At 44.8% G+C, this 226,812-nt stretch overlaps 7 protein-coding genes and 1 pseudogene across 9 annotated transcripts in view; 5 read left to right on the top strand and 3 right to left on the bottom strand.

The window, feature by feature from the left end:
* Positions 1 to 8,410: 8,410 nt before the first annotated feature.
* MMP28 (matrix metallopeptidase 28) lies at positions 8,411 to 33,348 on the top strand. The gene is made up of 8 exons (XM_080826820.1): positions 8,411 to 8,790; positions 21,682 to 21,761; positions 21,980 to 22,167; positions 27,103 to 27,327; positions 29,340 to 29,585; positions 30,916 to 31,065; positions 31,369 to 31,536; positions 32,334 to 33,348. Exons 1-8 carry the CDS (start codon positions 8,680 to 8,682, stop codon positions 32,726 to 32,728), a joined length of 1,563 nt encoding a protein of 520 aa, XP_080682946.1. The 5' UTR covers positions 8,411 to 8,679; the 3' UTR covers positions 32,729 to 33,348.
* Positions 33,349 to 34,301: 953 nt separating this feature from the next.
* On the bottom strand, positions 34,302 to 36,989 carry LOC308357156 (uncharacterized protein C17orf50; the record flags this gene model as incomplete). The annotated part of the gene is made up of 4 exons (XM_080826631.1): positions 34,302 to 34,491; positions 34,608 to 34,808; positions 34,958 to 35,300; positions 36,977 to 36,989. 4 exons carry the CDS (start codon positions 36,987 to 36,989, stop codon positions 34,302 to 34,304), a joined length of 747 nt encoding a protein of 248 aa, XP_080682757.1.
* Positions 36,990 to 43,809: 6,820 nt separating this feature from the next.
* Positions 43,810 to 51,130, top strand: GAS2L2 (growth arrest specific 2 like 2; the record flags this gene model as incomplete). Its single annotated transcript, XM_080826575.1, has 6 exons — positions 43,810 to 44,194; positions 45,592 to 45,833; positions 46,700 to 46,807; positions 48,128 to 48,224; positions 48,788 to 49,040; positions 49,588 to 51,130. The coding sequence occupies 6 exons, from the start codon at positions 43,810 to 43,812 to the stop codon at positions 51,128 to 51,130; spliced, it is 2,628 nt and encodes an 875-aa protein (XP_080682701.1).
* A 3,196-nt stretch (positions 51,131 to 54,326) lies between these two features.
* RASL10B (RAS like family 10 member B) lies at positions 54,327 to 59,769 on the bottom strand (the record flags this gene model as incomplete). Its single annotated transcript, XM_080826487.1, has 3 exons — positions 54,327 to 54,597; positions 55,089 to 55,213; positions 59,554 to 59,769. 3 exons carry the CDS (start codon positions 59,767 to 59,769, stop codon positions 54,327 to 54,329), a joined length of 612 nt encoding a protein of 203 aa, XP_080682613.1.
* A 10,459-nt stretch (positions 59,770 to 70,228) lies between these two features.
* On the bottom strand, positions 70,229 to 201,106 carry AP2B1 (adaptor related protein complex 2 subunit beta 1). 2 transcript variants are annotated; one of them, XM_080825917.1, is made up of 22 exons: positions 200,978 to 201,106; positions 194,035 to 194,094; positions 187,484 to 187,589; positions 181,226 to 181,361; positions 177,484 to 177,729; positions 160,493 to 160,683; positions 157,630 to 157,851; positions 157,003 to 157,123; positions 156,778 to 156,873; positions 150,706 to 150,821; positions 148,507 to 148,672; positions 147,096 to 147,194; positions 139,065 to 139,324; positions 131,519 to 131,711; positions 118,924 to 118,965; positions 117,938 to 118,084; positions 114,890 to 115,035; positions 110,862 to 110,991; positions 86,109 to 86,193; positions 85,075 to 85,161; positions 78,274 to 78,428; positions 70,229 to 71,241 (listed from the first exon to the last, which is right to left on the bottom strand). In XM_080825917.1, exons 2-22 carry the CDS (start codon positions 194,069 to 194,071, stop codon positions 71,167 to 71,169), a joined length of 2,856 nt encoding a protein of 951 aa, XP_080682043.1. In that variant the 5' UTR covers positions 194,072 to 194,094; positions 200,978 to 201,106; the 3' UTR covers positions 70,229 to 71,166. The 2 variants fall into 2 exon arrangements, with proteins under 2 accessions (XP_080682043.1, XP_080682044.1); XM_080825918.1 differs by lacking the exon at positions 118,924 to 118,965.
* LOC308356533 (large ribosomal subunit protein uL24-like) lies at positions 72,706 to 75,164 on the top strand (annotated as a pseudogene). The gene is made up of 2 exons: positions 72,706 to 72,807; positions 74,692 to 75,164. The product of its transcript is annotated as a large ribosomal subunit protein uL24-like (transcript).
* A 6,979-nt stretch (positions 201,107 to 208,085) lies between the features above and the next one.
* PEX12 (peroxisomal biogenesis factor 12) lies at positions 208,086 to 212,075 on the top strand. Its single transcript, XM_080827396.1, has 3 exons — positions 208,086 to 208,779; positions 209,088 to 209,641; positions 210,462 to 212,075. Exons 1-3 carry the CDS (start codon positions 208,654 to 208,656, stop codon positions 210,859 to 210,861), a joined length of 1,080 nt encoding a protein of 359 aa, XP_080683522.1. The 5' UTR covers positions 208,086 to 208,653; the 3' UTR covers positions 210,862 to 212,075.
* A 10,117-nt stretch (positions 212,076 to 222,192) lies between these two features.
* Positions 222,193 to 226,812, top strand: part of LOC308357482 (protein SLFN14-like) — a gene marked incomplete at its 3' end in the record, with an annotated part of 10,486 nt that continues 5,866 nt past the window's right edge. Inside the window, 4 exon segments of the mRNA XM_080827058.1 lie at positions 222,193 to 222,346; positions 223,291 to 223,516; positions 224,360 to 225,495; positions 225,499 to 225,550. Coding sequence (XP_080683184.1) covers positions 224,416 to 225,495; positions 225,499 to 225,550 — 1,132 coding nt within the window. The 5' untranslated portion in view covers positions 222,193 to 222,346; positions 223,291 to 223,516; positions 224,360 to 224,415.

Genomic DNA, 226,812 nt, shown 5'->3' with positions numbered 1-226,812 from the left:
CGTCAGGCCCTGGAAGGTCTGAAGGTAGAGAAATTGGAAGCACCATAGCCCCTGCCCTCCAGGAGCTGCAGTCTCATAAAAGGGACAGTACAAACCTTTAATTCCATTAACTATGGAATGTGCTAGAATCAGAGGATGCAGAGGGTGTTCTGAAAATAGAGTAAGAGCATCTAATCCTCAGGAAGGGTGGACAGGGTCTTAAGGAAGGCTTTGTGAAGGAGATACCGTCTAAACTACATTTTGAAGAAAGAACAGGAATTAGGCCCCGGATGTATATCAGGAACAGCATGCTCCAGGCAGAAAGGGCTGTATTTGCAAAGACTACAAGAGAACCAAGTGCCGGGAATTGGAAGTGGTTCTGGCTGGCGACTCTGTGCATGTGCAGGGGTGGACAGTGGTGATAAATGATGAGTGAAAGAAGTACACAGAGGCCACATCTTAAAGAGCCTTGTGTGCCTGGCAGGGGGGTTGGATACTAAATAAAAAACAATAGGGAAGGGGCGCCTGGCTGGCTCAATCCAAAGAGCATGGGGCTCTTGGCCTTGGGTGGTGAGCTCAACCCCCATGTTGGGGGTAGAGATTACTTAAAAAATAAAATCCTAAAAAAAAACAAAAAACAAACAAAAAACCAATATGGAACTTCTGAGGAATCTAATCAAAGGAGTGACGTTTAGTTTTTATATTCATTATTTCTTTTAATATTCTGGACAGCCCTGTGAAATAGGTGTTGCTGTTGTCCACATTTTGTAGAGAGAACACCAGAGCTCAGGAAAATTAATCTCTTTACCAAGTTCACACAGCTAATTAGGGACAGAAGTGGAGCTCACATCCAGGCTTTTGGACCAAGCCCAGGGTTCTTTTTAGTGTCCCTGGTCTCTCAAACATGAAACACAGTTCTCCTTGCAAGTCTGTATTGCCCTGGGGCTTCTTCCCAAGGGCCTTTCTCTACCAGGAACTGACTCACAGATTGAGTCCTGTACCCTCCTGTCTTCTAGGCTTTGCCTGGCGATAATTATCAGGAACCAACTTTAATATTCACCCAGTCGTTTTTCAGGCTACAAGATCCTGCTCCCTCTACATTCCCTCACTCTGCACAGTTAGGGAAGACAGCACGTACATTTTACATGTTAGCTTTAGCAGAATGTACTTGGGAAAGTCTTAGCACTGGGCCTGTTTGCCCTTGATCCATTCTCCCGGTCCTCACTTGGAGAGCTAACCCCAGCCGGCTACCTTCCAGTTTCAGAGATTCCCTCGGGTGGTGGCTTCCGGCGAGAATCAGCCAATGAGCAACCTGGTGGAAAATCAGAGGGCTGAAGAAAGGGAGGAGCCAGGGTGCTGTCTCCGGCTCCTTCTCCGGCTCCTTCTCCGCCACCAGTAGTGTCTCAGGCAGCAGCAGTCCTCTCCAGAGATCTTTCTATCCGTGACCCTGGCTCCTGGGATCCTGTAACCCTTCCTTCCTTCAACCTTCCCTTCATCCCTCCAGCCTATGGCTGGGAGAATCTTGCTGTTGAAAATTTCTTGAGTGCTCCCTCGCCCGTTTGGTTTCCCAACTCTTCCAACACGGTTGTAGGGCCTTGTAGGGCCCTGTAAGGACGGTGAGCTTTGTTAGAGTGAGAGAGGAAGCTGGGAGAGGGAGCCACTTAGCAGAGCCACGATAGGATCTGGCCTGTATTACTGGGGTTGCTCTAGCTGCAGTCTTGAGAATGGACCCTAGTGGGCAAGGAGGTTATGGCTCCCACCAGAGTCAAAACAAGAGCACAGTGATCTTTTGTCTCTTTTGAAATCCTGTGGGACTCACAGTTGTACCACATCATTCCAGGCTTGCTACCTGATTAGAGGCTAATTTATCCTCTAGTTGGGTTGCCAATCCCCCTCTGAACTCCGCAGTGCCTCAGGTAGTGCTGGAAACAGTAGGCACTAAAAGTGGGTGGGGGGAGGAGGAGGAGGAGGAGCTTGTGTTGAATGAATGAATGAATGAATGAATGAGGGGAGAAATGGGATGACTTCTGTAAACTCCTCAAGCTCAAAGACCTTCTCTAGGACCTTCTTACATCTCCCACAAGGCACGGAGTAAGTATTCGGGGAGCACTGTTCAAAGACTGACAGCCTGCTCTGTGCCAAGTGTCACAGGCTGGTAAGCAGTCCTAGCCATAATCAACACCCTCCCACCCCCACCCCAGAAGTGTCCCTGGAGCCCTGCTCCTCCATCCTTCCTAGAGAGCAAGCCTCCTGCGAAGATTTCCCTGAGGCTCTGCGAGGTAGGAATCGGTTCCTTGTAAATGACCGAATACCCCATCCTCTGGACAGTGGCAGGCACTTCCTGTTTGGGGTGGAAAGGAACCAGACACTTTCCTGTTAGCAGGTCTTTTAAGCAAAGCAGCAGATGCTGAGCAGGTCCTGGCCAGCCTTTTAAGCCAGATGCCTGGCGGTTAGACAGCCTTTATGTGGAAGGGAAGTGGGGCACAGTGCCAGATTGGCTAAGCTTTTATTGTGCTCCTTGCAAGTCCCCTGGGTCCTGCTGTGAGTAAAAAACAAACCAGAAGAGGCTGTCACCCTGCAAATCATGATGAGGATTAGGAGAGATGGGCTGCTCTGAGCCAGAGAGCGTTCATTGCCTGGCAAGAAGATGCTCCTGTGGCTGTCCCGAGGCAGGCTTCTGTATGTTGTCTGGAGGTGAGCATCTCCCAGTGTGAAACAGTGCAAAGAATACAAGCATGTAAGCTTGTGTCTGTGCATCCAATATCTAGCACTTGATAGGATTTTAACTGTGAATAATTGTCTGGTTGGCTCCCTCTAGCAAATCGGGGTAACAGAAAAGGCAGGAATTATTGTTGTCCCATTTTCAAGATGACGTTAGTGGACTTGCAAGGGATAACAGAGTAAGAAAAAGTCCAGGTTCAAACCCAGGACTGTCTCCCTCCAAATTTCTTGCTTTTTCCAGTCCCCTATGAACACATGCATGTGTGTGTATGCACAGACAGGCAGACAGACAGGTGAACCAGTCTAATGAGACTGGAAGGTGAACCAGTCTAATGAGAGCACATCCCCATGTGCTAGAGAGAGGAAATTTCTCTTCCAGAGGCAGAAGTGGTTCCTAAAGACTCAGGGCTTCTAAAAATGAATCACAGCTAAAAATGCACAGAGGTTGTAGTCAATAACGGATCCAAATTATCACAGCTAACCTCCTCACAACTCTGCGGAACACCTCCTCTTTAGGGCTCCCAGGCTAATCCCATGTCCTCATTCTTCTTATTATTATTCCTATTATTGTCACTTGGGGAGGCTGGTCATTCTGTGAGCGCCTTTCTTCAGAGCCCCTAATTCCTTCTGATAAAATCTGCTTTGTGCTCTGCACGCTTCCTGGGAAGGAGGAAAGGGCAGAGACAAAGCTAATTGTTCTTCATATTATGAAGAGAGAAACTGAGGCCCAGAAAGGGCCTTGTCCAGGTCCATACATCCTGCCTGACTCAAAGGGTCCTGGTCAGGAAGAGGACTCACTGGCCAGCTGTTGCCTTCTGTAGAGAAGAAGGAATGGCCCAGGCAGCTGCCAGCCACTCCCCTGGGCATGCAATGTGCCCAAGCCCTGTCCACTCTGGGAGAGCTGGGAGGTACTGTGGATTTGAACTGAGCCCCAATGCAGAGAAAAAAGAGGGAGGGGAAGCAGCTCTTTTTGAAGAGGAGGAACGGAGAGGACTGCCAGCCGAGCTGGGTCAGGAACTTGCTCAGCCAAGATAGGGAGGGAGGGAAGAAGAGAGCCAGACCCTTGGAAAACCTAGCCCTCCTATCTTCCCCTTGAACAATGGTGTCTAGTATTTAGTGATTTGGTAGGTCTCAAGTAGAGCTCAGGAATCTGAATCTTTACTAAGTGCCTCCAGGTGATTCAGTGCAGGTCCTCCAGTGATCTTGTAACTTGAAGTGAGATAGCATAGAGTTTAAGAGCTCAAGATCTGGAGTTATACTATCTGGGTTTGAGCCCTGGCTCCATTACTAGATTTATGACCTCCGACAAATGATATAATCTCTCTGTGCCTCAGTTTCCTCATCTTTAAAATAAGGATTTTGGGGAACCTGGGTTGCTCACTGGGTTAAGCCTCTGCTTTCGGCTCAGGTCATGATCTCAGGGTCCTGGGATCGAGCCCCGTATAAGGCTCTCTGCTCGGCAGGGAGCCTGCTTCCCGCGCTCTCTCTCTGCCTGCCTCTCTGCCTACTTGTGATCTTTCTCCCTGTCAAATAAATAAATAAGTGGGGTGCCTGGGTGGCTCAGTGGGTTAAGCCTCTGCCTCTGCTCAGATCATGATCTCAGGATCCTGGGATTGAGCCCTGCATCGGGCTCTCTGCTCAGCGGGGAGCTTACTTCCCCCTCTCTCTGTCTGCTGCTCTGCCTACTTGTGATATCTCTCTCTGTCAAGTAAATAAAATCTTTAAAATGAATAAATAAATAAAATAAGGATGCTTATAATAGTAGCTTTTTCATAAGGAAGCTGCGAAGAGTTGATGACAAGATTTATGTAAAGCACATAGCACATACATGGCATGTGTTAATTTCTCAGCAAGCACTAACCACTATTATTTGTTCCAACTCCTCGTTCCCACCCCTACCCCCACTCCCACCAGAGGAGGAAATAATGGTATTGGATTAACACAGGGACTTGTCATCACAGGATTGTTTGGCACGTGGCTGATCCAAAGCCATTCTCCCCACAACCTCATCACTCTTCTGATGCCCTTGCTGTGGACTGAGCTTCTTCCAATAAACTATCCTGCCTTTCTCATCTTCCTTCCTTCCTCAGTGCCCCTCTCAGATGGTAGGCCACCCTCCTCCACCCTATCCAAAGTGACTTGGCTCAAGATGTGTCCTGGAAAGTGAAAGCATACAGCAAGTCAGTTGTGGAGTCGCATAGGCCCCTGGATTCCTGAAGAAGATCACAGAATTGGGTGCTCTGGGACATATGAGTAAGCTTTGGAGGCAGAAGGGAACTGAAACGGTTCTAACCATGGAAACATGCCGTCTTTCTGGGAAATGGAGACATCCTGTGCCAAAGTATGGTTGAAGCCCAGGATGAGTGTGTGGGCAAAGGAAGCTCTTTTCTGCATAAATTCTTGCAGGCACTTCCAAGTGCAAATTCTCGGCATCTCCAAGGGACCACAAACAGAGGTAATGTGGGACAGGTGAGGATCAGATGAAATAATCTAACCAAGAACACAAAAGGAAAACAGAGGAAGTCAATGTTCATACACAACAGTGGTGCTAGTTTTCCAGGCCCAGGGACCACGGCTAACCTGGGATGCAGAGAAAGGCAGAGTCAGCTCTCCGAGTAGCTCAGTCCTCCCAGTCTCAGCCCTCCAGGGAAGCACTGCTTCCTGCTTTCCCTCTCTTCCCAGTGCAGCTGATATGGACACCCTCTGGCATGTGCTGGAGAGAGGGATGGAGAAATCCTGCCTGGAAAGAGAACTGGCGTATCTGGGACTGACTCCAACTTGGCCAATGGTGTCCTTGCCAACTGGTGCTCCTCAGAGCTCCCTGCCCTAGATCGATACAGAGTTGTATCTAGCCCTTTTAAATCCACCTATTGTTGTGGAGAAAGGGGAATCCTCTTGCACTGTTGGTGGGAATGCAAACTGTTGCAGCCACTTGGGAAACCACTATGGAGGTACCTCAGAAAGTTAAAAATAGAACTATCCTGTGATCCAGCAATTGCACTACTAGGTATTTACCCAAAGAATGTAAAAATATTCAAATGGATTACAGGCACCCCAATATTTACAGCAACATTATCCACAATAGCCAAATTATGAAAACAGCCGAAGTGTCCACTGATGGATGAATAAAGAAGATGATAAATATATTATATATATAGTAATATATGAGTAATGTATTATTATATAATCTAGATTATATAATGTTGTATAATCTACATTATATATAATTATATAATTATATTATAAAATCTGTATTATTATAAATATAGATTATATAATAATATATTACTCAGCCATAAAAACAATGGAATCTTGCCATCTTAATGACGTGGATGGAGCTAGAGAGTATTATGCTAAGCAAAATAAGTCAGAGAGGGGTGCCTGGGTGGCTCAGTGGGTTAAAGCCTCTGCCTTCGGCTCCGGTCATGATCTCAGGGTCCTGGGATCGAGCCCCTCATCGGGCTCTCCGCTCAGCGGGAAGCCTGCTTCCTCCTCCTCTCGCTGCCTGCCTCTCTGCCTGCCTCTCTGCCTACTTGTGATCTCTGTCTGTCAAATAAATAAATAAATCTTTAAAAAAAATAAAAAGAATAAGTCAGAGGAAAGACAAATACCATATGCTTTCACTCATGTGGAATTTAAGAAACAAAATGAATGAGCAAAGGGGAAAAAACAAAAGAGGCAAACCAAGAAACAGACTGTTAACTATAGAGAACAAAATGATGGTCACCAGAGGGAAGGTGAGTTGGGGGATGGATGAAATAGGTGATGGGGATTAAGGAGTGCCCTTGTGATGAGCACTGGGTGTTGAACCGAAGTGTTGAATCACTATATTGTACACCTGAAGCTAATATTACACTATATGTTAACTAACTGAAATTTAAATAAAAACCTTAAAAAAACAAAAAACACTTGTTTGGTCAAGGACAGCATATACCCCATTATACCGGCAACCTTCAGGCAACACACACACACACTCTCTAGGGTCGCTGGAGAGTTAAACAAGGGGGTTAAGTTAAACAAGTTAAACTTGAATTTCAGATTGACGGTGAATAATTTTTTAGTATATGTCCCAAATGTTGCATTGGCACATACTTATACTAAAAACTTATTTGTCATTAACCCGGTACTCAAATTTAACAGGACATCCTGTATTTTTATTTGCTAAATCCAGCAGTCCCACACGCCGTCAGCATCTCCCTCCTCTAAGCTCACCGCAGGACTCCGCTTGAACGCGTGGCGGTGTCACAGTGCAGTCCTTAGCTGAGAACCTTCGTCCACTCTGCCCCGCTAGACTGAAAGCTTTCTGAGGGGAAGGCCCAGGCCTTGGCCACCAACGCCGGGCTTCCGCCCCAGGCAAGGACGCTCCTTACGGATGTGCACCAGAGCACGGGCGGAGAAGGAGCAGGGCTGGGCTCATAAATACATTACAACTCTATGCCCACAGCGGGACCCTGGCGCAGGAATGGCGAAGGCCGCTGTTTTTATTCACTGGCCTGCGCAGGGGCGCGCCTGTTTCTAATTGGTTCGCCCAGGAGGAGTGCCCCCTTTTCATTGGTTATCTAGGAAGTGGGCGGGGCCTATCGCCAATTAGTTCGCCTACCGCAGCCTCTCAGTCCACGAGAAAGAGGTGCCTTTGAAAAATTCCTCCACCCGAGTGGCACCTTTTTTGAAATAACATAGAAACCTTCTGTGGGCTCCTGAGGCTCTAAGCCTTAGGATAAGAACACTGCAGTACATTTGTTTAGCACTTTAGACCTTCCAAATTATACGGATCAACTCATGGAATCCCCAAACAGTCCCCCAGTGGTCGGTGTCATTGTGCCATTTGCATTTCACATTCGCAAACTGAGACCCGAAGAGAGACAGCACCCTGCTCGTAGTGACGAAGGCAGATAATGAAAACTGTCGACTTCTGCTCAGGGCGAGTTTAGCAAAGGCTCTCAGGTAAATCATCTCATTCCAACTTCGCTGAAGACTGTGCAGAATGCATAAAGACAAGCACTTTACCCTCAGTTTCTCGTTTAATCTCCATGCAACTCTGGGAACTAAGTATCATTTGCTCTCATTTTACTGTTGAGGAATCGGACGCTCCAAGTAGTTAAATCCTTTGCCACAAGTCACAAAGCGGCAGCCTACCACTTATGCATACCGCACGATGTCGGGTACAGTGCTCATTTACATTATTCTCTCATTAAATGCTCCCTACAACCATATGATATTGATATTCTTATTATCGACATTTACTGATGAGAAAAACACTTTCAGAGAGGGTGAGTGACTTGCCTAAGACCACACAGCCAGCAAGTAATGGAGGTAGGATTCACGCGGCTAGCAAAGAAGCAGATCTGGAACTCAAACCCCATTCTTCTGGACCCAACCCAGGGCTCCTTCTCTCATAGCCTCGCCCCCTGCCAGCCTGGCTAAAATAATGTGACCCTCGGGCAGGCCAGGACCCTCCAAGATCAATATCTTAGGTAGCTACAGTCTCCGGGAGACCCTTCTTCCCAGCCCTCCCCGGAGAGATCCGGATCAGCTGGAGGTGGCTGGCGAGAGCACCGGTGGGCAGGGCGGCGGCCGGCATTGGGCCAGGCTGTGCAGCCTGCGGAAGAGGCTCCGGGACCGCGGTGCGTTCCAGCGGCGGGGCGGAGTGAGTGGGGCCGGCATGCCCCCGCCCCCTCCTCCCGCCCTTCCTCCCTTGCCCTCCGGGTCCCGGGGCCGGCGATCCGCAGGCAGGCACTGCCGAGGCTGCACTGCTTCGGGCTGGCTCCCGGCGAAGCTCCCAGAGGGGCGGCCCCTGCGCTTGGAGCCCGAGCACCCGCGAGCCTCCCCCACCCTCCCTGGGCCTTCCCGCTCCGCCGGGAGGGGCGGCGCAGAGCCAGAGCACCCTGGGGGTCCCGGGCGCCGCTGACCGCCTCGAGCAGCCTCGCGCGCAGGGGGGCTCCCCACGCGCCCGCCCCCGGCGGCAGGAGCCGCGGCGAGATGGCGGCGCGTGCCGGCCTCCTGCTGCGCGCCCTGCCGCTACTGCTGTGGGGCGGCCTGGACGCCCAGCTCTCCGAGCGCGGAGGCCAGGAGCTGCGCAGGGAGGCGGAGGTAAAGGATGCGTACCGGGCGGAGAGGGGGCCGCGTGCTAGAGACCCTCCAGAACTTTGCAGCGGGGCCACCAAGCTGTCTCCTCTGAGACGGCAATCTGCGTTACCTTCTCCCGGTCCGCACACAAAGAGCCTAGGGAGCGTTCTCCCCCGTGCCAGAACTGGGACCACACAGGCGCCGGGATCTGCATTGATTTTCCCCGATGGGGCGGGGGGTGGGGGAGAGAGCGACAAGATGGGACAGGCGGGCAACGGCTGAGAGAGAGACAGCCCCTGCACCCCTTTTTGGCGCAGTCTACTGTCCCTCACCGCCTAGGCTGCGGAGACTTGGCAGTTCATTCATCGGATGCCCCGAGCCTTCCCCGAGGCTGCGGAGCCCCCTAGATGGGTGAGGTGGAGAGGATACCGCTGACTGGCCGGGACACAGGAGACGGCACTGGGCTGGGGCTGCCACTGCCCAGCTTGAGCTAGGCGGTATCGAAGCTCGGCACTAGTTTCTTAACCTGTAAAATGGGTAAGAGTATTAGAGTCCCAAGAACTCCTTCTAAGAAGCTTTGGAACAGTGCTTCAGGACTGAACTTGAGAAAGGGGGCAGGGAGGTGGTGGTAAAACTTAAACACTTCTCATTTCATTGTCCTGCTCGGGACTCATCTGCTTGTTGTGGGTTTCGCAGGGGGAGCTCTTTGGAGGCAGGGACGGGGATCCACTTGGGGTATCTATTTTCCAGATAAAGGTGATTGTAATACATGAGTATCACTTCTTTCTTCCCCCAAAGAAGCATCTCTGTGTTGTTATCTATTCTCAAGATCAGGCCTGGGGTCTCCACTATTTTTTTTTTTAAGATTTTATTTATTTATTTGACAGAGAGACAGAGATCACAAGTAGCAGAGAGGCAGGCCGGGGGGGGGGGGAAGCAGGCTCCCTGCTGAGCAGAGAGCCCCTTACGGGGCTCAATCCCAGGACCCTGGGATCATGACCTGAGCTGAAGGCAGAGGCTTTAACCCACTGAGCCACCCAGGTGCCCTAGGGTCTCCACTATTTTAAGGAATTCTAAATTCCTGAGCCCAGAGCTCTGCTCTAAGACTCTTGCTCCCTAAGTGTCTCATTCTTGCTCTAAAACTGCCCGTCCAGGGGCGCCTGGGTGGCTCAATTGTTAAGCATCTGCCTTTGGGTCAGGTCGTGATCCCAGGGTCCTGGGATGGAGCCCCGCATCTGGCTCCCTGCTCAGCGGGAGACCTGCTTCTCTCTCTCCCACTCCCCCTGCTTGTATTCCCCCTCTTGATGTCTCTCTCTCTCTGTCAAATAAATAAATAAAATCTTAAAAAAATAAATAAAACTGCCAGTCCAGAACTTCTCAGTACCCTCCATTCCCATTCCCTAGAAGTTGGCGTGTTGAATCTAAGAAACCTCCAGAATGAAGAAGCCCTTACGGAATGGCTCTTCCTTCCAGCAGCCAGCTCCTATCACTGTTCTGGAATATTTGGAAATGACCCTGTTTCAACAATGGGGGCCACCTCCCCCGCTTCCAAGCATGGTCTCTTGTTTTGCACTCTCTGCTTTCACACACTTGGGAGTCACTCTGTTTGACTGAATTTAGAATCTTACAACATCAAGTGCACAGTCCTCATGGCCCCAGGAGAAGTCTTCCTTCTACCAAGCCAAGTCCTATTAAGAGTACCGCCCCACCTCCCCCCCAAGTCCGGGTCCCAGGCAATCCTTGGCAAGAGAACAGAGACAATCTCTCTGCCGCCCATGCCTGTGGTGGCCCCAGATGGAGAGAATTTTATATTGGGGTGTGCTTGGGAAGCATAATACTAAGCAGATTGAGTCTCTTGCAATCTTTTTAACATAATTGGGGGATGGGGATTTTTAGCTCTGAGAACAAGAAATATAAACTTGAAATGTGTATGTGTCTCTATATGCCTATGCATGTACATATATATGTATATATATGCAATTCGGGGGTGTTAGTGTGTCTATACGTGCTTCTGTAAATGGTCAGTTGCATGAGTTTTGGTGTCAGACAGATGTGTGTGCAAACCATCAGTGAATCATTTAATCTCTCTGAACCTTGGGTTTCTTCTCTGTACGATGGAGGTTAACAATGCCTATTTCATAAGACTGCTGTGTGGTTTCATTGAGATAACGTACGTAAAATGCTTAGCACAGTGCCTAGTACATAGCAAACAGTCAAAAGGAAGCACCCAATATTCTTGTTATTGTTATTATCTTTATCATTATTTTAGAAAACAGAGCTTCAGACTAAAGTCCTGGCTTGGTTGGGGCACCTGGGTGGCTCAGTCGGTTAAGCATCTGACTTCAGCTCAGGTCATGATCTCAGGATCTTGGGATCAAGCCCCCCTCAGTGGGGAGTCTGCTTGTCCCTCTGCCCCTTTCCCCACTCATGCTCACTCGCTATCTGTCTCAAATAAATATATAAAAATCTGTAAAAAAAAAAAAATAAATAAAATGAAGTACTGGTTCAGTGACTAGCACTCCAAGAACAATAACACAGGACAAAATATGTAAGGCAACTATTTTCAGCATTGGACAACAGGCAGCACAGAGCTATCATTCCTAAGAGATGGTGTTGCAGTTACTATGACAACATTATAAATTACCCCAAAACTTAGTGAAGTAAAACAAACATGTATTATGTTCATAGATACTGTGGATCAGAATTTCAAACAGGACGCTTGAGGGCAGCTTGTCTCTGCTCTACAAAGTTGGGGGATGGAGTCATCGCAAGGCTCTTTACTCACCTCTCTGGCTGTCAGCTGGGGGCCACCGTTCTTTCCTGGGGGCCTACCCACCTAGGTTCTCCAGGTGGGCTAGTTTGGGCCCAGACATGGTGGTTGGGTCTCCAGGATGAGTGGTCCAAAACAGAGAGAGAGAGTGAGAGCGAGGACAAGCATGACTTCATGACTGAGTTGACGAAGTTCATAGCATCCCTTCTGCTGTTCCCCACGACTGGAGCAAGTCACACACTCAAGGTCAAGGGGAGGGAACATAGACCCCACAGCTGGTGGCAGGGACGCTGAAGTCACTGTAAGAAGAACATGGGAATGGGAGGTATTATTGTGGTCATTTGGGGAAGTACAACCATCCACAGAAGGAAACCACACAAAGTAAGCCCCGTGATCACCCCGGCTCTTTGCTCGGGTCTAATTCCCTGACTGGGCTGCAGAGAGCTAGACCCCAAACAAAGCATAGCACTCCTGCTGAGCTGGTGGGCCAAGTGCAGAGTTCAGGACAAAGAAGGAAAGGCATCATAAAAACCAGCTGTGTGATCTTAAGCTAGTGCCCTCCTGCAGGCGACAGTTTTCTCCTCCGTAAAGTAAGAGAGTCAAGCTTCTTCAGTGACTCTCTTTGCGCTAACATTCTTTGGCTTTGGTATGTTTGTATGCCAGCACCTGTGTGTGCGTGTGTATGTTTCATCTGCCTGCGTGTCTGTGTCTTCTGTCTGTATGTGTCTGTGTTCCCAGGTCTCTGTGTGCCCTGTGTGCCTGTTTCCTGTGCCCTGTGTGCCTGCCAGTGTGTGTCCCTTGTATGCATACAAAACAATAAAGTTGAGGGTTTTCCAAAGTGGGCTTTGCCTGGGAGGAGACAGATCACTTACAAAGCTGCATTATGAACGAGTTCATTGTTGCCCACTTGGGAAAACTAGGGCTGCTCACGACACTTGTGGGGAGGAAGGGCCTCCACTGCTGAGTTGCAAGATTGAGAGTTAACGATGACCTCATCACCTTGGCCCCCCTCCCATTCGCAATCAGGCCCTATTCTGTACTTGGGTGACACAGACTGTCCCTGGGGAGCTACCTACTGTGTTTCCCCTGGACCCTCTTTAAACACCAGGGGGTATGTCAGGACCTACCTTCCATTCAGTGGTCTACGCAGATCTGCACAGCTCCTCCCAGTACGCCGGCACAGCAAGGAGCTGGCTAGTTCGTCTCTCCAGGGAAACACTGCAGCTTCTGTGGAGTAACCACCCCCAGATGCAGTGTCTGTTTCTCACACCCAGAGCCATTCATTTGACTTTTTGTGAGTCAGAAACCCAGAAGCCCGGGTGTGGAAGCTGTTCCCAAGAGCTGAGTGGAGGAGTGACTCATGGGTGCAGGGCGCATAGAAGTGCAGAAGAGGCTCTGGAGGGTCCCAGAGGACCGCGAGCTGGTGGAAAAGTAGTTGTCAGACCAGTTGGAAAGCCAAGGGATCTGGCAAAAGCTGGGTGGGGAAGCATGACCACAGTGGGGTGATGGGTGGAAAACTCTCCCTAAATCCAGCCTTTAGGGCATGATTTTGTGCCCTAAATGTAGCCCTTCAAGTGTAGTGAGGACCATGGGTCCGCAAAGTACGATTACTGGCATGAGAAAAAAGTACAAGAGCAGTCTGGATGGAGACTGGCCAGCTAATCTTTTCCAACTTCCTTAAGGACAAAAAATGAAAGGAGCGGGGATAAGAGGTTATCCAGGCTACACCCACACAGAACTTTGTGAATATGAGACTGGGAACAAGAGAAAGGAGGAGAAGATAAAGGGAGTCAGACAGAGAGAAAGGGAGGCATTTGCTCTCAATTAAAAGGGAAGGGTCCCAGCTGGTCCCACTGCCCCTAGATCTTCAATAGAACCCAGGAGCCAGAGAGAAAAAGGAACCGGCTTGAGCCCCATTGCATACCTGTGGCTTGTCAGATGCCCTGTTTGGGGTGTGATGGGAGATGTGATCCCAGCCTCTACTGAAAGCCAGAGCCCACCACCGAAGCAGCTTCTTTCTCTGCTCTGGCCCTGCACCTGCTTACAGAGAAGACAGAAGGAATTCTGCTAGAAACATCCCCAGTTTAACCTTTTTCTCATTTGAGCATTGTCTCTCCAGTAGAGAGAGCCGTCTGGCCCCTGTGCCTCCAGTTGTAAATCCTCTGAGTAACTTGTTTGAATGTGCAATAAGACGTCCTGGGATAAGCATCAGAGGATATGAACTCAAGGACTGGTTCTGTTGCTCCCCTGAGAGCCTTTAGCAAGACGCTGCTTTCTCCCCTGAGACTTACTTTCCTCATCTTTAACGTGGGATTAGCAACGCCTGTCCTGCCTGTGTTCATGCAAGGTGATTGTGAAGGTCAAAGGTGTAGAACTCTTTTTTTTTTTTAAGATTTTATTTATTTATTTGACAGACAGAGATCACAGGTAGGCAGAGAGGCAGGCAGGTGGGTGGGAAGCAGGCTCCCTGCTGAGCAGAGAGCCCCATGCGGGGCTTAATCCCAGGACCCTGGAATCAGGACCCTGGAATCACGACCTGAGCTGAAGACAGAGGCTTTAACCCACTGAGCCACCCAGGCACCCCAAAGGTGTACAACTCTTAAAAGCTCTATACTAGTCAAGGACTCGCCATGTTCCTGATTACCAGAAAAATATTTTTGTATATAGAACACGCCAAGGCAGAACACCAGCTATCGTCCCTTGCATCTTGACTTGGCTAATAGCGTTCAAGACGTATTGAATGACAAAGACAGTCACGTAGAGTCACTATGAAAAGACTAAAATCATAATGAAATGTAATATGAGATGGAATAAGCCATAGATAGAGCAACATGATTTCCGCACGATCTTGCCACTTTGCAATTTAAAAATTCTTGGTCTCAGGGCGCCTGGGTGTCTCAGGAGGATATGCATCCAACTCTTGATTTCAGTTCAGGTCATGATCTCAGGGTGGTGAGATCGAGCCCCATGTCGGCCCCCATGCTCGGCTCATCGGGGAGTCTGCTGGAGGTTTCCTCTCTCGGTTTTGCTCCTGCAGTTCTTTGATATGAAGGGTGTCACAGCCAATCTGCAGACATAAGACTGAGACCTGCCCTTCCTAGACTTACCTAACAAGCTTCCTTTCCAGCAGCAAAGCTCTGTGACTATAGCGGGAAAACAACGTTTTTAATGGGACAGATGTCATAAAGCTTTCCCAGAGCATCTTGTCTTCTTACTGGATTTTCACGACACTCCTGTGAGAAAGCTAAAGCATTCTTATCTGTATGTCACACTTCGGGGCACAGAGAGCTTAAGCAACTTTGCCATAGCTCACACAGCTAATCAGTTGCAGAAGCAAGGCTATGATAATAGATGAAGCTGGAGTATATTTTAGCTCTAATCCAACCTTCTCATTTTATGGAAGAAGAAATGGAGGCTCAGGTGCGCCTGAGTGGCTCAGCTGGTTAAGCATCTGCTTTCAGCTCAGATCATGATCTCAAGGCCTGGGATGGAGCCCCGTGTCATCGGGCTCCCTGCTCAATGGGGAGTCTGCTTCTCCTTCTCTCTTTGACCCTCCCCTCACTTATGCTCACTCACTCTCTCAAATAAATAAAATATTAAAAAAAAAAAAAGAAGAAAGAAAGTAAAGAAATAAACAGAAGCCCAGAGAGGCACAGAACTTGCCTAAGGACAGACACTTCTTAGTAGCACAGGAATAAAACTCAAGACACAGCCCAGGGCTCTTGCCCTGCAGGCCAGTGACTCAGAGTTCTTGGGCCTCAATTTATTTTGCTACACCTCATTGCTACAATGGCCAGAAATTTCCCCATCCCTTAGGCACTGAGTGGGCTGGGCTCTGCGTACCCTCCCATGGCAAGTCAGGACAGAGAGGGGACCAGAACCTCAAGGGTTCTGATTCCACTCAGCTTCCTGGGTCTCAGGAAGAACCGTTTTCATTTTACTCAGACACCACAGCCACTCCCAGGACTTTTCAGAGGCGACTCCCCAGGGAAGTAGCCCCAGCCCTGACCAAGTGGCTGAGGCAGGTTGTCACAAGCTTTTAGGCCCGAGTAGGGTGAATCACAGAAGGGCCCGGTCCTGCAGCTTCCTCTCCACTCAGCTTAAGCCTTAGGCTCCCCGGGAGAGAGGATGGGTGGAGAATGGGGCAAAGAGAAAAGCCTGTGCTTGGAACTGCGAGGCAGAGGGGAGCAGCCAGGATACAGCCTCCGTGCAGAGGGACGGGGGTGACCCCAGGGAGAGCTCAGGGGTCCCTAAGAGAATATAAGCCAAGCCCTAGGGAAGCTCCAGCCTGGAAGGGAAATGACCCTCCAAGGCAATAGTGGTCGAGCTGGAATGAGAACGGGAGCTCCCCCTCCTCGTCCTGTGTCTCTTTCTGGGACCCCTTCACCATGCTGTCACCTGCCCCCACACCCCTGCTCTTTCTCGCATGCAGACAGGCCATTTCTGTCACATTTGCAGGGGAAAACGGAGGCTTGGCAGATGGGCTTACAGAGAGGGTTAGGGACAGCTGCAGGAGCAGAGCGTGTCTCGACCGTGCCTCCCCCTCAGCCCGCGATGGGGCTCGGCCTTCACCCAACAGAACTTTAGAGCACGCAGCCCTGAGGATATGAAGGGCCCCCTTTCTACACGTAATTTTAAAATGTTTATATTAAAAATATGAATGTTCCTATTAAAAAATAATATAAGTGAAAGAGAATCCTTAAGTTCTGATAATTGCTATTGTAATACTCGACTGAGGGGCACCAGGCTGGTCCAGTCGGTTAAGGGTCTGCCTTCAGCTCAGGTCATGATCGCGTGGTCCTGGGATGGAATCCTGCATCAGACTCCCTGCTCATCGGGGACTCACTTGTCCCTCTCCCTCTGCCCCTAACTCCCCTCCACCTTGTGCTCTCTCTCACTCTCAAGTGAGTAAATAAAATCTTTTTTTTTTTTCTTTAAGATTTATGGGACATGGGACGCCTGGGTGGCTCAGTTGGTTAAGCGGCTGCCTTCGGCTCAGGTCATGATCCCAGGGTCCTGGGATCGAGTCCCGCATCGGGCTCCTTGCTCAGCGGGGAGCCTGCTTCTCCCTCTGCCTCTGCCTGCCTCTCTGTCTGCCTGTGCTCACTCTCTCTGACAAATAAATAAATAAAATTAAAAAAAAAAAAAGATTTATGGGACACCTGCGTGGCTCAGTAGTTAAGCATCTGCCTTCAGCGCAGGTCGTGATCCCAGGGTCCTGGGATTGAGGAGTCCCGCCATTGGGCTCCTTGCTCAGCAGGGAATCTGCTTCTCCCTCTGCCTGCTGTTCCCTTTACTTGTGTGCTCTCTCTCTCTCTCTCTCTCTGACAAATAAATAAATAAAATATTTTTTAAAAAGATTTTATTTATTTGACAGAGAGAGACACAGCGAGAGAGGGAACACAAGCAGGAGTGGGAGAGGGAGAAGCAAGCTCCCCGCTGAGCAGGGAGCCCAACACGGGGCTCAATCCCAGGACCCCAGGATCATGACCTGAGCCGAAGTCAGATGCTTAATGACTGAGCCACCCAGGCGCCCCTCAAATGCATAAATAAAATCTTAAAAAAATATATTTAAGTGCTTTTATGGAAATAGAAATGTCAAATTCTTAAAATTCATTTTTCTCATTCTTGGCCTGGTCTCGTGCTCACACTCTCACACTGCCTCCTGGGAATTCAGCTCTGCCTTGCAACCCACAGGGTGCCAGAGACCAGTCAGGAAGAGGCGCCCAGGACTTCCCCTCTGATAGACCCCTCAAAAAAGCCTCCACCCTCATCCTGCCCTCCAGTCCACCTTGCCTGCCAAAGTACCAGGCACGGCAGCCCAGCCAGGAAACAGGAGACGCCGCTAGTCAATATCCCCTCCCTTCTGCTCTGTCCAAGGCTTCATAGTTCCAGAATCAGAGCCAACTTTCTGATAAGGGATGGGTGGGTTTGGGGGGAGGAGCACAGGGAGTGCCAGCCTGTTAGCCTGTGACCCGGTCTCTCCCAAGTCACTCAGCAAATCAGCTTCAAAGGGGACACTGATTTCCTGACTTCCTTTAGAAAGCCACTCTACCCATCCTCACCAAGGGAAGGGGAGGAGGCAAGAAGAGAATCAGGCACTTGGCTGGGGTGGGGCAAGTCTAAGGTAGAGCTGAGTTGAGAACAGAACTGTGGTTCTGAGAACAGAACCGCCTGGTTCTGAGCAGTTCCCATCTTACAGACGGATTGTATTCCGAAAGTCTTAATTTTTCTACTAAGGTAAATTAACTAGGTCAACAGTTTATGGAATATTTACTAAGTATGTTAGATAGGCATTGCTTTAATTAATCCTCCTGAGAATTGGGACGTCTGGGTGGCTCTGCCTTTGGCTCAGTTCATGATCCCAGGGTCTTGGGATTGAGTCCTGCATCAGGTTCCATGCTTAGCAGGGATCCTGCTTCTCCCTCTGCCTGCTGCTCCCTCTGCTTGTTCTCTGACAAACAAATAAGTAAAATCTTTAAAAATAAAATAAATTAAAATCCTTCGGAGAATCCGGTGGGTTTATTCTTGTTTTCACATTGTGGGTGAAGAAACAGAAGTCTCGGAGATGCTAAGTAATTTGTCCCTGGCCACCCAGAGTGAGGGTTGGGAACAGATTCTTGATTCTAAGCCCGGTGGCTATTCCATGATGCCACACTATTTTGGGCAATAAATGGTTTTCCAGATTAAGCCACTAGAACTCCTTTAATGCATTATGCCTCCCCAAATAGTGCAAATTTGGAAAGGGAGAAAAAGAAAATAGTACTGACATACAAATAAATTAGTGTAGAAAAATAACGAAATGGACTTGGGAAGTGTTCCATTGTCTGGAACGAGGGTTCCTTGTGGAAAGTGGCTTTATTGAGAAGAGGGTGTGGAGGTCGCTGAGGGCGGATGTAATGAAATTCACAAAGCCCAAGCTGGATATTTGCAAAGGCTTAGGAGCTTGCCCATCCTGGTTCTTCGTATCTGGTTTTGTTCTCAATTTGCGCCTTCTCCTTAAGGCAGCAGCCGTGATTGGAGCCAATTCAAGAAACGCAGCAAAGAAAAGTGAGTAAGAGAACAAGGAAGACAGAAAATTATTTCCCCATAGGTAACACAGCCAGGAGGGCTAACCATGGAGAGACGATTTGTGTCTGTATAAGAATTCAACAGCCGAGGTGACATTTCTTTTCATCCATCGATGAGGCTTTCTCAGGGACAGGGGCAAGCAGGGAGCCAAGCGCATTGTTTCCCCGAAGGGCAGGGCTGGTGGGAGGTAAGGATGATGAGTCCCACACTTCTCACCAATGGCCTCCACACACGCGGTTGCGGAGAGAGCAGCTTCTAGGTGTGTAAGGGCAGGCGGGGCGAAAAGGCATTTGGGCCATGAGATGTTCTCTAGGCACACTAACTTCCTCGGGGGGGGGGGGGGTCGCTTCTGGGTCCACTGCCATCACATCATCCACATGATGGAAGGTTCTGGCTTCTCCCTTGAGCTCCGGGATCATACAACTAATGCCACTTGACATCAGAGTGTATATCTTATTTTTATCCACCCCCTTCTGCCCCTCCTCTGGTTTCCTTACATGGTCTTTAGCTTCACCCTCCAAGGCAAACATAAGCCATCCCGGATTCCTCTCTTTCTGTCAGTCCTCACAGTTAAGCCACCTGATCAGGACTAAACGAAGGCTCCCATTCCCTACCATGGGTGGCAGTTCTGCCTCTCTCCCTGCAGCTTCATCACATGTTCCGCTTCTTCACATTCACTGTGCTCTAGCCTTCCTCCGTTCCCTGGTTCCTAGCTCAGGGCTCTGCGTCTGATGCTTCTCCGCCTGCAACAGCCTTTCCCACCTCGCTGCAAGCCAGCCGCTTCTCATTCTTCACGACTCACATCAAATATCAGCTTTTCACAGGTCCTTCCCTGACCTCCCTGATGGAAAGGTTCTCTTTAAATTATTCTCAATCACATCACCCAATTTATTTTCTTTATAGCACCCGAACTGCCTCCTTTGCTTGTGGTCCGTATTTCTACCGTCTGTCTCTATCCACAAGGCTTGTTAGTCATCGTACCTGAAGGTGTACATCGTACATTGTATAAATTCACAAATGAGTGACTGAAAAGAGGAAGTTGCAAGTTTCTAGTTAAAAAATTACTTTTCTTTTTTTTTAAAGATTTGTTTATTTTTAAGTAATCTCTACCCCCCAATGTGCAGCTCGAACTCACAACCCTGAGATCAAGAGCCACATGCTCCTCCAACTGAGCCAGCTGTCCCCCAAAACTGCCTTAACACTATTTTTTTCAAGATTTTATTTTATTTACTTATTTATTTATTATATATTATATTTATATTAAATAAATATTTATTTGTCAGTGTGAGAGCCCAAGCAGAGGGAAAGGCAGGCAAAGGGAGAAGCAGCTCTGCACTAAGCAAGGATCCTGGTGCAGGACCCTATCCCAGGACCCTGGGATCATGACCTGAGTCAAATGCAGATGCTTAACCACCTGAGCCACCCAGGTGTCCCAACACCTTTTTTTTTTTTAAGATTTTATTTATTTATTTGACAGAGAGAGAGAGAGATCACAAGTAGGCGGGGGGGGGGGGGGAAGCACGCTCCCTGCTGAGCAGGGAGCCCGACATGGGGCTCAATCCCAGGACCCTGAGATCATGACCTGAGCCAAAGGCAGAGGCTCAAGCCACTGAGCCATTCAGGTGCCCCTCAACAGTTTTTTTTTTTTTTTTTTTTTTTTTTAATCTGAGACAGACAGAGAGAGAGAGCAAGCACAAGCGGGGCAGAGGGTCAGAAGGACAGGAATAAGCAGACTCCCAGCTTAGAGGGAACCTGACACAGGGCTCAATCCCAGGACTCTGAGATCATGGCCTGAGATGAATGCAGACACCTAACCAACTGAGTCACCCAAGTGCCCCCCCCCCATAAACAACTTTTCTAAGGAGAAGAGTTTTTTTTGTTTTGTTTTGTTTTTTAAGATTTTATTTATTTATTTGACAGACAAAGATCACAGGTAGGCAGAGAGGCAGGCAGAGAGAGAGAGAGAGAGAGAGAAGAGGAAGCAGGCTCCCTGCTGAGCAGAGAGCCCAGTGTGGGGCTCGATTCCAGGACCCAGGGATCACGACCCGAGCCGAAGGCAGAGGTTATAACCCACTGAGCCACCCAGGAGCCCCAGGAGACAAGTTTTTATACAAACCATAGAGTTGAGGGCAAGTGCATCTGTTGTTCATAGGGCCTTACATGTGTCTGCATTTGGGGGGGAGGTGAATTGCTTAGGAAGAAGCCAGAATAGAGAGAAAATTAATTAATTCCCAAGCCAGGCATGGCAGAGCCTGCAGGTGACCGGCCCACCTTCTAATCAATACAGGGCACCCCCCTGGACGGTTGAGATGTTTCAGGAGCAGAGCTGAGTGCACATTTATACTTATAAAACTGCTCCGTCTGGGGTGCCTGGGTGGCTCAGTGGGTTAAAGCCTCTGCCTTAGGCTCAGGTCATGATCCCAGGGTCCTGGGATCGAGCCCCTCATCGGGCTCTCTGCTCCGCAGGGAGCCTGCTTCCTCCTCTGTCTCTGCCTGCCTCTCTGCCTACTTGTTATCTCTGTCCAATAAATAAATTTAAAAAAAAAAAACTGCTCCGTCTGGAGCCCCTCCCGAGTGACAGGCGCTGGGTTAAGTGCCTTGCACTCACTATTGTGATCAAGCCTCATCAAAAAAACCTGTATGTTATATACTGTTTCTAAGCCCTTTTTACAGTTAAGAAACCTGCGGGTTAGAGAAATAGCTTTGCTAACTGGGATTTAAACCCAGGCCAACGTGATTCCAGAGCCCCCAACTCTGCTTGTCCAGCCTGCCTCTCCAGATCCCTGATCATGCCTTGAAATACTCTGGGGAGGGACAGCTCAGTCAGTTTGAGAATTAAGGAAGCTAAAGTTTGGACACATTGAGTGACTTGCCCAAGATCATCAAGCTAGTCAGTGGTGGCCTGGAACGGAGTCTGTGTCCTTCTGGCTTTGGTCCCAGGACTCCTCCTATAGCTCATAGACCTCATTGGGACTGGGCCTGATCCATGTGCCACCAACACTGGGAGACCAAGGGAGGGGAGAGGATGCCACACACAAGGGAGGGGAGAAAGCTGACACTCCTCTCACCCCCAGGCATTCCTGGAGAAGTACGGATATCTCAATGAGCAGGTCCCCAAAGACCTCACCGCGGCAAGATTCAGCAATGCCATCAGGTACATGGGGATTTAGGGGTGCCAGAGGGCAAAGCTTGGGTCACCGCTTCCCTCCTCCTGGAAGGCTGGCCTCCCACCTGTGTCCAAGGGTCACACTCCATTGCTCCCTCCCCTCCCCCCTGCCGCCAGCCTCCTGCTGTCTCCTGGGAAGCTCCTTGCTCTCACCCCCCACCCCCCACCCTCCCGCTGTGTTCCTTTATCTCAATTCCTCCCGACAGGAAGTTCCAGTGGGTATCTCAGCTGCCCATCAGCGGCACGCTAGACCCTGCCACCCTGCGCCAGATGATGCGGCCCCGCTGTGGGGTGGCAGACACAGACAGTCAGGCGGCCTGGACCGAGAGGGTTAGTGCCCTGTTCGCTGGACGCCGGGCCAAAATGAGGCGTAAGAAACGCTTTGCAAAGCAAGGTGAGCCCTGTTGAAATCTAGCTAAGCTGGGATTCCTGACACCCAGAAGTCCCACGGCCAGAGGAAAAACCAGCCCAGCCTGGGACTGGGCTTTGTCCGTATCCTCTTCCCTAGGACAGGAGAGGGGAGAGCAGTGGGTGAACAGGACCGGTCAAGCGGAGGGCCATGTTTGGGAACACAGACATTTAAATCAGAATTTTACAGACATGGATGAATTTTCATTATGCTGATGTTTTCCAGGGCAAGCCCCATCGAGCCCCCTTCATTCCTCCATCAGTTGGTTATGCTGCTGAACTGTTGCCAGCATTTTGCCTTGTGTTTTCCCAAAGTTGTTCTCATCGGGATTTATTCTTTTTTCATAAGAGTGATTCAACAAAGATGTGATTTACCAGTCAGTTTTATTTTGTCTACAGCATTGGAATAGAATTCACATGCCATAAAATATACCCATCGGAAGTGTACAACTCAGTGGTTTTTAGTATATTTGCAGAATTGTGCAACCATTACCGTAATCTAATTCTAGAACACGTTCATCACCTCCAAAAGAAACCCCATGTTCTCTAGCGGTCACTCCCGTCCCTCTCCCCCTCTCCCTCCCCCATCCCCCTCCTCTTCCCCCCTCCCCCAGCCCCTGACAACCACCCATCTGCTTTCTATTTCTGCGGATTTGCCTATCCCAGACATTTCATCGCTGCTCATTTTATACATCGTGGTTTCTGCCGTTGTGATTCTCCTTTTGTAGTTTTGGTTTTATCTTTCCTTCACCTCCTCTTCCTCCCCTTTGTCCAGATCCAGTCTTCTAGGATCAAATGTAATGGACCTAAGATTTATGAAGTTCTGATTCTTCTCTCAATTCTTCATCACCAACAAGTTTTCCTGTGTGTAATTTTAACATCTTCTTTGGACTAAGTCTAATTTTCTCTGACCTGATTTCTGCAGTTTTTAGGATTTCTAACAAGATGGGGCTGCCGAGTCAGGTTTTCATCTATAATCAAGGTTACTACGAGCACTTTGGGCCATTGCCTCTTAAATTGCCTTAGCTGCTTGCACCAACAATATCCCTTGTGAACAGAACACAAGGTTCATAGGTCGTTTTTATTTCTTCGCTGATCCAGAAGGAAGCTGTGGGCCGTTCCCCTCAGCTCTTGGAGGATGGCAGCGATGGGGTCTGGACGCTGGGGTCGAGAAGTCCTTGGTGTCCACATGTTCTGCATCCCACCGTGTTTCTGGACCGACCACAGAGGTAGAAGAGAGTCCTAGCATGAGCTGGGACAGCATTCCGGGAGCTGGGGCTCTGGGCTCAGCAGTGTGTCATGCTCCATTTCCTCATCTAAGACATAGGCCCTTTCTGGTTGCAACGTAGAAATGGCCCCTGATCAGCAAGGGGAAGAGGCTGGCAGTGGAAGGTGGGGCGGCCCCAGACACAGTCTTGGCAGTGGCATTTCCCAGCTACAGGTGGTCTCCCAGAGAGTTGGGATGCTGCCTCCCGGGGGCATCGAGCACAGCCTGAGCATCCTAGATCCTTCCTTCTGGCAGCATCTTCTCCTGCCTTCTCCAGGGAGTCACTGATGGAACCCATTTGGCCCTGTTCAATTTGGAGCATCCATTTGGAACAGAGATTCCAGCAAAGGCATCTTTGGTAGCCTGGCCCAACCAGCCTGGCCCCTAGTCCAGACAGCAGTGGCTCAGGTTAGATGGAGACTTTCCCCTCTTGTTCATAACCTGAACCACAGCAGCTTGACTTCTCTTACCCCGAGTGAGAAGACCTTCCCTAGAAAGGAGCTGTATGCTTGGCAGGCACTGAACACTTCCTACGCCTTCCTTTGGAGAATGTATTAGTAACAGTTGACCCTTCCTGAGCGTCTATGATATGCCAAGTGCGGCTCTAAATGGGTTAAGTCACGTAATCCCATAACAACTCTAGGAGTTAAGGACCATCATTATCCTCATTTTACAGAGAGGCAAACTAAAAAACTAAAAAAGAGCTGAGGAAATTTCCCCAGGGCCACAGAGCCAGAGTGTGGCCAAGCCTTCTCGTCCCTGGGAGGCCTGAGTGAGATGCCACATGTGAGAAAACCCAGAACACGGGTGGGTGCCGTAAAAATGATGTGGATTTCTAGGCCAGTGACTGTCTACTCTGTGGGCGAATGCTCTCCTGACAACGTCGGGTTCCAGAGTAGGGTTGCTGGATAAAATACAAGACATCCAGGTAAATCTGGTGTCAGATGAACAGCAAATCATTGCTTTGTGCTCACTTTTATACAAAAACATTATTTATCTGATACTCAAATTTAACCAGGTGTTCCATGTTTTTATTTGCTCAGTCTGGCAGTCTCATTCCAGGTGTGCCTGCAGGGGAGATTTTCAATCCCCCTCAGTCCCCCGTGGAGCTGGGGTGCGTGGGGGGTCCCGGGGTGGAAAAGGAGACAGGAGGAGGCATTTACCCAGCACCCACCATGTGCCTGGCAGCTGTATGCCGCTAGTTCATTTGCCTTCTCGTTTTCACCACAAGTAAGTCTTACCAACCACACTTGGCAAATAAGGAAACCAAGGTTTGGAGAGATTCCATAATTTGCTATGTAAGCTCGCGAGTAGAAGTGCTGGGATTCCAACAAGCCTTCTTTCCACAGTATCCATTGCCTTTTGGGAGTCAGGACTCCAGAGTCCTCCCCAAAGCAAGGTGTCTAGGTCTCCACTCCTCCCCATGTCCTTTTCCTTCCCTCTTCCCTTTTGGATTTTGGGGCAAGGGCGTGGGGGGGTGCACTGCCAGGTGCTTTTGTGGCCTAGGGTCATTGCAGAATCCAGCCTCACCTGGGCCAGAGTCCAGGATGGGGCCCCAGGTGGCCAGCCTGCTCTGTAAGGACCTACCTCAGGAAGAGGACAGAGAGAGGCCTCAGGCTGCTGGTGGGGGTAGGTGGTGGGTGAAGGGGGGGGTCTTCCTTTTTGGCAGGCATACCAACAACCCCTCCCAAGGAAAATTATCCATTTTCTCTCAGTCACGTACCTATATGCCCTCCCTGTCCTCCTCCAGAGACACGCATGCATGCACACACACATGTTCACAGAGGACTTTTATCCTGCAAGCTGTCAACTTACCTAGCTAGAGTGAGAGAACTGCCCACCCTCTCCCTTTTTTGCCCCGGCGAGTGAAGCCCCCCTCTGAGGCAAAGAGGCAGAAGGAGCTTTCTCACACTTCTGGGGGCTTGAAGGTGGGCGGGGAGGGTCTTGGAGTCAGTCAGCCCCAGCAGGTTGTGGAAGTGCCCAGCTGCAGCCAGTCCAGAGCCCTCTGAGTCACCTCTGGATCCCAGGCCTTCCCTCCGCCTTCCTTGTCTCCCTCCCTTCCTAAGAATCCTTCCCTCTTCCCTCCCTGAGGGTTGGTCACTGGCTGGGAGGGGTTGGATGACTGCCAGGCCAAACAGGCCTGGGAAGGCAGCATTGCCTTGAATGGAGCTTGGCTCAGGGTGGGAGAAAAGACATTCCCCTCCCCCACCTCCACGGGGGATAGGGGAGGGAGAGGGGACTCAGGTCCTCGGCTCTTTACACCCTCCCTCCCATCTGGAGAATTTCAGCTCAAGCAGAGCCCCTGCTTTGACCCACAGGAGCCATGTTCAGGCAAATTTATAAGTCTTGAGTCTTAACAAATGTGTCTGCTTACCTGTGTGGTGTAGTAGAAAGCTCACTAGGTCAGATGTCGGGGCCTGAGCTCAGGGCCTAGCTCGGCTACTCACTCACTCTGTGACCCTGGGCAGGTCCCTTCCCCTGGTCTCAACTTCCCCACAACAGAGCAGAAAGGTTGGAGAAGGAGGGGGCCAGCCTTCCATGACTTCAGCCCTCCTCCCTGGTTTAGGCAAGGACTTCCCGGAGGCAGAAGGGCAGGTGGTCTGAACCTTCGATTTTTCCTCCAAGGAGAGAGAGGGCTGTGCCCACTGGCCTGGCCTGCCTACTTGTCACCCATACCTCAGGAATTGTGATCCAGTTGGGAAACTGAGACCCCCAAAATTACATGATAGCTTTGCACCCCCCGGGCCCATGAGGCCTGGCTCTGAGCTGTGAGTCTTTCAGCTGGGGTCACAGTCTCAGCCCCTGAGCTTTGCAAGGCTCAGAAATAGCCCGTGAAAAACTCGGGATCTGGACTTTCTAAGCACCCTGGTCCTGGGTGTGCTGTGGGCTGCAGGGGGACTCAGTAGACATGAGGCTTGGGCAAGAGGCCAGCGTCTTAGGTCCAAGGGAGGAACTGCAGTTCTGGGCAAAGGCATAGAAGCTCATAACTAAGTGGAGATGGAAAAATTTCTCTCCAGTCTCCGTGAGTGACAAAACACACCCTGTGTTCTGATTTGTTTACACCTTGGAGCTCTCCAGAATCCCTGAGGAAGTGAGGGGGAGGGCTAGGGGTCAGGGAAAGACCTCTAATAAACAGGTCTTGGTAGCTGGTTGGCAGCAGGCCTGCGGCACTGGAACAGGAGGGGCAGGCGGGTGTGAGGGGTAGAGAGGAGGAAGGGGTGAAGGGGGTCACAGCTGTGGCCCTGTTGGCCCCATCTCTTCTCCACTCCCTGACACAACAGCCAGGGGTAGGGATTTGCTGCCACCTAGACATGCAGAATGGTTTTCAGGTTCAGCCGAGGCTGTGAGGAAGACAACCCGGACCAGAGAGTCCTTAGGTTGGGGGCTTTTCCTGGGCAGAGGTCACATCTCCCCTAGGGACCTCCCCAGGCCAAGCCACTAGACTGGGGACTCTCTGGGACCAGGGTAGTCCTGTCAGCTCAAGAGCAGTGTCTCCCCAGCCAGATGGGCTCTTCCCAGGACAAGGGCTGTGTCTTTCCCCTTCAAATCCAGGACTCCCTGGAGGAGAGCCAATCGCCGTCTCATATGGGTCCCTGGGGACCCGCCCCGGGCTCAGAAGGTAGGTATGACTGACATGGCCTCTCCGGCTGGCAGGCAGCAAGTGGTACAAGCAGCTCCTCTCCTACCGCCTGGTGAACTGGCCACAGCACCTCCCAGAACCGGCAGTTCGCGGAGCGGTGCGTGCCGCCTTTCAACTGTGGAGCAACGTCTCAGCCCTGCAGTTCTGGGAGGCTCCAGCCACAGTCCCCGCTGACATCCGCCTCACCTTCTTCCAAGGGGACCACAACGACGGGCTGGGCAATGCCTTTGATGGCCCAGGTGCTGACACAGAGCCTCTCTCTCCCATGGCAGGAGGGGAACCCAACTGGGAGAGGCAGTCTGGGGAGGGCAATGGGACCTTTGCTCTCCGTTCAGCCTTGGTCAAGCTGGATCCCCCTTCAAAGAACCCTCAGTCTCCTCCCCTATAGAATGGGAGCAATGATTTCTGCCCAATTATGTGGCACGTGACTACAGGGATGGCAAGATGAGGTTCTGCATGGAGAGTGCATTGCAAATTCCAGAGTATTTTCTGGGAGAAGCTTGAGGTCCCATCATCCATCCTCTGCTTCTAGATAGGCCTGTGCCTCCCCTGTTCTCCAAAAGTGGATGTTCTCATGACCACCAACCCTACAAACATCTAGAGGCCACCACTACCCAACTTTTGCCCTCCCCAAACCCACTACCACAGTCACTGCCACAGGGTAAGAGGCGTTCTATCCCTTACCCACCACAGAAGTACTTTGCGTTCCCACAACCCAGCCAGTTCTCCTGTTTGTCCCCAACCTAAAGGCTTATGGCAGCAACTTAACCTGCTCTCCTCCCATTCTGCCCAACACAGGCCTTCAGAACCTGACTGCAGGCTACTTGTGCATCGCCCCTCCCACCCCACTGGCCCCTCCACACCCTAACGAGAAAAGGAGCCCTGATTGGGCTCCTTTACCCTGGTGGGAACTCCAGCCCTTGTATGGCCAGGGAATGTGGGCCCTCACCTCCCTCATGCTCCTCTGCTTTGCATCAGGCCCACTCCCAGCAAAGTCCACGTCCAGGTCCTGTTGCTGGGACTGGGGTAGGACTGGCAGAAATCTAAGCTTTTCATGAATCCACACGTAACACATATGTGCTCCTGCATGTAACTCACTTCAGCCCTGATATCTACATGAAGTGTTCATGCCTGTGCCCCGCTGGAGTCTGGCGGCTAAGACTGCACCGGACTGGGAGAAAGCTCTCCGATCTGGGGCAGGTGCTTTGTCTTTCTGAGCTTAGGTGTTCTCTCTCTGAAACCCGCCATCTGTCTCCCAGGATTATTGTGAGGAGTGAACCGAAAGCACTAACATTGCTGGGGCAGCTCGAGGCATGTTCAAAACAGGAGGCATGTATTCCTCCTACACTCACATGGCCGGGTGACTCCTCACCTCAGGCGACTCTCCTTTAACAGCGGTCAATCCCCTTTGGCCTGGGCTCCAAGAAGGAAGGCAATGCTGGAAGTGCCCTTGGCAGACTTCTAGGCCATTATCACCCTGCCCTTTGCTGACCTCGGCCCCTGCAAAAAGTGAATTGTGACATGTGAGAGCCTTGGAATTGCGTAGCTGATAAGCCCCCCCCCCCGGGGGCATGCCACAAGCTCCAACATCACTGATCCTGTTCCTTCCCTCTGCTCACTCCTACTAGAGTGAGGAGGTAGAGACCCACAGAGGGGCCCCGCAGAGGAAGGCAAGAACACAAAATAGATGTGCTTTTTATTAAAGACTATATATACCCATAAACATACCCAGCACCCAGATCAAGAATCGACATTACCAACATTCAGAAGGTCCCATCGTGCCCACCTCTGGGATAACCTCTATACCTATTCTAGATCTTTGTGAAAATACTTTCCGTGTAGCATTCCTCATGGACTAGGCACTAAATATTATATGTTACCTACTCGTATAGAGACGCACCCCTCTGTAATCCCCAGAGCGACCCCGTGAGGAAGAAGCAGCTCATTATCATCATTCCCATTTCAGATCAGAGGGGGAGCGACTGGCCCAAGGTCACACAGCTAGTGAACAGGGAAACAGGGATGGAAACCCATGGGGTCTGTATACCACGCTGTCTCCCAGGCGTCCACACCCCACAGCCTAGTCCTCGGTTCAGGGCTGCCCACTTGAACCTCTGCCAGAGGTCATGAGTAGGGAAATTGTGCAGCTGAAAACCACCACACCCACCCCTGGGGCTCGGCACGGGAAGGTGGGGACGTGGGGGGCGTGGCGGGCGGTGGCACCCCCACTGACCCTCCGCGCCGCCTGCAGGGGGCGCCCTGGCGCACGCCTTCCTGCCCCGCCGGGGCGAAGCGCACTTCGACCGCGACGAGCGCTGGTCTCTGAGCCGCCGCCGCGGGCGCAACCTGTTCGTGGTGCTGGCGCACGAGATCGGCCACACGCTCGGCCTGCCGCACTCGCCTGCACCGCGCGCGCTCATGGCGCCCTACTACAAGAGGCTGGGCCGCGACGCGCTGCTCAGCTGGGACGATGTGCTTGCAGTGCAGGGCCTGTATGGTGAGCCCCCGCCCTGTCCACCGCCGGTTCCCCGTTCCAGCCCCGGGGCCCGCACGCCCGCGCGGCGAGCAGGACCCCCCCTCCCCCCGCCCCAAGCGCGGGAATCCGGCCTCCCCGTCACCGGTCCCTCGCGATCCCGAAGCCGCGGGCTCCCCTCACATCCGAGAAAGCCCCCCGTGCCTGGCCTCTCCATCCCAATCAGGTCCCGCGCACCGCCCTGCCTGGCGCTCCGTTCCCCAGTCCTGCCCAACCCCAGCCTCGGCCCCGGGAGTTCCTCTCCCATCCCTGCCCCATCACCCAGACCCAGTGTCCGGTCCCACCTCTTCCCCCATCCCAGCCCACGTTCCTGCTCCTGTTGCCCTCCCCCAGCCTTCCCCCTCGCTGACGCTGGTGCCCGCTTCCCTCCAAGCCTGGGCCTCTGTCTGGAGGTAGACCCAGCCGAGGTTACCCCCCCCCTACCCCGTACCCTTCCAAAATGAACTGGCCAGGGCTGCCACCCAGCCAGCCACAGCTCAGAGTGCCTAGTGCGTCGGCAGGGCCAGAGCCCAGAGTGCCCAGTGCATCGACAGGCCCAGAGCCCTGGGTTCAAGTCACCATGGGATTCCTGATAAGCAATTGCTCTTAGGCAAAGCATTTCCCCTCTGAGAGCTCTCAGTTTTACCTTCTGAGAAAGGGGATAATCATTGAGGCCCTGCTTACCTCACTGGGCTGTTGCGCTAGTAGGGGTACCAACTTCTCTGTGGCCTAAGAAACCTTCCGGAACAGCTGCTATTTCGTGAGTGTATACTATCTGCGGGGCACTTAACACGCTCATGAAGTATCTTTTTGTCCACAGATGGGGAAAACCGGGCTCAGAGAGGCTAGGTAACTTGTCTAAGGTCACACAGCTAGAAGGTTGTTGACCATGATGCAGGACCTGGGGCCAAATTCCAAGCTTGTTGGACCCTGCCTCACTCTCATAAGTGAAGTATAATGATGCAATTATGATTGCTCTAACTGTTGCAGCCCAGGCCCTGAACTCTGCCCTCATGCCATCTGTGTTGCCCAGGACTCAGGGAAGAGAACCTTCTGCTCTTCTTAGTGCCTGACTCTTGGGTGGTCTGCCACTCCAGTTTTAGCTCAGTAGAGGCCTCTTTCCCACACTGTTCGGTAGGAGAGAGGACTTTTGAGTTTAGTGCTGTGGTTAATAATAACCAAGGAAACTTTTAGGCCCCCCACCCCCCTGCCTCTCAAACTAGATAATAGAAGGAATCAGAAGAGAGGTCTTGAGCCCTCCACACACGCCCCAACCAGTGTGTGTTCTCTCCCTCTTCTCTCCTTCCCCATGAAGGGAAGCCCCAGGGGGGCTCCGTGGCCATCCAGCTCCCAGGAAAACTGTTCACTGACTTTGAGGCCTGGGACCCCCACAGACCACAGGGAAGGCGCCCCGAAATCCAGGGTCCTAAATATTGCCACTCTTCCTTTGATGCCATCACTGTAGGTAAGATGGTCCCACCTGTGCCTCACTGCCTTTTTCCTTCCTCCTCCACATCTCCAGGGGTCTCCAGAGCTGGAATACGAGGTGGGGTTAAGAATAATAAAATCAAGAAATCCCAAGCCACAAGCATTCTGCAGGGGTAGCAAGCCAATGCCAAGCAAAACACTTGCTTCCTCCTGCATGCCTTCCCCAGCTGTGCTCGCTATATCCTCTCTCCTGAGTCTGGGAAGCTGGTTCTAGGAAAGCACCTTCCCTGGAAAGAAGGCGAGAGGCTGATGGTCACTCAACTCTCTTGTCTCCGGACAGACGGGCAACAGCGACTGTACATTTTTCAAGGAAGCCACTTCTGGGAGGTGTCCGCGGATGGCAATGTCTCAGAGCCACGCCCACTACAGGAAAGGTGGGCGGGGCTGCCCCCCCACATTGAGGCTGCTGCCGTATCATTGGACAGTGGAGACTTCTACTTCTTCAAAGGTACCAGCCTTGGGGCAGATGAGAAAATTGAGGCCTAGAGAAGGGAGGTGTTCTCTTCCAGGTCAAAAGAGGGGTGGAGTCCCGATTCCACTCTGAACCTGTGGCCCCAGGGAACTCTACCAGGAGGTTCCTTCAGTGATGGATTGCAGGGCATGGGTGTTGAGGTTGTCCCAGAGAGAGAGGGTGGGAGAGCTGCAGAGAAGGAAAGCAGAGGACCACTCCCGAGCTCTGCAATCCAGCAGAAAAATCCTCCTTCCTTGGAATCCTGGCTGTGTGAGGTTGGGCCTGTCACTTGGACTTGAATTATCTCAAATGGGAAAAATAATCCCTCAAGTGTGTTAGGGAAGGAGGACTAAAACATGTCACAAGGAGCGTGCAGTATATTTGGGTAAATAGTTTCACTCATCCAACAAATATTGAGTGCCTTGTACGCATCAGACACAGTTGGGGGTGTTGGGACACAGTGGTGAACAAAACAGAAATCCCTGCCCTCATAGAACTATCGGCAGAAACACTGGTGACTGGCCTTCCCTGTGGTCCACTGCCCATTCAGGGAGATGCCCCCGCAGCGCTCTCTGCCCTCTGCTGACACCTGCTGGAAGTTGGCCACCACCCTCCCTCCTTAACTGGGTATAACGAAATTACTAGTACCGTGGGATCCATTTTGATGATCACAAGTACTGACCACGTTGGGTTCCAACATGAGGGGGAACACAGGTCTGTGGGGGACAGAGGTGAAGTGGAGGACCAAAGGGTGACAGCCACCAGCTCACCCTGGCTCTCCCGATGCCCTACAGGGAGCCGATGCTGGAGGTTCCGGGGCTCTAAGCCAGTGTGGGGTTCACCACAGCTGTGCAGGGCAGGGGGCCTGCCCCGCCACCCCGACGCCGCCCTCTTCTTCCCTCCTCTGGGCCGACTCGTCCTCTTCAAGGGTACCCGCTACTACGTGCTGGCCCGAGACGGACTGCAGGTGGAACCCTACTACCCCCGAGGCCTGCGGGACTGGGGTGGTGTCCCCGAGGAGGTCAGCGGTGCCCTGCCACAGCCGGACGGCTCAATCATCTTCTTCAGAGATGACCGCTACTGGTGCCTTGACCAGGCCAAACTACGGGTGACCACCTCGGGCCGCTGGGCCGCAGAGCTGCCCTGGATGGGCTGCTGGCATGCCAATTCGGGGGGCGCCCTCTTCTGAAGATGCTCCCACCCCTTAGTGAATTGCTGGTGCCCTTGTGGCCAACGTGTATCCTCTGTCCCAGGAGAAGGACCTGTCTTGGAAGCCTCCGAGCCTCCCTGCACAAGACCAGGCAGGAAAGTTAGCATTTGTGCCCTGGAGAATGGCTTTGTGCTCTTGAGACATCGATCTTTGTGGGATCAATCCAAGGAGAAGCCAGAAAGGGTCTCCAACCCCACAGCCCTTCCCCTGAAGGACTCTCCTCCCCAAGCTTTAGGGATTTTGTTTCTTCTGCTAAAGGCACACTTCCGTCCGGGAGGCAACAGCACTGGGCGGCCAGGGAGGGTGCAGAACTCGATGGAGAGGTTGGAACCACTTTGCAAAACTGTCTCCTTCCTCTCAGGACCTCCTGGCTCAGTTTTTGGAGAATTGTGTCTTTTTAAATGAGAAGCCTCACCTCCAGAAACCTTGGGTGGGTTGGGTACAAGGATTTCCAACCTCAGAAAGCCTTGGGGATGGTAGTGGGAGGTCAGGACCCAGAGCAAGAGGGAGACTGATGCAGGCCTGCTGGGTGCCACTTTGGGGGGAGAGTGGTGGCTGAAATAAAGCGGAGCCCCCAGCTCGTGGGCCCCAAAGCAGGCATCAGCCTTCCTTGGAATGGTTTCCAGTGAGAGCAGGTGGGGCACGGATGCTGGAGAGGCTGGAACCACGTTCTTTTCCATCCAAGCCAAGACTACAAACTGAGTCCTCGTGACGGGGAGAGGTGGCCTGAAAAAGCAAAATGTCCCCATCCTGCCCACCCCCAGGCTAGATGGGGAGCCAGGGGTGGCAGGGAGAGGATGGGGCCTCTCTGGAGGGCAGTGCTGCTGTAGGCGCTGGGGTCCCTGCAGGCTAGGGGAGGCCTGGTGCTTACAATGGCCCCATTCTTCAGGCCACACACGCAGCGTTCCAGGAGCTGGCTGGCTGGCCAAGAATAGCTGGGATTCCTGGAGAAGGAACCAGCTCTCCAGCCTCTCTTGTCTTCGGCCTCAGCCAGTCTCAGCGTTTCAGCATCTGGTTCTCTTGTCCTCCCTGCCCCCCACCCCCCACCCCACACACCTGCCAGTGCCTCATTTGCACAAACACTGACCTCAGCAAGACCAGGCTTCCAGGGGAAGGGGAGAATGATCTGGCAAGATTCAGCCCTCAGCTCCCCAGGGGCATTCCTGGCCCTCTGCCTTCCTTTTCTTCTCTGTGCGGTAGGGGGTGGGGATGGGGGGCTGGCCTTTGACTGCCCTTGGTTGCAAGTGCTTTGTTCCACCCTGTCCTAGGGGAGATGGAGGGAGGAGACGCTCTGCCTGCCCTTCTCCCTCTGACCTGAACCCTGGGGAAGGCGAAGGAGGGTCTTTATCACCCTCAAGGGAGCCACCTGGCCCCACTTCAAGGCTCTGGCATTTTGTTAGAGGCTTTATTGGGTGATTGGAAAGGCAGGGGCAGGTTTCTCAGCCGCGAGGGAACCCAGGGGTTAGTTTCTCTAGGCGACACCTCTGCCCACTGGGCCAGAGGACCTGAACTACCCAGGAGATGAATATGAGCCTGCGCCAGGGGATGCGAGTCAGGCGGGCGGGAGGTACTGGGTGCCGCTCGGAGGGGAGCTCTCGGGAGGCGCTAATGAAGGCATGGCCCTCCAGGTGACATTGGGCTCAGCGCATGGGTGGCGCATGGTGACAGGTGGGAACGCCCGCAGCGACCGTGGGCCGGCCTGCGGGCTTGGAGAAGGCAAGGCGTTCTGGGAAGGGGCAGTTCTGTGGAGTGTGCGGGAGAGCGCTCCGCATCGGAGAAGAGGTGGTGGTGGCGGGGAGGCCGGGGTCAGGCGCAGACGGAGGGCACAAGGGTTGGCGGCGGGGGCGCTCAGGGGCACCCGGCGGCCCCCGCGCCCCCCGAAGCCCGCGCCTTACGCGGACTGGAGTGCTCCAGAATGCAGTGCGCCACGTAGGCCGGGTGGCTGTGCAGATTCCTGCACTTCTTGCAGAAAAGGATCTCGCAGCGCGCACAGCCCCCCGCGCGAGGCGGCCGGCGCCGCGTCTCCAGCACGCAAGGCGGCTCCGGGAGGCTCCGCTTCCTGCGCGGGGCCCGGCTTGCTCAGTGCCCCGCGCCGTCCTCTCTCGCCGGGACGCTCGGTGCCTCCCCCCGCGGTCCCCTCCCGCTGGGACGCTCAGTGCCCCCCGCGGTCCGCTCCCGCCGCCCGCCTCGGCCGGGGCGCGCCCTCACCTGTCCGCAGGAGCCGCCAGGCCGCCCAGCAGCGCGAGCGGCCCGAGCCAGCCCCAGAAGCCGCTGTCCGCGCGTCGCAGCAGCGCCACCTGCTGGGTGCTGGACTCCTGGCGCAGCGGGCAGTAGGACACCGAGCCTCGCTCGCGGCCCTCGCCGCCCTCCGCCTCCCGGCGCGGCGCCTCGCCCTCCGCCCCACTCTGCTCCCGCGGCCTCGCTGCCGCCACTTCCTCCTCCTCGTCGTCCTCCTCTTCTTCCCCTTCCTCCGACCCCTCCTCTGCGACCGCCTCCGCCTCGGTGGGCGGCGGCTCCGACAGTTCCTTCTTCCACAAGGGGGTCTTCACTCCTGCGGGGCGGGCGGGCGGGGGGAGGTCAGCGCAGGCCCGCTGTCCCCCCGGAAGAGCCGGGTACCCCGACTGCTGGCCACAGCTCAACCCCTACCCCCCCAAAAAGTCAGGCGCCTGAAGGACAGTGTGCACGGGCTGCCCTAGGCTAGCAGGATCCCAAAGGGAGGATTACAGAGTGTGCAGGGTGATTTCCAGGGTGAGACAGGGCCTGCCGGGCTGCCCCCCATTTCCCAGCTTTCTAGGCTTCCTCGCTGAGGATTCGGGGCAAGTCACGTCGCTTCTGTCCAGCTCCGTGTTCCCATCTGTAAGAGTAGTGCTCATCTCCAGGGTGATTGTGAGGCAGGTAGCAGGTCTCTGTCAAGTGCCCAGCCCAGGGCTGGCCTTAAGGAAGCCCAGCTGCGGCAGCACCTCGGAGGAGCAAACCCACGGCAGGCGCGCGGGGGCACACCCCCACCCCCACCCCCCCACACCCCCCCCACCACCAGCACCACCACCGGCAGACCAGTTAGGAAAAGGCTCCCCTAGGAGCGAGCCAGTTAGGAAAAGGTGTTTGTTCTTCCTTCCAGGCTTGATCCCAGTTACCAGCTGGATTTCAGCCACCAGTGTCCCTCCAGCCTTCTGTAGAGCACAAACTTTGGAACTCAGAACAGTAATCATGGCAGGCGGGACGCTGCGGGACTGCAGTGGGAAGTAACCTGGCCTCTCCCGGCAGGATTCCACCACTCAGCAACCTCCTACCCTCCCCGTGGCACCACTCTGTGTTTGTGCTGCTCTTGGATGGATTGGGGAGCTAGACTTCCACGGAAAAGCAGGGGGATGAGGGCTGGGGAGACGCCACTGTGGTTTGCCCTGGAAAGGTCAAGAGAATTCCCATTGGTCCCTGCCCATCCTGTTTAAAAGAGGCTGGGGACAAAGGAGCATGATACAATTAGTGTTCTAGCTCACATGTACTGAGCACCAGCTGTATGCAGTCACTCTGAGAAATTCTTCACACATTATGTCCCTTCATTTTCACAACCACCTCAGGTAGGGGGGAGGGAGGTAACCAAGGGGACTCTGAATTTCATCCAAGATTTCCCAAACCTTTCCCCAAAAACTGCTTCAAAGAATCTGCCAGTTCTCGATGTTGCTGAAGCTGGAAAACCAGGGTCTGTGGCACTTTTTGTTAGAAAACACACTAAGGAGCCTTTTGGTTGTGAAAGGCAGGCTTAGTGCACAGCCAGAAATGGGTGCTGGAAATTTTTTGAGAGAAATGGGAACAGGAAATGAGGTTAGAAAGGAAGGTTGGGACTTTGGGTGCTAGGCTATCGAGTTTGGAGTCTGCCCTTCAGGAGTGGGGAGCTGCTGAACATTGTGCTGGAGGGCCGTGCTCAGAGCTGTGTTTTAGGATGGTCTCTCTACAGGACAAAGACACCCACTTAGGCATTGTCACAGCAGTCCCTGCCAGAGAAGACAAAGGTCCAAACAGCAGCAGATGAAGATGAGGGAGAAGATATCAGGAATATTCAGGAAAGAGAGAGGAGAAGGCTTGTACAAGTAACTGAGAAAAAGCTGGACTTCTTCTCTGGGGTCGTCGTGGTGATGGATGAGCTGGTCCACACTGGGTTTGCAGCCACACTTGACAGGAGTCAATGGTCCTGTCCTCAGTCTCCAGCCCATCTCCAGCCCCACTCACCATGTTTATCCATTCTTCCTAAGGCTGTGCTGCCCTCTTCTCCAGATCAGGGACTGGGATGAGACAGAGTTCCCAGAACACAGGGAACTTTATCTGATCTCTAGGGCCTCTGTTGGATCACAAGAGGTGGGGCTGGAACTTCACCTGCCCTTAGGGTTCCACCCAGGAATAGCTACCTTTTCTAGAACCTCCAAGAGCGCTTGAAACCCAAGTGTCCCCCCACCCCGACTTTCCCTCTTGGCAAGGGATTAAAGGGGAGAAAGGGGTGACTTTGGCTTCCAGTAGACTGGGTTCCAATCCCAGCTTTGCCATATAAATGTAAGAGCTGTGTGACCTTCAGCATGTTGTCTGACCCTCAGTCTCTTCATCTGTAAATCAGAGACAGTCACACAGTACCAGACTTTACCTGGCCCACAGAAAGCCCTCCAAGCATTATGTTTAGTTGTATCATTATGTTCTTCTCCCCTTTCTGTCTTCTCTCTCTCCTTCCTCTCCCTGGCTCCCCACTCCCCTTACTTCCAGCTCATTGTCTTAGCTCCGAGAAGCCGAGGAAATGCCTCTAAGTCCAGTAGGAAGCAGGGCCCAGGCAAGAGTTGGGTGTAGCTCCCGAATGTCGTATATGTGTCTGTGAGAATTGGAGCAGGGGAGGGAATAAAATCATGGGGCCTTGGCAACACAACTTATCTTCCAGGCCTTCTCAGAGGTGTGTGTTGTCAGAGACAGGAGTAGGCAGAGGGCTCAGAGGATGCAAACCCAGCTCTGGAGAGCCTCCGTCTGACAGGGAAAAATGACTTGGTTTCCATCCAAGTCTGAGGGTGGAGGGGAGTGGGGTCTCCCAGTTTGGGGGAAGCTGGTGAGTGGGATATAGAACAAGGAGCATAGAACAGCTCTTGGGAATCTGCTAGTCACAGGGGGGACACCCTGTCAAGAACTGGGAGGGGTCTGAACTTGACTTCTCTTGCACGCTAGCAAGTTTGCTTGCCGGGGCGTCCAGGGTGTGCCAAAAACATGAGGCTCCTGGGTCAGAGACAAAAGCCTGGATTGCTCATGGTACAGCAGCAGCCTGTTCCTGTCGGTACTGCCTGCCCCTTGTCCCCTGGGTGCCATGGGGATGGGCCCGTGAATGCCTGCATGTGCAGGGGTCTGCATCACCAGAGAAGCTCTGAGCTTAGGAACCCAAATCTTCTGTAACGGGCAGCACACAAGTCTGAACTTTGCTCCAGAAAGAGAGGCCATCACTATCCTCCAAGATTGTTCACTCTGTTAAACACCTTGAAAAGTCAGCACCTCTATTTGTGAGACGAAGCAGAACTGCAAAAGGCCCATGGAGAATTGTCTCCCAGTAAACCCCTTCTCCTTACGTTTACTAAAAGAACCACTGTGGCTCTGGATGGCAAAATTCTAAAGCTCACTCTGGCTAATTTAAAGAGAAAGAATAGTGGAAGCTCGCAGAGGGGCCAGAAGCCTTGGCAATTGGACAGGAACTCTAGAGGGATTGTGAACACAGCCAAGATCCCACCACAGGAATGCCCCAATTGAGAAGCCACTGTGGGGGCCACCCCTGGCCACTGGCACCAGGAATGACTTTCTTAAGTCACTACCTAAGATTTAATGTCCCTGGTGCCCCAGGCACCTCCAAACCACTGAGGCTAGGTAGTGGCTTTTAGGGAACATCCGGCCAAGAACCACAAAAGGGGGTTCCTCTGGTCTGGTCATTCATTTCATCCTGTCTCTCCCATTTGGTTCTGCCCAGAAGCCCTTTATCATCCTTAGGGTGTCCATTCACTGTTGTTGGGTTGTTGTTGTTGTTGTTGTGTGTGTGTGTGTGTGTGTGTGTGTGTGTGTTTTCCCATTCACTCTTCTCAGGGATATTTTGGGTTTTGTGGGACCTTCCTAAAAAGTTGGGTTGTCATAACAAACAAATACCATCATAAAGCCACATGGGAAATTTATCACAGAGTCGTAATATGGTCTGCAGTGAAAGCAGGACAACAGGTAGTCCCACTACACCAGGAACAGAAGCATGCCTCCTGCTCTCGGATGCCACCTTGGAAGACCCCTTGAAAGGGGAGAAGTTGTACTGCTAATGAGTATGAATTCAAACTTGACTGGAGCTGTGTCCAAAGGAAACTGCTTAAGTCCAGAAAAGAGTGAGCTACATTTTATCGGCTAGCACAAGCATTATTTCCTGCCATTCACAGAAATCTAGAGGACAAAATGAGATCATTTGTCAAAAGTAATCTAGAGGACAAAATGAGATCATTTGTCAAAAGTAAAGCTCTAATTTCTTTTAAAGTGGGCTCCACGACCAGCGTGGCCTTGAACTCACGATGCTGAGATCAAGACTTGAGCTGAGATCAAGAGTCAGATGCTTAACCTACTGAGCCACCCAGATGCCCCAAAGCTGTAATTTTTGTACTTTTTTAGATTTTAATGTATAAACTAGTAGTATACATAACTCATTAACTTGTAATGACCAGGTATAACACAGAGATGCTGTATTCATTCTAGTTGAGCAATAGATAAGTTACAAAAGGAAATATCCAATAAGGTGGGATATTAGGGCCACCCAAGTGGGGATATATATATATATACAAGTCTCTTGCCCTTTGAACATTATGTTAGGATGTATTTAGTTGGTGGAATATCAGAGTGCCTGACTAATAATGGCTTAAGCCTCATAAAATGTATTAGTTCACTTAAGAAGTCCAGAAGTGGGGGGGTGCCTGGGTGGCTCAGTGGGTTAAGCCTCTGCCTTTGGCTCAGGTCATGATCAAGCCCTGCATCAGGCTCTCTGCTCAGCGGGGAGCCTGCTTCCCCCTCTCTCTGTCTGCCTCTCTGCCTACTTGTGATCTCTGTCTGTCAAATAAATAAATAAAATATTTTTTTTAAAAGAAAAGAAGTCAGAAGTGGGGGGCTCCAGGGTTGGCTCAGTGGCGGGATGAGGTTATGAGGGACCCAGGCATCTTCTCATCTTTCCCCTCTGCCTTCTTTGCCTCTCTTCTTGGTTGCAAAACAGCTGCTGGAGCTCCAAGCATCCTGGCCTGGAGCAATCACGACCAAAACAGAAAGAAAGGTTCCTCAGGGCCAGGACTTCTCAGAACCCCTCCAGCAGGCTTCTCTTTGAGCCTCAACTGGCCAGAACTGAGGCACGCACCCCTCCTAAACCATTTGAGAAAAGAAACGGGAGGGCCAAGATTGACCTGGCCTGGTTGTAATTGATACCTTTGGTCAAGTAGGCCTCAGGGAGTATAGTTATAAAATAATCTTTTTTTGCCTCCTGTAGTCCCTTTAAACCTGCTCAAGAGGAAGAAAGCTTCCTTCCCTTGTCCCTGGAGGACAATTCAGACAGGTCTTATGAATTGTTCAGAGAACTGTTAGGCCACGGAAAAGTGGGCACTGTGGTCACCGAAAGTTGATACAATGTTACCTCTCCCCCCAGCTGGGGCCTGCCATGACCGGTGGCCACAGTGTGATGGGGTGACAGGCAGAAGACGTGGTCCTCCCTCCCTCTTGCTCTGCCTCTCCTTCCTTCTCAGCTGACCCACCACTGCTGTTTGCCTTTCCTGCCCTCATCCATGCAGTCCCTTAGATCTAGGAGGATACACTGGGTTCTGGGGGTCACTCATCCCCCCTGCACCCCCAGGAATCCGCTGGTCCACTGCCAGCTTCCCCTCTCCTGAGGTCTTCCCCTCTACTGACCCTTTCCCCAGCGGAGCGGCACACAGGAGGCACTCACCCTTCCTCTGTTCCAGCTCTGCGGAGACTGCTTGCTGATTCCAGCGCAGCCCTCTCCTTGGTCCCCAGCATGGAGCAGCTAGCAGGCCCAGAGTTTGCATTTGCTGTCTCCCACACAGGAGTCAGACAGACTTCAGTTCATTGAGTCTCCCTGGTGACGGGGGATAAACGTCTAGTTCTCTAACTGGTCCCACTGAAGCCCCTCTCTCTGCTTCTCCCCTTGTTGCGGCTCAGTCGGTTAAGCGTCTCCCTTTAGCTCAGGTCGTGATCTCAGGGTCCTGGGATGGAGCCTCCTGCCTGACTCCCTTCTCAGCGGGGAGCCTGCTGCTCCCTCTCCCTCTACTGCTCCTGCTGCTTGTGCTCACTCTCTCTCTGTGTCAAATAAATAAAATGTTAAATTTTTTTAAAAACCCACAGGGCACCTGGGTGGCTCAGTGGGTTAAAGCCTCTGCCTTCGGCTCAGGTCATGATCCCAGGGTCCTGGGCTCGAGCCCTGCATCGGGCTCTGCTCGTCAGGGAGACTGCTTCCTCCTTCTCTCTCTGCCTGCCTCTCCACCTGCTTGTGATCTCTGTCTGCCAAATAAATAAAATCTTAAAAAAAAAAAAAACAGTTATTCTTTAGCAGTTCTGAAGGTCAGAAGTCTGAAATGAGTCTTACAGGACTAAAATCGAGGAGCTGGCAGGGCTGGTTCTTTCTGGAGATTCCATGGGAGAATCTGCTCCTTGCTTCTTCCAACTTCCAGAGGCCGCAGAGAGCCTGGCTTGAGACCCCCTCGATCTCTGCTTGACGGGCACATCTCTCCTACTTCTGCAGTCAGGCCACCCTCCGCCCCACACTTGTGATTACATTTCAAGTCGGCCTTGACAATCTGGATTATCTGCACAGTCCCTTTGGTCCCCTAAGGGGACATCCACAGTTTCTGGGCATGAGGACGCAGCTCTCTCTGGGGGCCATTCTGTGGCCTGCCACGAGACCCACAGCACAGCTGCAATTCTCTGCAAACCATCTCCCGCTCTGCAACAGCCTAACTCTTGACAGAGTCTAGTGGGAGAGAAATCTGAGCGTCAAGTGGCTGCTTTTGGATAATGCCTCAATAAAGAGTACATACGGTCTTACTCCTTTTTGGGTTTGCTGCCTCTACTGCGTCTTGGAGCCTCAGCAGAAACTTCAATTTTAGCTCTGCCATGACTGACTTGAACCTGTCAGGGTTCCTCTTCTGGGGCTGGGCCCACCTTCCTGCATTTCAAGGAAGCTCCAGCTACTACCTGAACATAATAGGATTTTATTAGCACACATGAAAAAACAACTAGCCCTTCTGTACAGGGATAACCAGCCTCTAGGAAGGTTCCCCATGGCCCCTGACTCCTGGAATTCGTGTTCCAATACAGTGCCCTCCCATGTAAGGCCGACCTGGGTGACTGATGGGATATCATGGAAATGACAGCATGACTTTCCAGGCGAGGCAGTGAAGACACTGGCTTCTGTCTTGCTCTCTCCCCCTGGGGAAGACCAGCTGCCACTTTGCCAGGACACCCAATGGACCCTATGGAGAGGTCTGTACCGGGAGATAGAGAGGCTTTCTGCCCACTTCAGTTTTCTTGTTCCCTCAACCACGAAATGGACACAATAATCACGGTCCTGATGCCTTTTGAAAATAATTGAAAGAAAATTATCTCCAAAAGTTAAAGAAAAGTGCTGCCTGATCAGGGCGTCCATGTCCCCTCTGCCTCATACCCTAGCTCCTGTCTGGAGGTTTCGCACTGGCTGTTCCCTATGGCCGCACACCCTTCCACCCCATACCTGCAGGGCCTACTTCCTCATTACCCTCATGCCTCTGTTCAAATATCACGACGTCAGTGAGGCTTTCCCTTGACAAGCTCACATAAAATGCCACACACTGTCCCATCTCCCTTAGTGCTTCCTTTTCTCCCTGGTATTTATCGCCATCTGACTTATTGTGGATTTACGTGCTTGTCACCTGTCACCCGTCCCCCCCCTCAACATGTACGGAGCCTCAATATTGCTCTCTCTTCAGACCTGTAATAGTGCCTGGCACATAGGAGGAACTTCCGAATATTTACTGACGGAGAGCTTTGCTGTGGCCAGGGTGAGGTGCTGTGGTTTTGACAGCCCACAGCGGGCTCTAGAGGAATCCTGTGGTTAGAGCGGGGGATGGAGCAGGTTCTCAGAGAAAGCAGGGATCACGGGGCATCAGCAGGGCTGCTGGGAGAATCAGTGAGAGCTGGGAACCACCCCGCCCCGAGTGGGCGCGTGTCCTGAAACTTTCCACCTACATCATTCCTTTACTCCTCAGAGCACCCCAGAGGTCAACACCATTCCCCTTGTACAGCTGAGGAAACTGAGGCGCAGAGGGGCGAGGTGGCATATGAAGGTCACAGAGGGTTACAGGGAAGGGGCCAGGCTTGAAGTCATATCTTCAGACTACTGCGCCGAGTCTCCTTCAGCCCCACCTTAGAGTGCTCGCTAAACACCAAGGGGCTCAGCAACCCCAGCCCTGCTTTCCTCCCCCACTCCCCAGCCCTCCGAAGCCCCATCCTTCAACCCAGGGAGAGAAACCAGCCCCAGCCTCTCCTCCCTGCTCTGAGGGTCAGGGCGGGCTGCGCGGGGCAGTCCTTGGCTGGCTGCCTCGAGAGTTAAGGAGGAGTGTTTGTAGCAGCGCTGTCTCCAAGGAGAGGAGGGGAAAGCAGAGTGGAGAGGCTGACAGTGGGGCTCTGGGCTCCACTGCTGCTGGCCGCTGGGGGGTGGGAGGCGCCTGCTGGACCAGTCTAGTCCTGGGGGGGAGAGAGCAGTGTCCTCACCTCCATCTGTCCTGGGAGGTGACGAACTCTGGGCGAACTGGGCAGCCGGAGAGGGAGGTCACTGCAGGGCCACCAAGTAGGGAAAGTTCCGGCAGGCATTGAGGAATGTGGGGAGGGGGGGGCTGGGCCGAGGCTGGCGGCAAGTAGCAGAGCCAGAAGTCCTGGGCTCACGGAGGGTAGAAGGGGCACCCCTGAGTCAGGGAGAACCAGCCAAGGCCCAGCAGGTAGCAGGAGTGAAGACAGGTACCCATCTCCTCCCTGCTGAGGGTCCAACCATGCCCCGGCCTGGGGGACGCGGGAGGAGGCCTGGGACCCTGGGGCCACCAGTGCGTAGCATCCGGCCCTTTAAGTCCAGCGAGCAGTACCTGGAAGCCATGATGGAGGACTTGGCCGAGTGGCTTCGGGATCTCTACGGGCTGGACATCGATGCCTCCAACTTCCTGCAGGTCCTGGAGACAGGCTTGGTGCTGTGCCGGCATGCCAACGCCATCACTGAGGCCGCCCTGGCCTTCCTGGCTGAGGCACCTGCCCAAGCCCAAAGGATTTCCCTGCCTCGGGCTGGGGTTTCCTGCAATGAGGCCGCCCAGCCGGGTACCTTCCAGGCCCGGGACAACGTCTCCAACTTCATCCAGTGGTGTAGAAAGGAGATGAGCATCCAAGGTAAACCATCCTGCCTCTGCCTCCCCACGCCTCTATCCTGCCAGAACCCACCTCCTCTCTAAGTCTCCAGCACCAGAAGTCAGGAGCCAGGTCCTCTTTCCTCACTGGCTTTGAGCCAATAAATAAATGTGTTGATTGAATGATGCCCTCATTCAACAAACATAGGCTTAGTCCCTATCTCCTTTGTGCTGGGCACAAAGGACCAAGAGGACTGAGACCCAGTGTCCAAAGAGTTCATGCTAGGAAGAGAGACAGATGAACAGATTCACAAATTACAGCCCAGTGTGCTAAAAGCCCCAAACAGAAGTCTATGTGTTGAGGAGCCAGGGGAGGAAACAGGTGGGTAGTGGGGGCCAAGAAAGGCCACTCAGAGGAGGAAGATTTAAGCTGAGTTTTGGGGAACAAAATAGAAGTTTGTGGGAAAGGGAATTCTAGGCAGGGGACAGCAGGGGCAAAGGCACAAAGAAGGTGCTGTGTTTGGATGACTGGGAGAAGCCAGGGTGGGTGAGGGCACAGGGCCAGGGTGGGCTGGGGGGAGGACAGGGAGGCAGGCAAGTGGACATTAGGGTGGGGCCAGCTGTGCTGAAGCTTGTGAGGCACAGGCGAGGGACAGGACAGGGTCCCTCATATCCTAGGCCTAGTGGGATGAAGCCGGATGTTGTGCCATCCTCCAGGCCAAAAAGCGTGTGAGGTGAGGCAGAGGGAAGAGTCAGGCCCAGCTCCTGGCTGATGGCAAGGCAGGCTGAGAAAAGCCAGTGTCTGACCGAGCACCTCCATGTAGCCAGATCCTGGCTGCAGACACCTAACAATTGTCTTCACAGCAACCCCCTGAAATAGTCTACATCCCACTTTACAGAGGAGGAGACTGAGGTTCAGGGACTAGCCCAAGGACACACAGCTGCTGGGTGGGAGAATCAGGACTCCAATTCGGGCAGTCAGGCTCAACCTTGCCTGGTTATATGTGGGCTGAGGGCTGCGTTCCAGATGTCTGCTGGATATTAGAGATGAGCCTTGCGGGTGGGAAGCAGAACCAACTGCTTCTTACTCCTAGAACCCTATTGCCAAACGAAGTAGAGAGAAGGGCAAGGTGGGGCTAGTCCACAGTGGGGCTCCCGGCTTCTCTGCTTGGCTGTCACCTCTTCTCACCCCAGCCTGTCCTGTTAGGCGGGCCACCTACTCTGCCCTGAGTGACTGAACAATTCTGCTCAGACCCCTCCTAAGGGCCGGCCTGACTCCAAGACCCGGCGATCCGAGCCCCCACCCCCACCTACCCCTCCGTGGTGCCTCCAGCCCGCGCCTGGGACCGCCCCAGGGCTCTACCAGCTACTCTGCTGGGCGGAGGTCAGCAGGGGGCTCAGGCTGCCTGCTCCCCCTCCCCCCTCCGCCCCGCTCGCCAGAGGTGGTGATGTTCGAGACCGAGGACCTGGTGCTACGCAAGAACGCGAAGAACGTGGTGCTGTGCTTGCTGGAGCTGGGCCGCCGAGCCTGGCGCTTCGGCGTGGCGGCGCCCACCCTGGTGCGGCTGGAGGAGGAGATCGACGAGGAGCTGCGGCAGGAGCTGGCCCTGCCCCCGCCGGACCCGCCGCCGCCCGAGCCCCCAGCGCGGCAGCCCTGCCACTTCCGCCACCTGGACCAGCTGGTGAGGGGCTCTGGACACGCCCTCCAGGCTCCGCCCCGCCCCCTCCGCGCGGCGGGCGCGGGTCGGAGCCGCCTACTTCTCGAGCCCCAGCGCCCCACCCCCACCCGCGAACGACTGCTCGGTGCGGCTTTGCTTCAGCCGTGTTCCACTCGGGGCCTCTATCCTCATCACATATCGTCCCAGCTAAGCTGCTTGTTACGTTTTCATCAAAATCCCGCGCTCTAGATCTCTCTCACCGAGCCCCCGCCAGGCGGCTATTGAGAACACAGCCTCTGGCACCGTCTCCGACGCCTCGGTTCGAGTCTTAGTTCCATTGTTCCGCGGCTCTGTGACTTGGGGCAATTTATTTAACCTGTCTGTGCCTCAGTTCCCTTATCCGTAGCGTGGAGGTGTAATTAACCCCCTCTTTCTATGGCCGCTGAACATTAAATGAGCCAGCGTATAGGAAGTACTCGGAACAGTGTCTGGCACCGAGGGGGCGCTGCATAGGAGGTTACTGGGATTAACCCGTCTCTACTACCCAGGAGTCGAGCTCAGGGAGGTTCCTTAACTTGCCCAAGGCCTGTGGTGCGGTGGAGGCAGGACTCCTGACGAAGCCTGTCAGATTTTAAGGCCCACCTTCTTCATCATTTCTCCACTGTCCCACAAGGGCACCTGGACTATAGGCACTCAAGGGCTCCTTCTCAGTGGGCATTAAAAGTCTTCTGCACTCGTTTCTCAGCCCCCAGCCCTGACCTCGGCAGAAACTTGGAAGCTGGCTCTGGGGACAGGCAGGCTCCCCCTCATTGGGCTTGACCCAGGGTAGGGGGTAGGGAGCTTGGGCACCTGTGCAGAGGGGAGACTGAGCCCTTTATCACTGCCCACAGGTTCGGAGCCTCGTGAGCCGCTGCACGTGCCCAGTTCAGTTCTCCATGGTCAAAGTGTCTGAGGGGAAGTACCGCGTGGGGGACTCTAACACCCTCATCTTCATCCGGGTAAGTCTGGGGACCGGAGTTGGGGTGTCCCCTGGATCAGCAGAATAGGGATGCCTTTCATGGGACTTTGCCCAGGACTGAGGACAAGGACAGGAAGTCACCATTCACCCAAACCTATCAGGCCTTGGGGCTTTCTTTCTCTCCCTTGCGGAATTCCCGGAAGATCGTTGGCAAAGTTGGTGATCCTACCCCTTCCTCCCACTAGGGCAGCCAGAACCCTGTCCCCCTTCTTCTCCACCTTAGCCCAGTGCAGACGGGTGTCCAGGCAGCAATGGAGTACGACAGATATTCCTGAATGTCCTTTGCCTCCACTCCCTCCACATGCTTGGTCAGAGCAAGGAGCATGAGAACCCCAAGTTTGTGTTCAGTGCACAGCCCAGCCACACGGGCCCCATCGTCCATAGCTCGCATGCTTGGCTTGGTATATCCTGCAGAGTGAGCAGCAGTCCAGATGTGAGATGTGCCCCTCACTGCTCATTCCCTCATAACCGGTCACACCTCACCAGAAATAGATTGATTATACCTAGGGGCTTGGCCAAGCCCTCTCCTTGATCGCAGGCCATTACTGGAGACAGAGCCAGCTTCCTGGGTCCTCACCCAGACCCTGAACCAAGAGCTCTATGAAGTAGGTCGGGACAAGGAATTTCAGCTGAGGAAATGGAAACCTGGAGAGACTGTGACCTGTCCCAGGGTCCCAGAGTGGGGTGGATGGCACTCCCAGGATTCCTTGACACACTCATTACAGAGCAAAGCGGGACCACTTTTTTAGAGACGGGTGGGTGGGTGGGTGAGTGGGCAGGGCATAGAGGGAGAGAGTGTCCTAGGCAGACTCCGCACTCAGCACAGAGCCCGATGTGGGGCTCGATCTTACAACCCTGAGATAGACTTGATAGATAGACTTGAGCCAAAATCAAGAGTCAGACATTTAACCAACTGAGCCACCCAGGTGCCCCTGGGCCACGTTTCTGATACAGGCATGTGCAGGTGAAAATCTCTTTCTAGTGAAGGGAGAGAAGAGAGTGCTCTGGGGCCAGGGTGCACAGTGCTTGTGAGATCCCTCGTCTAGCTGTGGGGCAACTGTTTGTCAGCCTGTTTGTCAGGCTGGCAGCCACCCTTGACAACATGTGTTATCCAATGCTAGCTGTGGAGGAGAGGCGGGCTGCAAAATACACAACCCCCCCACCAACAATACACCTGTGCAAGGAGAACTTTCGTGATCCTGTGTTCATGGATAGGAGTGCCTCCTGGAAAACAGTAGGCTGCTCCCAGAAGAGGAGACGCCCTCCATCCTGCCCCCAACCTCATCCTTGTCCCCTACAGATCCTCCGGAACCACGTGATGGTGCGTGTGGGGGGCGGATGGGACACCCTCAGCCATTATCTGGATAAACATGACCCCTGCCGGTGCACATCCCTCTGTGAGTCCCCTGAGAGTCCGTCCCTTCCCTGTGGCTCTGGGTCGGGAGGCCAGAAGCAGAGGTAGGAGGTAGGTCTGATCTCCAGGGGCAAGAAGTATGTGGTGATGGAGAAAGGAAGATACTATAGAAGGTACTGGTGGGTTTTTTTGTTGTTTTGTTTTGTTTTGTTTTGTTTTTAAAGGTACTGGTATGACGAGGGAGGCAGCCCTAGTGCAATACCAGTCATAGCCACAAGATGACGCCAAACACACAGAATCAGCATTTGGTCAGGGGCCTCTTGGCCGGGCTGAGGTCTGGCTTTGTTGTGCACGGTGGTGGCACTAAGTATGACTTGGAGGGTTCTTTAGCCCTCCCATAACCTCCATTAGCACCCCGAACTCAGCCCCCTGACCAGATTTCGTCCCCTGAACTCTTATAAGGAAGTTCTGGCACTGCCACTGTAGGTCCTACTGTCTCTAATGTGGGTTCGGGGCATGGGAGAGCTAGGGCAGAACAGTGGGCCTTATCAGCAGGAACTTAACCCATTCCTTCTCTCCTCTCTCTTGGGGGGACTGTGTTGGTAGCACACAAGACGGGCAGTTTCCAGAAGCCCCCCGTCCCACCGGTGCAGCATGAGGTGAGGGTGCAGGATGGGCCCTCGCAGCCCCAACCTATGATGACGATCAGCCGTTCCCAGAGCCCGCTGCCCCCCGTGGACTGGAAGACATATACCTCTTCAGGCCGGAAGCTGAGGCCCCCAGCCGCCTCCTCCCCTAGAGCCCACAGTAAACGGGGAGGAGAGGCGGGAGTTTCCCGAGAGACACCACCATTCCTGAGGTATAAGGGAGAGGGGCAGAGCAGGGTCTCTTTCTTCTTTAGAGTTCACATTCTCAGAGCCCCCACCCCCCCAAGAGAAAGGAAGCAGGTCTCCTGGCGGTGCCCCTACCCCAGGTATTCAGAACCAAAAAGGCACCCAGTCAGTACCATTGGGATCACCTAGCTTTTTTGTACACCCTCCCATTACATAGATGAAGCAGCTGAGGCCCATCCCATAGAGATTTCCCAAGGATTTTCTGCCATTTCACAGTAGAACACACACTCAGACACCCCCTCCCCCAAGGCTGGGGAGTTGTAGTTGTGGGACCTGAAATAACCCAGGGTCCAAACCAAGCTTCTATCTGCTACACAGGGGAATGAGGGAGAATAAACTTGAACAGTTTCTGTCATAAGGAAGACTCGGGCAGGCACAGAGGGACAGAGAGCATCTGTTTCATTCAACATGAAATCTAACCCCCTTGGTGTTCTGTCTGGGGAAACTCATCCCTTCCTGGAGCCAGGGGACTGGATGAGATGGTCCTGCTGGCCTTATGATTCTCCCTTTCAGGCTCCAGAATCAGTCACCCACCCTGTCTTGGAGGCAGCTGCCAGTTGGGGACAGCCCACCCAGCCCCCACTCCTCATCCCCCCGTAGGGGCCGAGACCCACAGTGGAGCTCCTCAGGGAAGAGAGAGGAGAGATACTCCTCTGAACATCCCAGAGGAATGACTCCCACATCTTGCTTTCGTGAGGAGACAGACAGCCAGGGAACTCTCTCCAGGGCCTCCGTCTCCCAGAGATTCCAAGCCCCTGAAGCCACCACCAAAAGGACACCAGCAAGAGGACTGTCTCCACTTCCTCATTCCTCCAGCCCAGCCAAGCCCATGGGCCTCAGGCCACCACCCAGGGGTGAGGCTGAGGGTGCTTCCTCCCAGCTCAGGGAGCCACCAGCTGTCCGTTCTCTGTCCCCTGTTAAAGGGCCCACCAAGCTCCCTATCCGGCTGCCCCCTGCCCGCCCCCCCACCCCAGGAAGCAGCTTTCCAGGTATTGCAGGTGGAGGTCCCATGACAGAATTGGGGAGTGACCTCATCCCAAGAGCTGTCCCTGGGGACCTGGCTGGATACAGACATGGGGATTTCTCTGTGGATGCGAGACAAGGGGAACAGAAGCCGGACAGCCAGGTGACAGCAAAAGCTGGGGAGCCCTGGGGCCTGGGCCCACAGGAGTGGGAGGAGCGATACCCTCCCCTTCCCGTGGGGGCAACCAAGGATCAAGCTATCTACCATAGTCTCGAGGAGGAGCTTTTGGCCAACATGACGTTGCTAGAGGTGGGGGGTGCCTGCCCCCAGGGCACAGGGTCTGGAGTCATCCCTCGAAGTGGAGTCTATGTCCCCAGCCTAGGTGGTCGGTGGCCTGAGCCTGGGGGTCCTTATGACAAAGTCATCCAAGAACTGGCTCAGGGCCCCCCACCCCTCGTTAAAGTGGACCTGGGAGCCTGGAAGGCAGCCTCTACAGGCTCCCCTAAGCTAGCTGTTACCAAAGGCCCAGGAGGCCCCAAAGGGAAACTGGGAGCCAGAGAGAGTGGGCCAAAGGTAAAGGCAAGCCTGAGTGCCAAGGGCATCGGGATGAAGAAGGGACCAGCTCTGGGAAGGCAGGACTGCTCAGGCCCCACCGTGTCGGCCAACCTGGAAGCCCCGACACCTTCACCCTCAGACCCCAATTCTGACAAAACCCAGGCATGTCCAGCCAAGATTAAGAGAACACTCCGAAAGCCCCAGAGAGTCCCATCCATCTACAAGCTAAAGCTGAGGCCCAGAATCCGGCCGCGGAGAGACCACAGGCCTGGGAAGCAGCCTTCACGCATCCCCAGGCCACTGGCTTACCTCCAAGTGGGTTCAGCCAGGGCAATCCCCAGGGGCAGACTGGGGAGAGCAGCATTGGGCACCAAGGGAGCGGGGGTGGATGGAGCCTCAGCAGGGGAGGAGGAGGAAGGAAAGAAGAAGGGAGAACCAGCTGCCCCACGGAAGAGCAGCCCCCAGCCTTCGGAGGGTGGGGGTCTCCAGCAGCTTGATCAAGCCCCACTCCCACCTGAGGAGGAGTCCTGGGTCTGAGGAGGAGCCTTCCCAGCCCTGAGCCTGTGAGTCTGGGGGAGAATGAAGTGAAAAGGATGCCAGCTATCCACTGGACTCCCAGCTGCAGGAACAGAGAGAAAGGTCCCTCACCTCCATCCAGGGCCTTGGCAAGGGATAGGGTATGGATGGGGTCAGAAGACAAATACTGGTTCAGTCTCCCACTCCAACTCCAGGATACCGCGGCCAACCTAGGTCTTCTTGCCTTCTCCCAGAACAGCTCCCCAAACTCCTGGCCTCTGGCCATGGCCGCCATTTCCATAACTCTTGTAAGTTATTAAACACTTATGGGACTGTTCCTGAGTCCCAAGCTTCTTGAGTTCGTCACTCGAGGATTGTGGTGGTGCAGAAGGCACAGTTTCAAGCATTTCCCCTGGTGCAGGAAGGTATAGCTTCAAGGGTTACCCACTGGAGTGGAAGGGGATGAGGGACAGGGAGTGGGCGGGGGCAGGGGATGTGACAGAGGTCTCCTCTCCTGAGGCTCAGCCAACCTTGCCAGACAGCTCTTCTCTCTGAGAAGCCACTCATGTATCAGCACCAAGGACAGGGACACACAAGCCTGCAGGACTTCAAAGCTTTGCTCTGGGTTTTGGAAACTGAGATCACTCCAAGTCAAGAGGGACGGTGGAGAGTTCTTATCACATCTACAGCCACGAAGTGGCTGCAGAGGCTCAGCCCTAACTGGGAACAAAGACACAGCAGGAGGAGCTGGGATTGAACCCAGTTATGAAAGTTTTCCCGAGAATGTTGGGGGGAGAACTCTCATTTCCCCTCAGGATGGTTTTGATCAGCGTGGGAGTGCTCAGAGGCTAGGTGGAGAGGTGAGTCCCAAACTTCTTAGTTCTCTGGTTGACCCAGGCTCTGGGACTCAGAGCAGCCTCCTCACCCTGACAGTCCTCCCACAGCAGAGCTCAGCAGGCAGGCCCCGAAGGGGAGCCCTCTCCCTCCCAGGGCAGGAACTGAGCCAACACCTTGTACAGAAACAAGGGAAAACACTCCCTGATTTTTAATCTGACTTCCGATCACAGCGCAATGGGCATCATACACACTTCCAGACCCTGTGGTGGGAAACCCTGATGGGGGGCGGGGGACAGACTCAGAATGGGGGTGGAGGGAATCAAAATCAAATACCTGGAGTGCAGTGGAGGGGGTGAGGGGGGCCAGACAGGCAATACATTCCAATGGCTCCCATAAGGGGCAGCCAGAGGCCTGGGTCCCCCATGCCCACCTCAGGTGCCTCAGCTGGGGGTGACAATGATGGGACAGGTGAGATGCTGCCATCCCTCACCCCATCCCCTGGGTGCACCAGGGGGCAGGGATGCAGGGGATCAAAGGGGGCAGGCCCTCTTCCTTACCCTCCCAGCCACTCCAAGGTGTGGGGAAGGGGAGCCACCTCCTCTGTTTCAGAGGGAGGCTCAGAGAGGGCGGGTCACTTGCCCAAAGTCATGCAACACAGCAGGGACTAGAACCCAGAAATACTGGACTGTCCAAGGTCAGGGCAGTCACTGCAGCACTGTGCTACACCCCACGGATGGAGGGAGGATCAGCTGGGGAAGTGGAAGGGAGAATCAGATTCCCTCTCACACTGGATCTGGATAAATTCCCTACCCATGACCCCTCCCCCAAATCTGCTCCATCACCACTCTGGGCTACCTGATTTTCTGGTCTATACACTGCAGCTTGGCTACATTGAGGCTGGGTTGATTTATCTGCCCCTCTTCTAACGAGGGAACTTCCTATCATCCTACCACACCAGGGCTCAGGACTTAGCCTCAAGGAGAACTCAGCTAGGGGCAGGGGACACGCACCATTGTTCCCATCCTCCAAGTACCTCAATAATCCCTCAGGCCGGTCCTAATATCTTCATGGATTTTGTTATTTCTAAATCGGTACAAAACTGACAGTGATCAGCTCCGGTGACGAGAGGTAGAAACCGGCCAGGCAGCCGGAGAAAATGGGGTGGAGTGAATCAGGGCATAGGGCCAACTGGTGTTGGGATAAGGGCGTATCAGATCCTGAGGGCCTCTATCGAGGGGTGTGGGTGTGGGCATATCTCCCCTAAGCACAGGGGTCCCCATAATTCTTTTCCTGGTTCTGCCCCTCCCCAGATTTATCAGAGAAAATCCGAGATTCAAGGCAGGCAGGGTCTGGGGCAGTCAGACTAGAGTGGGATGGGGGAAATAAGAGTCTTCACTAGTACAACCTAACCACCCCCTCCCAACCCCGGGAGGCACCACCTTGCCCACCACCAGCCCCCCAAACCCAACATCCCCCAATCTTGCAGACCACCCAACGCAGGAGGGAATAGAGGGCTGGAACCTGGCATCGTGGAAATAAATTTATCCTTTGGGGGATTCCCTTTCCACACTCCATCAAGAAAAAAGTTGTAACCCAGGGGGTGATCTGGCTTTGGGGTCAGGAAGGGGATGAGGGGCACCCGGCAGGGATGGACCATCGAGTTAAGGCTGGAAGGTAGGTTGTTGTGTCTCTGGGGGTTGCTGGGCGGGGAGATCTCCCTGGAAGGGGGAGAGCTCAGCCTTCTCCTCCTGACTGACCTAGGACCTCAACCCTCGGACCCCGATTAGGGTCCTTGGGCCACCTGCATCTCTCTGCCCTGTGCCGGTGGTGCTGACGGTCCAAAGGCTGGCCTCATAGAGAAGCTGCCAGGATCTGCGACAAGGGGATGAACGAAATGAGAGCCCTGTGAACGGAGCTGGGAAAGGTGGAGCGGGTGGATAAGATAGCTAAGGACCAACAGATGCTTGGGCAGACAGACACGGGGAAAGAAGATGCAGGGCAATGACAGACACTCTCTCTGGAGAGGACGGGTGGGGGCCCCCACGGCCAAGGCAGCACCTCCCCACCCCCAAGCCCCACGCTCACCCTCCCGATCCCAAAAGGCCAAGGCGCCCCTTGGGGCCCGGCCGGGCACACGGCGCTAGCTACAGCACTAAGGGCGGCGGGCCCAGGAAGACGGATGGAGAGGGGCTGGACCGGGCCGTTGTAGGAGGCTCCCCTCGCCCTCCACCTCTCCCCGCAGGGCCCGCGGCTGCGGGGGCTTGCCAGGGCGGGCCAGCCCGAGTCCTTCCCCGGCGCTCCCCGCCCGAGCCACCCAGCAGTCCCCGGGGGGCCGGCCCCTGCCTGGCCGGTCGGGGTGCGGCCGCGGACTGGCGCGGCGTCACATGATGGCGCAGCGGTTGCGGCGCAGCGCGCCCTGGAAGCGCAGGGCGGCGTGCACGTGCTTGCAGCGGGCGCAGCCGACGCTCTTGAGCAGCTCGCTGAAGAGCAGCAGGATGTGCCAGTTGTACTTGGCCGAGCACTCCACGTAGCCGCACTTCCAGGTCTTGCGCACCAGGTGTGACACGTTCCAGCGCGGGATCACGCGCCCGCGCTGCAGGTCCCGCTTGTTGCCCACGATGATGATGGGCGTCTCCGAGGTGCCGATCACCCTGCGGGGTGGGAGCAGGTGGAGCTCTCAGAACGCCACAGCCGGGTCTCCCAACCCCCGGACTTCAAGAAGGGCAGGCTGTGCCTGGTCAATACTGCTACTACTACCCTACCTCTGTTCCGGGCACAGTGCTCAGCCCTCGGGGTGCCTTATATTCTCTAAGGGGAACAACTGATCTAAAAGGTAGGTCTGTTATCCCCATTTGACAGATGAGAAACCCGAGGCTTATCTGTTAACTGGGTTAAAGTTAACAGATACGTGGCCCTGGCAGTTTTGTTCCCAGAGCCCCTGCTCTTAACCACTGCATTAGACTAGTCAGCCACCCCATGGTAAGAATCCCAAAGTGAGTTATTAGGAATAGGGACAATAAAATGTGTATGTCTGGATGTCTGTGCAGGAACCAGAGGGTCCGTCACCAATGCCCTCCCCCCGCCCCCCCTGCACCCTTTCCAGGGCTGTATCATTGGGGTCCCCACTGAGGTGGCCCCTCACCTCGTCTCTAGGATCTGCTGGCGGATGGTCTTGACGTACTCAAAGCTGTCAAAGCAGCAGATGTCGTAGACCAGGATGTAGGCGTGGACGCTGCGGAGTCCCCTGCAACAGGCGTCTGCCCACTCCTGCAACACCCGCAGCCAGTACCAAGGTCAGAGCAACCCTGAGGGCTCCCTTTGCTCCCCGCCACCTCCAGACATAGACAGAGGGCATTCCCTCCTGCCACTGCGCCTCAAGCCTCCCACACCCACGCATCCCTAGGAGGCCTGGCCCAGAGCAGAATGGAGGAGTTCGGTGCAGCAGCGGCTTCCCCATCTCCATGCCAGGATAGGGCAGGTCCCACTGCCTGACCTCTAGAGGCCCGGCACTCACTGTCATGTGCACTTCTGGAGCAGAGATCTGCCTTGTCCCGTTTCATCGCCCAAACCATTCATGCATTCCTCCATCCACTTGGTCCTCTGTTCAAGTACATGTGTCATGTGCCTGCCTCTAAGAGCCAAGCCCTCTGAGCTAGCTGTTCCATCTGTTGAAATCCTCTGTCTTCCAGTTTAAAATGCTTCTTCCTCCTCCAGGGAGCCTTCCTGCAAGCAGGGGACTACTCCCTTCATTTCTTGTGTGCAAAGAACACTCTGATTCTACCTTGGCTATTAGAGCTGTTTCCATCCCCAGTTCCCTAGTTCTGCTGTGAAGTCCCAAGAGAGTGAGAGCCAGCCAGGCCTTCCTTGTTTTTGTGTTGGTTCTCAGCAGGCTCTTTCATTGCACTACTTAGGCTGGTGAGCTCTCTGGGGCCTTGAACGCCCCCTGCTCCATGCTGCGATCCGTGCAACTCCGGCTTACAGCACTGCCCCGAGATTGTTACCCAGAAGCGTTCCTTCTGTTTGCTCCACGATGCCCTCAGGATTGAGAAGGAGAAGACTTGAGGAGAAAAAGACTGAGACTAGCTGCATAGTCTAGCTGACTTAGACCAGGGCCCAAGGGCAGCTCTGGGGAGAGAGAGGTTCCTGAATGCTTATGGCAAATTCTCGGGGAGGGGCTGCTGCTCCAGAGGAAGAGGGCCCTGGAAAGGCTGAGTGTACTAAAGAGAAGATTCCGTAAGAGATTCATTAGCCTGGGCACCTGGGTGGCTCAGAGGGTTAAGCCTCTGCCTTCGGCTCAGGTCATGATCCCAGGGTCCTGGACCGGGCTCTCTGCTCAGTGGGGAGCCTGCTTCCCCCTCTCTCTCTCCCTGCCTCTCTGCCTACTTGTGATCTCTGTCAAATAAATTAATAAAATATTTTTTAAAAGAGAGAGATTAATTAGCCGGTTAACCTTCCAGCAGATGGCAAATGTAAGAGCAGTTGAAGCCAACGGGTGTGTGGAAAGAAGGGGGTCTCTGACGTTGGAGGGGGAGGCCTCCAAGGGTCTTCTCCCTTGAGAGCCTGGGCAAAAGACACGGAGGAGGTGCAGACCGGTGCCCTGCCGGCTTCTGAGTTGCCTTGGGGCAGGGGCCAGGCTCAGAGGACTAGGGCTGGGCTCTCTACCTCAGAGCAGGACTGAAAGAAGAAAGACTCTGGTGGCCGGCCTGGTGGAGAGTTCAGTCCGGCTCCAGAAAAGCACATCCCGACTGAAAGGCTTAGGAGGCTGCTGCAGTGCATTTCCCCTGGGAGATGATGTGGCATCTTTTCTTTGTGCTGAGTTTTAACTTCGGTGCAGGAGGAAGATGCTGGGGACAAATCTAAAGCCGGGAACCAGGGGCTGGCTTCTCGGGCCAGGGATGCAGGGAAGAGGGCAGTGCCTTCTGGGAGCCTGGGACCCCCTGGTGCATGGGGTTCCTCCTCCCACCCCCAGGAGGAGTGGGAGCGAGGGGGAAATGGGCACAGAGGCTCCCACCTTCTTCCAGCTCTCTGCTGGGGAGAGGGAACAGATGCCAGCCTCTGAGGGTGACAGCCTCACCTCTGCCCCCACATGCTGCCTCCTCCAGGGGGCCTCCAGGCTACCTTCCCTCCCACTGCTCTCTGGGGGCTCCAAAGAGGGAGAGGAGGAAGGCTCCTGATTATTTGGGTTGTGCCTTCACCCCTGATTGAAGGGAGGGAGCAGGAAAGCTCAGCTTTTCTTCCAAGCTAGCTCTGTGCGGGGTTCCAGACTGGGAGCGACCATCTGGGGCTGCATCAAGACGGAGGAGCAGGGGAAACTGAGTCCAGTTCTAAGGACCTGGGAGCTGAGGGAGGCTCGGCCACCTGGGTGCTGACCCTGCATTTGTTGCTCGTTTCTCTAGGGCCAGCTTCCTCCTCTGACGGGAGAGGGGCTACAGAGGGAACCGCTGAGGCTCAGACCACTTTCCTGGGCTGCCTCTCTCCTGGCATTGGGGAAGAATGTATTTCTCTTCTCAGACAGGGGCCAGTGAGATTCTTAGCTTTTATATTTGATCTTTGGGGATGCAGGGTCCCTTCTCAGTATGTCTCTGCTCAAAGTCGCTTTTTTTGTGCTCCAGGGCATCCAGGAGAGTCTAAAACTCAGGGTCAACCAGGAAGAAAAAGGACAAGAACCCAACAGAAAAGATGAACAGAGGACTTAAGAATTGTGAGAAAAACAAACGCAAAAGCTCTTACGCCTATGAAAAGATGCTCAGCTTCAATCATCATCAGAGACACAAACCAAAACCACACCGAGACTATCACATCTCATCTATCAGACTGTCAGAACCCCCCAAATTGGACAATAGGGTCTGATGGCCAGGCTTTAGGGAAACCAGCGCTCACATACGGTGCTCTCACAACAACAGAAATATGCAACTTTCCTTCCAAACTCAGCTGCATTTATCCTTTGACCTAGCAACGCTGTTTCTGGGGCTCGATTCCACAGATACGCCTCCTCGTGTGCAGAGAGACTACGGACCAGGCTAATGGTGTGGCAGACTGGAAGTTGGACACTTGTCCAACAAGAGGGGATGCCATGGTCCCTCTCTCCAGGGGGGTGTGGCGCAACCGTGCTACCAACATTCAGATGATACCAACCCTCGGGGAAAATCTCTATGTTATAATGTAAAGCAAAAAGACCAGGTGGAGAACTTTTTTTTTTTTTTTTCTGTAAGAAAGGGAGTGGGATAAGAACACATTTTCTTATTTGTTTAAAGAAACTGGAAGTGTGAATAAAAATCCAGCTAGGATGGTCATCGAGAGTGGGGCAAGAATCAGGGTGAAGAGGGCGGGGTGGGACTGGGATTTCTCTGGGTGTACCTTCTTGCAGTTGGGACTTTTTTCTTTTTTCCTTTTTCCTTTTTGTTATTTTATACAAATTTAGGCCTTGAAACTGTGTCTTACCTATTCCAAAACTGGAATTAAATTAAAATTTAATCTACAACACAATGTGAACAAGTCAGTCAAGCTCAGTGAGCAAGACTGGAAGGGGGTCTGTGGACTCACTAAGGCCTCTGTAGAAGTTTCCTTGGAGGAGAGGCATGAGGCCCTGACCCCAGACACATGGCCCCAACCTCGTGGTTTCCAAGGGGCAGATCAGGCTTTTGTCTTTGGTGTGGGTCCCTCACACCTGGGATGGGATAGCCTTGTGTCCCTGGACTTGGGCCACAGTCCTCCTGCCCGGAGTTGCCAAGACGGTGCTGAGCTTGAGCCGCTGCCCTGGAGATGGCTGGCTTTGTGGTCACAAGTGGCCAAGCTATGACCCCTGCCTGTCCTTCCAGAGAAACCTCCAAACGTTCCCGTCAGGGGCTTCCTTAGGTGAACAAATGCCTCTTAGAGTTGAGCCACCAGAGGCGGAGAGGGAGGGAGGGAAGGAGGACCTGGTCCCTGCAGGCTGGGGAAAGGAGCACTGTCAGCCAGGGCACTGGGAGCACTGGAATCCAACCCCTGCAGGAAGGCTGCCCCGTGGGCTAGTTCGGAGATCAAGGGGCACAGCATCACTTAAAGAAAGGCTTTTGGATAAAAGACTGGTCAGGGCCTCCTGTCTCCAAGAACCTACCTTTCCCAGGCCCTGGCTTTTCCTTCTGCTGCCCCTTCTACAGACGCCATGGGTCTGAGAGCCTGCAACACTAGCAAGCATCTAGTGTTGCTGTCCTGCTTTCCACTGCCCCATCCCCGCCCAGTCCCACTCAAGCAGACGAAAGGCCACCAAGCACACACTTACTGCGTGTGTGATCACTGCCTGCTTGTCTTCACCCGACTGTGAGTTGAGAAGTTCCTGGAGCACACTGCACATCTGTTTTGCACGCCATCCTATCCACCCTGGTGCCCAGCCCACCATACGTTACACGCTCACGACACATGCGTGGAATAAAGCGGCACCCAAATGTCGGCTCTAAGCAGGGTGGCCTGCGGTGTGGCACGGAGCCCTTGGAGCCAGAGGATGGGGACGGGGCCAGAGCCCAGAAAAGGTGGGACACCAGCTTCTCCCACCTAGCTCGTGCCCGCCAGCCGCTGCCACCCCCCTGACTCCCCAGTCAGCCGCCCCAGCGGGTCCTGGGCTCTCGTACCTGCAGCGTGTTGACTGGGAAGGTGCTGATGGGTGGGAAGTCGAGGATCTGGAGGTCGTGCACGTGGCCGTTCATGACGACGGCAGGCAGGTAGAGGCGGCGGGCGGTGGTGGGCACGCAGGCCTCGCTGAACTCGTTGTACAGGAACTGGCGCACGATGGCACTTTTGCCCACGCCTCGCGCCCCCAGCACGGCCACCCGGTAGGTGGAGACCATGCCTCCCGCCCCGCTCCGCCACCGCGTCCTCGCCGCTGCCTGGGGCTCCCCCGGGCTGCATATTCCAGGGGCTGGGGGCTCAGCCACCGTCAGGACCCACCATTGCTGCCCTTGCTTGCCCTGGGCCCTCTGCGGCCTCCACCTGGACTGTGGGGACAAGAGGTGGGCTTGGTGGGCTCGCTTTCCCCTGGATCTGTCCTGTACTTCCCCACCTCGGGGACTCAGCTGCAGCTGCCACTGCCCCTTAGCATGCCTTCCCTTTTCCAGAACACCTAGCTGTATCTATCCGGAGTCTCTCCAACCTCCCTTCTCTGTCCACTCCCCCTGTCACCCACTGGTGGGAATCCCTCTTTCCTGTATTATGACCTGACTCTTGGCCAAGTCTGGCCCAGCCCCGTACCGCCACCAAGGCAGGCTGCAGCGCAGAGCAATGCACACTAGACTTGCTCCAATCTGAGCTTTCCCACAGAGCCCGGGGGGAGCCGAGTCCAGGGGGGCTCAATGGAGGCGCTCCCAGCATTTTGTGGAGAGAGGTCTTTATTTGGTAGGACGTCTTACAGCCCTGCTGCCAAGAGGTACCTGCCAGCAGCCGACTCAAGTTACCATGACAACCCAAAACAACCCCTGTTTCCAAATGTCCCCCAGTGAGAAGCCTGGACTGATGACCGCTTTGGCCCTGGAGACCGCCACTCAGGGAGCACTTGGTATTAGCTCACCCACACAGTGGCCATTGACAGGACGGGATCCCTCAGGGGAAGCAGGTATTCCCACTTTAGAGAAGATTCAAGAGGGGGCGAGAAGGGGGCCCAAGGGCAGCTACTCCCCTCCACAGCGTTGTTGCAGTCCCTCCAACTTCCAAGTTCAAGTTCTGGCTGGTGCATGCCTACAGTCCACGGGGTACATCTCATTCCCTGGCATCCCCCCGAGCTCAGAGGGCCTGGCACACAGCAGGTGCCCAGGAAAGGGTTGCTACAGGCTTGGGCCTTGTTCTGGGTTCAGTCGCTCCTTGCTTGCTCAGTTTTGGTGACTTTAGAGCTTAGGTCTAAACCCCAGCTGTGACGTTTCCTATATGTGGTCCAAGGGTGCATCACCTACCCAATGAGGGCTACGCTCTGCCCATATATAAAGTGGGGTTAAGAGTCCCTACTCCTGAGATAATCCAAGTCAACTGTCTTCTCCTGTTAGGGATGGTGACCAGGAAGGTTGGTACCAAGCCTGAGACTTCCTGTCCAGGGACTGTTCGCAGGAGGGTGACACCAGCGCCTGCTACCTGGGCCCAAGGCAGATGGGTGGGCTGGATTCCCACAGGACCACGTGTGCATATCTTCTCTGTGGATGCATGTTCTTTCCATATATGCCCAGTTCACGGCTGAATGGCCCTCAGTCTGGCCTGACTCAAAAAATCCAGTCCACTGGGTACGTGTACATATGGCCTAGTAAAACACAGGGCCGGATTTGGGGTGAGAGCCACCAAGGTCTGACTCCCAGCTCTGCCACCTAAAAAGTGGTCTTAGGCCAGAGACTTCCCCTGGTGTTGTGATGCCGTGAAAGTGATGCTGAAAGGAGAGCCCAGGGCCCACAACAGCAGGTGTTCAATTAACAGTGGCCACTGTTGGGTACAGGGATTCCTCATCCATCTGAGGTTTTCTAAAACCTCAACGGGACTCCTAGCAATCCCAGGAAGGGTCACTATCCACTGTTGCTCATGTACTTGTGGTGTGGGGTGTGCGTGTGTATGAGAGACAGAGAGAGAGAGAGAGACTCTTCTCTCCGTTTTATTGAAGGTAAAACCAAAAACCAAAACCCAAAACCAGAGGCTCAGGCAAGTGGAGACCACACACCCAGCTGAGCTCTCAATGAAAGACTAGGACCCTGATTCCTTTTGCCCCATGTGGTGTCCTTTCTCCAACAGGTGTTTATCTACTTCCCTGGGCTTCCCACTGGGGTAAGGACCTGTCCCTCCTCCCCATAAATCCCTCCAGGCCCTGGGCCCCTCAGGCCTCCCTGGACGCTGTCAGCTTGGTAGACAGCCTCCGCTTGGTTAATTACATAACCAGCACAAGCAGCTGGGGAGGGGGGCACCTGGGGGAGGAAGAGAGGGCAAGGAATGCAAGAAGAGTCCCCCCACCTCCCTCTGGGTGTGGCCACTGAGAGGGATCTAGGATGTGTCCTACCTGCAGATTCTCCTGGACGCCACACTCCCTGCGCAGAAATCAACCCTTTCTGGAGAGTAGCTGGGAAATAAACGGGGATAGTGCTGTAGCCAGGGAGGGGGTGCAAGAGAGGCCACTGGGCTGGGGCCAGCCTCCTGGAACTCACCAGGCTCGAGTGTGGCCCTGTCCCTGACTCAGAGGTGATCGGTGCCCCCTCCCTCTTCTCAGGCAGGAGTCCTGGGTCTAAGTGCCTATTAACCTAACATCCCTAGCTGGGTGGGGACTGAAGGGGGCTGTCCCGAGAATCGGGGCCCAGCCCCCTGAGCGCGACCTCCCGGAGGCCTGCGCTCCGCAGTGAGTCTGCAGACAGCGCCCCAGCAAGAGAGGCAAGAGACGGGGGACACGCACTGGGGCCCAAGCCTGCTTCTTGTCCCCTCCCCTCGATCTGGACACACGAGTCCTGCCCCAGACTGATGGCCATGGCTTTGTGGGCCCATGGGCCGAGTCACACGTCTGCCCGCTGTTTGTCCCCACACGTTCATGTGGGAGTGAGCGGGTGGGGGCGTCGGAGGCTGCTGGGCTCCCCATGACCTGATTGGTGGGAGTCTGGCGGGGGGGATGCCGGAGCCCTGCCTGCTCTCCGCCTCCAGCACCTTGCGCCCCCCCCACCCCCACCGCCGCCAGCTCCCGCTCTCACGTGGCCGCCCCGCGCCGCTTCCCCGCCAGCCCGCCGACCCCCTCCGCCCTCCTCGCCACTGCCCCCAGGACCCACCACCTCGCTTCCACCCGCCCCCGGCCCTGCCCCGCCCGCCTTCCCTCCTCCCGCCGCTTACCCGGGGCCGTCCTAGCTGCCCCCGGCCCTGGCCGGCCGGCCGGCGGGGCCGCGCTCCCCCCGGGCTCCGGCGCTGCCCCTCGGCTCCCCGGCCCGGGGGGAGAGGGGTGGGGGCGCCCCCGGCTGCCCAGTCGGCGCGGGTTCAGCGGCGGGCGCGGAGGGCAGGTGCGGGCGCCGAGGGGGCAGGAAACCTCCAGCCCAGCGCTCCCTCCGGAGCGCGCCGCCCGCTCGCGCCGGCAGGAGGGAGGCGGAGGGGAGCGCAAGGCCGGGCGGCGGCGGCGGCGGCGGGGCTGGGGGGGGGGGGGGGTTCGGGCTGGCGTTCCGCTGGGTCCCTGAGCCTGACAGATTCTCTCGCGCGGGCCTGGAAGAATTCTTCTTGAACCCCGAGCCTCCTTTGCACCCCCTCCCGACCCACCCCGCCAGATTTTTAGCTCCCCACTCCCCGGAGGGGGTGGGAGGAAGGCACCGGAGAGGCCCTAAAGCCTTCTGCTGCACTCCAATTCCTTCCCTCTCCACCACGCCGCCCACCACGTCCATACTAGCTTCCCTCTCTAGATCTCCCTCCGACCTTTCCCAGGCCAGAGCGCTGGGCGCACCTGTGTGCCCCTCACTCCGTGCTGGCGACAGCGTTCCGCCTCTCCGCCGCCGCACAGCGAACGCAGGGTGGTCACTCTCGCCCTTCGCGGCAGCGGAGCAAGAAGGGCAGACCGGGCTAGCCGCAGACCACAACTTATCTCCTGCCAGCGAATGACCTCCACTCCCCTAAACCGACTGCTCCCCTCTCTTCTCCAGACCGGGAGATAGCAGCATTTGCCAGGGGTGCAGGCATGATCACTTATATATTTATTCTAAAACCAGCGGCGACAGCGGCATTCGCCATCGATAGCTCGCATTCCGCCAGTGTGTACTATGTGCCAGACACCGCGCTCCGAGCTTTGCCTGCGTCCTCAGATTCAATCCTTCCAGTTTATGAGGTTGCTTTTACAGAGACAGCAGAGGCCGAGAGGGGCTGAGTAACTTGTCTTACTGAAGGGCAAAATTTGGAATACAAAGTTGGGGAATCCCTACTTGGGTGGCCCTCCCAGCCCAAGAGGGAGAAGCAGACCCAGCCTCACTAATTCTGTGCTGGGTGAAAAGCCTAGGTTCTGGAGGAGGGCAGAAGGAGGGACAAACTAGTTAGAGGAGTCAGGAGGCTCAGAGGAGGCAACTTTGAAGGAAGGAGCCTTGAAAGAAGTGGATTTGGGACAGCGGGTGGGAGGGAGGCTGTGGGAGAGGAGGGCTACAGGTGAGGGAAGGCAGGAGCAGGTACAGAGCTTTGTTAAAGAGAGTCCTAGGAGCAGAGAGCCCAGGGCCTACAGCTTGGTGAGAGGAGGCTGAGAAGGGGGTTGAGGTAAGGTCTCAAAGGCCTGTGCTTGTTGGGTAAGGACTTTGGATTAGCCCTGTGCCAGATAGGAAGGCGGTGAAGGGTCTCTAAGCAGGGCAGCCTCCTGGCCCAGAGTTGCAAAAATGAATTTTTAGTTGTCTGCAGGTCAGAGAGAAGGAAGGGCAAGCTCAGAGCCCTCTCCCGTGCTTTACCCCTGGAACCCAGCGTTACCCACTACGACTTTCTAGACTTTCTATTACTCATGGGCTCCAGATTCCTCACAGAGCCAGTTTCCTCCTCCCTTTGGGCTCTGCATTTTGGGCATGTTCCCAACTGCTCCTCCTCCCTCTCCCATCCAGACAGAAAGCGTAGTGGTTATGAGCCTGGGCCTCAGAATTGGACAGATCTGGGTTTAAATCCTGGCCCACCTTCTTATGTGACTAAAGGCTTGTAACTTGAACTGTCCTAACTCTATTGCCTTACTTGTGAAGTGGAGATGTGATCAGTTGTCCTCAGGGCCTAAAGGAGCTACAGGTGCAGAGAGTTTTTTTGTCGTTGTTTTGTTTTTAGGTGTAGAGAGTTTTTAATCACAGTGCGGGACCTGTAGGAAGTCTCAACGTGTGACCTTTATTTTTTCTTGCCTTTTAAAAAGACATACAGCTATTCATATGGAAGTTGGACACCACCCTGGGAAAGCGTTTCCATTTATTCTAGCTGGGGTCTTAGGGCATTTGGGTAGGGTATGAGAAGGACCAGGGAAGCAACTAGAAGCAAATACAGGGCTGAGAAGGATATGGCTTCCTCCCAGAAATATTCCACCTGGGAGAATTTGCAGAGAGAAATCAGGTTTTATGGACCCTTGTGGGGTCACACCAGGGGCACTGAGAGCATTTCCTAACTTGACTTAAATTGTCCATGGCACCATCCGTCCTCTGTTGTATCTCAAAATCGTTAATGCTTACTTTGCCCAAGGATCTCAGACTTTACGTCTACTCCTCTGGCCATCACCCCCACCCCCCCATTTTCTGGTTCTATTTCAGCCCAAGGTGGAGTAGAAATATAAATTGCGATGCTCACACTCATACCTTGTCGCCAGGCTTCTCTGAAACTTCTCTTGCTAGGAGAACACAAAGCCATAGGTTAATTAGGGGATCTCATCCTTGCCTTCAGTGATAGGACATTTAAAACAGTATTTTTATATAAAAAACAAGCAGCCACAGTACTAACATCAAATGTAAAATATGCCTGCATTTAATATTTAGCTAGGTCATTTGTTTTTTTGAGAGTCACTTTGGGCTAAGAACTTACACTGGCAGGGCCTGCTCACTCTCTAATTACCTTGGTGAAAAGGCTTGAGAGGCCCTGTTCTGGAGTCTGTCTGACCTTGAGCCTCACGTGGCTCTGGTTCAGCTGGGGATGCCTGAGATGCAAGCTCACACTCTGGGGGAGATGTGCGGATTGGGTAGTACAAGTAAATCCCAAGGCCCAGACACCCAAGTGGGACAGAAGAAACAAAGACCGCATGCTGATTGCTTTTTTTTGCACCCCATCAGCTGAAAACCCCACTGAGCTTTCAGAGGTTGTTTGGCCAGATTCTGGAGCCTAAGACCGGAAGTGGAAAGTGAATGAAACCAGGGAGGGAGAGCTAGAGGCTGCTTGTGAACATCCTCCTCTAATACCCATACGGTGTGAAGGAGCCGCTGAGCCGTCCTCTCTGTCCCAGAGTGCTGGGACAGTCCTGTTTCAAAGCAGTACTTCGGGAGATTAAGTCCTTCTGGGTCCAATCAACCTCCAAATCAGCCTTCCAAACCTTGTTGGCAGCATCACGAATGGCAGGGCAAAAGCTAAATGAGAAACTGAGATGGCAAGTTTGCAGCCAACTCGGAAACTTTTCAAGAAACATCCTTGTTGCTAATAACATGTCTGGGGGCTGGTTGGGATTCTAGGATTAGTGCTCAGGAGATAGAAATGGGTAACAACGGGGGAGGTGTGATCGTTCCCAAGTGCCACACCAGGTATTAAAATAAACAGGCTTTTGCCTCCTGGAGCTGGGGGTGGCAGGGAAGAGAAATCTGGGTCCAAGCAAAATCAGAAAAAGCATCAATGCATGAGGTGGGAGTAGGAAGGCTCAAACCCGGGAGTCCTCAACTGTTTTCAGGCTTCAGAAACAACGTACCTGAGATCTCAGTATTTCCTAGTTGCCATTCTGGCGGCTGAGAAAGTGCAACGGAAGGTCAAAGCCTGGGGCCAGCGTGACCTGCTCTTAGTTCTATGTACTGGTAACATGGGGGCTTAGCAGGGCCACTAGCTAAGGTGGCTTAGCACCAGGCCACTAGCCTGGTGGCTGAGTGCAGAGGGACAGGGAGGGCCTATTACAGAACTCTCAGGAGTACTCAAAGGGAAATCCGTAGTGTCTTGGGGTAAGGACACACACAGGGCGTCTGTCACACCTCACCTGAAAAGTGGGGATAATGCCAGATTCACGGGGTAGGGTAGGCAGGTATCATGTGCATGAAAAGTGCTTTTCCATTTTTCCTTTTTTTTTTTCCTAGAATGGTTCTGGACAACTGCCATTTTATTTGGCAACTTCATTTTTTTTTTAATATTTAAAAAAAAAAAACTGAGGTATAGGCAAAATACAATGTGTTCATTTCAGGTGCACAACGCGGTGATTCCACAATTACATACACTATGAAACCTTCGCCCCAGTATGTGTACTTTACTACCTGTCACCATGAGGAATTTTCACGTTACTGACTGTATTCCCTTTGCTGTTCACCCCTGTGACTTATTTTATAATGGGAAGTTTGCATCTTTTCATCCCCTTCTCCTATCTCACGGATACCCCACCGTCCCAGAGCTTCAGCATTTCTTCCCCTTACAGGAACACCAGCATTCGTTTAAAAGTAGGCATACTGGAGTGTCTTTCTCAGGTAGTTGATTTTCAACGCCAGCTGCACGGTACAAACACCGGGAGTTCTTCTAAAATGCAGATATCCCCCACACCCCACCCGAGCCTTGTTGAGCAGAAATCATCAGTTTTCGAAACTTTACATGTGGTATTCACGTGCACCCAAGAGTTGAGCGCCTCTGAGGGGCGACTGGCTGGCTCAATCAGTGAAGCCTGCCACTCTTTTTTTTTTTTTTATAAAGATTTTATTTATTTCACAGACAGAGATCACAAGTCAGACAGAGATCACAAGTAGGCAGAGAGGCAGGCGGGGGTGGGGGTGGGGGTGTGGAAGCAGGCTCCCTGCTGAGCAGAGAGCCCGATTTGGGCTCGATCCCAGGACCCCGGGATCATGACCTGAGCCGAAGGGAGAGGCTTTAACCCACTGAGTCACCCAGGCGCCCCGGAGCGTGCCACTCTTGATCTCAGGGTTGTCGGTTCGAGCCCTACGTTGGGTGGAAATTACTTAAAATCTTAACAAAAATGTTGAGAGCCTCTGCCCTGAGAGTTTGCCCGACCTGGAATCATTCTTAGTTGGTGAATCCAGACGGATTTCAGAAAGGCCCATCCCTCTTCATTTCTTTGACTTTGAACCTCAACAAAGACCAACCCTGGCCCCACTACTTCCCAAGTGTCATTCCTGTCACAGCTTGAGTGAACTGCAACCCAGCAACATGATGACAAGCAAACAGTTGCTGGCTGCCAAAGACAGTTCTTTCACGGAGTCTGGACACCCAAGTAATGAAAGTGGCTACTGCTGAGCACTGTGCAAAGCAGCTAATGCACAATCACTCTAGCGGTGACAGGTTCGGGTCCTAGTCTGAGGGCATCTGGGGTTGGATCCCTCAGCCTCCTTCCCCTGCTCCAGGTTGTGAGACTTCAGAGGCTGTGGCTCATCAGAATCTAGGGTGGGGCCTCTAGCTTGACGCCACCTGGGTCCGCGCTCCTGTCCGCGCTCCTGCGACGCAGGTGACTAGACTTGAACTCTTAGGGAAGCCTGCTTTCAAGCATTAATTCTATTCACTTGGGAACACTCGAGGCCCAAGTTCAGGTCCCAGCAGCTTTTATACATTTCGAGACGAATCATCCTGGGTAACAGGAAACTGGTGAGTAGTTCTGCTGTGCTGCCTCTGCTTCCGGGGCCCTAGCAGGGGCCCTGCCAGGGAATGCAGCTGGCTCCCGCGAGCAGGTGCCGCCTGTGGTGGCAGCGGTGGCGGTACGGGGCTTGGTTAACAGGAGCCTCTGCAAAAGGTACAGGATTCCTCCTCAGGTCAATCTTATTTCATCTGGCTGAATCCTGGGAGGGTTGGGGCAGCCGAAAGAAAAGTTCTAGTAGTATGGTTCTTAATGTCCCCACCCCGCTCCTGGGCAGCAGTGTTATGTCCCAGAGTGTCAGTTCTGGAAGTAAAGTATACACCACAAACTTCATTTTGTGTAAATGAGTTTATTGACGAAGACACAAGGTCAAGCTTCCCCCTAACCCCCACCCTCCCCAAGAACAGATCCCAACAACTGAAGAATGATAAGCATTCTTGGGGCACCATTTACCCCTCCCACTCCCAATTTCTCTCCAGAGTCCCAAGCTTCACAACACAGACACACGAAACAGGCTCGGGCGAGGATAGACACTCAGGGAATCTCTGACCAGCAAGAGTTCTGTGTGTGTGTGCTTCCCTGCCCTTCGTATGACACCAGCCGACGTTACAAAGACAAACCGAGGCAGAGGAGAGAGTGGAGGGCAGGCTCCACTCCGCCCCCCGACTTGGGCCGAACTCAACATGGGCCAAAAGGGAAACTGCAGGGGAGGCAGTAGGTGCTGCCTCTTCAGGAGAGAGGTCCTCTTCCACGGAACAGAATCCCTTCCTAACCTACTCAGGGAAACCTCCCCAAGGCACAAAGAATTCCTGGACTGGGTCAGGCAGGTGAGCGGAGAACAGCAGCGGTTACACACTGCTGGTGGGGAGGTTGACAGAAGCCCCGTGTCAGGGGCAGAGGGACATATTCTGGTATACAACTGTTCTGTCTGCTTAGATGACACATACACTTCCTTGTGGAACTGCAGTTTGCTCTGAGAGGAGAACACGGTATTTGTAGTGTGAACCTTCTTCACTGCCTGTGTCCCTCCAGCTCCACGAATGATTTGCCAACAAGGAAGCTGCTTTTCCACCGGACACATATATGCCCTTTGCTACTTCCTATTCTCCACATGCCTCAGGGGTGCTGAGTGCAGGATGCGAGTTCCTCCCCTCTTCCCCATACCCCTGCCCCAGTCATTCTTCTCGTGGAATCTCAAGGTTTAGGAAACTGCTTTGGGGGACCCACTCCCCCCAAGCTCTGTAGCTAGTATGAATCAGGGTCATTTCAGACATGACTGGACTGTGGGGTGGCTTCTGCTCTTGTTTTCTAGGATTCCTCTTCTTGGACTCACTCTGAGGTCTGAGTTCAACGTGAGTCCTTTGGGCCCCAAAGTGCCTGTTACTTGTGTGGGGCAGCTGAGAAGAGCGGTCATGTTCATGGATCTTGAATACTGGGTACCAGGCAGTGTGACAAGTGCCCAGAGATGTAACAGTGTGGACGCTGCTACAGTTGGTGCTTTGGGCACAAGGCATCCTTTGGCAAAACACACCCAAAGTGTTAAGGAAGGGGATTTCACACCTCCCACCTTCTGAGAGAGGACAAGACTGCCTGACCCTCTGAGATGGTCCCAACTGCCGTGGAGCCCAAGTAACAGGGCAGATCAGAAAGCTAATGGGATCGAGTGAGTCTGTGGCCTCTCTGAGCGCACCCCGTCTCACTTCATCTGCACCCGCCCTGCTGGCCTCAGGAACCGGGGCTCCAGGAGCACGTGGGGAAAGTGTACGCTCTCATTCTGGCATCTGGGTGTACCTTCCAGTGAAGAGAGATACCCTGCTGCCACCTGATGCCACGGAATGGAGCGCCGAAATCAGTGTGGAGTATGAGAAGAGCCAAAAAGGAGCAGGCACGGAGAGGGCAAGAGAAAGGCATTGAAGAAAGGAAAATCAGTGAGACACTCCTGTAGTGAAAACAACACTGATGGGGATTTAGGAGACCAAGTCCCCAACCCCCAAACAGCTAAAAGGCCTCAAGCAGCCAATATCTGTTTGCCTTTTGTCTTTTGCCTTTTGTCTTTTTCCATTTTAGGAAAAACAGGGCTGGTGTTATTAGTTAAAGTCTGTTTCAACACTAAAACCATGATTTTCGATCTGAACTGGACCTGAGAATTAAATTAAATCCAGAGAAGGGAGTGAGGGAAGCCCATTTTGGTTCCTGTTCCCCATCTCTACGAAAACTCCTTGGTCAGCGTGATCTGTGTGTTAGATCGAGGGAAAGGAATGTAGTAAGTTCTAATCTCTCTAAGCTGTAGGACCGAGAGGCCCTATATCCTGCCCCCTGAAGCACCTGACAAGGAAGACCCCCATTCCCAACTGCAGAGCTATCAAATGAGGTAACACGGGATAGGTGGAACCACAAGGAAAGGGGCGCTTGGAGAGAGAAAAAAAAGTGAAAACCCAAATGACGAGGGACAAAGTGGCCACGGATAAGGAACCCCTCCCAGGGTGGGCAAAGAACCACGTCTCTTCCTCCAGGACTGTGTGGTTCCTGGCGGTCAGTTGTTTTAACACTTTCTACCAGGGACGCTATTCCCTCTACTTCTCGTATGTACAAAAATATGAAACAATAAAGTGCAGTTTATGTTTCAGTGACACTTTTCCTTGCTTTAATATTTTTTGTCTTTTTCTGCTTTTGAAATGAGCTCTCAATTACAAAATATCAAACTACACTCAAAAATGCCAGCCACTGGCACACTACGGAGAAGCTCACAAGTAAAGACAGATCGCAGCGGCAGGTGGCAAGAGGTGGGATGTGATCGAAGCAGTGGTTACAAATGTTCACAGGAAGCTAAAACTATCCAACAGGTTGTGCCCTAATGTTAGCACAGGTTAGACTAGTCACTACCTTGGTGAGCGGCCTCAGTGTGTTTGGGTTCAGATTCTACACGGCAATACGACTTCTTCCAGTTAAGAGTTCTTGGCTTTGCACCTATCACTGCATGGCCGGAGGGCCCCCGACCAGTCTATTAGTTTTTCAAAATGCTGTCGTAGACCTGATAGATGTACTGGGAGACTTCAGGAGCTCTGCACTTCAGCGACAGCTGTTAGGAGGAAAAGGAGAAGATTAGTACGGAGGCTGGCATGAGCTCAAAAGGTATCCAAGACTCAATTCAAGAAAATCTCTTTCTGATTCAAAGAGAGAGGAGCTCCTGTCACTGAGAAGCCAAACCAGGAGATTCTGTTAAGAACATCTGTGGGTTTGAAATATTCAATTTAATCAGTGTCAAGTTGTGCTGTTTCCACCTACATTCTCTGTGGGTCCATGAGGTTAGGAATACTAATGCTAAATACCAATACTAATACTAAACGCCTCAAAACCCCTGACTGTAGGGGAAGAGCTGCTCCACGGCTTTGCTAAGAGTCACAGGGGTTACTACCAGACAAGAAGGGAAGGGCTAAACCCTAACTCGCTGGTGGTCACTTCGGCTGCCTGCCCCAGTCTCCCACTCAGGGATGGTTACGTCAGGCCCGGTTCAACAGGATGTAGGTCAAGTGAAATAAAAGTGCGGTACGTCCAAGGTACTAGTTCTTTCTGTCTCACACCGAGGACGCCAAACACGCTGTTCGGGAAGGAAGACAAGAACACGAGAGACCTCGCGTACGCAGACAGCGATTCATGGCAACAGCTTCCTCACACACTTGCTGCCTCCTCCAACAGGCAAATCAGACGCTCCTGAGGCTGCTCCTCTGCCCTCTCGCTTCCTCCCGTCTCACAGTTACCAAACCAACGTAAAGACACTGAAAACGATTTCACCGCTGAACACTGACGTTTTCACTTGGTGGGTCAGTGAGCACAAAACTTAAACCCAGATTTGAAATCTTTGTATCAGATTAGGAAAAATATTATTGACACTACATAAGAGTAGAAACCTGCAAACAGCATTTAGAACCAGAGAATTTAACGTTTGCTTTCTGTATTACTGACACCATTGTCCTCCTCTGTTGGGGCGGCCAGGCAGAAGTTGTCCTTCATGATGGCGCACTAAGAGATTTTAGATTCTTTTACCTCTTCATTCTCAGACACCAGATGATTTCATACAGTACACAAAAGGGGAGAACGTTTTGGGCAAAAATATCAAGATATTGGTCAGCCCTGAATTTCTTGAAAAACCTCACATCCTCAAAACTTAAAGTCAGATTTAAAAAATGCAAAGGACAGGGGCGCCTGGCTAACTCAGCTGGTAGAGCACGTGATTCTTCATCTCAGAGTTGTGAGTTCCTGCCCCACCTTGGGCATAGAGATTACTTAAAAAAAAAAAAAAACCAAAACAAAACAAAACCAGCCAAAGGAACATCAAAAGAGGCTCTATTTATTTACGGCTTTAACATTCAGTCTGTAAGGCACTTCCAAAGTTGCTGCTTGACATTAATCAGGAAGACAATTCTGACAAATGTAAACACACACACACACACACACTCCCAAACAAAAAAACCCCAACTACTTCAAGAATATAAATATAAATATGCATAGAAAACAGCTCCCTACTTCGTTCAAAGCTGCAGCCATGGGCATGTCCCTGACTTTCAAGCTCCCTATAAAGGCAATTCTGTACCTCCTCCTCCACAGCCCCTCCATTGTCACTGTTGTGGAAAATTCTTGTGGGAAAGTAAGTGGGTTCAGAAGAAGAGGAGGAGAGGAAGCTAAAAAAGAGTAAGAACAGCCTAGGGAGTTAACTCTTAGACTAAAGAGGGGTGGTTCCTCCCCCCCAAAATATTTTTTCCACATCTTTGTAACAATACTTGAAGATCTACCAGTTGGGAGACTGACCCCCCCTTTTTTTTTTTTTTTTGGTTCATGACTGATAAGGAAATGTTGCCTTCCTCTACAAAAGCCCGATCTGCCAAGGCCAACAATGGGAGGAAGGGGGAGCAGTCATGGACTGATCAGGCCTGGACTTTGAGTTTCTGGTGCTCTTTGGAAGGGGGCGGGGGTGGTGGTGATGAGGAAGAATCAGGCTCTCCCTCTCTCTCCCCTATATCATACTACGCTCCTCCACTCCCCTCCACCAACCCACCAAGCCATGCCAACCTTTAACAAAGGGTTAGGTTTAGACTTAAAACTCATCCGTTGCCTTCCAACTAGTACAGCTAAGACAAGCTAGAATGAATTACAAAAAAAAGAAAAAAGACAAGACAAGAAAAAAGAAAGGAAAAAAGAAAAGGAAAAGAAGAAAGGAAAAAAGAAAGGAAAAGAAAAAGGATCTTGCTAAATCCTGAAGCAAATACAAGGGAAACATATAAGAACAAAGCAGCTACAGAATTTGACTTAAAAAGCTAGGACTCTGTGACTCATTTTGTATGGCTTCTAAGGGAAAAGAGATATTAAAGTTTTTTTTATTTTTTTTTAATTTTAATTTTTTTTTTTAAAGATTTTATTTATTTGAGAGAGAGAGAGAGAGAGAGCATGAAAGGGGTGAGGGGCAGAGGGAGAAGCTGGCTCCCTGATGAGCAGAGGGCCTGATGTGGGACTTGATCCCGGGACTCCAGGATCATGACCTGAGCCGAAGGCAGTTGCCCAACCAACTGAGCCACCCAGGTGCCCCGAGATATTAAAGTTTTAACTTTTGAACTGCTGGTCTACTTATGTGAGATATCTTTAATATCAACCACTCAGGAATTATCACCCCTCTAGGCCCATCAAGGAAAGAAAAGTCATCTTTCACGGCTAAGTAAGCCAAGGACTTAACATATCTGCTTCTGGTTTATAGTCTGGAACACACTTTCCCACCAGAGACAAGTTATCTTTCCAAATAAGATGTAGTTACTTGGAGTGATGGGGCCTCATCCTTATAGGATAAACATTTCAATACAGTAAGGACTGGGTGAAGGGCGGGGTGAGCGATTTATCAACCTCCTAGGAGGCTAAGGGACCACTGGTCCTCCTGCATTAGTATTGGTTCAACCAGATTGCTTTCCTCCTTAATACCTAGTGGAGACAGAGCAATATTGTAATGGGTGTTTAGGGTGATAGAGGGAAGGGAATGGACCCAAGGGATTCTGAAGTCTGCAGCACCATTTAGGGGAATGAATTAGGTCTGTATCAGATGTTGTGATGGAAAATTTGGATTATTTTGTGGGCAGAAGGAACCTAGTCACCAGATGGATGGAAAACAGGAAAGAGGGCAAGGAAGTATAAACAAATTTAACATTTATAAGTGTAAGGAAAGAGGGGAGGTTGGTGTGGCTATAAAAAGGCACCAGGAGTCAGGGCACCTGGGTGGCTCAGTGGGTTAAGCATCCAACTCCTGATTTTGGCTCAGGTCATGACCTCAGGGTCATGAGATCAAGCCCCACACCGGGCTCTGTGCTCAGTGCGCAGTCTGCTTAAGATTCTCCATCTCCCTCTCCCTTTCCCCCTACTCTCTCTCAGATAAATAATCATAAAAAAAAAAAAAAGCATCATGAGGACAAAATCCCACTGGATTATTTCTTACAACTGCACATAAATCTGTAATTATCTCAAAATAAAAATAAAAAAAACACATAGGCAGCCCCTTCCTTTTGCAGCCATCACAGAAGCACCAGGGGCCAACAGGAAGTTCAATCCCTTTGTGACTTCTGACCAGAGCAGGAACCGTAAACGGCATTCCAGTGCACCCTCCCATATTTGCAGGAAGATGATGTATTCCCCACTTTCCAAAGGGCTGAGACAATGTGCGATCCACGGCCATCCGAAAGCATGATGAAGTACAGGCTGTGTGAGGACACTGTACAGAGGTCAGCAAATTGGCAAAGTCGTCCAGGTTTACAGGAAGAAATACGTCATCCACACTGAACGAGTACAGCAGGAGACAGCGGACGGCACACCGTCCACGGGGGCACTCACCCTGGCAAGGGGGTTAGCCCTAGACTCTAACTGTACAAAGACTGCAAAAAGATTCTTGAGCAGAAAGCCAAATCTCACCAAGCAGGAAAGGAAAAGGGCAAATATAAAGATGCAACAATTGAGAAGAAGCAGGAATAGAGTAATCTTATGTATGACTGTAAATAAAATCTGTTAAAATGGAAAAAAAATAGGGGCGCCTGGGTGGCTCAGTGGGTTAAAGCCTCTGCCTTCGGCTCAGGTCATGATCTCAGGGTCCTGGGATCGAGCCCTGCATTGGGCTCTCTGCTCCGTGGGGAGCCTGCTTCCCCTCCTCTCTCTGCCTACTTGTGATCTCTGTCTGTCAAATAAATAAATAAAATCTTAAAAAAAAAAAAAAGGAAAAAAAATATATACAGGGGAAGAAATGTCTTTCAACAGGTGAATGGATAAGCTGTTGTACACCCATATGGGGGACTACTACTTGGTCATAAAAAAGAACTTTAGATACTTATTAATGACCTGGATAAACGTCAAGAATACGGTGCTAAATGGGGGGTAAAAAATCTCAAAAAAGATTCCATACTTTAAGAATTTAAATTTATACAGCACTCGTAAAACGACATAAGTATAGTAATGGAGAAAACATCAGTGGTTGCCAGGGCTTAGGGCTGGGTGAGAGCCTATAAAGGGAGAGGGGGAAGAAGGAATGTCCGTGGTGCTGGAACGGTTCTATGTCCTGCCAGTGGTGGTGGTTATCTAAGTCTACACACATATGATAAGACTGCATGGTGCTGTACGCTCCCGGACCGCCACCATCAGCAACAACAACTAGTAATGAAGGACTTGGAAATATCTGAGTAGGGTCTATAGTTTAGCTAGTAATGTTGTATCAACATCAATCCCCTGTTTGAAAATGTACTATGGGGGTGCTTGGCTGGCTCGGCTGGCTCAGCTGGTACAGCATGCAGCGCTCGATCTCCAGGTCGTTAGAACCCCATGTTGGGCATGGAGCCTGCTTAAAAAAAAAGAAGAAAAAAGAAAATGTACTACGGGTGTGTAAGATGTTATCAATGGGGAAAACTGAGTGAAAGATACATGGGAACTTGGAACCATTTAAAAATTTTTTTTGTGGGTCTCATATTATTTCAAAATAAAAAGTTAAAAATTTTAAACAGGGGTGGCTTGTTAAGCATCTGCCTTCGGGTCAGGTCATGACCCCGGGTTCTGGGATGAAGTGCCGAAGTTCCTGCTTCGCAGGAAGCCTGCTTCTCCCTCTCCCACTGCCCCTGCTAGTGTTCCCTCTCTCGCTGTGTCTCTCCTCTATCAAACAGATAAATAAAATCTTTAAAAGAAAAAAAAATTTAACCAAATTATATTTAAGACAGTGACATTAAGAGGTCCTTCTCAAAATTCTCATTATCCTTACAATGAATACCGTAGGAAAGGTCAAGAGATAGCCTGAATTCTAAGCACAACACACTTACCAACAAACTACAGGATCTTGAACAAGTTGCTAATCGTTCCTTTTTTTAATTTTAATATTATTTATTTTTAAAAGATTTTTTAAAAAGATTTTATTTATTTATTTGACAGAGAGAGATCACAAGTAGGCAGAGAGAAAGGCAGAGAGAGAGAGAGAGAGAGAGAGAGAGGGAAGCAGCCTCCCTGCTGAGCAGAAAGCCCGATGCGGGGCTCGATCCCAGGGCCCTGAAATTATGACCCGAGCCGAAGGCAGAAGCTTAACCCACTGAGCCACCCAGGTGTCCCCCCCCTTTTTTTAAAAGAGAGCAGGAGAGAGGGTGATTAGAGGGAGAGGGAGAGAATCTTAAGTAGACTCCAAGCCCAGCAGCATCGAGCCAAACATGGGGCTTGATCTCAAAAGCCTGAGATCATAACATGAGCTGAAAGCAAGAGTCAGACGCCTGAACTAACTGAGCCACGTGGGAGCTCCAAGTCGTTAATCATTCTCAACTTTGGTTTCCTTATCTGCAAACTAGGAGTAATCATGCTTCTTTAATTTAGCTGAGATGAAAGACGGTATACAATAAAATGGATGATAAAACAAAACACACACACGCACACTCTCTCTCTCTCTCTGACTGAACACATTTCTAAGGAAGAAAATGGGAGTTATTTTACAAAACCTTGATTTTATAGTGAAGACCTGCCCTTCCAAGAACAGCACAGAAGGGCTTTTTCCTTTCTTAGGGAACTCAAGTAAATGATGGGGATTTTCCTTCCAAAAAAGACAAGATTGTTGGAGGACAAGGTGGGTGGGAGGAGTGTCTACTTCATGGAGGAAGCCTGAAGTTCCCCACTCACAAAAATCTAGCCTGACAGGACCAAGCACGTGTGCGCACACGCGCGCACACACACACACTTTCCCAGCTACTTCAAGGGAGGGAACTAGTGGGGAAAACACCAAGAATTCTCAGTTCTGGGTGGTACTATTCCCTTGATGAATGCTAATGAAAACAGACTTGGCTGTTAAAATTAAGGAATGCGGTCACAGGCTTTTCTTAGCTAAATGGCTAACATGCCCCCTTAGTCTCCTGTTCAGCCATTCAATATTGAACGGTATTCTCTTCTGTCCCTTCCTTCAAAACAGCCTACAGAAGCTTCAAAGATAACCAAAGAAGATACTGTCCCGTCTCAAGGGCTTTTATTTTACAACAGGCAATGACAGGCAGCGTCCTATTGGGATATCACACTTTACAACAGCAAACACATGTCCGGTGCCTGCAGTGTAGTCTTTGTTGTTCAAGGCAATCGCTCCTGCTCTAAAAATATTGCCAGATTTAAATTTTGGTCCAGTATGGTCCTAAAGGAGTTTTCCCAACTATAGTCCCCTTGTCGTCTTCCAAAGGTGTGCCCCAGTTCTGCCTCACCTTTCTCAGCAGGGTCTTCGGGGCATACAATGCGGCTAAAAAAAAGGCTCATGTGTCTAGGACTCGGACAGCCTTAGATCATGAACTCTAAAGCAGGAAAGAAGGCCTTCTGGAAATGAGCTATGGAGACAGCCCTCTGAGCAGCTTGTTAGAGCACCATATGCACAGAAATGCTAGGTGAGTACTGCGAGTCACTCAGCAAACACCAGGGGAAGTCCGCAGCACTCCTTAGAGAAGGTCACTGGGGACTTCTTTACTAACTGCTTGTTTTGGCTCTCTGGGGTCTGAAGCACCTCTTCCAGGTCTTTCCACCAGGCTAGAAAAAATGAAAGGGCTCTTACCTCCCTCCTCAAACCCATCTACCTCGAGAAAGGACTTACCGTATAATTTGGGTTTCCTGGCTGGATACGTAGCTCAGCCAAAATCCAAATACCATTAGTGAGCTTCAGGGACTGGTACAGCATGTCCTGCCCTTCCACATTCCTCTTGGCAATAGTATAAACATTGTTGTTTTGCAATTTGCTGGAAACAGTGTCTAGAAACAGATTAAAAATTCCACACCTTCAGTTAAAATATCAAACAAACGTGCTTTCCTGACATCTGTATGAGCCACGCAGTCTCCCGAGACGTGCCGTCGTGTACGCGCACGCACACATTTCAGACAGCCCTACTCCCACAACAGCACAGGGTGAGGAAGAGGCTCTTGAGGCTCCTAACAGATTCCAGGACAGAAAACAGAGGAAGGTGCAACTAGATACGAGTGTAAACGTTACCTGTGGAGATTATGGTGGGTCAGCAGAGTGGGTAATCTTAAACTAGGCACTAGACAGATAAAAATGCTCCGAAGTGGACAAAGACAGCAATGGGTGTATGTGTGGTGCCACAGGGACTGGTGTGTAGGTGTTCGTTTCCAGAACCCCGATCCCAGAGCTACAGGGATACAGAGACTGGTGCTCAAACCCACACTCACTCCCCAAGTCACTGCTACTTCACCGTGAGCCGCTCTGGCCTCAACTGCCAGGATCAGAAAAGGGCACAGAGTGGCAGAAATCCTGCAAGTCAAATTTAAACCTGGATGCTTAAGAATTTTTTTTTTTAGGGGCGCCTGGGTGGCTCGGTGGGTTGAAGCCTCTGCCTTTGGCTCGGGTCATGGTCTCAGGGTCCTGGGATCAAGCCCCGCATCGGGCTCTCTGCTCGGCGGGGAGCTTGCTTCCCCCTCTCTCTCTCTGCCTACCTCTCTGACTACTTGTGATCTCTGTCAAATGAATAAATAAAAATCTTTAAAATAAAAAAAAATAAGAAAGAATTTTTTTTAAAGCAGGTAAATCATTTCTTAAGCCTGTAGGGAATATCATGCCTCTCAAATGAATAAAGAAAAAGTCTCAACCAAAGATGACTGCCACCAAGCTCTATATACCCTGAGCTGGGGCTGCTAGTCACAGCAGAAGCCTTTGGAGTCACCAACCCAGGGTGACAACAGGTTGGTGTTTGGGGTCCTCCCTGTGACTACCACATCAAAGAGACATGAAAGTCTGGAATGAAAGGTCATTTCATTCTCCTTGCTCTCTTACTGTTAAGAGGAGAGATGCCAAAGCATCAGAGAAAGAAACGTAGAGAATAGAGATGGCAAACACTGCTTCTTTTTTGATAGCTTAGAATGTTCATTTCTGATGAGAATTCTAAATTTCTCGTGCTGACTTCAGTAATTCTCCACAGAAAAATCCGTCCTATTCTGGTGTGCTCTCTGGGAAAAGGATGCAGTGATGGCTGGCCTCGCTGCTCTCCAAGAGCAGCAGCTCTCTGAGCACAGGGATCCTGGAGTTTCTCATCAATGTGCTTCCCCCTGGTACCAGGGACACAATGGGCACTTGCCATCGACACCTGTGAAAAAGCCTCCAACTCCAGGGTTGGAGATGCCGAGATCGATGTGCTGCCACAGGCACTGGAAGCCACCTGCAGTTCTTGCTCTTGTGTCTTTTTCCCACATTCAAACCAATGACAGCTCAGGGGAGGAGGCACGAGGGCCCAGTCACTAAACACCTGTACCACATTTACTTGTGACTTGACTCTTGGCCTTTTTCCTCCAAGGTTTTCACCAACACCAAACAGAGCAGCTATAGCTTAAGAACCAGCTATCTTTGAGGAGCTAAAAAGTCCACCTCAGGGACGCCTGGGTGGCTCAGTTGGTTAAGCATCTGCCTTCGGCTCAGGTCATGATCCCAGCGTCCTGGGATCAAGTCCCACATCGGGCCCCTTGCTCGGCAGGGACCCTCCTTCGCCCTCTGCCTCTGCCTGCCACTCTGTCTGCCTGTGCTCTCTCTCTCTCTCTCTCTCTAATAAATAAAATCTTAAAAAAAAAAAAAGTCCACCTCAGGGTCGTTATATGCAATACTGTTGGAGGAGGGGGCCTCCATGTGCTTTTTAATCACCTTCTCAGGGGTCAGGCAGTTCTGACACCTTGGTTCCCATAATGAAGGGCTCTTGCCACTTAGACTGAGTTGCTAGGCAACGCCACCAGCTGGAGTTTGGTGAATGCCTTTTGATAGGACTGTCTTGTTTTAAGCCATGGGGGCTTGTTTTAAGTTGTAAAAGCCACTCCCAACTTTCAAGGCTCTTGCCCATTTCCGAAGAAACAGGACACACACAGGAGCCTTTCTTTACCAAAGAGCCGCCTTGTTGCACAGGCACAGACACATTCTAGACCGTGTATATAGTAAAGCCCAGGTTCCTACAGACTTCTCATCATTTCACCAGTTATGGAAGAGAGGATAGGCTAAGAAATGGAAGCACACAAACACATTCAGCCTTCCAAAATTAGAAAACAGGTTAAATAGTCAGGGAGAATAAACAAGTTGAATGAAGGTAAACTTTAATACATTTAGGAAATATTCTGGCCAGAGACCTGGCTCTGCTCCTACTGAATGGCTATATACGATTTCTACCAGAAGACTAAATGAAGGGAGGGCTCTAGAACTAAGTATGTGTGGGTCAATTTTTATAAATCTTAGACATTAGGTTTGAGCTTGAGGATGTAGAAACGAGAGAGTAGTCAGACCATGCTAAATGTTCTTGTTAAGAATAATGATGGGAACCAGATGTAACCAGATTCCTAGCCATGCTGGGATACGCTTTTTGGTTTTTTTTTTTAGTTTATTTACTTATTTATTTTTAGTAATCTCTACATCCAATGTGGGGACTGAACTCTCGACCCTGAGATCAAGAATCGCATGCTCTTCCAACTGAGACAGCCAAGGGCCTCTTGACTGGGATACACTTCTTGACAAGATAAAGTTTTTCCCAAGAGTTCAGGGAAATCATATGTAATCTCACCACTGTTGTGAGAATCTGAGAATGAGAAGGAAATGTAAAGACATGGAGGTGTGTCCCAAAGGAGAGAGTAAGAAAAGATGTCAAATAGGTTTATATTTGCTTCCAGATGTGATTTCTTCCGGTTCATTTGTCTTCTTTCCCAAAGCTGGACCTTTGAGTTTGGGGTCTAAACTCTGAGGAGGTGTGGATGTGATCTTCATCTTCCTACTTTAGCTAAGGTCACACTTCTTCCAGAAGCAATAGGAGGGAGGATGGTACTCGTATTAGAGAATGGAAAGGGGATATTTGCACTTGGGGCCAACCAAGTCCAAAACTACCATGACTGTTAAAAACAACACTATTTACTGCTTGAACAACCAAACTATATTTATATTCTGGCCAGCAAAGCATTTCATTTATGAAATCTTCCACAAGATAGGATTAAAGCAAAACAGAAACAGAACTCACCCCTACCTAAGTCCCAACACTAGAAGAAAGATCTGTCCCTTACCATAGTGCCTAACTACTGTTTATAGACACAATATGCCCTGCAGCTTTCAGAATAAACAATTAAAAAAAAAAAACAACAGGCTTGTAGACTGCTTGCCAGAAAGGTTCCTTTCTAGAGCTGCAACTAGTTCTTATGCAGTTAAGACAGTAGTCCCAGACATATGCTAACCCCAAATGTAGCTATCATGGTAGGCTGCAAAAAAGATTCATGCAGAACTCAAAACCAATAGAGATGACAAGGCTAGGAAGCAGGGCGGCCCACATATTAGTGCCTTCAAGATTTAAAATTTTCTAGTATTTACACAACTAGTGGTCCCACAAGTACGCCATATCATACATACCTTTCTGTTCAGATCTGATTAATTATTAAGGCTTGGAAAGAGGGTTTCTTGTTTCTTCTCTAGAAAGAAATTGAAGAGCAAAAGTAAAGGCAGAAGGCTAGGTTGGTAAAGTCCTTAAAGCCTGTGACTTCCTACAGCCCCCAAAGTGTTAGTTCCATCTGTCAAATGTCTACTCTGGCACAGAAAAGCTATTTAAAGTGTTGGTGCTATTGTGATTAGGGCAGATCAGCTGGAAAGGATGGTATTTTTAGCTCCCAGCTAGACCCAGGGTGTTGAATCAGAAGGCACTAAACCTGGAAACGTACTGTTAATAGAGCCCTCAGGACTGGAAGGAAATATAAAGGCCAGGCCACTCCAGACCTTGGGATGGATGCAGAGGAAAAGCTAGAAAGATCAGTTGCAGGAAGTGGTCCTGCAAGATCAGCAGTGACTTTGTGTGGGAAAATGATAGCTTTGGGCTCCCAGAGAAAACAAAAATGGCCCTTCTACTCCATGTGCAGTGTGGCCGTAAAGTGGTGTGTCACTGAGAAACCGATTTGCTGGTATTTGGAGCACCCAAGGCAGTGAGGCACTGGCAGGAAGCCAAGGCAGAACTGATCAAAACTGAGTTTGCTCTAAGAAACTGTGCCAGGCTACAGCAGAGGACACAGCCCCACTGGGAGAAAGGCCAGACACCTCCCCTTTGGCAGGATCATAAATGTACACCGAGGTGCCACAAGGGTTCAGAACTCCAATCTGGAAGGAGGGGGATCTTTTCTATTATTTTGGCAGGCCAGACTAAAACCCTCAAACCTCAGTCATCCAAGCTTTTTTTTTCCTTTTTGAAAAAGCATTTCCCTTTCATACTGGACGTCTGAAACCAAATCTTCTTTCCAATTATCCTGCGCCTTTTTTTTTGTTCTCTGTAGGCCAGTGTTTCCCAGATCACGCTCAAGGGAACACTGGTGTTGGGGCGCCTGGCTGGCTCAGTCAGTGAAGTGTGTGACTCTTGATCTCGGGGTTGTGAGTCTGAGCCCCACACTGGGTGCAGATTACTTAAAAACAAAACCTTAAAAAAAAAAAGGAGGGGTGCCTGGGTGGCTCAGTGGGTTAAGCCTCTGCCTTCGGCTCAGGTCATGATCTCAGGGTCCTGGGATCGAGCCCCACATCGGGCTCTTTGCTCAGCATGGAGCCTGCTTCCCCCTCTCTCTGCCTGCCTCTCTGCCTACTTGTGATCTCTCTCTCTGTCAAATGAATAAATAAAATCTTTAAAAAAAAAAAAAGGAACACTAGTGTTCTACAAGATATTAAAAATAAGCATTTTGTGGTTTTAAATTCCATGGTCCATAAACTCAGTTCACAATGAGTTAAACAGATTTCCTCAATGGCAGACTCCTCAGCTTTCGTGTGTGCTCACCTGCAATGGCAACTTCCAGCAGAGGCCCATCACATGCTGCATTTCTCAGTTGTCACTGACACAGAACCCCCTTCTCACTGACACAGAACCCCCTTCTATTCTTTAGAAGAGAAGTGTTCCCGGGAGAGCAATACATGAAACGCTGCCATAGGACCAGCTACCACAGGAGTTGACTACAATGAAGGGTCTCTTCCAAACCAGGTATGGCTGCTGCCTCTCTAACAGAATCCGCTCTGGTTCTCACCGGGAGTCACTTTGGATTCTGCACCTGACAGCTTCCTGCAGCACAGCTTTTGACCTCGGAAGGCTACCCAAGCTCCTCCACTCATGACATGAGGTTTGTGGTAACTGACCATAAGCCTCAGAGAGGGCAGATAACACTGTCATCTACCTAGAATACGGCACCAAAAGCAACTCAGTTTGAGTATGATTTTTTGGTGAAAATGCAGCAAAAATGTAGGTTTTGTTTAATAAACATACATACATAACCAGTCGGGGTGAGAAACCTAGACCAAGAAATGTTAGGGAGAAGGCAGATGTGTGGTGTTCCTGAAGAGAATCAACTTAGTAGTTACTCCAATGGAAATTATAGAAGACTGTCTCTTCAGACACCTCACCAAGGGCTCAGGAGAAGCCCTGTAAGAGAAGATTTGTCTGAACACAGAGGATGAATACATCGCAGAGCCCCAAAAGATGAGAGTTAAAAAGAAAAGGTTGGAATGAGAGGACCGTGAGTTTCTCCCCCTTCTCTGTAGTCCCGTATTGCCTCTTCCTCCCAGTGTTATGCTCTAAAGACACTGGGACGGCAGCACACCAAAAACCCCACATGAGAACCACCAACACACAAGGAGGAAATCAATAAAAGAGAAGGTACTGACTAAGCACCAAGGCTCATTTTCAATCAAACTCAGAAAGCTGTGCACTAGTCTCAAAAAAGAGCGACTGGGACCAAGGCAAGACAAGGTGGAGTTCAGGGTCCTTGCACTCTTGAGGAAACTTCGTGAAACAAGCCCTATCACTATCAAGCTCTAGGGACTGATAGCTACTATTTCTCCTCTTGGGTTACTGCTTTGATGTTCTGTTATGGTAATAAAATGAACTACAGAAGGGTCTGGGGCTTTTTAGTGATGACTAAAGAGGTTAGTACCATCCTATGAAAGCTGATACAAGGCAAGTTAAAAAAAGAAAGCTAATTTAATCAACTATGATGTATTTTTGTTTAGTAACAAACTCGATTCTACTTAGGGATCTCAGAGAGTTCCCTTTCTTCCAATACCACAGGCTGATAGAGGCGAGAGTCCTTTTAATTCCCAGGAGGGTTTACACCCTCAACTGGTGCTTCAGCCACCGGAGGCTCCCCAGAGGGCACGCATGTACACAACTAACACTGGTCTGACTATCGAACAACTCGGTGGATGGATCCATCCTAGTTTGTTTCTGAATCTGTCAGCTTGGAAGTAATCTAGCACCTACATCAGAGCACCTCAAGTTTTTAAAGAGAAGTTTACAGGTCAAATATCTACCATAAGCCCACCAGAAACAGGCAGATGTGGAAAGAAGAGGTAAGTAAAGACAAAATTTTCAAATATCTAATAAGATGCACATGAAATTCAGTCATTACTCACCAGCATTTAAATGACATTCCTTAATCTGAAACTGAAGTTCATTTTCATTGGGAATATCCTTCCATGTGGCAAGGAAGACCTGGCGCTCTGTATGGGGAAACAGAGGGAAAGGAAGGGTGTGCACAGTCTGTCGATATTCTGATTTCTGGCACCTTACACCATTTCTCTTTCGGAGTGCTGGCTCTTACAATACATCCAGGAGCGGCCTGGAACTGGAGCCAATTCTCAGCCATGCAGAGGTGCTACATTCCACATCAAGTATTCTCATATCGGCAGCAGTAAGATACACCAGAAGCAGCTCACATTTAGGGTTTAGTCTTGGCTCCACTGTTTTCCTATGTCATGACTTTGGGTAGTCTTCTGATCTTTCTGATTCTTAATTTCATCATATATAATTACATCTGTCCTGCCTACCCAAAGAGCCACTGTTAGAGTCAGATCAATTCAGTACCAATACACTTAATATGTACCAGTATAAGCAGTTTTATTAGCTGGTGGTTTCATAAGTAAGAGAAGAGAGAAACATCAATAACCACATGGGGCGTACTGATGTTTATTACAGACTACTGAATTCTTATTTTGAGACAGTAAGAACTTAGTATAGGGCTGGCTAAGTGCTCAATTTGCATGTATTATCTCATCCAGCTTTTACAATAACAATTTCTACTTTGCAAACTTGGAAAAGGAGACTCAGAAAAGCTAAGCACCTTGTCACAATCACACAGCGAATACACAGAGAAGGTGAGATTCAAATCCACATCTCCTTGTCACCAAATCACTGACTCTGTGCTGGTATGACTGGATTATTCAGGTAACTGGCAATGTGATACAGAGACCAACAGCAAGGCAAGATCAACTGTGACTCACGAGAATCCATATGATCAGCAAGTATTAGACCTTTAGCCTTAACCCCACTTCTCCCCACCCCCTTTTTTAAAATCTCAAAAGAACTTGTACTTCTGGGTTATGCTCTGCCTGACATTCAGAGGAAGGGCAATGGTATATTTGGCAGAAGGACAGGAGGACGTACTTACCCATTTTGCCATCTTCTACAAAAAGCACATTGAGTGGGATGAGGCAGCTGAAGTAAAAGACATCAATATTGTTTTTCACAGCCACCTGCCAGGAAAATAATGAGGGAAAATTAGGACATCACAGGAAGCCAGGTAGGAGGGAAAGGGCAATATGTGTCTGGAAATATATCACTCTATTTCTTTCCTCTCTTAGACAGTTCAGGACTCCCCAAACCAAGACCTATCAGCCCATATGCTGCAAAGCACATCCTTACTCATTCTACTGTCAGAGCACTGTGAGAACCTGCAACTCCACCTCTTTCTAGAAGGAGCCCCCGGAGGGAGAAACTGAGGACACAAGTTCTGCATCAAGAATAACCCACTGAAGGGCGCCTGGGTGGCTCAGTGGGTTAAAGCCTCTGCCTTCAGCTCAGGTCATGATCCCAGGGTCCTGGGATCGAGCCCCACACTGGGCTCTCTGCTTGGCGGGGAGCTTGCTTCACCCTCTCTCTCTGCCTGCCTCTCTGCCTACTTGTGATTTCTGTCAAACAAACAAATAAAATCTTAAAAAAAAGAAAAAAGAATAACCCACTAGTTATTGTTTGTTTCTACAGTTATGAATAGAAGCTCCTGTTACCACTTACTATTAATGATATTACTTCTTTTTTTTTAAGATTTTATTTATTTATTTGACAGACAGAGAGAGAGATCATAAGTAGGTAGAGAGGCAGGCAGAGAGAGAGGGGGAAGCAGGCTCCCTGCTGAGCAGAGAGCCCGATGCGGGGCTCGATCCCAGGACCCTGAGATCATGACCTGAGCTGAAGGCAGAGGCTTAACCCACCGAGCTACCCAGGCACCCCTAATGATACTACTTCTAATTCTCATTATTAATATCCCAAAGTAGGTGTCACTCCACTTTTATTTTGCAGATGAGGAACAGAGGTTCAGAAAGATTAACATCCAGAGCCACACTGCTAGTACACAGAAGAACCAGGATCAAACACAAATTTGACTCTAAACTTTTATTTCTTCCTCTTTCCGAAAGTAAATGGTGCCATACAGCATCCACCCCTTCCTAGATACAAGTTTTAAAGTTGTTTCTTTTATAAAATCTTTTTTTTTAAAGATTTTATTTATTTATTTGACAGAGATCACAAGTACAGAGGCAGAGAGAAGAGAAGGGGGAAAGCACACTCCCCAGTGAGCAAGGAGCCCGATGTGGGGCTCGATCCCAGGACCCTGGGATCATGATCTGAGCTGAAGGCAGAGGCTTTAACCCCTGAGCCACCCAGGTGCCCTCTTCTATAAAATCTTATTTTTCAAGTCCTACAGTTGGAAAAAGCTTGCTTGGTCAACCACTGTTAAATCTGACAACTAGAAGGAAAGGTGCAAGCGAAGAAATGTAACCTCTCTTCACAAGATGCGGTTCTGACTTAGGTAGGCTGCGATTCTACGCCAGCCCTTTCAGGTCAGAACATGCTGTTTGCAATTCTAAAAAGCTACACTAAGTACTTTTATTTAGGGGTGACACTGATTGGTGAATACACCCAGAGACAGGCAGGTTCACTGCAACAGATTACAAAAACCACAGACTGTACGAAGGGAGAGGAGGAGGAGGAGGCGAACTGCTCTAAACCACCACTTCCCACTGGTTTCTGTCACTAATGACTCTCCCATCTACGGTCTTGGCACCACTGGAAAACATTTCTCTGGGCAAGTCCTATAATCAGTAACCGTGTCTATTTCTCCTTTATTTTGTTCTAAGCAAATAAAGTAAAAAACTGCTATTCCCCCCGCCCCTTCAGGGCCAATGTCTACACTTCAACAGCATATCTAGCTTTTTACCAAAACCGTGGCTATCGGATCCAAATATCCTTTTTTGAAGTCCTTCCAGTTCTTTTGTGCTTATTATCAACTCATCTCCCCCAGCTTCAATAGTACCTTTATTTCCTCTTCATAATGTGCTTATGTCTACTTGACACCGTCTTTCTCTTTTCTCTCCCAGAAGAACCCATCAAATTACTTTCTTTGTAACTTATGCTTTTCAATTACCAGTCCACTAGGAGTTTCTGACCTATGTCCCATAATCTGATGCCCAGACAGCAGGATTCTCGAAAAGCTTGAGTCTGGTAAATATAAGCAGAGTAACTAACCCCAGGAAAGAGGTCCTCAAACACCCTTTTAGATGTACTAGAGCACCACTCAGAAAGATTTATATCAGTTGTGGGCTGCTGGGAAAGAGGTATTTTCTAATTCATCTGGTACTCAGCAATGAAAGAACTGTTACTTCAGATAAGGGCACCAAGAAGATCTTGAGATAGTGCCAGGCTCTGCAAAGGTTATTCAGAAGAGAAAACTGGATGGTATAGGTGACCCTGTCTGGGTTATAGAAAGGTCTGATGTGAAATGCAAGTGATTATCTTTGAATAAAAAGCAGTCCTATTTCACAATGTGCCAGTCATTCAAATGTTCATTAAGGTTTACTATGTCCCAAGCATCTGAGATACATATAATGAAAAATACAGAAAATATAATCTTTGTCCTCCGGGGGATTGTATTACTGATTTTTTTTTTTTTTTTTTAAGATTTTATTTGAGAGAGTGAGCAAGAGAAGGAAAAACAGACTCCCCGTGAAGCAGGGAGCCTGCCATGAGGCTCAATCCCAGGACCCTGGGATCATGATGCCAAAAGCTAACTCTTAACTGACTGAGCCACACTGGCGCCCCTCATACTAGTGGTTCTTAATCAAAGACATATTAGAATCACCTGGAGAGATTTTTCAAAACTGATGCCAGGGCTTCATCCCACGAAAATAACAATCTAAATCTGGGACCTGGTGTGTGCATTTTGGAAACAGTCCCTAGGAAGATCAACCAGATAAGCAATTAATTTAGAACAATGTGAGCTAAGAAGTCGGGATAGGCTTGTAAATAGCTTGTTCTTCTGAGGGAATCCTTCTTCTAAATGGAGCTCTTTAACAACAGAAAAGACATGAAAAGCTTTTCTAGGTCAGCAGTACTAAATCATTCTGTCTCCCGACCCTCTTGACAAATAGAAGTCATGGACCCTCTTCCTGAAATATGTTTCAGACAACGTTTGACACACAATCAGGGGTTTCAGGACATCCTGAAGACTATGAAGTCATGGACCCTCTTCCTGAAAAATGTTTCAGACAACGTTTGACACACAATCAGGGGTTTCAGGACATCCTGAAGACTATCTCTGGACTTCTGCTCTAGAATAACTGTGAGAAGCTGGGACACCCAAATCAGAGGCAGCAGACTTGTGGGTTTGTGGCTTGGGAACCAGACCAGACCACCTGATTTCAAATTCTGATCCTGGCATGCTTACTAGCTGTGTGACTTTGGGCAAGCAGTACTCAGCTCAGGGTCCTGTCTGCACATGGAGACAATGGCACCGAACACATGGGCTGCTAGGAAAAGAGTGGGTTAACATCTGCAACGAAGCACCAAGAATGGTGCCTGGCTTACGGTAAGTAATAGAACAAGTGTTTGTGAAAGAAAAATTCCCTCTTTCACCATCTCTTTTACCTATTTATTCAGAATTTTTCATAATAGAAGATAACCATAGTAGGCATAAGTGAAATCTTCCATGTGCTCAAACATAGTACTACTGCTATGCTAAAAAGGGACCAGACGAGAGGGGGAAAAAATAGGCTTATTAGCAAGCTCTTGGCCTAATGATTCTTCTTGCTGTGTCCTTCATAAAATATCTCTTTACAGGGTCAACAGCACAGGTTACTCTGGGGGAGGCAGTTCCCTTCTTTTACAGTAGCTTTTCAACCTCTGCATTTTGCAGCTCTCAAAGTTTTACTCTTGGCTAGAACTCCATTCATTCAAGAATATATGGTTCTCTTGGATCCACCTCTCCAGCCTAGTTCCTTAATGTCAGCCATATTAAAATTACTGCTTGTTCCCCCAGACACTGAAACTCAGCTCTGTGCCTCCTTAGTTGTTCTTTCTGTTTAATATATTCTCCTGAAGCTTCAGCTATCTGAAAAACACCTATTTAATGTTAAGATTTGGTTCAAGCTTAAGATTTCTCAGGAAAACTCTAATCCCTCCCCACAGCACCCCGTGCATACACCTAGCACAAGATAAAATAACTGCTTGTTTCCATCTGCCTCACTCACAATATAATGAACTCTGAGTGCAGGGGCTCTCACTTTCACTGGCATCCTAGTAGCTTAAGAAATATTTGTTGCATGAAATTAAGGGGAAGATGTTGAGCAAATGGAATGAAACACTGGTTTCCCAACCCCTTTTCTACCTCTATTATCATCTGTATGCATAACATAATCCCATTAACATCTCTTGATCAGCAAACTGTATTCAACAAGGCTGGGATGATAGATAAAAGCTATTTTTATTTCAAATCCCTGAGCTAATATAACATCTATATGCTAAGAATAACATAGGTAGTAAACCACAACTGAAATACTTGGTTCTCCAAGGATGTGCCAATCACTCCTTAGGAGTTTAGGCCAAAAAGAATCATAGGAAAAACACAGTTATGAAGCCAGTTCGATTCCAATCTGGACAGCAGCTCCTCTCAAAAAGAACCTTAAAGAGTGTAATACTAACTGCTCCAGAGTTTTCTTATTTTGAAATTCGCCATCCCAACAGGTACAGAATAGAAAGACATAATCCAGACAAGCTGGAGAACTATTTCCCGAGAGCTTTAAAATCAATGCCTAACTGGGGCGCCTGGGTGGCTCAGTGGGTTAAAGCCTCTGCCTTCGGCTCGGGTCATGATCCCAGGGTCCTGGGATCGAGCCCCACATCAGGCTCTCTGCTCGGCGGGGAGTCTGCTTCCTCCTCTCTCTCTGCCTGCCTCTCTGCCTCCTGTGATCTCTGTCAAATAAATAAATAAAATCTTAAAAAAAAAAAATCAATGCCTAACTTGCCTATGGGAAATCAATGAAGACATATTTATACCAACTGCCTTAGTATCTTCACCTGGGTAACTAGTATCTCAAAATGAACATGTCCCAAACCAATTTCTTGATCTCCCCTCCCATTCCTAAAGAGAATCTCCTGCTGTCTTTCCAAACACAGTAAACAGAATACCACAAAGCCTTCTAATAGTGCCCCTGCTTCTGCACCTGCCTCCTCCACCTTCTGTAACACTTAGCTTCCCCAGTCTATTCTCAACACAGCAGCCAGAGGGATCCTAAAATGTGGGTCAGCTCATAAATACCTCTCTGCGCAAACCTCCAATGACTTCCCGTCTCACTCAGAATAAAAACCAAAGTTACAATTGCCTATAATCTGATGCCTATTACCTCTCTGATGTTATGTGCTGTGACTCTCTCCCTCCTAGTTCCATGTCAGCCACAGGGGCCTGCTGTTTTCCCCTGCACGTATCAGGTACTCTGTGACCTCGTGGTTTGTGCCTTTGCTCTATCTTCTGTCTGCAATTCTCTCCCTCCCCAGAAATCTGTATGCCTCATTCCTGGCTTCCTTTAGGTCTTTGCCTAATCAACTATTACCGTTCCACACAGGTCCTCCATGACCAGCGTGTTTATAAAATCACACTACCCAATCTCTAACCCCAGGACTGTCTATCTCTAACCCCAGGACTGTCTATCCCAGTCTCTGATTTCTCTTACCTCCACTGCCCTCATCTGATATACTATTTTACTTATTCGCCGGTTTATTGCCTGTCCCTGTACCCCAGCCTCCAGCAGAATATAAATGCTATGAGAGAGGGGGCTTTTGTCTCTTGTTCACTACTGTATTCTCAGTTTCTAGAACAGTGACTGGTACAGAGTACTCAATAAGAATGCTAATTGGAAAATATACTACTCAGAGTATCTAAAAACCACTGAGGTTTACACAACATATAAACCTGGTCTCAAGTTTCCAAAAGGACAGTACTTCAAGTTTTTTCTAGTGTACTTCCCTTAACAGAAGAGGAAAGTATGGATGTCTATACTGGGGTGGAATAGCAGAAAGGGTCAGGGTTGGGGGTATGGGGGTATAATATGAAGTAGCCCACCATAAGAACAAAATTTCTTTGAAGTTACATGCTATTCCATAATGCATCTGTATGTTTTAATATGAAAATGTGTTTATCCCCTTACCACTGAGTAAAACTGATGCTCCAGGAAAAATGTGCCACATGTATTCCTCGCTTCAAGTACCTCCTAGCATTGTGTTTAAAATTGTGGATCACGACCAAGTGATGCTTCTTAAAATTAATACAGTGGGGGGCGCCTGGGTGTGCCCAGGCTGAGCGGCTCAGTTGTTAAGCATCTGCCTTCGGCTCAGGTCACGATCCCAGGGTCCTCAGATCGAGCCTCGCATTGGGCTCCCCGCTCAGCGGGAAGCCTGCTTCTCCCTCTCCCACTCCTTCTGCTTATGTTCCCTCTCTTGCTATGTCTCTGTCAAATAAATAAATAAAAATCTTAAAAAAAAATTAATACAGTGGGTTGAACTGGCATAAAAAAAAACAACAGAGGGGCACCCAGGTGGCACAGTTGGTTAAGCCTCAACTCCTGATTTCCACTCATGTTGTGATCTCAGGGTCATGAGATTGAGCCCTGTGTCAGGCTCTGTGCTCAGTGGGGAGTCTGCTCAAGAGTCTCTCTCTCTCTCTCTTTCAAAATAAATAAATAAATCTTCAAAAAAAAAATAGAATGGAAAATATCATGGTGCATCTCATGAAGAGTTAAGTGATGTTTCCCAAAACTGTTTCAGTTTTATGTGTTGTGTGTATATGTTTGTGTGTACTGTGTAAAACACATTTCTTCCTGTAAGTTTCCATCAAGAAAGTATAAAATCCATAATATATACCCTGTTAAGGGCAAGCAGTGAGGAAATGGATTCAATGGGCAAAGGAACAGACTGCAAACCTCAGCTTCTGCTCGGAGGATGCCTAAAGAAGATCACAGATGGTACCAAAGGGCAGATGACCTAATCCTCTAGTCCTCTGCTCTGTCACGTGCAACATGTGGCCACAACAATATGAACCTGCCTGTCAGGGACATCAATAGGAGGAGCAAACAGAAATGATTATGGGGCACTCAGAAAACACAAGAGCAGGCTATAAACGCTTAATAATAATAATGATTTTTAAAAGTTACTTTCCGTGGCTGCTGGGGAAAGTGCAGCCTGTCAGTGTTAGCCTGTAACCACCAATTAGTTTCCCTCCATAGTATAGGAAGCCCGCTGCAGTAGCTACAGCCTCTTTATGGTGCACAGCTGGAGACGAACAGGCAAAATTAATATTCTAACCTTGTTCCAGTGTACTCAAAAGTACTATAAAAAGGTACGAGATGAACTCAGTATGAACTCTGGTAAATGCGGCCTCTTGCCAGAGATAACCGCAGGAGGCAATGCCACAGGAAAAACCCAGGCAAGTGGCACACAGCTCACCTCTGAGAGTGTATCATCTACTCTTCCATGACGTCACTCGTGACCTTTCCAAGTCTCTGAATAATTTTTTTTTTTTCTTTCATTCCTCCTCTCCATTTAGCTTTTGGAAAGATTATTTGCAGGCTGGTCCAAGCTAGGACCAGGCAGTGACGCCAACCATCACCAGTTCTCTGAGGAATGATGATTCAGATGTGTTTTAAGCACCACACCACCTAGTCCACAGATCCTGGGGGACTGGCTCTGAGTGAAGGTTTTTAACGGCACACAACTGAGTGATGCATGTTGTCTGGAACTCCAGAAGTAGCTCTTTCTGTTAGCTGCTGGAGTTACTAGCTGTAGTTCTGCATTCCTGGTCAATGCCAAAAAAGTATCTACCATCTTTAGTATAAATATGGTGTTCCATTTCAAACCCCACTAATAAATCGAGAATTCTCAGAAATTGAAGTTTAAAGGAGAAAAGAAACTGCAGTGAAAAATACAGCAGAAATAATCACGAGATCTACCACAGAAAGTGTCACTTTACCTTCCTTCTGATGCTAATTCAACTTGAACTTGAAGAGCATCTTTCTTAGTTTACTTCCAAGACGGAGATTCAAACAAGAACCCTCTAGCTCTGTATTCTTTCTTTCTGTATTCTTTCCAACAAATCACATGGGATTACCTGGCTGAACAGCCCTCCAACAGTAACAACCTGGTGCCGACTGTAGATAAAAGCCACACTTGTTTACTCTCAAAAGGTTAGGACTTCTCTCCTTGTTAAGAGCATGTGGACAGGGGAACTCCTTACAGGTGAAATGTGACAGGTTCCCCATCTCCTGCTAAAAGCAGTGGCCCCGTGTCTCTAGTCTCCTCTTGGAAACAACATGCATTCCAGCATTTGAAGGTTCCGTGTTCAAATAGTACTTAGAGGGGGAAAGGAAAGCTCTGAACAGACCTCCAGGTGAGCTCTTAAACTGTAGCATATATAATTACGGGCCTTTAGAACAGTAGTGAGATCCTAAGAGCCAACCTCTCTTAGTAGGCCCAGTTTCGAAAGGAGGTAGAAAGAAACCAAAACAATAAGGCTCCTTCTGTGGTCCCTACCCTGTCAGAAGATCTGCTTCATCTCAATGTCAAAAACTCCAAAGAGTTTACACCACGAATTAGAATGAGTTAGAATGCAGGCCAACTGAAATCTCCAGAACACCAAAGAAAAGATGGAAGACTGTAAAGTGGTATGGATAGATGGTGGCTTAAAAGACTCCTGGATTAAACTGTCAGAAGCTTCTCGTTTGGTCAAGAGGACATCAGAATGATGACTGTCTGCCAAAGACCCAAGGCCCTGCACCAGTGCCACAGCTACTGGAATCAAACTATGTAATGCTTCTGAAAATTAAACCAGACCCTCAAGTACTGCTTTAAAAAAGAAACCCATCTCCTTCAAAACCATTTGGAAATAAGGTGGATAGGTCACAATGTTCACACAAGATGACCCGTATGGCGGGCAGAAAAAGCAGCCCACCTGCGGCGGTCACTCAAGCCACAGGCCCCGCAGGTAGGCCAAAAGCACAAGGCCAGCTCTGTGACAGCTCAGGCTGGCATGGATTTCAGCCCAGAAGGGTCTAGACCCTTTTTCTCCTTATCTCTGAATTCATAAACAATCATACCCATTCCCACCAAAGTACACTTTTCTGATACCAAGTGCAAAAATTCTGGAACTGGGAAGTGCTAGACCACTAACTTTACTTTTTTTTTTTAGGATTCTCTTTCCCTTTAAAGGCGAAAGTTAGATAGTTTTGAGTATTTGAAAAAATTGTTTTCTAGCGAAGAATGGAATGAGATACAGTGATCTGCTGGCAAAAGACAATCTTTTTTGCTCTTCCTATTAAAATTTGTCTCCCTAAAGCTTTGTGTCTATCAGGATTGTGAAAAAAGCTTCTTTCTGGTCTCACAGTAAAAGGTAATTGTTCAGCTCTAATTCCTATCAGGCGTCCAAATGATTTTGGTTTTCTCCGAAGCTCTAAGACACTTATAGAACACCCTTCAGCTTCCAATTTACTCTGAAAATATCATCCAAAATAGTCTTAGGCAATTAGGATAGCAGTTTAATAAATAGTTGCATGGTAGCAATTTGTTTTATTTAAAGTGGCACACAGACATAGGTTAGCAACAGAAAAATTCTCCAAATATTAGAACAGTAACATATTCTATTTTCCTAGTTATCTCCAATCTTGGAATTAGGGTCCATTAATGTGCTGTGCTCTTACCCCTTCAAATACTGATGGAGCAGAGTAAAGAAACAACAGACTCTAATGTTTGCTCTGCCCACTTTGAGAGAAAATGAATCTGAACTTGTAGTCCTCAGATTAAAATTGGGACTGAGGGGCTACCTGGCCGGCTCAGTTGGTGAAGCATGTGACTCCTGATCTTAGGGTCATAAATTCGAGCCCCATGTTGGGTATAGAGATTACTCAAAAACAAAATCTTAAAACAAAACAAAACAAAACAAAAAAAAACCAGGGACTGGGGCCAGACCTACCCAGGTAAAAGGGTATTAAATCAGAGTCATGGGGTAGGCTGTGAGGCCACTGAGAAACAACAGGCAGAGACAGAGTCTGGGGATACTCTGCTTGCTAAGACGAGATGGCCTTGCTGAGTTTGGTTCAAGAACCACATGCATCTGATATTTGTAAACACTCCCTTAAATGAAAACAAAAAGTTCATTCAACAACAAATATTTATTAAGTATTCTGTACTAGGCATTGTTATTGTTCCCGGCACTGGGAGATAATACCAGTGCACCAGAGAGTGCCCTTTTAGTTTGCATTCGAGTGGAAGAGGAGGTGGAGGTGATAATGAATAAGCACATTAAGCAGTATTTAACATGGATAAGTGCTCTGGGGAAAAATAAGGATAAGGGAGGGTCCAGAGTACTGGGAGCCCAGAGTGGAAGACTTGTTAAAAAGGTACTATTTTAGCAAAGGCCTGAAGGAGGAAGTAAGCCATGCAGATATGCAGATTGGGAAAAGGAACAATTTCAGATATGGGAAACAGCAAATTCAAAGGCCCTGCCATGGCAGGTACCCTCTGAGGGTCAGCAAGGGAGCCAGTGTGGCCACAGTGGAGTAAGGAATGGTGGGCCAGATGCACTCAAAGAGGAAAGGCACGGCTAGATCACAAAGGGCCCTAGAGACCACTGCTGGGATCTTGACTTTTCCAATTAGAAAAAAAAAATCAAGTGCAAGTTCTTTCAGATTGGCGGGATTCTAACAGGGCAGTGGTAGAACAAAAATTAAGCAGTCATCATAACTCTGATAGAACCATGCCTATGTGGGGGCGCCTGGGTGGCTCAGTAGGTTAAGGCCTCTGCCTTCGGCTCAGGTCAAGATCCCAGAGTCCTGGGATCGAGCCCCACATCAGGATCTCTGCTCGGCAGGGAGCCTGCTTCCCTTCCTCTCTCTCTGCCTCCTCTTTGCCTACTTGTGATCTCTGTCTGACAAATAAATAAATGAAAAAAAAATCTTAAAAAAAAATAAAGAAGAAGAACCATGCCTATGTGGACAGGGTCACTGGAGAGGGCAGCTGGTGCCTCATGAGGAACCTGGGTCAAGGGAAAAGAATGCTAAGATCCATTGCATCTGTTTTTGCTTCAGGTAGCTCCCACATTTTTACAAAGTTTTAGATGTCAGACAAAATAAATCAGAAACTTTTTTTAAAAAAGATTTCTTATTTATTTATTTGTTAGAGAAAGAGAGAGAGAACACACAAGTAGGGGGCACAGCAGGCAGAGGGAGAAGCAGACTTCCTGCTGAGTAAGGAGCCCAATGTGGGACTCGATCCCAGGACTCTGGGATCATGACCTGAGCTGAAGGCAGATGCTTAACGACTGAGCCACCAAGGAGTCCCAAAATAAATCTGAAACTTAACAGCAAATGTAAATGTGATCTCTTCAGCCAATATAGAACCCACCTGCCATACTATCTTGACCAATCTGGTTACTATCCAGAAACCTCTATTGCAAACCCCAAATTCTCTCTTCCTCCAGCAGCATTTCTACAGGTCTTTCAGCCTGCCTGACAATTCCGCAAACCCTACAGTCTTGTCTTAAACAGGTTTTGCCAGATCTATATAGGCTCTAAACCTAAAGGCACCACTCTCTTCTTTCTTTTCCTTGAGAGATCTGGCTGATGTGCCCCTGGTTGCGGCTGCCGCCTCTTAGAGTACTACTTCCTGTGACACCATGAACTGTTTGTTATGTAGGGCTTACTGTTAAACCTAAAAATAAATGTAATACATACTGTACTGAATGATAAAACAGTGAAGACAGGGCCAGTAAACTACCAATTAAAGGGCACCAGGGTGGCTCAGTTGGTTGAGCGGCTGCCTTCGGCTCAGGTCATGATCCCGGACTTCCAGGATCGAGTGCCACATCGGGCTCCCAGCTCCTTGGGGAGTCTGCTTCTCCCTCTGACCTTCTCCTCTCTCATGCTCTCTCTCACTCATTTTCCTTCAAATAAATAAATAAAACCTTAAAAAACAAAACAAAAACCCTACCAGTTAAAGTTGACCAGCTAATCCACACCCCCAGTCTGGTATGTTGTGAGACAGAAGACCCAATGGGAACTCAAAGACCTTAGTAATGAGAGAGAAGGAATATTACTCATTTTTAAATCCTAGGCTAAAAGTGATCTAGAATCTAAACTAGATCCCAGGTAGTCGACATACAGTCTCAGATTAGTTAGCAGCAAATCATAAATTAAATGGGTTCACAGGTGTGCCAAAGCTCTGTTCCGCTGTATTAATTGAACCTTAACATGGACAAAAGGAGGGCATACAGGTTCCAAGATGCCTGGGCATACAGACAGGCCACCATGTGCAGAAGCCGGCTCCGACTTGCTTTACTAGAGCAACAGATCAGACACAGAGAGACAGATCATTCTCAGGAGCATGAGCTATGGAATTGAGAAGTTCTGTGCTTTCAGCCTTCTGACTCCTTCAATGGCTCCTGGAAAGGATCACTGTTACCACACGAAGGACCACCATTCATACCCACACTTCTCAAAAATAATTAAATAATATTTTCCTTGGTCTCCAAACTGTAACTGATTCTAAGTACATTTACCAGTGTCTCTGTTTCTAACCACTTTTTCTACTTAAAATTAGAACAATAAAACGGATATCTATTTGCAGTGCACACAAAGAAATGTCCTTCCATAAATTTAGGCCTTCCTGAAGTGGACTGAAAGGGAAAATGAATTCAGACTGAATATATTTTCATTATAGGCCCACCTAACAGATTTCCAGGTGAACCTTGAACCTTGATTCAGAAAGAAACTTGTTCTATAAAACCACAAGCTGTAGAACGAGGATCTACACATAGAATCTAAAAGAAGACATATTTTAGTTCAATATAAATAACTTTAACAGTTTTAAGATAAACGGACCGTTTTAGGGTAGTAAATCATTAGTAGTATTCATGCAGATGTTGAGATGCCATCACTGCTAATACAGGGTAAACTCGATCAGAAATAGGGCTTGGGGCTGGGTGGCTCAGTTGGTTAAGTGTTTGACTCTTGGCTTCAGCTCAGGTCATGATCTCAGGACTGTGAACTGGAGCCCCTTGTTGGGTTCTGCTGCTCAGCACACTGAGATTCCTTCTCTCTCTCCCTTTCCCCTCTTGCTCTCTCTCTCAAATAAATGAATAAATCATTAAAAAAAAAAAACAAACAAACCCAGAGCTTGAAAGTTTTATTTTCAAGGTCTATGGACCTCAATACCATGAAGCCTATGCATAATTCCTACATAAAAATTGTGAATAAAGCAAATTCTTTTATCTCATTGAACATGATACTACAGCAAAATATGAGTGTTAATATGAATGAGGGCAGGCTATGGCTCTCAAGTGGGCTTCAATCCAGCTGAGAAAACCCCCAGTGAGCTCTCTTTAATTCCAACTCCTGATGTAGTGTAAAGCTTTAACGCTTTGCATAAAGATTATCAGCCATAATGAGAACATAGGGACTAGAAAGAGGTACCAACTTTTTATTCAGAATTCAAAGTCCTCTACTGCATAAAGATCACATGGTTACATCTACCTTCCAATTATTTATCAAATCAAAACCACAAAATTGATTCCATTTTTTTAAAGATTTTATTCATTTATTTGAGAGAGAGAGAGAGAGAGAGACAGCGAGAGAGAGGGAACACAAGCACGGGCAGGAGAGGGAGAAGCAGGCCTCCCGCTGAACAGGGAACCCAATACGGGGCTCGATTCCAGGACCCTGGCATCATGATTGGAGCCGAAAGCAGACGCTTAATGACTGAGCCACCCAGGTGCCCCTGATTCCATTTTTCATCGTCCACTCCTAACTTAACATCATGACATAAAGAAGGCTGGGATTTTAATAGATAAAAACCCTCAAATCACTTCTATTTTTTTTGAAAAATTTTTAAATTTTTTTTTTAAAGATTTTATTTATTTATTTGACAGACAGATCACAAGTAGGCAGAGAGGCAGGCAGAGAGAGAGAGGGGGAAGCAGGCTCCATGCTGAGCAGAGAGCCCGATGCGGGGCTCGATCCCAGGACCCTGGGATCATGACCTGAGCTGAAGGCAGAGGCTTTAACCCACTGAGCCACCCAGGTGCCCCGAAAAATTTTTAAATTTTTATTTATTTGATAGACAGAGATCACAAGTAGGCAGAGAGGCAGGCCGAGAGAGAGGGGGAAGCAGGGTCCCTGCTGAGCAGAGAGCCCGATGCAGGGCTCGATCCCAGGACCCTGGGATCATGACCTGAGCCGAAGGCAGAGGCTTAATCCACTGAGTCACCCAGGTGCACCCACAAATCCCTTTTATTAACCACTTTGGAACTACTGTGTGAAATTCATTACTTGCTCAAGATTTGTAGCTTGGGGCTCTGTTACTTAAATAATCTGATCTCAGAAACCCCCCCCCCCTTTTTTTTATGAGGAACTAGGTCCCAAGCTTGGGTGTTCTGAGAACTGAATTCTGGATTCCAGGAACAACTGTGTCCTGCCACTGATGCCAGATTTATGACCCACCTGGACCACCTCTGCTTATCAAAATACAGAATTCTTGTCTACTGCTTATGGTGGTTCTTCAAAGAGGGAAGTTGCTATTAATAGATATATCCTAACAGAGAGTCTCAGAAGCCAGTAGCTGAGTGTCGGTTACAGAAAGACAAAAGATACTGCCCAGTAGAATCTTGATTACCTTAATAAAAAGGGTAAGGAGTATTCTCAACAGGGATAACCTAGTAAAAAAGCAGTGTCTAGTACATAAGATACTCTAATTTCTCAGATGAGACATGAAAAGTACATCAAATTGGAAGCAGCAATCACAGAAAGTAATTTTCTCTTTCTTTGGTAGTAAAATGTTTTCATCCTTCATAACCAAGCCTCCATGACCTACATAGTGCTAATGGAATATTTTAGGTTCTGTCCTGTCTACAGGGGTTATTTTCAGCCCTGGCTCTACCTGTCTGACCTGGGAATCTCTTATAACTCCCATAAAATCCACCACTTCAAGGACTCCACAGCTGTTCAAGCAGCATGCAGTCCCATAAAAGCAACCAGAGTGCACAGTCCTCAACTGTGGATCCTGGGAGACCAAAGGACGTTTTCAATACTGAACTTGTTTGGCTTGCACAACAGTCCAGAAAACTCAGCAAATGCCAAGCTGGTTAGCTTCATCTGATGGAAGCTGCTGAAAAGGTCTTCCATTTGGAAGCATTTATTGGTTTTTCTGGTATAACAGCTACAGCTGTGGGCTTTCTGAGTGTGAACTGACATATGTAAGCCACGAAATACCAGGGACAGGGACCATCTGCAACTGATTGTCTCACAGGCTGCGACTCAAATGTAGGAGTAGCAAGGGACAGAATTTTCTCAAGGCCATACACTGGCAAAAAACCCTTTTGGCTGACTAAGATCTTAAAGATATGAATAAATAGGACTGTAAGATTGTGTTCTTTGTGTGCTGGGAGCTTCAGCACTTTCTGCCCTAATCATTCAAAGACTAAAATAAAGAAGTTGTTTTATTTTTTTATTTTATTTTATTTTAATATTTTTAATTTTAATTTTTAATTTAATATTTTTAATATTTATTATATTTTTATTTTATTTTTTTAAAGATTGTTTTATTTATTTCACAAACAGAGATCACAAGTAGGCAGAGAGGCAGGCAGAGAGAGAGAGGAGGGGAAGCAGGCTCCCTGCTGAGCAGAGAGCCTGAGGCGGGGCTTGATCCCAGGACCCTGGGATCATGACCTGAGCCAAAGGCAAAGGCTTAACCCACAGAGCCACCCAGGGACCCCAAAAGAAGTTGTTTTAGAAGAGACATTCAAAGAAAAAACCCAAGGGACATTTTTGCTAACATTCATCCTCCTATCAAACAATACTTATGTAGGATTTAAAGGCGACAGATTGATAACAAACACCATATATAGGAAAAACCCAATTCTTTATCCATAGGTTTACCTCTAAGACTCCTAATTATAAAGTGGTATAGAAGGAAGGAAGAATTTTTATAAAGGTGCTATCAGACTTTCAGGTAAAGATAGCAGACTGAAAAATCACAATGACGATTTCCTTCTCCTGAAAGAAATTCTGCCATAATTAAAGAAAAAAAAATTTAAGGGTATAAATTATAAAGATAAGGTAGGAAAAAAATACAATAGTAACAAAGTCTTGGTGACTGTAAAAGACATGGATTAGCAGCACCACCACAATTCTCAAAGACTCAGGACTGGCAGCATGTCTGGAACTGTACGGAGGGGGAATGCAGGGAGGGAGTGTCAAAAGAAAGAGCATTAAGATGCGGTTGGAATCCCAGATCCCCACCACCACCACTCTAAGCTACCTTAGCCCCTCAGCGAAAAAACAGAGATTAATTCTTTTAGAGGATAAAATACATGGTACTTTGAAGGGTGTCAGGCATGGCTGAGGGGTGGTGGATTCAGTGAATGTATGCATAATGAGTGCTGAGACTCTCCAGCCATCTTTCCCAATTTAGCTGCCAGAAAGCTGGCAGAAAGCCTTTATATTCCAGACAAGAGAGTCAAAGATAATTTTTAGAAGAATTAAGCCAGCCCAAGAAGATAGACATTTAAGTACTAACACAGAGGATTTCAGTTGCCCTCAATGATGAGTAAAATGGAGCTCTGGTCCCGGGTCTCATGGTTTAGAAAGCCATGCTCTGATCTTCCTCTGGCCCGCAAATCATAGACAGAAGAATCATCAGGACCAAAGAGATATGCCCAGACAGAACACACAGAATCTCCTGGCAGACAGACCCAACACTGTTTTCAGGGCCTGCTTGAGATACTTCTATTAATCATTCTTCCTGAGGGTCAGTTAGCATACCCTTAGGTCCAAGGAATGACCAAAGGGTAGAGATAGGATGAAGGCGACTAGGATGTGAAAAACGTTTCTCCACTTATACTCCTGCGTGGACAAATGGGGAATTTTAGTAGAGAACCAAATGGAAATCCTAGAAATGGAAAGTACAACACATGAAACGAAAATTATAGTGGATGAATTAAACAGAAGGCTGTAGTGTACAGAACAAAGAGTTGGGATACTTGAAGACATATCAATAGGAATTACCCAGTAAAAAAAACAGAGAGAAAGAAGACGAACAGTTTTAGTGATCTGAGGGACAATATCAAGTAGTCTAACATTTGTGTAACTGGAGTTCCAGAAGAAGAGAGATAATTGTGCAGGAAAAATTTGAAGAAATAATGGGAAAATTTTCCCAAGTTTAGGAGAAACTATCAACTTACAGATCCCAGAAGGTCAGTGAACCCTCAGCCTGGTAAATACAAGGAAAACATCTAGGTACATAATGGTTAAACTGCTGAAAACCAAAGATATTAAGAATAAGAGAGGGAAGCCACAGATCAGCACCGTCTAAGAAAACTTTCTGTAAAGGTGGAAATGTTCTGCTTCCACAATGCCCAACCTAGTAACTACTAGCCACATGTGCACCTGAAATGTGACCAATGCAACTGAGGATGTGAGATTTTATTTTAATTAATTTTTTAAATTTTTTAAAATTAATTTTAATTTATATAGCCACATATGGCTAATGCCCATCATAATGAACAGTGTAGCCAAAGAGAATTATGAGATATCAAGCCATCATAATATGTGCACTTTAGTGATTCAAACAAACAGTAAAAATAGAAACAAAACAGTTTAAGATACGGAGGTAAATGGAAACCTGAACACTGGGTATTTCATGTTAAGGCATTCTTGTTAATTTTTTAATGGGAACAACAGTTATTGTGGTTATATTTTTTAAAAGAAACCTGTTTTAAAGATATATATATTGAAATTTCACAGATGAAATGATATGTCTGAGATCTGCCTCAAAATTAAATGGAGTAGGGCTATGGACGGGGTATACATGAAAGAGTACTAACTACAGATAATCACTGAAGCTCAAGGATGGGTATGGTATACAGGGACTCATAACACTATTCTGTTTACTTTTGTAATGTTAAGAATTTTCCACAAAAAGTTTTTAAAAAGTAAAGCAGGGGCGCCTGAGTGGCTCAGTGGGTTAAAGCCTCTGCCTTCGGCTCAGGTCATGATCTCGGGGTCCTGGGATCGAGCCCCACATCGGGCTCTCTGCTCGGCGGGGAGCCTGCTTCCCCCCTCTCTCTGCCTGTCTCTCTGACTACTTGTGGTCTCTGTCTCTCTCTGCACCAAATAAATAAAAAAAAAAAAAAAAAAAAAAATTTAAAAAAAAAAGAAAAATCATGCATTTAAAAAAAAAAAAATAAAAAAATAAAAAGTAAAGCAAAAGGAGAAAGATGGAAAATAAGAAGGAAAAACAGCGATTGGCTCAGGAGGGTCAACATCCAAATGACAAGACTTCTACTACAAGAAACAGAAAATAAAGGGAGATCTACAAGTTAAAAAAAAAAAAAAATCCCAGAACTGAGGGCTACAAGTTTCCACTTTGAAAGAGCCCAGTGAGTACCTAGTACAATGGATGAAAAGGCTCATATCTCTTGAGGCACATCATGAAATTTCAGAATATGAGGGATAAAGAAAGAACCTTATAAACTTTTTTTTTAAGACTTTATTTATTTATTTGACAGAGATCACAAGTAGGCAGAGAGGCAGGCAGAGAGAGAGAGAGAGAGAGATAGAGAGAGAGAGGAGGAAGCAGGCTCCCCGCTGAGCAGAGAGCCCAATGTGAGGCTCGATCCCAGGACCCTGGGATCATGACCTGAGCCTAAGACAGAGGCTTTAACCCACTGAGCCACCCAGGCGCCCTCTTATAAGCTTTCAATAAGAAAGAACATTAGCACAGAAAAAAATCAAGAATCAGAACCACATCAGACTAGAAGGAAAATGATTTCTAACCCAGATATACAGAAACTGTCAAAAGTATGAAGACGACATTTTAGAACATGTGAAACTTCAAAAACTTTATTCTCTATATACCCACTCTCAGGAAGCTACCAGAGGATGTTTTTCATCAAAATGAGGAAGTAAACAAAGAAAAGAACCATGTAATAGGAGACCCAGCACTGAAACGAGGTGAAGGCAATGAACCTCAGAGTAATGATGAAGAGAGATCCCAGGATGACGGCCAATCTTTCACATATAAGAAAATCAGTCCAGAATAGAGCAGGTCAAAAGACTCCAGAAGGGACTTCAAGAAAGTCAAAGTGAAAAGTCTCCTTGGAAGGGTCTGATCTCATGGGAAGTTGGGACTGAATTATAATTAAAAACACAAAAAGTTAAGCAAACAAGAAGAGAGGGTTATTAACAAGTAAATATCCAACTGCTTACAAAAAGTTTTATGGAGAAAAAAATAATTACACTTTTTAGCTCAGCTAAAAATAATTACACTTTTTAGCTCAGTGTAAACACATTGGATGCCTAGGTGGCTCAGTCTGCTAAGTGTCTGACTCTTGGTTTTGTTTGGTATGATCTCAGTGTCATGAGATCGAGCCCCACATTGGGCTCCCTGCTCAGCAGGGAGTCTGCTTGTCCCTCTCCCTCTGCTCCCCTGCCTTCAATAAATAAATAAAATATTTTTAAAAAATAACATAAACACTGGGGCGCCTGGATGGCTCAGTGGGTTAGGGCCTCTGCCTTTGGTTCAGGTCATGATCCCGGCGTCCTGGGATCAGGCCCCGCATTGGGCTCTCTGCTCGGTGGGGAGCCTGCTTCCCCTGCTCTCTCTCTGCCTGCCTCTCTGCCTACTTGTGATCTCTGTCAAATGAATAAATAAAATCTTAAAAAAAAAATAACATAAACACTGAACCTGATTAAAGCGAATTCTGAACTAGCTCTATCAGGAAAATAAGAGGGCAGGACATAGGTATGAAGAGGACATCAGTGAGTGCGGAAAGATGTCAAAGAACACCTAGCACAATATAAGCATGTTACTCAGACAGAGAGGTAAAAGCAAAAAGTCTCAACTGCAAGAAGCAAGAGAGCTTGACTATGGAAAGCGGAAACTGGGGCCATGTTGTTGGGAGAAGGCTGGGGACTGGGTTCTTCTCAACTAACTACAGAACTAGTTCACTCTTTAAATTGTTTGGGGGGGGGGGCGCCTGGGTGGCTCAGTGGGTTAAAGCCTCTGCCTTCAGCTCAGGTCGTGATCCCAGGGTCCTGGGATCAAGCCCTGGGTCGGGCTCTCTGCTCAGCAGGGAACCTGCTTCCTCTTCTCTCTCTCTCTGCCTGCCTCTCTGCCTACTTGTAATCTCTGTCTGTCAAATAAATAAATAAACTCTTTAAAAAAAAATTGTTTATAGGGGGCGCCTGGGTGGCTCAGTGAGTTGGGCCTCTGCCTTCGGCTTGGGTCCTGACCTCAGGATCCTGGGATTGAGCCCTGTGTCAGGCTCTCTGCTCTCCCCCTCTTCCTGCCTCTCTGTCTCCTTGTGATCTCTCTCTCTGTGTCAAATAAATAAATAAATAAAATCTTTAAAAAAAAATATTTAAATTATCTTTAGCCTGGGTGGCCCAGTTGTTAAGCGTCTGCCTTCGGGTCAGGTCATGACCCCAGGGTGCTGGAATCAATTCCCACATGGGGCTCCTTGTTCAGTGGGGAGCCTGCTCCTCCCTCTGCCTGCTTTGCCTGCTCATCCCCCTGCTTGTGTTCTCTCTCTCTGATACATAAAATCTTTTTAAAAAATTGTTTATAAAATCATGGACAAAATTAAAACCAATGATCTCATAAGGGTGTATACAGCCCAGTGAGAAAAGAAGCCAAGCAGCTGCGGGAAATTTACAGCATCTGTACAAAGCCCAGGATGAACACAAGTTATGTTGTAGGTCTATTGTCTTTTTGCAGACACTGACTTGATGAAGCAGTCACTCACCAGGTGTCAAGTTTGAAGAGGTATATTGGGAAAATGTTTCTAAGCAACTAATACATATAAAATGAAAGTCAAGGATATCAGAGTCAGAGACAACTCTTAGAAGTTAATTCTAATTTAGACATTTGCTAATGTTTTTTGTTTTATTTAAATAGAGGGAACCAATTCTCTTTTTAAAAGAATATAATTGTATGCTATAAATAAACTCAAGATCAGATCCCACCAGAGGCAAGCTAAACTTTGTGTACTGTTTATAAATTGGATTCGCAAAGGCTTTAACAACCAACATTGGTACAGTAGGAGACATTTTCTTGGCTCACATCTCTACTAGGCACTTAATTCTTGTCTCTAACGTAAAATCTATTTTACATTTTAAGAGAGAACAGTGTCTTTTTAACCTTTGAATAGCGTTTCAGACAGACCATAAGCAAGTAAGTTGTTTGATGAGCACTGTAATAAAACATTTTTTAAAAAGATTTTATTTATTTATCTGACAGAGATCACAAGTAGACAGAGAGGCGGACAGAGAGAGGGGGTGGGGAAGCAGGCTCCCTGCCGAGCAGAGAGCCCGATGTGGGGCTCGATCCCAGAACCCTGGGATCATGACCCGAGCCGAAGGCAGAGGCTTAACCCACTGAGCAACCCAGGCACCCCTAAAACATTTTTGTATCAAGTGCTACACGACAGTTCTGGCAACTGGGTTTATTTGTCCTATATATTGAAAGGAAATTAGCCAAAATAATTTAACCCACACTGCCTTCAGAATTTCATTTCCTCAAACTCCAAACATTTCTTCCTTTCCTGATTTTATGGTCTGAAGTAGAAAAGCACTAATTTTCCCACATGAGTTCCTGGGTTTAAACACTATGTAAATATAATGTTTAAACGCCAATCAATCTTCACCTGGCTTCATCTGGATCTTTAAGATCTAAGCTTGTTGGAGTTAATATCTGATTCTTTTTGTTTATACTGGGACAAGGGCAGAATGGAAGCTGGTATCTAAAGTTAACCACCCACCTTAAGCTAGCCGTTACTTTCAATTAGCACCAGCAGACATTAAATAGAGCTGCCCATAGGAGAAAATAAGTGTTTCTCTTTTAAGTTTTTGCTTATCTTCTCCCTGGGAAATGTCAATTAATGAGAAAATAGTCATAATTATGACATCCTTGAAAGAAGATGTAAAATTTTTAAAAGTCTGCATCCTGTAACTTCAGGTTTGCAAAAACAAAAATGTACTAGTCCTAATCAATACTTCTGAGGGAAGGGTTTGGACTAAGACTCAATTGCTCTTATGAGGGTTCCTTATTCGGGATGCTCATTTCACTGAAGGAGAAATGGAATTACAAATAGGAAGGTAAGCTGACATTCATTTATTTATTGCTTCCTTTTTGTTTTAAAAGCAGAAAAATTTGCCCTGGTTTCTGTGACCCAAATTCCCTTTCCTACTTCTACAGTTAAGCACTCTTGCATTCATGCTGACTGTCCTCAAATACTGTGCTGGAGGCTCTGTGGGCCAACAGGAGGTTAGATTTCAATGCAAAAGGAGCAGGTGTAGATTTGGGTTAGTTCCTTACTTCAGGATTCTGTGCTGGAAAAGCCCCTTAGCACACTGCTCTCATCATAGTAACAGCCAGTTCCATCTACACAGTAATCCTGTTTTGTTCTTCTAGTCTGAGCCAAGTTCTTTCATGACTCACTCATCATTGCTCCAAATCATTATTCCCTTTGCAGAGAAAGAGGCATCCACTAACTGGCAACAAGGTAGGGAACTGGTGAACAGGCTTGGTGTGCTGGTATTTAAACTACCGAAAGAACATTAGTCTTAACTCCAAGTAACTGTACTGGTGATGTCTCACCATCAGTACTAGGATTCACACTGCTATTTCCAGAAGATTGAGCAATGGTATCCCACTTGTCTTGACTGGAAAGTGGAAGGTTGATATTTTTCTTTAATCATTTTGAACATATTTTATATTTTTAGTCTCATTCAGAATCTTTATTTCAAGTTATTGGTGGAAGGGGAATACTCATCCTCTGTCTGCTGTGTCTTCTGTCTTTCAGAGTACACCTTTCCCTCTTTTTATAGTTCAATTTGTGAGCTTTTTTTTTTTTTTAAAGATTTTATTTATTGATTTGAGAGAGCAAGCAAGCACAAGCAGGGTGGAGGGGCAGAGGGAGAGGGAGAAGCAGGCTCCCCAATGAGCAGGGAGCCTGAGGCGGGGCTCCATCCCAGGACCCTGAGATCATGACTTGAGCCAAAGGCAGCCGCTCAACCAACTAAGCCACCCAGAGGCTCCTGTGAGCTCACTTGCAAAGAGATTTTCTTTTAGCTAGGAGTCCTGATGGCTCTGAAGTTTAGAGCTATTGCAAAACAACTGCTTTGTTTTGCTTCTGCCAGGTACCCTGAGTTTCACCAGCCCTGGACCAATTTTACATTAAGTTACTGGTATGGAGAACACTGTATGTACATATCTTGTATAAATTTGGACTACATGCCTATATATTATGCCATGTACGGCTAAATATTGGGCCCTGGATTTGTGGTAAGAGGGCATACAGAATACTTGCCAGAGAGAAACTTTTCCATCACCTGCCTTACTGGAAACATTCTTCCCAGTTTCCCTTCCACTGTGGGAGTCACCCTTCCAGGGTATCAGCTCTGTGCAGAGATCAGTTACAGTTCCCAATCTCAGGAGGACCCAGGGTTGTCTCTCTTGTCCTTACAAGCATTTAAAAACCCTGCAACATCTAGGGGTTATATCTGTCTTAATAACCCTTTGATACTGCTACACTTGAGCTTATAAGCTTACTAGTCTGCCTTCATGTTACCTGAATATAAGCTTGAAAGGCTTATATTTCAAAAGAGAAGTTCAAAACAGATGAAAACTGAATGAAACTCTCAACTAGTACTTAAGCATTCTAAAAAATTCAGCACTTTCAAGATCAAGAGGCTTCTGTAGACCTGATAAAGTTCTGAGCTCCAGTAAGACGCTGCTACTTACAATAGTTATGTGCTAATAAGGGGCCTTTAAATCCAAATAACGGTATTTGTAGTTGTGTGTTCGAAGACAGCCTCTACATAAATCTGTTCTCATGTAAATGACAAATCTGCTTCAAAAGTCTTTAGAAAAAAAGGTTTGTAAATAAGTAATACATCTTTACAAGTTTCTAAATATTTGTTAAGTAAAAGAACGAGTAACTTCCTATGTCAAGGTATGACTTTTTTTTTTTTTTTTTTAAAGTAGGCTCCACGCCCAGCATGGAGCCCAGTGTGGGGTCTGAACTCATAACCCTGAGATCAAGACCCACGCTGAGACCGAGCTGGATGCTTAATGGACCGAGCCACCCACATACCCCAATCTGTTTTTATTTTATTTATTTATTTATTTATTTTAAAAAAGATTTTATTTATTTATTTATTTGACAGACAGATCACAAGTAGTCAGGCAGGCAGGGAGAGAGAGGAGGAAGCAGACTCTCTACGGAGCAGAGAGCCTAATGTGAGGCTCGATTCCAGGACCCCGGGATCATGACCCGAGCCAAAGGCAGAGGCTTTAACCCACTGAGCCACCCAGGCGCCCCCTGTTTTTATTTTTAAATTAAACTCTACACCCAATGTGAGGCTTGAAATCACGACCCCAAGATCAAGAGTCACATGCTCTACCAAATGAGCCAGCCAGGCACCAGTGTGACTCTTTTTTTTTTTTTTTAAAACTAAAAAAAAGGGGGGGTACCTGGGTGGCTCAATCGTTAAGCAAACGACTCTTGATTTCAGCTAAGGTCATGGTATCGACCCCTGAGTTGGGCTCTGCGCTAGGCATGTAGCCTGCGTAAGATTCTCCCTCTCCCTCTGTCCTTCCCCTGTGCCCTCTAAATAAACAAATAAACAAAATTTTCTCCCTAGTTATTTCAAACCTGAATATTCCATGACCAAATCTAATATGAGGAAGAGAGAGGGGCTATTTTTTATATAAGTGAAATAAAACTGGAAAGGTGTCAAGTTGTACCCCTTCAGTGAAGTAAAACTCTAACCTGGAGGTTATTCAGAGGTTCCATCTTCATGACTGGGCCCAAGGTGTTGAGAGGCAGGGAGACGTCAATGCTCTGGTTTGGCATCAGTGGTGTATGGATGGCCAGAGGAGTGCTAGGGATGACACCAAAGCTAGGAAAGTGGATGAAAAAATTCCAGAGGTTAATCAGGAGGCAAGCTTTAGCCACAACTTTGGGTTTCAATGATTCATTACTACATTTGAACATAATTTTCAATAAAATTAAGTGGAAAAAACAATGGAACCAAGATGCTTAATTCTAATTTGCTGTAACACTAATTACAATATAACCCATTTCCCATTAAATGGATTTGAGGAAGGAGAACACACACATAAGTACAGAATTGCTTTGCTAGTTTCTTATGTTTCACACCACTAGAGAGATTTAATAAGTTTCTTCCTCTCTTTTTTTTTAAGAACATCTTTCCTTAGAAAATGCTTGGGAAAAAGAAGACTTAAGAATACACACCCTGTAAAGTAAAATAAATTGACTTTACTTCATAGCTTGATAACCTGCCTCAGCAACCCAGAAGATTATTTCCTGGTAATTCTAATTTTCTTTTTTGTTTCCCTATGAAAGACACAATTACTGGAAAAGAGACAGTGAAAGTTAAGCAAAATTGATTAGCTTAGACAATCCAAATGACTAGGACAAGCTGGTCACTTTCTAAGCCTAAGGCAGGGAGTGTGTACCTACCAGTCTGACTTCATAGAGAAGCCTAATAACAATCAATAGTAAAGAGATGGGAAAAACCTGATTCTGGAGTTACATAAATAACAAATACATATGAGAGCAAACATATTTTGGTTTTGCTTGTGTGTGTGTGTGTGGTGTTTTTTTGGAGCAAGAGTGGCACTAGAGAAAGCGAGCATATGGGCAAGCAGAGAGGAGGAAGGGGCAGAAGGAGAGACTCTTAAGCAGGCTCCACACCCATGACCCTGAGATCACGACCTGAGCTGAAATCAAGAGTTGGACACTTAACCAACTGAGCCCCCCAGGTTCCCTAAGAACAGATGTGTCTTATGTACAAGAAATACAAGAATTTCAAATAGATGGAGCATAAAGGGAAAAGTGGACCTACAGGTGTAACAAATACACAAATGAATGATATAAATGTATATTGAATTTGTGTTCTAATTAGCCTCAGGAAGGAAGACGGGACTATAATATTTATAAAGTAACTACAGAGTTTATATAGGTAATACATATAACTATAGGGTTTATATAGGTAATTATCTTTCAAGAGTCATAGGATGGCAGAAGAAACATTTTCTTTTTCCTAACCTATGCTTTGGAATATCAAAATGTAGTAATAAAGTGATCCTGAGAATATACATGACTCATTTTGGTGTAATATTTATAGATCAAAAAACCACTGTGCTTGGGGCGCCTGGGTGGCTCAGTGGTTTAAGCTGCTGCCTTCGGCTCGGGTCATGATCTCAGGGTCCTGGGATCGAGTCCCACATCGGGCTCTCTGCTCGGCAGGGAGCCTGCTTCCCTCTCTCACTCTCTCTGCCTGCCTCTCTGCCTACTTGTGATCTCTCTCTCTCTCTGTCAAATAAATAAATAAAATTTAAAAAAAAAAAACAAAAAAAAAAAACCACTGTGCTCTTTTGATCCTGTTCTCATGGTCAGCAATCTCTATCTGAAGGCAATACTGGGATAGAAACATGACAGCAGCTTAGTTCCTAATCTTCGAATTGCTCCTCTTGGAAATGATACAGAAAAAACAAAGAGAGAAAAATTCCTTACAAAAAATTCTCTGCCTACAGACAAAATGATATATCTATATAGAAAACTGTAAGGAATCTACAAGAAAGCTACCAGAACTAATAAAGGAATTTAACAAAGTTGCATAAGTTCAACATACAAAAATCAGTATTACTTCTGTATTAATGAGAAGAATGCTATTTTTTATACCATCAAAACTACGACATACTTAACTCTGATGATAGACATGCAAGATCTGTACAAGAGAAATTATAAAACAGTGCAGAGAGAAGTTAAAGATGACCTAAATAGAAAAAGCAAGCTGATGGATTAGAACTCAGTATTGTTTGATATCAATTCTCTCCCAAACTGATCTACACTCTCAAAATCCCAGCAGGCAAAGGACCTAGAATAGCCAAAACAATATTGAAAAAGAGCAAAAGTGGGGAGTTTGTACTCTTATTTCAAGGCTCACTATGGAAAAAAAAAGTTTATTTTGACTCTTACTTTATACCACATTTAAAAATTATTTCAAAATGGATTATAAAAGTTAGTGTTAGAGCTAAATCTATACCACTTCTATTTAAAAAAAAAAACAAAACACCACACACACGAAAAAAGTTCTTTGTATCCACAGGCAGGCAAAGATTTCTTAGAACACGAAGTGCATAAGCAATACAAACCTTTTTCTTTTTGAAAGACACTGTTAGGAAAATAAAGGCACAGAAAATATTTGCAAGACATATATCTGATAAAGGATTTGCACCCACAATATATAAAGAACTTTTACTACTTGATAATGAAACTAAAAAAAGAAAGATCTGAGCAGATACTTTACTAAAGATATAATGGTCACTACACTGATGAACAAATTGCTCAATATCACTAATCATTAGGGAAATGCAAATTAAAATGATAAGTAAATTAAAATGCAAGTCACTATAAACTCATAAGAATGGCTGAAATTGGTAAATAGCTGGAAATAGAACTAGTCTGACAAAAGGAAACACAGACTTTCTAGATAAGTGCTTTCTAATGTACCAAACTTTCAATCTAAGGTATAAAAGTTATTTCCAAATGCTTAGAAATAAGGAAGGCAATCACTGATACAAGTTGTCACCGACAGATTTTATTAAATCTGCTTAAAGGTCCAATTACTACTTTATCAGAAACAAGTGTGATTATCTCGTATTTATGAATAAATGGACCTGCCATCAAAGTCTAGCAGGCAGTTTCCTGAAGCATGATATTTAATATAAAACAGTGATGTTTCAGAACTACAGAAAATCAGTATTTACATCTTCATGGTCCCTTCCTTATTAAGGCAAAGAATTCATTGCTAAAAGCAAATTGCTCGCCTACATTACTTAGCTAACAGGTGGAGAGACTATGTTCATCAACCAGTTATGTTCATTTTTCCCACCAAAATGTGGGTTTTGGATACTCATCTGTTTTGTTCACTACTCTAGCCCCAGTACCTAGAATGTCTGGCACACAGATGCTACACCATTATTTGTTGAATGTATAAATGCATTTAAATTAAAACTTTTTGTGTGTGTAAATAGTTTATTAAAAACTTCCTAGTCCTAGAATCCTTTAAGAAGGCAGTAAGTTCTGGTTTCCTTTTTTTTTTTTTTTTTAAGATTTTATTTATTTATGCAACAGAGAGGTACACAGTGAGAGAAGGAACACAAGCAGGGGGAGTGGGAGAGGGAGAAGCAGGCTTCCTATAGAGCAGGGAGCCTGATGCTCCGCTCAATCCCAGGACCCTGGGATTGTGACCTGAGCCAAAGGCAGATGCTTAACAACTGAGCCACCCAGGCGCCCCTGGTTTCCGTTTTCCATATGGATGAGTTTCCCAACAAAATTTCAAGGGCCTCCAGAGTGAAAGCTGACAAGTGAATAGACATGCAAGACCAGCTCTCACTCTACACCCAAATGTGCCCACATGAGAGTTTTTAACGCTTTGTTAAAAATGGAATATTGGCAGGCACCTGGGTGGCTTAGCTGATTAAGCGTCTGCTTTTGGCTCAGGTCATGACCCCAGGGGCTTGGGTTGAGTCCCACATGGCACTCCCTGCTCAGCTGGGAGTCCTCCCTCTGCCCCTCGCCATGCTTGTGCTCCCTCTCCCTCCCCCAAAATAAATAAATAAAATCTTAAAAAGATCATCTCTTTCACTCTTCCCCTACCCCTCTTCACCCTAATAAATAAACAAATTAAAAAAAAAAGGGAACACTGGCTTGTTGTACACAAGGCACATTGCTGTTTCATGACCAAGCCAGGGACTCAGACTTCTTACCTATTCTTGTTAAACTGGATTGCAAAGTCTGTCATGTGCTGCAAAGCTTTGTTGGTGAAGTTCATTTCCATATAGATGTGCCCTTGGCGGTGAGTAAATGTTCCGGAAATCTCCAAGCCTTTAGCTTTTACTGCAGGCAGCCAGACCTAAGAGACAGTATAAGAGCCCAGTGGAACCACACAAGATTTATCTCAATGCTATTTATTTTGAGTATATAAAGATGAAATTAAGATTTGGCTTCTTCAGGCAATTATGGTGATTTTTATACTATATCAAGTCAGATGCAAAAGGCTCTAGATATTCTCTGAATTTTGAGATTGTTCTCAATTTAAAAACCAAACCAAACCAAACCAAACCCACACAAAAACAGTCTATGAATAAACCTGGCTAGTTCTTCATCTTCTGTTCAACTTGGTCATTTTACTCCTTGACTACTGCTACCAAATGTATATACAAGGAAAATAAATTCCAATGAGTACAGTGTGTTTTTTTTATTAGCCCCTCTGGTAAAAGGCTTAAAAGGGAGGAAACTGAATCGACTAATGAAAATAGCATGTCTGTATCTTTGAATACTTTTTTTTTTAAATCATCACTAAAACCATTATTAGTAGTCTTAAGGGCAAGGGACTTACGTATATATGTCTTATGTATATGTGTATATATATATATATATATTTTTTTTTTTTTAATTTGACAGAGAGAGGTCACAAGTAGGCAGGAGGCAGGCGGTGGGGGGGGGCGCAGGCTCCCCACTGAGCAGAGAGCCCAATGCGGAGCTCAATCCCAGGACCCTGAGATCATGACCTGAGCCGAAGGCAGAGACTTATTAACCCACTGAGCCACCCAGGCACTCCTCTTACGTATATTTTTAACTCTTGCTACAGTTTCTGGTAAATAGTACTTATATGCTGCTTAAGTAATATGAATGCCTGTTTTCTCTATATAATCCATCATTCATTCTTGGCCTGAGAACCTGTGATAATCCTGGACTATACGAGTTAATTAAAAAAAAAATCCGGGGGCACCTGGGTGGCTCAGTGAGGTGTATGACTCTTGATTTTTGACTAAGGTCACGATCTCAGGGTCATGAGACGGAGCCCCAAGTTGGGCTCTGAGCTTAGCAGGGAGGGTGCTTGAGATCCTCTTCCTCTCCTCTGCTCCTCCCCTTCTTGCTCTCTAAAAATAAATAAATCTTAAAAAAAAAAAAAAAAACCAGGAAATTCATGAACTGTTCTGACCATCTAAGACAAAATACCAAAGCATCAGTAGATGGTTGAATAAACATTAAAACATATTCAGCCATGCTAAAGACAAAAAGGAAAGGAAGGAAGAAAATGAAATCAAACAACCACAAGATATTTTTCATCTATCGGAGGGTAAAAATCCTAAAAGTCAATAATACTCAATGGAAAATTTAAGCAATCTGGCACTTAGTACTGTGTTGCTGGAAATATAATCTGATGTCACCTTTTGGAAGGTAAGAGGAAAATGTCTATTTTTAAATGTTTAAATGATCAAACACACTGCAGGTTTACTTTATAGCCATACTTACAAAAATATACCAGGATAAAAAATATCTGTATACCAGGATATACATATGCAAAGATGTTCACTGCAACAATGTATTAACAAAAAAGGGGGAGGGAGGTGGTAGGACCAAACGAATAACCTGTATGTCTATCAACAGCAGAATGATTAAATAAATTGTGGCACATCAATAGAGTGGATACAGACATTCAAAATAATATAGTAGGGAAAAAATAAGATGCAAAACAGTATATTCCATTGACATAATACCGTTAAAGAACACAGACATACAGGTACACACATAATCCTTTTCTTCTGGTAGGACACACAATAAAGTTAATAGTGGCTATCTGTGGGAAAGTGAGGACAGAGAAATTAATTTTTCTTTTTTTTAATATTTTACTTATTTATTTGACAGAAAGAGATCACAAGCAGGCAGAGAGGCAGGCAGGCTGGGGTGGGGGGTGGAAAGCAGGCTCCCTGCTGAGCAGAGAGCCTGACCATGGGGCTCAATCCCAGGACCCTGGGATCATGATCTAAGCAGAGGCTTTAACCCACTGAGCCACCCAGGCACCCCGAGAAATTAATTTTCCATCTGTCATTTCTATATTACTTATGTTTGTCATTAGTATGTATTACTTTAATGTCAGTAAACAAATGCATTAGAAAATCTTAGACCCAATAATTAAAATTCTGTGGGATAGTATCTACCACAGAAACCTCACAACGAAGTTACTGTACTGGGCCAAAATATTATGGCTCAGTTTTAAATCCTATTTTTGGTTGCTCTATGCAGCAGCTGTGTAGACAAAGTTATGACCTTAGAATGGACAATTGGTCTACAACTCTATAACAGGGTCCTCCAGAGTCAGATGAGCAGGCAGAGAATTCAGGAAATAAACAGGCATGTTGTTCCCCAGAAAGGCACAATTACAAGAAACTGGGCCTACTATTACCAAAGGCTGAAATAAGCTTCACTTACAGCAGTTTCCACTTTTGAAATTCAGTCTGAGCAGGACATTAAGCAAGGTTGAGACTAGAAAAGCACCAATGACAGAAACCTACATCAGAATTCTAAAAAGATATGCTAAAATCCAAATGTGAGGAAGAGCACTCTAGAATCCATATGTAACACCAAGCAAAAGGGGAATGGAAGGAAAGAGAAGTAAAAATGTTACCCCTCTTTACTATATTCTGCCCTCCCCCCCCCACTTCTGCTGCCTCTCACTGTTGCATTAACTGGACTTACACTAGACTGACGTCAGTGCTGACAAACCAGACAATATTTCTAAACAAGAGAACAAAACATAAATATTTAATATTTCCAATTTTAAGTCTAATTATAAAAGTAGTTAATGAGGATGCTATGGTGCTTCATATTGCTAAATTTCAGGCTACTTTTCATCTTCCTCTTAAACTCTCTAGGACAAGGGCCCAAACCTTGGGTTTATTATCAGTGGAAGTAACAAAAAATGTTAGTAATTCAGGTATTTTTCATTAAGAAAGTATCACTTTACTTACAGCCTTAGGAGCCACATATCCACCAGGTGCCATGCCTATTCCCGTGGAGAGTTCAAACAGGTCATTCAGACCACTGCTGACCACAGCAGGAGTAGGCGAAGGAGCAAAGGTTGCAGGCACTGATGAGGGGATGAAGGACTGTCCCACCTGCAGGGAAAAAGGGAAGGGGAGAGGGAAACCAGGAAAAACAGATTAATAGCCCTTAACATGTTCTGTATTTTAGTAGTATTGATAAAACAGTAAGAACACAACATAATTACAATATTCTTGGAGTTGAATTAGTATATTCTTTGTCCTCTTAATCATCACAGTTATTTCTTCATCATTGATAATATACAAACACTCTTTAGAAGTTCTATCAGAGAGTAATCAGTAGGACTAGGAACACAGTGATCCAAGATCTTTTCTGTTTGTTTCCAATTTTAGCTTCCATGATTCTGTGCAAAAGGCCTACAGGTACCCTAACAGAGGGGAGTCTGTTTCTATAGAAAGAAGAAGCATCCAACTTAGAAAACAGCTCTTTTCCCACTTGGGTGCAGACATTTAGGCATAAATATCTAGTAGGAAACTCTCCTGGGTGGGGGAGATAGATATTCATAGCCCCCTGCCTCAGTCACTTACGAGGAGAGTCTCCCTCTGAGTCCAGCTGACTCTCTCAAGTTCTTTGTAGATGACACTAGAGAATAAGAGCTTTCTCCAGTCAAGATGGGAGGTTCCACTTCCTTTAGCTCTTTAATGTCAGGAAGACAAAGATCTCTGTAGACACCAGAGCACCTATCCCTAAAGATGTCCCTACACCACATGTGGTGTACGCCTCTGAAGAATCCAAGTAACCCTATGCTACTTTCTACTCTTCATACACTGCTATAGAGGTTTTGGTGTACAATGCTAGACAGCAGTGGTGGCTCGTCTGAGAATGTGTGCATAGGAAAGGCATCAAACAGGTGGCAGCGCATCCCATGGTGAAAAAAACGGATGGCACTTACTGCCGGACTTCCTCCAATGCCCCCGCCAAGGTCACTGCCAAGCTGAAAGAGAGAAAGGAGAGAGAGGAGAGAGAGGTAGAGTTGATTTAGCTAAGTACTAGATGCCCATATAGAATCTGTAAATTGTTCTACCGAGTTGCTGGGAATACATGCTGTTCAACTGACTCCCAAAGCCTAAAGAAATTCTAGATTGCAAAGAAATATGTTCTAGGGGAACTGAGTAGTAGTACTGATGGTATGTGCGAGTTCTGAGAAAACATAGAAAGAAGATGGAGCTGGGACATCTCAGGGATGTTTCAGATCCAATCTTCCCGCTGGGGTACACAGGCACAAACTTAAACCGGATTTAAAGAATTTATGTATTCCAAGAAGCTCTAACTCTAAGCAGTAATGTCTTGAAAGTGTTTTATTTTTCTCCTAAAAAGAAACTTAAGGGAGAAAAAAAAAGCAAAGAAAAACTAAAATGTGCTTTGATCTACAAAACCTGCTTTCCCACTGAGAAGGTGGGAACCAAACCAGTATTGAGTAATTTCAAGCTTCAAAAATTATAGGAGGAATAAGAGTGATTTTTAGAATTTAGAACTTTCCTAAGAAAGAAAACAGCTGGGACAGGTCAAGATACCCTACCCAGGGAGGAAGTAGGAAGGCATGCAATGCTCCAAATCTCTTTCACAGTCTATAGTACTAAGGAGAAATGCTGTGAGTTATCTGGAGATCATGTAAAAGGATGCTAACTATTGGAGAATTAGATGGACTTAATTAGCTCGGTGACAGGAAAATCATTCCACATAGTCTTGAGCTGGCCTTTCTCCCCCTCAGGGCTCTGACATAATTCATCCCGAAGTCAGGCTTCCATGACGAAAGCATTAAAGAAGAACTGAAGCTGAAAACAGCTGGCGTGAAGAAACATAAAACATATATACAACCAACAGTGCTGTATAAAAAGCAAACACCACCTTTTTTGGCTACAGTTCCACATCTGCCTCTTCCCTAGTTCTCACTGTGCATCTGAAATTCCTCTTTGAGTCACCAAATGCCTTGTATGCTCTACAAACACTGTTTCCTTTATTATCTGTCATTCAGTGGTAGAAACTTGGAAATCTCTGTGCTGTGGCTATGTTAAAAAGCAAAACCGTACTGGTTTTCAGGATTTGAGAAAGGATTTTATCTTCTCAGTGAAAAAATACATGAAACAGGGCTGCTAAAATCTAAATAATAATCTATCCTGAAAAACACTATGACCTATGACAAAATCCTGTTTCCACCATGACAGAAAATGGGCCGGGCAGATGCTTCATAACTAGCATTAATAAGCATTCCCTTCACTAAGATACAGAGTACTCCAAACCTTGAAGAACCGTTTCTAGAACCTGGTTCCTGAAGCTAACTTAGTGGTTGAAAATAAGCCAAAATCACATGTGTAAATAAATAAAAAGGTCACCACAACGAAAAATTTTAACAACTGGAGAAGTCTGAAAGCAAATAGAAAAGATATCACACATCTGCTTTCTTTCTGGTTCTGGAAAGCACATATCTGAAAACCACGTTTTATTCAAACAAACACTTACATAACATCAACTGGATACAAGGCACTATGGGGAATGTAAAGATGCCAGGCAATGAGGGGAATATGTAGATGAATAAAATCCAGACTTTGCAAACTGGCAGGAAAAATAAAACATGAATGCAAAACCACACAGAATATACTAAAGCAGGGAAAAAAAAAAAAAAGGAGAGAGACAGAGAGAGAAGTACTGAAGGGAAGAGCTTCCTTTTGGCTGAAGAATAATGAAAAGCTACAAAGATGTGGTAGTGTGGGATTATAAAAACAAAAAGGGGGAGGTTATTTCCCAAATAGCATGCACAAACGCTGCAAAAAAAAATGAATAAAAGCAGGATCAAGAAGAAGGAGTAGGCCAATTAGACTGAGCACAGGGTAGATACGTGTAAAAAAAAAAAAAGTCACAGAATAAATTTGCAAAGACAGGCTGATTATGGGAGGTCTTTAATTTTTTCATTTCCCCTTCATAAAACCTTGGAAGTTTCATAGAATAAGATCTAAACTTTCTTTTTTTTTTTTCTTTTTAAAGATTTATTTATTTATTTGACAGACAGAGATCACAAGGAGTCAAAGAGGCAGGCAGAGAAAAGGAGGGAGCAGACTGCCCGCTGAGCAGAGAGCCCGACGCGGGGCTCGATCCCAGGACCCCGAGACCATGACCCGAGTGGAAGGCGAGGCCCAACCCACTGAGCCACCCAGGCGCCCAGATCTAAACTTTCTAAGAGTACTAATAACTACTTCAGTTATGTTCTATTAACTATGGTTTTCAACCTTAGATACACTATTAAATCAACCACTTGTGTGTATGTATCATACGGGGCATTTAAAATACTGATGCCAAAGTCTCATCCCAGAGGTAGTGACTTAATTGTTCTGGCATGGAGCCCAGGCATCAAAATTTTGAAAAGCTCTCCTAAGTGATTTTAGCATTTAGATAAACTTTAAAACCAATGCCTTAGATAATTAACTAATGTTTGGAATCAGGAAAGATTTACCTGTTTGAAAATTACTTTGGAGCTAACTCCTGAATAAGAAGAAAGCTAGACGTTAAAAAGGAAGAAGAGGATGCATCATGTCTCATTTGTCCTAATGCTTTAATATGCTTTGACTTTCTGGTGGGCTAACCCCTCCTTCCCTCCACCATTCTCTTCCCTTCTGGCCAGGCTTACAATCCAAACTTTAAAGAGATGGAATTCCGTATGGACCTGATTGACACTCAGTGGCAAGGAAAGAAAAAACACACCAGAAGAGAAACAGCAGTTTTATCCAATATGCTAGATTCAATAAAAGGCATTGAGAAAAGGCACTCTCTGGTGGGGTTACTTCCAAAGGAAATAAAGCCCATGTACAGCCCTTATTTTCTTAGATTTCATTCTTGTTATCTTTGAGTATTATATGAACATTATCTTAGCTGGATAAGATCTGAATGTACTCTTCCCACCATGCTGCTTGTCAATTTTATTCAAAAACATGAAAGAAACTGAAAAGCAATCCCAATAGTCCCATGTTTATGTTTAGTATGTCAGCTACAACTCAGCTTCAACACAGAATCAAGAACTCTGATCTTAAGAGATAGGATCCAAAGGCCACTGAGACATGTAGACAAAAATATAAAGGTTCACCTAACTGTGCTGTTATGTCCAGAGAGCAGAGGGAAAGGACAATTTCAACACGTTTTCTACCGAGCAAAACTGTAACTTATTCAGACTTTATTCAGCATTTTTCCTTTTGACTAAAGAAGGTCCTGAGGAAGGTTATTATCCTCCTCCTCTCGGAAAATATGATAAGTGTGATAGCACAGTGATGGGCAAAAGTGAGTAATGAAGAGATGTCAGCAAAGATGGGAGCCAGGGACCCAGGGAGCAGCCCCTCCTGTCCGCAGTGACAAGCAGGATGATGCACATGGTAGTCAAGAAAAGAAGAAAGCCGCAAGGCGCAATAAAGCACAGAAAAGTTCACATGCTGTCCTGAACGAGTCATTAACCATGTTGGTTCAGTTGTTGGTATTATCTGGAGCCAGACAAGATGCATCTGCCCGGTCATACTTATCACATAGAGTATAAAATCAGCCAAATGAGGACCTGTAAAAATTGGGGTATCTGTTGCACGGTAAGCTAGTGGGAGCCGAGTGGAAAGGGCTAGGTGTGCAGGGCATGGCTTTAATCTCCATCTTAGGTGTCCAGCTACTGTTGTGTTTTAAGTGTCTCCTGGAGTTAGACACTTCCCACTGTTCCCAGGATTACTTTTTAAAAAGCTGCCATTTTCTGTGGGGGGTTGGGGGGTAGGAAAGGAATAAATGAGACAAGATGGGATCGGGAGGGAGACAAACCATAAGAGACTCTTAATCTCACAAAACAAATTGAGGGTTGCCAGGGGGAGAGGCGGTATGGAGAGGGTGGTTGGGTTATGGACACTGGGGAGGGTATGTGCTTTGGTGAGTGCTGTGAAGTGTGTAAGCCTGATGATTCACAGACCTGTACCCCTGGGGCTAATAATACATTATATGTTAAAAATTAAAAAAAAAAAAAAAAGCTGCCATTTTCTCCATGAAGGAAATGTCAGGATAGAGGAAGACAAAGAAAGGCGAAGTGCCGATTTCAGTGCAAGAATATTTCAAATGCTGAAAACTGAGCAGAATTTTCCTAAAGGTGTATAGCTGATACCCATGTCCAAATGGTGGCATGGTTAGTGGTATGTAAGCCATAGTGGTTTGGCTCCCCTAATCCCCAATCTAAATTATAGTAGTTATAGTTATTAAATGGCACTGAGAATAATACTAACATCTGGCTACTGCCAAAGAGTGGCTACTTTATCATCTCTGAAGTAGTGCTGAATTGGGCTTGGTTCAGGTTGTGCCCTTGCAGTGTTAATCAAGTAAATGGATGGAAAGCAATGATTTCATGGTGACTTACAGTAATTTACAGGTTAAAGGGATTTCACCACAGTTATGTGATCTCTGAGACAGAGCCAGGTTGAGCCAAAAGTTTAAGCTGAGTCAACCCACAGCTCTAGTTCAGCTAGATACCAAAAGGAAACAGCCTTATCCAATGGCAATATACTACAATAACAGAAATACAGAAGGAGAACTCATGAGTAAGGTTCTAGAAGGCAACAAATCCGCCTGACTCCAAGAAGTCTTTTGTAAGAGTATCCAAATGAGATGGCCACTAAATAGACCAAAAGAAAAAAAAAATCCCATAATGATCACAATGGCTGATCTCGGTTAGCCCCTTTCAGGTACAGACCTCTGACCAGTCCAAAATAGACCTACTTTCTTCTAAACGTACGGTGCTGAGTATCTGAAGACATTCTCTTAATTAGGGGTGCAGATCTTAAGCTCAGAAATTTCTCTGCTTCTATCTAGAGTTACTACCTTTTTCATGTGATGCTTTTCAGAATGTATTTAATTAAAGGGAATCTAAAGGAATGCTTCTGGTCATATAGCTTACTGACAGTTCTATTATTCAGAAGTCAAAATAGAATGATGTAAAAATAGTTTACAGCAATTCCCATGACAAACAATGAAATTGAGACCAAAATCCTACTGGGGTCAAAAACATCATTCTGTGTTTTTTTCTATTAGGCTTTTAGATTTTAGAAGGCACACAGCATCACTTAGGTAAAAATGTAATTTTCAGCTGTCTGGCTACAAACATTAATTTGATCTTCAAAAAGCTATTCAGAAAAGCATCACAAAATATTACTAATTAAATTGGTGAAAAGAATCTGTAACCATGCAAAAGCTATTAAACTAATGGCTAAGAATGGACTTGATGTGGAATAGCATGAGTTGAGATCATATAAAATCATCCAAAGCCTCCTTGGCTTGATAGAAAAAAAGGCTTATATCAACAGAAAAGTAGGGGGAGGGGCGCCTGGGTGGCTCAGTGGGGTAAAGCCTCTGCCTTCAGCTCAGGTCATGATCCCAGGGTCCTGGGATGGAGCCCCGCACCTCCTCTCTCTCTCTCTCTCTTTGCCAGCCTCTCAGCCTACTTGTGATCTCTGTCCGTCAAATGAATAAATAAAAAAAGAAAAAAAAAAGAAAAGTAGGGGGATGTAAAAGAATACTTCCTGAGATGGGACAGGGAACGAATGTGTCACTACTGGTCTCTTTGGTCCAAAAGAATCCCATGATGAATATGGTAAAAGTCCACAGGAGAAGCTATGGATCCTGTTTCATTTTCTTTTGCAATACTTACTACCTGACTCTTGAGTTGTCATCTCTCTTTCCTCTACTAGAACACAAGCTTGCAAGGGCTAGTCACAACTATATTCCCAGTACACAGAATAAAATCTGATATAGAACCAGCACTCAAATATTGATTCAGTGAATGAATGTTCTATTAACCATACAAGCAGGGCTACTGGCAATATTACTTCTCAGGGAGGTAATTTGGAAATGAATCATTTTATTGGAGAAAATTATCACAAAATAGACAGAAGTCTGATGAAACCATTTCATCAACTGGCCTAGCTCATTGTATTGGCCCTGACATTTCTAACACACAGGAACAGAACCAGTTAGGGAAAAAAGGGACCCAACCCCCATCCCAAGGTTCAAAGTCCTTTTTAGAGAGGAAATGTATTATTGTCTGAACAGTTCTGACAGCAAGTCTTCCGCAGCAGAATGCCCTGTGCATCATTTACCAGCTCTGAAAGCACTAGTGTTTTGTATCACAGCTCACTGACAAACAGATGAGAAGATCTGATGACATGATTTCATGGCTCTACTTACAAGAGGGTAAGATGAACAATCTTGTTCCTTTTGCTGCAAGATAGATGTATGAACTTATCCAGTCCTTCTTTGCACAAATGAATACACTTCTAGCCTTTCTCAAATGTTCCTATGCCTCCTAGTGGCAAGCCAGCCCAAACTCACATACCCAGAGCACCCGGGAGGTACAGTGAGAAGAGGCAGAGGGCAAACAAGCTTTGTGTTCTGGCTTAAGCACTCATGCACTTTTATAGTCTAAGCCTTAACACAGCAGTGTTTAGTCGGTGTGGACTTTGCTTACCATCACATAAGAATGACACTGCAAGATGGATGAGCCAAATTTATTCTGCAGCTACAAATGCCTCCTGCACTTTGCTGTGCACTCCAGACACTGTGTACCCCATCTGAGCAGGACCAACGTGAAGTGAGACAGGACTCTATTCTAGAAGACAACAATAACAAACTGGAGGAATCTCACGAGAGTCCTGGGTTCAAATCTTAATTCTGAGACTTCCTTGCTATGCCACCTTCAGTTTCCTGTTTTGAAATGGGGCCCAATATAATTTCCCTGCAGAATTATTTTGGGGATTAGAAATTATAAAAGGTCTAAGCACAGGAAACTGGAACAGCAACAGAAACTCAGTATTGGGTAATTATTCCCCAAAACTGTCTGATAAAAAGACAGTGGTACAGAAGCCACACTGAAGAATTTACCAGGCAAAACTGGGCTATAATTCACAAACATTTCTTCCAACACCACCAACTCTAACACTTAAGCTCTTTAATCACTACAAATCTTTTCCAGAGGAAGAAACAGAAAGATGCAAAACGAGTATGTAGTAGTTTAGTCCTATGGGCTAAAAAAAACTAAGATAATCACTAAAATAGTACCCGACTTAAAACTTCTGAAAAGTAAAAGTAAAAATCTGCAAGAAACAGGGTGGGAGGGGTGCACTTATCATGACGAACACTGAGAAATGCAGAGAATCGCTGGATCATTGTATTGTGCACCTGACATTAACACTGTACGCTAATTATACTGGGGGAAAAAACAAATAGAGTGGGAGGATTTGAAAAACATACACTGCATTTAGGACAAGGCAGTTTCTCCTCTAGTTCACACTATTCCAGCTGGGCACACTGAAAGGACATTTTTCTGGCTGGAAAACCTCTGTCAGCAAAGAGAAAGGGCACTCTGGATAATGCTTCCTTTCCGGTCTGGATGTACAATAGCACCATTTATCTAAATAGAATAATGCACAGCACCTTGGATGAACAAAAGGCTATAATTCAGCGAAGGCCTCTGCTGACAGCCTGAAAGTAAAGGTGACCAAAAAAAAAATCAAGATTCAATTATTACTTTAGTGAAATCTCACAGATGTCAGACTTACTAGGAAATGGTCTCTTTGCAACATGTATGCAGAAGTCATACACATGGGCCTCAGGTCACCTCCCACACTACACCAAACCAGGATCTGTGCTGTCAGAAAAGTCACACTACCCAAAATGAGCACTTTCTCAGATTCCATATCAGAGGCAACAAAAGACCCACACAACACTTCTGAAACTAAGAAACAAAAAGACTGAAGCAACTTTTGTAAGCATACATTTAGATAGTACACTGTCCTGCTTCACATGTAGAACACATCAACCATGTAAATTTCACTACATTCAATCTACATCAAAGTGACAGTTAAGTTTAGAGTAACAGAAGGAGGAAACTATCCACAGGGTTCAAGCAAAAGAGAATATGCTAAGGCAGGTAGAAACTAAAAACAGGGATATTTCAGTAAGGAGACTTTTGAAAAGAATATGGAGAAAATCCATTTTGATTTGAGTCCTGTGATGAAAAAGCATTCCATTTTTAAAATTTGAATCTCTGCCTAAATCAATGATTTTCAAAGGTGCCTGCCTCCAAGATCAGTAAGAATCAACTAGGAAGCATGGAGTGTGTGTGTTTTCTTTACATCACAGCAATATCTCCCTCCACTCACTTTTCTTCATTTAAAAATCAGCTCTTATGGGTCACTATTATTGATGGAAGAAGGATGGAGTCTTCAGGTAAGTTGTGGCAAATAATAATAATGATAAAGTAAATAAATTAACAGATAAGTACTTCCTTAATGACAATTCTAGAAAAAGCCTCAATTCACTAAACCTCAAAATTTTACAACAGTGAAAGGATGTAAGGATCACCAGAATATGAAAAGAGAAGAAGAATAACTCTCTAGTGAATTTTCAAGTTTTAGGACAAGTTTTAGGACAAAAGTACAGAGGGGCAACTGGGTGGTTTGTCGGTTAAGCGTTCAACTCTTGATTTTGGCTCAGGTCAAAATCAAAATCAAAATCAAAGGACTGTGAGATTGAGCCCCACGTTGGGCTCTGCACCGAGCACGGAGCTTGCTTGGGATTCTCTCTCTCCCTCTGCTCCTCCTCCCCACCCTGTGCACACACCCTCTCTCTTAAAAAAAAAAAAAAGACAGAAGAACAGGTGACAATCTAAAATACAAAAAAAACATTTTTCAGTCTCCAATTATACAAAGGGAGCAAAGGTGAAAAGAACCCTGGGACTGAGCAACTACATCTAAATTGGTCAAATTCAACTTGTGGTCAATTTCCGGTAGGCTGGACTACCTCACTGCAAAATATAATAAAAATGTCCTGGGGAGACGGGGAAGGAACAGAGATATCAGAGAGGTCTGTTTTTGTAGAAGGTACTGAAGAGGCTCACCACAGTATAATTCTTCAGTAGAAATCATTGCCTTGGCTTAGAGATGAATTTTTAACATCTCTACCAAACTCCATTTGGAACTTCTTTTGGCTCAATATTCTGAACCTTGGATGCAAAATTAAAATAACCTGGCTATCTTTCCAAAATATCAATGTCTAGGTCCTGTCTCCCAGAAACTCTATTTAACTGCTCTAGGACTGGACCCAAACACGGAGAGCTTGTTTTTCTGTGTGTGTGTGTTTTTAAGATTTATTTATTTGAGAGAGAGAGAGTGTGTGTATGTGTGTGTGTGTGTGTGAGAGAGAGAGAGAGAGAGAGAGAGAGAGTACACGAGTGGGGATAGGGGCAGGAGGAGAGGGAAAGGGAGAATATCTCAAGCTGACTCCCCAGTGAGTGTGGAGCCTAGACGCAGGGGTCCACCTCATGACCCTGAGATCTTGACCTGCGCCAAAACCAAGATTCAGATGCTTAACTGTCTGAGCCACCCAGGCGCCCTGATAGCTTTTTTTAAAAAAATATGGTACTAATGTGGGACTAACTATGCAGCTGGAGTTGAGAACCCCAAAAGCTTAAATAAAAGGTCTGTAGCTGCCATACTTCATTAGCAGCACGCCACTGACCCCTGTGGGTAGGTTCCCTTAGACAGCAATGATAAAAGCAGCAGTGACCATACAGAGGCCTTGCTGCCCACCCTTCTGAAGTGAACACTGCGGTAACCTGAGTGCTCCATGCCAGGTGAGCACGTTAACTCTAACCCAGGCCAAATTTTACATCGGGGTCTGGGTGAAAAGCTACCACTCCCAGCAACACTATTCTTCCTAGAGAGTAAAAGAAGGACCTTTCCTTCTTTTATTACTATCCAAAAATAATTTTAGGAGTTTCTTGCCCTCCCTCAATTTGAGGCAGAAGAGAACCCCTCTTTCTAGGAGTGTGTTTACTGCTAAGTCAAGAGAAAAATGCATCTGGGTTTACCAACAGCTACGGGTCAAGTACCACACCGAAGTGGTTCACAGTGGTCCCTGAAATTGTACAGTTTTATGCAAAATATGGCCCATGGAGCCTGGAGCTTGTTAGAAATGCAGACTCCTCGGTCTCACCTCACACCAACTAAATCAAAATCTGCCTTACACAAGTTCTCCAGGAGATATATAAGATTTATACAGACTCACATTATAGTTTGAGAAGCACTGCCGTAAGGAAAAGATTCACTCAAGAAACAGCACTATCTATACAGATTAAGTAAAAACTCTTGAGGACTACTTCTCTCTTTAGATAATTTACAAAACAACAATAAAAGCATTTTTAAATGGCACAGTCTACAGCTGCCTTGGAAACTCACCTTCCGTGCAGCCAGATTTAGGCTTTCCTTGTGATGTTCTCTTAAAAGGATCTTAGTTCTCTGAGTGAATATATATTTAACTCCACACAGATCCAAAGCAAAAAGCGCTTTTACTCATTTTGATATCTGAGATATATTTGTACCACAGAATAAGGTGAAAACTGTATGACTTTCTAGGGCTGTAACACCAAGTATACCATTTTGAATCCTGAAGTCAGGAAGAGGTAAAATACAGAGTTACATCGGAACATTACTGGGCCTCCATAGCAAAAAGGCTGTGTGATATTTACAAATCCAAATGGGAAAACAATGTACTCCCCACCCCCAAAAGAACATCCTTTACAAAAAGAAAGAAAGAAAAAGGCCCATGTGTGACTCTGGCTACCACATCTTAAAAGGTAACATTTATTTTTTCCTATTTGAAGTAGCACTTGTGGGAATTTTAACAGATGAGTAGATAGTTAAACAAAATATAAGGAAGAAAACTCATGGGCGTTAAGGGCCAGCAACTGCTAATACAAAGCCACACGGAAATACCATGTCCCTTTCCTTCCATGCTAAAGTGGGTCAAGAAATAAGAGCGTAAAATCCAGACAACATTAAAATACAGGGTCTCTTTCTTCCCTCCTTCCTTTAAGCTTAATTTCTTTGTCATTCTTAGGTTCATGTTGTCAGCCACCAGGTAAATTAAGAAATAGGGTTGTTAAGGCATAAACTTGAGTTGAGGAGGATGTAGCATTTAACTTGTGGGTGATGCTTCAACAGAACAGGAAGAGCTATTTCAAAGGTTATGTGGAATGTCTGGGAGAATCCATTAATATTTCAGTATTCACTTTTTAGTCTCCTGAGAGACTCCACAGACCCTTCTGAGTCTACAGGGAGGCTATGTAGCCATGCAGAATGATCATATGAGGAAACTATTCTTATATAATTGGTCAAATCCACTCATTAAAGATATGAATATAAAAAGCAGATGCTTCCATTCCCAATAAAGATAATAAGCGCTACCTGCATCCCTATGAGCTGGTGTCTAGGGCTTGGTTAGTGTACAGACTCCGAAAGCAGTGACTTTCCATTAGTAAAATGCACAATCCACAGAGATATGACTGTAACCCTATTTTCTTAGACACTCTGCCAGCCAAGAATTAAATGTACCTGTACTGGCTGGCATAAATCTCAGACATAATGCTCCTCATAACACAGAAGAGAAAAGGCTGGTGTGTGTAACAGAAAGTGAGGCTGTTTCATTTATGTAATCTCTGAGAACATATACTTTCCTATCTATGGCATATCTTCCAATTTCTGATGTTGGGAAGTAAGTCTGTTGGCGTCTTTGCAGACAAACATGTACAAGTGTCTAGCTAAAAGAGCTCCTCTAATTCCATCACAATTGGTTTGTAGAGAGCCATGTGATGTGACATATATATATACACACACACAGATGTGTGTGTGTGTGTGTGTGTGTGTGTGTGTGTGTGTGTGTATGTATACACAAAAATAAATAAAACTTATACATAAGTTATTTTTCCGGCCTTCTCTACACAGATGGAAGGTCATCCTTAATATTTCTCATTTATCTTGTACAGCAACGAAAACTAATTTTAGTTCCCATTGGTGGCACATATTCACAGATACTCTGGACTTTGGAGCCTTTTATTATTAGAATCCTGGAAGCTAATTAAATTGGAAGTATGGGTGGGAGGAAGAAGGGGGACAAATAGAACCAATCAAGCAGTACTCCCCAACTGTAATAAAGGTTCATTTTTTTACACAAATGTTTCATAGGGCTGCCTCAAAACCTTTCAGAATTGGGGCATAAACCAATAAAATATAAAAAAGGCAAAGATTTGAAAGCCTCAAGATAGGATGATTTCTATGAGGTCATTTAAATGCTGTTCAGGGAAGAAGGAATTATAGGGGCTATCCAGAGTTAAGAAGCAAGAGCAATAATAAACTCTGGAAAGAACACTAAATATTAAGATTGCTGAACAATAGGTTGGCTAAATATCAAAACTTCTATTTAGAGGCAGGACAACAAAACAATCCTGCACAGTTGCGAACATGCCCCATAACAATTAATTAATTGACAATATCAATTAATGCCAGAAGACAAAAAATCCTGTCCTTTATCACAGGAGATTGTTCTGCTCATCAAGGAAAGGTCTAGTTCTAAAAAGCTGAATAATCTAAAGCTCTTTAGCTCTAAAGAATTTAAAATCACCGAAAGAAAAAAGGAAGAAAGATACTTACCAGACTATCTAGTCCTCCTCCCAAGAGATCCACTGCTCCCATCTGCATCGAGGACACCTGTGGCACATTGACTGGGGGACCGAGGTCAAGGTTTAAAAGGTCTCCTAGAAGGTCACCTTGAGAGGGGATGACCTGAGGCTGTTCCAGGTTCGTGGTAGTGGTGGTGCCAACAGGGCTGTCACCTGCATCAGTGCTGCAGTGACACACACAAGGAGGGGGAAGGAAAAGTCAGTTTTACCCAGGACATAATAACAAGGCGTAAGTGAGTATCAGATCTATAAGACACAGGAGGAGAGGAGCGCCTGGGTGACTCAGTGGGTTAAAGCCTCTGCCTTCAGCTCAGGTCATGATCTCAGGGTCCTGGGATCGAGCTCCGTGTTGGGCTCTCTGCTCAGCAGGCAGCCTGCTTCCTCCTCTCTCTCTCTCTCTGCCTGTCTCTCTGCCTACTTGTGATCTCTGTCTCTCTAATAAATAAATAAAATCTTTAAAAAAAAAAAAAGACACAGGAGGAGAGAAAACAAAAAAATAAAACTTACTTATTTTTTTAGCAGTATTATTTTTTTAAAAGATTTTATTTTTAAATAATCTCTATACCCAATGTGGGGCTCAAACTCACAACACTGAAATGAAGAGTTGTATGCTCTACCGACTGAGCCAGCCAGGCCCCTCAAAAAAATTATTTCATAATCATCTGCTAATGAACAGGAAGAGATGACAGCAATTCTTATTTTTATCAAAACATGGGTGCTAAAATGAAAATAAATGTACACTATATAGCCTCAGCAGTCAATTTTAACTGAGCACCTAAACTATGATGGAGCACCCTAATGAGAACCTTAGGGCCATATTTTTTAAAAAGGAAATGTATTTCCTGTCCTCAAATAACTTAAACAACAACAAAGAGCAGCATTTACAAAATGACTGCAAAGCACATTCACCGTGTAATATAATAGCAGAAATGAGTATGATAGGAGTGTCTGCATACTGACAGCATGTAGCTGAGAAACAGAACAAGTCAGGTAGAGCTGATTCTAAAAGCTTCTGAGGATGGTTTTATGACTAGATTTTGAAGAACAGCACAGATGAGGAAATAACAGGGAGAGACTTTCCCTAAAGGAATGGATGGTTTGTGCCAAGGCACAGAAATGAACGTGACATTAGGGGTGGTGAAAAATTTGTATTGGCAGGAGCAGAAACTGGGATTAAGATTTTGGGAAAGAGAAGATGATGGGCCCCTGGGTGGGTCAGTTGTTAAGGATCTGCCTTCAGCGCAGGTCATGATCCTGGGGTCCTGGGATCGAGCTCTGCGTTGGGCTCCCTGCTCAGCGGGAAGCCTGCTTCTCCCTCTCCCACTGCCCCTGCCTATGTTCCCTCTCTCGCTGTGCCTCTATCAAATAAATAAAATCTTCGAAAAGCGAAGACAAGAGAGAGAAAACTGAAAACTAGCCTGGGAAGTTAATTTTTATGATAGGCAATGCAGAATCACTTTGATTTGTTGAACCAAGAACTAAAAATAACATTAGAAAATCATTACTCTAACAGCTGTGTGTCAAGTGGACTGAAGTTGGAAGAATGAGTATGGAGATCGGCAAAGAGTAAGCTAAACTGCTACTGCCACCGCACATAAAAATAAAAAGTGGTAAATTCCAAGAGATAAAAGATGTTGTAGGGTCAACTGGGCAGCTGCGTAAGGAAAAAAATGAGCCTTGACTCTTGTACCTCACAAAATAAAAATTAAAGAGACAAAGCCAATGTAAGTGTGTAGGGAAAAACCTAGGAGAGTACCTTGATGGCCTTGGGAAGACAAAAGTTTCTACAGAAAACACTAGGTATTAAAGGAAAAAAAATGATTATCCAGACTTCACTGAAACTGAGAGCATCGTTTCTTTAAATAACACCATCTAGAGAGAACGAAAGTAAGTATTTTTCACAGACTACAAAAAGATGCTCACAACGCATGTATCTGACAAGACATGTACCAAAATCACATAAAATATTCCTATATATTGTTCAATTATTATATAAAGAATTCCTACAATGAAAAAGAGAACCCATTAAAAAATAAGGAGAAGATCTGGCATGTCACAAAACAGGATCTACTAGCAGTCTATACACCTGAAGAGGGACTTAAGCCGTCTCCACTCAACAGGAAAATGCAAATGAAAACTAGAGCAAGACCCCATCACGTATCTGCCAGGATGGCAAAAATGGATATGACTAACAACCCCAAGTGCCCATCAGCATGTGGATCACCTAGAACTCATAGCCTGCTGGATGGGCACACTGGTACAATCTCTTGGGAAAACTGGCAGCGTCTCCTATAGCTACATATACATCTATTCTGTGACTCAGCAATTCCATTCCTAGTTGTATACACAAGAGAAGTAAGTATGTAAGTCTAAGACATACACAAGAATATTCATGGCAGCTTTATCCGTAAGAGCCCCAAACTGAAAGCAATGCAAAGGTACATCAACAGAAGATAGAAGTAAATTGTGGTATATTCAGGCAATGGAATACTATACACCAATAAAAAGAAACAGAATTGATTTATATTGTGTTCAAGAATAAGGAAAACTATAGTGATATAAGTCAAAACAATGGGGGCGCCTAGATGCTCAGTGGGTTAAGCCTCTGCCTTCAGCTCAGGTCATGGTCTCAGGGTCCTGGGATTAAGCCCTGCATCAGGCTCTCTGCTCAGCGGGCAGCCTGCTTCCCCCTCTCCCTCTGCCTGCCTCTCTGCCTACTTGTGATATCTCTCTCTCTCTGTCAAATAAATAAATAAAATCTTTAAACAAATAAATAAAAGAGGTCAAAACAATGGTTATCTTTGGAGAGTGGGTATTAACAGCAAAGGGGCATGAAGAATCTTCTAGGGTGCTGTAAATATCTGATCAATGTGGTTATGATTATATATATATGGAAAAACCTACTGAGCTATACACTAAAGGTTAGTGCACTATTAAGATTATTATAAATGACATGTCAATTTAAAAAGCGGAGGAGGGAAGGGAGAGGGGAAAATCCTACAAAGAAAATTCTATGTTCAGATGGTTTCACTGTGAATTCTTCCAAACATTTAAGAACAAAGTAAAACCAATCTTAGATAAATTTTAAAACAGAAGAGAGAATGACAATTAAGAAAATCCCATGTTAAACTTCTGGGAAAAAATAACTGCATAATTGTCACCAAAGCAGTATTTTTTAAAGGTGAGGTTTTGCTAAAGTAGACAACTATTTATCATCTCATCCCCTAGCTCAGAGCAGCTGACAAGTTTTAGTAAGTGATAGCCAACTAAAAAGCACCTTTTCCTTTCCCACGCGATTTTTTTTTTTAAGATTTTTTTTTTTATTTATTTGAGAGAGAGAGAGAGAGAGAGCATGAAAGGGGTGAGGGGCAGAGGGAGGAGCTGGCTCCCTGATGAGCAGAGGGCCTGATGTGGAACTTGATCCTGGGACTCCAGGATCATGACCTGAGCCGAAGGCAGTTGCTTAACCAACTGAGCCACCCAGGTGCCCCTCCCAAGTGATTTTTAAAGATTTAGTTAAGTAAGCATTTTTAGATCTCTAGAAGAGGCAGAATAAAGTTTTACAGTGTAACTGTATTTCATGTCAGAGGCACAGCGTAAGATTTTATTTATCTGACAGAGAGAGACACAGCGAGAGAGGGAACACAAGCAGGGGGACTGGGAGAGGGATAAGCAGACTTCCCACAGAGCAGGGAGCCCGATTCGGGGCTCGATCCCAAGACTCTGGGGTCATGACCTGAGCCCAAGGCACACACTTAAAGACTGAGCCCCCAGGTGCCCTGGCATAGCACTTCTTAACTGAATGCTGCAGAACAGAGGTAGGTAATGTCAGTACTATTATGGATATGCCATTTGCAGCAACCAATCATCCTTATTTATTTCAAAAGGGATTTTTATGCATTTGTGTTTCCCTTAAAAAGACAATATAAGTACATGGGGTGCCTGGGTGGCTCAGTGGGATAAAGCCTCTGCCTTCAGCTCAGGTCATGATCTCAGGGTCCTGGGATGGAGCCCCACATCGGGCTCTCTGCTCAGCAGGGAGCCTGCTTTCCCCCCCACCCAGCCTTTTTAAAAAAAAAAGACTTATTTATTTATTTATTTGACAGACAGAGATCACAAGTAGGCAGAGAGGCAGGCAGAGAGAGAGGAGGAAGCAGGTTCCCTGCTGAGCAGAGAGCCCAATGCGGGGCTCAATCCCAGGACCCTGGGATCATGACCTGAGCTGAAGGCAGAGGCTTTAACCCACTGAGCCACCCAGGCACCCCCTCACTCTCTCTCTTTGCCTGCCTCTCTGCTACTTGTGATCTCTGTCAAATAAATAAATAAAATCTTAAAAAAAAAAAAAAGACAATACAAGTACAAATGCACACACACACAAAAAGATTATCTAAAAAGGAACCACATAAGGGACTGTGAAGGTAACAAATTATAAAAAGACTATTAATCAGATAAAGACCTTATGTAAGAGACTGTTTCTTTTTAGTTTAAATACTGGTCCTTTTCTTGTGCTCTAGAAAGGGTTGTTTTTATTTGTTGATTTCGTTCACTTCCCCCCTCTGAGGATCAAAAGTTATCATGAGAAAGGTAATATAAATGGCCTATAAATATGGTTACAGAGGCAAGTTAAAGAGAAAATCGGTACTCGGTGCCTGGGTGGCTCAGTGGGTTAAAGCCTCTGCCTTCAGCTCAGGTCATGATCCCAGGGTCCTGGGATCAAGACCCACATCGGGCTCTCTGATAAACAGGGAGACTGCTTCCCCCTCTCTCTCTGCCTGCCTCTCTGCCTACTTGTGATCTCTGTCAAATAAATAAATAAAATCTTTAAAAAAAAAAAAAAAAGGAAAGAAAGAAAATCGGTACTTATTACCCAAACTTAAGAGACTGGGAGATGATGTACTTAGAAGTCAAATGTCACATCTAGAAGGTCAAATATGCTTGTCTACAGGAGAAAACACCCTACTGTTACAAGGCCTAATCCTTATAAAGCCACAACTTCCTCTGGGTGAAAATTACAGCAAATGCCCTAAAACCAGAGAGTCAACTCAAGTGAAGACTAATGAATATCAATAAACATTTGCTTGGACATTGTCCTTTCCAGTCTGTCTATTTACTTATTTATGATTTTATTTATTTGTCAGAGAGAGAGAGCGAGAGAGAAAGCACAGCGGGGGAGCAGCAAAGGGAGAGGGAGAAGCAGGCTCCCTGCTAAGCAGGGAGCCCGATGAGGTCCTTGATCCCAGGACCCTGGGATCATGACCTGAGTCAAAGGCAGATGCTTAACTGACATCCCATGTCCTTTCCTTTTTATTTTATTTTATTTTAAGATTTTTTATTTATTAACTTTACAGAAAGAGACACAGTGAGAGAGGGAACACAAACAGGGGGAGTGGGAGAGAGCTTCCCACAGAGCAGGGAGCCCAATGTAGAGCTCGAACCCAGGATCCTGAGACCATGACCCAGCTGAAGGTAGATGCTTAACAACTAGGCCACCCAGGTGCCCCTGTCCTCTTTTTTTTTTTTTTGTCCTCTCCTTTTTAAATATGTCTTTTTTCTTTTTTTAATGAGTCTGACTAAAGGTTTAGCAATTTTACTGATCTGTTCAAAGAATCAGCTCCTGGTTTCTTTAATCTGTTCTATTATTTTTTTGGTCTCTATTTATTTCTACTCTAATCTTTACTATTTCCTTCCTTCTACCAGCTTTGTGCTTTGTTCTTTCTCTAGTTCCTTTAGGTATAAGATGAGGTTGCGATTTTACTTGCTTCGTACTGCTGTAATCTTCCCTCTTAGAACAGCACTGCTGCATCCCAATTCCGTCTAAATGCTCTAATCAGAAAACACAGGGTGACTGAATGGATAAAAAAAGCAAGAGCCACCTATATGCTGCCCACAAGAGACTCACTTCAGACCTAAAGACACATGCAGACTGAAAATGAAGGGATGGAAACACATTAACCATGCAAATGGAAGCAAAAAGAAAGACAGGGTAGTAATACTTACACTGGACAAAACAGTCCTTAAAACAAAGACTGTAAGGAAACAAAGATGGACACCACCTCATAAAGGTGGTGTCCACATATCATATATGTGGATATATATGGATATATCATCCACACAGAAAACCAATAAGGAAGCAGCAGCTTTGAATGACACACAGGACCAGATGTTTTTTTAACAGATATATTCAGAACATTCCATCCAAAACCAGAATACACATTGTTGTGTGTATTCCAAGTGCACATGGAATATTCTCCAAAATAGATCTTAGGTCACAAAACAAGTCTCATAAATTCAAAAAGTCTGAAATCATATAATGCATATGACCAAAATGATATAAAACTAGAAATCAACCACAAGAAAAATTCTGAGAGAAGAACATAAATACATGGGGGCTGAACAAAATGTTCCTAAACAATGAATGAGTCAACCACGAAATCAAAAATAAAAAAATATATGGAGACAAATGAAAATGAAAACATAACTGTACAAAGTCTTTGGGATGCAGCAATAGGTATTCTAAGAAGGAAGGTAAGAGCAATATAGGCTTACCCCAAAGAGCAAGAAAAATCTCACACCTAATCTTACACCTTAAAGAGATAAAAAAAGAACAAAGCCCAAAGCCAGAAGAAGGAAGGAATCTAGGCAGCTTTTATAAAACAATCCTGAAAATATTATTTCATTTTTAGCTTTGTAACACAAAAGGCCTATCTGCTAACGTTATCCATAAGCTTCAACCAAAGTTACACTAAAGGTAGGGGCACCTGGATGGCTTGGTCATGATCTCAGGTCATGATCTCAGGGTCCTGGAATCCAGCTCCATGTTGGGCTCCTTGCTCAGCAAGGAGTCTGCTTCTCCCTTTGCTGTCCCTTCCTGCTGCCCCGCCACTTACGCTCTCTCTCTCAAATAAATAAATAAAATCTTAAAAAAAAAAAAAAAAAGAAAGAAAGAAGGAAAGAAAGAAAAGCTGAGGGTACATACACGCTTTCTTCTCAATTTTCAGCCCTGACAAGATCTCTACCCTCAGTTACAGATTTAAGCAACTCTCAAACTTTATCAGTTTAGAAGGTCTTCACCATTTTCTAAAGCCATTATCTTATCTACTCCCACATTAGAATACAGAGGGCCTTTCACCTATTATGTTTGTGGTCACTGCTATTCAGATGGAGTCCCTAGGGCAGTACAGCAGGTTTGTAAAATGCACAGCAAGTTCTTTCCTAGACTGTAAAAGCATGAGGAACACCAACTCTGTCTAGAGAGTTACTTCTCACTCAAAACCTAGTTTGGGGCACCTGGGTGGCTCAGTGGGTTAAGCCTCTGCCTTAACCCCCTGGGTTAAGGCTCAGGTCGTGGTCTCAGGGTCCTGGGATCAAGCCCCACATCGGGCTCTCTGCTCAGCAGGGAGCCTGCTTCCCCCTCTCTCTGCCTGCCTCTTTGCCTACTTGGGATCTCTGTCAGATAAATCTTTAAATACAAAACGAAACAAACAAACAAAAAAAACCCACCTAGTTCACCTGCTTACCTCCCGTGATGTATTGGCAAGTGTTTGCGATGGATTCCATGACTTCCTTCCACAAAAGCATTGGGAGGCTTATGGTACACAGAAGCCAAAGATCCAATGTGGCAGATGAGCTCATCCAGCAGAGTTGGCTCGATAAGATCTGTCTCCTCAGAGATCAGTGGCTTCTCAGACAAGACTACTTCTTTGGCTGTGACAGGGTCCGTTGAGAGAAGGCGCCAATAAATATAGCCCCGGTCTCGAAGGTCAGGATTATCAGAATCCTAATGAAAGGTAAGGGCAAGAAGGTTTAAATGGAACTTTTCTCCATACAGAAACCCATCCTGCTTGACTTTTTATCAAGGCAATGCTGTAGTGATTTATAAAGAGTGGCTGTTAGGATATTTAAATTCAGGTGCCTAGGTGGCTCAGTCAGTTAAGCATCTGCCTTCGGCTTAGGTCATGATCCCAGAGACCCAGGATCCAGCTCCCTGGATCAGCTCCCTGCTCAGCTGGAAAGCCTGCTTCTCCCTTCTCCTCTGCACCTCCCACCCCATCTGAGCTCTCTCTCTCTCAAATAAATACATAAAACCTTAAAAAAAATATGTAAACTCAACTTTGTTTTAACACAGTCACAATTCTATAATCTCTAATGCTTCAAAGAATTTAAATATAAATTGAGATGGGTTAGTCCTAAGACCGAAATTCAAGGGAAGTTGGGAAAAGGAAAACAGAAGTTTAATCTGGTAAAAATTAATTCCTTGAGAGGCCTTGGAACATAAAAACAACGTTTTTTAACTGCTATAAATATTAGCAGGATTACTCATGAAATATACCTCACAAATATTTCACCTGTACCTTCTTTCCTCATTTAAGCATTTACTAAGTATCCCCTGTGGTCGAGACACTAGGCTCTGGAAGTAAAAGTAAAGGACGACAACACACAGTTGCCTGACTTTGACACGCTCCGAGTACTAATTACTACAATACAGAATGGGAAGTACTATTCTCTAAACCAATAAAAAAATTGTCAAAGACAGCATGGAACTGAGTGCTTCCCAAAGGAGTGACATTTTATGGGGGGAGGAGGGACAGAAGGAGAAGGAGACAATCTTTTTTTTTTAAGATTTTATTATTTGAGAGAGAGCACAAGCAAGAGGAGGGGTAAAGGGGGAGGAACAAGCAGACTTCATGCTGAGTGAGGAGCCGGAGATGGGGCTCGATCCCAGACCCCTGAGATCATGACCCGAGCGAAGTCAGACACTTAACTGACCGAGCCACCCAGGCACCTCCACAAAGGGGTGACATCTTAATCTGTTTTTTTTCTGTAGTAGTTTTAAAATAATTGTATACATACTCATGGCTAAGAAAAAAAAATTATCAATGCCACATCACAATTAGAAATTTGTAATATAAAAATAAATCTCTGAGGCTCCTGGCTGGCTCAGTTGGTAGAGTTAACAACTTTTGTTCTGGGGGTCATGAGTTCAAGCCCTACACTGGGTGTAGAGATTACTTAAACATAAAATCTTTAGGTGCACCTGGGTGGCTCAGTGGGTTAAGCCTCTGCTTTTGGCTCAGGTCATGATCCCAGGGTCCTGGGATCGAGCCCTGCATCAGGCTCTGCTCAGTAGGGAGCCTGCTTCACCCCCTCTCTCTGCCTACCTCTCTGCCTACTTGTGATCTCTCTCTCTGTATCAAATTAAAAAATAAAATCTTTAAAAAAATTTTAAAAACTTTAACAAACAGGGGTGTCTGGGTGGCTCAGTTGGTTAAACGTCTGCCTTCAGCTCTGATCATGATCCCAGAGTCTTGGGATTGAACCCCACATTGGGCTCTCTGCTCAGTGGGGAAGGCTGCTTTTTCTTTTCCCTCTGCCCCTCTCCCTGGCTCAAGCTCTCCCACTCTCTATCTTACTCTGTCAAATAAACAAATAAAATATATATATATTTTTTAAAGATTTTATTTATTTATTTGTCAGAGAGAGAGAGAGAGAGAGAGTGAGCACTGACAGACGGAGGCAGAGGGAGAAGCAGGCTCCCTGCCGAGCAAGGAGCCCAATGCGGGACTCGATCCCAGGACACTGGGATCATGACCTGAGCCGAAGGCAGCTGCTTAACCAACTGAGCCACCGAGGCGTCCCAACAAATAAAATATTATTTTTTAAAAAATTAAAATAAATAAAAATTTTAAGTCCTCCCAAACATCCAACCCTTCCCCAATTTAACGCTCCAGTGTGGTATATATCCTTCCAGAAAGCTCCTCAGCATACATATACTCATTTTATACAAAAACTAGTTTCACATTATATTTACTGTGCTGCAAGGTACTTTCCACATTAGCACATACACCTGCACTTTTCCCTATATATACAGCACTGCATTATCACTAAGGCCTTTTAATGGATATTTAGATTCCTGCCTCTTTCTCCCTCCCTCCTGCCATTCATTCATTCATTCATTCATGTGATCATTAGAGAGTGGAAATAAATATCCTGGTATCTACCTCTCAGAGTATGTGTATATGGTGGCATGTATGCCCATGCTGTTCCACTGCCACAACAGTAAGTCCCTGTTGCAGTTATCTGTATTTAAAATACTACAAAAATATTTTCTTCAAAATTGGGCCAATCTGAGTGCTTCCATGTGAGTTGCTAAGTAAGTAGATGAACTGGTTCATGATTTAGCCACGTAAGGCACTTAGCAATCATCTTAATAGGAGCAGTGAACCCAATGGTTTTGACTACATGGTTTTACATGGTTTTTTTTCAGTTGTGTATTATTTAACTTGCATCCAGTGGATTACTGGTTTAAAAAAAAAAGCATAAAGAATACCAAGATACGGCAAGTTAGTTAATAGAGTATCAAAACTGTAAACAGAACTTAAGATAATCTTTATCACATACACAGGTTGCATCACTGGAACAGAAGTACATATATATATATCATACATACACACTATATCAAAATGTTTGTAGTATTTGAAATGCAAGGGTTAAAAAAAGGAAACAGCGATAGTACCCAATTTAAATGATTTTGTTTTGTTTTTGAGGAGTCAGGTAATTCACTTACAAATAGCACCCTGAAACCTCAGATTTTCATTTGGAAACAAACTTTGAAGATTATAAAATATAAATAAACTATTTTTTTAATAGTGTAGAATATGAGTTTCTCAAAATAACAGGTCAGGAAAGCAATCCTACCCCAGCTTTTGTTGATACATAAATTAAAAGTTAAATCTCCAAAGCATACCATTTGAAATTCATAGACTAATTATGCTTTTTATTATATAATTAAAATGAATAATGCACCTCATTGACTGGGAAATTCAGTCTTCTGTCTTTACAAATTAGTAATACTGTTGAGGTATTAAACTTTAAAATACAATTTAATAATATATTGATTAAAATACTTTTTTACTTCAAATTATTTATTTCCTCCATTAAACACATACTTAACCAAATGGCAGAAAGAAAAAATTCCTGTGGGGATTTACAAAATTATGTACATCTATAAAAAAAGTTTGAGGCCCTCTCCTCCCCCAACAAATTCAAAACACTGCAATAGGGCAAAATGCTGCGTACAGAATCATTGGATTAAAGGGTAAACAGACTGGGGGGGTGCCTAGGTGGCTCAGTATGTTAAGTCAGACTTTTTTTTTTTTTTTTTAATTTATTTATTTGACAGACAGAGAGCACAAGTAGGCAGAGAGGCAGGCACAGACAGAGAGGGGGAAGCAGGCTCCCTGCCGAGCAGAGAGCCCGATGCAGGACTTGATCCCAGGACTCTGGGATCATGACCTGAGCCGAAGGCAGGGGCTTTAACCCATGAGCCCGTGAGCCACCCACGCACCCCAAGTCTGACTCTTTTTTATTTTTATTTTTTAAAGACTTTATTTATTTATTTGAGAGAGAGAGAGAGAGAGAGAGCAAGCACAAGTCGGGGGTGAGGGGAAAGGCAGAGTAAGAAGCAGACATTCCACTCTGCAGGAAGCCTGATAAAGGGCTGGATCCCAGGAACCCGAGATCACGACCTGAACTGAAGGCAGACGCTTAACAGACTGAGCCACCCAGGCGTCCCCAGTTCAGTCTGACTCTTAATTTTGGTTTAGGTCATGACCACAGGATCATGAGATTGAGTCTCATATTGGGCTCTGTGCTGGGCGTGGAGCCTACTTGAGATTCTCTTTCACCCTTTCCCTCTGGCCCCCTACCACATGCTCTCTCTCAAAAAAAATAAATAAGAAATAAAGGATACACACACTGTAAATCTTAATAGACACAAACTTTAAAAATCAGGCCCAGTTAAGACTTGGTATATGAAAATAGAAACTTTTTATGATTTTAGGGTGCCATAATGTGTTTGGTAACTCAGAAAATTTGGTTTTAGATCTGTTTTTCTGCTAGCCCCAGAGTTCCTTGCCAGGATCTGGAAAAAAAAAAAAAAAGTCCATTTCTAAAAATCTGAGAGCTTCCAAAATAATTCCTCTCAGGCAAGCTCTAAAAGAACAATTTTTTTTTTAAAGATTTTATTTATTTATTTGACAGACAGAGATCACAAGCAGGCAGAGAGGCAGGCAGAGAGAGAGGAGGAAGCAGGCTCCCCACTGAGCAGAGAGCCCGATGCAGGGCTCGATCCCAGGACCCTGGGATCATGACCTGGGCTGAAGGCAGAGGCTTTAACCGGCTGAGCCACCCAGGCACCCCTAAAAGAACAATTCTTACACTGGACTGTGCGTCAGCATTAGCACACACCAGGAAAGGCCACTCAGTGGCAGATTCTAGGGCCACAGCACAGAGTTTTATTCATTATGTCAGGAGCACGCCCAGAAATTGACACTTGAAACAAGCAGCACAGGTGATTTTGATGATGGTGGTTTCTAGTTCACAGATAGAGAAGTCTTCATCTTAATTTTTCTTTCATACACTATACAGGGTAATTATTAAAGTCTGGACACTTCTGTGTATATTCTTAACTAACTCCTCTCTAACTACCAAAGCAAAGAAGACAAATCTTTAAAATGAAGTTTTGGATTCAAGAGTTCATTTTCTTTCCCCTAATAATATTTCTAATTATACCACCACTTTATTTAAAATTAGAAGCATAAATATTTCACATATACTTTACTGAATTCTCAGCACAGGTAAAAAATAGTATTAATTAACTCTACTGTAGAGATGGGAGAAGAGCAATATTAGAAAGAAATGTGCTCAGTCATGTCCTGAGCCAGAGATGTGGCAGAAACAGAACCCCATCATCCAATTTAAATTAACACAACTTAGCAGATCACACTGCCCTCAATTTAAATTGGTACCAGCCAAAAGTACTAGGTTCAGCAGCTCTTCCTGCCTATGGGTCTTGTCCCTGTGCTTTAGTAAAACCATCCTTTTGCACTGGGGTGTGTGTGTGTGTGTGTGTGTGTGTGTGTGTATTAGGTTATTATTCCACAAACTTGAGGGGGAAAAAAAGAGACAAAACTTCCAGTGGAAATTATATATATGCACAATAATAATAATAATTACATACATATGCATAATATATAAACATGCTTGTTATTCTTTGCTAACTCTTCAGATCTCATTAACTGGACAGAAAAGGCAGGGCTAGGGAAACTGCTTAGTAATTATTTATAACCAAGTATGAAATAGTCATTCACAATGATCTTAAAACTATTAAGTTCACTTATATGTATGGGTAATGCACAAGAGTGCTTCAAGCAGGGAAAAGAAGGGAATGCGTAGTCTTAAAGTCGTCCCTGACCTTCAGACTGGAGAAGCAGCACAGCACAGTAGAGAAGGGCAAAGACGCTGAAGCCAGGCTTCCAGAGTTTGAGTCCTAGCTCTGCCCCATACTAACAGGGCCCATGTCCTAGTTTCCTCATGTATAAAATAGGAATAATACCAGGGTGCCTGGGTGGCTCAGATGGCTAAGGTTCTGCCTCCAACTCAGGTTGTGACCCCAGGCTCCTGGGACCAGAGCCCCATGTTGGGCTCCCTGCTGGGCAGGGAATCTGCTTTTCCCTCTCCCTCTGCCCCTCCCCCTGCACACCGTCTATCGGTCTGTCGCAAATGAATAAATAAAATAAAATAAAATAAAAAAGGAATACAATATTAGCAACCCTTACTGAGATTAAGTTAATATGTAAAGTGCTTACTAGAATGCCTGGCACATAGTAAGCACAATACAAATGGTTATTATTAAAGATTCTACACTAGTCCTTGTACAAAAAGTCTGTAATCAGGAATGTCTGATGGTTTACTTATACCCTGCCCTGTCCTAGAAAAGGACTTAGCAAAGCTTACAAAAATCCATCTAAGGCCAGAGAGCCTAAATCAAACTAAAAACAGAAAAATGCATGCCACAATGACCTACACATTTTCTACAGGAGATCCCTAAATTTGATTCTAAGGTTTCCAACTGATACAAACAAGAAACCTAGTCAGGTAAGCTATTCAGATGGGCGGTTAACTACATACCAATGCTGAGGAGAATCCAAAAGTGGTTAGGAGTTTGATGGGACCTCACAGAGAAAAAAACATACACATGGAATAACAAATAACTTTGAGAACAGATCCAAAGAGGACAGTTTTTCGTGATAACCCCTACTACAAGGTGACGGTATCTATACAGTTAAATAAATGAAATTCTATTAGGGGCAAGGTAAAATGCAGTCTAGCTAGCCAGTCCTCTAATAATTTGGCTTGATTCAGTGATGAATTTTGACTATCAGTAAGAATAGAGTCCTTATATCCTTTAAGCAATCCTCCCCAAACACTTTATCTCAGGCAAGTTTTGACAAATACTAGGGGATGACAAGATTGAGGTTTCAACTCCTGAAAAGAATCCAAAATACAGCTCTCTGATGATGTCTTTTAAATACAGACCCAAAAGACTTAAATAGGAGATGGAGATAGGGATGAAAACTTGTGAATTACAAGGGGAAACTATCAAGGACAGTTGCTTGATTATAGGACTATCCCTACCTGCAGATGAGCAGAGAGAAAGGCCCAGATTCTCTTTAGAAACTTGTTTTAAATTCATCTTAACACAGATCCAAACGAATGATCAAGGGTCTAAGATTAGGAAGTCTAGAATGCTCCCTTCAACACAGGTAATATTAAATAACCACTGCCTTGATGGTTATAGAAACTGCTTTGCTTCAGGCAAAGGAAGATACTTAAAAGGGAAGTTTAAAAAAAAAAACACAACACCACTTCAAAGAACTCTAACAAATACATTTTAAAAAGATGTAAAATTAGTAACAGGAAAGATGACAAGTTAGAACGAGCAAAGTACTGTGAAAGGATTTTAAATTCTGATAAAATGCCACTATAAAGAGATGAATAAGAAAAATGATACATGAGTATCTGACTCAGATTTATATAGACACACACCTGAACTTCTGACAGCCTGCTACACCCAGCCTGTTCATAAATTCAATTAAGAACATAACTAAATTATGATGAATTGAGGATTACTATTCTAGTTACACTAGATAAAATAAATTATTTTGATCTCGGTGGATCTAAAACGGTGACCTGATCTCTACGGCCATCTGCCACATTCCTGAAATCAGAACTCATCCTAGGGAGGACCAGAAATATCCAATAATTAAGGAGGCAGCACAAGTACTTTAAAATTATTTAAAGAGACAGGCAATCAACTCTAGAAGGTAGAACAATACCTGAGACCTTTGTCAAGGAATTTACCAGCATGGTACTTTGATTTGAATCTAAAATTAACTCCCCCAAAAGGAAAGAGATTCAAGTGAATCACCCAGTATCGCTGAGACTCAATGTCATTTTCACATGGTAGGTCCTTCATTGACAGTAAAAAAAATCTAAGTTCAATTTTCATGAACTATCATAAAAACTGGCAAAGCCATAGAACTAGCTATAATTCAGTGGTATAAGAGACACTGTTTTTATATTTTAACAGGATCTAAAGACTGTACCCTTTTCAATTAAAACCTCTCCAAATGGGCCTTTTTAGAGTTTCCTAATTTCTGAAATATAAAACCAGACAATCAAACCCACGCTTTTTCTAGAGTTCATACCTGTGTTGCCAAACTCAAGACTTGCTGTACCAGCTCCTGTGTTTCTGATGGTTTCTTGAGAAACAGCTTCACGATGGCAGTAAGCAGAGTGAGCTGCACCTAAGAGCGTGACATAATTTAACAAATAAAGTGAAAGGCATCTGCATTATTCCCTACCATCATTTCCAAAGTAGTGCTTACCATCTATGAATTACTATGGGGCTTCTGACAAAGCTAGAACACAGCCATTATAAAAACCGGCAGGTCAAAGGTATTCATCAATTAAGAACGTGGTAGCCTCTTACCCCCAAATTGCATTTTTGGCATCAAAAATTGCTTGATTATTTATTAAATCCTTTATTATATACTTCTGCCAAAAGATACAACTTAGGGAGAATTAGGGAATTATCTGTCGTACTAGAACAAGAGCCAAAAAACAGTAAAATCATACCAGATTATGGTTAATTACGAGTAGGTTGCTGAACCATACACAAAGCCTCAGGCTTGTATGCGTTCCTCATAAAGCCCATTAAAATTACTAAGGCAAGGGGAGCCTTGGTGGCTCAGTGGGTTAAAGCCTCTGGCTTTGGCTCAGGTCATGATCCCAGGGTCCTGGGATCGAGCCCTGCATCAGGCTCTCTGCTCAGCAGGGAGCCTGCTTCCCTTCCTCTCTCTGCCTGCCTCTCTGCCTACTTTTGATCTCTGTCAAGTAAATAAATAAAATTTTAAAAAAAAATTACTAAGGCAAATTATATACATGACCTTCAAAGTGCAGTGTGAGTGCAAATGCCAGGGGAAACGGGTTTTATACTTTATCTGCTTCTCCAGGCCTGTGGCTCTGAGGTCGCCTCTCCATTTTGGTAGAGGACAGACAGAAGATGCCCACAGAGAATCTTTCCAAACTGCACATGCTAGTCCTTACCCCAGCCCTAGGTGAGAACACCTGCTAACCATTAGGAACAGGAATAGGTCATCATTTACTGGTAAGAGAAAATTAAAAAGTGGTAACTACTGCTCTCAGCCAGTAGATTTCAGAGCATGGTTTTGGACCACTAGCAGCAGCAGCACCCTGAACCCAGTAAGAAATGAAAATGCTTAAGCCCATTTCAGACCCAATGAGTCAGAAACACTAAGGAGGGGGCCCAGAAACCTGTGTTTTAACAAACTCTCTAGGTTCATTCAAGTTTGAGAACCACTGGTCTAAGGCAGATTTGTCCCACCAGAAATTAGCACAAATGAAAAGACCCCTTTGGGGAGAAAATGTACATACTATATATATGTAAATTCTCTCTCTCTCTCTCTCTCTCTCTCTCACTCACACCCACACACACACACACACACACACACACACACACAGAGTAAAGTGCATAACCTTTACTTTCCCTGAAATCTTCCCCAAAAGATCACACACAGGACACAGATGAGAACTTACCTGGGTGCTCTCGTCATGAAAACCCTCCAGGAAGCTCTCTAGTAACTCATCTGCATTGTCAATTCTCTCAGCATATTCTCCTACAATCCAAATCATAGCTGCTCGGGCGTCTGGTTCATCCAGCGAGTCTAAATTCTCACACAGAGTGGCAATGATACTTTCATACCTGGTTTAACAAAATGGACTAGGGTTACATTGAGTACAACTGAGAACTGTATTTAACAATGAAAGCTAAAAACAAAACCACCAACAACATACTGTAAACCAAACCACCAAACTATAAAGACTTTTGGTCAAGAGAATGCACAGGTTTTAAGCCAGAAGATTGTCTTAAGTTTCCCTTCAATTATGTTTTCATAACTGACCATAAACTGTTATAAAAGCTCACCAGATACTCTTTTCACAAGGAAAAATTAACCTGCGGTATAAGATAATACCACTAACTTACAATTTCTAACAATCTTTCTTATAACTAGATCAGAGAATTTTCCTATGTATTATCCCACTTTGCCTTCATGGTAAAGAACAGAAATTCCACTATACTTTTAGGAAAATGGAGTTAGACAACAGCAGCATCCAGACCAGAAACAGTAACTTTGTCTACTAATCTACTAACTCTGCTTTTTATGGAGATTTTATGTTCTTTCCTCCCAACACACCCATACTAAAGACTTGTTCCTCCAAAGAAACAAATAATTCAAATACTTATTTTTATTTGCACAGGTCTATAGTGCTCTCATTTGCCACGATGAATCCATCTCCTTGGCTAATGTCGTTTTAGACATAAAAATGACAATGTGGGGATGCCTGGTGGTGGCAGTTGGTTGAGCACCTGACTCCTGGTTTCAGCTCAGGTCATGATCTTGGGGTCTTAGGATCAAACCCCACATCGGGCTCTGTGCTAAGAGTTTTCTCCCCCTGCCCTTCCCCCTCTCTTGCTCACTCTCTCAAAAATAAATAAATCTTTAAAAAACTGACAATAAGTAATAAATGGGATGTAGACCACCGAATAGTACATTTAATTGTTTGCCCTACTTCCACTAATTAAACCACGTTCTTGATTGATAGCACTTTCTTAAACTATCATAACCCCTTATTAATAGAAACCAGAAATGGACACATTTCTCCACTAATCACAATGAAATATACACCTCCACCCTTAATCTTTCTAAACTTAGAAATCCAACTCTCCTCTTTCCTGGGAGAGTGGTAGTATGGTCTTTTTCCCAAAAATACCACTTCTAAAATTTTAAAAAATGTGTATGTAATACTAAATAAACCACTACCTTGCTAAATATCTCTTCTAATTCTGAGTCCATCAACGAAGTTAACTTACTGCAAGCTGCTTCATTTAACACTATCTTTAAGGACTAATCAGAATCTTCAGCAAAATACCTCTATGATTATATGGCAAAATGAGATTTAGGATGCTTATAAGACCTGCTCTTATTTCGCCCTTTCAGGTCCTTAAATCACTTGCCTTCAAAATCAAACCTAATTAAGTATTTTTGCTTCATCGACTAAGAAGGCTCAATGTGAAATATTTGTGGAGTGCAACTGTAGATTTTGCACACCTTTATGGGAATAGCTATAATACTGCAGAAAAAGACAGAGATTGATAATTCGTAACATGTTCTATAACTTTCTACAAAGTAGTAGGTAACATGCAAAGTAAACAGTGCAACTGTCACCCTCCTGGCTTTTACAACCATGTGGCTATTTATCATTCAAACTGAACCATCTATTTCTGAGAGTGAAAAGAAGCACAAATATTAATTATGCCCGGTAATAGGCATAAACTGAAATATGCCTGGAAAATCTGTAATATGTGGGCTTTCTATTTAATAGTAACGTCACCAAAAAAGAATCTGGTCATCTTCAGTATGTGCCAGCTAACGGTCATTCAACTTCGAATCCTCTCGAAGTAATAAAACAGGATGAAAAATCAGGTTTTGATCCCTGTGCTAACCACCTGATATATATTTTTAATATTAAAAAAACTTTAGTGTTTTTAATTATGTTTAATTTAAAAAGTATTTTTCATAATAAAGTATCCTATTTTAATAGGATTTTAAATAAAGTATCCTATTATGACCAGTTATTTTACAAAGAGTAATTCTTACCTATCCAATTTCAAAGTGCCTTACTTAAACATTTCCTAAGTGATCTGAGGAAGAAGGTAAAAGTATTTGGACATACTTGTTGGGGTATTTGCGAAAGATGTCCCTGATGACAACAATTGCCTCTTGGACCACATAATTTACTTTGGTCTGGATGAGATCAAGCAATGTGCTCACACAACGCTCTGCAGATTGCTACAAAGAAGAACATAATAAATGACAAGTCAGATGGTCTCTCCAATAATGCAACTTCAACATAAAAATAACTTTGAAATGGTCTGGATGAGATCAAGCAATGTGCTCACACAATGCTCTGCAGATTAAATGACAAGTCAGATGGTCTCTTCAATAACGAAACTTCAACATAAAAATAACTTTGGAACATACAAATGCACCAACTAAACTAAACTAAAAGATCAGGCACTTAATTTGACCAAGCTATACTAGAGGCTAGGCTATTTGATGGAGATACGCAGAAGTTCCAGATATAGCCCAAATTTTATTCATTGCAAAACATACTGACAAATAAGTTGATTCAAAATAATCATCTTGGATAGCCACAGAGAAGAGAAATGAGAAGAAAAAATGAATCAAGGTAGGAGGAAAGAAGAATAAAAGAATAAGCCAAAGTAGATCTTTTTCTGGAGTTCATGGGTAAGTGGAGACAGCAGACAGCACCTTTAAATGTCTTGAAGTGAAACTGCCAAATTGCATATGTGCTTACAAGTATATTTTCCAGGGAAAATATATTCCATAGCTTTCATTATATTTTCAAAGTTATCTGTGACTCAAAAAACTAAGGAAAATTCGCCATCTTCTGAACTATAAAACTGAAAGTCTACAGCCTTAAACTGCAATTTTCCCCAGCCTATACTTTATCTATAAAATTTAATCTATTCATCTTTTATTAATGAAGGGACTTGAGAGAGTACAAGTGATAAAGCTAACAAACTGAAACTAAGTCACAGCTTTTAAAAGGATAAGGGTTTCAGTCAAGAGATCCTAAAAATCAAGGACTGATTTATCATATATCACAATGTACTATCATAGGTCACTCTATTACCTCCCTCCTGATAAGATTCAACAGAAAGCACATAGCATCGCCTAAGACTGAAGATGAACATTACCAAATCTCTAGATTTAATTATCTACAGGGGATGGCAGAATGAGAAAAAAACAGTATCACTAAAATTCAACCAGCCAAATCCAGACCCCAGGAAATTGTACAAGCCTAATGACCTAGTCCCTTTAATAAATGGCATGAAAAGTAAGTAAGTAATGACTTGAGACATTAACTAAATGCAACGTGTGGATCTTCTTTAGATTTTTATCTGAACAAGCGAACTATAAAAAGACACTAGAACACAACTAGGGAAAACTGAACATGGGCGGGGTCTCCAATGAGATTAAGAATTATTGTTAGTTATTGGGTATAGTAATGGTATTGTGACGATATATTTTTTTAGGGACCTTCCTATTAGATACACACACTGGACTACTCTAGTAAGATCCTATCTGGGATCTGGATTAAAATTCAATAGCACTCCACCCCCTGAAGGGGAGAGAGAAGATAAAAGCAGCAACATGTTGATATTTGTTCAAAATGGATGATGTATACATGAGAGCTCATTATCAACTCTATTTTAGTGAATGCCTGAAAACTACGATAATAAAATCTTTTAAAGGTACTAAGTTAAATCACTCCAAGCAATTAAATGAAAATAAAATTGCATCTTGAGGTTATTCATATGATGACTCTGTTGCACCATGAAATGATTCTGCCATCTTTATGTATTTTTTCCACTTTTGGATTCTATTTTATTCATTTTTAGCTAGTTTTTCCTGTGCAGTTACTGCAATAGCAAAATAACTGGAAAAATTTAAACATATAAATTGTGATCAATTATAAAGTAAATAGGATAAGGTCTTTAAGATTTAAATTATCATAAATTAAATAATACAGATACAGTGGCTAACACAGGGCTTGATATAAAGCTCACATTTAGTGAGCCCTTCCTATCATTATTATAATAAAGACAAAAGGCCATTTCCTATGATGCATCAATATTTGGAAAGTATTTAAGTCTGGGACAGTAATTTTCGAGGAAATTGTCATCGCAACCATACTGCTTTTTGGTTAAAAAAAAAAAAAAAAAAGCCTACCATTATTACAGCAGTATGGCAGAGGGGCAAGAGTAAACATCCAATCACTATTCAGACAAAAAAGTCTGGAAACAGAGAAAGGTATATGCACTTATAAAACTTAGTATGAGATAACAACAGTAAGGATAGGATGATTTGTTCCGATGTTCGATCCTCACCCTCATATTTTTCACCAAAATTCTTCCTAATTGTTTTAATTATTAAAAATATCTTTAAGTGTAAAAAACCAGACTCTTTGCCATAAAAACAGACAATACTGGTTGAGTCTTAGTTGGAGGTGAAGCACAATCTTCTAGGTGTGCCACTAAAGAACTACTGAGAAAACAACTCACCATATAAGCAAATGTAAACTTCTGTTCATCAAGACATCAAATGAAATCAAAAGGAAAACAAATTGGGAAAATAAATGCTAACAAAATGAGGGATTAATATCTTTAATTATAAAAGATTTTTTTAAAAATCAATGTGGAAAAGCCCATTGGAAAAAGGTGCACAGGACGTGAACAAGCAATTCTAAAAAGCTAACAAATGAAAAAATGTTTGCTTTCATTAGAGATCCAAGACTTAGCTACAAAGTCCTCTTTAGACCATTATTTGGAAAAAGAGCACGAACTTTAAGGTCCAACAATAAGAGGAAGGTTAAGTAAATTATGAAGCCATCAAATATTATGCCTATAAATCCACTAAAAATGATGTCAAATGTTAACAGTTACATGGAAAAATGTCCACGTATAATTAAATGAGAAAGGCAGAAGACGAAAAGAAATAGCATTTTTAGGATGATCTCACTTCTGTAAGAAGTACACCTGTGTATGACGGACTACATAGACAAAGACTGAAAATCACGTCCACATCATCTCTGGGAAGGTGAAATAGGTAAGAGAAAACAGGGTTTCATTTTTGTTCAACTTGTCTTATTTTATAGTTTTATTTAGTAAACACATATGGCTTTCCTAACAGGAAGAATATAATCTTTGTTTTTAAATTAAGGGATGAATATGGTGGCTAACTGAACATAATACATACATACATACATACATACGGGGATGAGACATATCAGTATCTTATCTTGATTTATAAAAAATATCAGTATCTTATCTTGATTTATAAAAAATAGAAATATTTTTCATATCAGTATCTTATCTTGATTTATAAAAAATAGAAATAGTAAACACCAGAGAGCAGAAGAGTAGGAAGTTGAGAACTTACTGCCCAATCTCTCAAAGAAATAAAACCATTTGATTTTATTTGGAAGACTAAGTAAGACTAAGACTCCTAAGAAGGACAGGGGTTTATCGCCTCCTTAAAGAAATAGGTATACACTGTAAATATATACAATTTTGTCAATTATACCTCAATAAAGGTGGAGGTCAGGGGAGTAAAATCTACTTAAAAAAACAGACAAAAAAAGAAATAGGCAAAAGTTACTGAAAAAAACAATACTATGGGATTACCTTTCCAATGCTATTTATTGATTGAGCAGTTTACTGCTTAATCTTTAACCTAGCCAACTGGCACAAAATTATATGTATTTTTTCACCACAGGATACTTATAGAAACACCTGTATTCACAGTTATGATAAAAATACAGCATAAACTCTTAAAGACATCTAAACTTTCCAACAGGCCCTGCTTTCACAGCTAAGCATGAAACTAAAATTCATTTTTTCACATCTGTCATATCTTTGGAACTAACTACAAGTTAAAAAAGGGTATGATGCCCTGAAAGAATGCAACAGTTAGGTTTAGAGGCTACCCAGAAAGTCTACAACAATCCCCTCACTGGTTCTTCCTCCTTCCTGTGGATGCTTAGTTAGAAACAGGCAATTATCACCTCTCCTGCCCCGATGACTGTCTTTGGGCCAGGAAACTCTTTCCAACTGATAACCTTCATGATTGAAACAGGTCTCGGAAAAGTGCTCCAGCAAATGCAGGCAACCTAAGAGAGCATCAGCTAGAAGGCAGGAGCCTTGAAGGCTGATCTTACTTACTTCCAGACAAAGTTCATTCTTCACATACTCTCATATTCCCACCAGTGCACCCAAGTCAAAGGAAGAAGGGAAAGCCATCAGAAGTTTAACCCTTCCCAGAGAGTACGGATTATTTTTCCATATTAGTCACAAAACACGGCATTAACAGCCTCTAGGAATCCAGATGGAGAATGCTTTCTAGTAATTCCAGGGATAGGAAATCTCTTTTAACTTCGGAATGATACAATTTTGTATGACTCTTTGGAGCTTTGCCAAGGAAGTAAAAAAGACAATGACCGTCTGGCAATGAATAGCACAAAATTAGTCTTTATGCTACTAAAATCTCTCTGAAAATTAAGTAAGTGGTAAGAAAAGGAGTAAGAAAAGAAAAAGAAAGAAGAAAAGATAAGAATGTGAAGAGGGGTGAGAAAAAGAAGATATAATGCATCAAGACCCAATAAGCAGACATCCATCCCCATTTCTCAGTGGAGCAGCGAGTACACTGAGTCCCTGAAGCAATTAAGATGTAAGAACCAGGAGCAGAAACGAGGGTGAATGAGTGTCTTGCTCCAACCACTGGACTGCTGAGTGACTTACTGACGGTAACTACGTGAAGCAGCTCCGTCTCAAATAAAAACAAGGAGGGCCGATCAGAACATGGCTTTCACAGATGCTTCCCTGACACGGCATCTGTTTCCTTCTGTTCCCAAGAAGTACTGGACAGACCGTACAAATTATTTTAGTATCCTTGAGAAATCATATGGTCCAACCCTCTGACTCTAAGCAGAACTGCACACAGTCAAGTAGCAAGAAGAAATAAGGAGCTCTGACTCCACACCATCATAGCCAACAGAGGCCTTCATTAATCCCAATGCATTTCTGAATGATGAACAAATGGAGGACTGGAGACTAATGAAGCAGGGCAGTGTAAGTTGCAGCCCCTAACACCAACTGGAAGGCTGCAACCAAACTAAAAATCAATCTGCCCTGGAAGATCACAGACAGGCTCCTTCAGAGGGGATGGAAGTAAAGATCGACTCCCTACGCTAAAGCAGAAACCTGTTAGTCAGCGGCCCTGCCTATGCTCACAGAAGTCCTGATCAACCTTTTTGTTCTCTCATCCTTAAATATAAATGGGTTACAATTTATTATATGTGTGTTATGCACCTCAAAAAATTACATACAGACATGCAACAGTCACCATACACTACTCCAAATAATTAAACTGCAGACACAAAACACTATTAATTCATATTCCCAGAGACTCAAGAAGTTATTGCAATCACACAAAAAAGAAATGCTGCAAGAGAAGTACCAATAAGAAGAAAGAGCTATGAAGAGAGGCCCCATCCAATGAATGATGGCTATGCTGAGGCCAAGCAAGCAATACGCCAGACTGAAGCAAGTGAGAGGACAGAGGACCGGGAGACAGAAGTGACCAGGACAAAAGGAGGTTTACAGGTTTGATACTATGCTTGAAAATCTGGAAGAAGACAGAGATGCTATGAAAACACACAATGCAAGGGGAAAAAAAGGCCATTATATAAACTCCAGAACAAAACAAAAGACTCTATAAGAAAGAAAATATAATAATCTGTATTATACCAACTCTACAAATTTGGCCAAAACATACATAGAGAGTTTTGCAAGGACAGAACAATAAATGAAGGCATATTATCTCAATTTACAAAGATAATACAGGAACAAAAAAAACCTCATGATAGAACTACTGAAGAATAGGAGGGTTCAAGCACAAAGGTGGGATCCACGAACTGTTATTTAACTCACAGCACAAAATCAATAGATAATATCTATTATTGATAAATCAATAAATACCATATTATTTAGAAATACGGAAGCAGCAGAGTAACTGAAACGAGTTAAAAATGATTCCCTCTAGGAATTTTAACTATGTGCTTTATTATTTTAATACATTTTTTAAAATGCATTTTAAAAAAAGGATTGAGGAGAACACTCTGAATCCTGTGATGTCATCACAACAACCAACAGACACTTGCCTCCACTTTGATGGCACACCGCCCGATGGCCCGCACAGCCTTGCGAACAAAGTCAACATCCACTTCTGTGGCATATTCCTTTAACTCTGCCAGAACCTGTTAAAAATCCAGGAAGGGGACAATCATTAAGGATTCTCAAACACCGATTTCATGGCCTAGCTGCTTCTGAAGGCCAGACCTTAAGATCTAAGCGATTTATAAACTTGAATCTGCTTGAAGTCTGACCTGAGCAATGTTGGCTTGGGATGCTAAACGTATCATGATGTCCAATTTCTCTAGTTTAACATAGATGGGATCATTGTACTTCACAAAGAAGACTTTGATTTCCTGCTTCAAGATTTCAGGCCTGTGGTACACAGAAATACATTTGATAAGGAAGGTGAGACATGTATTGATATATCCTCCTAAGTCTGTATGAATAGCTAATCTGTGCTCCAGTCCCTCCACCCCAACCACCAAACCTCACAAACTTCCTTTATACCCCTCTAACCAGTTTCCCATTGGGAAGACCATTTTTAAGGGCTAGAGTACATATTGCTAAGAAGTGCTGGAAGAACAACCGTCTGGCTTGAAACGATGGCCTAAGCCATATGAAGCAGGCACTAGCTGGTACACTCCTAGGAGGCCCGCCCAGCAGAAAACAAACTAAAACAGTAGAGCAACACCAAGTGTTTATCACAGGAATACTCCAAAAGCAACTGTTAGCCTCCTGATTGGAGCAAGCTGCTCTGCCATACGACGTTTTCATTTCCATATATTAAAAAAACTTAACATTGGCCTCTGTAATACTGGTATTATCAAGCTTAACTCAAAATCACAAACACTTTAATCACCAATTCACTGTTTCCCAACCTTTTCTGGACAATTAGATTGATATTCCTCAGGGCGACGTACTGCACCTCTGGCTCCCCAGATAGCAAAGTGACAAGTGGAGGGGCCAACTTCTTCAGCAGCATATTGTAGTAGTCAGAGTCCTTGGGTAACAACTCTAGAAACTTCATTAGGACTTTTACTGCTGAAAGCACCACTGCTGAGTTGGCATGAGATAGCCGGGGAGTTACACGCTCACAGATGCTGAGGGCAGAAAAGGAAAATTAACATCTTGAATTATAATTTCTTTGCTCAATCCAGCCCATTGTGTATTGTGTCAGAGTCCCACGGCCCAAGTATCAAGAAAGTAGAGAATCGGTTAGAAAAGTCAAAGCTCTGTGTGTAGACAAAACTGGGATCCTACACTGCCCGCAAACTGCAGACAGAGCAGGGACGTCAGAAGACTTCAGGAAACCAGCCATAAGGGATGCTCAAACTGGAAGGAAACTAGGCAATACCCCAAACACTTGAGGCTCACACCATTTACCCTCCTGTTTTACAGTCTTCTCTGTCTCCCCATATCACAGAAGGGCTCCTTGCCTCACAACCCATTTCTCTTCAACCTACAGGATGTCAAATTAAGTTTTAAGCTACTTCACAGTGAGAGATACCAACTGGGACTAAAGGTTTCATAAGATGCTGGAGGAGGTGAGTTGAACAGGAAAACCACACAACCCCTTGTCTTCATGATCATAAGGAAATCTCTCAATTTTTTTTTTTAAGATTTTATTTATTTATTTGACAGAGATCACAAGTAGGCAGAGAGGCAGGCAGAGAGAGAGGGGGAAGCAGGCTCCCTGATGAGCAGAGAGCCCGATGCGGGGCTCGATCCCAGGACACTGGGATCATGACCTGAGCCGAAGGCAGAGGCTTTAACCCACTGAGCCACCCAGGTGCCCCTCTCAAAGGGTTTTTAAGTAACAGAACACCACTGCAATATTCTCCCAAACCCTTCCCCCATTCTCCTAACCCCTGCTATGTACACTTAAAGGCTTCACTCAATCTTGAGTATGTAATTATCTTTTGAGGGTTCTTCAGAAATTAATCTAATTTTGATAGCTCTTGGGCAACATGAGAGGCTAGGTGATTATTCAGCTGAGGATTCAAGATAAGTAAGTGGGGTTTCTCTCCCCTCCTCCAGTATCTAACTGGCTGACTCCCTGACCTCCCTCAGGTCTTTTTACAAATGCCACCTTCTCAGCAAGGCCTTCCCCAGCCTTTTACAAAATACAACTCTTTATTCCCAAATGTCCAGTACTGCTTAGATCTCCTCCCTACTTTATCTTTCCCGTTAGTGCTTATCATCCTCTGACATGTTATACATTGTATTATATATACCTCTGCCCCATTCCTCAGAATGAGTGTTCCATGAGGGCTGCGGTTCTGTCGACAATATCCTCAAGGCCTAGAACAATGCCTGGCATGCAGCACAGACTCAATAAATATTTGCTAAGTGAATGCACGAATAGTGGAAGATGTCAATGACCAAAAAAAATAAAATTCTATATAAAGTTCTTTCCATAAGATATTGTACTTTTTAAAAAGATACTTGTACTTTTGATGATGGAAAGAAAGGATCAGGATGAGCTTTACTTAGGTCCAGAGGGAACGATTTCCCAGCCAAGTGAAGAGAACTTATGTTATGGTATCTTGAGCTTCAGCCAGGCAATGAAGGTTCTTATCTACCATAATTAAAATATGTCAACTTTAATGAAGAGCCAACATTTCTTCTGAAGTACTTTACCTACTACAGTGACTATATACACAGAACACTCAATAAAAATTGGTGGTAAATCTAACTCTGTAAACTAAAATGTGTGTAGGTGCATATGAAATTTAATAGTCAATTTGTGATGGTCAAAGAAAATTTATTAGGGTTGAGCAGAACAATCCAGGTGCACCTTCCAAAATCTTTTCCAAATTCAGAATGACATGATTTCTGTATCTAATGAAAGACACTGTATGCTTTGCAGGCTTCAATACATCTTCTCCACTACTGAATTATAGGTATAGTTCAGCTCAGTAACTAGTATCAAGCCGCTTACTATGTAGCTAACAGGATGAAAAGTTTGTCGCTACGATGAGACACTCAAAAACCCTTGTGTGCCAGGGCGCCTGAGTGGCTCAGTGGGTTAAAGCCTCTGCCTTCAGCTCAGGTCATGATCCCAGGGTCCTGGGATCGAGCCCCATATCGGGCTCTCTGCTCCATGGGGAGCCTGCTTCCTCCTCTCTCTCTGCCTTCCTCTCTGCCTACTTGTGATCTCTGTCTGTCAAATAAATAAATAAAATCTTAAAAAAACAAACAAACAAACAAACAAAAAACCCTTGTGTGCCAAATGGCCAGAAACTGCTGTATTGGAGATGTGGGACCTTGATGAGGGACACTTTAGCAGAAGGTAACTGCAGTATTCAAACAAGAAATGAAAAATATACATCTTTTAGGAAGAGGTATTTTTTTTTAAAGATTTTATTTATTTATTTGACAGACAGAGATCATAAGTAGGCAGAGAGGCAGGCATAGAGAGAGGAGGAAGCAGGCTCCCTGCGGAGCAGAGAGCCTGATGTGGGGCTCGATCCCAGGACTCTGAGATCATGACCTGAGCTGAAGGCAGAGGCTTTAACCCACTGAGCCACCCAGGCGCCCCAGGAAGAGGTATTTTTGCATGGTTCACTCCACCACCTAAAATGTTCCTAAATCCAGTGAGAAAATACCACAGGGATAGCAATATCTACCCCATAAGCCACTGATCTTTGCCAACATAAGACACCCTTATTCTAATACAGACAGTAGAACTTACTCAAACGGGCAAGTATCCCAGATACTCTCTAGGAAAACAGAACTGACCTCTGAGCCTCCCGGTCATCTTTAGGGTTGTAATTAGATAGGCAGTCCAAGATGAAAATCTGGCCCCATTCAGTGCACTCATTCAGGGCTGTCAGCAGCTTGTTAATGTTCTGTGGGTTCAGATCGAGTAGGTTGCTGTTTGGATGAGATTCACTGATTTCAGATAATGCTGCTACAGCATTAGCCACCACCTGGGAAAGAAAGAGACAGGACCTTGATTTACCAAGAGCAGTACAAATATAAACAAATACTTAATCTTCTCTGGATCACTTCATTGATCTCAACTCATAACTATTCCTGAACATTTCACCTAGTCAGCTAGAAACATAAACTGCTTTCAAAACATGTATTAAACCACCAATGATGGCATATATAGCTTCCTGGTGGTCAGGAGCCCAGAATTAAAACAATTCATTTATTTGCAGATAGTCACACATAATTTGCTATTAAGACATTAATATTTTAATAAATCAATCATTTTAATCAATAATTTTAATATTTTAAATAATTAAATAATTATTTCAAAGCAAAACAAATTTATTCCTATGTATTTTTCTTTTTTTATTTTATTTTTAAAAAGATTTTATTTATTAATTTGACAGAGATCACAAGTAGGTAGAGCAGCAGGCAGAGAGAGAGAGGGGGAAGCAGGTTCCCCACTGAGCAGAGAGCCCGATGCGGGGCTCGATCCCAGGACCCTCAGACCATGACCTGAGCTGAAGGCAGGCTTTAACCCACTGAGCCACCCAAACGCCCCTATTCCTATGTACTTTTAAATACCCAAACAATAATATCTACTTCATTCACATATACATGCATTTGTAAACAGTAGAAAATATGCATGGGGATGATATACATCAACTTCACAAATGTCGTGACCCCTACAGAAAAAGGAAGGAGCAAGAGAGCATGTATGAAGCTTTAGCTATGGTTGTAGTGTTTTGTTTTGTTTTTTTCTCCTAAGAGGAAAAAATTTATTTTGGAGATATATACACTTCTATATGGTTCCATAAAGTCAGCCCACAAACTGGCTAATCCCTGTCCAGATTAGATTAGGGATTTTTAATTTATTTATTTATATTTTTTAAATTTTTATTTTTTCAGTGTTCCAAGATTCATTTTTTATGCACCACACCCAGTACTCCATGCAATACGTGCCCTCCATAATACCCACCACTTGGCCTTCCCAACCCCCCCACACCCCTCCTCTCCAAAACCCTCAGTTCATTTCTCAGGGTCCACAGTTTCTCATGGTTCGTCTCCCCCTCCAATTTCGCCCAACTCCTTTCTCCACTCCTTCACCCAATGTCTTCCAAAATTATTAAAATTTAATCATTTTAAATTAATAAATAATTTTATAATTTTTATCTTTAGAATCAAGACATATGAACAGTTTTAAGATAAATGAAGTTTAAACATGTACATCAGGCAGGCAAAGGACTGCAAATTTTAGAGCTATTTGGGTATGCTTCTTTTCGGGGGTGGGGGTGATACCATCAATCATGTCATGAGTCTCACAGTAAGAAAATGTGAGCTTGAAATCTTGACATCCTGGGAGATGTTCCTCATCTGAAACCTGGAGATAACTTAATCCACCTCACAGATTAGTTGTAGTTTAAGGATCAAATCAGATGACACATGTGTAAGTGCTTTCTATAAAGCCTTAGGCAAATTTTAGGTGGCACTATTACATAACTCATCAAGACTAAGTTGCACAGTTTTTCACATTAACATCTCTGAAACTGAGATGCATTTTATAATCAAAGGCATTGTCAGTTGGGGGTGCCTGGATGGCTCAGCCAGTTAAGCATCCGACTCTTGGTTTTTGTCTCAGGTGGTGATCTCAGGGTCATGAGATTGAGTCCATGTGGGGCTCCACACTTAGAGCAGAGTCTGCTTAAGACTCTCTTTCCCAATCCCTCCGCCCCTCCCCCACCTCATGTTCGTATGTGCATTCTCTCAAATAAATAAATCTTTAAAAAAAAAAAAAGGTATGTCAGTTTAATAAGAAGCACGTTTCTTTCCAAGTAATACAGAAAATAATAAGGCATCTTATAATCAATGCCATCTCAGAATCAATGAAATACCGCAAATATAACCTTTCAGGTAGTATAATATATAATATATGAAAAACTGCTACCAACTATAAGAAAGTAAACTTGTGGGGCGCCTGGGTGGCTCAGTCAGTTAAGCAACTGATTCTTGATTTCAGCTCAGGGCATGATCTTAGGGTTGTGAGATCCAGCTTTGTGTAGCATGCCACACGGAGCATGGAGCTTGCTTAAGATTCTCTTTCCCTTCTCTCCCATCCTTAACCCTGCTCACATGTGTCAGCACTCACTCAAAAAAAAAGTAGTACGACTGCATCCTAACTTACAGATCTGGCAATCCACATTAGTTACAAAAAAAAAAATGAACACTTTATGAAAATTATAGAGCATTTCTGATATAACTAATACATTTACAGTCAATGATGCTTAATTTAAAAATTGCAAGAACACCCAAAACACACACACACACACACACACACACACACACACCCCCAAAACTACACTATGGTCTATACAATTGAATTTAAAGCCGTATTTTTTAAAAGTACTCTCTATGCCCAATGTGGGGCTCGAACTCAACCCCAAGAACAAGAATCACATGCTCTACGGACTGAGCCAGTCAGGCTCACTGAAAACCATATTTTGCAGTGAAGCTCCCAGATGTTACTAAAGACTAGCAAGGTAATGTTGACTATCAATGAGATGTGATAAGAGATAGCAGCTTAAGTAATTACACACATTAAAATGTTCTCAAAAACATCAACTCATTCTTGGTTTTTACTAAAGTGCCTTCCTAAAAGCTTGAGAAACTAAGAGTTGTGTAATTATCCTTTTGCCAACAAGAGAAAAAACTTAACAGCCACAATTCAACTACTGATTTCAGTAGTCAGCTTATCTGAGTAGTCTGCAGATTATCCCAAAAGACAAATGTCTAGAGAATATGATTTTTTAATCATATAATGCACTTATGGCATAAAAGGTATATGACACTGAGTGCCTGGGTAGCTCAGTCAGTTAAGCAACCAACTCGTGGTTTCAGCTCAGGTCATGATCTCAGGGTCATGATCTCTGCTCAAGTGGGATCAAGCCCTGAGTTAGGCTCCTCCCTCCACGCAGAGTCTGCTTGGGATTCTCTCTCTCCCTCTTCCTCTGCCCCTCTCCCTGCTCACATGCACAAGCTCTCTCTCTCTCTAATCAAATAATAAATCTTAAAAAAAAAGTACGATGGTACAAATTGAATCATCTTCAGCTACAACTTAGTGACCATAAAATTCCAAGATGAAAAATCAAGGGCTCCCTTTAAGTATGATTATACTATGATATGATTTTACTGTTATTAAGAAAAATCAGGAAGAGCAGTGCCTGGGTGGCTCAGTGCGTTAAGCCTCTGCCTTCTGCTCAGGTCATGGTCTCAGCGTCCTGGGATCAAGCTCCACATTGGGCTCTCTGCTCAGTGGGGAGCCTGCTTCCCCCCTCTCTCTGCCTACTTGTGATCTCTCTCTGTCAAATAAATAAATAAATAAATAAAATCTTTAAAAAAAAAAAAAGAAAGAAAAATGAGGAAGAATTATCTAGTCCACCTACCACATGGCAGCACGTATAAAGCTCTTTTCTGACTTCATTTTTGTTTGCTATCATCAAGCATGGGATTCAGTGACAAACAAAAGGCATAAAGAGTGAAATACTAATCCCCTCCATCGTCTCAGGTGCTTTATTTTACATGCAGGGAAAAGACATTTCCCATGTACTATACACTTGATAGACCTGATTATGGATAAAGGATCAAAATGTCATATCAGAAGACCAAATGCCTGTTTTCAACTATTACTGCCAACATATGCCCAATCTTAGTTACTGGCTGTCCAAGAATAGTGTCCTACCACAATTTACCATTTCTGCCAGTTAAATCATTTTGATGTTAAAAAAGATTACATGTTAAATATAAAGTCTGTTAATAGGAAATGTAGAAAAAGAAAAGGTCAGAACTGAGGGAATTTAAAAAAGCAATGTGGAAGAAAGAGAACAGAAGGACGCTGAACAGAATGAACAATTAGAATTCCTCTGTCATTATCATAGGCAATTAGAAATTAAACCAAGTGTATAATGTGGCTAATGAAGTATATGTTCTGGTGGCAAAATAGGCAATTTCCACTCATTATCACATTAAAACAAAAAAGGAAATAGAGAAAAGTAAATCTAATTAAAAGATCCAGAGAGACCAGATTATAGGATTATGTTTAGAAAAGCCGGCACTGAGAAGAGAGATTACTGCCAAACAGTTCCTGAGCCAATGGCCAACCAGAGAAAAATGCATCCCCAATAACAAAATTCTGTTCCTCTAAAACTTCAAGTTCCTTTTGTTCTACCTTTCCACTTTCATCTCCTAATCCTCACCAGCTGTTATGATTTCAGAAACATATGAAGGTGAGCCCGTAGGGATTGCTTAGTGTTCTCCTGGTCTCACCCTAATGGAAACTTACAAAAAGCTAGTCACACCGAATGTAAAAGTAGACAGAAAAAAAAGACACTTCAAGACAGCAACTGGGTGGTTAGATATATAGGACAGCTCACCTGTCAACGTTTATGCTCTGTTTCTTTGGAAACATACATTGTCTATTTCTATGTAGAAATGTATGGAAATGTATGGAAACATACATTGTCTATTTCTAAAAATAAACTTTAAAAATAATAGATTGAAACTTAAAATTTACTTCTTTCCAGAAAGATTACTCCAGACAGTAATTCAACATCACAAAGGACAAATCTAACCCCTGCAGTAACTGCCTTGATATACCTGTGTACTAAAAAGGTTATGTTTCTTTCACTTGAACCATCACTCTGAATTTGAACTAAGACTCACATGCATAACATTTCTCCCCTAGAAAACTGGCATCTCTCTTAGGATAAAACACTGCCAGAAAGAGAACAAGAGCCTTTTAACTATAATCTCAAAAAAACCCTACAGTTCTCAATAGAGTCTTTTTTTCTTTACATTTTATTTTTGAGTAATCTCTACAGCCTACATGGGGCTCGAACTCACAACCCTAAGATTCAGTGTAGCATGTTCCACCAACTAAGCCAGTCAGGAACCCCAGAAAGGAGTTTCTAAAGAAGTTTTGCTTAAAAATGGATGAATAGGGTTTCTAAAATTAGTTTTCTCAACTAATAAATTAGTTGATGTATAAAAAGTTGGCATCTAGGTTACAAAGGAAAACATACACACCGTAAAAAAATTTTTTTAAAATTCATCTTGTCTCCCAATTATGGTGTCTCTTAGGGAGACTGCAACTAAACATTCCTCCTCCATACCCCACCACTGTAGACCTAATCTGTATACTTTAAACAGATATTAGACACAAACATCTATGCATATACTTAGGTACAAAAGCATACATATATAGATGCATATAAAATCACATTCCCTACTAGACAAATCTTTCTCTGCTTTAAACTACAGACTTCTCAATGTGATCGTTCCTCATGGACCCTTGGAGTCTGCTTAGTTTTTTTTTTAAAACATAAGCAATTTGTGGTTTACTTTCTTCTATACCTAACAGAGAAGGCTGTACAAAGAGATAAAAGGCAGTAACTGCTTAAACATATTGAACACTTACTATGCACCATTAACCCCAACAGCAACTGAGGTAGTTGCTATCAAAATCCACCTATTACAGATAAGGAAACAGGTTTCTTTCCTTTTTTTTTTTTTTTTTAAAGGTTTATTTATTTATTTAATTGAGAGAGGCATGCTCACACAAGCAGAGGGAGGAGAGGATCTCAAGAAGACTCCCTGCTGAGTGCAGAGCCCAATGTAGGACTTAATCCCAGGATCCCGAGATCAGGACCTGGTCCAAAATCAAGAGTTAGATGCTTAACCTACTGAGCCACCCAGTCACCCCAAGAAAACAGGCTTTAAAAATGAATTCATAAACAGCTAGAAAGGGATAGTGCTTGAATATGAACTCCAGGTTTGAGTCTGATTCCAGTTTCTGAGTACTAATCATTCTGCCTCTAGCATAAATGCCAAGAGCCAAGTGGCAGGAGCTGTGAACTTCAGCTGGGGAAAAAGGGAAAGAAAAATCAAGAGACGGGGGAGGATAATATAATCAAAACATTATTTCCAAGCAAAGGTGACATGCAGATTTATACAAGGAGAAAAATGTAATCTTCTACTTTATATATATTTCAGAGATAATTACCTCCCGACCGCACTTAAAGAGGCAAAATTTACTATCCAGCTATAAAATCTGATTTATAAGCTAACCCTATCTGATATGTACCAACTGAGAGGACATAAATTTCACCTCACTTTTTAAAAAAAGGAGCAAGCTAGAGTTGTGGATATGGTTAAAAATGATCCTGTAAAAAAGAACTCTAGAAGGGAAATGTAGGTCTACAGAAGGACTGGAGTGTCACAGACAGAAGTTCCTTTATGAGAAATCTCCCACCCATGCCCCAGTCCCTTTGAATGACTTTCATTCTGCACCTTCATTTCCATACCCTCAGAATCCAAGACAGAGATCACTTTCCAGTATAGTGACTTACCCCCATTAACAAATTACTACTTAAAGAACGTTCATTTCCAGCAATGACCTTCAAGGTTACATACTCTGAACAGATTTCTACTTCAGTTTTCCTGTTCCATTTACAATCCTTTGGGCTGATACCCTAAAGACTTAATTAAATCAAGTGAAAGCAGAATAAATGACCAAAACTATTATGCCAAAATATACAGGTGGTATATATTTTTATCTTCTTAAAAATCAGCAACCTAGGACTCTCGCTTTCTATTTCACAGAGCTGCCCCAAATGAGGTGTTAAAGCACAGGGCAATGTTTATTTGTTCTAAGCATGTTCCTGTCATTATCGGCTCTTTAAGGACACAATGACTATGTGGTACCAGTTAATTTTCTTCCCCGCAAATAAGTAAAACAGAGCTCCTACTTCAATCTAGCACACATTCAGAATGCCAGCAGATAATATGCCAACTACATTACCTTCTATAATGTGCCATCATTTGCCCTCACCTTCCTAGGAATAAGGAAGTTGAGTCAACACAGCTCATTATGACAAGAAGGTCTGCATACATGGTAACAAGATTTACAAATAAGACTCAGTAAAATTCGTAAAAGCCACTTAAGGTGGCTTAAGATACGGTCTGATAAAATGCAAATATTCTCAAAACCAAAATGCTACAAGTAGGTATCTACAAGTACACAAAAGGCACTCCTAACAACCAGAGTTACTTCGCCCACAAACCCTAAAATTACACCAGCGCAAGGTGCAACAGGAACAAAACAAAAAATTTATTATCACACCACTATTATCTTCCTTTTAAGAGCAAAGTAATCCCTGCCACATTAAGAGTCTTGAGATCATCTCAAAGAGTACACTAAGAAAGGAATGAGCTGTGATCTTTTGGGGTACTATGTACAACAGATTCAGTTTTCCAGAAGCTGCTGATGAAAACTGCTTTAAAGTTTTATCCTTGAGGGGCACCTAGGTGGCTCTGTTGGCTAACTGTCCACCTTCGGCTCAGGTCATGATCCCAAGGTCCTGGGATTGAGCCATGCATCAGACTCCCTGCTCACCGGGCAGCCTGCTTCTCCTTCTCCCTCTGCCATTCCCCCTGCTGTGCTGTCAAATAAATGAATTAAATCTTTAAAAAAAAAAAAAAAAAAGAAGCAGCAGCATATTCTTGAATCATTACCTTTTAAAAGTAACTGTAATGATGTAGTCAGTAACATTATAAATACACCTAGGTTCATTTGTGGGTAAGCTTCCCTAGGAATTACCCTAAAAGACAATGTCTGGCTTTAAATAACACATACAAGAAAATTAAATCTTTTTTTTTTTTAAGATTTTATTTACAGGGCGCCTGGGTGGCTCAGTGGGTTAAAGCCTCTGCCTTCGGCTCAGAACATGATCCCAGGGTCCTGGGATCGAGCCCTGCATTGGGCTCTCTGTTCAGCAAAGAGCCTGCTTTCCTTCCTCTCTCTCTGCCTGTCTCTCTGCCTAGTTGTGATCTCTGTCTGTCAAATAAATAAATAAAATCTTAAAAAAAAAAAAAGATTTTATTCACTCATTTGACAGACAGAGATCACAAGTAGACAAGAGAAGCAGGCAGGGAGAGAGGAGGAAGCAGGCTCCCCGCTGAGCAGAGAGCCCGATGCGGGGCTCAATCCCAGGACCCTTGGGATCAAGACCTGAGCTGAAGGCAGAGGCTTTAACACACTGAGCCACCCAGGTGCCCCGAAAATTACATCTTTTAAAAATAAATTTGCGGGGCATCTGGGTGGCTCAGTGGGTTAAAGCCTCTGCCTTCGGCTCGGGTCATGATCCCAGGATGCTGGGATCGAGCCCCGCATCGGGCTCTCTGCTCAGCGGGGAGCCTGCTTCCTCCTCTCTCTGCCTGCCTCTCTGCCTACTTGTGATCTCTGTCTGTCAAATAAATAAATAAAATCTTTAAAAAAATAAATAAATAAATTTGCAATTGAAAGATTAACCCTTCTAAAATTATTAATATCCAACTCCACAATGGGTATACAATATAGACCATAAATGGTAGTTAACTTATGTAGGGCTTCCTCTATACCAGGTTTAAGATTAAGTGCTTTGCAAGCCCTCTATCCTTCAATGTTCACAACGATCCTATGATAGAAGTATTATTTATTTAAAAAAAAAAGTATTATTTATTACCTCCACTTGGTATATGAAGATAAGAAGTTTAGGGAGCTAAGAAATGACAGAACCAGGACACAAACCCAAGTGTTTTGGCTCCAGAGCTTGAGTTTTTTTTTGTTTTTTTTTTTAAAGCTTTTTTTTTTTTTTTAAGATTTTATTCATTTATTTGACAGACCGAGAACACAAGTAGGCAGAGAGGCAGGCAGAGAGAGGAGGAAGCAGGCTCCCCGCTGAGCAGAGAGCCCGATGCGGGGCTCGATCCCAGGACCCTGGGATCATGACCTGAGCCGAAGGCAGAGGCTTTAACCCACTGAGCCACCCAGGCACCCCCAGAGCTTGAGTTTTAACCACTATGCTATATAGTACTGGGCAGGCGGGAGTAACATTTTATAATTACAAAGCACTTTTTTGTTTTTGAGATACTTTTCATACAGTGTGAGCCAACTCTTTATAAAAAGAAGTAATTAAATGCAATTTGGTATTTTGGACTGAATCCTAGAATAGCAAAAGGACATTTGTGTTGAAACAGGTGAAATTCAAACAAAATCTGTACTTTAGTTAATAATAATGTACCAATGCTAATTTCTTAGTTTTTGACAAATGTGCCATGGTTATATAAGATGCTAACATTAAGTGACATTGAGTGAAGAATATATGAGAACTTTCTGTGCTATCTTTGCAACTTTTCTGTAAATCTAGAAATATTCCTCCAAAATGAGATTTAAAAAAAAAAAAACCTGTAAGTTGGTAATAATTGGTAAAATAAAAACTGATAGTGAATTTTTTTTTAAAAAGATTTTATTTGTTTATTTGACAGACAGAGATCACAAGGAGGCAGAGGCAGGCAGAGAGAGAAGGGGAAGCAGGCTCCCTGCCGAGCAGAGAGCCTGATGTGGGGCTTGATCCCAGGACTCTGGGATCATGACCTGAGCCGAAGGCAGAGGCTTTAACCCACTGAGCCACCCAGGCGCCCCCTGATAGTGAATTTTTTAAAAGAAGTGAAAATCGGGGCGCCTGGGTGGCTCAGTGGATTGGGCCGCTGCCTTCGGCTCAGGTCATGATCTCAGGGTCCTGGGATCGAACCCCACATCGGGCTCTCTGCTTGGCAGGGAGCCTGCCTTCCCCCTCTCTCTCTGCCTGCCTCTCTGCCTACTTGTGATCTCTGTCTGTCAAACAGATGAATAAAATCTTTAAAAAAAAATTAAAAAAAATAAAAGAAGTGAAAATCACAGAAAGATTTCCAGAGTTTATTATAAAGGAAAACAAAAACATCTGCTTCTCCAGTAAGCAGAGACAGAAAAGAATTCAGATCAACCAGTGGGAAATTCAAGAGCTAGGCAGTCAGCTTTCTATCAAAGCAGCCCTCAAGGATTCTACTTACTCCAACCCTGCAGAAACTAATGGTGGATCCTCTTTTAGTACCAAATATAACATTACTCACTTGGGAGAACCCAGACAGACTGAATATATTACCTCCCACATTACTGTTATTAAGTGCCTACCACAAACTGACACCCTCACACATGCCTAAAATTCTACCAGCTCTAGAACTCCTTTATGGACTTCTGGCATGAAGGGCATTATCCATTTCTAATTTCACTTATGTATGAAATTCTACTTTAAAACTCTCTTACTTGTTAATATACATTTAGGGATAAGAGAAATACAAAGTACTAAATTAAATGAAGTCGTTATGTTTTCCTATGTGTTCTAGAAAATTTAACATAGCCCACAATGACATCATTTATACTGATAAAAATCCTTGCATTCCAGGGGCACCTGGGAGGCTCAGTGGGTTAAAGCCTCTGCCTTCGGCCCAGGTCGTGATCCCAGGGTCCTGGGATCGAGCCCCATAAGCCCCATATCGGGCTCTCTGCTCAGCAGGGAGCCTGCTTCCCGCTCCCCCCCCCACCCCCACCCCGCCCCACCCATCTCTGCCCGCCTTTCTGCCTACTTGTGATCTCTGTCTGTCAAATAAATAAAATAAAATCTTTTTAAAAAAAATCCTTGCATTCACAAAATGACCTAGAAACTTAAGTTTTTCAATATGTATCATCTTAGACTGACAACAAACCACAACACAACTTTCTAAGGCCTAAATAAAAACTATAATGATCAGAAAGTACGCAATGTTAGCTCTGTTCCTCAGTAGCAACAGTTTATTAAGGACTTACCAAATATCAGGCATTAAATTTTTAAATTACTCTTCTTATTCAAAATCATCGAGTAAAATAGGCATTATCACACTCATTTTACAGATGAGGAAACTGAAACTCATTTTAAACAACTTGCTCAAGACAATGTTTTTAGTGAGCAGCCACTCTGGCCCTGAAGGTCATATACTATCTCCATAAACCAAATTTTTGCAATTTAGCACTACTGGATATGGGGATGGATAACTGTTTGCTGTAAGGCGCTGTCCTATACCTTATAGGATGTTTAAAGTATCTCTGGACTCTACCTACTAGATGCCAGTAGCACCTCTCCCATTAGTTTAACAACCAAAAGTTCCCACATATTGTCGAACGTCTCCTGGGGAGCAAAACCGCTCCCTGTTGAGAACCGCTGTCATGATACCCTGCTGCTTCTACATGCTGGTGTTGGGGATGGTTACCAAAAAGATGTGCCTGGCAACTGAGCTGTGAGCTGGAACCCAGCCCCTACCTTGGAGGCTTCTCATCCTACACCTGTCCTTGGAATGGGGGTTCCACTTGTCTTTCACCTGCATGGTATACGTGACTGAACCCAGTTAAGGCCTCTTTATAAACTTTTAAGATTTGGCAGGCAGGTGTGAGGATCCATGCTGTCTTGCTGCTGCCCAAAGGCAAACCTTGTGTGTCAGCTCTCTTTGCTTATTAGAACTGCCACCTACCAACCTGGAGTAGCCTGCCTCTTTCTTTGGTCTCTCTCTGCCCTCCACTTAAAGGGGGCTGGTTTGAGATTACACCACAGAAGCTTCCAAAAAAATGTGTAAGCCTGATGATTCACAGACCTGTACCCCTGGGACAAATAATACATTGTATGGTAATAAAAATAATTTTAAAAAAATAAAGGGGAGGAAACTGAAAGAAAAAAAAAAAGAAGAAGCTGCTTCCATAAGGTTTATAAACCAACAGCTGGCTAGCACACAGTTAAAGTATATAGTTTTTCTGAGAAGAGGTTATTTTTCATAAAACAGCTTTCTAGAGTAAGTTCTAATCAAAAGAAGCTGGTGGTTTTAGCTAGAACCTTTGCTAAAGGCCATTGCAGGTCAAGCTGAGGCAATTCTGAGAATATACTACTTTGCAGAACACTCAGCAAACAGAAACAGGTTTTTTACTTATTTAGTATTTTGAGCTTGGCAAACAGATGCAGTGCAAGAGGGCTTCCTGGAGGATGCTCTCAGAGTGATGGAAGCAGAACTGAGAAGGCTTGGAAGACAGAGATCAAAGGTGCAAGTCCCTAAGCCAAAGGGAAGGACTCAGGAGAACAGAGTTCACAAACAAAAGCAAATACTGCTCAGTGGGGGGCTGCTGAGAGAGTCTCTGGAGTGGCTGACTCTGGCATGCACGTGTTAATAGAAATCAGAATACCTAAAAGCCTCAGAGGGGAGGAAAAAACATAGTAAGGAGGGTAAATCCTAATATATGGGCAAAAAGCTACAGAAGAATTACTATCACTCAAAAGCACTTTTTTTCTTTTAAGTATACACTTAGTGGAAATTTTAAAAATTCTGACAACTGTGAAGAAATCATGGGAGCTATTTTCCTGTAGCTCCAAAGTGGTCCCTCATTCTGGATACAGGTTTACTTTCAAAATAAAGAATAGTAACACCCGCATCTGAAAATAAGTTTGGCTCTAATCTCTCAGAAAAGATTGTACTATATGAGTTTGCACAGCTATCAAAGTAATCAGGACATTTTAATTTAATATTGTAGCAATAATGTTAACCTTTGCCTGACGTCTACAGGAGCAGCACCAATCACTCTCATGAGCTCCCATAAGCCAAGTACTTAAATATGTGCTTTTTTACGCAAGAGCTCAAGAAATACTCCTGACACCTGTATACGATGGTTCCACTCATTCAACAGAAGAGGAAACAACTCAGGGAAGTTGAGCTAGAATTTAACAAAGAATTTTTTTTACTTTCAAGTCTATCTTTTCTCTTTCAAATAGTATTGCTATGAAAGATTGCTCTAACTGGTATAAACGGCTTAACTGCAGAAAAATGAGGCATGATCCACCCTCCTCTACCCCCCAGAAAGAGAATGAAAACATATTAAAGCTCTACTTGCTGCAAGGTACACTACACCCAGGAATCAGCCTGGAGATCCACAAAAGCCCCAAAGTATTCAGATCTTGATCAATATTTTCCTCTCAGATTTCAAAGTCACTTCTGCAAGTGTTCAGGTGCTCTCACATCTAGGATGCCCTTCTGAAGTGAGCTCTAAGAAAATTACTAAGGCAGAACCCCCTGGAAACGTTCGTTTTGCAAGAGATTCTAATATTTGCTGTTGCAGTGCTGCCACCATGTGGAACAACTTCTGAAAAAGTGGAACAAAATTACTCCTCAGGAGCAGTAAGAGGACTCCTACCCATCATCAGAGTAAGAGCACTGAGAGGATTCCCACAGTAAAACAGATCATTAAAGGCCTTCATTTGTTCAAAATTTTCACCACTTTGAGAAAATAAAACAGTTCTAAATGTGTATGTGTGAATATACACACTTAAATTCTATCATTCTATCATATGCATACATCCATGAAGGCAGTGACCAATAATGGGTACTGGGACTCAGAACTAGGTTAGAATCCTGCCTATGTTACCACTAGCTGTCAGACTTTAGGAAAACCTTGATCTCTAATATGGAATAACCTCTACGTCACTAAGAGGGTATGAGAACTAAGTAATATAACTGAAAGCATTTAACTGGCACAGAATGCAATCAAATTTAAATACCCTTTTTCCTAATGACATATAGTCGTCATAAGCCTTAGGAACTTCTCAGGTGTTTGAGCTACTACACTTTACATTCATGCACTCCTCTGTTCCCTATCAATAGTATTTGACCCAGCTGACAAAAAAGTAAAAAAAAAAAAAAAAAAAAAAAAAAGTAAAATCAGTGGCCTAAATGTTACTTCTAACACTTTTAGGTAAAAAGCAGGACATCCAGTTTGAGACGAAAAGTATGGGTTCAAGATTAAAAACAGGCCTGTAAGTCTGTTGACTATCTTAATCCAAGCTTTTCAGTTCTTCATTAAAACAAGCATGAAGAGTTCAAAAAATGATCTGAATGTAGGCCAGGATAGGAGTAGGGCAAGCATGGCACACCCCACTTTCAGGTTTGTGCGGGTACTGACTGACACCTGAATGTGAGTACCACCTTAAATTTTGTGCCCTGTATGCCTTGCTAGCACTCAATTGAACAGTATCAGGGAAAAGTTCTGCTACTGAGAAATCTGACAAGAATCACAAAGATTTTCTATTTAGAGGGCAACAGGTCCAACGATAATTAATGCTGATACCTGCTCTAAGAAAATTGGCAATAAAGACGGCAAAACAAAAGTCATTCCTTGGGACGCCTGGGTGGCTCAGCTGGTTGAGCATCAGCCTTCAGCTCAGGTCGTGATCCCAGAGTCCTAGGATGGAGTCCCACATTGGGCTCCCTGCTCAGTGGAAAGTCTGCTTCTCCCTCTCCCTCTGCCTGCTGCTCCCCCTGCTTGTGCTCACTCTCTCTGTGTCTGTGACAAATAAATAAATAAAATAAAATAAAAAAAAAAGAAAAAAAAAGTCAATCCTGAAACAGTTTCTCAAAATCTACCAAGGAACCTTAAAGTTTCTCTAAAAGTTTTCTCAAAGATAACTGAGTATAATATAACATTATAGTAAATTATAATGCTCTTAAAATTTCTTAACCTGTTTTTACTACAACAAATCAGGAGGTGATTTGGAGGGATTTTCAAAGAGACCCACTGATGTGTTGCCTGTTTAAATTCTGTACACATAGGTATGGTGTGGGAGAAAACAGCTAAAAATAAGACTGGCACGTGTTGATAATGATTGAATCTGGTGATGGTAAATGGGTTCATTTTATTTATCTACTGTTTTCATTTAGTCACTCTAACTTTGAATATATTTGAAAATTCCCATAATAAGAAGTATAAATAAATAAATACATGTATACGTACATGTATTACTTGAGAGTATAGTGGGCTGGACAAAAACCAGTTCCTCCTCCAAAATGAAAACTTAAAATAAGTCAAATTAGGCTTGTTTCAGATCATTCCATCCTCTCAACTAATCTGGATAAAGATCCAAGTGCTTGGGTACAACAAATGAACAACAAAACAAAAAAACTCTTTACTAATGGGGTGTCTGGGTGGCTCAGTGGGTTAAAGCCTCTGCCTTTGGCTCAGGTCATGATCCCAGAGTCCTGGGATCCAGCCTGCATCGGGCTCTCTGCTCAGTGGGGAGCCTGCTTCCTCCTCTCTCTCTGCCTGCCTCTCTGCCTATTTGTGATATCTGTCTGTCAAATAAATAAATAAAATCTTTAAAAAAAAAAAAAAATATATATATATATATATATAAACTTCTTTACTAAACCATCAGTTAGCCCCTATCCCTCATCATCTAATTTTATAGGTTCTATTTTGAAGAATTTACATTGGTATAAAAATGCCTTTTTTCTCCCCAAACTGGAATTACCTATGAGTTAGAACTCATTTTCATCACACTCCACTCCACACTCTAAGCCCCACTGAATATGAGTGCACGATATCCTGCACATCTGGAACCCTGAAACCTGGAAGCATGGAGCCCAAACTCTTATCTTCTCATTTGTCCTCAAGTAGAAAATTTCAAAGACAGCTGCTCAGGGTAACAGTGACTCAAAAGCAACACCAAAACACAACTTGGGACCAGCTAAACATTCTATAAATAGACACTAATGCCTTATAAATTTCTTTCTTTACAGAATTTTTTTAAAAAGGTGCCACATGGTCCTACTTGAGGGAAAAAAGGAGAGGATGAATCTTCTAATACTGTTGGTGATACCTTTCAGAAGTCATGGTTTAAGCACATACACACCCACACCAACTTCTGTGCCTAGAAGGTAGCTAGAAGATTCCCGAGGTAGTTAGTACCATAATACCTTAAAAAAAAAAATGTGGCTTTCTTCATCCTTTGACTTTGACACTAAACTTAAAGGCTCATAAAGAGAACCCAAGGCTACTCAAAGAATAAAATGACCCAAATGAAATACCAAAACAGAGATCTGAGCACATGATTCACAAGTGAGAGACAATGTCTACTTCAAGGGCAAATTCCAACTCTATTTCAAAAAGTTCAACAAAGAAAGTATTCAGAGGTGATCTACTGATTAACTCAAAGTTATTCACCTCCAAGTAAATACTGCATTGGGCAAAAAGGGGAAAAAATGGCCATATTCCTCTGTCTTCTCAATAATGGTACCTAGTGATCAATCATTCTATTCGAATGAGCTCCAGTTACTAGCAGAGTCAACATACAACTTGGGACTTTCTCCCTTTCATTATAAGGACAAAGTTAAAAATATTAATAAGAGAAATAAAAGGTCCCCAAATGTTAAAGTATTATGTTCTAGCTGCCAAACATTTAGAACATAAGCTGGCAGAAAGAATTTTGTCCTAGAATTTCCCTGTAGAAGATTGCATTACAATGATCAGGCAATAAATATAACTTTGTTTCTATTTCTACACTACCAGAGAAGACCAAAAACATCAGAAGAAATAATCCTTTAAAAACTGACATAAATTTAAGGTAAAACCCTCTTAAAAAATTATGAAAGAACCAGTTTTTGAGGAAATACAGGGGTAGATATGATACAAAGATTTGCTTTAAGACCCTTGTATTTGGGGCGCCTGGGTGGCTCAGTGGGTTAAAGCCTCTGCCTTCGGCTCAGGTGGTGATCTCAGGGTCCTGGGATCAAGCCCCGCATCGGGCTCTCTGTTCAGCAGGGAGCCTGCTTCCCCCTCTCGCTCTGCCTGCCTCTCTGCCTATTTGTGATCTGTCAAATAAATAAATAAAATCTTTAATAAAAAAAAAAAAGACCCTTGTATTTTAGTACTTGGTTTTCATTTCAGAAAACACCTACTGTGTGAGACATAATCTGAGGGACACAGAGAATTCATGTTTCTCATAGCTAACCTTTTTTAATGCCCCAAAGATTTGTTTTAAATAGGCTTTTTAAAGGAACCTATTCTAAGTACTGCCCTCTTTATAAAAGCAGAAGCTTATTACCATTGGATTTGAATCTGCTATGAGATCCCGCAGAGAATCCAGAAATCCCTGATCTTCCACCATTTGGGCATTGATATCATGGAGTTTTGCCACACAGACCGCTGCTGTTTTCCGAACATAGGGATCTTCATCCTTCAAGCACTTGCGGAGAGGCTCACAGAGATATTCTGTAATCTTGTCCACCCGGATGCACCCCATGGTCCTGACTGCTAAGGCCCGAATTAGAGGATTGGGATCTTCACAGTCCTTTAAAAAAGAAAAAAAGAAAGAAAGAAAAACAATCATTGACAACTACAGGTGTACACCATGACTAAAGGTAAACAGTCTTGTTTTCTATAAGCCACAAAAGAACACTTCCTTAATGTAAGCTTCCAGTTATATTCTGTATCATAACACTGATCTCCTATGCTTTTGTTTCCTAAGTACAAATCTTAGTTGCCTATTTAAGAGCTTAGGTTAGGGTGCCTGGGTGGCTCAGTTGGTTAAGCAACTGCCTTCAACTCAGGTCATGATCCTGGAGCCCCAGGATCAAGTCCCGCATAGGGCTCCCTGCTCAGCAAGGAGTCTGTTTGTCCCTCTGATCTCTCTCCTCTCATGCTCTCTCTTTCTCATCCTCTCTCTCAAATAAATAAATAAAATCTTAAAAAAAAAAAAGAGAGAGAGAGAGAGCTTAGGTTAGGAATTCATTTAACTGTTTTACAAACACAAGAAGAAATGCCCAGTAGGATTCAATCGAGGAGTAAGCGGAAGCTTAGTGAGCTGGTATTATCATTCCCGTGGCCATTAGTGGATGTGCCTTAACAACAGAAAAAAGAAATGAGGAAATGGAAAGATGTGTCCCACCCCAGAGTCAGCCTGTAAATTCAAGCAGAGAGAAAAGAGGGCTGAACTTTGTGGGGCCTACAGCCAAGAAAGCAAAGGAAAACACAAACTGGTTTGGGGCTGACCTAAGTGTCTGGAGTTAAGTAGCAGAAGGGGCCCTCTGAAATACCTTCTCCTTTTTTTTTAAATGAGGGGTTTATTTATTTTAGAGATTTTATTTATTTATTTGATAGACAGCGATTACAAGGAGACAGAGAGACAGACAGAGAGAAAGGAGGAAGCAGGTTCCCCGCTGAGCAGAGAGCCCGATGCATGGCTCGATCCCAGCACCCTGGGATCATGACCTGAGCCAAAGGCAGAGGCTTCAATCCACTGAGCCACCGAGGTGCCCCTATTTATTTATTTTAAAATAATCTCCACACCCAACATGGGATTAGAACTCATGACCCCAAAATCAAGAGTCACATGCTCTACCAACTAAGCCAGCCATGTCCCTGAACATTCTCCTTTATTAGCAAATGCTTCCAAATACAGTACAAAGAGAATGCTCCTTAAATTGCCTTACATTAAAAAATTTCTTTAAACATTATAAACCTATGTACATGCTAACTTCCACAAAATGTAAACTAAATTATCTTTCCAATGATGTAGTTCATCTCTGAACCACCAGACAGAAAGAATGAAAATGTTGTGTTCTTTGATTCTGTACTACATAGCTAAACACAGGAAAAGAGGGGCACCTGGGTGGCGCAGTGGGTTAAAGCCTCTGCCTTCGGCTCAGGTCATAATCTCAGGGTCCTGGGATCGAGCCCCACATCAGGCTCTCTGCTCCGCGGGGAGCCTGCTTCCTCCTCTCTCTCTCTCTGCCTGCCTTTCTGACTACTTGTGGTCTCTGTCTGTCAAATAAATAAATAAAATCTTAAAAAAAATAAATAAACACAGGAAAAGAACAAAAATTCCATGAGAAGAAAGCATATTGTTTATTTTTCAAAACAGTCTAATAGAAGCTAATTTTAGAAATGCTGGTTTTGTTTGTTTTTAAAGATTTTATTTATTTATCTGACAGACAGAGATCACAAGTAGGCAGAGAGAGAGAGAGAGAGAGAGGAGGAAGCAGGCTCCCCGCTGAGCAGAGAGCCCGATGTGGGGCTTGATCCCAGGACTCTGGGATCATGACCTGAGCTGAAGGCAGAGGCCTTAACCCCCTGAGCCACCCAGGTGCCCCTGTTTGTTCGTTTTGTTTTTTTTTTTAAAGATTTATTTATTTATTCATTTGACAGTCAGAGATTACAAGTAGGCAGAGAGGCAGGCAGAGAGAGAGAGGAGGAAGCAGGCTCCCGCCGAGCAGAGAGCCTGACGCAGGGCTCGATCCCAGGACCCTGGGATCATGACCTGAGCCGAAGGCAAAGGCTTTAATCCACTGAGCCACCCAGGCGCCCCTGTTTGTTCATTTTTTAAAGATTTTATTTATTTGACAGAGAACACAAGCGGGGCGGGGGGGGCAGGGTACATTCTCTGCTCAGTAGGGAGCCTGATGCGAGGCTCAATGCCAGGACCCTGAGATCATGACCAAGCCAAAGGCAGAGGCTTAACCCACTGAGCCACCCAGGCACCCCGATATTGTTTTTTTAATGAAGACTTAATTTCCGACAGAAAAAAAAACACTAGTTAAAAAAAAAAAGATACATATTAATAGGAACCACCTCATTATTATATCCATCAAATCTAATGACTGCATATTCAACAATAAGAAATTTTTTAATGGTCAATTTTTTTAGGATGTGACAATAGTATTGTAGTTATGTTTTAAAAAGAGATCTTGGGGGGGCACCTGGGTGGCTCAGTGGGTTAAAGCCTCTGCCTTTGGCTCAGGTCATGATCCCAGGGTCCTGGGATCGAGCCCCGCATCGGGCTCTCTGCTCCATGGGGAGCCTGCTTCCTCCTTTCTCTCTGCCTGCCTCTCTGCCTACTTGTGATCTCTGTCAAATAAATAAATAAAATATTAAAAAAAAAAGAGAGAGAGAGATCTTGGGGTGCCTAGGTGGTACCATCAGTTGTGCACTGGGGCTCTTAGTTTCAGCTCAGGTCATGATCTCAGGGTTGTGAAATCAAGCCCTAAGTCTGGCCCCGAGCTCAGTGCGGAGTATGCCTAAGACTCTCTGTTCTCCCACCCCACCGCACCTATACTTACACACTCTCTCTCTCAAATAAATAAATCTTTAAAAAGAGATCTTATTCTGACAAATATAAGGATGAAATGATTTTTCATCTTTATGATGTTTGGGATTTGCTTTAAAATTATCCTGTAAGAGAAGGAATGGGAGTTAGGAGAGCATGTATGGGGAGAGTAAATTAAATAAGACTTGTCTTGGGTTGGTAACTACTGAAACTACAAGATGGGGATTTAGGAATTTATAATACTATTTCCTCTACTTGAATAAGTTTGGAAGTTTTCATAATAAAAAAAATTTGAGTGTTAAGACCTATTAAGTAAAACAAAACAGAAGTAGTCGCTTCTGCAGTTTCCACTACTTCTGACCCATAAGCATAATTTCTCCAAAGATAAAAAAGATAAAGTCCAGGTTATTGAAACTGCAATGATACTCCTAACCTTTGTCAGCCTGGCAAGGTAAAACACTGAGGTTTCTTCACCTGGCTTTCTTCTCCCATCTGGCAAGGATGTACCAAGACCAGCTAACAGAAGGCTCTCCATATGGTTTGAACTGGATGACAAATGCTGGCATAAAAAATGCTTAAAAACATGAACACTCCTAGTCACTGCCAGTACTCCTCTAGAGGTCCTCTTTTGGAACAGAGGTGGCTTATTTGCAATGCAGACATTAACTATATCAAGAAACACTTCTGATAAGGTTACTTGAGAGAGATGAGACTGGTTCCTGGGAAGGGGGGGAAATGTTACCTTCACAAAGCTGTTAACAGCCATGATGGCCATGTCTGGCTGACTCTTGGCGTAGTTCATCAAATAGAGATAAACAAGTTTCTTTAATTCCAGGTTGTCGGTTTGCATACAGTTCACTACATCTGGAAACAGAGAACTGAGAAGACAGGAGAAAAGAGAAAAGGAAAATGAGTAGGTGCTGGTGCCAAGCTACTGGATCGAATCAAACATGAAGAAATGGCCTTCTTTACCCAAAGTGATCTGATGCAAGGAAATACGTCCCCACCATGGTAACAACTAAGACTGAAATGAATTTCTAAAGAAACTATAGTTCTGGTCCCAAGAAGGTCTCTAAAAATAGATTTAAGAACCTTTTCATTATGAAAATTTTCTAACAAACAAAAGTAGACAAAGCAGCATAACGAATGTATCCATCACCCAGCTGCAAAGAAGCATTAATACACATCCAATCTTGTTTCATACATATCCTCAATCCATTCTCCCTTCCCCCATCCCTATTCCAACTAATTGCTCTGGATTTTTTTTTTTTTAAAGTAGGCTCCACACCCTTCATGGAGCCCAACATGGGGCTTGAACTCACAACCCTAAGATCAACCTGAGCTGAAATCAAGAGCTGGACACTTAACTTGACTGAGCCACCCAGAGCTCCTGCTCTGGATTATTTTTAGCTAAATCCTAAACATTATATAATTTCACACATATTTTATGGCATATCTTTAGGGATTTTGTTTCAAAAAGCCACAATCTTTATCACACAAAAAAAATTAACAGTAATTCTACATATCAATTCATTGCAGGTTCAAAGCACTATGGTTGCTATACTTTTAATGTTCATATTCTTCTATCCTTGGCCAGTGGGGACTTTTACTCAGCTATCTTCTGAGTCCCTGTGATGCAGTCCTGCATTTTCACCAGTTTCCTCACTTTCTGGTAGGACACGATGCCCTACCTGGGATTACTTGGTACATTTCTAATCTCACAACTGAAACCAGTCATTTTTCTAAGAAGTCCTGATTCCTTCCTAGAATTTATTTCTTTATTATTTATTATTATTTATTTCTTTATTATTCTTTTTTAAAAATTTCTTTATTCTTAACGTTACAAACTCAGACAAATGAAAATTTGAGTGTCCTCAAATAGAAAAGAAGTTTACACTTTTCCCAAGTTCGAGTCATTGCATGATTTACTACTCTCTTACAAAGCCAAAGGAAAGTAGCTTTAGTTTGGAATGGCTCCCAAACCACTAGTTTGGAAGGATAGCTTATTTGATTTTAAAGTATAAGCTGTATTTTTTTAAGTACAGGTTAACTATATTTTATGAGAGAGTGGTAATTACCTTCCCCCCAAGGCTTTATCAAAGTACTATATAAATTTTAAATACCTTTTTAAAAAATTTATTTGAGAGAGAGAACATGAGTGGGAGGGGCAGAGAGAGAGGGAGAGAGAATCCCAAGCAGACTCCGTGCTGAGTGCAAAGCCCTATATAGGGCTCGATCTCACAACCCTGAGACCATGACCTGAGCTGAAACCAAGAGTCAGATGCTTAACTGACTGTGCCACCCAGGCGCCCCTAAATTTTAAATACTTCTTAACATCTTACAGGTATAGAAAAAGCAAATGTCAGGATATTTCTAGAGGACAGAGAATGACTGAAATAACTATCACACAGTACAACTCCTATACACACACAATAAACACAAAGTTATTTACAAAATGATGGATTGCAAAGTCAAAGCATCCACCTTCTCTCCAACGAACCAAAGTCTTCTGAAAATCATTTAACCTGAATGTACATACCTAGTGTAGTTTCATGCACATGTAGATAATCAATAAACACTAATTAACACTCCCCCAAAATTAATGTTCCTTCCATTTCCTAGAATAACTCATGGACAAAACAACTGTGAAACTGGTAAATAAATGTGACATATTAACCAGCAGTAAATTTAAGATCCTGAGGAATTTAATTCCAACAACCTGCATTAGATCAAGAAGATCTCGATCAAGAACAAGTTCTAAAGGTAAAAACCGGGCACCTAGGTGGCTCAGTTGGTTAAGTGACTGTCTTCTGCTCAGGTCATGATCCTGGAGTCCTGGGATCGAATCCCACATCAGGCTCCCTGCTTGGCAGGGAGTCTGCTTCTCCCTCTGACCCTCCCTCTTCTGTCTCAAATAAATAAAAAAAATTTAAAGGTAAAAACCATTAAGTACCAACCTATAAAGCTAGAAACCTGAACTTTCCAGTATGGTAGCCACTAGTCATATGTAGCTACTCACTGGCAATGTGGCTGGTCTGAACTAAGATGTGATATATATATGTAAGACACATTGGGAACACCTGGATGGCCCAGTCAGTTGAACATCTGCCTTTGGCTTGGGTCATGATCCCAGGGTCCAGGGATAGAGCCCCGCAACAGGCTGCCTGCTCTGCAGAGAGCCGGCTTCTGCCTGCTGCTCTGCCTACTTGTGCTCTATCTGTCAAATAAATAAATAAAATCTTAAAGAAAAACAACAAACACACAGTGGATCTTCAGACTTAGTATGAAAAATATAATGTGGGGCGCCTGGGTGCCTCAGTCAGCTGAGCATCTGCCTTCAGCTCAGGTCATGATTGCAGGGTCCTGGGATTGAGCCCAGAGTCCCTGCTGAGCAGGGAGCTGCTTCCCCTCTCTCTGTAGCTCCCCCTGCTTGTGGGCTCTCTTGTCAAATAAATAAATAAAATTTTTTAAAAAAGAAAAATATAATGTAAAATACCTCATTAGTAATTTTTATATTGATTTCATGATGAAATGGTACTTTGAATGTACTGTGTTAAGTAAAATATATTATTCAAATTAATTTTACTTTTTTAATTTGGCTATCAGAAAATTTAAAATTATATATGCCCCACCCACATTGTATTTCTATCAGACAGCACTGAACTTGAAGTTACTTGCAGGGGAGACTGAAATATGATAACCTATGAATACCTAATACCTTATTCTGCATCTTTGAGTTATTTAGGCACAGTACAAATTCCATCTCCTCCAAGAAGGGTTCTTCAACTGTTCCTATTTACATGGATCTCTCTTTCGAAGAACTCTTATTGTCTTTAATATACATATTCTGGTACCTATTACAAAACTGTATGTTATTATTCCCTAAGTTTTCAAATTTTGGGTCTCTTCAACTAAGGCTGAGACATCTATTATCCCTTTTAAATTATGACACGTGGAATAGCATGAGCACAAATTATTAGCAATTAAGAGATTAACAAGTAGATTTATCAAGCATACAAAAGGAAACTCAAAAGAGGTTTCACTTTTCTAGGATACAGAAATAACCTTGGTGAGAACACAAAAGCCCCACTAATGAAGTATGTTGACTTTTATCAGTTCATCAGTACCGATGCTCTCAATTTAGATTTAACCCTTGGCAAAAATAGCCCATCAGTGACTAGATCGATCCTGGACAGGAAAACCATAGCCTGTGCACCAAATACAGCCCACCACTACTTCTGTATGAGCTGTAAGCTAAAAGTGGTCTTCAGATGAATATTTAAAACTGATTTGAGCCTCTGCCTTCAGCTCGGTCATGATCTTGGGGTCCTGGGATCAGGCCCCGCATTGGGCCCTCTGCTCAGCGGGGAGTCTGCTTCCCCAATCTCTCTCTGCCTGCCTGCTTCTCTGCCTACTGGTGATCTCTCTCTCTCTGTCAAATAAATAAATAAAATCTTAAAAAAAAAAAAAAAAAGAACCAAATGCTAACAAACAAAACTCCAATAACAAGAGGCACCTCATAGCAAAGGACCTGAAGCACAAGAAGATATCTGAGTCATTAATCGCCATCGTTTCGACCTGGGCCCCTGATCTGGTTAGGGGAACTGCTCTCACCCTCCTGGTCTCAGGAAACCCTTTACACTCTAAAAATTCTTGAGATCCCCAGAGAGTTTTTGTTCACGTGGGTTATACCTACTGATATTTTATGCTATCAGGAATTAAAACAGAAATACTTTAAAACACTGATCCATTTAAAATAATAAATGTATTTCATATTAACAAATATTTTAAAGTAAAAATTTTGTATTTTTTAAAAATTAAGATGACAGTGTTTTACATTTTTGCAAATCTCTTTAATGTCTGGTTTAAGAAGAGATAGCTGTCTGGGATCAAGCACCACATCGGGCTCTCTGCTCAGCAGGGAGCCTCCTTAACCCTCTCTCTCTGCCTGTCTCTCTGCCTGCTTGTGATCTCTGTCTGTCAAATAAATAAATAAATAAATAATAAAAATCTTTAAAAAAAAAGAAAAGAAAAGAAAAGACAGCTGGATCTTTGTATTTGTTCCTGCATTCAACCTGTTGTAGGATACTGTTTGGACTGAAGAAAAAAAATCATACACATATGTTAATGGAAAAGGGAGCAGTATTTTAACAGCTTTATCAGATTAACTGGATATTCTTTGATTCACAAAAAAGCTAGACAAATGCTTTATTTTTTTCTTTTTTCAGTCTGCAAATGATAGTTCCCTAAGAGTAAGTTGGAGGGACACCTAGCTGGCTCAATGGGTTACGTGTCTGAATTTTGGTTTCAGCTCAAATCATGATCTTAGGATCATAGAATCGAGACCCTCATCAGGCTCTGTGCTCAGCAGGGAGTCTGCCTAAGATTCTCTCTCTCTCTCCCTCTGCCCCTTTCCCACTTGTGTGTGCATGCTCTTTCCCTCTCTCTAAAATAAATAAATAAATCTTTAAAAAAAAGGTTAGTTGCAATGAGGAATCTGAAACCATATCGAGCTTTTAATATTTAATTGCATTAAAATGCATTCATTTACCAATTATTTTGACTGGATCTTTTACCCACGCATAGTTTTGTGATACATGCAGTGGTCATTTGGGAAATACTGGATGAGTTATGCAGATCTTCCCAATGACGACAAATTTCACCATATAAATTTGAATGTAAATAATACATTCACTAATTTCATTACCAAGCTCATTAGAAAAGTCTGTAAGTATTGGGAAGCTGTCAAGCTCATGTTGTGAGATACAAGTTTTCCAACAATCTAATTTTTACTTTAAAGCTCAAAATGTATCCAATGTCAAATTTTTTCTCTAGAAGTGACAGGTTCACTTTGTTCATTTTTGATAAAATGGCTCCCAAATACTGAAGTCTGATTAACTATAACCTATCAATCATTTTTTCACTTAAAAATGGGGTTCCCAATTCAAACAATTGTGCAAGGGTTTTTCTCCAAGTCAACCATCACTTTGCTATGCAGCAGAAGTGCTTTATGCATAATTCCTGCTTTATCACATGGAATATTAAAATGACCTATACTCAAGATTCAAAGATTAATAAAATAAATTTTTAATGCTTCACGAAAAATAGTCATAAGTATAACTGCCTATTTCCCCTCCAAGTATATAGTGGTGACGAATACAATGACTACCGTTACAGTTTGGCACTGCTACCTTGTTGAAACAAGGTACCTGCAGTGCAAATGTCAGCACAGTAAAAAAAGGCAAATAATACCCAAGTATTATTATAAGGACAGCTCTGACCTCACAAATTCCCAGAAAAGGATCTTGTGAATCCTCAGGGGCCTGTGGATAATCTGTACCTATTTCCAAATGGTCTGGCTGAATTACAGGGGGAAAAAAAAGACAAAGTGGACTTTGTTAACATTGATTTTCATCTTTTTTTTTTTTAAGATTTTATTTATTTGACAGAGAGAGATCACAAGTAGGCAGAGAGGCAGGCAGAGAGGAGGCAGAGAGGAGGAAGCAGGCTCCCTGCTGAGCAGAGAGCCTGACGTGGGGCTCAATCCCAGGACCCTGGGATCATGACCCGAGCCGAAGGCAGAGGCTTTAACCCACTGAGCCACCCAGGTGCCCCTGTTTTTCATCTTTAATTCAGCAACTGAATCTACAGTTGTAGAGTTAAGGACACTAGCTTGAGCCGATTAAAGAACGTATGAGCTTCTGCTTTTCAGTACACTTTTAGCATCTTCTCTAGAACTGCTTCAACAGAAGACGTGTAACTGTGCCAGCTCTCAGGAGGTTTTAGGCTAGATCTCAATGCAACAAAATCAAACTGGTTTCATTCTTCAAAAAAACTTGTCACAGAGTTAATGTAAAAGCAAACACTTCCTCATGATCTTTCAGTGGGACAAACCCATTTTTATAGATTCTACGATTACAACTGTTAAACAAAAAGCAGTAGAAGCCATAAAATAGGGTATGGGTCTAAAGTGACCAACAGCAGGAGTGATTACCCTTACCTAACGTCCTTTCCTACAGTCATGGCAGCAATCACTTTCTTCACAGCCTCCTTTCTCTTTTCTTTCTTTTCATTGTTGAGTTCAGCCTTTAATTCAAAGATTTCTCCTACAAAAGAAGAGAGCAAACTGGTGAGATCCCAGGACCAGAAAACTAGACCGGAACACTACACTCTAATACATAACATGACCACTGACCAGAGGCAGGGCAGCAATTGAAGAAGAGAATTTAAAAACTATAGGACAGGTATAATTCAAATCCACAGACTATTAATTGACCCACTGATAACAATACCATTTTTGAGATTATGGCCAGAGAAGAACGTAACATCCAGATCTTAGGAAGTGTACGGGTGGGGAAAAAACAAATCTCATGATATCCTACTACGATAGGGAGAGAATGGCATCTGACTGACAAAGATCTTCCATCAGAATTTCAAGGTCCCAAGGAAAAAATAAATGTAGGCACAAAACAGGTTCACAGATCTGTTTTCAAACCAAAAAGATTCTAGATATCTGCTCATTCACCCACCGATAAAGAACTGAGGTTCAAAGATCACAGAGTGAATTAGTGACAGAGCTGCTCTTAGAACTGTGTCTCCTGACTGCTGAATCCAGAGGTTTCCAACCCTAGCCACACACTAAATATTACCTGGGAGGTATTTAGAGAATAACAATGCTCAGGTTCTATCAGCATGTCAAGAAGAGCTCTCACATTCATTTTTTTTTTAAAGATTTTATTTATTTATTTGACAGAGAGAGACACAGTGAGAGAGGGAACACAAGCAGGGAGAGTGGCTGAGGGAGAGCAGGCTCCCTGCTGAGCAGGAAGCCCAACACAAGGCTTGACCCCAGGACCCTGGGATCATTACCTGAGCCAAAGGCAGACGCTTAACAACTAAGCCACCCCGGTGCCCCGTTCATATTTTTTAAAGTTCCTCCATGTGATTCTAATGCACAACCAGGGCTGAGAATCCCTGCTCTAATTAGCACTTTAAGGCTTCAAGGCCCCATCCTATCCAACTGGTCTGATGGAAATAGTAAAATTGAAGCTTCAAGAATGGTACAGGGGCACCTGGGTGGCTCAGTGGCTTAAAACCTCTGTCTTAGGCTCAGGTCATGGTCCCAGGGTCCTGGGATCGAGCCCCGCATCAGGCTCTCTGCTCAGCAGCGAGCCTGCCTCCCCACCTCTCTCTGCCTGTCTCTCCGCCTATTTGTGATCTCTGTCAAATAAATAAATAAAATCTTTAAAAAAAAAAAAAAAAGATGGTACAAACCAGAGTCTTTTTTTTTTTTTTAAGATTTTATTTATTTATTTGACAGACAGAGACCACAAGTAGGCAGAGAGGCAGGCAGAGAGAAAGGAGGAAGCAGCCTCCCCGCTGAGCAGGGAGCCTGATGCGGGGCTCGATCCCAGGACCCTGGGACCATGACCTGAGCCAAAGGCAGAGGCTTTAAGCCACTGAGCCACCCAGGCGCCCCACCAGAGTCATTTTTAAAGGCACAAACTTGAATGAGTGCTCAGGTTCTGCACAGTGAAATGCCAGGGCTGTCATGGTAATAAACCTCAACTGGTTTTAAAAAAAAACAAAAGGCACCACTGCATCTGTGAAAAAGCAGTCGGCTACTCCCAGTTCAACCTTCCCTCTATAGCCTTCAACTCTTCAACAATACTGCCTCATTTTCCGCCATGTTTATGACTGTGCTTGATGTTCATTTTAACCAGATCTCATTCACCGCTATAGAAACAGTGGGGACAGCAAACTACGTGATCCGCTAAAGCCTCAGGATGGGAAGGATGAAACTGGTAAGAAACACAGAAGCTGAGCACTAAAAAAGCTTGTTACGTCAATACCCAGTGCCAGCAAGGCAAACAAAGTTACAAAAATCAGTTTTATTTTAATCAACAAATGCAAAAATCGCACAGCCCCAAAAGCTGGTCCCTTTAGAGTCATTCTCCTCTCCACCAAGTCCTCTGCTGCCAAATCCAGCTCTTAGGGTTCCCATCATTTACTTCTAGGAACAGTAAAGGACAAGCAGCAGGGTTTCAGAAGTCTGCACTGTGAAAAGCAGCAGGAGCTGAAGAATCAAAACAGGATGTAACTGAAACTATTCCAATTCTAGCATAAACTTAAAGAATATGTTCCAGTGGCAGTTCTGGTGGGTGTTGCAGGAAGTAAAAGGAACACAGTCTATCCATTTTTTAAAATGTGGTATTTACCCAGTCGTGATGCAATCTGTAGGTCTTAAACTTTTACAGATCACTGAATTAAAAAAGGTTACCAGGATTCATTACAAGAGAAGGTTTGAAGAGTTAGGTGAGGGTTTTTTTTTTAAATTAAATATTTATTCATTTATTTTAGAGGGAGAGGGAGAGAGGGAGGAAGAGGGAGAAAATCTCAAGCAGACACCCCGCTGAGGGTGGGGCCTGTTGTGGGGCTCAATCCCACGACCATGAGATCATGACCTGAGCCAAAACCAAGACTCAGACAATTAACTAAGTGAGCCATCCAGGCGTCCCAAGTTAGGTGAGTTTTTAAATGACATCTTCTTATGTCAATATAGACAATATCTTGGTCATCAAAGCATATAAAATGTCAACAATAAATATCATTTCAGAATGTCAGAAAAAAAGCTGAAAATGAGCGACAAGCAGGGTTAATGGTTTTTGTGAAGTGTGACTAATAAAGATAGAGAAGTTGGGTGGGAGCCACGAAGTGCATGAATTGAGACATGGTATCTCATACATAAAATTTTACTAAATTCTTCCATTTTTTCCTTCTCCCCCCAATCAAATCTACCAAGCACTGCTAGTAGCCAGCAATGGTTCTCAATCTTGGCTGCACATTGGAGAAATGTGAGGAGCTTTAAAAAATCTGCACAGCCAGGTAATATCCCAGACCAATGAAATCAGGGTGTCTCAGGTGGAGGGAACTAGACATTAGTATTGTTTTACATTTCCTTGGGTGACTCCAATGTGTACGTAAGGTTGAAAGCCACTGACTAGAGTTGATAAAATTAAGAAACTCACTATGGAGTTTCCATATTGTTACAAAAGAGCTTGTTCACCCTTAAATAATTCCAAATGACCAAAACAGGACAGATTTGCTTACACTTTCTAAAAAATATTTTAATGCTCTTTGTTCCCTTCAGGACACCAAAGGGTGCCCTCCTCTGTTTTGGGGTTTTTAAAATTTTTTTAGTAAGAGTTTGAGTAATCTCTACACTCAACATGGGCCTCAAACTCACCACCCCAAGATCAAGAGTCACACGCTCCACTGACTGAGCCAGCCAGGTTTTTAAAAAATTAAAAAAAAAATTATTTCAATTTTAAAAGTTGCAAGATTCGGGCACCTGTGTGGCTCAGCTGGTTAAGTGTCTGACTCTTGATTTTCACTCAGGTCATGACCTCAGGGTCCTGGGATCCAGCCCAGATTGGGCTCTACACTCAGTGAGGAGTCTACTTAAGGATTCTCTCTCTCTCCCTTTTCCTTTGCCTCCCACCAGTCTTCTCTCTCTCTCTCAAATAAATAATAAACACCTTAAAAAAAAGTTGCAAGATTCCCCAATTGTTAACAGTGTGCCACATTGCTTGATGATACTTTCTATGTATTTCCATGTTTTTTCCTGAATCATATAATAGTAACAGCAGCCATCATGTCTCTTCAGCTCCAAACAGGTCAGTGTATAATTTCTAACAATTATACACTTCTAATGTATAGAAATATACATTTCTAACAATGTATAGAAATATACATTTCTAACAATGATTATCTTACTAACCATAATGCAATGATCAAAATCAGGAAATTTAACACTGATACATCATCATCATCTAATCTATGGACTTTATTTATTTGATAATATCCTTCATAGCAATTTTACCACCATCCCCCTCAGGCCAGGATCCAATCTAGAATCATCCAGGATCACATGTTACATTTATTGTCATGCCTCTATAGTCTTAATCTGAAACAGTTCTTCAGCCTTTGTCTTTTAGGATACTTACATTCTTTAAAGGTATAGGCCAGCTATCTGATAGAATGCCCTCAGCTTGGGCTTATTACAGATGTTCCTTCATGATTACACTGAGGTTATGCATTTTGACAGGCATAATTCTTAGGGAATGTTATGTTCTTCTCAATGCATGACACCAAGAGACAAATAATGTTAATGTGTCCCATTACTGGTGATGTTAACATCGAATACTTGGTTAAGGTGGTAAATCTCAGGTCCTAATACTATAAAGTTGCTATTTTTTCCTTTGTAATTAATAATTTGTGAAAGGAAACCTTGAGACTATTTAAATGTCCTGCTCCTCATTGAACTTTCACCTACTAGTCGTTTTAGCATTCACTGATGGCTCTTGACTGAATCAATGATAACTATGATTTATGTGTAGATAATGTATTAATCGATGGGTTACAATCCACTACTATAATCACTTTTTCTACTGCTCAAATTATCTTAAATTTGGTGACTGGTAGCCCTTTCAAACTATGCTGCTTTTGACAGGTCCCACTATTTTTTTTTAGAACTCCCTTGCTTTGTGGCATAAGATGTTCACGTTCATCTTGTACTTTCCCTTCACTTACCATGGAATCAGTTATTTCTCCAAAGAGTCCTGCTTCCTTAGTGGGAAATTATATTTAGAAACCAAAGGGTATTAGGTGTCCTTTGCATCTACTTTGACTTGAAGGAAATTAGAATATTTAATCAGAAACTCTGTTAGTGGGGCACCTGGGTGGCTCAGTGGGTTAAAGCCTCTGCCTTCAGCTCCGGTCATGATCTCAGGGTCCTGGGATCGAGCCCCGCATCAGGCTCTCTGCTCACCAGGGAGCCTGCTTCTTCCTCTCTCTCTGCCTGCCTCTCTACCTACTGTGATCTCTGTCTGTCAAATAAATAAAAAATTAAATTAAAAAAAAAAAAAAAGAAAGAAACTCCGTTAGAGTATTGAGAAAGCATGACTCACACATAGGAGACACTCAATAAACATTTTCTGAATAAATAAATAGAATGAATAAGTCAAGGGAGATGGACTCTGTGGTTCTTGTTTTTTTTTTTCTTTTAAAGATTTGTATCTATTTATTTGAGAGAGTGAGAGCAAGAGAGATCACAGAGGGAAAGGGAGAAGCAGACTGCCCACTGAGAAAGTAGCAGGATGTGGGGCTCTAACCCAGGACCCTGAAATCATGACTTGAGCTGAAGGCAGACATCAACCAACTGAGCCATCCAGATGCTTCAAAGCTGGTCTGTTTTTAAAGGGAGGGCCATCTACAGCATTAGAAAGGAGCTGTTACTTGGAAACTATTTTACAAAAGATGAGGCTGGACTTCCCCAGGAAGAATCCCTAGTTCCTAGCCCCACAGCCGTATGTAAAAAACAGTATATTTTTATACATATACATATATATACACACACACACACACACTTTAAAGATTTCATCTGAGAGAGAGAGGATGCATGCCCATGCACATAGGGAAGGGGGAGAGGGAGAGAATCCTCAAGCAGACTCTATGCTGAGTGCAGAGCCCAACACTGGGCTTGATCTCATGACCCCAAGATCATGACCTGAGCCAAAATCAAGAGTCATACGCTCAACAGACTGAGCCACCTGGACACTCCATAAAGCAGTATTATATTTCTGATTACAAAGACAATGAGGTTAATAAATTCAAAGCTATTTTCAAGTAATCCGCAGACTATGACCTAAAAATCATGGAACTGACTCTAGAGGTTCCCTTTTTTTTTTTTTAAACATTTAATTTACTTATTTGACAGAGAGAGAGCACAAGCAGGTGGAGAAAACAGGCTCCCTGATGAGCAGGGAGCCAGATGTGGGGCTCGATCCCAGGACCCTGGGATCATGACCTGAGCCAAAGGCAGACGCTTAAGGACTGAGCCACCCAGGCATCCTAGAGGTTCCGTCTTAAGTACAAAGAATGTATTTAGACAACACCCAAAGAATGAGGTAAATCTATATATGGAGGGATATGAAAATATCAAGTTTCTATGTACTGTTGCATGACCTCTTTTTGTTAAAGATAAAAAACTGCTTAATCATATGGATTAATACTTGCATTTATATGCATAGAAAAAAACTAAGGATACACCTGAGTTCACCTCAGGAACCGGAATAAGGAGAAAGAGAATTGCATTTTTATTTCTTACGTGACCTATATTGCTTTACTAGTACTCTTTGTTATAAAATATTTCCAAGTAAAAAAAAAGAGAATGAATGTGCTGCTGCTGCTGCTTCTGCCTTCCTCAGATCTACCAATCTTCAATGGATCCAAATTGGATTTCATCCTCTTACCAAAATAGAACCTTCAACTCAAAATCATGTGCATCATAGCCCTATCTTTACAAACCTATCCTTTAATAATTTATTCAAATACCCTGTTCTATACAAATAGATCCCCAGTGAGACAGTCCACAATATGCATATCTGAAGAGGTCAGGAACATTCTAGGGAAAACAATCTGACACTATAACTTTTGAAGAACTCAAACTCAAAGAACTCAAAAGTTCTTTGATCAAGTTTTCATACTTACCTTTTTTATTGGTTGTGAAGTACTTGGAGTCAGTCATGGTTCTGGATCTTTAATGTGCACCTATAACAAGAGAAGAAAACTTGATTTATCCAATTTAGTGATGTCTAGCAAGGCATTTGATTAATTTTAATAACATTTATAAGAATTTCTATACTCAGGGGCACCTGGGTGGCTCAGTGGGTTAAAGCCTCCACCTTCGTGATCAGGTCGTGATCCCAGGGTCCTGGGATCAAGCTACACATCGGGTTCTCTGCTCAGCAGCGAGCTTGCTTCCCCCTTGCTCTGTGCCTGCTTTTCTGCCTACTTGGGATCTCTGTCTGTGAAATAAATAAATAAAATCTTAAAAAAAAAAAAAAAAGGAGGGGCACCTGGGTGGCTCAGTGGGTTAAGCCTCTGCCTTCGGCTCAGATCATGATCTCAGGGTCCTGGGATCCAGCCCTGCATCGGGCTCTCTGCTCAGCGGGGAGCCTGCTTCCTCCTCTCTCTCTGCCTGCCTCTCTGCCAAATAAATAAATAAAATCTTAAAAAAAAAAAAAAAAAGAATTTCTATACTCAAAAATGGGTATTTTCTTCCTTACCACCATTACTGGTGATTCAAGACATGCAAAGATAATTAGGAATGTTAACTCTTGCCTCAAGGAACTAACAGGGGCAAAATCCATAGGCTAAATGGCATGAATTGATAATCTATTATGGTCTTGTGATTTTATCCATAATTATCTCCTCCAAGCCTCCAAGACCTAAAGCTAGACCTTTCTGCAAATATATCTTCAATTAGGCACTCAAATATTAAGATAAGAAAAAGTTTGTTTTGAAAGATCTCCCCATTACTTTCCATTAAGGAAAATCTGATTTACTCCCTACCTCAAGATGGAGTCATTCCCTGAATTACCTTCTATGTAAGCAATAGTAAGGTTGAAAGAGAAAACTGTGCCAACCTATTCACCATTACATGAATCTCTTGAAAAAAGGAATCTCAGAATAAAAAGCCTACATTAATAGGACAATATTCTTTCACAACAAATCTCTAGAGGCAAATATGCCTCACACATGGATTTCTTAATTATAGTTTTCATATTTCCAACTATCTATACTTAGCTCAAAAGTATTCCCAAATAATAAATTATATCACTTTACAGTTAAAAACAAGGCAAAAAAAAAAAAGGTATTTATTCAGTCACATTGCATACGAAAAAGAATCAGAAGGTGTTAAAAATCAAAAGATCATGGATCCCAGCCTCAAGTTAATGCTTCAAGCTAAATGGAAAATTAATCCAACTGACACATAGTTCTACTAGTGAAACAAAAGGGCATGGACTGGCCACATTTCTCCCCCTAATAATGAGACAATGTTTTCTGATTTAAGAAACTTTTAAGACTTTGTCCAAGGTAGTTGGTATCTTTAACTGTATTTAAATTTTCATGTAGTAATATTCCTCCTGCACTCAAAAATGTGTATCTTCTTCCTTACCATCCTCATTAACAATACTTATTACCAAATTTAGGACTGATGCCTGGCACCTGCTCATTACTGTCAAGCCAAAACATGAGTGATAATACGTTTGGCAAACTTGAGTGATACCACATTTGGCAAACAACAGTAAATATGGATCAGAGAGAAAAGACCCAAGCAATAAACAAATCAATGTAATTAAGGAAAATAAAAAAGAGCCAAATAAACATGAAATAATGAAAAAAGCCTGGCTCAAATCTGATCTCTACATTGTGCTACTTGGATAGTCTAAGGGAAATTAAACTCAGCTGAGCTCTTTCCAAGTAGCTACTATTTACAGTCCTGATCCTTATGCAAGAGTGCTTTAGGTTGTACCAGAATTTCCCTGAATTACCTTCTATGTAAGCTAAAACTCACAAATATTATAGAATACAGAAATTCCCATTTTGATATAATTAAAAATTAACCTGTGACAGGGGCTTGCTTTATACAATATTTTCATAATGCAAAAATTCAAAGAATGTTATAATTATTAATCCATTCACAATGTACACTAAATGTGAAATGGGCAAATTGAAGAAAGGAGTTCTTCATGTATAAGATGTGAAATAAATCTGAAATTATTATGTAAGAACTTACACATACAAAGAGAGAAATCGCTATACAGAAATGATTTCTAGAACCTGAGAGCCAGAGCTCAAGGCCAATATGGTCTGTCTAGGATGTTATTATGCCATCTTAAGTCCAACAGAATCCTCAAAACTTAAAACTTATTTAGGATTTAAAAACATAATCTGGGAGTGCCTAGGTGGCTCAGTCATTAAGCCTCTGTCTTCGGCTCAGGTCACGATCCTGGGATGGAGCCCCACATCAGGCTTCCAGCTCTGTGGGAAGCTTACTTCTCCCTCTCCAACTCCCCCCGCCTGTGTTCCCTCTCTGGCTGTCTCTCTCTGTCAAATAAATAAAAATCTTTAAAAATAAATAAATACATACATACACACACAATCTGGATGGTATTTTTCACTGTTTCTTTGAAAAAAGGCACGAAAATTGTTCTGTTTTCTAAAGATCTCATAAATGTATGCACATACTAAATTCTTAACAGGAATTTTAACCACAGTCTGTTAATGATAAAATTAACCTAGTCTTAAATTCTGCCTTTATGGGGCACCTGGGTGGCTCAGTGTTAAGGTTAAAGTCTCTGCCTTGGGCTCGGGTCATGATCCCAGGGTCCTGGGATGGAGCCCCGCATCGGGCTCTCTGCTCAGCAGGGAGCCTGCTTCCCCTCTCTCTCTGCCTGCCTCTCTGCCTACTTGTGATCTCTGTCTGTCAAATAAATAAATAAAATCTTAAAGCTCTGCTGGCACCATTAAAAAAAAAAATTCTGCCTTTATTAGTGACCCACACATTTCACTACCTCCCTTAAATTTCATTGTCAAGGAATATATTTCTGTCCTATTCACTGGGAGCACTGTGTTCTTAACTAAGGAACAATGTACCCACCCACAAAATTTCAGGGAAGAGAGACAAGTCATCTTAGCTCCTAAAATAAGAACCCCTGCTCTTAAAGAAAGGGAGAAACCTATCACTCTTAGCTTCCACTGTTGTAAACAATAGTAAATGAAGCATCCCTGACCCCTATTGACAGGGAAACCTACCTGCCTTAAGCCAAAAGAAAACTCCAAGAAAAATGAAAGTAGTCCAAACAAAAACAAGTGGGAAGAGGTGGTGGTTGCACAACACTAAGAATGTACTAAATGTCACTCAACGGTTCACTTTAAAATGATTAATTTTATGTTATGTGAATTACACTTCAAAAAACTATATATGGGGCATATGCGGCTCAGTGGGTTAAGCATCTGCCTTCCACTCAGGTCATGATTCCAGGGCCCTGCATCAGGCAGGAGCCTGCTTCTCCCTCTCCATGCTCCCTCACTCTCTATCCTTCTCTCTCAAATAAATAAATCTTTTTTAAAAATTATGTACTTTTGGGGCGCCTGGGTTAAAGCCTCTGCCTTCGGCTCAGGTCATGATCTCAGGGTCCTGGGATCGAGCCCCACATCCTGCTCTCTGCTCAGCGGGGAGTCTGCTTCCTCCTCTCTCTCTCTGCCTACCTCTCTGCATACTTGTGATCTGTCAAATAAATAAATAAAATCTTAAAAAAAAATTATGTACTTTTTAAATGAGATAATCACATGCCAAAGATGAACATAACCAGGTCCTCAAAAATACAGGATGGTGAAAACTGCAGCCTGCATTAGAAGCCAAAGGAAAAGCAGCTAAGACAGAGCTGAAAAAAATAAGAAGTAAAATATTTGCTGAAGAGCCTCAAAAATCAAGCTCTTCCTGGAAAAAAAATGTTTCTTTTTTTTCCTAGAGGAAACCCCAGGAAAAAGTAAAGCCATCATGGAGGCTGAACTCACACCACCTTCCCACCAGATAAACTAGACAAGACACTGACTGTTCTAGGACCTGCGGTTTGGCCTTGGGATACTGCTAAACAATGGCTACCACAGGGAAAGCACACACTCACTCTTGTCCTAGCCCAGCTAGCCCGGCGTGAGATGTCTGCATTTTCAGAGAAAGCCTCCCTCCCTACGAGGGATGATATATCTGGATTTAACATAACCTAGTTTCTACCAAATACAGGTTGTGAAAGACCCTTCTCTTCTATTCCCCCCTCCTTACAGTGCCCCTAAAGAAAATAAGGCCAGAAAAAAATACGTCAAATGGCTCTCTGGGAAATGGCAGCTAAATTAGACTTGGTGAGGCCACTAAATCCCTTCTTCTCACACAAAGTTGGCTTTACACAGTCTGGTGCCTGTAGCAAAAAAACTGGCTGGAGCTAACCCAATTACAGGGCAGAAAGGCCATTTAAGACATCTTTCGTTACACGGGTGAGAGGCACTGAGATTTCAAACATTTTTTTCAAGATTTTATTTATTTGACACAGAAAGCACACAGGCTCCTGGCTGAGGAGAGAGCCCCACGTGAGGCTCAATCCCAGGACCCTAAAGATGATGATGACCTGAGCCAAAGGCAGATGCTAAACCAACTGAGCCACCCAGGCGCCCCTCAAATATTTCAATAATTAGATATTTCAATGCAAAGATAATAGTCTTCCATTATCATTTAGCTCATAAGAAATCACAAGACTCCTAATTACAACAAACACATCTGCTATTATTTTTTTTTTTTAAGATTTTATTTGTGTATTTTAGAGGGAGTTTGTGGCGGGAAGGAGCAGAGAGAGAGGGACAAGCAGACACTGAGCTGAGCTCAGAGCCTGACATGAGGGCTCAATCCCACGACCCTGAGATCATGATCTGGGCACAAATTAAGAGCTGGAGGCTCAAATAACTGAGCCACCCAGGCACCCCGCACCTGTGATTTCTATTTAACTATGTCAGACTACAAAGTAATTTAATATTATACAGTAAGAAAGAAGTTCAAAAGTTTTACATCCAATTTTTTAAAATTTTATTTGAGAGAGTGAGAGAGAATGAGCAGGGAAAGGGGTAGAAGGACAAACAAGCTCCTCACTGAGCATAGAGCCAGACACAAATCCCAGGACCCTGAGACCATGACCTGAGCCAAAGTCAGATGCCCAACACACTGAGCCACCTAGGTGCCCCAAGTTTTACAACCAATTTTTTTTTTTTAAAGATTTTATGTATTCATTTGAGAGATAAAGCACAAGCAAGGAGAGAGGCAGGGGGAGAAACAGACTCCTCTCTGAGCAGGGAGCCCAATGAAGGGCTCCATTCCAGGACCCTGGGATCATGACCTGAGCCTAAGGCAGATGCTTAACCGACTGAGCCAACCAGGTGCCCCTTACATCCAATTTTTTTTCTTTTTAAGATTATATTTATCTATGTGACACTGAGAGAGAGACAGCAAGAGAGGAAACACAAGTACGGGAAGTGGGAGAGGGAGAAGCAGGCTTCCTGCTGAGCAGAGAACCCAATGCAGGCTCAATTCCAGGACGCTGGGATGATGACCTAAGACAAAAGCAGAGGCTTAACGACTGAGCCACCCAGACACCCTCTTCCATCCAATTGTTAACTGAAATTGGAAAACTTAAGCCTAGAAGTAAAGAAGAAAGAAAAAGGTATCGTATCTAATTCACTGCTTGCTCAGCTTGGGTCAAACCCATACATAAAATGTAATATTTTTAAATATGGATGTTTAAGGGGGAGAAAAAAGATGAACTGAACTTTCTTGAGTCTCAACTCACAAAATGTTAACTCTGTGTTAGTTTTACCAGTCAACTTTCATTGAGGCTGTTTGCAGAACACACTATCCTTTCTGCTTCCTAGGGAGTTTAAACTGTTAAGGTACCTGCAAACAGTTCTCACCTTACCACCACGCTTAGTCATCACTGGAATGTGTTACACGCTTTCTTGTACAGTTGCATCTCCTCCATCTGCTTTCCATTATTACTTTGTAAGTGTACCCTGAGGCTAAGCAATACAGGCATACCAGAAACTTAATTAATCATTTAAATTGTCCCTCATTCAGACCACTTTCTGGGTCATTCTGCCTTTTCGAAACTTACTGTGCTTTCTTTACTTTTTCTTTTTAACCTCAGTGATTATCGTAACAGTATCTGGCATTTAAAACATCTTTCTATTTCTTTTAAAAATCAAAGTTTAAAGAAGTATCAACACTTTATGCACACTGCTTCATAATGAAACAGCCAGGTTAAGTTCAATAAAAGCCTCTCCCTAGGTAGAAGACTGCTCTGAAAAGAAACAGCATAAATTAATCCTTTTTGGATTCAAAGAATATGGAAATAACAGGACATTCCAGTTTCTTTGCCTCTGGCTTAGTCTACAGCCTTTCCCAAACCTGATCATTCCTGCTAAGCCCAGAAAGAAAAAAATCGGGGCTGATTTACCCCTATTTCCTTCCCCCTCTCTCACATCGGGTCTGAAGGTTTCTCTTCCCTTCCCCCAAGAGTCAGGAATTCCTCTTCTGCTCCAGGTGGTCAAGATTCTTGGGATATATCCTCAATTACGAGATGAGAGAAAGGAGTCGTTTAACCTCAAATTACGCGAGACAGGAGAGTGCTGCCCGTCAATGGACAAACCTGTGGGGCAATCCCTTTCGCCCTCTACTTAGCTGGTCAAGTCCCAGCCTCTGAATTAACGACGCCAAGCGGTGCAGAAGGAAGGTTCTCCCGTTTGGCCTCCAGCTTCTAATGGCCACACCCCTGGCCTCTGGCCCCAACCTCCGACCTCGAACATATCCTCCGCCCCACCAATTCCCAGCTGCCACACCCGAGAATTCCCTCGCCAGGCCGGAGCGGTTATATCCCTCTCTCCAACCCTCTTCCTCACAACGGTCACACCCGACGGCTCACTTCATCCTTAACGGTCACGCTCCTAGGATTTCTTCTCCCCCCAAACCCACCAGCCTCCAACTCAACCTGGGGTCCCCCTCCCATCAATGAGGGACACACCCCGAAGTTAGCCGCCTTGAACTCACCGGAGGCGAGGGCGGGGGTGGCGGCAGCAGCCAGAGAGCACGGCCCGAGTGGTGTTGTAATGGTTTCCTGCACGTCACGACTCCTTCTCCAGGTCTAAGCCACTGCGCAAAACCCACTTTGCCAGGGACAAAGATGGTGGACAGGAAACTCTGACGTCAGAGAACCTCGACGTTTACCGTCATCCCCAAGCGCGGGAGAACCAGAAAGGCGGCGATCTCTGTCCCCTTGGAAACGGACGGGTCTTTTGGGGGGGGGGTTTTGAGCGGAAACTGGAGACTGGACCGAAGAGGAAGTTCGGGGGCTATGCAGAGGAATACATTAAACAAACTGACGTTCCCTGGATTTGTTTCCTCGCACAGTTCTCTAAAAACTCTCACATGCGAGGGATTGAAATATCCTGTTTCTTTTATTAAAAAAAAAAATTATAAAGCTCAGCTGATTTCGCAGGCCGGTTCAGGACTGTGGACAATGGTGAGAATGTGACTGGGAAATCACTTAACATGTCCTTAACATTAGTCTTATCTGCGAAATGAATCCAATCATCTCTCTCTGGCTTGTGAAGTTTAAATGGGATAATGTAAGTAAAGCACCTGGCTTATAGGAGTGCTTACACAAAAATAAGATACATTTGGAAACCAAGACCTAGAAATCTCTGTACCTCTCCCCCACTTTTGCTGTGAACCTAGAACTGCTCTAAAAAGAGTACGATTTTAATTTTTTAAAAATGTGGAGAGCGATTCTATCTGGAAAAAAAAAAAAAGTTGGGACGCCTGGGTGGCTCAGTTGGTTAAGCAGCTGCCTTTGGCTCAGGTCATGATCCCAGCGTCCTGGGATCGAGTCCCACATCGGGCTCCTTGCTCCTCAGGGAGCCTGCTTCTCCCTCTGCCACTCTGCCTGTGCTCGCTCGCTCTCTCTCTCTCTCTCTCTCTCTCTGACAAATAAATAAATAAAATCTTAAAAAAAAAAATGTGGAGAGCGAGAAAGCCTGGGGCAGAAGTTGAGGAAACCAAAATGCAAAAGGGACTGCAAAGTAGAAAGAAAGAAGGAAAAGCAGATGGTTATAATGTTTTAACATGTTTTTAGAGTTCTGTGAAAGTAGGAACTATACCAATCTGTTCACTCCTCTTTCTCTGAGACCTAGCCCCCTCCCCAAAATTTGTTGAATGCATAAATGTATTGAGTGGTCAACAATATCAGTTGCTATAGAGAAGAGGAGGAAGGGCTGAAGTGTCCAAGGCTTTAGCAACATAAAGGTGTTTGATATCATGGTGCTTGGGTGGCTCAGTCAGTTAAGCAACCAACTCTTGATTGCAGCCCTGGTCATGATCGCAAGGTTGTGAGATCGAGCCCCACATGGCTCTGCACAGGGCATGGAGTCTGCTTAAGATTCTCTTCGCCCTCCCTCCTGCCCCGGCCCCCCTTCCTCTGAATAAATAAGTAAATAAATAAATAAATAGTCTTTGATGTCATTGCTGGGACCATCAGTAAAGATATGAAGGCAAAAGCCATGCTGCAGAAGTGTGAGGGTGAATGGGAGGCGAGGACATGAAAACAGGAGTTGTAACTTCTAGCTGTAGGACACCTGGGTGGCTCAGTCAGTTAAGCTTCTGCCTTCGGCTCAGGTCATGGTCCCAGAGTCTTGGGATCAAGTCCCACTTCCGGCTGTCTGCTCAACTGGGAACCTGCTCCTCCCTGCTTTGCCCTCTGCCTGCCACTCCCCCTGCTTGTGTTCACTCTCTGTCAAACAAATAAATAAAAAATCTTTTAAAAATATGGCTGAAAAGAGTATAAAGGATATTTAAGAGAAAAAATAGCAAAGATTTTTTAAAAGTTTTTAAAAAGTTTTTAAATTCACACATTTTCTTTATACTATACTTCCTTTACACCATACTACTTTTCTCTATACTATACTGTCATAAACCACGAGTTCAATGATTGTTCCTATCCATAAGACTCCTAAAGCTCTATTTCTAACCTTGACCTATTCCCAACTTCACCACCAAATGCTAACCACACCAAATGCTAACCACACTGATGAAAAATTCTATATTTATTATGGCCCACCCAAATTAAATAAATCATGAGACGAGGGAGGAGGGGTGTTGAAAAACCTGGTTCCAGTTAAAACTCCCAGAAATCACAGGTGGATTTTGTAAAAAAGATTCCACCAGAAAAATCTTTAGTAAAGGACTTTGATTCATGTCCTTCTCCTATTCAAAAACTTTTAACAGCTCCTCAATGCCTAGTAAGTCCAAACCTATCCTTCCCTCAGTTTCCCCCATCTCTACGCTCTTTAGTTTTCTCATCTGTAAAATAGGGGAAATAGTAATATTCTATCAGAATATTATTATAAGGACAAAGGGAATTAATATACGTAAAGCACTTAGAACTACGACTGCACATAGTATGACTATGCAGCATTTGCTACAGTTGCGATTACCTCAATAAATTACACTAAAATGATCAAGCCAGAAACCTGGAGAGTCATTCTTGATTTCTCTCTCCTTTAATGGTCACATCCAAACCATCTCCAAGTTGTCAATCTACCTTCAAAATAAACCTTTAATTCATCCAATCCCCTCTATTTCACCTCATTAATCTAAGCCACCACCTATTGCCTGGGCTACCAGAAACCTCAACTTTCCTCCCAACCATTATCCATACAGCAGCCAGGTTATTTAACTTATTCTCAGCTGTGTAACAAACATTTTTAAGAAGTGCACACATAATAAATGTAAACTTTGGAAGAATTTTCACAAAGTAAACATAACCACATAAACATTACAGGATCATCTTAAAAATACAAACCTCATCATGATTCTGCTGTATAAATCCTTCAAGGAATTCCCATTGCACTTGAACTAAAATCTAGTCTCCTTCCCAGGGCCAGAGTCCTTGCACTGTTTGACCCCTACCTCTAACATTTTATGCCTTTGAGTTACTCTACATTTCCTCTTTTGCTATCGCAGGCCTCACATATGCCACACTCTTGCCAATCCTAGGGTCTTCACAAATACCGCCCCTCCTGACTCATAATCAACAACCCCATCCCCATGGTTGGTTCATAATTTGGTCTAATTGTAATCTTCTCAGAAAAGCACTCTGTTCCCCCAATCTAAAAGGTTCTGCCCTTCTAGCTCACACTGCCACACCATCCCAGCCCTTATTCCATTTATAAATTATGTGTGCTTATTTACTTATTATCTCTCTTTTCAACTAGAGTATAAATTCCATATCTGTTTTTACTATTTCATACCCAGCACCTAGTGCAATGCCTGACACATTACTCAGTATTTATTAAACAAATGAATGTCCACAGGTAAAGAACTAAAAGTAGCATTTAAGACCTTCCATAACCCACCTAAGTGTATGTTCGACATACTCTGTTATTCCTTTCTGTAGCTCTACAGTTAAAGTAAACTAAACAATTTGTTCCACCTACACATTCCCTACTGCTCCCTTAGCCTTGGAAAGCCCTACCACTACCGTGACTTGCCCCAAATGTACTCATTTTTTGAGATCCACCTAATTCACAGAATTTTCTCAGTGGTATCTGTTATGGTATAAGGTACAGAAGGTACCAGGTTACATCACTGTATTAGAAAGCAACCGGCCAAGAGAAGCTAAAATAAAAAATAAGGATAGAAACGTTTTCGCTTTGGTTACATAGGCCAACATAGGGCTTCTATTTAAGCTAGTTTGTAGTGCTTTATTTCTCCCAGCTGATAGCTATCTCTTCCTCTAAACTCACATCATACTAACCTATCTGATGGCTCTTAATACTGCTTAATATATATATAATACTTCTTAATATATGTATAAATATGTAATAAAATAATAATATATATAATATGTATTTTATTGTATAATAAAATCTATATATAAAATATATATAATACCTCGTAATACTTAAGTATACTTTTTATGTGTCTTATCTATTACAACATAAACCTGAGAGTGGGATCTATGCTGAGGTGGTTATTATTTGTTTGCTATAATAATTGGCATTAATTGGAGGCACCTGGGTGGCTGTCAGTCAAGTGTTCAACTCTTGATTTTAGCTCATGTCACGATCTCGGGGTGGTAAGATGCAGCCCCGCATGGGGCTCTGTGCTCAGTGAGAAGTTGGCTTGAGATTCTCTTTCCCTCTCCCCTCCACCCAGCTCGCACACTCTCTAAAATAAATGAAATCTTTAAAAAAATTAAATAATTGGCATTAGTTGTTTTTTTACTGCTTCTCTTTTTTCTCTTGCAATAAGTTCAATTTACTTTTGGGGCATCCTCAAAGGACTATTAATCAAGATGTCTTGCCTTCTTTTTTTTTCCCCCTAAGATTTACTTTAGAGAGAGTGAGCAAGTGTGTGGGGTGGGGGCGGTGGGGTGGGGAGGCAGAGAATCTTAAGCAAACTCTAAAATGAGCACGGAACTGGGTACCAACCGATCTTACAACCCTGAGATCTTACAACCCTGAGATTATGACCTGAGCTGAAACCAAGAGTCAGACACCTAACTGGCTGAGCCAGCAGGAACCCCAGTCTTGCCCTCTTCTAAGAGTGAAACAGAGTGGAGAGGAAATCTGAACCAAGGTAGGGAAATAGCCATTTGAATCATAAGTACAGTGACAGAAAGTTGTTGAAGCTCATTCATGCAACAACACTGCTTGGGTGAAACTACTAATTCTTGCTGGAGACATCCAATACAACTGTAGTTCCTGTCCTTTTTAGAGATGGCTTTCCTCATTTTGTTAACTACTCCATACATTTCCAAACATTTTTTAAATATTAGCTTGTTTCTTCTGCTTGTAAACAAAGAACCCTAATTGATACAAACGTTTAATTTCCCACTTGTAGTTGATGCTAAGTCTCAACTTCATTCTTTTGTAGTTCAATTAAGAAAAGTCTGCATATAATAGCTACTATTTGTAACCATGAAACTAATAATACATTATGTTAATTTAAAAAATCCTCACAACCCTATGATACATTATGGGTACATTATGATTTCCATTTTATAGATGAGATTGAGACTCAGAGAGGTTATGTCAGTGCCTGAGGTTTCAGCCACAGTAAGTGGGGGCTGAACCAGAATCGAACTTACGTAGTGAAATCTGAAGCCTGGCCTCATATTGTAGGACTCTGAGTTGCCTGAATCTTCCTCTTCATCTTCAGCAGGGTCAGTCTGCCAATGCTTGAGGTCTCCAGTGATGGGGGGCTTAGTCTGGTGTCAGCCCTGCCTCTCCTTTCCTACCTTGGTTGTGCCACTCCCAGCCCCTCTGCCACACTGACTTGAGTGAAGTCCTTTGAAGTAGAACTTCGCTGTGTCCTTTCCCCATCTGTCCCTCTTTATGGTGCTGTTTTCTCTGTCTGAAATGTCCAGCCACATTGTCTGGCTGGAAAATGCACTTCAAAATCTGGTGTATTCCATGGACTCTAAAACATCACTGATTTTTAAGATGCACCTTTATGTTCACTTGAGAAAGAAAAATTCTGCCAGCTAAACTTTGACATAATGCCTTCTTATCACTTGGAATTTTTATTATTATTGAAAGAAGCTCATTAGACGAAGTTTATCGTTTACTACTCGTGTCCCTAGAAAAACATAACAGAAATAAATTGGGTAAGTTAGTCCTAAAAAAAAAAAAAAAACAACCCAACCAACCAAACAAAAAAAAGCTATTGTTAGAGAACCTAATACTTGTCAAATGCTTTATATAGATACAGTATCTCTAGCCCTTGAATTTCTGTAAGGTAAAAGTCTTCCATCAAGTGATTGTCGCTGGCAGGTTACTTGGTAGAGTAAAAAACATATTTAGAACTATAAGATTAACTTGCAAGATTTTATTGAAACAATTAAACCCAAACCTTCTTCTTCTTCTTCTTTTTTTTTTAAAGATTTCATTTATTTATTTGACAGGCAGATCACAAGTAGGAAGAGAGGCAGGCAGAGAGAAAAGGGAGGAAGCAGGCTCCCTGCTGCGCAGAGAGCCCAATGCGGGGCTCGATCCCAGGATGCTGGGATCATGACTTGAGCGGAAGGCAGCGGTTTTAACCCACTGAGCCACCCAGGCGCCCCAAACCCAAGCCTTCTTTTTGAGCACTATGCAAACCAGTGGTCTTTACGCCGTTAAGTTCCTGTTAGGCCGTGAATACCTTCTATTCCTAACCACTTAGCATACAAGTGGGGAGGGGCTGGAGAGAAAAGAGTAATGGTTGAACTTTAACTCATTGAAATTCAATAAACCCGTATAAGCAACTCAAACGAGGCAAAGTTGCACACGATGTAAAAGCATTTTGCAAACCCTAAGGTAAATTTCGTTAATTCTGCAATACAAACAGTGAAAAGTACCATCTGCCAAGCGTCCCCAGTTCATTCTAGTTAGAACACATCAGGATCCCTCCGTCTTAACACGTATTCATCCCCCTGTGACACATCCAAACGTGTATGGCAGCAGGAACCATTTTTATAGATTGTGAAAGTGCCTAGTCCGCTTGAACACAGCAACACCTAGGAGACTGTTAATCTACCAGCTGGAATGAAAAGTAATAGTTCCTAGTTCCAACGGACTGCAGGAACCTTTTTCATTCTATCATCTTTTTCATAACTGGCAACAAAGCTAAAAGCCTTCCATCCTCAGCTGCGTCGCTCCAAATCCTTCCCGGAAGGGGGCAGAAAATAAATTAACTACCGCCCCCGCCGTGCGCAGAGACCTTCCGTACGTCCATATTCCCTTTTGTTCCCCCACCCCTAACTAAATCGCCCAAGGGAACACAGGCCTCAGCAGCAGGCCCGAACTCTTGGCTCCCGGCGCCAGGTGTCCCCGCAGCGCCCCGAACATCTTGCCGAAAAGACCTCTGCAGAGGGAGATTCAGAGCTGTGACTTCCCATCGAGGATGCGAAGCAAAATCAGCTTTAAAAAAAAAAAAAATAAATAACACAGACAGATAATTCCACTCTAAGCCCCCAAGTGAATTCTTTGATTTCAGCGCGAGCGGAAGCGGAAGTCCTGGAGGGGTCATAGAGTTCGCTACTTCCGGTTCCCGGGCCACGTTCCGGGCTAGAGCGCCTCTCCGCCGTCAGCCGTCCCAATAGCCCGCCCCTTCTATTTCCGGGTGCGGCTTCTGTCAGATCGGAGGCCTGTCTTCAAACGTGGCGTCTTGGGTCCTTAGGGCCTCGCCGGGGGTCCGCGCACAAGCACCGGCGCGGGCAATTCTCGGCCAACAGCTGGAGCCAGCCCTGGCGTACCGGGTCCGCACTGGCACCTCTAACCCTTCAGAGCTGGCTGGCTTTTAAGCCCTCGCGATTGAGAGCCCCTGATTCGCAGCCTCCAGGACTGCAGCTCTAGAAGAGAGCACCCCTTCGGCTATACCTGTATCCCATAGGCATGCTTTGCCCTGTGAGGTGCAGCATTTGACAAGTCACCCGTACCCCACGTTACCACTTCCACCTCAATTTCTGCCACGTCTGCCTTAATTTCGTTCTTAACCTCCTCGATTTGAGACCCCTCCCCCTCTCTGCCTCCAGAAGAGGTCTCCCCCCGCCCCCAGTTCTGTAAAAGAGGAGTTTTGGGTCTCCTGCAGAAAGATTACCTTTAAGACTGAGCACCCGTTTGATAACTAAAGTTCATGCTTGCTAAAGAGTTTGTGGGCAAAGCGAAACCCAGTGCACATAAGAAACTATGGCTGAGCACGGGGCTCACATCACAACTGCTTCTGTGGTGGATGACCAGCCATCCATCTTTGAGGTGGTAGCACAGGACAGTTTAATGACAGCAGTGAGACCTGCTCTTCAGCATGTGGTCAAGGTAAGATATTGATTCTCTGAAAGGTTTTAGGGACGACTGGGTGAAAACCAGTTTATTTGGTTGTCTAGGTTTTGAAATTGCCAATTAGCATGTAATTCATATCCTGTGGTTTAATGGTTCTTGAGTCCCTGTTATGTGTAGAGCCCTGTACTGAATACCTAGCACTTCAGAGAGGATAGGACAGATCCCCAAAAGAAGTGACTTGTTTAAGCCCAAAGTATCAGAATTTAGAGGGAAAAAAGGAAATGTGAATACAACACATAATAATTGTGAAATGGAATGAAATTCATTTATTAATTTACTCTTAGGTTCTTGCAGAATCAAATCCTGCCCACTATGGCTTCTTTTGGAGGTGGTTTGATGAAATCTTCGCCCTGCTAGATCTTCTGCTCCAGCAGCATTATCTGTCTAAAACCAGTGCCTCATTTTCTGAAAATTTTTATGGCTTAAAGCGCATTGTAATGGGGGACACACACAAGCCTGAGAGACTGGCCAGTGCTGGTCTCCCAAAGCGGCAGCTGTGGAAGTCAGTTATGTTCCTGGTTCTTCTTCCCTACCTGAAAGTGAAGCTGGAGAAGCTTGTTTCTAGCCTGAGGGAAGAGGATGAATATTCTATCCACCCCCCTTCTTCCCGCTGGAAACAGTTTTATAGAGCCTTCCTGGCAGCCTACCCATTTGTTAACATGGCATGGGAAGGCTGGTTTTTTGTACAACAACTTCGATACATCCTAGGAAAGGCTCAGCATCACTCACCGTTGCTTAGGCTGGCTGGAGTTCGGCTAGGTCGACTTACAGTTCAAGATATACAAGCTCTGGAACACAAAGCAGCTGAAGCCAGCATAATGCAGCAACCAGCCAGGAGGTAAGGCTTTAACATTTCCCCAAACCTTTCACTAAGAAATTCTAAAATCTTAACCTAATTTTATGAAACTCACCTCCCTCAGTCCACTTTGAGGTATTTCATAAATCAGAGAAAAATTCTTGTGTCCATACAAGAGTTGCCCTCCTGGTAACCTTCCTCATCACACTAGCTACATTTTTATGCATGCTTGCTGTGTGCCAGGCCCTGTGCTAGCTGTTCGCTTCATGTACATTATCTCAATCCTCCTGACAACTTACTGAAATAAATTCATTACCTCATTTAAGACCTAAGGAAACTAAGACCTAATAGCCAAGTACCTTGCCAAGGCCACATAGCTAGAAGGTGGCAGAACTGAAATTCAAGCCAGATCAGCAGTTCTCAAGACTGTGCTCTTAACCACAATGCCACTGTTTCTAGTTAGTATTTATGTTCTCCTACAACTTCAAATATACAGTCCTCGATATTGCTAAGTTATTTTTGTTAAGTGAGTTGTTTCTTTTTCTCGATATACTATCTTATACACACACACACATATCTATATAACCAATGTCTCACTAATTTCTCAAAACAAAAAAACAAAACCCTAGTCGTTAAATACAAAGTTTAGTTCCTATACTCCCCAAACACTGGAGGTCAGAAAAAGGAAATAATTTCGAATGGATACTAGAGGAGACGGTGCCAATCTAGCAACTACTCAAAATCCAAACTGAATCAGTGATTCTGATTAAAAGTATAAGAGGTATATTTATATTAGTCATTCTGTGATCAAACCTAAATAAACAGTTTCTCCTTTTGCCTCTTTGTTCTATTCTTCTACCAGTGTTGGTGAGAAGATAAAGTCAGCTCTGAAGAAAGCCTTGGGAGGTGCTGCCTTATCTCTCTCTACTGGCCTTTCTGTGGGAGTATTCTTTCTGCAGTTCCTTGAGTGGTGGTACTCATCTGAAAATCAAGAAACTATCAAATCACTGACTGCCCTGCCTACTCCACCACCACCTGTACACCTAGACTACAACTCTGATTCTCCTCTGTTACCCAAAATGAAGACTGTGTGCCCACTGTGTCGCAAAACTCGGGTAAATGATACTGTTCTTGCCACCTCTGGCTATGTGTTTTGTTATCGCTGTGTATTTAATTATGTGAGGAGTCACCAAGCTTGTCCCATAACAGGTTATCCAACAGAAGTACAACATCTAATTAAACTGTATTCCCCTGAAAACTGAAAGGGATTAGCATTTTATTTCACAACAAAATTACTGTACCATAAGGCTGAGAAACTGATTTTCAGTTTCAGTACATAGAATTGTTTGAATTGTATGAAAACTGAATTGTATGAAAACTGATTTTCAGTTTCAGTACACAGCATTGTTTGATTCTTCTCATCCTCAATTCATAATTACATGAACTTTACACAACTAGAGTTGACCCCTGAATGACATGTGTGTTAATGGTGCCAACACGACTCCCCCAAGTAGAAAATTCATGTATAACTTTGACTCCCCCAAAATGTAACTACTAATAGCCTACTATTGACCGGAAGCCTTACTGCTAATAGAAACAATCAATTAACACATTCTGTATATTAGATGTATTATATATTGTATACTTGCAGTAAAGTAAGATAAAGAAAATACTTGTCATAACAGAAATACATTTATACTGTAAAAAAAATCCACATATAAGTGGACCCACACAATTCAGATCTGTGTTCAAAGGTCAGTTGTATATGGATTTCTTTAAAAGGATATATCCATTGATTTAACCTTTTAACCAGCTCTCTAGACTACTAACGAGTTTAGCAAGCTGGCTGGAATAATAGAATCAGGATTGACAGGGGACATGTAGGTCAGGGTAGAGAAAGCGGATGAAAGAGGATAGTGCAGAAGCTTTTCCTTAAAGAACAAGAAGTATAAAATGTCAGGAGAAACCCAAGATAGACCTCATAAAGTGGGTGATAGGGAAGCAGACCTTTTCTTGAGAAAAGAAAGCATTTATCCGCCCTGAGGAAAAGATTTTATCAGTTTGCAAACAATGTGAAATGTTGACCTGCTCTTCACAGAAATACTTGGAGACACTTGAGAAAAACAAAGCACCTCCTATATACTGTGACCCACTTTAAGTAGCATATGCTACAGTGTAATCAAGTAAGATTCCTTTATGAGCCATACATATCTTTTCTTGGGGAACTAGTTAAAGAAAAACAGGGGTTGAGCATATACCCAGAGCTGTCTAAAGATTTCAGTGTGATGAAAGCAAAATGAATAAGCAATCAAGAGATGACATAACATACTGATTTAACTATGATTGTGCAAAAGAACCTTTTAATAAGCTCTTTCTTCTTGCTGTTAAGAGTTTGCTAAATGGGCACGAGTTACTCTGGCTATTACTAAGTTTCTGTGAAACGCTTAAGTAAATTTTAAAAATAAATGTTTTTGGCAAAGAGTCGTTCCAAGTAATCATAATTATATGGAAACTTAAAGCGTCCTTGAGGTGGGGACACCTGGGTGGCTCAGTCACTTAAGTGGCCTCCAACTCTTCGTTTTGGCTCAGGTCATGATTTCAGGGTAGTGAGATCAAGCCACACAGTGGGCCCTGCAGCTCAGCATGGAGTCAGTTTGGGATTCTCTCTCCCTCTCCCTTTGCCCCCTCCCCGGCTTACGTGCGTGCCTGCACACGTGTTCTCTCTCTCTCTCTCTCTCTCTCTCTCTCTCTCTCTCGGCTTACGTGCGTACCTGCACACATGTTCGTTCTCTCTCTCTCTCTCTCTCTCTCTGGCTCGCTCTCAAGTAAATAAATCTTAAAATTACTCGAGGTATTTAAAGTACATTTTTCATTCAGACCACCTGTGACTTTGAAGGATTTTTGTATCGACATTTTGCTTTTTTTGCTAATCCAATACTTGGGAGAAAAAACCTCTACTACAACAGAAAGAATTCAGCTTTGTGTGAAATACCCTGTATTAGAAATACCATAGAAATACTTAAGTTATGTAGTAAAATTCATGCCACTGGATTTTCGGGTTGGTGAAAATATACGGGTAGAGGAAGGATGAAAATAATTTAAGCATCTCTGCTGAGGTAAGTATTTTCTAATATTTTAATTCATTTAGCAATTCGAAGCACATTTTCTGATAGCATGAAGTTGATCAAATTAAATTTTGAAATGGAATAACCTATGGATTTGAAAAAATTATTAACATTTTTCTGTATCATAAGAAGAATATAATGGATATTTTTTAAAGTTCTTGTTAAATTGCAAGGTTTTACCAAAACAAACACCATAGCTAATTAAACAAACATTTTTAATACAGTAATGAGTCAATAAGAAAACTGAACCAAATTCAGGATTGAAAATAATGTAGTCCTCCACGAAGATATCAAAGCCAGATTCTTCACCTCAACCTAAGAAGGAAAAGATGAAAGTATCAGCAATCCAAAAGAGTATCCAAGGAACACTCTTACACATAATAAAATCAGTATCCAAATAGAAAAGAACATTCCAATGTGGAAAAACCACAACCAGAATCAGCTCAGAGAGAAGATTAAAGAATCATACCCTGGTCAGAGCCAACACTGAGGCAATGGCAATACCAGGTCAGACTATACTTCACTCATCATCGCATCATTTCACATCCTTATATACCTAAGAGCAGCCCGTTCTTTTTTTTCCACATCCAAGAAGACTTAGGTTAACTTATGAAAAATTAAAGGCTTCTATATAGTTAAGTTTCAATCAACCATGGGCTTTTAATAAATATTTTCCACTATGCTTGCTTTACAGACTCTTTACAGTTTCTGCTGTACAAAAAATGCAAACTTAAAGAAGTTTTGGTTTTGAGGAGCTTTTTTGTTTTTGAAATATAGGCGTGGAGAAGCATTTTTGGTTCAAAAACTTTTTTTTTTTTAATGAGTCCAAACACCATGCATGATAAAATTCCAGGCACGTCTGTGAAGGGATTTACAGTCTAATTTTAAAGCAAAAGCTTTCGGAAAGATTTTTTACTAAATTCCATTATAAAGTAGCCTTCTGTACATTTAATATAAAAATATGATTTACAATTCTGCTGCCAACAAAGATAAAAAGTATAGTCATAAAGTTTTTATATTGAAATCTTTTTTTTTAATATTTATTTATTTGACACAGAAAGAGAAACAGGCAGAGGGAGAAGCAGGCTCCCCACTGAGCAGGGAGCCCAATGCGGGACTCGATCCCAGGACCCCGGGACCATGACCAGAGCTGAAGGCAGAGGCTTAACGACTGAGCCACCCAGGTGCCCTATACTGAAATCTTCTATCTTAAGAATGCTAGACCCTGAGAGACTATGTTTTGCCAAAGGTCCACAGCAAATTAACTAACAGTAGAGCTGAAAGAGGAACAAAGGTCTGATTACCAGATTTATATTTTTTCACTACCAACTAATCTGAGGTTTAATGTCAATTTTCTTCAGGCCACGGGCAAGATAAAAGAAGCAATGCAGGGGCTCCTGGGTGGCTCAGTCAGTGGATCGTGGGACTCTTGATCTTAGGACTGTGAGTTTGAGCCCCACATTGGGTGTGGAGATTACATAAAATAAAAAAAATAAATAAATAAATAAAAAAGCAATGCAAAGTCTAGGTAATTCACAACCTGAATAATCAATTCCTGAATAAGAAGGCTGACTGCATTTCATTTATTCTAAATGACACCTTCTGGTGGTATGCTATCACCGACATGGAAAAGTACTTGGATCACCATGTCACCCTCCCCAGCCTACAGTATCGAAGTTACCATTCTGGAGACAGCGCATGCTTCCTTCAGCCATCTATAAATGTCAACACATTGAGGGTCGCCTGGGTGGCTCAGTGGGTTAAAGCCTCTGCCTTCCGCTCTGGTCCTGATCCCAGGGTACTAGGATTGAGCCCCGCATTGGGCTCTCTGCTCAGCAGGAAGCCTGCTTCCCTTCTTCTCTCTCTGCCTGCCTCTCTGCCTACCTGTGATCTCTGTCAAATAAATAAATAAAATCTTTTTTAAAAAATGTCAATAGATTGATACTCCTTAGTTTAAAACTGGCAGCTGTTGGTCTGTGCTGGCCATTCAGCAACTAAACTCCATTAAAAGAGAGAAATTAACAAAGCGCCTGTTTTACAGGGGTTATGCTTGAGCCTTTAGCTCATCATCCTCTACAGGTGAAGTACGTGTTAAAAATGAGGAAAGCAGAGGCTGAGAGAACTTTGTCTAAAAGCATGAAACTTGGGGGGCACCTGGGTGGCTCAGTGAGTTAAAGCCCCTGCCTTCGGCTTGGGTCATGATCCCAGGGTCCTGGGAACGAGCCCCACATCGGGCTCTCTGCTCCGTGGGGAGCCTGCTTCCTCCTCTCTCTCTGCCTGCCTCTCTGCCTACTTGTGATCTCTGTCTGTCAAATTAATTAATTAATTAATTAATTAAAAAAAAAAAAAAAGCATGAAACTTGGGAGCAGAGCTCCAAGTGAGCTCCCACCATACCCAGCCAGCACACGTCCCTAATTCTCGTCCTCAGTACACTCTGCTCCATCTGGAGTGCCTCCCTCAGCCCCTCCAATCTGCAGAACGCCTAATTACAGTTTTAAAACCTTACTCAAACGTCACCTTCTCAGTAAAGTGGTCTCCAACCCTGTCATCCTCTCTTCTGCCTCCACAGCACTTCTCCCACCACAGCACGCATCACATCACTTACTCACCCATGCACATTCCCCACATCCCGCCTATCCCACCACCCCCGTGACTGAGTTCCCAAAAAAACCAGGGAGGGCAGCGTCTTACCGGCCTTTGCATCCATTACACTCAGAACGGTGTCTGGTACATAGGACGAGGGTCAATAAATGAACGTTTAATTCAGTCAGTGGACGACCCCCTCCCCCCCCAAACCTTAAGCTCCTCGATTATAAAAGGATCAGCCCAATATATAAAGCCAACTTACCTCCAACATTGCAGGTGGGTAAGGAACATACCTTAAGCATCCCTAAGCCCTCCCTCCCCCAGCTTCTACCTCAAGGCTGTCTGCGCGATGCCTGGCGCGGGACAACGAGTGCTTACATACAATGGACCCTCGACCAAACAATGAAAATAAAGTCCAACATTCCCAACTTCTGCAAAGACTGAGAGGAACCGTCCTTGCGGGGAAATGCGAGAAAGGCCGACGCCAGGGCTCAAACCAAAGTCCCAGACAGGAGTCCCCAGCCCGCTTTCTGAACTCCTCAAGCTCCTACGCCCTATCTCGGGAGGCCTGCAGAGACTAATAGCAGCCGACCCTCGGCCTTTCGGTGGCCGGCTAAACCCAGTCCCGCTCCCGCTTCCCGCTTCCCGCTCCTTGCCCGGCCCTGGCCTCGCTGCCCCGCGGGCGTCCCCTTGCCCTTACGGAGCAACCAATCCTACGGCCGTCAGTGGGTCACGTGGAGCAGCCAATCGGAGGGCGAGGTGAACGCCTGGGGGGCGGAGCGGGCCCCAAGGCGGAAGCGTTTTCTGCGTGGCTTCTTCCCGTGGGTTGTTCGAGTGCGACCTAATGCGTTTCTAGGCTCTGAGTGGTTCCTACCTTCCTCCCAACTCCCTCCTTTGGACTTTGGGACGGCTGTTGCCCGTTGCGGGTGCCTCGCTTCACAGCTGCAAAGGGCACCTGAGAGAATTGTGCCTTGGATTTCCGGGAAAAATGACCGATTCAGATAGTGATCCAGAAGGAATTGCTGCGCATGTCCGATTCCCGCGGGAGGGCTAGGGTTTGGCGTGGGCGGTGGAAGGATATGTGCCTTTCGGTCCCGGAACAGTCTGGCTGGCCGGGCGCGTGGACGCTTCCTCAGTAAGTTGGAGGTGCCCCGAGAAAAGTGCAGCCAAATGTCAAAGGAATGCGCAGGGAAGACTTCTTGGGAGAGGTAGCATTTGATCTGAGTCTTGAAAGATGGATAGATTTTTAAAAATCAGATTCTGGGAGAAGGAATAATTAAACGCCTGAATTAAGTGAGAAAGCTTGGGGAACTTAAATTTGGGTAAAGTCGAAAAAGTGTAGTGTTTCAAAAAATTCGGTGAGTTAGAAACACCAGGAAGAAACTTAACAATGTATGTCCTCTAGCATCAAAGACAACAAAAACTCAAAAATGCCTGGGCCACAACCCAGATATTTTGGGATTGGAGCCCAGGGAATTGTATTTTTAAGAGGTGCCCCATGGAGGATTCTGATTCACACCAAAATTTGAGGACCACTATTAGTGTTAAAGAAAGGGGGCGATAGGAGATTGAGCAGACAAATCAAGACTTTGTCAAGGATGGTGGCTTGCTGGCTGTGCAGATTACCTGGAGGTAGTGGGAGATTTGAAGATTTCAAAGTCAGGAGATGGGTGATCAGAGCTTACTTAAGAAAACTATATGCACCTGTGTTTTTTTTTTTTTTTTAAGATTTTTATTTATTTGTCAGAGAGAGTGAACACAGGCAGACAGAGAGGCAGGCAGAGGCAGAGGGAGAATCAGGCTCCCTGCTGAGCAAGGAGCCCCATGTGGGACTCGATCCGAGGACCCTGGGATCATGACCTGAGCCGAAGGCAGCCGCTTAACCAACTGAGCCACCCAGGCGCCCCTGCACCTGTGTTTTTAAATCGATCAAAGGAAGGGGCACCTGGATGGCTCAGTCCTTAAGCATCTGCCTTCAGCTCAGGTCATGATCCCAGGGTTCTGGGATCAAGGCCCGCATCCCATGGGGCTCCCTGCTCTGAGCGAAGCCTTCTCCCTCTGCCACTCCCCTTGCTTGTGTTCCCTCTCTCGCTGTGTCTCTCTCTGTCAGATAAATAAATAAAATCTTACTATTGTTTCTTGGCCTTTTGGCTAAGATCAAGTGTAAAATATTAAAAAAAAAATCAAAGGAAGGCAAAGTGAAAGAAGGGGAGCTATTGCAAGTGATTGCAATGGTCTAGGTGAGAGCTAACAGCCTAAATTAGGATTGTGGCAGTAGAAATGGAGAGGTGGCCTATGAAAGGCAGGTGAGGAATGTGATGAGTGTCAGGGATGGGTAGAAGGTGTCAACATAAATAAAGAGGAAAACTGAGGCAAGCTTAAAATTGTCAAAAAGATGTTTATTTAGCAATAGCAGAGGAGTTGCCGTTCAAGACATGCAAACCATAGGAAACAACAGTAAGTTTCTTGAGGGTTTGGGGTTGACTATATATATATGGGCAGGGAATGTAAGGAGAGCTCAGAGACTTAAAATAAAAAACAAAGGGAGACCAGCTTTGAAAATTCACCAAGCAGACAAAATCAGTCCAGTCATACAAACAAAACTCAATCCAGCTTCTTTTGCAAGACCATCCCCACGTGGGTCATTTTTTGTTCATACCTCTGGAAACCATGAGCAAAACTTCCTAAGGCTGATATGAGACAACCCCTGACCAACTCCCTATCGTTGAAGAAAATTCCGTAAACCACAAATCAATGGGAAATGAGTCTCTCAGTCCTTAAGTTTTATTTTCCTACAGGCACATGTATGAGATTCTTCATTTTATATCCTCCAGTTCCATTTTAGATTACAATTCCTTCATAAAGGACATGAAGAAATAAAAGGGAAGAATGAAGAAAAATGGAGTGTCTTCCGTACCAGACCTATTGAGGATTTCCATTGTACTTTATGGACATGGGAGGTTAGACAGTGAAGATAATTTGTCTTTCTTTGCATGTGCTATTTTTCTCCCTGGTTTCCCCCTCCTTCCCCATTTCTCCCTCTCAACCTGGTACATTCTTACTTGCAGGTTCCAGCCCACATAGCACCTCATTTATGAAATCTTATTCTCACGAGCATAGTTATTGTCACTCCTCAGAACACCCAGAGCACACTGTTCATCCGTTGTTAGCTCTCCAGCGTGGTGCTAGGGTATAGTGGCCATATATTTGCAGGCTGTTCAAAGAGTTGAATGAGCACATAGAGAACACACAGAGTGCTCACCTGATGTTATCATATATGTCATATTGCAATGAATTCATACATGTTTTCCTGGTCTAGACGGTGAGCAGAACATGTGTCTCATTCGGCCAACAGTAACATTGCATGGCAGTGCTAGTAAATGAGATTTGGAATTAGATCGACAGGGTTTCAAATCCCAGCTCTGTTACTTACTAGGTGTGTAGCCTTGAGCTTTACTTCCAGGAATTCAGTTTCTTCATTTATAAGATTGTGAAAAGAATGCATGTCTTACAAGTTGCTATGAGGACAATTTGAGACAATCAAAATTGCATAGCTGGCCCAAAGAAGGCAGTCATTAGATGCCAGTTTTTATTGTGACGTGTAGCCCCAGAGCATAGCACCACATACAGAGCACAGTAAGTGCTTCATAATTGCTTACCAAATGAAAAATGGACATGGTATGCCAGGCACGATGCTAAGCTCTTTAAGTACATCATCTCATCTCATTCTCACAAGAATTGTACAAAGAAGGCACTATTATGATCTCCAATTTGCACAGAAGGCATCTGACGCTTAGATTTACATAACCAATGTCTCACAAAGCTATTGAATGCTAGAGCAAGGATGTCAGTATCTTTGGTGCTCAAAAACAAAACAAATCAAAAACAAACAAACAGGGGTGCCTGGGTGGCTCAGTGGGTTAAGCCTCTGCCTTCGGCTCAGCTCATGATCTCAGGGTCCTGGGATCGAGTCCCACATCGGGCTCTCTGCTCAGCAGGGAGCCTGCTTCCCCCTCTCTCTCTGCCTGCCTCTCTGCCTACTTGTGATCTCTCTCTCTGTCAAATAAATAAATAAAAATCTTTAAAAAAAACAAAACAAACAAACAAAACTAACTAAATGAGAGAATGAAGGTTGGGGGACTTACCCAGAGTCAGGTAGTGGTGAGGGAGAGCCAGCACTGTTCTTCTTGCTCACTGGGCTCTCCAGTCTTGGAACCATCTCTGTGAATGAACTGAGAATAGATGGAGGCCGGTATTTGGCAGTTTGTGTCTAGTATGTGCAAGGGCTGTACCCTAACTACTCCTGTTGATAAACTGAAGTGCTTAGTGAATAAACACATCTTAAATAAATTGGAGGCTCTAGTGTTTAGCCGATTGGCAACAGCACGGCCAGATCACTTTCCCGAGAGCTAAGAAAAAGCATTGTCCAAGCTACTGATTTCAAATTGTTTTGTATCATGGACCTTTGCGTTGAGCTTATCAGTCAGGATATGAGATCCTCTCTGGCCTGATAACCTAACCATTCATATCCGGGGGGTTAACTAGGGAAATTCAAAGAAGGAAGAGAAATTTCCTCTGCTCATCATTCACATTATCCCTCTTTCTCCCAATTTGCACTGAAAAAGGAGGAGGAGGAAGTGAAGGAGGTGAAGGAAGAAGAGAGGAAGAAGAGGGGAAAAAGAGGAGGAAAAATCCAGTTCCTAGTTTCCTGCCCAAATAATGTTTTTTTTTTCCTTCACTGGGAAAAAAAGGGAGATGTTTAAGTAGATTTCTGATTTTGAAGACTCCTAAGCAATCCCAAATCCCAAACTTGAAAGACAGCAGAAGGAGTAGGAGCATTTGTAGTGGCAGACCTGGCTTTGAGCCCCCGCTCTTCCCCTTATGGCCATGTAATCTCTGTTTCCATGTGGTATGCCACATTCCCAGCTTGATCCCTGGCACCCCAAAGCACATATCCAGTAAATGATGGTCATTCTTCTCTTTCCAAACAAAAGTAATATCAGAAGGATTTCAGTGTGAGAATGAGGCTGAGAGTTAAGGCAGGTAACAGAACTAAAAGTGAGACCGAATTTGGAAGTGAAGTCAAAAAACTGAAAGCAGGCCTTTGGAATTCATTCTGTTGCTGTGCTGATGGTACATCATAGCATCTGTTCTGTCTCCCATCCTGGAAACTCTATTCAGCCAAACAGGTATAAAGGATAATGCCAGTGAAGCAGAACTTGGTAGGAACTCTAACCTCAGTTAATTAAAAAAAAACAAAAACAAAAACAAAAACTGTAACCTCAGTTAATTTAAAAAACTAGGGACGTCCAGAAACCTACGTGAGAATGTCATATCATGATAAACAAACTGAAACAGACACACAGAGTTGTTTGATGGTATGATTTAGACGGAGAGAAGTATATTCGTTTCCCTTGGCTGCTGAAACAAATTACCGCAAACTTGGTTGTGTAAAACAAGAGAATTCTCTTGCAGCCAGAAGTTCAACATCAGTTTCACTGGGCAGAAAGCAGTGCTGTGCTCCCTCCAGATGCTCTAGGGAGAATCCACTTTGTACCTCTTCCAGATTCCAGGGGCTTCTGGCATTCCTTCTCTTGTAACCACATTGCTCGCTGGACTCTCTGTCTCTGGTCATTGCCGCCACCTCCTTTGTGTATATCACATCCCCTCTGCCTCTGTCTTAGGAGAACACTGGGCTTAGGGTTCATCCAAATGATTGAGGATAATCCCCTCATTCAAGATCCTTTCTTAATCTCATCTACAAAGACCTCTTTTCCTTACAAGTTAGGACTTACAAGTTCATAATCATAATCATTGGTGGCTGTTAATTCAGCCTACTACAAGAAGCTTACTCCAATTTTTTAAATATTTTTTTATTGTTAAAGATTTTATTTATTTATTTGAGAGAGAGAGAAACAGAGATAGCGAGAGAGTGCACAAGCTGGGAGGGGAAAGGAGAAGCAGACTCCCCGCCGAGCAGGGAGCCTGACTAGGGGCTCAATCCCCACACCTCAGGATCATGACCTGAGCCAAAGGCAGACACTTAACCAACTGAGTCAACCAGGCACCCCAGAAGCTTGCTCCAATTTAACCAGCATCCCCAAATGAGGTAACTCCCTCATTTTTTTTTCATTTAATTGGGTTGTTTTAATTATAAAAACAATTGATGTGCAGTGTAGACATTTGGGAAAGACAAAAAGTTAAAGAAAAACAAAAAGGAAAGGAAAATAAATTAGATTAAAAAATCACACGTGGGGCGCCTGGGTGGCTCAGTGGGTTAAAGCCTCCGCCTTCGGCTCAGGTCATGATCCCAGGGTCCTGGGATCGAGCCCCGCATCGGGCTCTCTGCTCCGTGGAGAGCCTGCTTTCTCCTCTCTCTCTGCCTGCCTCTCTGCCTACTTGTGATCTCTGTCTGTCAAATAAATAAATAAAATCTTAAAAAAAAAAATCACACGTAATCCTTTCCCCCAGGAATAGTCAGCCCCTCACCAAGGAGCATTTTTTCTAGGCTGGGTCTTGTGCCCAACAAAAAGGAAGAGCAGGAAAAGGAAGATAACGGTAGATAGGATAGAACAAGTGATTTGAAGGGCAATGGAATAGACTGGCAATTCTCATAACGGATATGTACAGGACAGCCTAATTTAAAATAAATGTAGAACTACGAAATGAAGAAATGACGTCACCTGGGACAGGAGATGCCTGTATGCAGATCGGCGGACTCAACACTCTGTTCTTCAGTGGGGGGAAGTTTAGCTTTGGCCCCTCACTTGAAAACCCCTGAATGTGTCCATGACCGCTTCATTCACTCCCAGAGGTCAGAGCCTGGCTTGCTAATCTGCCCTGTCATAGGCTTTTCTTGAGTCCTTATCAGCTTTCCTCAGTAGGTCAATGTTATGAAGACCAGGGGAGTCTGGCAGAGTTCCTGCTCCTCCCAGGCTGATATCAAAGGGCAGCAGGAGCTGTGACAGAAGGCAAATACTCAGACCAGAGCCAGATGAGGCACTGAAACAACAAGAGGAAAAGCAAGAGCATCAGGTAAAATAATAATAATAATAATTTTTTTTTTTTAAATCTCATCCATCTCATCTTAGGGGTAATTTTTGTCTGAGAACACAAAGGGCTTAGTAAAAGAGTAGCTAACTTGCAAACTGGTAAAGGACAGAAAGTGAGTAATTTGGGAAAGTGTAGAAAGGATGTTCGTATGAAACTAGAATCTGGAAAACTTTATATCTATCATAGTCGTTATCGGCACCCAAGCAACATCCATGAGACTTGGCAGTCCAGAGAGTATAGGTCTGCTAGTTCAAAAGCAATTAGATTTGTTCCGTGGGACCCAGCCAGTGGAAATTATAGGAAGGCAAATTACAGCTGAAAAATCAGGAAGCCATTTCTTTATTTTTTTTTTAAGATTTTATTTATTTATTTGACAGACAGAGATCACAAGTAGGCAGAGAGGCAGGCAGAGAGAGAGGAGAAAGCAGGCTCTCCACGGAGCAGAGAGCCCTATGTGGGGCTCGATCCCAGGACCCTGGGATCATGACCTGAGTCGAAGGCAGAGGCTTTAACCCACTGAGCCACCCAGGTGCCCCATAGGAAGCCATTTCTAACACAACTGTCAGAAAATAGAAGGGTCTAATCCGAGAAGTAGTGAGTTACTGGTTGAAGAAGGTGTTCAAGCAGTTGCTGGAAAGCAATTCGTTGGGAGTTGGGAATATCATAGAGAGGACTTAAGAATCAGACAAAAGGGGGGCCCTGGCTGGCTCAGTCGAAGGAGTATATGACTCTTTATCTCAGGGTCATGAGTTCAAGCCCCATGTTGGGTATAGAAATTACTTTAAATATTTTTTTTAAAAAAATCAGATAAATGGTTAGGCTGGAAGATCTTTAAAGTTCCTTCCAGTACTTCTGTGATTCTATTATGTGAACAGAATGTTATCAGAAATTTCTCTAAGAACCATACTTTTTACATTTACCTCCAGAAGATGCTCCTGGATGAAAAAACAATTCGTCGGGTTGATTCTGGTTTGCCTGGAGGAAGTGAGAAGGCAACCAAGAGCAAACTAATGGCAGAGGAGGGTAGCCATCCTGCAGGATGCCTGTTTTTTCCCCCTTTGTGGGTATAAACAACACCCACATGGCCTCCACTGGGCGAAGATCACACAGAAGAAATGGCTTTCTTCTCCTAGAGGAAGAATTTTCATCTGGGTTAGTAAATATTTTGTTTTGCAATTAACAAAAGCTCAGGGTGTTGTTTCTGAAACATTTGCTGCAGAGCCCTGATTTCAGTTTGAGTGGCTGTTCTCTGGTCTGTGAAGCAAAAAGGAGATTGACTTAATGACTATGTCCCAAAGGCTCAGGTCTCTTCCAAGCCTCAGAGGTTCCCACGGCACAGGGCAGAACTATTGAGAAGGGAAAGAATACTCCTGCTCCTACCTCACACTCTGTATGGAGAGATGTATTGAAGAAATGTATTTTTAGAAGAAGCTTTGAGGAGCTACATTGATTTCTGCCTTGGTATCAATAGACATTCTTTCAGGAGTCGAATGTTTTAAATGTATAAAATAGGGCATAAAAAATACCAAGTTTTATATTTGTTTTTATAGCAAGATCTTCTACATCACATATGCCCCAGGACTATTCTCCTTTAGTTCTCTATTGCCTTCCTTCCTTTCTCCTTTGAATTATAAATAGGAGCATCTTCTAGTTTTAACCTCTGTTTCTGCATATTTTCTAAAAACTTGCTTTGGCTCCTGCCCCAACCCAAGCCCTCTGGCTCTGGGCTCACTGTTGATGCTTTCTGATTCTAAATGAAAAACAACTAAAAACTTCAGCAATGCAATTTTTCTTTGATGGCAAAATATTAAGCATTCATCTTCATCTATGCCCGTTCATGCTGGAAAGGCTCAGGGTCTTGGCAAAGTTGTTAGAGACCAGTAATATCAAAGATTATTTCTAATATTAAAATGGATCTCCAAAAATTTATGACTTTGAAGAAAATATTGTAGTTGCTGGGATTCTTGTTAATGTAGAAACAATGTTCCCGTCCAGGTTATTTACTGGAACCTCCTTCTGTTAACTGTTTGGAGCGCTGAGGGGCCAGTGGGATGGCCAGCCTCCAGATCGACGTGGAAATGCTCTATCCCGAGACAGTTGTACACGTGGGCAGGGTGACTTTAGGAGAAGAGAACAGGAAGAAGATGACCAATGGCTATCTGAAAAGAACTGAGAATAAGAAAATCATCCAGGCCACGTGTGCCCTGTTAAATTCTGGAGGGGGTATGATCAAAGCGGAGATTGATGATAAAACCTACAGTTACCAATGCCACGGGCTGGGACAGGATCTGGAAACTTCTTTCCAAAAGCTCCTTCCTTCCGGTTCACAGAAATACCTTGACTATATGCAACAGGGGCACAATCTCCTGATTTTTGTGAAGTCCTGGAGCCCAGATGTTTTCAGCCTCCCCCTCCGGATTTGCAGCTTGCGCTCCAATCTCTACCAGAGAGCTGTGACCTCCACAGTCAACCTGAATGCGGGCAGTTCCCTGGAGCTCCTCAGAGAGAAGCAGTCTAGAGCCCAAAGAGGGAGATCAGGGGTGAAGGAGCTCAGTTCTCAGAAAGCTCCCGACGGAGACATTCAGGAAGAGGAAGACATGAGGATGTCTGCCTCAGAGTTGTTTCAAAAGGACAAACTCATGTATAAGGAGAAACTCAATTTTACCGAGTCAACCCATGTGGAGTTTAAAAGGTTCACCACCAAAAAGATCATTCCCCGGATTAAAGAAATGCTGCCTCATTATGTTTCTGCATTTGCCAACACCCTCGGGGGGTACCTCATTTTTGGGGTAGATGATAAGAGCAAAGAAGTATTTGGGTGTAAGAAAGAAAAAGTGAACCCTGACTTACTAAAAAAAGAAATAGAGAACTGTGTAGAAAAGTTGCCAACGTTCCACTTCTGCCGTGAGAAGCCACAGGTGCATTTCACTACCAAAATCTTGAATGTGTACCAGAAGGACGTCCTGTACGGCTATGTCTGTGCGATTCAAATAGAACCCTTCTGCTGCGTTGTATTCTCAGAGACCCCGGATTGCTGGATCATGAAGGATAATTCTGTCACAAGGCTGACGGCGGAGCACTGGGTGGCCATGATGCTGGGTGTTCAGTCAGGTAAAACAGAAGGGAAGTTATAATCCTGTCCACGGGGAGGAGCCCCTTCTGTGTCTTCTGTGGCTGTTCCATCAGGCATTTCAGTTGAAGCGTAGAAAGCTATTTTGCTTGCAATTATTCTCCCATTACAGGGTTTAAAAAAAATATATTTTCAGTTCCAGGGAGCCTGGCTGGCTCAGTTGATGGAGCATGCAACCCTTGATCTCGGGGGCATGAGTTTGAGCCCCAAGTTGGGTGTAGAGATTACTTTAAAATAAAAGCTTAAAGAAATATGTTTTTTCAGTTCCAAAGACTCAGAATATGAACTTTGAGGTCGAGAAATGCTTGGATGTTAGTCCACGTTGGGAAAGTTATCTCATCAGCCATGAATTAGTGAAAGTTCCCTTTTATGCACAGTAACTGCCTATTAAAAGAATTTTGCAGGCTGATATCCCTAGTCAAAACGTGCACTGACAGTGTCACTCTAAAGATGGTATTTGAGAGAAACGCTGTTTAAGGATGACTCCGCTAATTCTTTCAAGGGAAGCTTGTTGACAAACTTGAATGGTTCCTGTAACATTAGGAGCTAACACCTTTAGCCAGCAGGCTTGGGACACCACCAAGGGGTGGGGGTGGGGGGACCATGTGAAAAGGAGGTGCTGGGCAGGTCTGCTGGTGGGGGAGGTCGACTTCCAGTGGTTTCACTTCCTTTTCACTGTGGCTGGGAAGCAGCCCTGGTGATTTCTAACCATAAAGGACCTACTGGCTGAAAAAAGCTTATCAGTTTGCCTTCGCGATCAATATGTTTCCAATTTGATAAAAGAAGCTGGGATCAAGACTTGAGTGACTTTGCTGGATCATCCTCTGGTCCCAAATTTGAGTTCACTTCTCTCATATATACACACCCCAAACTAGAGATCCTGCCCCTTTCTGTTCCATCTAAACCTTGAATGGGGGGCTTAAACACACTGTAAAAGTATAAAAAAAATACTGTACTTAACTTTTTCTGACCCTCCCCACCCCCCGCCTTTCCTCTTAGGGTTGAAGCAGAATCAGAATATCAGAGTTAGAAGAAAATGTAGGGGTCACCAGCTCACTTTGGCACAGGAGAGAGGACAAATGACTTGCCCGAGATGAGTCACACAGTGACTTTGAAGATGGGTGACGCCGCTGGAGTCCCCAGGCTTCCTTTCCTAATATATGTGAACTGTTTGAGGCATAGAAGGTGTGAGAGAGGCTCAGGCACGATGCACAGCAGATGTCAACAGCAGTACGAGAAATAGAAAGCATTTTCTGGGGCACCTAGGTGGAGTCTGTTAAGGATCTGACCTGATTTCGGCTCAGGTCAAGATCTCAGC

The sequence above is a fragment of the Martes martes genome, assembly GCF_963455335.1.
Source record: "Martes martes genome assembly, chromosome: 16".
Taxonomy (NCBI): Eukaryota; Metazoa; Chordata; class Mammalia; order Carnivora; family Mustelidae; genus Martes; species Martes martes.
This window is presented reverse-complemented; position numbering and strand designations above follow the sequence as displayed.

Bases quoted from the DNA above. Each gene is read 5' to 3' on its own strand.
- MMP28 (XM_080826820.1), top strand. From the start codon at position 8,680: ATGGCGGCGCGTGCCGGCCTCCTGCTGCGCGCCCTGCCGCTACTGCTG. The intron at 22,168-27,102 runs GTGAGCCCTGTT...TCCGGCTGGCAG, and splicing joins GAAACGCTTTGCAAAGCAAG to GCAGCAAGTGGTACAAGCAG. The intron at 29,586-30,915 runs GTGAGCCCCCGC...TTCCCCATGAAG, and splicing joins TGCAGTGCAGGGCCTGTATG to GGAAGCCCCAGGGGGGCTCC.
- AP2B1 (XM_080825917.1), bottom strand. From the start codon at position 194,071: ATGACTGACTCCAAGTACTTCACAACCAATAAAAAAG. The intron at 110,992-114,889 runs GTAAGAAGTCTG...CCACTTTCCTAG, and splicing joins ATCCAGTTTAACAAGAATAG to CTTTGGTGTCATCCCTAGCA. The intron at 85,162-86,108 runs GTAAGTACGTCC...TTCCCCATACAG, and splicing joins TGTAGAAGATGGCAAAATGG to AGCGCCAGGTCTTCCTTGCC.
- PEX12 (XM_080827396.1), top strand. From the start codon at position 208,654: ATGGCTGAGCACGGGGCTCACATCACAACTGCTTCTGTGGTGGATGAC. The intron at 208,780-209,087 runs GTAAGATATTGA...ATTTACTCTTAG, and splicing joins CTCTTCAGCATGTGGTCAAG to GTTCTTGCAGAATCAAATCC. The intron at 209,642-210,461 runs GTAAGGCTTTAA...TTCTTCTACCAG, and splicing joins ATGCAGCAACCAGCCAGGAG to TGTTGGTGAGAAGATAAAGT.